The 288358-nt window shown below is 48.8% G+C and overlaps 2 protein-coding genes, 1 non-coding gene and 1 pseudogene across 19 annotated transcripts; all 4 read left to right on the top strand.

Moving 5' to 3' along the window:
- Positions 1–675, top strand: part of LOC133348371 (polyubiquitin-A-like) — a 5148-nt pseudogene extending 4473 nt beyond the window's left edge.
- Positions 676–22424: 21749 nt separating this feature from the next.
- Positions 22425–50362, top strand: LOC133348369 (cytosolic arginine sensor for mTORC1 subunit 2-like). The gene is made up of 10 exons (XM_061561136.1): positions 22425–22727; positions 22883–23064; positions 29182–29252; positions 34567–34760; positions 35951–36083; positions 36220–36343; positions 37220–37330; positions 37623–37705; positions 39272–39366; positions 44146–50362. Exons 2-10 carry the CDS (start codon positions 22952–22954, stop codon positions 44209–44211), a joined length of 990 nt encoding a protein of 329 aa, XP_061417120.1. The 5' UTR covers positions 22425–22727; positions 22883–22951; the 3' UTR covers positions 44212–50362.
- Positions 50363–52247: 1885 nt separating this feature from the next.
- Positions 52248–52320, top strand: TRNAG-CCC (transfer RNA glycine (anticodon CCC)). The gene has a single exon. It is a non-coding gene; the product is annotated as a tRNA-Gly (tRNA).
- Positions 52321–101147: 48827 nt separating this feature from the next.
- Positions 101148–276950, top strand: LOC133348367 (nuclear receptor corepressor 1-like). Of its 17 annotated transcripts, none has more exons than XM_061561133.1 (49): positions 152949–153275; positions 158928–159225; positions 168770–168900; positions 170069–170240; positions 177292–177468; positions 179762–179809; positions 183067–183189; positions 186185–186241; positions 187642–187694; positions 189076–189142; positions 191053–191225; positions 193880–193961; positions 195567–195745; positions 196713–196767; positions 200261–200362; positions 219794–219903; positions 225564–225784; positions 228720–228785; positions 231775–231917; positions 232515–232617; positions 233486–233978; positions 237258–237387; positions 240804–240897; positions 241476–241562; positions 243470–243621; positions 244407–244548; positions 245832–245914; positions 246062–246134; positions 247606–247728; positions 248738–248824; positions 249393–249592; positions 251044–251515; positions 251655–251867; positions 252947–253189; positions 254174–254338; positions 255567–255695; positions 257015–257192; positions 258066–259042; positions 261061–261126; positions 261709–261819; positions 263015–263148; positions 264642–264937; positions 265742–265918; positions 266566–266729; positions 267580–267633; positions 268431–268613; positions 272438–272782; positions 273140–273233; positions 273781–273948. In XM_061561133.1, the coding sequence occupies exons 2-48, from the start codon at positions 159094–159096 to the stop codon at positions 273199–273201; spliced, it is 7827 nt and encodes a 2608-aa protein (XP_061417117.1). In that variant the 5' UTR covers positions 152949–153275; positions 158928–159093; the 3' UTR covers positions 273202–273233; positions 273781–273948. The 17 variants fall into 17 exon arrangements, with proteins under 17 accessions (XP_061417108.1, XP_061417106.1, XP_061417117.1 ...); XM_061561132.1 differs by having other exon boundaries at positions 273718–273888; XM_061561124.1 differs by lacking the exons at positions 152949–153275; positions 273140–273233 and adding an exon at positions 101148–101471 and having other exon boundaries at positions 158932–159225; positions 273718–276950.
- Positions 276951–288358: the final 11408 nt, after the last annotated feature.

Genomic DNA, 288358 nt, shown 5'->3' with positions numbered 1-288358 from the left:
GACAAGGAAGGCATTCCTCCCGACCAGCAGCGACTGATCTTCGCGGGCAAGCAGCTGGAAGATGGCCGCACGCTGTCCGACTACAACATCCAGAAAGAATCCACCCTCCACCTGGTCCTCCGGCTCCGTGGTGGCATGCAGATCTTCGTGAAGACCCTGACGGGCAAGACCATCACCCTGGAGGTGGAGCCAAGTGACACCATCGAGAACGTGAAGGCCAAGATCCAGGACAAGGAAGGCATTCCTCCCGACCAGCAGCGACTGATCTTCGCAGGCAAGCAGCTGGAAGATGGGCGCACGCTGTCCGACTACAACATCCAGAAAGAATCCACGCTCCACCTGGTCCTGCGTCTCCGTGGTGGCATGCAGATCTTCGTGAAGACCCTGACGGGCAAGACCATCACCCTGGAGGTGGAGCCAAGTGACACCATTGAGAACGTGAAGGCCAAGATCCAGGACAAGGAAGGCATTCCTCCTGACCAGCAGCGACTGATCTTCGCGGGCAAGCAGCTTGAAGATGGCCGCACGCTGTCCGACTACAACATCCAGAAAGAATCCACCCTCCACCTGGTCCTGCGTCTCCGTGGGGGCATTTAAAATTAGCAAATTACCTTCGACATTCCTGGCTAAATGTCTTAATTCCAGCATAATTTTAAAAAGGTTAACATTTTTTACAGATTGTGCAACTCTAGTATATATTACATGTTGCATGGAGTTATAGCAAACGATTCCTTAACATTGGATTTCCACTAATCTATACGCACTAGATGCCGAAAGTACTTTATGTTTGTGCATTATAAATAATAAAGATTTATGGTGAATGGATTCTGTTTTTGCTTTTAAATATTTGAAATGATCAGGTTTCATTAAACCCCCATGGACTGGTACAATGGGAGACTTTCTGCAAGGTCTGGAACTATGTAGCATTGGTCTTTGTCGAGTACTGTACCGTGAAAAAACTGGCAAATTACAGGTAAGGCTTGAAATTCAAGATAAAATTTAAATTGATTTACATGCTTAAGTAGCAGCCCCGAGGCACGGTGTCGAGTTTTTCTAAAGTACAATTTGTAAGGTGTTTGGAACAATTTTTTTAGGTGGAGGTTGAATTGGTCGGGTCCAGCCCTATTTTTTTTCTGGAAAGCTGGGTCCATTGGAGCAGGAGGGTTATATTTGCAGCTTTAACACGGAAAGGTTTTTCCAGATGTGAATTTACATTAAAATCTGGAATTTTGCACTTGGTGAACATCGCATGCATATGTTATGCACCCTCATGGTCATACAAACTTAATAAAACTCCAGTGATTCGTTCAAAGTAAATTTTTAGGTATTCTCCCTCCCCCCATTGACAATTGGACTAGTGGTTTGCAAACATCCTCCAAAGAGTGCGAATCGAGAAGCGCATTTGTGTGGGTTGTAGATAAGACGCATGCTATTACTGCACCGAGATCAACTAAACGCCACTTAAAATAATTACCAGGTAAGGCCCACTGAACTATATAGCTCTTAGAAGCAACCTGGCCATAAATGATAGCTCAACGAAGTGGCTGATGTGGACATTTAGAGCAGTCCCAATACTCAAGCACGTTTCAAATGTGGAGAGGAACTGGAGAAAAATACAAGCAACTACGGGAAGAGATGCAAACAATACAGGCGTCAAGGTCGGGATTGGGATCAGATTCACGACCTATATACCAGGTGAGGTTAATATCTCGCCACCGCGGCGCCTTGGAGATATTTCGACTGCACCTTCTTTACCCCACTCACCTCTCAATGGGACAAATCACATTGCAATTGTGCAACAATTCCTGCCAGCGTCATGTGGGGACATATGTGGCCGTGCGAATGATCGTGGTATTATGTATCGATACGATCCTGGTCAAATAAAGAATAACTTACCACCAGGGTTACATCTGGGCATGCTGCACAAACACCAAAAGTCAATAATAGAGTATGTATGTTGAACGTCTTTCGCACCGTACGTAGATGCAGGGAAGTACAACTAAACAAAAAGCAATTGTAATTTAGTGAGTTTTCAATCTAGATTTAAAGTGCATAGCTCCAGTGGCTTCCTAACATCGGAAGGAAGTGTTCCAGACGGCCTGAGAAGCGTATTTGAAAGCGTCTTTAGTCAATGGCCAGCCACAAACCTGCTGCTATAGGATGACCGGAGTTCGCGTGATGGCTTATGCTACTTTATCTAGGAAATAAGTGATATATTGTGTTTACTTAGATCCAAATTATTTTCAAGTTAATGCTATTGGAGTCATGTAATGAGATCAAGAAAAATTAGAAACTCGCAGAATGCAGTTGTCCCCTACCACCTTGTCGGACCAGTCTGTGAAGACGTCACAAGAACGACTTCCCAACTCGTTGAGGCTTCTATCCACACTCTGGGTTAACTTTTTGTTAATGCCTTGCAAAGGGCTCCCCCCATTTAAAACCACATTTTTAAACCTTGGATAGGTTTATATGAAGTAAAAAAAATACTGATGTAAAATTATGATAACCGGATATTATGAACGATGTACATGAATGAGACATCATCTGTTTTGTCATTTATTTTTAGCACAGCAGCGATGCTAATACTGTACTTTGCGTTATGCATTATATAATCTTGAATGGAAATAGGACTCATCTTAAAGAGAGGGTCGTCACCTATAACAGCTGGCATTGATTCAAGTAAGGCTTACTGCTGATGAGACACTGCACGTTAAAACCGATCCAAAGTCGGCTTGTCCTGAATGTTGCAGGAATTTCGCACTCCCAGACGGCAGTTTGGTTGCGTAAGAAGCATTTATTTATTTATTTGGAGAGACACATGAAGAAAATTCGGCGACTGCTTATCCATTTTCTGGTGATCGAACTTGGGGCCATCAACCTATTGCGCTTGATTACCCAGTTTACGAAACGGGATGGTGGTGGCCTGGAATCGAACCAAGGTTATCAGTGGTGTTGGCTCAGTGCTGTAAGATAGTAATACAAACATGTGAGCCACCTTGGACACGTCATCAAATGTCAAGTAAAAAGTTTGTGCTACTGCTCACGAGTATGGCTCAATGTCCCGAGTATGCATTGCGGCGATATTGCTTGCGGTACCCATCGTGCTGTAGGGATCCAGGCGACGAAGAAGGCGGAATTCCTTCCACCAGGGTCTACCAAAAACCTACCCCCGCACAGGCCAAAATCTAGAGTGTGCAGACAGTGCAATTGCACTGCGACCCATGAGACGAAAGGAGGAGGGGGGGGGGGTCCCTGGGTCTCAGGGCCCCAGGTGCCAGACCATAAAGACGGTGGGGGTGACGGGAGGGCAGACAGGGGGCAGAGGACGATCATTTTTTGTTTCGTTCCAATTTCATTTCTTGCATCGGGGTCGATTCCAACCGCGCTACGCCGTTGGGTCGTCACGAGCAACCTTTGCCCCCCGGGGGGGGGGGGGGGGGGGCTCATAAAGTTTTAGACCTGTAATCACAATTCCTGCCACGTGTGCTGTGCGGTTAAACCACGTACCGCGGTGGGTTTTTTTTAATCGTTGAGTTATTACGCAGCAACCAGTACAGCACGCGCCTCGCGACCCGGACCGTTTCTTTTTTGGTTTGTTTTAGATTTCGGTTTGGAAAGGTCAAGTTCCAAAAAAAATAGTCGCGACGACGATAGTGGAACTTTCCGTGCCTGGGCTACAGGGGGGGGGACGGGGGTGGTGCAGGTGGGGGGTGGCACCTCTTTACGCAGTGACTCAACGCGTCTAATTTGGAGCGTGCGGTGTTTATCGCGATGACTGTGGATGGCCTGTAATGATTCCTTCGTCGGGATGTGAAGGCCGTGATGCATTCGGGCAATCTTTGTCGACAATCGGTCACCGCAAATGGTTTGTTTGGAGCACAATTTTCGATTGTTAAAATAATAATACCTTAGTCGCCCCAATCTGATGTCTGCATGCGCAACGATAACAGAACATGGAAAATAATATATGGCCGCGTAAAAATAATTTCCATCCTTTAGTGGTCGTGATGGCTGTGTCATTTTGTGGAATAGGAACAATTGATAGAAGCCCTTGACTGGACTGGAGTGAAGATCAGAGAGATTTCCGGGGCGATGAATGCGAGTGGTGGGTTCGTTCACCCGACGTTCCACAAAAGTTGTCAAGTTTTTCAACGGATTCAGTACCGTGGGGTGTCCTTGAGAGTCTCTCTGTGCATGCATAGGGTGTCCGCAGCATCCACCCGATGTTCTCGTGCAGTTATTCAACATCGTCATCCCTCTTTTTGCCGTGGGAGTGCGACGCCGGGAGGGTGAGCGGTCGTGTCAGCTACGAGGCTCTTCCCATATCCCTGATGATAACAACATTCTTGTAAGGGCAAGCTCTCCAATGAATGCGACACCGCCGTTATATATATTCAGACGAAGGTGCACCACTGATTCGTAGGTTTTCGCTGATTTACCACACAACTCCCTACGCTTGGACCGCCTGCCGTTGGGCCACGATGTTTTGACGTTTCGCACCAGATGATGGGAGCTTCGTGATGAATTGAACGAATTGAATTCGGTTCCCGACGAAACCAAAACGTCGGGACATTGAGCCAAACGACACGTGGCTCTCCGATTGTCGCGGTTGGTTGCGTACGGCGCGAAAGAAGTTCAACACACGCGCGGAGCTGGACAAAGGCCGAAAACGCAGCTACAGAAGGGTGCACGGTTACCAGCGAAGTGGCCGTCAGATTGCTTGCTTGTGGTGGGGGTATACATTCCGCGAACAGCTGAGCTGCCTGTAACTAACGACACAAATATCACCGCACCAAAAATAAAATAAAAAACCCACCACCGTTTGTGTTATGCGTCCAGTATACTATAATTACTCCGGAGGTCTTTTTGATTTCCTTCATTTGGATGCGGCAACTGAAGTTCTGGTGAGCGTTTGCTGCACGTTTAGAACACAGAACACGAACCCAGGCACATGGAGTTCTTCTTCATCATCATCATCATCAACAACAACAACCACAGGCATCCAGCTCTGATTATGGTTGCCACCTGTCCTGGTTTTCCCAGAACGTCCTCTTTTTTTCTAAGTATCTGTCCAGGGAAATCTGTAAATCTTCCCGGAACTTTAAAAGTCCCTGGTTTTTTTGTCAGTTGCATACCAGTACACCGCTCAAGACAGTACAAATTTACGCGTTATTTCTCCCTGCTTCCGGCATTGTTAGATATTCTAGTTCCCATGATATGTTCCGGCTGTTTTGTAACTCAGAAGTGGCAACCCAATCTCTGAGCTCGGGAGGTGATACATTCAAACGCGGCCCCTCTGTTTGCACGTGTTGTCCTTTTGACTCCTTCCCCCAAAATCCCTGGCAGCCTCTGGGACGCCCATATCTCAGTCGCCAGCCTGCGTTGGAGAGTTCAATCGCAGCTGTTTACCATTGTTTAGATTGGATGCGGGGAGAGAGGGCTTACTAAATTTACGCCTCCCGACCCACGATTAGCCTCCAACTCCCTCGCCAGAATATAGAATTCCGCGGGTCAGGCGACAGTCTCGCGTGGCTACGAGATTCAGTTTCCCGAATTGATGGGTGTACTTAAACCTGAACTTACAGCCATTTCATTCATAATGGATGACGTTTTTTTTAGTATTGGACCACTATGTAATGATCCGGCCCAATCTACGTTGTCTCAAGAACCCTCCCAACCACTGCCCGACACAGCCGAACACGTTGCATTTGCCACGTGGCGTACAAGCGTTTAACGACGCGCAGATTCGTATTGTTTCAGCAGCACACTTACCGCCAAGGGGCAAAATAATTATCACAACCAACGCTTAGATACTATGCCAAGCGTATTTAGAAATGTTGTCAGATAATTTATTTAGAACTGCTCCTTGTTTAGTTTTGCTGCCCCCCCCCCGCACATCCGCTTGGCACGATTGGCTACGTACGGTGCACAAGAAGTTAAACAAACAGACATACAGGGGCTTAACCAAATCATTTTTTGACGAATATTAATATTGGCACCCCCCACACGCACCTCCCTTTTGACTCCTTTTCCAAAAACTCATGGCAACTTCTGGATCCCTAATACCAGCAGGTGCCCCTAAAATAGCCATTTTCAAAAATACGCGAATAATGATTGAGAGCCGTTTGTCAAACTATTGCTGGAAGATGTCTCCCCAAGCCATGCCGGTGTTACGGGTTTTTTGATTACCCTTCAATAGACTGGTCAGTCCGTGCTGGGTGCCACGGTGACGAGTAGTTAACTACCTCACCAGGCATACAGGAGGTCGTGGGTTTGATCCCGACCCAGACGCCTGCTGTATATTTGGACTTTGCATGTTCTCCCCGTGGTCGCGTATGATTTTTCTCCGGGTTCCCAGGGTTTTCCCTCCATGCGTTGAGAGTATTTGGCTGCTGTGCATTTTCACATGATGATGATGATAAGCCACTTCGTTGAGCTATCATTTGTGGCCAGGACGCTTCTGAGAAAGAACAATCTAGCTCAGTGGGCCTTACCTGGTAAAATGAGAAAAAAAAGATTTAGAATAGAGAGTGTGTGGCCCAGGCACGGTTCAGGTATCACTCACCAAATATCAGGGATTGCCGGGAATTTAACCCAAGGTGGTTCGCCGAGCAGTGTGCTAGCTCACCACTGGGTGAACAAAAGATAACAACGTGACGCCAATTTGTAAGTTTTGAGGTGCTGGTTGTGTTCATGGCGATACGTGATTTACGCAGTGGGCTTGGGTGTGCGAATGCTGCTGGGATTAGAACCCAAGTCTTATCTGAACCGGGCTTGCACACAAACACACGGAAAACAAAGATAAAGATCTCCCGTATAGCCTTAGCATACTGTTGGGGAAAGTGCTGTTAGCGAGCACCTATGAAGGCCAGAACGGCACACGAGGGGATCGGTGGCCAGTACCACACCCGGCCGCCTTTGTCTCCCTAGTGGCGATGTTTTTACACACCACAACAGGTACTCATTTGAGGCTGAGTCGACCTAGGGGGGAGGCCCAGAACCGGTTCAGATAATCGTCACCGGTATCGGCCGTCAGCAGGAATCGAACCCGGGTCCCCAGGTTCGTAGCGCAGCGCGCTAACCGCTACACTACCGCTCCCCACATATTTAACGCACACACACACACACGTATAACCTACACACACACACACGTATATAACCTCAGTGCACTCCGTTTTCCTCCCACATACAGAATACTGTACTCAATAGGGAACAGATGGGTCTAGCGATACCAATAGAAATAAAATATATTATTATGTAAAAAACTTCATTTTAACTTAAGGTCGCTATTTCGCTACAGTTTTACAAACAACGGCGTGGCGTGATTGGCATGCTGCAAGAAATGGAATGGGGCACTCTGTCCATCTGCCCACTGCATGGCTTGCGACCAGAGGCACATCGAGAACGTTTCAAGGTGGTCGCGAAATGTCCAGCTATTTAAATCGGGCCCTACATTTTTAACCCATTCATGGGGGGTTCTGGGTAAATCAAGGATTATCATCAGTCCCTCGTCAATCCACTACTGGTTGACGGCCTCCCCCGCAGCTCGTGGAACTTGACCATACTTCACCACGCCGGTCAGTGCGGGATGGTAAAGAGGGCTGCCCAGTGTATCTCGCGTGAACATTGCGGTATTTGGAAGGCAAAGGCAGTGTGTGGTTCTTAGCCCTACCGCCTAGTTCACATGTGTGCCTTAATAGGTGCTCGCCGACAAATACTTTCCGCAACAGTATTTAGTTGGTATCAACATATAACGTTCGTAATATTTGCATGTAAGTCATATTAGGAAGCCACTTGAGCTATTGCACTTTTAAATCTAGATTGAAAACAAATTTGTGTTTAGAACAGCTGTTTTGTGTTCAGTTTGTTGTCCTTTCCCCGCGCCTCCGATTAGCACGGTTGGCTACGTACGGCGCAAAAGAAGTTCAACAGGTGGCCCTTGCAGAAGAGGCAACGTTATCATGGGTCTCATCGGCCTTCTCAGGTTCATTTAATGACACTGCTGCTACTCGCATAATGCAATAAACGTATCACGGACCGTGCAGCATTTACATTTCCCAACTTCTTGCGTGGCGCACTGGATATCCCTGGATTAATTGAGCCGTATAAGTGTCAATTATGATTTTTGTTATTGAAATGGACGCATTGTTCATTTCATAATGCCTGCCTCGTCGCCAGCGGTTAGACCTGCGTCACATGGCCGTGCTTCCGCCCTTCACCCGCCTCTGGGTCTCCCACTTGCATCTTACCCACACGCGATCCATGTTTAATATGTATTACTGCCTACACGAATTGCGCATGATGCAAATTGCTCAATTCACACAACACAGTGGCTGTTTGTGACGTCTCGTGTGGGTGTGGGTGGTGGTGGTCGTGGTGGTGGTGGTCGTGGTGGTGGTCGTGGTGGTGGTCGTGGTGGTGGTGGACGAGGGGTAGTGTAGCGGTTCGCGGACTGCGCCGTGAACCCGGCGACCTGACTTCGATTCCCGCTCACGGCCATCAAAGGTGACGAATATCTAAACCGGTCCCGGGCCTCCCCTAGTTCGACTCAGCCTCAAATTAGTACCTCGTCGTGTGTGTGAACATCGCCACTGATAAGACAAAGGCGGCCGGGCGTGGTGCTGGCCACCCACCCCTTCGTGTGCCGTGCCGGCCTGCATAGGTACTCGTTTAACAGCACTTGCCCCTACAGTCTGTTAAGGCTACACGGGGGGATATTTGTCTTTTGGTGGACGGAGGAAGAGTGATGAATGTGGGTGGTGGTGATGATGTCAGTGGTGGTGGTGGTTGTGACGATGATGGGGGTGGTGGTGGTGGTGACGGTGTTGTGGATGATGGGAGCATGGTCTCGGGAAAAACACCACGTGTGTCTGGGGTGGGATGGGGGGGGTGGCAGACTGCGGTTCACGGCAGGCTATCTGCCCGCCGCCGGCCACTCCAAGTGCATGTGACGTGTGACATGGCGGTTTTCAGGGAATAAACCACCGCGACCCTCAGGGCCACTCCACTGAACACCAGCACAGCTGCGCGCGTGGGTTTTGTGAAGATGCCACGGCTTTCATAGTCTTTGCTTCTTTCGGTAAAGTCACGTAGATAGAAAATTAAAAACAAAAAAACCTCAAAAAACCAACTAGTGTTTTTTTTATACTTAAAATTTCTATCTACGTGACTTTACCGAAAAAACCAAAGATTATGAATTCCTCGAGTCACGAAAGCTGTAAATCAAAATTTAAGCCACGACTTCGTTTCACGAACGAATGAATACGATTCGTCATTTACAGCCCCCCCTCCCCACAAGCCCCCTTGTCAATCCGCTGCTGAATGAAGGCAACCCCACTGCTCACATCATCCATCCTCCTCTACTTTAGCACCTGTCCTGCGAGACCTTTTCCAGAAATTCTTGGGAGCAGCTGGACGCCAGTTGGCCAATGGCTTCCTTAAACAACAGAAGTCCTTCTGCAGCAGGAGCAGCATTATCATCATCATCAGCAGCAGCAGCCATGGTCAATCCACTGCTGGATATAGCCCACCCCCAAACCGCAGCCGCTACTCACAACCCTGCGACGGAATAATCCACCTAACACCTGCACGTCACCATCTCTTATTATTCATAACATAAAATAGATACGTGTGTATATATATATAAATGTATATTTACGGCTGAGTGTCACCACGTTTTCCACTCGCCAAAGCCGGTCTGTGGAAACAGCACTTATATATAACACTTATTAAACCAGGAAATCCTCACTGAGTATCGTGAATTTTTTTTCAGGAGGAAATTCAACACAACATCAACAAAACTCAACACGTGTCGTAGATAACAACACTCTGCGGCCTTAAACCCAAAAAAGATTAAAAAGGTGATGCTTCGGAAAATGTGCTGGCTGTGAAGTAATGGCAATTGCCTGAACCGTCAAACTATTATATATTTTCCTATTTGTTTCGAGTATTTTTTTTATTTTTCTTCTTTTTACTGTATCAGGAGGGTCCTGCCAGGCTTTTGCAGTCGGTAAGCGACGATTGCTGTGCACAATCCCAATTTAATAATTTGCAGTCTCATTATTTCAAATGCGTCAAATTTAAACCCTGACTCGGGCACATGAAGCCAGGGGATCGTCACGTCCACTGTGAAGCCAGATGGCGCGTACAGTAGTTGTATTTTTGTTGTTGCTATCAACACACACCGTAGTATTAATCAGGGTGGCCACTGGAATTTGAACCGTGAAAAATATCCGCCCATATATGCTTTCTCAATAACCGAATAATGTTTCCCTTCGTAATTACTTTTTGGCTTTGTACCCGTGGCGGTTTTATTTTACAGGGCTGGCTGATGTAAGTTATGGACTCGTAAAAAGATGGGCTCGCGCGGACGTGAGCCAGAGCGAGAATGAGATGTCCGTGTGCCTGGCTCGGTATTTTAAAGCCACGTGGCGACGCACGCCGCATATGGACAACCGAGCGCCTTGTCCCAATTCGGGTTATGGAACTGTATCTTTGAAAAAAAAATGAGTATCGGGATCATCCGAATATTTCTTGGCACTGGAGGAATCCGATGAGCTACAAAGCTATTTTTTTACAAAGGTCCAGCGTCAGAAAGCTACAACAACAAACAATACGAAAACACGACAGGAGTGCACAGTCTTTTCGGTAAAGTCACGTAGGTCAAAAAGGAAAACAACTAAATTAAATCACGACGTGCACAGTACGATGCGGTGACGTCATCGTGTTTTTCATCTAGGGTTCACATTTTATTGTGCGTAACCGAACCCGATTCTTTGCTTTTGACCAAACGGGGCTGTGGTGGTGGTGGTGGTGGCTGACGCACGTGGCAAATAATCCAGCACCGTGGAGGCAGCGAGCGTTGGTGGATCGCGCGAATGTTGACAAACTTCCTTCCCCTTCGGTGTCGAGGAGCCACAACCCCTTGGCTTGCCGCTGGAATGCGATACTGCAAAGTGCGGATAAACATCACCGTGTCCCTTCTGGATGGGATAGAGCGTTGCGCCCCCTCGTAGCACCACGTGCCCCGGTTTTTATCCCACGTGAAAATGCACTCTCATTAGCGGGCTTACAACATGTACAAATACATACGGAGGACTGCAGAGTCTTGGGCAATTGCCGTTGGTGCCGGCGAACTGTCTGACTTGTGTGCGGTTCCTCGGGCTAATTGGGAGAGGGACATTTGCACGGAGGATTCTCGCTTGAGTAACTAAACGAACACCCTCAATGGGCCAGATCTCGTCGGACTATGCAAGCTGGAATCTGTCCATCACTTTGCATGCCACGCTACCTGGGAGCATCGGGTGTTGTACGAATGCAGCGTGGAACTTCTTTCGCACTTCCGTAAGTAGCCAACCGCGTTCATAGGAGGTTTCCGGGGGGAGGGCAGCGAACTAAACACGACAGCGAGCGGTTCTAAAGAAATTATTTTCAATCTAGATTTAAAACGGCGTCGCTGGCTTGCAAGCGGGCCCAATTAATCGCTCCATCTTCGTGGTTTGACGTCATCTTGGGCGCGTTTTTCTTTTTCTTTCTGCCGTCGTTGGTATCGACCACCGGCCATCATCTTCATCAGCATCATCCTTTCGAGCGACGCCGTTATGCCCGAGCGCATATTCCGTAGGAGTCTGTCGTCTCTCCCATACCCTCAGTATGTCCTCTAATGACGCGGAGGCGAGATGTTGACTCCCTCAATTGATATTCAGGAGGGTGTGGGTTCGATCCCGACCCTGACGCCAGCTGTATATTTGGATTTTGCGTGTCTCTCTCCCAGTGCCCCCCCCCCCCAGCGCCCCACCGCCACATTTAAAATCAACGTGCTTTTAGAGTATTCGGCTGCTATACATCAACATGATGAGCCACTTTCGTGACCTATCATTTGCGGCCAGGTCGCTTCTGAAAAGCTCAGCGTGTCTCTCTCTCTGTGCGAATTGAGAGAGGTTTTGTTGTTGGTGTTGTTTTCATTGTCTTTGTTCCCAATCCACGTGTCTGATCCGTTACGCGACAGCAGATGTTTATCTGTAAACATTGCGCTGAGATGCACGCATAAGCTCACAGACCTTTGCAGACGGACCCATATCCTGTGGAAACAAAGGGGGGTAGAGGGTGGCTTGACGCTATTCTCCGGATTATAAGACGCACCCTGAAAAAATAAGACGCAATCCATACATCTTCTTAGCCGGTGTCAAAACAAAAAGGTTACAAATCTAGTCGCTCACACTTACCGGATGATAAGCACGCGCTGACCGGCGTGGTGAAGTATGGTCAAATAACACACGCCCCCCCCCCACACGGCCCCCACCCTGCCGCCCCTCCCCGCCCTCCAGGAGTTTAATTTTGTCCCTCGATATTTTCCGGAAACTCTCTTAGGGCCCAGTTTGGAGTAAAGAGTTATCGACATAAGTCCACTACAACTAACGAGAGATGCAAAGGTACCGCCTATCCGTAATAATCCCGTATCGTTGTGACCTATCTACCGGCGTGGTGAAGTATGGTGACCAGGTTTGACCCACTGACCTGTAGGTTTAGAAGAAAACAAGGCGAGTTGGCTGTGTTCGTGGCTTCCATAATTCCCTGGGAGCAGCGTTTCGCCTTAAATTTGCGTATTCAAAAACCCATCCTCACCTTCTTAAGCCACAAAGGCCATTCACAGACTTTGAGCGTTAATCAAAAACTCGCATTTAGATAGGGGAGGTTGGTGGGGAGAGGTTGGGGGGGGGGGGTAAGTCACGGATCTTCATTGTTATGCTTTAAACGCACAGCGTGGAAGCCGACTGCTTTGCAAAACAATACAGTCATAAACATGATCATCACCATCATAAAGCCATTGTTGGATCCCTGTGCTGAGTTGCAGCCGGAACTATCCGGGAATAATGTTCGGCTTGCTACATCCCAATCCCACCGAATGATATGGTATAAAGCTGTCCATATGATTGTGTTAGTAAGCTATGTATATTTTAATATTGATTTGAAGCTTTCGTGACTGCAGAAATCCATACTGTTTGCTTCTTTCAGTAAAGTCACGTAGGTAGAAAAATTAAACAAAATTATTAGAATTATTTTCATATTGTTTTATTTTTTACCTACCTGACTTTACCGAAAGAACCAAAGAGTATTTATAAATTTTATTTTACCAGGTTTGACTTACTGAGATATAAGCTATTTTTTTAGAAGCAACCTGGCCACCAATTATAGATCAACGAAGTGGCTTATCATCATCATGTGGACATGGAAATAGCCGAATCCTCTAAACGCGTGATGTTGATTCGAAATGTGGTAGGAAAAACCGGAGGACCCGGAGAAAATTCCACGCGATTACGGGGAGAGAGGGACGCAAGCTCCAAATATACAGCAGCAGGCGTCAGGGTCGGGCTCGAACCCACGCACTCCTGTATACCAGGCGAGGCAGTTAACATCTCCTAGCCACCGTGATGATGATGGTGATGACAGAGAGACACGCAAAATCCAAATATACAGCAGCAGGCGTCAGGGTCTGGATCGAACCCACGACCTCCCTGCATACCAGGCGAGGCAGTTACCATGTCGGGTGAACAAACATATAGGATTATATGATGGATATGCGTGCCTTTGTCAATCCACTGCTGGATTATTGATGACCTCCTCCCCACGAGCCTTGCACTGGGTGTTGTTTGACCATACTTCACCACGCCGGTCAGTGCGTGCCGACTAGTCGGCGAAGGCGCCGCTGTTGTCGCGAGCAATTAACAACGGCACCTTAAACTTTTTTGAGTTTTTTTGCTCTTTCTCTCTCTCTCTCCAAATATGCGTTGAGAACATTTTGTGCTTCAATTCACAATGTGATGACTCAATGTTTACAAGGGAGGGGGGCGGAATAAGAACGCATATACCATACAGGACTGTGCCCTACACACGCTGTACGATCGTGTGTGCGTCTGTGCTTGTGGGGAGCGGTGGTGTAGTGGTCAGCGCGCTGCGCTACGAACCTGGCGACCCGGGTTCTATTCCCGCTCACGGCCAACACCGGTGGCGATGATCTGAACCGCTCCTGGGCCTCCCCTAGGTCTACTCAGCTTCAAATGAGTGCCTGGTGCGGTGTGTAAATATCGCCACTGGGGAGACAAAGGCGGCCAGGCGTGGTGTTGGCCACCCACCCCCCCTCGTGTGCCACGCCGCCCTTCGTAGGTGCTCGCTAACAGCACTTGCCCCTACAGTCTGTTAAGGCTACACGGGTGGACCTTTTGTCTTTGTATCTGTGCTTGAGTTGAGAGGATGGATGGTGCAGTGGTTAGCGCAGCGCAGTGCAGAGTCGTAATTCCCGGCCACGGCTAACTTCAGTGGTGACTGAACCGATCCTGGCATTCTCCCCACTCCTTACCAGCCCGAGCCCACACTGGTGAAGTATGGTCAAACAACCGACACAGCAGTGGATTGACAAAGGGCTGTAGATTGATTGCATCGTAAATGCGTGGTGAAGAATGGACACGTACAGCCCCTTTAATTGTCAATCCACTGCTGGTCAGAGCTATTTAACCAATTTTTATATTAAAATAAACGGATATAAATAAATATACGAATAAAAAAATGCTCATTTAACCAATTGTAAACGATGTTTTTTTCATATTTAAATAAACAAATATATTTTATTATTATTTTAATCACTCAAAATAAAGATGCATAATCCGAAACGTCGGTTGCACGTGTGGCTGCACAGAATTGTTAACAAAATTGATGTTGTTGTTGTTCCGATTTAAAGCTTTCGTGACTGCAGGGATTCAATATTCGTGGTTCTTTCGGCCACCGCTCTTGTAGGCGCCGCGGGTTCGTGTCGCCGGCTGCGTCCGTCGCGACTGCACATCCGCGGAGAAGAGCTTCACGGCTCTTCGGATTCCTCCATAGAAATACATGTTCCGATAAAGAGAAGCTACGCTCTCCGTTCTGTCTCTCTCTTTGTTTCAGCTTCAGATTCTGCTGCTGTTGTTGTTGTCGCCACCACTTCCCCCCCTTCCCTCTGTCCCCCCCCTTCCCCCCTCTCATTCCCCCTCCCCTCTGCCCCCCCCCTTCCCCCTCCCCTCTGCCCCCCCTTACCCCCTGTCCATCCTCCTCCCCTCTGTCCCCCCCTTCCCCCTCCCATCTGGCCCCCCTCCCCTCTGCCCCCTTCCCCCTCCCCTCAATCCCCCCTCTTCCCCCTCCCCTCTGCCCGCCCCTTCCCCCTCCCCTCTGTCCCCCCCCTTCCCCCTCCCCTCCCCCCTCTCCTCCTCCTCATCCCTCTCAACTCGTCCAATCTCCATCACCTCCCCCCCCCTCATCTCCCCCCGACTACCCATGACCTAACCTCTCCTCTTCACCACCTCGCCTCCTCTTTCTCCACCCCCACCCCTTTACACCTCTTCTCATCGCCGCGACCACCTCGTTCCTGCCGCAAGTCGTCTCCGCTCACATATCCCGCGACATCCTCCACTCGTCTCTCATCTCCCCACCTCTTCCCCCTCATCTTCCTCCACACCTCATTTATCCGTCCGCTCCACCCACCCGCTTTTCCACTCTCCCCCCACCCCCACCCCTTAACTCTCTTCCCCACGGTCTCCTCCTCCTCACCTCCTCCTTTCTCTCACCTCCTCGTCGTCTCCAACCTCCCCCCTCCCTCTCCTCCCTCATCTGCTCCTCTGCTTCCTCTTCAACCTCATTCTCCCTTTCACATTCTGCCCCCTCTCTCTCATCTCTCCATCCCCCCTCCCCTCCCTCCCCTCTCCCTTCCCCCCTCCTCTCCCTTCCCCCCTCCCCTCCTCCTCTCCCTCCCCCCCGCGCACCCAGGGCCCCGTTGTTTACGAGCGGCAGCAGCAGCAGCAGCGGTTGCCTCTCTTGGAAGATTCCATTGCGGAGCCCTCGCCTCGGCAACTCGCCCAATCGCCTCTGAGCAATTACGTCACCTCCACCACCTCCACCACCACCAACTCCTCCTCCTCCCCTTCGCTTTCCCGCAGCGCCGAGGTGGGGGGCGCGCAGGGAGAAGGGGGGGGCAGCGGGTGATGGGGGGGGTTGATGGGGGTAGAAGAGGGAGATGGAGGGAGGGTTTGCTACCTCCACATATGAGGGGGCGGTGGGAGGGCGGTGATATTATGTTCATGGGGGGGTTATGTCGGTGGTGGGGGGTATTAATCTTACTGGTACGTATCTTACCCCCCATATCTGGAAGCAGGGTTTGCTGTGTGGCGTGTGGGGGTGCAGTGTTGTTGTGTGGGGGTGCAGTGTTGTTGTGTGGGGGTGCAGTGTTGTTGTGTGGGGGTGCAGTGTTGTTGTGTGGTGTGTGGGGGTGCAGTGTTGTTGTGTGAGGGTGCAGTGTTGTGTGGGGGTGCAGTGTTGTGTGGGGGTGCAGTGTTGTTGTGTGGGGGGTGCAGTGTTGTTGTGTGGTGTGTGGGGGTGCAGTGTTGATCTGTGGGGGTGCAGTGTTGTTGTGTGGGGGTGCAGTGTTGTTGTGTGGGGGTGCAGTGTTGTTGTGTGGGGGTGCAGTGTTGTCGTGTGGGGGTGCAGTGTTGTTGTGTGGGGGTGCAGTGTTGTTGTGTGGGGGTGCAGTGTTGTTGTGTGGGGGGTGCAGTGTTGTTGTGTGGTGTGTGGGGGTGCAGTGTTGTTGTGTGAGGGTGCAGTGTTGTTGTGTGGGGGTGCAGTGTTGTTGTGTGGCGTGTGGGGGTGCAGTGTTGTTGTGTGGCGTGTGGGGGTGCAGTGTTGTTGTGTGGGGGGTGCAGTGTTGTTGTGTGGTGTGTGGGGGTGCAGTGTTGTTGTGTGAGGGTGCAGTGTTGTTGTGTGGGGGGTGCAGTGTTGTTGTGTGGCGTGTGGGGGTGCAGTGTTGATCTGTGGGGGTGCAGTGCTGTTGTGTGGGGGTGCAGTGTTGTTGTGTGTGGGTGCAGTGTTGTTGTGTGGGGGTGCAGTGTTGTTGTGTGGGGGGTGCAGTGTTGTTGTGTGGTGTGTGGGGGTGCAGTGTTGATCTGTGGGGGTGCAGTGTTGTGTGGGGGTGCAGTGTTGTTGTGTGGGGGTGCAGTGTTGTTGTGTGGGGGTGCAGTGTTGTTGTGTGGGGGTGCAGTGTTGTTGTGTGGGGGTGCAGTGTTGTTGTGTGAGGGTGCAGTGTTGTTGTGCGAGGGTGCAGTGTTGTGTGGTGTGTGGGGGTGCAGTGTTGTTGTGTGGCGTGTGGGGGTGCAGTGTTGTTGTATGGGGGTGCAGTGTTGTTGTGTGGTGGTGCAGTGTTGTTGTGTGGGGGGTGCAGTGTTGTTGTGTGGCGTGTGGGGGTGCAGTGTTGATCTGTGGGGGTGCAGTGCTGTTGTGTGGGGGTGCAGTGTTGTTGTGTGTGGGTGCAGTGTTGTTGTGTGGGGGGTGCAGTGTTGTTGTGTGGGGGTGCAGTGTTGTTGTGTGGGGGGTGCAGTGTTGTTGTGTGGGGGTGCAGTGTTGTTGTGTGGGGGTGCAGTGTTGTGTGTGGGTGCAGTGTTGTTGTGTGGGGGTGCAGTGTTGTTGTGTGGTGGTGCAGTGTTGTTGTGTGGGGGGTGCAGTGTTGTTGTGTGGCGTGTGGGGGTGCAGTGTTGATCTGTGGGGGTGCAGTGCTGTTGTGTGGGGGTGCAGTGTTGTTGTGTGGGGGTGCAGTGTTGTTGTGTGTGGGTGCAGTGTTGTTGTGTGGGGGTGCAGTGTTGTTGTGTGGCGTGTGGGGGTGTAGTGCTGATTTGTGGCGTGTGGGGGTGCAGTGTTGTTGTGCAGTGCTGTTGTGTGGTGGTGCAGTGTTGTTGTGTGGGGGTGCAGTGTTGTTGTGGTGGTACAGTGTTGTTGTGTTGGTTGGAGAGAGCGAGGTTAGCGCATTGTGGTGGATCTGTCGCCGTGTGTTTGGGGGGCAGAGTTGGCTGGCTGCTGTGTGCCCGTCATAGCGGGTGGAGGGGTGGATTGGCACTTGCTTTACTATTCGGGGGCAATGTAGAAGACGTGGTGGGTGTTTTTAAGCTGGTTTTGATAAGTTCGGCAATGGGTATGGATAAGTGGGTCATGGGGGGGGGGGGGATTGTTAAGGTTCATCGCCTTAAATATTCTTGTTATCGGGCGTTTCAGGGTGTAATCAACAGATTTGCAGGCAGTGTATAATATTATTGTTACTGCTTCAACAGGGCAGGATCATGAGAGATGGTGACGGCTTGGGGAGGGGGGGGAGCCTTCATCCAGCAGTGGATTGACCATGGCTGATGATGAGGATGATGATTGCAGGATTGGCAAAGGGCAGTCTATTACCGGGGAAATGTTTAGATTGGTGGTGGTGCAGCAGTCATCATTCCTTGGCATGGTCAAAGCTCGACGAGTATTTGGATTTGGTGGGGGTGGAGATGAATGCGGGGCTGACAGACGCCACTGCAGGATCCGTGTAGGGCCTGGACAGATTTAAGAGTACACCGCTGAATTGGTGGTTGCATTCCTCACGTCGGAATAATGCGGTCGGAACTTTGAAGGAAAAAAACAAACCAACGCAATCATTCTCGATCGACCGATGGACGAGGTCCTGCCCCCCACGCTATCTTTGGTCAACTTTGAGCATACTTCACCACGGTTGTCAGTGCGGGTCGGTGGCGCAGTGGTTAGTAGACCTAACCCCACCGAAGGGAGGGTGTGCGGGAGGACGGCAGGCCCGGGTTATACTGGTAGGAACCTCCTGGTTACACCAGCCCACAGGGGATTATTGTGTCCGTCCGTCCGTCGTGCATCCAAAAATGGGAGGGGTGGGGCTGGGTGGGGAGGGGAGGGGCTGGGTGGGGGGTGGGAGGGGTGGGGCTGGGTGGGGAGGGACTGGTCACCCCGTGGTGCCCTTATAAAACTCAACGTTTAACCTACTCACGCCGACTTGTGCCCGCCCTCACAGTCGGGTATATTTGCGGAAAACACCACGTCGCCGTTGACCCTGCAGGCCATTGACCGAGCAACCCAACGTTCCTACCAGCTCCCTCCGCAGGAATGTGTTTATTGATTAGACTGGGAAAGGGGGGCAGTGATTAATTTATTATAAAGTAGTGGTGGGGTGGTAAAGGGCATTCATGTTTGTGTAGGGGGCATTGCACGATTGCTCGGGGGGTAGCAATGCCCTTAACCTTGAACATGTCTTGTTTTTCTTGGCAAATATAAAATATGTATTTACGGTTTGAAGAGGGTTCAAAAACAACATTCAAAAACAAGCTGGCCGTTTTTTTTTTATCTAACGTGTACTCTTTTAAAGTCCGTAAACACGCAGCAGATTATGCTAGCTGTCGCACTTTTAAGTTAAACCAAAAACAATGCAACGATGTACAAGGTTGACTTATTTGTGCGTCCAATTATAAGTGACAAAAGCGCACGTCATGGAAGAAGTTGGTTTAAACTGCCTCCAGGTTTTTTTCTCTCACGATATTTTTGTAGCCTCCTCGGCATGAACGATCATACCGCTGCTTGTCATTTATATTGGGAGCAGATGAGAGCTCGTGGGAAGATAAGAGTCGCGTATACTGAATTTGGAACGGCAAGGCACCGGATCTGCTGTCTAGTCATTGAGCGGACACATCTGTCGAGAGTGCAGGCGGTGCCATTGCGTCGGGCCTCCGCTTGTTTGTTGATTTCCACTTGTGGTCAGAATCAGAATATAGTTCATAGGGTCAGCGCTGAACTACAAAGAGGGCGGGGGGGGGGGTGATGGATAGGTGGTGGGAGTGGGGTCAGTGGTTAGCGGGGGGGGGGGGGGGCATTGAATTCCTTGCACCAGGGCCCATGCCAACCACACTACGATACTAAAACTATACTTTTTTTTGACAGGTAAGACCCACTGAGCTATGATAGCTCTTTTTTCTAGCCACAAATGATAGCCCAATGAAGTGGCTTATCGTCGCGTGTAAATAGAGAGCAGACAAATTATATACTCTAAAGTCTAAATGCACGTTTCTAGGTGTACAGGGAAAAACCGGAGGACCCGGAGAAAATGTTCACGCCACCACGGGGAGAGACACGCAAACTCCAAATATACAGCAGCAGGCGTCAGGGTCGGGATCGAACCCACGATCTGTATACCAGGCGAGGTAGTTAACATCTCCTAGCCATCATGATGATAGAGAGACACGCAAACTCCAAATATACAGCAGGCGTCAGGGTCGGGATCGAACCCACGACCTCCTGTATACCAGGCGAGGCAGTTAACATCTCCTAGCCACCGTGATGATGATGGTGAGAGAGACACGCAAACTCCAAATATACAGCAGCAGGCGTCAGGGTCGGGATCGAATCCACGACCTCCTGTATACCAGCGAGGTAGTTAACATCTCGCCGCTGTGGCGCCCCAACTATATTCAGTGTTAATATATGTGACTCACAGAGCCAGACTAATGCAATTAAAGGATAAAGTGTTCATTCAAGAGGCTCATAGAGCCAGACTTAGCCTCTGCTCGGGTTCAGTCAGTGGTGGCTGGAGAGTTAGCCTCTATTCCTTGCTCGTGCTGACCACGCCAGCACTGGGTATGGTGTTGGTAAGGTACAAGTTTAATGCTGCAAAGCACACTAACAAGACATCAGATAGGGATCACGGACACATCCCTTGACAGCAAAACAACTGCTACACCCACTATTAGGTAACCGAACTGCGGCGGGCTGTCACTTGGTATATGAAGTGACAAAAAAAAGCTACGATTCTAAGTTGGAGGAATATTTTTGGCTTAAAAGGACAACAACAACAACAAAAATCTCCCATCCCAAAAACAGCTGAATTCCAAACCCCTCCTTCAACCAACCACCACTCACCCTCAAAATAAACAACCTCTTCGCTCAATCCCTGCAGCATGTTTTTTTTTTAAAGCCACACTTGCAGTCGTACATTTTTTAACTCTCTCTATCAATTCTAGATTTAAAGCTTTCGTGACTGCAAGGATTCATATTCTCAGGTTTTTTCGGTAAAGTCACTTTGATACAGCTATCGTGCTGTGACGGTTCCACCTGAAGACGGAGGCTTGTGTTGCCTCCCAAACGTCGTGATTTTTATTTTATTTTTTATTTTACTTTTATTAATTTTAATTTTTTTACCTACGTGTCTCTCTATCAACTTTCTGCTACAACTCGCAACCCCCATTTAGTAATACAGTGCGCAAAATCTGAAGAGCAAAAAACATTGTGGGCGTCTCACCTCGAATGACCGCGCGCCCTTGCAGCCCCCACCCCTCCCCACCTCGCGCGTGACCACGCCCACAACGCTGGTGACCACGCCTCCTCCACAGTGACCACGCCCTCATTCGTATTACCCCACTAGCCCCCCCCCTCGTCCCCCCCCCAACTATTCCCCCCTCCCCTCCAAAAAAACAACATTTTAACACCGCCCCCTCACCTCACCCCCCCCAGCCCAACCCCCTCACCCCACCCCCCCAGCCCAACCCCCTCACCGCCACCGCACCTCCGACACCCGCGGACGTGACGTCACCGCGATGATGACGTACGGCCGAGCTCGCCGTGTGGTCCAATCAAAAAGGCAGGAGCGGTGGAGCAACAGCAGCAGCTGCTGCTGTTGCCCCCCCCCCGCTAGCCCCTCCCTCGCACCCCCCCACTAGCCCCCACGCAGACCACGCCCCCCTCTTGTGAAGCTCCGCCCCTTCGGACACTCGCAGCAGCTGGCTCGCTCCACCCTCCTCCCACCCAAACCAAAGACAAAGATCCCCCGTGTAGCCTTGACAAACTGTTGGGGCAAGTGCTGTTAGCAAGCACCTATGAAGACCGCAACGGCACAACAACGAGGGAGGGGGTGGGTGGCCAACACCACTCCCGGCCGCCTTTGTCTCCCATCCCCCCACATTGATTGAGTGATGTTTACACACCGCACCATGTTACTCATTTGAGTCTGAGCCAACTTAGGTGGAGGCCCACCCCCGGTGTTGGGCGGCCGTGAGCGGTCCGGGGCGGGCGGGCGGGGGGAATCGAACTCGGGAAGCCGCTTTCGTGGCCACAGCGCCTCTAACCCGCGAACACTACAAAGACCAAGGATACCCCCACACCCACCAGCCACAGTATAGCCTCGACAGACTCGGGGGGGCAAGTGCTGTTAGCGAAGACCTCCTGATGAAGAACGCCCCGCCCCCTCACCACCAAGCTCCGCCCCCTCACCACCAAGCTCCTCCCCCTCACCACCAATCTCCTCCCCCTCACCACCAAGCCCCGCCCCATCACCACCAAGCTCCGCCCCCTCACCGCCAAGCCCCGCCCACTCACAACCAAGCTCCGCCCCCTCACCACCAAGCTCCTCCCCTTCACCACCAAGCTCCGCCCCTCACCACCAAGCTCCTCCCCCTCACCACCAAGCTCCTCCCCCTCCCCACTAAGCTCCGCCCCCTCGCCCCCTCGCGGGCCCCGCCCCTCGGCCCCAAGTTGTTTTTCTCGGCGCTCCGCTCGCAGCCTCCAGCAGAGTGGAGCGGCGCTCTTGGCAGAGCTCATCAGCATCTCATCAACAGCTCATCAACAACAACGACGCAGAGACAACCAACAAAGACTAAAGCCTGCTAACCCCCCCCCCTAAAGCTATTCGAACGGCGGACCCAGCAAAGTGCTTGACGACGAGGACGAGGTTAGGACGATTGAAGTAATTGTTTTTTTTGTAGTAGTCGTTGCGAAGCGAAATTTGTTTAAAATATTAAAATTTCACGAACCTTGTTTGTGAGTATCTCACGCCGCCGAATCGCGCTGTTAGTGGAGCTGCTACCGTCTCTACCCCCCCCCTCCTCCTCCCCGGCGAGGTATGGACTGCACTTTGTTAAACATTGCACATTGTGATTTAAGCTGTTAACGAATTGCGTTTCTTTTGTGATGCCAACCCGTGCTGTTGTGCGGTAGCTGCCGGGTTCGTGATGCCCACTGGGTTGTTTTTCTTGTTTTGTTGTTGGGCTTGCAGTCGGCACGCATTAGATCTTCATCCTCCTACTCGTCATCATCGTCGTCCTCGTCCTCCTCGTCGTTAGTTATGGAGCTGCACATTCTCGAACATCGTCTGAAGATCGCGAGCATCGCCCGGGAGAGTCTTCCGCTGTTCACTCACGGGCTCGTCAAGCTCGCCTTCCTCACCGATCGCACTCGGTGAGTGAGACACCGGGAGACACGGGGGGGGGGAGACACGGTGAGTGAGACACCGGGAGACACGGGGGGGGAGACACGGTGAGTGAGACACCGGGAGACACGGGGGGGGGGGGGAGACACGGTGAGTGAGACACCGGGAGACATGGGGGGGGGGGGGGGGAGACACGGTGAGTGAGACACCGGGAGACACGGGGGGGGAGACACGGTGAGTGAGACACCGGGAGACACGGGGGGGGGGGGGGGGAGACACGGTGAGTGAGACACCGGGAGACACGGGGGGGGGAGACACGGTGAGTGAGACACCGGGAGACACGGGGGGGGGAGACACGGTGAGTGAGACACCGGGAGACACGGGGGGGGGGAGACACGGTGAGTGAGACACCGGGAGACACGGGGGGGGGGGGGAGACACGGTGAGACACTGGGAGACACCGGGAGACACGATGAGACACGGGGAGACACTGTGAGACACGGGGGGGGGAGACACGTGGGGGGGGGGGGGTGGAGACACGGTGAGACACCGGGAGACACGCGGGGGGGGAGACACGGTGAGACACGTGGAGGGGGAGACACGTGGGGGGTGGGGGGGGAGACACGGTGAGACACCGGGAGACACGGTGAGTGAGACACCGGGAGACACGGGGGGGGGGGGAGACACGGTGAGTGAGACACCGGGAGACACGGGGGGGGGGGGAGACACGGTGAGTGAGACACCGGGAGACGCGGGGGGGAGGGGGAGACGGTGCGTGAGACACCGGGAGACACGGGGGGGGGGGGAGACACGGTGAGACACCGGGAGACACCGGGAGACACGGGGAGACACTGTGAGACACGGGGGGGGGGGGGAGACACGTGGGGGGGGGGGGGGTGGAGACACGGTGAGACACCGGGAGACACGTGGGGGGGGGAGACACGGTGAGACACGTGGAGGGGGAGACACGTGGGGGGGGGGAGACACGGTGAGACACGTGGGGGGGGGAGACACGGTGAGACACCGGGAGACACGGTGAGACACGGGGGGAGGGAGACACGTGGGGGGGAGACACACGGTGAGACACCGGGAGACACGGGGACCCGGTGGGACACGGGCACACGGGGGGTGACACGGGTTCCCGGTAGAACACAGGGGGGCGTTGAGACGGGTACCCGGTGAGACACGTGGGGGCGACACGGTGAGACACGGGTACATGGTGGCGTTACACGTGCCTCGGGTGGGACACAGGGTGGGGTTGGGAGGGTACACGTGCCCCCAGTGAAATATGGGGACCCCGGTGAGACAAAGGGGATACCGGAAAACTTGTTTTAAAATCCCGGGCATTTAACGGTCTGCATTTTGGTTACCGTATTCAACCTGTGACGCAAACTCCGTCAATTCGATAAAGGATAACTTGGACGTGTCACTTGCACCGTGATGCAACGCTTGCACCGAATACGGGCCGCAAAAACCTTAACGGAACTTGTTAAATGCCCCAGTGAAAATTAATTAAAGGAACAGTGCCTATCTCATCACGCGTTGTTCACCCATCTCCTGCGACCCCCAGTACCTTGGAGTTAACTTCTTAGTGCCTGGCCTTCGAACCTTAATTGGAACTTGCAATGCCCCCCTTTTGCAATGCGGTGCAGTCACTTACATATTGCGCTTGCTGCAGCTTCGATTCGCGATCTTATTAGCACGCGGCAGCCGATAAAAACTACATAATCTCGTGCCTTCTTCGAATCTCAAAATCGGATTTTACGTGTGTCGATACTGGAGGAATCCGATGAGCGATAAAGCTCTTTTTGCACAGGTGTCCAGTAATCTGGTAGTGCAATCGTTGGCGCGTGTTGCAAAACCGCGACCAATGTTAATCATGATTTTCTACCCATTTTATTTTTTTGTTGTACAGTTTCTCAGTACCGAGTCACCCAACAAACAAGCGCACACGAAAAAACACACCACGAATCATTGTTACTGGCCGGGCAAACTGCTATTGACTTAAAACATAAAAACCCGCAACGTTTATCGGTGTCGATCTCAAACCGCGGCGCTAATCGGAGCTTAGAACCCCCCCCCTCCCCTGCATTAACAAATACCGAACCATCCAGAAGCTTAACTGGGACCTAACCCCTGCACAGCTGTTGGCAAAGCCTCGACCTCTGCACATAATTAATGATTGCACCCCCTAACTCCTGCCCCGTTTATGAGTATAACATAAAAAAAGCTCATAAAAATTCGCATCCGACCTATTGTCAATGCCTTAACGGTATTACCTGCTGCTTGAAGGCATCTTCCACAGGGTTGTCGGCCAGAAGGTTTGTTCGACCATACTTCGCCCCACGCTCGTCAATGCGGGATTTTTTTTGTTCGCCGTAGCAGCGAATCGAACTCGGAGCGGCTTTTCAGAGTCCCAGAAAATGGCCCCACAAGTCCTGCCCGGTCCCTTGACTCCGACCACTCCGCTTGGCCACCGTTTCCTATGCCCAGAACTCTTAAATATCCAGCAAATGTCGGGCCTGTTGCTGAACTCTTCACCTACACACCCCGCCCTGACCTCGCGCTGACTCTGAACACCGACCTCGAATCGTTTAGCGGCCGGTCATTCGCATTCTCAAAAGTCACAGCCGCATAGGGCTGTTGCCGGTTGCATTCACGTACACTGCTGCTCGCGTTATAACCGCATTGGGTCTGCGTGGTTAACTTCCAAACAATGTTACACCGCGACCCCCATTGGGTTTATGCGGTCACAATCGCGTTCATTTAGTTCCAGTGAAATTGATTTCCGTGGTTGCGTTTACGTGTCGTATTAACTACGTCACGTTTGGTTTTGTAGTAACCCTGCAAGCGTTGCATAGTAATGTAGAATTCCCATACCTTGTAACAATAAAGAGAAATAATCTGTACGGGTGTTTTTCAGTCCGCTACTGAATGGTTATCTGACCATACTTCACCTAGCTGGTCAATGTGGGTTTGAAGGGTAGGTTCGAGGATCAGTTAATGTCACTTACCATTGATGTTAGCCATGGTCTTAAATCAACTTAACCCCCCCCCCCCCCCCACCGGGACATAGAACCCAACTTATTATTGTACCATATTTGCGTTGAGTTCTATCATTAACTTTGGAACACCGTGAAATGCAAATGTTCTACGTAAGACAAACATCACAATGGTATACACCATAATGTGTTAATTGCGGCCATTTGATTCATGCCGGACTTGCGCCATTGAATCGGAATATATATTTATGCTGGAGGGAATTCTTTAAGCTAAGGTGTTGGCTACCCTCTCAAGCAGGGCCCCAGGGTCTTCAATAACAACCCACCAAAAGCCCTTGCACAGCTACTGCTGCAACAAGATGCTATGTGAATGATCTGGTAAAACAAAAATGCCACATTCGTCAATGACATGCCAGCGTCATATTATTGAGTAATATTAATGACGTGTTTTTTGTTATTTGTCCTTGTGTACTCCTGCCAACACATGTCCTTAGATTTCACATGCCAGCGAATCATGTTATGAGAACTGCTGTTATTCCTTCCTACGGTTGTTGTTGTGTTGTTAGGTACTGTGTAGAGTATTCATGAAATTGTGGCACAACTTTAAATCCCCCACTGCCTTGGCCTTTTGAACCCAGCATGCCAGTGGGCGGCAGTGGCAAGCATTGCTTGCAGAGAAGGGGTGCATTAGAACGTAAGGTGGTGGTGTCGGTGGGGTGCAACTTTGACCTGTACGGTGACTGGTCAGAGGGCATGAGTCCACTGGGCACACGTGTGGCAACCCCATCAATTCCACCGGCCACCAAGCGACGAATCTTCTTCCTCGCTGCCTTCTTTGCCCATATCCAGCCCCCCAGTGTCTTTACCTGGCTTTTAACCGCGTGGGGGGGGGGGCGGTTAATGTATTTTTGCAAGTTATAGGTCAGTGTGTGTATTGATGGTAAGACTGCCAATGGACGAGGCAGAATGCAAGTAGAACCATAAAAAAAATTCTCCCCCAGCAACAACCCACACGAGATGAGCAATGTTTAGTAATAAAAAAATAAATAGCCGCATCGAGCGCCGTGTGGGCGTGTTTGTGGGTAGCGTGACTTCTGCCCATATATATTTTTCGAGTTAATCTCAATTTAGATGTCTGCGTTAAAAAAAGTGCTTATTTCTACGTGCTGGCAGCTCAACGTAGACAATGACAGTACGAATACTCGTTGCACCGAGTAAGAGTTTGATTTAGATATTTTTTCCCCTTCCAACAGCAAAGTGCAGATTAATTTATGTACTGTATGCAGTAAATACGTTTAGAAAGTATTGTTCCACGGCAGGAAATTAAAGTCAACCTTTCAGCTGACATTTTAAAAGACGTTAAGAGACATTCCCTTACATTCGTCATCTTCCCTGTTCGTGCTTTACTTTCAAATATATTATTTGTATGTCCCTTAGAGCAAGAGAGCGCGTCATGTGATGTGGATTAATTTCAGCTTTTTTCTGGTTAAAAGCTAATCCGTCACATTTACAAAATCCAACAAATTGAGTGAAAAATTAAAGGTCTGTTTTATTTCCCCCTCCCCACCATTAACTTGCATCTGGGAAGCATGTTTGTGTGACGACTCACCCGCTTGCTATCCTCGCTGCCGAGTCGGAAAGGTGGAGTCTCCACGCATTGGCCAACTTTTCAAATGTCGATTTCCGTTTTTTGAGTTGGCAGCCAGATTTCCCGACCAGTTGCGGACTGCTCACCACCTTAGGTTCGATTTTTCATTGTCGTTCACGAATTTAGTTTTTTTTTCTTGTTGCAAGGCGAACGTGAGTGGAAATATTTGTCGGTTTAAAACCCCATTCGCATGCTAAAGTATTCGGTCGGTCAACTTGGTAAATCCATTGGTTCATTAAATGTGCAGCCTTGTAGAGGTGATCGGGAACAATACTTGAAATGTTAACGTAATCTTCACCCAATTAATGAGAAAACATTGACAATGACCAACGCAGGTAATAAAGGGCTTTGCTTTGTTTGACTTTTTTTTTGCTCTAACAATGTACACCTCTAACACGCCGATTGTTTCAATTGGAAGAGGTTGGTTTATTGTCACTGTGATATCTTTCAGCAGTTGAGCCCTGGGGTTTTTGTTGTTGTTGAAGCTATAAGAGATGCATGCCTTATTCTTGCAGTGATGTGAAGGATGGGCGGTGGGGGTGGTTGTTACGTGATAAACACATTTAAAGTTTTATAGTGTGGAGATAAATATTTGCACTTTGGCTTCGTTTTCTATGTATGTCAAATCCGCCGGCAATAGCTTGTGTGCCGTGAGCCCAAGGAAGTTGAACATGACATCGGGAATATTATGGATACGTTCGTTTGATTGGCAGCCTAATACAAGTTTGATGTCGAGGTCGGTTAGAAATTAGAGGTGGTGGTTTAAATTCAACAGAAGCTTAAAATTGTAGATACGTGGAGTGGGTGCTGTTGTTTTTAATAAGCAAGTCTAATAAGCAGCTATATATAGCTGTAATGTTAGATGGGGGGGGGGGGGGGGGTTGCTGCTATGCAGGCTATTTTTTCCATCTGGAGAAAAGTATTTCTCGCTGTATGCTACTGATGTAATAACCTGTACGTGTTTCCCAAGTGTTACAAAGTACGTGTTTGTTTTTTTGTGGTTCGGAATACATTCCTGCAATTTTTCACTATAAGAAGGGCTTTGTACATGGAGCATTCTTTTCTAAAATTCCACAAAGCAGCTGCATGGTGCTTTTATAGAAAAAATTTTTAGGTAGTTTCATTCGGTTACTAAATATGTTGCACTCGATGCTCTAATAATCCTGATTTTTTTAAACCTACTTTTATTGAAGGTGGTGTTGGGGAAAGGTTATTCTGTTTGCTGTGCTCATCGGAGTGTTCTTGAACTCGCATCGCGAGCTGTTTTTGATAAGTTCGTTACTAAAGATGTGCGCCTAATGGTTCGTGTTCCGTCTGATTTTATAACGCGTTTTCTGTGCGTTGATGCATTGTGTAGTTTCACGTCCAGACCGTCAATTACGGTCGTTGCGGAAATTTAAGTTGGTGCTATTGTCACATTAAGTAATTGAAGTGGCACATTTTTTGTTAATGAGGTGTTGGCATTTGTGTGTGTGTATGTGTGCGTGTGTCTTTCAGGTGTAAGTTTTTCAGTTTGACGGAAACACCGGACGACTTCACCATGATTGTGGATGAAGAAGGATTTAAAGGTAACCATTTTTTTTTAAAAAAGCCAAGCTTGTAGCACTAATTATTTGAACTAAATGTTTGCCTTTTCTTTTACTGCCCGCATTTCACCTTTATTCTTGGAATCGTCTTAATGTAATTGTTTTTTTGGCAAGTTAAACCCACACTCCCGCTCCCCCACTGCGGGGTATCCATCATAACCGTAGCGTAAGATACCAAATGGTAATCGTCCCGTCTTTTTTTCTCTCCGGTGCCGCGACCAATTTATTCAACACGGGAACTCCTCCTCCTCCTTCGTGATTATCAAACCCTAAAAAGGTTACGACCACTGATGTCACTACTACGACGATAATATCTTAACACGGGTGACATACACAGAACTGGTTGCATCAGCCGCCCTCTCCACTTCTCAGGATTGAAGGGAAGATTCTTGCTCTGCAACCGGAGGGGTGGGGTGGATGGGTTTGGGGGGGTCGGTGGGGTGGGTTGGGGTTAGAGAGTGCAAGCGAGAGGGGGGTTTTCGGGGCTTTACACGGAATGTGCTTGTGCCATCAATTCTCTCCCCAACCCGACCCTGGCCCACTCCCGTCGCCACTGCTACATTATTACACGGGTGGCACAGCGAGCAGGCAAGGGTGGAAGGGGATTCTTGTTTTCCCCTTCGGGCGACAGCATTCCTCTTGGCAAGGAGCAGCGCGCTCTTTTCTTGCACGTTGGCCCGCTCGAGAGAAGCACGCGTTCATATTGACGTGCGACTTTTCGAAGGCGATTGATTAATTTACACGACGGCGGCTAATCAATCCTAAGCACTTTTCATCATCAATTGTCGCGTTAGTTTGTTTATTTACGATAAAAAAAATTACTGCAATGTGGGTAAAAGGTGGGAGGAGGTGGGTATATGCAAATAATATATACAAACATATCGTTTGATAGAATCTGTTGCACATTTACATCGCTGTTGTAGGTGAGGGCCCCCCCTACTCCCTCACCGTGGGTGGTGTTGTTTAACCATACTTCACGCTTGCCAGCACGCGGGGGGAGGTGAAGGTGGGGGAGCGTAGATTTTGTAGCTGAGTACAGTGCAACGGCGTTTGCTACGCTCGCTCTGCTGAAAAAAGTAAAAGAATTTGAATTGTAGTCTTAACAGTTTTTGAATGTAGTCTATATTTAACCCATCTTGACATATATATACACCCCCTTCTGCTTATGAACATACCAACAACTACCAACATAGAGTGAAGTTGCAGTGGGTGTGTGTGTGTATCCTTGCCATTCGCTACTTGGTGTTTCTAAAGGGGGCGGTGGTTATAGTGTAGTTTGATGTCTCTCGAGAAAGAATTCTGGCGTCGTTGGGCTGTGACCGAGTTATTAATAAAGTTACATCGATCAAGCTTCAAGATGGTTCACGTTAAAGCAGTTGCCATGTTAGAATATAATTTTAACGTCAGTGGTGTTCTGGTCTTGTTCATTTATGTGTTGTGTGTATTGGTAAACGCTCAGCGCCACCCTCAAGATGTTTTGCATCGCCCGGGCTGCCTTCGCTAGGGAGACCGCTGTTTATTTGTGTCCTAGTTATGCACGGCTTGCAGTCGCTCGCTCACATTTCCCCAAACATTTATAGACTTTACCCCAGGCAGCTATTTAGGTCTTCATATGTATGGAGTGTATATGTTTCTTGGGAAGCACAAATGTTTTCTTAAAAATCGGTAATCGCTGTCCGTCCCTCGTATCGGTAAAGGTTTCACTGCGTTGCTCTGTTACGGAACTGCTCAAAGTTATTTTTTGCGAGCGAAACTTTAGCGGTTGTAGCACGATGTATTATTTTTCTACACGCAAAAACATTTCATTTCCCCCGCCCCCCCACTCGAGGAGTCTTGCTCTGATGAATTATTTTCAACAACTGGAAGATGGAATTGGAAGTTGTTCATCTCCATGTGGGAAAGAAAAAAAACGTTTGAGTCTTGATAATGGCTTACATAGTCCTTGTGTTTTCAGAATCAACATCTGTTTTCATAAATAACGTTGGGCACGTTTTAAAAATGCTAAATGTTGCACATAAGCGCTGCAGAATGCTGTTACTGTACTCCATAGCGTCTTGGGTTTGTGAATTGTATACAAGCAAATATAATTTAACTCGACTAAAACTAAACAAGTTTTTATTTTACCAGGTAAGGCCCTCTGAGCTGTCTAGCTCTTGTTTCAGAAGCGACCTGTCCGCCACAAATGATAGCTCAACGAAGTGGCGGCTTATCGTGTGGAAATCTATAGCAGCAGCCAAATAGTCTAAACGTGTGATGTTGATTCTAAATGTGGAGGGTTAAAACTGGACGCCCCGGAGAAAAATCCACGCAACCACGAGGAGAGACACATGCAAACTCCCAAATACGCAGCAGGCGTCAGGGTCGGGATCGAACCCACGACCTCCTGTATTGCAGGCGAGGTAGTTAACATCTTGCCATCTTGGTGCCAAGAATGTTGTGTTGACCTTGATGACTTTGGGTTGCAAAGGGCAACCCTGTTGTGTTCGTGTCATAGTACGTTCTGTTCGGCACTTCCTTGATCTATAAATTATAATTACAGAAGCGTACCTTGCAAGTAACACTCTTGTCATGCATTACACTTGCTAAGTGTGTGCTTTTTATGATTGTGTTGCAAATCGTCTGATCTGTGACATGGGGTACTACGGCCAATTGATCTGAACGAACGACTCTTGTGGAATATCCCCAATGAAGCTTGCTGCCTCGGGGAGGACGTACGCTTAATAAAATGTGATTATATTTTTTGTTTTGTGCAATTTTTGTTCTTGACTGTAGCCAATCGAGTCCTTGATAAAACGTGTAATGCGAGCCCGTTGATTTGATTGGCTGTGGAGGCACGCTGTTGCGGGCTTTGCGATTGGCTGCCGTGGACCAATAGAGCGTCGACAAGGAGAGGGCTGCTGGGTTTGTTTCCAAGGGCTTTCCACTGTCGGATTTGCAGAGCCAGCAGTTTTTTTTTAGGCTCTCAGATTCGATTGGATGGTAGTGGCTGGTTGTTGTTGTTGGTTTGGTTTGTTTTGCATAACTATAAAAATCCCTGTTTTATTTTCTTCATTATGTTGTAGCCTCCACCGGCTCCTATTTATTAAAGCTAGCCCAGGCCTTGGAACAGTCAACATTACGTTGGGCTTAGCTGTGTGGTAGCGTGCTTATGCAATAGCTCGATAAGTATGTTTTTTTTTTATCTCGGATAAATACCAGCTTGTTGTGCAGTTGGCAGAACTGTTATATAGTGTCTTCTTAGATCCTTGGGAGTGCCCCCCCCCACCCACATTGAATTGTTAAGCAGTGGAAGGTTTGTGAAATTAGTGGGGCCCGATTTCACCGTTTTGAATATTTAATGGGTGTTGCCGTTTTTAAAAACCTGAAATGTAATTTTGCGCAAAATAATGAAGGTTTTGATTGGCAATGCAATTATTCTTTTAGCATTATTACATTTAAAACATTTCGGCAAATGTGTTAATTACCGCAGTTGCAGTCACTCTCTGAGCCCATTAATTATTTAAGCACCGTTACAAATTTCTGCTCAAGTAATTAATTCCACCTTTAGTTATTAGTCCTTTTTGGTATTCTACCCTAATGTTAAGAAATCGTTGGGTGTTATTTTTACCCATTTTTCATACATCGCTATCACTGTCACGGCGTGTTCTTTTGTCTAGTTGCTTGACTTTTTAATGGCTTGCCTCACATTTTAATTTTATTCTGGAATTTTGTAAATGCTATATTTGTTTTATTCCGTTAAGCACTGTTCAGCATTCGAGCGAAAAACATACAATCGTGTTTCCAGAATCCGCTCCCTATAACAGTCACGGGAAATACATCACGTGGGGGTTAACAGGCGAGCTCGTTTCTACCCTTGGCATAGCTATAACGCGGCCACCACTAATTAAAATTAAGTAATCACGTCCCAGCGGAGACATCAAGAACTGTTAAATTGTTTGTTGCGGCCAGGACGAGCTGGGGGAGGTTTTTGCGCTCCCGTCAATTGGTGGCATCGCCGCTGTTGCCGGGCAGACACTTTGTTTGGTGGCCACATGCGCGCCCAGGGGATCTCCACTTTACTGCGCAGAAAGAAAGTGGGGAGGGATGATTTTTTTCTTTCCCCCAGCTATTTTGCCCCCCCCCCCCCCCCCAGCCAGCCTTTTTCTCACTCGCACACAGAGGTCGCAACCGGGTACCCGATACCCGTACCCTACCCGATACCTGGCTTACCCGTACCCAGCCGGTACCCGTACCCAGCCGGGTACGGGTACCCGTTTGCGACCCTGGTGCAGCCGGGTACGGGTAGGCCGTGAGTCACTGGTGAGTAACCGTTTGTCACTCATTTCTGGTAGGGTACGGGTACGGGTAGGGAACGGGTACCCGTACCCGGCCGGGTACGGGTATGGGTACTCGTTTGCGACCCTGGTGCGGCCGGGTACGGGTAAGGAATCAAAACCCGTTTGCGACCTCTGCGCACATCACCGGCACCGCCGCATCGGAGGTTGCCTCAGAGGTCGTTGCCGAATATGCCCTGCAGATGGTAGCGGCGGGGATTGTTATTTTTTTTCTGAAAACCTTTTTGGTGTTTGAACAAAAACAACTGCCTTCTTTTGTATTTGTGATGTGTTTTTTGTCAATAGATTGTAGGGGTAAAAAAAATTCTGACCCGTTTTTACAGTGTCTTGAACCGTGCAATTGAACCCCAATGTTTACTTGTTAATTGCTAGAGCGTAATCGGGTGAATGGTTTTCATTGTATGTCTTTTGTTGCTTGTAAATGGCAGATTTAATCTCAGAAGGGAACAAATATATATTGGTCTTGGCAAGAATCTTACGTGTTTATTCACGTTTGGATATTGGGATGGGGGGGGGAGGTTTGAGTGGCCAAGGACTGGAGTGATTCTTTTTTTTTATTCAGGAGTTTATATTTGAACCTGGACGTGGCGTGAAGCCAGCTGAGCTTTTCAATGGTATTTTTGAGCCCGGTGATAAACTAAATCTGTACAACATGTTTATTCCAATTTTGACTTGATTTTGTAATTTTTTTTCCAATGATGAATGCTTTCCAGTTTTAAGAGTCCAACGGTTTGGAGCGTTTACTATTTTTGTCGCGATAAACTCCAGCTGTCTGATGTCTGTACGTATGTTGAACTTCTTTCGCACCGTGCGTAGCCAACCATGCTAATCGGAGGTAATACGAGAACTCGTCAAAAAGGTTACAACCAAGCAAACCGTCGTCGTCGTCTTCATCCGAAATAGTTATACTTTTTGTTTAACGCAGGTTTTAACGTTTTTTATTCTCTCGTGGAAACGCACAGAGCTGCCGGTGTCGGAGCGGCTCAGCGTGGAGGACGCCACGTGGCTGGCGCTCAACGTGGTGTCGGGCGGAGGACACAGCCCCAACTCGCCGGCCGTGGGCGTCACCAAGATCGCAAAGTCCGTCATCGCTCCGCTTGCCGACCACAACGTCTCCGTGTTCATGTACTCCACGTACCAGACCGACTTCATCTTGGTGAGATTGCTGTGCGTGCGTGCGTGAGCGAGCGAGAGTGCCGAGTCTTTGTCCTGTAGTTTGTTGACCTCCCCCTGTACCGCACCTCCGATTTGGCAGGGTTGGCTACGTACGGTGCGACAAGTTGAACATACGTACACACGGAGTCGTCTCACCTGCCTGCTTGGGCTTGCGCGAAGTTAAACGGGGGTCGGTGGATTAGTCGAGGTTTTTGCGGTCGTCTGGCTCTGCAACTGGGTCATTGTCTCGTCCACACGTTGGTGTATTCCCGAATGTGTGCAATTGAAGAAATGGAAATGTGCGTTGGCCACATTTTCTCGTTCTGGAAACGACCCTTGGATTTTGACCAGCTCCCTGACAACTCGTCATGTTGTCTTGCATAATATGAATTTTTTATATATATTTTTTAGACATTCTTAGCAGATGAATTGAAAAATGCTTTGGTTTTTAAGTATGAATGACAACGATTTAGTGTGGTGACCTTTTTATAAGGACTATTAATACGTGTCGGCTTTATTTTTATGGTAGGTGTTGTAACCTTAAAAAGGCCGACTCAGAATTCTTACGTTTCGTTAATTAACATTTCACTGTCCTTGCATTTATGTCAATAATGTAAAATATACATAAAAAATGTTTTAAAGGTCTTGCGTATGAGGCATGACTTTTGTAAAAACAAGTAAAAAAAAACAGCTCGCTCCCTTTTATGTTTAGTGCGCTTGTGTCAAAAGGTAAGTTAGTGTGAGTTTCACCGCTGTGTTTGTGCCAAATTACATTTTCGCTCAAGTTTTGCACATGTCAGGGCAATGTCCCAATTTGCTCTCTGGCTTTGGCATCTTCTTCGGAAAACTAAAAGGACTGCCGATTTTCTTCAACACTCCCAAGTCAGAATGACGTTGGGAATGTGTTGCCCGATAACAGTCGATCACAATCAAGCAACCGAAGGAATCGGGTTGTTTACGCTAAAAGAAATAAGCGTTAAGTGTCAAACGGAGACCCGTAAAATGATGTTGCTTCCTTAATGAATAATTTTAAGTCAACACTCTAATCTGTGCGAGTGGCTGCAATAGCAGCGTGGCCTTGTCCTGAAAAACATTTTCTCCTCCTTCCACCCCCCTCTGAGTCATAATTGTAATGCACAGCACGCGTTTACGATGGATGTTAATCGGTATATTTTTTTGTACGAAACGCAGGTGCGTGAGCGAGACCTCCCGGTCGTGATGCATGCCCTCTCCACGGAATTCGCCATTTTCCGTGAGATTGACGGCGAGGTGGTGGCTTTGGATGACACCGTCATTGTCAACGGCTTCGTGAAACCTAAAAGTGGTGGGTTGTCTCCGTATTTTTCTCGATAATTTGCAAGTAACATTTTTTCGTTAATCCTTTACGGACGCCCAACGTTTTCCATTCGTACGAGCCTCTCGCGTTTTGTTCCCCCCCCTGCCGTGCGTCCGACATGCAGTGAGCAGGCCGGTCATCCACCCACTGACGTGCCCCGTTAACCAGTTCTGCGTGACGAGCCTCGACCCCACCACTCTGCCACTCATCACAACTCTTCTCATGGACATCATGTTCTACTCGGGAAGGTACGTGGCAGGACGCAAATGAGGCCCGGCTGTTTCGCTTCGCATTGGGTATGTGTGTGTGTGTACGTTTAACTTTTTTCGCACTGCACGTAACCAACTATGCTCATCAGAGGTACCGGGGGGATGAACAACAAACTAAAAAGCAGTTCTAAAGAAATGAGTTCTCAATTGAAATCGAATTTTTTTAAGAAATGCTTTTTGGTCTGGTTATTTTGCCTGGTGTCACCACCTGCGATAAAAAAAAAATTATGAACTCAAGTTTACATCTTGAGTCGCGAGTGCGAAGTGACATAAAATGTGCAAAAGAATTTAGTTAAATTGTGTTCAGCGCCTGTAAACGAAGCTATTTTTCCGAACTAAACTTTTTTATTTTACCAAGAAGGCCCACAGAGCTATATGGCTCTTTTCAGAAGCGACCTGGCCACAAATGATATCTCAACGAAGTGGCTCATCATCACGTGGAAATATATAGCAGCAGCCAAATAATCTATAAACGCACGTCGATTCTAAATGTGGAGTGAAAAACCGGAGGACCCGGAGAAAAATCCACGCGACCACGGGGAGAACATGCAAACTCCAAATATATACAGCAGGCGTCAGGGATGGGATTGAAACCACGACCTCCTGTATACCAGGCAAGGTGGTTAACATCTCGCCACTACTGTGACTGCTGTACTGGCGCTGTTCTTGTTCCCGTATTCCGTGTAAAACCCGGCGTCTGTGTTGACTCTAGAGTGGGTGTGCTACAGAACTTGTTTTTTTTTTATTCCCACTCATCTTCTTAAGGCCAACTTTTTCTACGCTCCCACCCCTTGCCTCCCCCTGACGACAATCGGGAGTAAGCTGTTTACAGGGTTGTCGTGTTCCTTTTTGCAGCGGCAAGGACTCCACGGCTGACAACGCAGATCGAGAACTCATCAAGTTTTTTTCCTTCTCCTTGATCGAGGGCTACATCTCCCTGGTCATGGATACCCGCACACTACAAAGGTGATAGATTATTTTTAATTTAGATTTTCTAATTTAGACGGTGTTTGTAGCGAACGCTAGTACCAGCGACGACGCTATGTTGATGTAGTTATTTCGCGGAAATGCTTGTGTTTTTAAGGTCTTGCCGTAGTTTGAAGCATTTAAAAAATATTGATTTTAAAAGTCATGGCAAGCCCTTTGTTATTGCCAGGAAATTTCTCCTGATGCCATGTGCGGCGACAAAATTATGCTGCGAGCTCGGTTTTGACGCGTTAATTTGATTCGTGCGTGTTTGGTGAAAAAAAATCTGTAGGTTTCCGAACAACCTGCTGTTCACAAGTGCCTCGGGGGAAGTGTGGAAGATGGTGAGAATAGGCGGGCAGCCTCTGGGTTTCGGTAAGTTTGAGCGCCGTCTGCCAAACTCCAAACCTCATGCACTTTCCCGCACCTCCGATTAGCACGGTTGGCTACGTACGATGCGAAAGAAGTTCAACACACATACGTGCAACGAACATCCCTTCATTGTAATCCACATTCATGCACCCGCCTCTTGTACATTTAATTATGGAAGCGCCATCGTATATTAAACAATTTTGCCGAGCAAGTGACACTCGTGCACCTCATTACGTGATTGACTGCTAGCTACAAACATTAGTGTCTTGATGAATGTTGCTGTTATTTAATTTTGAGCCTTGTACAGTTAACGGAAGATGGATTAATTTTAAAAACTTCGTGGCCTGCCTCACGAGTGACACCTCTCTCTCCAGTTCTCCTTGTGGAATTAAGTTGGCTATCCCCTCCCCTTCCCCTTGTAGTTTGCTTGTGCTCAAAGGGCACATTTTGCAACTTGCTGTGTTTGCAAGAGTTAAATGTCTAGCGGGGGGTGTGGGGGGGCATTCAAGTGTTGTTGCTGCAATGTCTGCAAAGATTTTTTTTTCTCTCCGCCTTCTTAAAACACTTCATTAAATGGTCTTGTCAACAAGCTATTAAGGTTGCATTACCGGGTTTAGCATTGGGCAAAAGGATTTTTGCACATCACAGGGTGTGTAACAAGTCCGTAACTGTGCTCTCCTTATAAGCTTGCAAGCGCCGGGTAACAAAAAAAAACATGTTTTTGGTTTTTATTTTGCGAACATTTAATGGCAGGTCACCGAGACTGTTGGGGGTGGGGGGGGTGTAATGTATCCACCTTCGCAAGTGAACAAATTGCTTTCCACCCGACTCGGTCACGTGTAATTGGGTGCAATTGCCCTCGTTTGCATCTGGGGGCAGTGGAAATGTTGTATCTGGAGCGTTTTCTGCAAACCAACAGCTCGCTCGTGTGTGCGCTGTTCCGTCTGTCTAAACGGACGATGAGTCGGCATATTTGCATGCTAGCGGTGATAATGCTTATTTTGTAGGCGTGTAAAAGCTTTTGTAGGAAATTACCCCGTTGTCTCCCAACTGTGTTGTACAATTCTACACGCGTGTTGTGCCGGTAAATCTTTCATTGCTTTTATGATGCCATCTGAACGGATTATCAACTGTGACATAGTTCAAATGGACAGCTAGTCCTGTTGAAGATGACTGTTTTTTTTATCATACCAGCGTGTGTCACGTCTGAACATTATATCCTTGAGCAGTCGTTGAGATTTTTTAGTTATTTTTTAACAGAACTTTGAATTCCCCCCCATTAAAAAAAAAATCTGAAACAAGTTACGTCATTCTTTTAATGGCCTTGAGCAAATTTACCGGGCCTCTCTTGGGCAATTAAAAGCTTTTGCGTTAGGATGTGACCCAGTTGAAACTCTGTTGGGATTCTGCGTAACCGTTTGTGCCTTGTTGTCGCGGGCAAACGCACGCGTACAGGATGCGCCGCCAACTATTTTTTTTTATGGTGCCAAATGTACGTTTGCCGCTTATACATTCACATGTGGCAGCAAAAACGAATGTTCGTGCGTTTTTTGTTTTTAACTTTTGCAGACGAGTGTGGCATCGTGGCCCAGATATCGGAACCGCTCGCCAACGCAGACATCTCGGCCTACTATATCAGCACATTCAAGTTTGATCACGCTCTGGTGAGTTTGAAATCCACTCCACAAAAAAAATAATGTTGCCGCTGCATTTGCGATTTTGGCACGAGAGTGTAAATTACAATTCAGCTGCTATTATACGTTAGAATACACAACAAAGGTTCCTCATTATAGGTTTAAAAGAATATAAACCTTCAGGATATCACAAAAAAGGTTGGGTTTTTTTCCCTTTGTCCTCATTTTTCAGGTTTCTTAGCGGCAGGTTTTGGTGGTTAATTTATTTCATTATGAGAGGGGGACAATTGATGTGTGGGAAATTGACCTGGCGTTGACTTGGGCTGTCCCAGTTGCGCAGATGCTGCTGTAAGGCTGCATTTGTTTCTGGCTAGAACCCCGCATTACTCGGTGTTGGCTGACGAAGGCAGGCTTTGGCAGGAAAGTCGTAAAAAAAAATAAACTACTTAATTTCTGAAACTTTAGTTTCGAGCCTTGCTTGTTAACGGGCGCAGCTTGCACGAGGGAAAAAACAATTTTGAACGATTTTCAAAAAATATACACGGAGGTTTGTGTAGGGGAGGAAAAAAAGCACCCAACAGGTTTTAGCTGTTTACGCTTTGCGAAGCTCAAAGTGGGCCGATTTAAACGAGCATTTCGGAAGGACAGAGAGGGGCCTTTTTGCGCACAGTGGTTGTTTTCAAAACGTTACCACCTTTGAGTAAAAAAAACTCTTTGCCGCAAGGGTGTAGAGTTGCAAATGAGGAAAAATATAATCCTGTTTATCAAGTTTTCTCAAAAATATTATAACGGACAAGTGTTATGGCCTACCCATGACACTAAATGAACTTTAAGTAGAATGTAACCTTGATGCACCATTTGGTCGGTTTAGGTTTAAACTTAAGATGAGGAACTGATTTTTTTTTTACTTTGCATGACCTGTCCTTCATATAGTGGAACCCATTTAAAAACAACATGTACGCGCCTACCCAAGGAAACTTTAGCGTGATGCATGTTGTGCACCAATTCCTTTTTCAACTTTTTGGGGGGGGGTGCTTCTTCTGGGCTGCGTAGTGCCGTCCATTGGTTCCAAACCTATCCGTGTATGTCTCTACGCCTCTCCTCAAAATACAAACTTCGTGATGTTTTAGTCTTTCCTTGGCAATTGCGCATCTTAAAAGTAAATCGTAGGTGAGCAAATGGGTGGGCGACGCCCGAGTGCGAACCTAATCTCCAGCAATGTTGTATAACGTCGCAAAGTAGAGCTTTTCTGCTTGTTGCTCACACCATGACTTCTGCATTTCTTGCGTCCAGACCTGTAGCCGATTACGGGGGTCGGGAGGGGGTAGTGGGGGGATGGGGGGAGGCGCACCACGTTACCATTTGAACCTTTACAAATTAAAGTACATCATGCGGTTAATTAAGCAGGATCCATTAGGTGGAAAGCTGACTGTGTCAATTTTACGTTCTGATGGTTTAAAGCTCCCCCCCCCTCCTCCCCGCTCCTGGCTTATGCATGGTCAGCACTGTGCAGCAGTTTCATGGCAGCCCTTTGAAGCCAGGTCCGTCGGGCGTGCACTGTGCATTCGCTAACGATGGGTACACACACACACACGAGTGCGTGCGTGCGCGCCAGAGACCCCGTCTCATTTTTCCAGTCTGACGCTTCGATAACCTTTAGAACAAATTAGTTCAATTTTTGAAAGGAAAAAAACACTTTTCCCTGCTGTATACAATTTTTTTTGCCCTCCCCCCCACCCTCAATCCCCACCCTTTAAACGTAGATTCGTATCCCACATAGATGATGATGATGCAACCTCCAGTGATTCTACCATTTTGGATAGAAAATCATGAAAGCAACACCTGTTTCCAGTTCCAGACAACGGGAGAGTGCTTCACGGTCCATATACTTGTGGGCTTAAACGGGGTGCCAGCTTGTTTTGTGGTGGTGACACAACGCCGTAATAGTGACACAGCGTGCGGTGATGGTGATAATGAAGTCGGCTGGGCTTGTCCCGTGCGTGCCCGGGATTTTTGCCATTTCAGCAGCCCAACCCACTCCGTGTGTGTGCACGTCCGTGGCTTGTGCTTCTCGCGCTCAGGGTTTGGACTTCCTGGCCGTGCCGTTAGGGAGTTCCTGCCTCCTCGGTTCACAGCGGCTATCGCGTGACTCCGGTTTTTCCTGAAGAAAAAAAAATGATAATGACGTTAACAGCTAGAACAAAGCTAATGGCTTTTTTTTTACTTTTTTAAAAATCCACATTCGGTTATTTATTTCAGGTTTTTTTTTGCTGAGCTTGTGTGAAAGTAAATTTGTTGCTTCTTTATCTCGGATGGCTCGTATAGGGTTAAATCCACTGTGTTTAGTACTGTAAGCGTCTTCCACATCTTGAGGATAGGTGCAAGCGACATTGTCCAGTTTTCCCCGGTTGGCTTTTCGAGGTTATTAGAAATTAAAAGTGTTTGCTTTTACAAAAATTGACAGCAAAAGTTTGCGATCGCAAGTGGCTCTATTGGGTTAGCGTTCAAGCTCACCGTTGAACAAAGTTGGCATTTTCCGCTTTTTAAGAATATGTACAAGCACCAGTGACTAGATTTTTTCAGTTGGATCGTAGGTCATCAACACAACTAAAACCCATGTTTCACCGTTTAAAATGGACAGCAAAACTTTTAATAAGAAAGTTTTTTTTTGGCTGTATCGTGTAAAATATAACTCGTTAAACCCGCCGCCACCAACCCGACGCAGCTAAATGAGTAAGGTTTGTCACGTAAACTAAGCGTGCCAATTAGTTACAACTTCAGGTTGTGTGTTGGAGAGTAAATTTTGAGTACGACGTATACGCTGGTGATTACAACATCCAGCTGCATTTGGCAATTTTTCCAGAATTGTGTAAAAAGTATTAAAAAAAAAAACCTAAACTCAATACAAATAGAAAGCACGTTGTTGGTGGTGGTGGTGGTGCAGCTTCACGCGGCTGCTCACTGTACCGCACTGTGGCCGGGCCCTGTGCCCCGCGACACGTGAGCCAATCACGGAGGAGATGTCCGGTCGCGTTAACGCAGCAGCAGCAGCAGCCGTGGGCCCATCGTGGTGTGTTGGCGTTGGATGCCTACCAAGTTTTTTTGTTGTTGTAACAAGCAGTGGGGGCGAGGCGGGCGGGTGGGGGGGCGAGGCGGGGCGGGTGGGGGGCGAGGCGGGCGGGTGGGGGGCGAGGCGGTTGAGGGTGGGGGGCGAGGCGGTTGAGGGTGGGGGGCGAGGCGGTTGAGGGGGGGGGCGAGGCAGTTGAGGGGGGGGTTGAGGGGAGGCGAGGGGGTTGAGGGGGGGGGCGAGGCGGTTGAGGGGGGGCGAGGCGGTTGAGGGGGGGCGAGGGGGTTGAGGGGGGGGGGCGAGGGGGTTGAGGGGGGGCGAGGGGGTTGAGGGGGGGGCGAGGGGGTTGAGGGGGGGCGAGGGGGTTGAGGCGGTTGAGGGGGGGGCGAGGCGGTTGAGGGGGGGGGCGAGGGGGTTGAGGGGGGGGGCGAGGGGGTTGAGGGGGGGGCGAGGGGGTTGAGGGGGGGGCGAGGCGGTTGAGGGGGGGGCGAGGCGGTTGAGGGGGGGGGGGGCGATCTGTCCGAGTGGCTTTGCAGATCTCGCAAAGATTGATTACGGATTGGCTGCTCGTTAAAAGTCAGAGGCCGTGTTTTGTTAATTTGAACCTGAAAGTAACTTAAAGTCTGCCAATGAACAGCAGTTTTGTGTCTTCGCGTTTACATTTACAGCTTGATAATCTCCCTGTCACTAGCTTGCGAGCGGTGTTTGTTTTACATAAGCGATTGCCAACAGTTTAACGCAGTCTTATGGATTGCCAACAATTTGAGTATTTAATACATAGCAAATGTTCGTGGTGTGTAGTTCTACTCTGTGTTAGAGATCTATTTTTTTCTTCATATCCAGTGGCTTTCTTTCCTGTACACAAAAAAAAAAATATTGAGAATGCAGGCAATACCTTTTTTCAGCACAGTGGATGGATAACTACTTGGCGAGCCCATAGATGTAATATAAATTTGTCTTTTGGCATTAAGTGTTAACTCAAGTACGAACAGTGCATGATTTATGAGGCATATCACTTTCTCCACATTTTCATATTTGCACAGCTCTTCAGGATAGCGAACAATAGCACGGCGACTTCAGCTCACGTTGACATTTGGTAACCTTAGAATTATACAAGTTCTTACGAATGCGTGAAATTGTCTCGAGTGTCTTTAAGAGGTATCTGAAATAATTTTTGCTGCGTATTGGAAATCATTGCCGAAGTCAAGCTTACGCGACGTTGTAAACGTGTTTGGTCGGGCAAAGTACATGCACAGCCATTTTTTTGTCAATCCACTGCTGGATGAGGGCCACCACCCTGTGCCATTTGGAAGTATGAGTGTTATTTGGCCATACTTCCCCACAGCGGTCAGTGCAGGTCGGTGGCGCAGTGGTTAGTAGAGCTAACCCCACCGCACCTCCGATTAGCACAGTTGGCTATGTACCGTGCGAAAGAAGTTCAACGTGCATTGTGCAATGCGCTTTCAACCCGGCAACCAGTTATGGATTCCCGGCCAAGGCCAACTTCAGCGCAGAGCGATATCTGAACCAGTCCTGAGCACGACGATCCCTTTCCCCAATCCGCTCTGTCCGGCGTGGTGAAGTATGGTTCAAACAACCCCAACGACAGATGCATCCATGAGGGGGGGGGGGGAGGCCTTCGACCAGAATGATTAGATTTATAAATTTCTATACGTAATTTTTTTGTCATTCTTTAATGCAATGCCTCGTCCCCTTTCTGTGTGTGTGTGTGTGCTGTGTAGGTACCAGAAGAGGATATCCAAAGCGTGGTATCCATGCTGCAGCTGACGCCGGCGGACAACAGATAGCGTTACAGCTGTCGTTATCCATTTGGGAGGTGTGGGGCAGCCCCCCTTTAGTTATGAGGGGGAGGGGGCCCTTGGGTGGGATGTCTGACAATGTGTGTTTCTTGTGGGTGGGGGGGGGGGTAAAGAGGTGGGGGTGGGGGGCTGGGGAGAAAGAGGAGTTGTTAGAAAAGCAATGGAAAGGTCAACCAAGCCATATTGGCTTCATGGAGACACTAAAGGAAATGTAGGAAATTATGTTTTCCTTTCCAATGTGCCAACACGATAATTCTCCCGTAGGACTGGTTTTGGTGCCGTGTTATTCGTCAATGGGAAGCGTCGAGGGGCTGAGGGCAAGCGGCAGGGGGGAGCGGGATCGGGTTGAAGAGGGGGGGGGGTGAGAGAGTAGGGAGGGTTTGACCCATTGTGTGTAGCGTGTGTGTGTGCGTGTGTGTGCGCCACGGGCATTTGCGCGTACACGTGATTGTCCCGTATGGAACGTATATAGAAGTTTTGAAGTACCTAAGCTACTAGGACATTGATGGCCTGCATTGAAGGTTTATTTATGAGACAGGTGCTCTGAAACACGTGGCGTCTTTATTCCCTCATCAAGGGAACGCGTAAGTATATCGTCAGTCCGTTGTACGAAGACCTTCAATACATTTCCAGGATGGTGAAAACTGTCAGCCCAATACGGTGGCCACATTAATCTATTTAGTTCCATCGGGATTGGATGGAGGGCATTTGATGAACGTATCCAGTACCGCGGTGGCGCTTTGGAAAAATATCAACCTCTGCTAACTAGCTATAATTTTTCAGCGGCCTTGGTGTTATAATATCTCTTGAATGTCGATTCCGTACAGATTTAGAACCGCTTCCTTGTCACCAGTGCGCTTGCGGGCTGCTCTTATCGCGTCGTCGAGTTGGGTTTATACGGTCATTCTGACAACGACAACAACAACAGCAGCAAACTAAACCATCCTATCTTAACACCGTACGCCCGTCCGTCGTGGAATCATAATTTTTTTGTTAAAATCTCTACGAACGGTTAGGCGGTTGCTTTTTTTGTTTGGGGGACAGCCTTCCAAATAAAAATTGGCCTAAATGTTGCCGAGGGCTCTTTTCAGTTGGTGGAAGGGGGCGGTGGAGGCGGGGGGATCTTTGTAGACTCTGATTAGCTAGCTGGGGTAGGGGGGGGCTGGTGAGGCAGCTTTACGTCTGGACAACAAGCTGGGGAAGATGTTATTTTCCACTTTTTAGTTTGTATAAGCAAGCAAAAAATATTGAAGGGTACAAAGTGCAGAGAGAGGAGGGGGGGGCGCTGCTCGATTGGAGCATTTAACGCAAAGTCCCACGACTGTCTTTTAATTTTTTTTACTCTTGCCGTTGTCCCCTAAGCACAAGAGAGCGCTGCTGCCACCGTCATCGGAGATGATGATGATGATGGAGCTTGAACTCTCTCCTCCTTTTTTCAAAATGTGAGCAGCCCCAAGGGGGGGGGGGGGGGGCGGTGGCTGGGCGGGCAGGCGGGCGGGCAGGTGACCAAAGTGGGGCAGCAGTTGCTTCGTGAGGTTTACGCGATGATTCTCGCTGCGCTTTTTTCCCCGCATCTCATCTCCGGATGTGAGACAGCCATTCAGGCAGGTAGTGATCCGCTACGTTTACCGTGCTAGTTTACACTTTTTTTTTCATTTTGACGACGACAACAACAACAAACAAGAAAAAAATCAAAAAAAGCCAACACTGTACATTTTGCTTTTTGCTGTGATCAAAATTGACAGTTTTTAGTAGAAATGTTTAGAATTATATAAGGTCAACACGCAACATACATTTAAAGTATTACATGGCAAATAATGTGTACGTTTCATTTTCAATGGACGGGGGTGGGGGGGGGTAGGAATATTGTAAGCTTCTTGGTAAAGTGATGCTGCACTTTTTTAGTTTTTTCCCCAATGATTTTTCGAGCTATGCTGGCCACCAGATGCATAACGTACATGACAGTGACCGTTGTTGAGCGTTGATGGAACGGGGAGGAGCCCCACGTCGTGGCTGATGGGCTGTGTAATTGTGGCGGTGCAGGCCTTTTAAAACGGCTATTGCCGTGCGTAGTACAAAAGTAGCAGATGTGTTTCTGTGTGTGTGTGATGGCTACTCGTCAAAAGCCTAAGGCCAGCAACTGGACTTTCTCACCTAATGTCATTTAAACTGATAGCTTGTTTTACGTGTGTGTGCGCGCGCGCGATTATATAATACTGTATATGATGTGTTCCACTCTTTAAGGAACAGTTAGAGTTAAGAAAGTGCCATACAGGTTAGATCGACTTTCTCGTAAGGCGTAGTTGTAGTCGTTACATTTGGGTGTTTGAGCCATCGTGTGTGTGATTTGGCAGCGGAAGTTGTGTCAAGTGGTTGAGACCAGGGGCTGAGAGTGCAGGGGGGGGGGGGCGAACGATTACAACTTTAAGATACTGTACTATGAAGAAAATTGCACTGTTTCATCCAGATGATAACCATCTGGACTTTTTTCAGCCGAATGTATTACCAGTAAAGGTACACTATTGTCTAAATAGTTGCTCTTTATTTGTTTAGAGTCTAAACGCCCTGTTTATTTAATTTCCAAAGAACTGAAAATTGCTGGTAGTAGTGTGATTTCTCATCGTTATGGTGTGCTTTATGAGAGCGAGCGAGAGAGAGAGGCGCGGTGGCTTTGTTGAAATTGCGTTTGCAATTTTATAAGACACGACGCAGGGCAATGTGATTTGACAAAGTCGCAAAGCAACGTAGTAACGTCATCAGTCCACCCGGAATGTTTCGCATGAACGCGTGAACCGTTGGGCCACATCTGCCTCGTGCACTGTTTTCTCACCCCAAAAATGGCGTCTGTGTGCTGAACTAGCTTCTGTAATGCATACAAAAAAATAATCAATGTGTGTAAAAGTTTAGCATTAACTTTGCACTATGAACAATATATTGTTATTCACACGAGGCTTGTGTACATGTAATACATGTATATTTAAGCACATTTAACTAGAACCATCATGGAACATATTTTGGCAGCTTCGGGGCAAACATTTTTGTGCTTTTCTTAAAAAGTAGGATAATAACTTTGCCTTGTAAAAAATTTAAGTATCGCGTCTGTAGGACATGCATAAAAGCGTTTCGTAGCGCGTTGATAACAAGATGCTTTTCAAGGGGTTTTTCTTTGTTATTCTCGTAAAAACTATATAATCATGTAAAAAAAATCCCACGAAATTCTTACCGCAATTGTGGTTTGCACAGTAGCACAGCCTATATAATACGTGCATCTCTGTGACCAAGTTTTGGTGACTTTCTGAGAACGTGAAGTTCATGAAGCCTTGCACGCCCGCTATATTACCACACGCTCCTCCGTGTGTCACTAACACGACTTTTTTTTGTCATCGAGTAAGTTTTTACCGAGACCCACAATTATGATGCTGGACCCATGGCTTTCCAATTCTCACCGGGCTGATGTGTGACCAAATTGTTGATAACCGTTGCTTTTGGTTTCACGTCGCGTTTTTTTGTGTTTGCTTGTGGCAGGGTTAAGATGCCCTATGGCTCGTGAACTGTGCACACAAAACCTGACTTGGCCTTGCAGAAGGGAAACCTGGATGTTTCTAAAAAAAAATTGTCGAGCGGAGCTCTCTTTAAACCCCCACAGCTTTAGGCATAAATCATCGGTGCCGGGAAAGGGAGAAAAAGGGGGGCAGTGGTGGGGGTGGGAAGGCGGCAGCCTCAAGAGTTGAAAATATCGTGATCGTGGCCAATTACGCATCCACTAGCTCTCGGCAACGTAACCGTGCACTGTTGGTTTCCTTTGCGGTGCACTCTGTTCGGAGAGTCCAGTGGTCAGAGGCTACCTGTGCCACCTCAACCCATCTCCCTCCCCACCACTGCTGCTTGCAGCCTGGTGGGGTTTCTGTCTTTAGCTGTTAAGTGAGCCGCCATCGACTGGTGACGTGTAATTCTAAAATGTCGCCGAAATCCAACGGTGGCTTGTTTGGTGGGAATCGGTGGCCACGGGGCGAGCGATGGTTGGTTAAAAAAAAAAATCGCTGCTGCGAGGAGAGCCATTTTCCGTAGGCGATATAAAAAAAAATCCAGCGATCCAGAATTCCCACCATTTGTCGTTTTTGGCAAGCTACGCTTTGCGTTTGTCGGAGTCGGCATGCCTGTTGATTTCATGTTGTGCGAGTGAGCATCGCTGACTTTTTGATTCGCCGCCGGTTTTCCCATTCAAAAGTCCTTTGGATCGCGCGATTAGTAATTCCACGTACTAATTTAAATCGACGATCGCCTGCCGTCGTCTGACTCATGGAGGGATGAGATCAATTAAGGCCGCGTTGCACTCCGACTATTCCATCCAGTCGCAAATAACGCATGCACCGCCTTCGTCTACTTTTAAACGTGTGCATTTATTTTCATTTGGCCACGTTAATTTTTGTTGTGTCCCTTGAGAATTTCACTTTGGGGGTCACATTTCCACACATTTTTTTAGCGTATCACCCTTATTCAGTACAATTGTCTTCGATGGGTGCTCTAAGTACTGTACACTACAAACAAACACTGGCTTCAGTTGCAATTTCCCCCTTAAAAAATCAATTTGCATTAAACGGGGGGGGGGGGGGGGGGGGAGGAAAGAGACAATTCTGGGGATGCAATAGAAATTCTTTTTCGGTGTCGGCCACAGTTTGCTCGGCCGAACACGGTGCGTGCGCTTCCCCAGGCCGACGAGGCTGGACACTTGCCCACGGTGTGCGCGGGGTGTAACCAGCCGGACGGGGCGTTAGATTTTGGTGCTATTTAGTTTTGTTTTGTGTGTTGTGGAGCTCCTCCAAAACGGTTGTGGCCGAGTGACCGCGCGTCGTTTGTGCCGTTTTTCGTTACGACCTCGAACTGCCCCATCCGGACTCGAAATGACAGCTTCCCCCCCCCATCCCCTCATCTGTACATCCTAGAACCCAAACATTAAAAGCGTTTCAGAGTTGGGGGACGGGGGGCAAAATTTGTCATCTTTTTTTCCTATCCCCCCCCACCCCCCTTTTGCATCCACTTTGTGTTTTTGGCCAGGCAATCCACGCACAGCGGCGTTGCTGCACCTCGCCCAGTGCCCCAGTTACAAAATCGCTCGCTCGCGTGGCTTTTGTGCAACCCCTCCCGCCCTCTGGAATTGCGCGCGGCATCCTGGACGCGATGTCTTTGGCGAACGCCAATGGTTCTATTTCTTTTTTTTAGGACGTTCCCATAGCCCAACTCCGTCCGTGCGGGGACAATTGCCAGAGCCATCAGAACCCGACACTTTTTTTTCTGTGTGTGTCGGGGGGGGGGGGGGCAAGCGAAGCATTGTTACACTCGTGTTCCCTTTTTACATGCGGGTGCCACGGTTTCATGGACATTGGGAACGTCTAAATATTTGATGCGCGGCGCAAGTCCTGGTTTGGTTCGGCCGGGAGTTGGCAGGGAGAGGTGGATGGAGACTTCCCCTTCCTTAACCTGCAAGCCCGCTGTCTGGTTGCACAAAAAAACCACACGAAGCCAGTCTTTGTTTCATTTTTTTTTGCGAAGCGGCACAAAGCCAATTGTTTGTAACACACGTGGCACACGTAACACGCGGGTGTTTGCTTCGAGGCGTTTTGTCACGTTCAGTGCGACGGCTGGCCGGTGAAGACTCGACTGAAACGTTGTAAAACCTATTCTGAAAGTGGTTTTTTTTTGGGGGGGGGGGGGGGGTGGTGGATGAGGTGTGGGAAGTGAGAGCAGTACGGACGTCGTTGAGGGGGGAGGATTTTGCAATACGATTTATATGAGGAAAAAAACGTGGCTGATTTGTTTTTGAGTTCAACGTCGTCGGTTAAGAAGAAGATTTGAAAAAAGGTACCGTGTGGGTTTACTGTGGCTGCACGCTGACTCTTTTGCTATAGCAGTAGTGGCATCACGGCTTTTTGTGTGTTAACATCGTTCAAACGAAAAGTTTATATTTTGTACCTATTATGTAGAGTTAAATGTTTAAAGAGAAAAATGAAAAGAAGTTTTAAAAAATATGGAAAAAAAAAACCGTGTGATTTTTTTTTTTTTGACGTACACTGTGAAATTTCATCTTTGCTTATTAAGAGCCTGGTTCGTGTTTTCAATAAAGCTGTTAGGTTCAATAACACATTCTCGCCTCGTGTGGATTGAGTCCTGTAGCTTTCCGTTGATCAACATGTGTTGGGGTGCATGGACAGATATCAAATGTTGATATTTGTTTTTTTATTTACCCATGGAAATGCCTTTCAGGCTGTCCATTTTCAAATAAAATGTAAAAACAAGAATAGGCTTTATACCCTTTCCGGCAATAATACAGCTGTCAAGATGTTTAAAAAACCAGAGACACCCCTATTGTAAGGCATCAAGTGTGCATTAACATCATCCTCGTGGTAAAACATGCTATAACACGTGCTTTGATAATGTAATGCATTGTCTTTAAAACGTATTGGCCTACACCAGAGACGGATCTGTCCTCGTCTCTGCGCCAGTGTTAGACCAGAGAACGATGGTCAAAGGGCGAACGGCGCAAAGGGAATGCAAATATCAACGCTTCAATAGCTCTGGTTGAGCCGTTCGGAATTATATTTACACTGGAGGAATCCGATGAGCTGTAAAGCTCTTCATGAGATGTCCAGTAGGGGTGGGTAAGAACGTTTCAACAACAAACATTACAAAAACACGATCTGGGTGCAAAGTGGAGATGTTCATAGATATGTTTAGATTATGTAGGTGCTGTGCACTGACACATGAACCACATCGTTCAGCATTGATTTGTGGCCAGGCCGCTTCTGATAAGAGCCATATAAACAAGTATCTTCTTGGTTCTTTCGGTAAAGTCACGTAGAAGGAAAATAATAAAAAATAAATTCTTATGTTTTTATTTTTATTATTTTATTCTTTTCCTTCTACGTGACTTTACCGAAAGAACCAAGAAGATGAATCCCTGCAGTCACGAAAGCTTTAAATCGAAATATTAACAAGTAGTTAGTGTAATAGTTCTCTCGTTTTCCCCGTGGTAGAAAAAATAGTACGGGCAACTCCAAAGTTGTTTTCGTTTTGGAGACACTTTCACAGAAACACAACAACACGCGCATCCGAAAAGCTCAATGGTGGCGATGTCCCGGGGACATGCCTGGGCATGTTCTCCACATCAGCAATTCTCATCTGACTGGGACATTGTTTTAAAATCAATAATTAACAACCTCGCCACACACACGGGTATTTAAAAGGGGGAACCTCCCCCCCCACCCCTGTTTAAACAGGAAACATCTTATTCATAATAGCGGGGGTTTTTTTTGGGTTAGATAGCGTAAGTATGAATGTGTCCATATTCTTGGTTCTTTCGGTGAAGTCGAAACGTGATCATTTTTAAATCCTTTATATTAAGTTCGCTTGCTTGCGTGCTTGCGTGCTTGCGTGCTTGCTTACGACCGTGCAAATCTTTCGCTCGTTTTTTAACCCACTTCCCGTGATCCAATCGAGCTGACATTTTCCACATAGACTCGTTGTGCGTGACAATTAATGTTCGTGAAATTTTTTTACAAAAATTTTACACTGTTTAGGGGAAAACAATTAAATTTTTAATTACCAATTGCTTAATGGTGGCAGACAATCATCTGACCCATAGGTGGCAGCCATCTCAAGCCAGAGGACGAGAGGACTCTAGCCGCCACGCATATGAAGGATTTATAGTGAAAAACTTTGTTTTTACGGGTTAATTTTTTAAATCCTTTATATTAAGTTCGCTTGCTTGCTTGCGTGCTTGCTTGTGTGCTTGCTTGCTTGCTTACGACCGTGCAAATCTTTCGGTCGTTTTTTCGGAGATCCAATCGAGCTGACATTTTCCACACAGACTCGTTGTGCGTGACAATTAATGTTCGTGAAAAAAATTCTAAAATGTTACACTTTTTAGGCAAAAAATTTATTTTACATTTATTCAAATAGAACTCATTCATGGCTTTGGCTGAACGTCACAGTATAGGAGCCCAGAGCGTAACCCCTCCACAGGTCGTGGCGGAGTAGCGCAGTTGGTAGCGCCCTGGCTTCCCATGCCAAAGGTCGCGGGATCGATCCCCGCGTCCTCCACAGGCGAATATATTTTAAATCCTTTATATTAAGTTTGCTTGCTTGCTTAGAACCGTGCAAATCTTTCGCTCGTTTTTTAACCCACTTCCCGTGATCCAATCGAGCTGACATTTTCCACACAGACTCGTTGTGTGTGACAATTAATTTTCGTGAAATTTTTTCCCCAAAATTTTACACTGTTTAGGGAAAACAAATTAAATATTTAATTACCAATTGCTTAATACTGGCAGACAATCATCTGACCCATAGATTGCAGCCATCTCAAGCCAGAGGACGAGAGGACTCTAGCCGCCACGCATGTAAAGGATTTAGAGTGAAAAACTTTGTTTTTACGGGTTTACTTGTTATTGTTTAATTTTTTTATTCTTTTATTATTTCCCTTCTACGTGACTTTACCGAAAGAATCAAGACTATGAATCCCTGCAGTCACGAACGCTTTAAATAAAAAGTTATAAATGTGTCGTTAACCCGCCACCACCCGACACAGCCAACCAGTGAGGTTTGTCACGTGAACAAAAAACGTGGCAATGAGTTGACGACTTCGGCCCACAGGTGTGTTGGAGAGTAAATCCACTACGTTTACAATTGGAGTGCGCTGACGTGTTTCGCTGGTTATTACAACCACCATCAACGGGATATTTGGCTGGAAGCGTCTCCCAAACGGTCTCTTGTTCGGCTCATTCAATGCAGTTCTTTAAAGATGACTGATGTTAAAGATGACTGACGTACAAACCCCCCTCCCACCCTTTGTTCCAGCAACGCGCTTTTTGTTGTCTTGGCCAAATTCACTTCTTTTTAAAAGTGTCCGTGAGTTTTTGTGTTATAGTCGTTATGACGTTCAGGAGAGTGGGAGTCGTGAGTTGAGTTGCTGTGTTTTTTATTTGACCGTGTCCATTATAACGCCAACGCACTCGAGTAATGTTTTGTAATCGCCGAACTCGCAAAGTCGTTTTGCGTCTCGTCTTTCCACGGGGGGAGACAAAGGGGCTTGGCGCCTGAAGAAGAATACATCCCACACGCAAAGGGCAAAAACGAATGTTTGGGGATTTTTTTTATTTAATTGCATTTAAAAAGACCGTTCGTTGCCAGCAAAACCATATTGAGGACGTGGAATAATCACGGACCTCCACCCCCCAACTCCCACAGTCGATGTCTGTATTCCTTCGGCCCGATTTCAGCATTGGAGCATCTTGGGCTCGAAGCTCAGAGACAAGGAAGAATAATACAGCACGTGTTTGGACGGGGCCCATTCCCAAACCTTAGACCAGTCGAAAACCTCCACCCCATCCCGCAAATAAAATCCCTCCCTGCCTGCTCTGACGAGTCCACTGTTGTCTGGTATTGTCGATGCCCCAGGTAATGCCGTGCAGAACGTGAGGATGTTGCAAGGTATGATGCGAGGGAGGATGTGGAATACAGTTTGTTTATGTACATATTTAATTGAGAAATAAAGATCCGTTGCCAACTATAGGGCCACAAAAACGCCAAGTTGCCAGCAACAAACGGCACCATCAGAGACGTGTGTACGAGATTTAAGAAGAAAACAAAATACCGGTTTCCACGTTTCGTTTCTTGAGTTGAGCAAGGATATGTATTGCCACAAGAGCTTGCGAACAAGGAAGATTGTTTATTTGGCAGGGAATTCCAAAATTCGACGAGTGCGAGGGGAAGGAGCGGAAAGGGAAGTTGGTGTGACCTTGCGGTGTGGTGAGTGGGTGGGTGAGTAGTGGGTGAGTGGTGTCACCTGCGGTGTGGTGAGTGGGTGAGTAGTGGGTGAGTAGTGTCACCTGCGGTGTGGTGAGTGGGTGGGTGACGAGTGGGTGAGTGGTGTCACCTTGCGGTGTGGTGAGTGGGTGGGTGACGAGTGGGCGAGTGGTGTGATCTTGCGGTGTGGTGAGTGGGTGGGTGAGTCGTGGGTGAGTGGTGTCACCTGCGGTGTGGTGAGTGGGTGAGTAGTGGGTGAGTGGTGTCACCTGCGGTGTGGTGAGTGGGTGGGTGACGAGTGGGTGAGTGGTGTCACCTGCGGTGTGGTGAGTGGGTGGGTGACGAGTGGGTGAGTGGTGTCACCTTGCGGTGTGGTGAGTGGGTGGGTGAGTAGTGGGTGAGTGGTGTCACCTTGCGGTGTGGTGAGTGGGTGGGTGACGAGTGGGCGAGTGGTGTCACCTTGCGGTGTGGTGAGTGGGTGGGTGAGTCGTGGGTGAGTGGTGTCACCTGTGATGTGGTGAGTGGGTGGCGGAGTAGTGGGTGAGTAGTGTCACCTTGCGGTGTGGTGAGTGGGTGGGTGACGAGTGGGCGAGTGGTGTGATCTTGCGGTGTGGTGAGTGGGTGGGTGAGTCGTGGGTGAGTGGTGTCACCTGTGATGTGGTGAGTGGGTGGGTGAGTAGTGGGTGAGTAGCGTCACCTTGCGGTGTGGTGAGTGGGTGAGGAGTGGGTGAGTGGTGTCACCTTGCGGTGTGGTGAGTGGGTGGGTGAGTAGTGGGTGAGTGGTGTCACCTTGCGGTGTGGTGAGTGGGTGAGGAGTGGGTGAGTGGTGTCACCTACGGTGTGGTGAGTGAGTGGGTGAGTCGTGGGTGAGTGGTGTCACCTACGGTGTGGTGAGTGGGTGGGTGAGTAGTGGGTGAGTGGTGTGACCTTGCGGTGTGGTGAGTGGGTGGGTGAGTCGTGGGTGAGTGGTGTCACCTTGCGGTGTGGTGAGTGGGTGGGTGAGTCGTGGGTGAGTGGTGTCACCTTGCGGTGTGGTGAGTGGGTGGGTGAGTCGTGGGTGAGTGGTGTCACCTTGCGGTGTGGTGAGTGGGTGGGTGAGTCGTGGGTGAGTGGTGTCACCTTGCGGTGTGGTGAGTGGGTGGGTGAGTAGTGGGTGAGTGGTGTCACCTGTGGTGTGGTGAGTGGGTGGGTGAGTCGTGGGCGAGTGGTGTCACCTTGCGGTGTGGTGAGTGGGTGGGTGAGTCGTGGGTGAGTGGTGTCACCTGCGGTGTGGTGAGTGGGTGGGTGAGTCGTGGGCGAGTGGTGTCACCTGCGGTGTGGTGAGTGAGTGGGTGAGTCGAGGGTGAGTGGTGTCACCTACGGTGTGGTGAGTGGGTGGGTGAGTCGTGGGTGAGTGGTGTCACCTGTGGTGTGGTGAGTGAGTGGGTGAGTCGAGGGTGAGTGGTGTCACCTACGGTGTGGTGAGTGAGTGGGTGAGTCGTGGGTGAGTGGTGTCACCTGCGGTGTGGTGAGTGGGTGGGTGAGGAGTGGGCGAGTGGTGTCACCTACGGTGTGGTGAGTGAGTGGGTGAGTAGTGGGTGAGTAGTGGGTGAGTGGTGTCACCTTGCGGTGTGGTGAGTGGGTGGGTGAGTCGTGGGCGAGCGGTGTCACCTGTGATGTGGTGAGTGGGTGGCTGAGTGGTGTGACTTGCATGTGGAGCGGTCGTGCAGTGCTTCGTGCACTGCGCTACAGAATATCAATCAGTATATTTATTTATTTATACTGGAGGAGGAATCCGATGAGCTATAAAGCTCTTGTTCACAGATGTCCGACGAACCGAGTTCAATCCCCGCTCATGGCAAACACCGGGAACCATTATCTGAACCAGTCCTGGACCTCCCTGAGGTCATCAAATGAGTGCCTGGTACGGTGTGTAGTAAACATCGCCACTAGGGAGACAAAGGCGGCCGGGCGTGGTGCTGTCCGCCCCACCCCCTAACACATAGACTCACATAGTGACCCATAGACTCACATAGTGACCCATAGACTCACACGGAGACCCGTAGACTCACATAGTGACCCATAGACTCACACAGAGACCCATAGACTAACATAGTGACCCATAGACTCACACAGACTCATAGACTCGCACATAGATCCATAGACTCACACAGAGACCCATAGACTCACACAGTGACCCATAGACTCACATAGTGACCCAGAGACTCACACAAACAGAGACCCATCGTTTGTTGTCCTTCCCCCGCACATCCGATGAGCACGATTTGGCTCCGTACGGTGCGAAAGAAGTTCAGCGTGCTGTACATACACGCGGCGTGTCGGCTGACGAAGAGCTGTGAGGAGGTAAGACATTCTGAACGTGCATGGTGACGACGCCGAGTGATGTCGCTCATCACCGGCGGATGACATTTCCGAGGACTTCCAGGGGGGTCTGGTGTGACCCCCACGTAATAAAGGGGACCTTCTGTCAGGGCTCACAGCGGTGTCATCTGATACCCAGAGGTGGCAGGGACAACACGGCGAGCTGACTGTGTGTGTGTGTTGGGGGGGGGGTGTACGAGGTTTCTGTGTGGGGGGTCCTGCTGAGTGTTGTTCGTGTGATGTAATGACGAGTGACGTTGTGTGTGATGCGAGTCGGCGGGTGATGGACGTGTGTGTGTGTGAATGCTGAACTTAAGTTACATCTAAAAACTCACCTTTTTAAAACTTGCTGTTACTCAAGATTATTTTATAGTGTTGTTTTTTTTTACATGCCTTTGATAGTCATTTATTATCACGCAATTGTTTTGGAAGGAATTTGCTTTTATTCTTGTTGTGATTTCGTCTATTAACAATGTTATTTTTAATCGGTACAGCACTTTGAATGGCATCCTTTGCACGAAATAGTGATATAGAAATAGAGCCTTGATTGATTGAACTTCTTTCGCACCGTACGTAGCCAACTGTGGTAATCGGAGGTGTTGGGGGAAGGACAACAAACTATGGGTCTCTGTGTGAGTCTCTGGGTCTCTGTGTGAGTCTATCTGTCTCTGTGTGAGTCTCTGGGTCTCTGTGTGAGTCTATGGGTCTCTGTGTGAATCTATCTGTCTCTGTGTGAGTCTCTGGGTCTCTGTGTGAGTCTATGGGTTTCTGTGTGAGTCTACGGGTCTCTGTGTGAGTCTACGGGTTTCTGTGTGAGTCTATGGGTCTCTGTGTGAGTCTATGGGTCTCTGTGTGAGTCTACGGGTCTCTGTGTGAGTCTATGGGTCACTATGTGAGTCTCTGGGTCTCTGTGTGAGTCTCTGGGTCTCTGTGTGAGTCTATGGGTCTCTGTGTGAGTCTATGGGTCTCTGTGTGAGTCTACGGGTCTCTGTGTGAGTCTACGGGTTTCTGTGTGAGTCTATGGGTCTCTGTGTGAGTCTATGGGTCTCTGTGTGAGTCTACAGGTCTCTGTGTGAGTCTCTGGGTCTCTGTGTGAGTCTATGGGTCTCTGTTTGAGTCTATGTGTGTACGCATGTATGTTGAACTTCTTTCGCGCCGTACGTAGGCCTACCGTGCTGCGGGAAGTATCAGTGGTGTGTGTCTGCGTGTTTGCAGTGTTAGTTGGGGGGAGCGGTGGTGCAGCGATTAGCGCGTTGCGCGACGAACCTGGCCATCCGGGTTCCATTCCCGTTCACGGCCAACACCGGTGACGATTATCTGAACCGGTCCTGGACCTCCCCTAGGTCGACTTAGCCTCAAATGAGTACCTGGTGTGGTGAGACAAAGGCGGCCGGACATGGGGTGCTGGCCACCCACCCCCTCGTGTGCCGTACCGGCCTTCATAGGTGCTCGTCATCAAGCACTTGCCCCGACAGTCCGTGTAGGCTACACGGGGCATCTTTGTCTATATTTGTGTGGCACTGGTTGGGGGTGAACAGTTCGTGAGTCTATTCTGAGATTCGCAGCTGCAGCTCGTTGTTCAACACGCGCAGACAGCAGTGCGTGTGCGTGTGTACACGCGTGCGTCTGTATGTGCAGTGCAGTGTGTGACCGCTACAGTCCCTGTAAATCATTGGCTCGCTCTCAACTCCGTGCGCCTATCTCACTTTTCTGTGTGTGTGTAGGGATAGAGTTTAGGGGTGTTAATGGCTTGCAACACACTGTGTGACGAACCCGGCGACCTGAATTCGATTCCCTGACCAGGGATAACAGGCATCAGTTGGCGAGCAATGTCCCCTAGGTCGACTCAGCCCTAAACGGGTCCCTGGCGCCCAATGTAAACAGCAGCGCGAGGGAAGAGGAACCCGCCCTGTGACCGACGCAGCGTGCGGAAAGGCCTTCATCCAGCAGTGGATTGAGCAAAGCGGCTGTAAAATTAAATGGGTGTGTGTGGCAGATACAACTGGGACACATGCGCCTAATCTGACCTTTTATTTCTTTCTTATCTCGAGACTCGCACGAAAACTCGACGAGTGAGCACAGCACGTAGGCAGTGCCAACTTAATTAAGACACTGGGCGGGAGGCGGAGGGGAGGGGGTATGTGGGGTGGTGGTGGGGGGGGGAACGCGCGCGTTATAACGCGTAACGCGCCCGTTATAACGCGGTTTTTTTTTGGTCGACGATGAACTACTTTCTTGGGCTGCGCGGCTAAACGTAGTGATTCCGATGTACACTCAGTTCTTTGCCCCGGCATCTCGCTGCGCGCGTGGGTGAGAATTTTTTATTTGCTCGACGCGGCACTCTTCGGGAACGCGTCCGCCGCGAGCGCGTCAAAAGGAGGAATCGCCGCAAACCGACCGACGTTCGGCAATCAACGGTCGTCGCCCGAAACGAGCGACCTCTTTTGTTGCTTCAAAAGAGTGGAAGCAACTTGGGGGGGGGGCTCAATTTGTTTGGGCTGCGTCCGCCACCCCCCCCCCCCCCCCGGTGCGTGCACAGACACGCGGGTGTCGGTGCCACGGTGTGGGTCGCCAGTGTCTGCTTTGCGTCATGTGGCATCAATTTGATTGCGACCGCTTTCCAGCAATACGAATTAAAAGATACCGAATGAAACACACACACACACAAAACGACAAAACTAACCCGCCACTCGCTACACAACGCTTCTGGCGGCTTTCATTTAGGAAGGAGATTTGTGCATCGGCGGCCCATGAGATGTTCCGATGCGGTTGAATGCGTCGCAAAACCTCACCTCCACCCAACAAGGCCAGTTAGTAAGGTTTCTGACGTCGTGAACGAAACGTGCCAACCGGTGACCACTTCAGCACCGCGCCGGTTGTGTGTTGGGGAGAGCAAAACCCACAGCAACGTTAACAATTTGAGATCGCGCGCGACGTTTCGCTGGCGACTACAACAACCGGCATCGTCAGGAAATTGCCAGAATTGTGTCCTTATTCAGTTGTCACGCACCACGTGTCTTGATAGGTGAATTGTCCAGTTGCGGATTGTTGTGTTTCTTTTTTTGGTGTGTGTGTGTCAGAGGTCGCAACCGGGTACCGGATACCCGTACCCTACCCAATACCCGGCTACCCGTACCCGACCGGGTACGGGTGTACGGGTACCCGTTTGCGACCCTGGTGCGGCCGGGTACGGGTACAGGTAGACCGTGAGTCACTGGTGAGTAACTGTTTGTCACTAATTTCCCAACGTCTTGTCTCTTCTCACAATTCAAGTTCATAGAATCAACCCACCCGTGCCTGCAACATGGCTTCATCCCAGAGGTCGCAATCAGGTACCCGATACCCGTACCCTACCCGTACGGGTAGGGTATGGGTAGGTACGGCCGGGTACGGGTACCCGTTTGCGACCCTGGTGCGGCCGGGTACGGGTAAGGAATCAAAACCCGTTTGCGACCTCTGGTGTGTGTGTTGGTCGTGATTGTGCATGGGATTTCACGGAGTGCGCTTGGCAAGGATGGAGGAGGTCCGGTTTGAGTTTTTGGACATTTCGAGGGAATCTCCGGCTCCGTGGCTCCCGACTCGATCGTCTCGGTTGGCAGGGGGGGGTGGGAGGTTTCTCGTTGCTGCTGTTGTTGGTGGGCCATCCAAGTTCTTGGATTTCATCGCGTCCCGCTATTGATATCATCTGCGGTTGTCGGAATCGCCGCCAGTTCCAGGAACGGCCGGGATTGGGTGCATGTAACGGTAATAATAATAGTAATAAATATATAGCCGGGCGCGACGATAAATACATAAACGAAATGCAGACTTCGACATACGGTCGGTGTTACAAAATGTGTTCTGGTTGAACGAAATAAAAAGGGCAAGCATTGTTAAACTCGTAAGTCGAGAAGACATTCTGGGCGTTTGCACGTACTGCTACTGTTTGGTGAATGAAACATGAAATAAAGTGACGTGGAAAGAAATAAAAGTTGCACTTTCACTGAGTCGAATGGTTCACTGTTGTCGCGCATCGAGCAGGATGCCGGGACTCGTCACATCTCGCGGGCGATTCACTCCCCCGAACAAAGTAGTTCCGCGGCTCAGTTCGTAAGTGCGGGGTTTCGTAAGTGGGGTGTTCGTAAATCGGGGACTGCCTGTACGCCTATTTTTGAGATCGGTGGAAGATGTTGTTATCTGTCGATACATTGATGCCTATTACACTTTAGTGTGCTATCTATAAATGGATCGCCCTGTGTGTTTATAATCTATTAAGTGGGGTATCTATAAATGGATCGTCCTGTATGTTTAGACCTCTTAATTGGGGTATCTATAAATTGATCACCCTGTGTGTATATCTTTATCTTTTGTGTGGTATCTATAAATGAGTCATCCTGTGTATCTCCTTAATGGGCCGTCTATAAATGGATCATCCTGTGTATACTGTATCTAAATCGGCATACGTTTCCTGTAAATATTTGAAGTTCTTATCAAATGTTGCTTTTGGAGTTTAACCATGAACAAAAAACAATGTTGGGGTTCAGTCCAACAAAGCTCTCATCACGTGCCTAACTACCCCTACCCCTAGCACTATCCCAACCCATAGCACTACCCTTACACATAACACTACCCCTAACACAATCTCTACCCATAACACTATCCCTACCCCTAACACTACCCCTACCCCTAACACAATCTCTACCCCTAACACTATCCCTACACCTAACACTACCCCTACCCCTAACACAATCTCTACCCATAACACAATCTCTACCTATAACACTACCCCTACCCCTAACACCACCCCTACCCCTAACACAATCTCTACCCATAACACTACCCCTACCCTAACACTATCCCTACCCCTAACACTATCCCTACACATAACGCTATCCCTACCCCTAGCAATATCCATACCTCAAATACTATCCCTCATTCCTACCTAACACTCAAACTCTTTTAACCGAACTATAATGTTGTTGCAGCCAGCCACGCTGTGAAACTCATTATGTATGAATCTCACTCATGGACTTTTGGGACCGTCCATAAATGACGTCATGCACCTAGGAGGGGGGGGGGGTCAGACATTTGTGACGATGTGTGACGAGGGGGGGGGGGGGTTGAGAAATGTGACGTTACATCAAAATGCGCAACTTTAAGTACAGATAGACGACATGTTCTACTTAATTAAAAAGACTTTTTAATCAATGTTTTCTCCTACAACATCAGAGTGCAGCGCCACATTAAATACGCACTACAATGACAATAATTTAAAGCGATTTGAAACATGTTTTTTTTTTGGGAGGGGGGGGGGCAGAGCTTTGTGACGTCATATTTGAGGGGGGGGGGGTCTGACTTTTTGTGACGCCGTGTGACTAAGGGAGGGGGGGGGGTCGAATATCGGCCAAAATCGCGTGACGTCATTTATGGACGGCCCCTTATGTATGAATCTCACTCATAGACTCAAGAGCCGCGATTATTAATCACAAAAGTTGAGGCTCCGCTAACTACGCACCGTTTAAAGGCACCACCGTGTCGCATGCTATCATGAAAAAGGGCAATTGCTCGGAACGTCGCCTCGTATTTATCCCCCCTCCCCCTCCATCTTTAAGACGATGTTGTTGACGATCGTGTTGAAATTTTGCAATTTCTACTTAAACGTAAACCGGTCGAGGCCCAGTGTGGATATTTATAATTTTACACTATCCACGCAAGATTCCATCTCCCGCTGACTTCAGTCAATCCCTGGCGGGTTCTCTCTGAGTGCGTGACGTGAGGCTGCATTCGATGTGATTTGCATCGAAATCGGCTGCAGTTGTTTTGCTGCTGGCAGCAATAAAAGTGGTTTCATAAGTCAAAGTCTCTTGAGTTTTTGACTCTCGTCCACTCGAACAGCTCCATTGTCCTTAAAGTCTACAGTCCGCAAGCCGAGCACAGGCCTGGTTATTGAGTTACGTCTTCTAGGTCAGCTCTGGGGAAAAATACCCGTAAAAATACCCATAAAATCTGAACCACCCTGAAATCCATAATGAAGGTTTTTTTTGTTGGGTAAGATCGCGTAAATATAAATGTGTCGTCAAACCCGCTACCACACGACACGGCCAATTAGTAAGGTTTGTCACGTAAACGAAACGTGCCAATTAGTTACTGGTACAGCACTAACCGGTTGCGTGTTGGAGAGTAAAACCCACAACAAGCCTACGTGTTCAACTGGGGCATCAGATTATTCCGTGATGATGCTGCTGCTGCTAGGTTGGCAGTTGTGTCCAAGCACAGCAGCCAACACAGAACCTGGACAACACATTCGTCAATAACACCGTGGCCTTAAAGCAAGACAATAGGTGACATTTGGGGAAATGGCCCTTCTTCAGAGAGATGAGGTCAACAATAGGGCGCAAGGGGTGGCAGCGGCAGTGCTGCCAACGCTCTTGGCTCACGACAATCAATATTCCATCAAGGTCCTGAATATCTTCTGAGCTCCAAATGCCAGAAAGGGTAAAACCTAGTACTTGTTTTATCATACAGATACATTGAAGTCTGCTTTGAAAACCCAACTCTTTAAAGTGGCCTTCCCTCTTTAGTTTGGCCGGTTGCCCCCTATTTCTGTTTTTGTTTCCTGATTTTCGTGCATTGCACATCGTGATCCTAGGATGGAATGCGCATTACACATTTGAATTATTATTAAGGGCCCTGGGTTCGATTCCCGACTTGGGTGCGTTCTGTGTGGAGTTTGCATGCTCTCCTCCTGTTGCCCATTGGATTTCCTCCGTGGTTTTGTCAAGTTTCAATTCAGAGGTTAAAAAAATATAACAACCTGCAAAGTTACTGGTTTCGGCCAAATCACCCAAATTCTGAACCTGTTGACTACCTCGCTGGGTATACAGGAGGTCGTGGGTTCAATCCCGACCCTTGACGCCTGCTGCTGTATATTTGTAGTTTGCGTGTCTCTCTCCTGGTGGTCGCGTATATTTTTCTCCCGGTCGTCCGGTTTTTCCCTCCACATTTAGAATCAACGTCATGCGTTTAGAGTATTTGGCTGCTATGAATCTCCACGTGACGATAAGCCACTTCGTTGAGCTATAATTGTGGCCAGGTCACTTCTGAAAAAGAGGGATATAGCAGTTTAGTGGGGCCTTACCTGGTAAAATAAAATAATTGTTTATTTATACTTGCAAATTACTCGATTGGGATTGCACGCTGCAGCATCAGCAACATCGCCCTTCCTGCCAAGAAAAAAACTTGGCAGGACCCTCTTGCACAATTGTCTTGAGACTCAGCGAGGCCCTTTCTTGGTAAATAAGCTTAATACAAATCGTTAGAGGCTACACTACATAACGTGGGACATTGATAATAAAAAAAAAATACATCCGTTGGTCGGGTTAGTTGATGGGAAGCAGTGGGAATATTTCGCATGACCGTAAGATGCTAAATGCCAACGCATTGTCTTGAGCGGTGGATTGTCATCATCGTTGTTATTGTTACCGAACTGACAAAAGCCGGTGATTTTAAGGTTACGGGAAGATTCGACACGTTTCCCAGAAGCCCACCTGAACCGAGGGGAAACCTGGTAGAGAGAAACAACCTGGGGCAGGTGTGGCAGTAACTCTAGAGCAGTGGTTTTCAAAAAATGTGCTTGCCTACTGTCGTTGAATGTTGTTTCAACCCGAGTACCCCCTTTATCCCTGAGAAATAAATGTACGAAAGAATGAACGTCAATATTGTAACCAATTGTCCCATTTTGTGAGGTAACCCTGAACTGGCTTGCCAGTAACTGCAAGCGGAAATAAGTAATATTTAAAAAAAAAAACTTTTTAAAAACCACGCTTTTATTAAATGTACTAGTAATGGCAGAACTCCACGACTCCAGGAAGTGGCCCCGAAGCTTGCCATAACGTACAGGGACCGTGGCCAATTACAGCCAACGTCAGTTTACCGTGGACAATTAGACCCAAGCCGAAACATAACATGTAAAAAAGAATGTTAGAATTGTAATTTTTTATTTTTTATGACAGAATATAGTATTGTCATCAGTATTACATAAGTATACCAAGTTTGCAGTCGAAACCACATTGGGAAGTGGGTTAAAATTGAGTTACAAGATTTGAGGATGCGACAACAACGACAACAACAACAACAGACAGAGTGAGTTAAATGGCAGCGTGTTGTTATAATAATAAAAACTATTAAACGGACGTTCTGAGTGCGTGACGTGGTTTGTTTCGAGCTCTCCGTTTACTATTCCTGGAAACCCACAACTGGCTACGATGATATTCTTGGTTCTTTCGGTAAAGTAACGTAGAAGGGAAATAATTAAATAATATTTATACAAAACAATACAAATTCTCACGACGTTTCGACTGCAACACAAGCAATCATCATCAGGTGTGAAATCAAGTCACGGAGAAGGGAAATAATAAAATAATAAAAATTAAAAACAATAAAAATTCTCACGACGTTTCGACTGCAACACAAGCAATCATCATCAGGTGTGAAATCCACAGCTTTAAATAAAAATTTGGCTACGATGAGTTTAGTAGAAAGCTCTTCCATCTCGTTCTGGGTCACCATATGGATTGCTTTTTTGGCAATTGCATCGCAGTCATTTTACATTGGCAGATTCATATCAGTGACTCTCACGTGCGGTATAATTTCACGCACGTTTATAAACCACCTCACGTCTCCGCCCCCCCCTGGGACATTGCCCTCGTAAACCCCCTTAGGGAGTTTAGCGAACCCCTCCTGATTGAGAACTCACCGCTCCAGACACCCCCACGCCATACCCCGTGGCTCAAGACTCCATGAGAGAGAGAGATGCTATCGGTGAGGATGCCAACATCAGAGATGAAGGGGAGCCTTTGATGGCTAACGCCGCCGCCGATAGTAACCAAGGCGGTTTAATGACTTGGCCCAACGATTCGAGAGTTTTGCCGGTTGAAGGGACAATAAGAAAATGCCCTCCCGCCGCGGTTGGCCCCAGAATGTGATTTTGATTGCGCGTCGTTCAGCGGGGGCGGGGGATTAAATACACACGAGAGAGATTGTACCACGACGCCTCCTCCTCCACGTGTTTAGCTTTCCACGTACATAAAACATTTTTTATGATGTTTTACACATCGTATTTGCCTTGTGGGAGGGCACACACCGAATGCTGTTGAATGATGGACTCACAGAAGGCCGTGGGATGTGTACAGAAACAACAACTAGTATGTGGAGGGACACACAGGAATGGTTGGTGTACTTTGTTATTTAAATTCTCCACTGCGATGCGAATTATTTTTGTTGTTGTTATTGTTTTGCATTGGGAGTGATGATGGGCGGTGATGTACGCAGCATAAACAAATTAGTGATTTTTTCTGGAAGATTGTATTGCTTTTGTGGGGGGTGTTTCAATTTGCTGTACGGTACATTTTAAATGTATCTTGTAATTTTATTGTTTGTTGCGGTTGCACCCGAATCAAGAGACGAATGGCTCACAGGGTTGTTCCAAATAAATGAAACTGAAACTGTCGGTGCAGAAAATCGCTCGCCACCGATGTGAGCCGTGCCGCTGGGGATCGACAGATCTCGCGGGGTGCTAATTGCAGCGCCACCGCTCCTCCCTGGTCTGACACGTGGTGGAGGTGCGTGCGTGCGTGCGATTCGCGAGACGAGATTTCTCGCGCTGTGCGAATTCTATTGAAACGATGGCATCAATTATGCATCTAGGCTAATCCGAGCGAACAAAAACAATTGTGGTGTTGCCAACGAGACGCACAACAACAACAACAACGAAAATGTGGACAATGAGAAACGATACAGAGGGAGACGGGTGAGAAACCGCACAAACATTGAGCGTCGATCTTGATTTGAAGATTTCGTGACTGCAGGAAAGCTTGAAAGCAATGGATTCCCACCTGAGGACGATTGCTTCTGTGGCGATCGAAACGTCGTGATCTAATTTTTTTCTACGTGACTTTACCGAAAGAACCAAAGAGTATTTAAGCGTCGACTTTTGGATCAAATCACGGACACCAAGTGGCCGCAATGACGGCATTTTCCGGATTCTAAGACGCTCCCGAAATGTATGCCCCTTTGTTAGTGGAATTTTACGAATCTGGTCACCGACCTCGATTGTAAGACTTGATGCAGCCTCTTGATGCCATCTCAGAAAAATACAGATATGTATCCACTTAGGCAGCTGGAACTAAACTGAACTGGTGGGCTTATACCACTATTTATATTACTGGAATGAGTTTCACGAAGGCATTGTGTGCATTGCGGTTCCGTGCACGTTTGCACGTTTTTCTACAAAGCACGTGTGGTTAATGATGCCACACGATGGCTTTCAATAGGTGGGTGTGTTGGTGTGTGTGTCTATTTGGTGTTTGAACATCTTGACACCGCCTGTATTCTTGTCGGAAAAGGTAAATCCTATTATTATTATTGTGTTTAAAAAATATATATTTTGATACCGGAAAAAGTGGGTCCTACACAGATACCCTGAATGTTACTTTAAGCAACACAAGAGGATGGAAATGGTGGTGGGGTGGTGGGTAGATTCCCTCTTATAACCAGAGAGTAGAATACGACAAATAAAATCGCCGACAGTGGCATTTAGGCGAGCGGTGTGTGTGGGGGGGGGGGGGGCGCTGCACTTGTTGAACTCCTAGGGGGGGAGTGGGGGTATCATTGGGGACTTTAAAGCCCCCTCCCTGCCCCCCACCCCGAGGAATGTGTTGTTGTGACGGATAGAGTTCCATCGCCACCGCGTGGCCACGCGCCCGCCACGTGGCGCTAAAAAAAGCCCCACGACTCTGCCCGCAAACCCCGCACGGCCGCATCAATGGGGAAGGGGTGGGGGGTGATTCCTCCTCCTCCTTCGCTCTAAGTGGAATGTCCTCGATGCGCTTGGGCAGCTTATGGAGCCGCACAGAGGTGGGGCAAAAACAAATTTTATTCCCCATCGCAAATGATGCGATCGATGCGGTGTCACCAGTGGTGTGGCTAGCAGCGAGGGGGGTGCCTTGACCCCCCCCCCCTCTCGTTCCCTCCCTCCCTCCCCCTCCACCTGGTGGCCGAAGCTACGAGTTTGGGACCCCCTTGACAATCACCACGAGAGACAAATTTAAATGTAATATTTGGGGCCCCACCTTAACGATTGCCGGTAGACACCCCCCCCCCCCCCCCACTTGAACTTAGAACGTCCTTGCTATGCGCACTGAGTGTAATGGACAGCGTGGTCCAGATGTATTGTGACCCCCCCACCCCACCCCATTTAATTCGGGGTTTTTTTTCCCTTCAAAAGTAACGTTTATTCTAAAATAGAAACGAATATACAAAGGGGGGGAAATGTTAGAGGTCAAATAATTTGGGGGGGGGGGGGGGGAGGAGTCACAAGACATCTGGACCCAGGAGCGTAACGAGCGCGTGGGGCAGGGGGTGCCTTGCCCCCCCCCCCCCGACGCCTCGCCCCGGTGGCCAAAGCAACAAGTTTTGGGGGGAGGGGGGGTCCCTTGACAGCCACCATGAGATTTGTTTTCAACAACAGCGTAAAAGAAGAACAAGACGCATGCATGGTCTAGATTTGGAGTTTTCGTGACTGCAAGGATTCATACTCTTTGGGGTTTTTCGGTAAAGTCACGTGGGTAGATACGTCGTAATTTAATTTTGTTGTTGTTATTTATTTATTTATTTTTAACCCACGTGACTTCACCGAAAAAACAAAGAGCAAGACGCATGCAGCGAAGTGACGTGGGCAAAAGAGGAGCCGCGACATGCCTCCGGGTGCGACCGTGCGAGACAAATCACAATATTGGGGGGGGCGGGCCCCCCGCTACCTTGACTTGTCGGAGATGCAAATTGACCCATTAACACCCCCCCCCCCCCCCCAATGTGGCTCTAACGCAGCATCAATGGGATCTGAGCTCGGGGCGAATCTATACCCCAGGCAGGGCTGGGCAAAACAACACGTGACAGCAGCACACTGACATGTATTCACGTGGGTATAAATGTAATAGATAACAAAATAGGGGCAATAATGACACTCGCATCAATTGTGTCGGCGTCCTCGCTGGGAGATCGGATCGAACGGGCGAGCCCCCTCCCCCCCCCCCTCCTCTGGATTGCCAAGACCCAACTGGACATCTGTGAAAGGAGCATTATAGCTCATCGGATTCCTCCAGAAAAAATACATATTCTCATGCTGATGCCACCAATCGTTACAAAAAGTTAGGCGATCGCGTAGTTGTGGAGTCCTCACGGTGCAGGAACGCATCTGCCGCCTTAAACGAGCGCTTACCGCATTGGTACACATTACTGCTGTTTTCCAAACCGGTAACCGGTGTTTTTTATGCGGTTACCGGTAATGATAAAGCCCCCCGAGTGGTTTGTGACGACTCAGATTCATCGAGCAGTGCGCGGCTGGGTGCCATGTGGTTGGGCGGTTGTTGAGTAGTCGTGTGGTTGTGTGGTTGGTTTGATTCAGTAGTTGAGTGAGTGGTTGTGTATGTGAGTGGTTGTGTATGTAAGTGGTTGTGTGGTTGTGTATGTAAGTGGTTGTGTATGTAAGTGGTTGTGTATGTGTGTGGTTGTGTATGTGAGTGGTTGAGTGGTTGTGTATGTGAGTGTTTGTGTATGTAAGTGGTTGTGTATGTAAGTGTTTGTGTATGTGAGTGGTTGTGTATGTAAGTGGTTGTGTATGTGAGTGGTTGTGTGGGTGAGTGTTTGTGTATGTAAGTGGTTGTGTATGTATGTGGTTGTGTATGTAAGTGGTTGTGTGGGTGAGTGTTTGTGTATGTAAGTGGTTGTGTATGTAAGTGATTGTGTATGTGAGTGGTTGTGTGGTTGTGTATGTGAGTGGTTGTGTGGGTGAGTGTTTGTGTATGTAAGTGGTTGTGTATGTAAGTGGTTGTGTATGTGAGTGGTTGTGTGGTTGTGTATGTGAGTGGTTGTGTGGGTGAGTGTTTGTGTATGTAAGTGGTTGTGTATGTATGTGGTTGTGTATGTAAGTGGTTGTGTGGGTGAGTGTTTGTGTATGTAAGTGGTTGTGTATGTATGTGGTTGTGTATGTAAGTGGTTGTGTGGTTGAGTGTTTGTGTATGTAAGTGGTTGTGTATGTGAGTGGTTGAGTGGTTTGATTCAGTGGTTGAGTGAGTGGTTGTGTATGTGAGTGATTGTGTGGTTGAGTGTTTGTGTATGTGGGTGGTTGTGTATGTAAGTGGTTGTGTGTGTGAGTGTTTGTGTATGTAAGTGGTTGTGTATGTGAGTGGTTGAGTGGTTTGATTCAGTGGTTGAGTGAGTGGTTGTGTATGTGAGTGATTGTGTGGTTGAGTGTTTGTGTATGTGGGTGGTTGTGTATGTAAGTGGTTGTGTGTGTGAGTGTTTGTGTATGTAAGTGGTTGTGTATGTGAGTGGTTGAGTGGTTTGATTCAGTGGTTGAGTGAGTGGTTGTGTATGTGAGTGATTGTGTGGTTGAGTGTTTGTGTATGTGGGTGGTTGTTTATGTAAGTGGTTGTGTGTGTGAGTGTTTGTGTATGTAAGTGGTTGTGTATGTGAGTGGTTGAGTGGTTTGATTCAGTGGTTGAGTGAGTGGTTGTGTATGTGAGTGATTGTGTGGTTGAGTGTTTGTGTATGTGGGTGGTTGTGTATGTAAGTGGTTGTGTGTGTGAGTGTTTGTGTATGTAAGTGGTTGTGTATGTAAGTGGTTGTGTGGTTGAGTGTTTGTGTATGTAAGTGGTTGTGTATGTAAGTGGTTGTGTATGTGGGTGGTTGTGTATGTGAGTGGTTGAGTGTTTGTGTATGTGGGTGGTTGTGTATGTAAGTGGTTGTGTGTGTGAGTGTTTGTGTATGTAAGTGGTTGTGTATGTGGGTGGTTGTGTATGTAAGTGGTTGTGTGTGTGAGTGTTTGTGTATGTAAGTGGTTGTGTATGTGAGTGATTGTGTATATGAGTGGTTGTGTATGTGAGTGGTTGATTCAGTGATTGAGTGAGTGATTGTGTGGTTGAGTGTTTGTATATGTAAGTGGTTGTGTATGTGGGTGGTTGTGTATGTGAGTGGTTGTGTATGTGGGTGGTTGTGTATGTGAGTGGTTGAGTGGAGGCTATGGAAACGTGTAGCAGCAGCAGCAGTATTATTACGAGATGAGTTCTTGGAAGTGCCGGTTGCATGTTTCTATGCGTAAGGGCTCTCAACACTATAATAGATCCGATGAAATGGGGGGGCGAGGGGGTGGGGACATAGGTGAGGGGAGTGGATGCGTCTACCATCGCAGCAAGATGCATCAGTGCACTTGGATGGCTGTGAGTCTGTATGTGCCTTGCGGGGAGCGGTGGCGCAGCGGTTAGCGCTACGCTGCGCTACGAACCTGGCGACCCGGGTTCGATTCCCGCTCACGGCCAACTCCGGTGACGATTATATTTATCTGAACCGGTCCTGGGCCTCCCCTGTCTCTCTCTATGTCTAAGTCTCTGTCTTTCTGTCTCTCTCTATGTGTGTGTCTCTGTGTGTGTCTCTCTCTGTGTCTCTCTCTGTGTGTCTCTCTCTGTGTCTCTGTCTCTCTATCTGTGTCTCTGTCTTTGTCTCTCTGTGTGTTTCCGTCTCTGTCTCTCTCTGTGTCTCTCTCTGTCTTGTCTGTCTGTGTCTCTCTCTGTCTATGTGTGTGTCTCTCTGTGTGTTTCTCTCTGTGTGTCTCTGTGTGTGTCTCTGTGTGTGTCTGTCTCTGTCTGTGTGTCTCTCTCTCTCTGTCTCTCTCTCTGTGTGTCTTTGTCTCTGTGTGCGTCTCTCTGTGTGTGTCTCTCTCTGTGTGTCTCTCTCTGTGTCTCTGCTGAAGCCCCCTCGTGGTAGCGAGCGGTAGTTCGCGACGCTGGGGGCTGGGGGGCGGAGGCGACGTTTAAGCCCCTCCACACACTCCCGCAGCTGTCAACCCCTTGTCAGTGCCCTACCTTGTCACAGACCAATTCAGACCTTGTTGATCACCCCGTGCCCCTTATACATCTCAACGTTCATCCTACAAAGTCCCATCGCAAGGGAGAAACACAAACAAATGGACATTTTATTCTTGTATTGAAACGGCTGTACGCCGTATGGACCTGAAAGATAAATGTCCCTGCACAAGTCTAGGGGGTGAACCGTGTGGGTTGACAACTCTCAGCTCCCTTCGCTGCTGCTGCTGTCCACGTGGCGGAGCTCTCTCTGACGCCCCGCGGCGGCGGCGGTGCAACTCGCCGCGAGGTGGCGCAGTGGCTCCCTTTAACGTCGCTCAGAAATCCCCCCCCCCAACGTTCGTCATGGGACCTCCCGTGCCAGAATCATCACAGGACCTGCCTTGCCAGAATCATCATGGGACCTCACGTGCCAGAATCATCATGGGACCTGCCTTCCCAGAATCATCATGGGTCCTGCCTTGCCATAATCATCATGGGACCTCTCGTGCCATAATCATCATGGGACCTCCCGTGCCATAATCATCATGGGACCTGCCTTGCCAGAATCATCATGGGGCCTCTCGTGCCATAATCATCATGGGACCTCCCGTGCCATAATCATCATGGGACCTGCCTTGCCAGAATCATCATGGGTCCTGCCTTGCCATAATCATCATGGGACCTCCCGTGCCATAATCATCACAGGACCTGCCTCGCTAGAATCATCATGGGACCTCCCGTGCCAGTATCATCATGGGTCCTGCCTTCCCAGAATCATCATGGGACCTCACGTGCCAGAATCATCATGGGCCCTGCCTTGCCATAATCATCATGGGACCTCCCGTGCCATAATCATCACAGGACCTGCCTTGCTAGAATCATCATGGGACCTCCCGTGCCAGAATCATCATGGGACCTGCCTTGCCAGAATCATCATGGGACCTGCCTTCCCAGAATCATCATGGGGCCTGCCTTGCTAGAATCATCATGGGATCTGCCTTGCCAGTATCATCATAAGCCCTGCCTTGCCAGAATCATCATGGGATCTGCCTTGCCAGTATCATCATGGGCCCTGCCTTGCCAGTATCATCATAAGCCCTGCCTTGCTAGTATCATCATGGGGCCTGCCTTGCCAGTATCATCATAAGCCCTGCCTTGCTAGTATCATCATGGGGCCTGCCTTGCCAGTATCATCATAAGCCCTGCCTTGCCAGTATCATCATGGGCCCTGCCTTGCCAGTATCATCATAAGCCCTGCCTTGCTAGTATCATCATAAGCCCTGCCTTGCCAGTTTCATCATGGGCCCTGCCTTGCCAGTATCATCATAAGCCCTGCCTTGCCAGTATCATCATGGGCCCTGCCTTGCCAGTATCATCATAAGCCCTGCCTTGCTAGTATCATCATGGGCCCTGCCTTGCCAGTATCATCATAAGCCCTGCCTTGCCAGTATCATCATGGGCCCTGCCTTGCCAGTATCATCATAAGCCCTGCCTTGCCAGTATCATCATGGGCCCTGCCTTGCCAGTATCATCATAAGCCCTGCCTTGCTAGTATCATCATGGGCCCTGCCTTGCCAGTATCATCATAAGCCCTGCCTTGCCAGTATCATCATGGGCCCTGCCTTGCCAGTATCATCATAAGCCCTGCCTTGCTAGTATCATCATAAGCCCTGCCTTGCCAGTATCATCATGGGCCCTGCTTTGCCAGTATCATCATAAGCCCTGCCTTGCCAGTATCATCATGGGCCCTGCCTTGCCAGTATCATCATAAGCCCTGCCTTGCTAGTATCATCATGGGCCCTGCCTTGCCAGTATCATCATAAGCCCTGCCTTGCCAGTATCATCATGGGGCATACAGTACCGGAGCATGTCTTTGTTTGCATGTTCACTACAAGTACGTGTGGTTAATGCAGACCTGATTCCTTGCAAACGGTTTCTGCTTGGTGCTTTTTTAACATGTTAACACAACTGTTTTATTGCCAGAAAGGGTTAAAACCTCTTCTGAGATCACTCAAACTTTCCTCGTGCGCGTTGTCGACTGGGGAATCTCAGCGGCGCGCGTCTCGCTCGATAGCAATCATGATCACGGTGGAAACATAAAATGATCAGGTGGTTTATCCCTTTCTTGGCAATGAAACAGGAGTTGTGTCAATATGTTCAAACCCTTTTGGCGAGGCATCGAGTCTGCACTAACCACTCGTACTCGCGGCGAAAAAATTCAAACAAACATTGTCCAACGCCAATCAGTTTCAAGTACGATCCCTCTGATTGTAATCGTCGTCGTCGTATTTGACATCATCAATGTCGTCGCCCTAGATTGAAAGCTCATTTCTCGACCGACAAATTCATTTCTCTAGAACTTAGTTTGGCCTCCTTTCTCGCGCACCTCCGATTCGCGTGGTTGGCTACGTACGGTGCGAAAGAAGTCCAGCATGCATGCATACCCGTCCCGGGCAGCGAAATTACCAGCAGGAGCATGAGCAAGCACGGGTTATTGTTCGTCTTCAAAGGCGTTGTCATCAGCGGGAAGAGCCGTATTTACTACACTATGGAACACGATTTTTGTTCCTGGGTAGTAAGTGTTATGTTCTAATTGCTTATGCTTCAAAAGTATAAAAAATGGCTATTTCACCCCACAAACTTTGCTTTTGTGACCAGGATTCTACGTGAAGGAATGACACAAATGCACACGTTTTCTAATTGAAAATCGGTAAAATTGAAAATATCACTGCCCTGGCCACAAAAGCAAAGTTTGTGGGGAATAATAGCCATTTTCTGCACTTTTGAGACATAAGCAATGAGGAAATAACACTTGCTACCCAGGAACAAAATGTTTTTGTTTGTTACACAGTGTTATCATCGGCAGGCGTGACAGACACAATCGTCATCATCAGCTATAGAAGCATCAGCATTGGCATCAGCAGCAGCATTGGCAAGGCTAGTGAGATCACGGTCATCATCAGCAACGTCAGCAGTAGCAGCATCACCTGTGACATCACCATCGCCACTCATCTTTATCCGTAACAATGAGGGCCTTCGACGCGAATCAAGTTTGACTACTTGGTGGTTGTTCTGTGTACAGACCGGTTCCGCAAAAGGAATGTGGAATTTCCAACGAGCACGGCTCAACGTTCGTTAGAGTATAAATAATGATCGGCATGATAGTAATGTATTTACATTAACAAGGAACGCCTCAACGAGTCTCAAGACCCTTCTGCAGGAGTGTCTTGGGACTCGTTGAGATATTTGACCGTCAATTAAATTCGTGAGAGTTTGGCTTTGCGTGGCAGGAAACCGGAGAAAACTACGGTGCCTATGAGATGTTAACTACCTCGCCTGGTATACAGGAGGTCGTGGGTTCGATCCCGACCCTGACGCCTGCTGCTGTATATTTGTAGTTTGCGTGTCTCTCTCTCATCATCATCATCACGGTGGCTAGGAGATGTTAACTACCTCGCCCGCTATACAGGAGGTCGTGGGTTCGATCCCGACCCTCCAAACTCCACACAGACGGATTTAAGAATCGTCTTGCTGTACTGCCGCCCAGCTGGCCACCTCGAAGCCCGAGATGTAAAACAAAATACACCTCGGATTCCTCAGCAGTCTACATCCAAATACAAGACCAGGCTCGGACCGGCTTAGCTTGCGAGAGGTGATTTGGGGAAGAGAGAATGCTGCTGCTGATGATGTTGCTGCTGATGGCGTTGATGTTGCTGATGCTGCTGCTTTTGATAATCATGATGTTGTTGATGCTCATGCTGCTTCTGATGATGCTTAGAACGATGCTTCGGATAATCATTATGCTGCTGCTAGCGATGATGACGCTAATGCTGCTGATAATCACAATGCTTCTGATGCTTCTGCTGCTGCTGTTGATGCTCATTGTGCCGGATGACGGTGTTTTTTGCCTGCACGGGCATAGCAACGTGTGCGCTTTCGGCGCTATGGGAACTCTTCTGTGGAGGAGCAGAGGTCTCCTCCGTGAGGTGTTGATGAAGAGCATTTCATTAACGGGCTATGAATAGGCGCTCTGTGCTCCGCACTCTGCCAGCCAGAGTGGGGGCGGCGGCGGTGGTGGTGGTGGTGGGGGTGGGGGTGGTGGTGGGGGGGGGTGGTGGTGGGGGGGGGGGTGGTGGTGGGGGGGGGGGTGGTGGTGGGGGGGGTGGTGGTGGGGGTGGTGGTGGTGGGGGGGGGGCGGCGGTGGTGGTGGTAACTGTGGGGTGGATGGGGAGGGGGGGGGGTAGAGTGGTTGTGGATGGATGATTGTGGGGGGTGGTGGGATGGATCGGGTGGTGATGGTGAGTACGGGGTGGAGGTGATGGTGGCTGTGGCGTGGATGGTGATGGGGAGAAGGGGGGTGATGGTGGGGTAGAGTGGTTGTGGATGGTCGTTGTTGTTGTTGTTGGATGGATTGGGTGGTGATTACGTGGTGGAGGTGATGATGGTGGTGGTGGTTGTTGTGGGGCAGTGCGGTCGTGGAACGATGATGGCGCTGCACGACGAACCCAGGTTCGATTCCCGCTCACGGCCAGTAGTAGCACCAGTGACGATCGTCTGAACCGATCCTGGGCCTCTCCTAGGTCGACTCAGCGCCAAATGAGCACCTGGTGCGGTGTGTAAACATCGCCACTGAGGGCAGACGAAGGCAGCCGGCCTTCATAGGCGCTCGCTAACAGCACTTTCCCCGACAGTCTGTTAAGGCTATAGGGTTGGTGGTGGTGGCTGTGGGGGGGATGGCGGGGGATGGTGATGGGGGGGGGGTAGATTGGTTATGGGTGGTGGTTGTTGTTGTTGGTGATGGATGGATGAGTGTGGGGTGTGGGATGCATTGGGTTTGTGATGGTGAGTACGGAGTACGGGGTGGAGGTGGTGATGGTGATGGGTGAAGGCACATCGAATTGGTGGTGGTGGGGGGTGGGTGATGCGTGCCAGATTCGGTGATGGGGAAATCGTGGCACGGTTTGTTTCCACTGCTTGGGGCGATGGAAAGGTGGGTGGGGGGTGGAGGGATTTACCTGGCCTCGTGCCTAAGATGAGGATTACTGCATTTCTCGGATTATAAGACGCACTTTCCCCACTCCCCTGGAGTTTAAAAGTTGAAGTTGGGGACGTCCAGCCGGAACGCTGCTGTGCAGTCCACACCCCCTCGCCTGGACCTGTCCATAGGAGCGCAGGAATATCGGGTACAATAATAGAGGCATTGTTGTGGATAGGCGGCACCTTGTACTCCAGTGTTAGTGCCTTACGCCGGATCATCCCTACTCCAAGACAACCCGTTCACATCCCACTCCCACCCTCCCTCTCCAGGAATCGCTTAATTATCGCGTTCAGCTCGAATGGTCTCGATGTGGCTAACCGATGTGGGGACCACGTACCAAAGCTGACGGCCAGAGCACAACATCATCATCGTCATCAGCAGCAGCAGCCACGATCTATCCACTGCTGGACGAATGCCTCCCAAATTCGTCGCCCAATTCACCCAGGGCGTCGCGGTGGCTAGGAGATGTTGATTACCTCGCCTGGTATGCAGGAGATCGTGGGTTCGATCCCGACCCTGCCGCCTGCTGCTGTATATTGTTAGTTTGCGTGTCTCTCTCTCATCATCACGATGGCTAGGAGATGTTGACTACCTCGCCTGGTATGCAGGAGGTCGTGGGTTCGATCCGGACCCTGACGCCTGCTGTTGTATATTTGGAGTTTGCATGTCTCTCTCTCTTTCCATGGTGGCGTGGATTTTTTCTCCGGGTCATCCGGTTTTTCAACATCACGCGTTCAGAGTATTTGGCTGTTATACAGCTCCACGTGACGATGATAAGCCACTTCGTTGGGATGTCGTTTGTGGCCAGGTCGCTTCTGAAAAAGAGATATAAAGCAGCTCAGTGGGCCTTACCTGGTAAAAACAAATCCCTGATTTCATGGCCCCGTCTCAGCATTGTATGTCCTCTCTCGGGCGCGTTCTCTCCTTTCTACCCCCACTGTGGCTGCCATTCCGTAGCCAGTCTCGTCCTTCACCATCACCACCACCATCATCACCACCACCATCATCACCACCACCATCATCACCACCACCATCATCATCACCACCACCATCATCACCACCACCACCGCTACTAATGTTGGCCGTCGGAGGAAATTGAGCTCGAAACGTAACCACAACACACACATACATACACAAAGATCCCCCGTGTAGCCTTAACAGACTGTAGGGGCAAGTGCTGTTAGTGAGCACCTATGAAGGCCGGAACGGCACACAAGGGGGTGGGTGACCAGCACCACGCCCGACCGCCTTTGCCTCCCCAGTGGCGATGTTTACACACCGCACCAGGTACTCATTTAAGGCTGAGTCGACCTAGGGGAGGCCCCGGACCGGTTCAGATAATCGTCACTGGTGTTAGCAGTGAGCGGGAATCGAACCCGGGTCGCCAGGTTCATAGCGCAGCGCGCTAACCGCTACACTACCGCTCCCCACAGACACATACAGACACATACATACATACACACAGACACATACGTACACACAGACACATACATACACACAGACACACGCGCCCACAGTCGAAACAAAGCACTTCACGTGCACGTCTATTGCACACCCCCCACACTCGGAGCCAGGAGTGAGCAGTCTCCCTCCCCCATCGACTTCCACCCAGTAGGGGGGGCAGGGGGGGGGGGCGCCAGCAGCGTGGCAGCGAGTGAAGGACGAGGGAGTGATGGGGGGGGGGGAGATGCGGGGGGTTAGGGGACATGGGGTGGGGGGATGGGGGGGGTGAGAGACGTGTCGGAAGGATGGGGGGTGGGTATGAGGGATGGGAGGAGGAGGGGTGCGTGGGGGAGGGTGGGGAGGGACGGGGGAGGGAGGGAGGGAGGGACGGGGGAGGGACGGGGGAGGGACGGGGAGGGACGGGGAGGGAGGGAGGACGGGGGAGGGAGAGAGGGAGGTCGCGCAGTGGTAACGATCGTGGCCTCGCAGCCCGGGGACTTGGGTTCGATGCCCGGGGACCTGGGTTCGATACCGGACTCGGGGGCCTTTCTGTGCGTACGTGTGTTGAACTTCTTTCGCACCGTACGTAGCCACACCGTGCTAATCGGAGGTGGGGTGCGGGGGGAGGATAACGTGGGGGTTTCTCGCTGATTTTCCTCCTAAAACTATAAATAAAAAAAAACTACGTAAGTGCTATTAGCTAAAGCATCACCTGAAAATTACTCAGAGGGGAGATGCACAGGGCAGCGACATCGATGCACACGGCAGAGATGCACAGGGCAGCGAGATCGCCCCCCTTACTGCCAGAACTTGGCAGGACCTTCCCGAAATCCTTGGCAGGACCCTCATGAAATCGAGTCACGATGCTCAGCGGAGGCTTTCCGGAACACATTGCAATCACACGCCAGAATATCGAATTGCTACCAATTCCACAATAATCGTCATCATCATCAACTCATCAATGTGTTATGATCATCGCGCATTCGGCATCAGAGCACACCACCGTCATCATCATCACCACCCCATCATTACCATCGTCATAATCACCGCCACTCCATCATCATCATCACCACCACCCCTTCATTATCACCATCATCATCATAATAACAATCAACACCATGCCATCATCATAATCATAATTACTACCATCCCATCATCAGCATCAATATCACCCCATCATTACCATGACATTATGTAACACAATTTTTGTTCCTGGGTAGGAAGTGTTATTTCGTTATTGCTTATGCCTAAAAAGTATAGAAAATGGCTATTATTCCCCACAAACTTTTATTTTGTGACCAGAACAGTGATATTTTGAAATGTACCTATTTTCAGTGAGAAAACGGGAGAATTTGTATTTTCGTTCACGTAAAGTCAGAAAAAAACAACATTAATCAAAATTAACATGTATTTATACTAAAGTAATACAGAAATGACTACTAAAAATGTACAGAGTGAGTCGTTTTTCGAGATTTACGATTATACCGTAAATTACTTTCACGAATCAGTCCCCAAATGTAGTCTCCCATCATGTTCTCGTTATACTGTCCTTGGTAGCGGCGTTCAAAGTCCAGTATATCCTGGTGGAAGCGCTCGCCTTGCTCCTCTGAGTACGCTCCACGTTCTCCTTGAATTTATCAAGATGAGTATCAAGGATATGGACTTTGAAGGACATCCTACAGCCCATTATGCCGTGGTTCTTCACCAGTCTCAACCAGCTCCACATAGTTGTTTACCTTGTGATTGCCCAGGAAGTCACCAACCACTGCGACAAAGCTGTTCCAAGCCGCTTTCTCATTCCTAGTGAGCTTCTTGGGGAATTCATTGCACTCCAGGATCTTCTTTATCTGTGGTCTGACGAAGACACCGGCTTTGACCTTTGCCTCAGACAGCTTAGGGAAGAAGTCTTGAAGGTACTTGAAGGCTGCCGACTCCTTATCTACAGCTCTGATAAATTGTTTCACAAGGCCCAATTTGATGTGCAGTGGTGGCATCAGCACCTTCCGGGGGTCCACTAGTGGCTCCCACTTGACGTTGTTCCTCCGCACAGAGAACTCGGTCCGCTGTGGCCAGTCCCGCCTGTGGTAGTACACCTTGGTGTCTCAATATTTCGTCGTAATGTTTGTATTACTTTAGTATAAATACATGTAAATTTTGATTCATATGCTGTTTTTTCTGACTTTATGTGAACGAAAATACACAAATTCGCCCATTTTCTCATTGAAAATAGGTAAATTTTAAAATATCACTGTCCTGGTCACAAAAGCAAAGTTTATGGGGAACAATACCCATTTTTTGTACTTTTGAGGCATAAGCAATTACGAAATAACACTAACTATTAATATTTGTTGGGCCTTTCGGTAAAGCCACGTAGATGGCGGTCAAGATGTTTATGATGGGGTAGTGGTGACACTTACTACCCAGAAACAAAAAAACCATTGGTACACAGTGTAATCATAATCACCTCCACTCAGACATCATCATCATCATACTAATCACCCCCCACCGCATGATGATTATTATCACCACTACCCCATCATAAACATCATTACCACCATCGCATCATCATGATGATCATCATCACCCCATCACCATGATCACGATCATCACGTAACATCTCTGTGTCCTTTTGCCGTCCTCTCGGTTATTGGTTAATCGGCGATGGAGACAAAATCTCCGAGGTTTCCTCTTCACCAATCACGTTGCCCCTCCACCCACCCCGCACCTCTCACCCCAACCCCTCCACCCCCCGTCACCCCCAAACACTCCATCCTCTACAAGGCGTCCGAGCGCCTTAAATCATCGTGACCCCAGCAGCAAGGGTCAATGACCTCTGGTCTCCGCGGGGGTGGGTGGGGGTAGGGAGGGGTGGGGGGTTGTGGATTTGTTAGGAGGGACCTCAATTCCCACCCCCCACCTCCACGCAACCCCTCCCCACTTTGCCCTGCTCCCTCCCGCCCCTCCCCCCACCTCTAGCTCCCACCCCTCCCCCCACCTCATCAAGCACTGACTGACGCCTTAGTGAACGTGTCGCTTCCATCTGACATCGTAGGATGATCACACAGCGCTGAGTCGGTTATCAGATGTGGCCTTTTCGCGATTCGATTCGAATATATATTTTAATATAACATATTTCTGTATACGGTATACGTATTTGGGAAAATGTCGATGTTAATTTATTGTTTAACTTCTTTCGCGATGGGGAGATGTTAACTACCTCGCCTGGTATCCAGGAGGTCATGGGTTCGACTCCGACTCTGACGCCTGTACATTTGGAGTTTGTGTGTCTCTCTCCCCGTGGTTTCGTGGTTCCCCTCCACATTTTAAGACATGCGTTGAGAGTATTTGACTGCTATAACATTTGCACACGATGAGCCACTTCACTGGACTATCATTTCTGGTCAGGTCGCTTCTGAAAAAAAAACCTATACAGCTCAGTGCGCATTACCCGGTGAACTAAAAACTAGTTTTGGAAAGAGAGGAAAACGTGGATTGGAGAAGACACGCGGGTTAATGCCAGGTTAATGACATCAATTCAACAGGCTCGGAAAAAAAGGAACTTGGAAGGCAATGATTGTCCGTCCGCGCTGCACTCTGTGAATTTAGCAACATGTGGAACAGTCATTGAGAGGTGAAGGGAGGTTCCCGCTTGGAATCTTACTCTTGGGAGACAGAGAAAGGAACACGTGGATTACTGAGCCATACGCAAGATAGAGACATCATATTGACTGTTAAGATCAATTCAACTGACCTCTTTTTTATCTTCTTGGTTCTTTCGGTAAAGTCACGTAGAAGGGAAGTAATAAAATATTAAAAATAAAGACCAGGTCTGTCGGGGAGACAGCTGTCTTCACCTGAGGACGGCTGCTTGCGTTGTGGCCGAAACGTCGTGAGAATTATTTTATTGTGTTTTATTTTTAATATTTTATTACTTCCCTTCTACGTGACTTTACCGAAAGAACCAAGAAGATGAATCCCTGCAGTCACGAAAGCTTTAAATCGAAATTTAACTCTTTTTTTATTTTACCAGGTAAGACCCACTGAGCTATGTAGTACGTTTTCAGAAGTGACCTGGCCACAAATGATAGCTCAACAAAGTGGCTCATCGTCATGTGGGCATTTATAGCAGCCAAACACTCTAAACGCGTGATCTCGACTCTAAATGTGGAGGTGAAAAACCCGGAGGACCCGGAGAAAAAAAATCCACACGACCACGGAGAGAGACACGCAAACTCCAAATATACAGCAGCAGGCGTCAGGATCGGGATTAAACTCACGACCTCCTGTGTGCTAGGCGAGGTAGTTAACATCTCGCCACCACTTGATAGGCATCAGGTGGCCCCGACTGAACGCAACATAAATTGATGCCCGCGTTGATCCCCAGGTGGGAAATTTCCCCCCCTACTCCGCCCTCTAGTACGCGATTAGTGCGGCTTAGGGGGTGCAGTTTCTAAGCGGTTGGTAGGCACCGTAGGTCTCATTGAAGGTCGTCTTCAATGAGCGGTTCTTAACCTTTGTTGCAGCCTTGCATCCCTTCGGTTCTCGACCGTAAAATGTTGTTATCAAGTTAATAAATACGTAGGGTTTGCATTTACAGCATTGGAACCTCCTCTGCCAGTAGCAAAATATGATAACAGTTTTTTTGCCCTTTCATCTGGCAACAAAACTGACACCTTTTTTTACAAGGAGTCATGTTTGCATTGACCACAATACCTGCGGTCGGAATGCAAACAAAAAACACAACTCTGATAATGTATGCACTTTCCTTGAAATTGATTGGTCCACACCCGAGACAGTGTTGTCCAACACCATGTGAGACTAGGCTCTAAGAAAAGCTGTCTCGGGTGTGGACCAATCAATTTCAAGGCCAGTGCATACATTATCAGAGTTGTGTTTGCATTCCGACCGCAGGTATTGTGGTCAATGCAAACATGACTCCTTGTAAAAAAAAGGTGTCAGTTTTGTTGCCAGATAAAAGGGTAAAAAAATAATTATCATACGTAGAGTTTGATGAATATAAAGCAAGTTGTAATTCCGTGCCCGTGCTTAATTTGTCTTTTCCATTATTTGCCTTCTAAATAAAGACAAATCTGGCCATGTCTCGCACCCCCCAGAAAGGGCATCTCACACCCCCAGGAGGTGCAGCGTGCCCCCCCCCCCCCCAGGTTTAAGAGCCACAGCCACCGCCTCTAATGAAGTCGCGGTTCGGATGACCACGGCGAACAGGGATGGAGCGAATGTGATTACACTGGTCCATACACTTTTTCTGGCATAAGGTATTCCAACGGTTTTAATGTAATTTTGGAGTGCTGATTCCAAATCTGGCATCAGTTTATCACATCAGGTTTTTGAGATATCAAATATTGCATTTTCAATAAAAACTGCAGAAGAAAAGTATTAAATAAATGTGGATATCTACATAAAATGATATTATAAACACACTATCCTAAAAATACAGCACCACATGTTAACACTAAAGCAGTCACTGACTCGCAACAACTTGCAATCATAAGTGACAGAGTTAATTTCGGGTAAAATCAATGAAAATGGGGTATGCCGATAGCATAAAAAAAATTATGTGATAGAGCAAATCTGAGATCACATTTGGAATCAGCACCCTGAAATTAGTCTAAAACAGCTGCAAAAGTCCAGGCCAGACATTTTTTTTTTGTTGACCAGTGTTATCGGAAACAACGTTATTGCAACGATGCTGTATAGAGATGCACACGTGTTGTGTAATACACGGCAGCGCTAATTGGCGGTCGCTATCGGATGGAAAGAAAACCTTGATCTCTATCCACTGCTGGACGAAGCCCTGCCAGGGTAGTAAGGAGCAAGACGCGGTTCAGCTGCAGTGCAATTGGGGGGTGAGGAATAATCGTGACCATACTTCACCACGCTGGTCACTTCTGGTGGGTGGAGGTAGCAGTGCTGTTCGGGGGAGATATTGGTGGTCAGAGCGACGGGGTGGAGGGGTGGGGGGCACAGTTAGCTGTTCCGATTAGCACGGTTTGGCTACGTACGGTGCGAAAGAAGTTCAACATACGTACGTGCACGAGCCCATGATTTACATTCCGCACTTCTCTTCACCAACCAGTTCTGACCAAAGCGGTGAAGTATGGTCCAACGACTCACTCACGTGACGGGCGTGGGGGAGCGAGGGAGGTGGGGGGGGGGCAGGTTCCTCATCCAGCAGTAGATTTAACAAAGCGCTGGAATTTACTCGTTGCTCTGTGGACACGTGTGGTGGAAAAAATACCTCAAATATTTGCAACATTTTTATGCGCAATGTCTGGAAAAATAATCCTTTTTGTTGGCGACGATTTCTGAAGCTGCTGCGTTTCCTCGAAACAGTGAGGCAGTCTGCACGTGTAGACTGCCTACACGTGTAGACTGTCACGTAGACTGTCACGTGGACGTTAAAACCAGCGGCCGCGTTCTTTGTGACTGGCACGTGACGATGCGCACATCAGAGGCCACGAAGCAAACGTGGGGTGGTAGGGGGGGGTAGCAACTGGCAAGACCCGAAATGGAGCCGTCTCCAAAAAAAATCCCACTTCCCGCCAGAAAACTAAATCAAGTATTTAAACAAAACAACATTATTTTACAAGGAAAAAAAACCTAAGACGGTCGCTCACTCACGTTGAGTTATTTTTTGGCGTCTCGGGGAAAAGGGCGTTCTGAATGACGGCCTCGTGGTGGCTTTGGGAGGTTGTTTTTCTTCTTTCGGGGTGATGAAAAGAATTCCCGATCCTGTGCCTTGTTCGCCTGTTTGTTTGTGCGAGGCGCCAACGGGAGGAAAGTTCGGTGATGAGGGTGGGACGGGCGGCGGGGGGTTGTGGATCACGCGGAGACGTTGAGGTCATTGTCGTCAGTCATGGATTCATCGCCGTCTGATGTCCACCATCGTGTCATCAGCACGGTACGATGGTGGCAAGCACATCTGTGGAAAAGAGCTTTATAGCTCAGCGGATTCCTCCAGTACAAATAAATATTCTGATTCTGATCGTCGTCATTGATCGTCATCATCCCTACAAGCAGCAGGATCATGCACAAATATACATCACAAGTTGTTTATTTTGTCAATATATTGTCCTTGCATCATCATTATCGTACATTCAATCATCGTCATCCATAAACATCGATTAAGATGAGCATAATCTATACAATCATCATGACCATCATCATCCTCATCCATACAAACAACATCAATCATCGATACAATCACCATCAATCATCCATACAAACAACATCAATCATCCGTTAAATCATCATCAATCAGAGTTATCATCGTTCCGGCTATCGACAACCATCTATCAAACATACAGCACACATCCAATCATTATCTTTAATGATCATAATAATTCATGCTATCATTCTTTAGCATTTCCACCCTTAAATATTACACGTAAAATCGTCAATAATCAAGGTTATAATTTTGTCCCCCATCATTAATCATTCTGTACAAATAAAGCATTATACGTCAATCGTCATCAATAATATACCATCATCATCCATGCAGTCTTCAACATCATCCATCATCAGTCATTTATATCAACACACTCATAACTATTAAAATAAGCATGCATACTCCATAATCAGTAATGACCTCGTCTCAAATGAATTTTCTTTAACTCGGTAAGCACGCCACAGAAGAGAGCAGGATGAGTCTCGTGTTGTTGATATGCAAACTCCTTTGTCAAGGCGCTCTTCCTCCCCTAACCCAGCTTAAATATACGCTGCCAAGCTTGGTGGTGTTCATTCAGACGCTGTCTTTCCGACAGACCTGTTCTTCACCTGAGGACGGCTGCTTGCGTTGTGGCCGACGCGTCGTGAGAATTGTACTTTATTATGTTTTATTTTTATTATTTTATTATTTCCCTTCTACGTGACTTTACCGAAAGAACCAAGAAGATGAATCCCTGCAGTCACGAAAGCTTTAAATCAACGATTTCTGCTGTGTGTGAGTGGATTATAATCCCCAGCTGAGAAACTTGCGCTGTGATTTTCAAATTCGGACCCAACAATTGGACCCGGCAAACGATGGTCCAATTCTTGCGAATGACGCAGATGGCGCGTTCGAATTTACCACGCTTATTCACACTTGCAGCAGTAATAATAATAACAACAGCATATGCGCCCTTAGCCAAACTGCGAGCACCGTGAAGTGACCAGCAGAGGGCGGTACAGCAACTAGGTTATAGATTTGAAGCTTTCGTGACTGCAAGGATTCATATTCTTAGGTTTTTTCGGTAAAGTCACGTAGGTAAACATTTTTAATTAATAAAAGTAAAATAAAAATAAAATAAAAATCACGACGTTTCTGTATCAACTTGATACAGCTATCGTGCTGTGACGGTTCCACCTGAAGACGGAAGCTTGTGTTGCCTCCGAAACGTCGCGATTTTTATTTAATTTTTTATTTTACTTTTATTAATTTTTACCTACGTGACTTTATCGAAAAAACCTAAGAATAGCAACTAGGTTGTTTTCCTGAGCTGTGTACGCCTTCAAAGCGTGGATTTTTCTCTGGGCGCTGTGCTTTCCTTACACGTAAAAAAAAACGAATATCACCTGAACATTCCTGGAACAGACTGCGGGGGAAACTGCTGTTAGCGAGCACCTCTGAAGGCGGGCACGGCACACGAGGGGGTGGGTGGCCAGCCCCACACCCGACCGCCTTTGTCTCCCAAGTTGCGATGTTTACGCATCCCAGGAGCGGTTCAGATAACCGTCACTGGTGTTGACCGTGAGCAGGAGTAGAACCCTGGTCGTCGGGTTCGTAGCGCAGTGCGCTAACCGCTGCGCCACCGCTCCCCCCCCAAACACACGCGCACACACACACACCGGGCATACTTTGATAAAGAATTGGTAAACATCGCAAGATGCAGGACTCTCTTGAATGATCTTGAGACTCGATGAGCCACGATCATTACCTCCGGGCACTACCACGTCTCTCTCTCTCGATGTGCTCCTAAGAGATGCGCGTGGTCGCCAGATTTAACAAGCACCGAATGCTCCGGATTATAAGACGCACTCGAAAGTAAGATGCACCTCCAACCCCCCCCCCCCCCCCAATAATGTAATAGAAACCTGATCACGTACATACCAACAAGCATACGACCCCCCCCCCCCACCCAAAAGAATGCGTCTTATAATTCGGAGTATATACAGGGACACCTTTACCTACGAACCAGTTCGTTTCCAGAGGTCTGTTTGCCAAGTCTCCTGTCGATTCCAAACATGTTGTACGACATGTACACTAACAACGGGGTTCATCACGTTCTGCAGATGTAGATGCCACTGGTTCTTCACGTTCTGCAGATGTAGATGCCACTGGTTCTTCACGTTCTGTAAATGTAGATGCCACTGGTTCTTCACGTTCTGCAGATGTAGATGCCACTGGTTCATCACGTTCTGCGGATGTAGAGGCCGCTGGTTCTTCACGTTCTGCAGATGTAGATGCCACTGGTTCTTCATGTTCTGCAGATGTAGATGCAACTGGTTCTTCACGCTCTGCAGATGTAAATGGTTCTTCACGTTCTGTAGATGCCACCACCGCCATCTATTGCGCGGTGGTTGAACTTAACGACTCTCGGTCTGAACAGGCAACTGGACATACGGACAGGTTTGTTCGTAAGTCGAATATTCGTAAGTAGAGGAATCCCTGTAATACAAGTTTGATTGTCATCAACAGCAGCATCCGCCCAAAGCATGGCGAATACGGATACCTGTGGTCATCCAGAACATGGAGTGTAACGACGCAAATGCCCCTATCCACAAATACGAAGGAGACGTCACAGCGATGAAACGCTCCTCCGCTACTACTCCCGATGCGGTTTGTCTCGCCTAACCACGTGAATGTAAAAGGATCGTTACCTCTGCCGTCTACATCAGCCGTACGAGATGAGATCATCATCAGCATCATCAGCAGCAGAGTTCATTGCCCATCCGCTGCTGTATTGTCTGTCTTTCCCCGCTGCCGTCTACATCAGCCGTACGAGATGAGATCATCATCATCAGCAGCATAAATCATTGTCCATCCGCTGCTGTATTGTCTGTCTTTTCCCTCTGCCGTCTCCATCAGCCATACGAGATGAGATCATCATCATCATCAGCATCATCATCATCATCAGCAGAGTTCATTGTCCATCCGCTGCTGCATTGTCTGTCTTTCCCTTCTGCCGTCTACATCAGCCGTACGAGACGAGATCATCATCATCAGCATCATCATCAGCAGCAGAATTCATTGCCCATCCGCTGCTGCATTGTCTGTCCTTCCCCTCTGCCGTTGACGCACATTGTTGCCCGGCACGTGTCACAGACGAGGCAACGCGCGAGGGGGACACTGAGGTGGTTGGAATGTTGCTGCAGGATGAGGCCGCAAAGGGCCAAGGGAGGGTTAGGAGGGGAGGTGGGACGTTATCTCTGCCCTTGAAATTCCACATCGAGAGACGCGGAGGAGGCGGAGGACATGGATTAGACAACAAAAACTCAGCTGAGAAGGGACATCATATTGACTGCTAAGAAATATGAGTGGGGTAGGGGGGAGGGTTTGGGGCAGTCGTGTAATTACCGAGATTACGGTAAATTGAAAATCTCAGCGCGTCTGTGTTTTGACTATAACAACAGCAACAAAAACAACTCCCCTTGCTGTTAGAATGGCGAAAACACCCGCATTGGATAGGGACCTTTTTATATTATGTATATATGTGTGTGAGAGAACAAATCCCTTATGGCAGAAGATTTGTTGGTGTGATCTGCGCTGCTCGTGTCTCCGTTCAGACTTTGCAAGAAACTGGCGTCGCTGGTGTCGTTGCTGACTTTTTCGCTGCGTCTGAAGCCCCTTTAAAGTCCACGCGTGAGCCCGCGCCGTGTGCGCGTGAACGTCGAACTTCGTTCGCACCGTACGTAGCCAACCGTGCTAATCGGAAGGTGCAAGGGCGAAAGGACGACAACAACACCACCTCGCTGGTTCGATCCCCACCAGGGGTGCCATGACTTCCAATTTATCTACGTGGCCAACATCAATAAATCGGTATGACTCGGGCTTTTTTAAATCCTTTATATTAAGTTCGCGTGCTTGCTTGCTTGCTTGCTTAAGACCGTGCAAATCTTTCGGTCGTTTTTTAACCCACTTCCCGTGATCCAATCGAGCTGATATTTTCCACACAGACTCGTTGTGCCAGACAATTATTGTTCGTGAAAAAAAATTCCCAAAATTTTACACTTTTTAGGCAAAAAATTTTTATTTTACATGTATTCAAATAGAACGCATTCATGGCTTTGGCTGAACATCACAGTGCAAGAGCCCAGAGCGTAACCCCTCCACAGGCCGTGGTGGAGTAGCGCAGTTAGTAGCGCCCTCGCTTCCCATGCCAAAGGTCGTGGGATCGATCCCCGCGTCCTCCACAGGCGAATATATTTTAAATCCTTTATATTAAGTTCGCTTGCTTGCTTAGGACCGTGCAAATCTTTCGCTCGTTTTTTAACCCACTTCCCGTGATCCAATCGAGCTGACATTTTCCACACAGACTCGTTGTGTGTGACAATTAATTTTCGTGAAATTTTTTTTTCCAAAATTTTACACTGTTTAGGGAAAACAAATTAAATATTTAATTACCAATTGCTTAATACTGGCAGACAATCATCTGACCCATAGATTGCAGCCATCTCAAGCCAGAGGACGAGAGAACTCTAGCCGCCACGCATATAAAGGATTTATAGTGAAAAACTTTGTTTTTACGGGTTATACTTATGTAACCTTAAGGTGGTAAACAATTTCTGCTCCGGCCCATGGACGCTTTGTGGGAAAAAGAGCGTTACATCTCATCGGATTCATCCAGTACAGTGCCGAATTATCCTCGTAGCAAAAGCAGCGACATATGTAGTAGCTACTACATGTGTAGTAGTGTAGCTACTACACGTGTAGTAGCTGCTACACGTGTAGTAGCTACGGGCCCCGCACTTTCAAGGGCCCCGCGCTAAATGCTTTCAAGCTATCAATTCCGGTTCAGTGATTCTGCACCTGCTCTATTACTATAGTACTATACCGCCTTCAACTTGTATGAACGACTGGGTGTTTAAGGTTAACGATTTGTCGTATTATATTATTTGGCTGTATAGCAAATGAAAAAAATGCAATTACTTTACTATGCAAGTAAAAATTGTGTGCTTTAATATCTGTGTTGTTTTATTTAGGGCCCCTTTATAACATATGCTACAGGCCCCGCACTAGCCTAATCCGGTACTGCTCAAGTATAAATAAAGATTCTGATTCTGTGTCCCAGCCACGCGCAATGACAGATCTTGGAAGCTAAGCAGCTTCGAGCCTGGACAGTGGCTGTGTATATGTAGTGCCTGCAAAGTGCTTGGATGGGTGAACACCATTCATCACCCACGCTGATTTCGACTGTTGGAGGGCTTTGATCTCAGCAGAGGGCTGGTCCTGCAGAACCCAGTGTTGTACCGTACTTCTATCATCACGCTCTATGGTCCCACGTCTATGCCTCCCCCCCATCCCACCGCCGCCGCCTTCACCAATCCGCACGGAGCCAGCGTGGTGAAGTATGGTCAAACAACCCCCACGACCCGCACGGTAAGTGGGGACCCCTTCATCCAGCACATCCAGCAGTGGATTGACAGAAAAAAGTGATGTACTGTGCATCATTTTTTAAAATGTCTTTATCCGCTGACAATTCAGCCTGTACCGCCACCCTATCACTCCCCAAACATAACTCTCTACAGCCCCCCTGCCCCCCTTTCCTCAGATGAGCCAATTAATATCCATAAGCGACACGTCGGTGTGATGGTATAAAATGATTAAAAAAACATTCAATGAATCATCAGCGGGATGTTTTTCTTATATTTTTAAACCACGGCGGGATTGAGAATTATCCGCAGAAGCGGCAGTTTACATCGTGAGCCACATTTGAAGAGTTGATCATCATCGTCGTCGTCGTCCTGCGGGCGGATGACTCATCCACGTGGGGTGATGCGAAGCGAGGGGGGTGACGCTGCTGCTGGCCAGTTGGAAGGCATTTCGCCCGTCCAACAACAGCGGAGGGCAGAAGAAACGACGCTCGCGACAAACGAGCGGAGTAAAAACATAGCAAGTTGGCATAGTTGGGGATGGTGGGGGGAGCGGGGGGGTGTACATCTGGTGCCATCTGCCGGCCATCTCGAGTCAGTCAACCCATGGCACCTGGGTCCGTTTCGTGACCTCCTGCCAGCCAGCGTTCAACATTGCACGTGGCCTTCACGTGCGAATGGCGTCGCACAATCGCCGCGGTGACGTCACCGCAACTTGGTAGCCAATGGCGGCTGCTGTGCTGTATTCTATTCCTGCGTTCGATGTGAACGCAGCCTTGTTCAGCAGAGTTCGCGTGTGGTTCTGTTCGTTCTTATTCCTCCTCTTCCCCTCCGTCCAAGAGAGCGCGCACACTGCAGAGTTCGGCGCTGTTGTGATGTGGCCGGTGAGTGGCAGCGTCGCCGGTTCGACCTCCAGGCGCGGCAGTTGAAACAATGGACACGTTTTATTAGTCACCCCCCCCCTCAATCCCCTGTCTTAAGTCCACGCAGCAGTGGGACCGTCCATAAATGACGTCAAGCGATTTTGGACTATTTTTTACCCCCCCATCGTCACACGGCGTCACAAAAAGTCAGACCCCCCCTCAAATATGACGTCACAAAGCTCTGCCCCCCCCCCCAAATAAAACATGCTTCAAATCGCTTTAAACTATTGTCATTGTTGTGCGTATTTAATATGGCGCTGTACTCTGATGTTGTAGGAGAAAACATTTATTATAAAGTCTATTTAATTAAGTAGGTCACACATCGTCACAAATGTCTGACCCCGCCCCTAGGTGCGTGACGTCATTTATGGACGGCCCCAGTATACATGGGTACACCACCACAGGTCGGCGTGTGGTGGGGCAAAGCGTGAGAACTCCCACTTCTTCCTGGTAGCAATGTCACTCTCTAACACGTGACCCGTGGAAGAGGGTAGAGGAGGAGATGGTGGAGGCGGGGGAGAAGATGGTGACCGAGAGGGAGGAAAAAGAGGTGGTGGTGGAGTGGGGTGATGGAGGAGTGGTGCAGAGATCGAAGTGGTGGATGAGGTGAGGGTGGTGGTGGTGGTGGTGGTGAGGGAGACGCAAGTGTTGGAGGTCGTGGTGGAGTGGGTGGTGATGGAGGAGTGGTGCAGAGATTGAAGTGGTGGATGAGGTAAGGGTAGTGGAGAGAAGAGGTGGAGATGATGGTGGTGGTGGTGGTGGTGGAGAAAGAGGAGTAGAAGGAAGTGGTGTTTAAGGTGGTGGTGGTAACGTTGTTGGAGGACCACGATGTGGTTGGTGGTGGTGGCTGCCTCGGCAGCGGATGGGTGGATGATTGGATGGATCGCACCGCAGGGAGATGAGATGTGAGACATTCTGGGAGGAATTCGTTCAAACAGAGTGGCGAGTAATTTACATTCACACCATGGCAATACACTGTACCCACACGCACAATGCCAACATACAGCACGGCAGGTGTGTGTGTGTCTGTGTGTGGGACTCGCTCGGGATAAACTAAACTATGTTTTGTATTGAACCAGGAAAGGCCCACTAAGCTATGTAGCTTCTTTTCGGAAGCGACCTGGTATCACCAATGATAGCTCAACGAAGTGGCTCATCATCATCATGTGGAAACGTACAGCAGCCAAATACTCTAAACGCGTGACGTTGATTCTAAATGTGGAGGAAAAAACCGGAAGACCCGGAGACAAATCCGTGAGAGAGAGACACGCAGACTCCAAATATTCAGCAGCAGGCGTCAGGGTCGAGATCGAACCCACGACCTCCTGTAGACCAGGCGAGGTAGTTAACATCTCCTAGCCACCGTGATGATGATGAGAGAGAGAGACACGCAAACTCCAATTATACAGCAGCAGGCGACACGGTCGAGATCGAGCGCACGACCTCCTGCATACCAGGCGAGGTAGTTAACATCTCCTAGCCACCGTGATGATGATGGTGAGAGAGACACGCGAACTCCAAATATACAGCAGCAGGCGTCAGGGTCGGGATCGAGCTCACGACCTCCTGCATACCAGGCGAGATAGTTAACATCTCCTAGCCACCGTGGGAATTCGGTATTCGCGGATTCACCGTCCGTGAGCCCAGACCAGACATTTCACTTCGTCGGTGCCACCTTGAGGTGACACAGCTTGAGCGGTTCCAATGTTTGTTTGCGTGGCCAATACCAAAGAATTATGAGAAAAAGATTTGTAATGAGTCCGCGTTTTCAACCCATTCGGCCGTATTAGCCGTGTAGATGAATTCGGATTTATGCAATTTATGCTTCATGATTCGATGCAAGAGTCGATCCTATGTTTTAACAAATAAACAAAAATCAACACAAACGTCAATAACACTGTGGCCTTGACGAAAAATATATAGGCGACGTTTCGGGCAATGCCCCTTATTCATAGCACAATGATCATGTATAATTATATTATGCTATACTAACAGTTGACAGCCCTTTGTCTCCCATCCACTGTTGGATGAAGTCTTCCCCACTCTGTTGGTCATGGCGGCGGGGGGGGGGGGAGCTGTTTGACCATACTTCACCACCGTGGTCGGTCAGTTCGGGGTCGGTAAAAATCGAGGGGAGGGCGGGGGGGATGGCCAGGAATGGTTCAGACAACACTCGCCACTGATGCCAGCCGTGGACGGAAGTATGCGAGTGAGATTGTATCTTATGCAGCGTATGTGTAGAGGTGCGTCCGTGTGTGTGTCTTTGAATGAGCGGTGGCGCAGCGATTAGCGCTACGAATCCTGAGACCTGAGTTCGATTCCCGCTCACGGCCAACATCGGTGACGATCATCTGAACCGGTCCTGGGCTTCCACCTATGTCGACTCAGCCTCAAATGAGTACCTGGTGCGGTGTGTAAACATCGCCACTGGGGAGACAAAGGCGTCCGGGCGTGGTGCTGGCCACCCACCCCCTCGTGTGCCGTACCGGCATTCATAGGTGCTCGCTAACAGCACTTGCCCCAACAGTGCGGTCAGGCTATACGGGGGATCTTTGTCTTGTCTTTGTGTATTTATGTACATATGTGAGAGTGCCTATGCGTGAGTGTGTATATATGCACGTGTGTGTATGCGTGCATGTCTGTGTACGTGTGTGATTGTGTCTTGTATATGTCTATACACATGCGTATGTACATGTTGTCTATGCACACGTGTATGTGTGTGTACCTTTGCACGCGTGTGTGTATCGTTGCACGTGTGTGTATCTGTGCACGTGTATGTTTAACACGCGTGTGTATAGCTTTGCACGTGTGTACTGTATCTTTAACACGTGTCTTTGCGCGTGCGTATCTCTGCACGTGTGTGTATCTTTAACACGTATGTGTGTGTCTCTGCACGTGTATGTGTGTATTTGCACGTGTGTGTGTGTCTATGTACATGTGATGAGATTGTGTGTGAGAGTATGCGCGTGTATGACACTGTTATCCAGGCATGCGTACGAGAGAGGCGCTGTCTTAGCATCGACGCGCGCGCGCGTGTGTGTGGGAGTGCATGTGCGTGCGTGTGTGTGAGAGTGCATGTGCGTGCGTGTGTGGAGAGGATGACGGGGTGGGGGGGGCAATACGGCCTTTACCCTACTGTCCACATGATGAACAGCGGCTGATCAGTTGTGTGCCAAAACAACAGGCGCGGCCAAGTCGATTATTTGGCTCGGGGGGGGGGGGGGATGCGGCGGTGGGGGTGGTGGAGTGTTTGGGTGATGGGTCGTTATGCAGAAGTACAAAAAAGCAATAATTTCAATTCGCGTCGTTGTGGAGAATGTAAATGTGAAGTAGACGATGTCTACATCGCATATCCGTCCACTGCACGTGGGATTTGTATTATTTTATATTACGCAAACCATCGCCCCCCCCCCCCACCACACACCGCAGCCCAGAGTGCGTAATTTCGGCAGCATTGATTCAGGGACAAGTAAAAACCTCTGGACCGGGTTCGACACGGAGGGTCTCATCAGCAAAGTCCGGGTTTGGATGGGTGGGTAAGCTGTGTTGGGATGGGTGGGTGAGATGGGACGGATGGGTGAGATGGGTTGGGATGGGTGGGTGAGCTGTGCTGGGATATGTGGGTGAGATGGGTTGAGATGGGTGGGTGAGATGGGACGGATGAGTGAGATGGGTTTGGATGGGTGGGTGAGCTGTGTTGGAATGGGTGAGTGAGATGGGACGGATGGGTGAGATGTGTTGGGATGGGTGGGTGAGATGTGTTGGAATGGGTGGGTGAGATGGGACGGATGGGTGAGATGTGTTGGGATGTGTGGGTGAGCTGTTGGGATGGGTGGGTGAGATGGGACGGATGGGTGAGATGGGTTGGGATGTGTGGGTGAGATGTGTTGGGATGGGTGAGATTGGTTGGGACGGATGGGTGAGATGGGTTGGGATGTGTGGGTGAGATGGGTTGGGATGGGTGGGTGAGATGTGTTGGGATGTGTGGGTGAGATGTGTTGGAATGTGTGGGTGAGATGTGTTGGGATGTGTGGGTGAGATGGGTTGATAATTTCCTTCTAACCTTCACCTCCCCATCCCCCCCTTTCGCAAAGCAATTCAACCGCCTCACTCACCCATTCCCACCCCCTCCATCCACATGCGCGCGCACAGACACATCCACCCATACATGCACACAGATACAAACACAGATCCCCCTTATAGCCTTAGCAGACTGTTGTGGCAAGTGCTGTAAGCGAACTCTTCCGCGCACACATACATACGGACACATACAGTACGTACATTAACAGATATATTTTCACACACACACATATACCCATAAACACCCATGCACACACCACCCGTACACACATATCCCCCCCCCCCCCAGACACACACGCATTTACCCACACGCTCACTCCCTCTCGCCCTGCCAAGCTTTTTCCTCTGAAAAATCCCCGGCGGCTTTTTTGTGTTCATACGTGCGCGTCTCCCAGCGTCGTGCCCAGCCCCCACAACACAGACACACCACTACAACCACGACCTCATCTCCCACCACCACCACAGCCTCATCTCCCACCACCACCACGGTCTCATCTCCCACCACCACCACAGCCTCATCTCCCACCACCACCACCACCACAGCCTCATCTCCCACCACCACCACGTTCTCATCTCCCACCACCACCACGTTCTCATCTCCCACCACCACCTCCTCTCCCACCACCACCACAGCCTCATCTCCCACCACCACCACAGCCTCATCTCCCACCACCACCACCACCACAGCCTCATCTCCCACCACCACCACGTTCTCATCTCCCACCACCACCACGTTCTCATCTCCCACCACCACCTCATCTCCCACCACCACCACAGCCTCATCTCCCACCACCACCACCACAGCCTCATCTCCCACCACCACCACAGCCTCATCTCCCACCACCACCACGTTCTCATCTCCCACCACCACCTCCTCTCCCACCACCACCACAGCCTCATCTCCCACCACCACCACGTTCTCATCTCCCACCACCACCACCACAGCCTCATCTCCCACCACCACCACAGCCTCATCTCCCACCACCACCACGGTCTCATCTCCCATGACCACCACGGCCTCATCAATCACCACCACCACGGCCTCATCATATACAGTGTATATTCAATGCTGCAGCAAACGTATTGACACAAATATACACACTTCATTCATACAAAGACACCCCGTGTAGCCTTAACAGACTGTTGGGGCAAGTGCTGTTAGCGAGCACCTATGAAGGCCGACATGGAACACGACGTGGTGGTTGGCCAGCATAACACCCGGCCGCCTTTGTCTTCCCAGTGGCGATGTTTTTTTAAAATCTAATACACACAGCTCCAGGTACCCATTTGACATACTGACACACACACATACATGCACACAGAGAATACAAACTCCACGAGTAACCACCCCCTATCAACAAGAGGGGAGATTCTAATCCCATCCATCCACCCCCCTCCACTATGGAAGCTTTGGGGGGGGAGGGCGTCACGTCTCACTAAAGGGCCCCCCCCCGCCAACCCTGCGTCTCCCTGCCTCCCCCACCCCCCACCAGTCTCTGTTTACTTTTCCTCTAAGGGGGGACACGGGGGAGGGGGGTGAATTGAGGGGGGAGGGGAAGGGGTGGGAGTGTGCGTGCAGGCCCCGTCTATGAAGGTCCCTGTGTGAAAATAAGAGTCCCTTACTTTACACCTCCCCCCACCCCACCCCCGTGTAAAATACAAAGAGATAGAGGCGCAGCCCTGGCAATTGCCTACTTGTGCCATTGGGGGGGGGGGGAGATATTTTGGCCTGGGAATCCCATGCCGGCCGGAGCATCTTGTAAGAAGAAGTGGAGTGACCCACGCTTTTCCCCACTCGCCCATCGACTCACCAGCGGGTGTTTGCATCTGTCCAAGCGGGTTGACAACAGGGGCACGGTGAGACTTTAAAAACTTCAACGTCAACTGCTTCAAAATCCATTGTCACGAATCCGGTCAAAGTGAGACGACCTTGACTCGTCTCACAAAGACTAAAGGTCGTCGTCGTCGTCGTTGTCCCCGTACAGTCTAAACACACTTTGTAGGGCCATGAAGTGATGTTAGCGAGGGTTGTGGGTGGCTGGCCGGCACCGAAACCCGGCCGCCTTTGTCTCCCCAGTGCCTCTAAGTTTCATATTATGAACATCATACACCAAACCGCGCAGGATGGGGTAGAGTGCGGGTGGGGTGGGGGACTTTTATCGTGAAGTGGATGTCGGGTGGGGGGGACTTTTATCGTGAAGTGAATGTCGGGTGGTGTTGGGGGGGGGCTTTTATCGTGAAGTGGATGTCGGGTGGTGTTGGGGGGGGGGCTTTTATCGTGAAGTGGATGTCGGGTGGTGTTGGGGGGGGGGCTTTTATCGTGAAGTGAATGTCGGGTGGTGTTGGGGGGGGGGCTTTTATCGTGAAGTGGATGTCGGGTGGTGTTGGGGGGGGGCTTTTATCGTGAAGTGGATGTCGGGTGGTGTTGGGGGGGGGGCTTTTATCGTGAAGTGAATGTCGGGTGGTGTTGGGGGGGGGCTTTTATCGTGAAGTGGATGTCGGGTGGGGTTGGGGGGCGGACTTTTATCGTGAAGTGAATGTCGGGTGGGGTTGGGGGGGACTTTTATCGTGAAGTGAATGTCGGGTGGGGTTGGAGGGGGACTTTTATCGTGAAGTGGATGTCGGGTGGTGTTGGGGGGGGCTTTTATCGTGAAGTGGATGTCGGGTGGGGTTGGGGGGCGGACTTTTATCGTGAAGTGAATGTCGGGTGGGGTTGGGGGGGACTTTTATCGTGAAGTGAATGTCGGGTGGGGTTGGGGGGGGGGACTTTTATCGTGAAGTGAATGTCGGGTGGGGTTGGGGGGGACTTTTATCGTGAAGTGAATGTCGGGTGGGGTTGGAGGGGGACTTTTATCGTGAAGTGGTTGTCGGCGGCTCGGCACGCGGAAGGCGGTGGGGGGGGCGTGTGCCCGCGAGTAACCCCTCGGCTCCAGCAGGGCGGGCGGGGGGGGGTGCCGGGGGGGATGGGGGTGGGGGTGGGGTACGGTCGGGTGGGGTCACTGGGTGCGGGGTCCAGGGTCCGGGATGTGGGGGAGGGGTGGTGGTGGGGGGTGGGGGAGGGGTGGTGGTGGGGGGTGGTGGGGGGTTGTCCGTCGAGCCGCCCGCTTGATGGGGCTCTGGGCGTGGTGTGATGATGGTGATGGTGTCGGTGATAGCGACGATAAGGGGCAGTGGGGGTGGTGGGGGGTATGACGATGGTGGCGTGATGATGATGATGACGACGTTGCGTGATGGTGGTTGAGATGATTGTACAGTGATGTGGTGATGTTGATGGCGTCGGGATTCATGATGATGGTGTTATTCATATGATTGGTGGTGATGATGGGGTGCGTGATGATGATGTTGTGATGATGATGGTGGTTGGGATTATTGTACAGTGATGTGGTGATGTTGATGTCGTTGGGATTCATGATGATGGTGTTATCAATGATTGGTGGTGATGATGATGGGGTGCGTGATGATGTTGGGATGATGGTGGGGATTATTGTACAGGATGTGGTGATGTTGATGTCGTTGGGATTCATGATGATGGTGTTATTAATATGATTGATGGTGATGATGATGATGGGGTGCGTGGTGCTGATGGGTTTGATGGTGATGACGCTAACGGTGTGTTGTGTTATGGTGTTGGGACAGTGTTTGTGTGATGGGGGTGATGATGATGATGTGTGACGATTGTGTGTTGGCTTTACAATGACATTGTGTGCGTGTTGGGACAGTGTTTGTGTGATGATGTTGATGATTGTGCGTGTGGATTATGGTCTGCGCTTTGGAGGGGCGTGTGAGGATGACGACGACGACGATGTGTATGGATGTTTGTTGCTGCTATCGCAAGGGGTTTGTGTAAAGTGCGATGTCTTGTGTGCGTTGCTGATAACGAATTGACGTTTGCGTGCGTGCGCTATGAACCCGGCGACCCGAGTTCGATTCCCGCTCACGGCCACCACCAAGTGACGATTATCCGAACCGGGTCCCGGACCTCCCCTAGGTCGACTCAGCCTCAAATGAGCACCTGGCGCCAGGGAAGACAAAGGCGGCCGGGCGTGGTGCTGGCCACCCACCCCACCCCCCTCGTGTGCCACAGTGCCGGCCTTCATCGGGCTGCTGCTGCTTGCTAACAGCACTTGCCCCAAAACGTCTGTTGAGGCTACACGGGGGACCTTTGTCTCTGTTGTGTGCGACGTGGGCGTTTGACGTTGTGAGTGTGTCAATGGGCGTGCGTTACGTTGTCGGGAGCGGTGGCGCAGTGGTTAGCGCGCTGCGCTACGAATCCGGCGACTCGAGTTCGATTACCGCTCACGGCCAACATCAGTGACGATTATCTGAACCGGTCCTGGGCCTCCCCTAGGTCGACTCAGCCTCAAATGAGTACCTGGTGCGGTGTAAACATCGCCGCTGGGGAGACAAAGGCGGCCGGGCGTGGTGTTGGCCACCCACCCCCTCGTGTGCCGTTCCGGCCTTTATAGGTGCTCGCTAACAGCACTTGCCCCTACAGTCTGTTAAGGCTATACGGGTGATCTTTGTTTTTGTGTTGTGTGCGTTACGTTGTCGGGAGTGGTGGCGCTGTGGTTAGCGCACTGCACCACGGACTCGGTGGCCTGAGTTCGATTTCCGGCCACGGCTAAAAGCGCCTCGGGTGATACATTAACCTGTCCTGGGCCTCCTCCGCTACGTCGACTCAGCCCGAAATGGGTTCCTGGCGTGCTGTGTGAACGTCACAAGTGGGGAGACAAAGGCGGCCGGGGCTGGTATTATAGCCACCACCTCGCCGTGAGCCTTAATAGGTGCTCGCTAACAGGACAATAGTCTAATGTGGGCTGTGTGTGATAATGTGCACCCGAATGTGTTAATGTATATGTATGATGTGCATGTGTTGTGTGTGCCGGTGGAAATGTTGATACTGCAGCGATGTGGGTGTCGCGTTGTGTGTCCCTAACTTGTCTACGCGTCTGCGTGTGTGTTTGTATTCTGTACACGTGTCGTATGTGTGTGTATGTACGTGAGAAAGTCAGCGCGTGTTTGTCTTTGTGTATAATGGGTGTATGTATTCAAATACAGGCACTTGCCTGTGCGTGTAATGAGTTGCGTGTCGTTTGTGGGTGCTCGATGTAACAGCACTTGCCCCAACAGTCTGCGAAGGCTACACGGGGGACCTGTGCCTTTGTGTGTCTGACACGAACACGCCCGGACGTGGATGCTGGCCACCCCAACCCCCCTCCTGTGCTGGTCCCTTCAATAGGTGCTACACGCTAACAGCACTTGCCCTAACAGTCTGTTGTTAAAGGCTATACGGGGTATCTTTGCCTTTATGTGAGTGGGAGGGGGGAGCGGTGGTGCAGCGGTCAGCGCGTTGCGCTACGAACCCTGCGACCCGAGTTCGATTCCGGCTCACGGCCAACACCCAGTGACGATTATCGGAACCGGTCCTGTGCCTCCAGCTAGGTCGACTCAGCCTCAAATGAGTACCTAGTGCGATGTGTAGTAAACATCGCCACTGGGGAGACAAAGGCGGCCGGGCGCGTGGTGCTGGCCACCCACCCCCTCGTGCGCCGTGCCGGCCTTCATAGGTGCTGCTACTCGCATAACAGCACTTGCCCCCACAGTCTGTTCAGGCTACACGGGGGCTCTTTGTCTTTGTTGTGAGCTTGGGGGTTGGTGGATGCTGTTATAGGTGTGTAGTGCCCCTCGCCTCTCGATGTGTAACCTTATCCGCCCCCACCAGCAGCACCGCCACACACACAACATACCACGTGGCTCCTCCCCATACCCCATCTCATTTTCATCTCTCGCTCTCACTCAGCATCACTGGACCCAACCAAACACGCATCCCCACGTCTGGACCAACAACAACATCATCATCATCACCACCACCACTGCCAGCCACAACAACCACCACCACCACCAACCACTCAACAACTATTTCACTCTCACAGTCTCGCAAATCCTTCACGCGTTCCATCACCACCACCACCGCCCGTCGCCTCTGTTATGTTTCACGGCAACAGTCTTGCCACACATACATTCGCGTGCGCGTGTGTTGGTGCTGCTGGTTGTCCGATTGTTGTGCATCCTGCACGGGGCTTGGACAAACACAACAGCCCCCAGCAGTACGCCGACACAAAGACGCACAAGGTAGGGAGGACGGAGTGTGACCAGAGCACCCATCACCACCCTCCAGCCCTCGGCGTTATCCACGGCGCGTCTTCTCTCTCGTTTTACTCCCTTGCCCGTGTGGGGCGTCGTCGAGACCGCAGACAGTCGACACGGAACTCGTAACTACTCTACACACACACATGGTACACACACGCACCACACACACTGCACACACGCACACACCACACACACGAACCACACGCACCACACAGCACACACACACCACACACACTACACACACGCATCACACTACACGCACGGCACACATACGCATCACACTACACACACGCATCACACACTACATACACACATCGCACACTACACACACACACTACACACACACATACGCATCACACACTACACACACACTACACACGGCACCCACACGCATCACACACGCGCGCGCACGCCAATCCGTGCGAACCCACAATGCGCCAACAATGGCTTTAATGAACAATAACAGCCAGAGCGACGATTGCCGTTTGTCGATCAAGGGTTTGTGACTTGTTTCGGTGCTGAGCTGCAATGTTGTTGTACACACTACCTGGTACGCCGGGGGGGGAAGGGGGTGGTGGAGGGGAGCGGTGGCGCAGTGGTTAGCGCAGCACCACCGCGTCTCTCGAACTCCTCGCTACCTTCTTTGTGTCTCTGTCCGTGGCTGGCGAGACGCGGCTACAACATTCAGTGACGACGATGCCCCCCCAAACTCGTTCCATGCTCACCAGCCGAGCTCACCACCCAACAAACAAAAAAAACTCACCCGCACAGTTCGCCAAACGCCACCTTATTATACCAGCGTGGTGAAGTATAGTCAAACACACACACACACACCTGACCCACACACCGCCCCCATCGTAACCGACACTCCGTTAGCGATGGAGGCGAAGACTTCATCCAGCGGTGGATCGTGGGCACGGCAGTCGTCGGATATTGGTCGGAGGGGGTTGTTCTTCCGTGGATTAATTTTAAAAAACCACCCGCTCCATTGTTGCAGGAGGAGAAAGTTTACAATTCCTCACTAAATTGACGCAGGATTTTTAGTCCGCCAGGTGGCGTAGAACCCGCTGCTAACGAAGGCGTTTAAAAAAAATAAACAGCGTTGGTTTACCCCCACGCGGCGGTAATTCCTCAATAGTCCAAACTCCTAAATAATTATAATTATCAATCCCCGCCGAGTGTGGGGCACGAGGGGACGGAACGTGGGTGTCATCCTCCGGCTGATGCTCCCCGGTTTCCAATGAGGTCACATCTTTGTCCCACTTTAACACGTGGTTGGAGGAAGACGCTTGTGCCACCAATATTATCCACCGGAGGTTTGTTTTCTGTGTGCGTGCGTGTGGGCTAGATCGCGTTAAATATAAATTGTGAATGTTGTCGTGGGTTTACTCTCCAACACACCGGTGTGCTGTACTAATAACGAATTGGCACGTTCTGTTTACGTGACAACCCTTACTATTTGGCTGTGTCGGGTGGTGGCGGGTCTAACGACGCATTTATATTTACGAGATCTAACCCAAAAACCTCCTCTATTATGGATCTTTGTCCCACACGTGCATTGTGAAAGTAGATGATTACACAATGACACAGGTTCCCCGTATAGCCTCGAGCAGACTGTTGGGGCAAGTGCTGTTAGTGAGCACCTATGAAGGCCGGCACACGAAGGGGATTGGATAACACCACGCCCGGCCGCCTTTGTCTCCCCAGTTCTGATGTTTTTTTACACACCACACGAGGTACTCATTTAAGGCTGAGTCGACTTAGAGGAGGCCCAGGACCGGTTCAGATACTCGCTGTCATTGATGGGATTGGTCGTGAGCGGGAATCGAAGTCGGGCCTCCGGGTTCGGAGTGCACTGCGCTAACTACTGCGCCACCACTCCCCATCAACACGGACATGATTACACTGACACACACTCGATACACACACCCCGTACTGCATATCCAACACAAACATACACAATGTACACACACACACAATTACACAAGCAATCATGCACACACAACAAACCAAACAACTCAAACACTACACGAAACACATAGACCAAACGCACACAGATTCACGCACACACACACACAACACACATACCAGGCGTATGGAGTACGTGGCATCGACATACGCCACTGCACACACGCCCACATTATCCGCCCAACTAACTCAAGGGCCCATAGCTCAAGGCGTGAGAGAGTTCCTTGCCTATAAACATTTGGCAGATCACCAGCATAGGTCCAAGCAAGCCTGCCTCTGCTGCTCATGAGACACTGAGTGTTGTCGAAACCGCTCCAGACGCTGCTTTGAACCGGTCCTGTGCAATGAATGTGTTTTAATATATAAATACGGATATATGATGATGTTGAAGACATTGTCCGCTCATATATTTTCCGAAAACGAAGAGCCGTGTGGTTGACGTGCGTGCGTGAAACGGACTTAAACTTGTTTTTTAAGTCGAGGAATGGATATGGATGTTGAGAAGGCACGCAGGATTGTTTGCATACGGTGTGTTTCTTTTTTTGTCTACTCCACAACGATGGCTGTATTATGTAACAACAGCTCAGACTCTTCATGCCAGGGGGTGGTTAAGTTGACGGCTCATCGGTGTTCTCACCTATGGGGCCGCGGGTGGAGCGCTCTTCCGTCCAATATTAGGACGCCACTGGAGCTGTGCACTTTTAAATCTCGATTGAAAACTCATTTGTTTCGAACTGCTTTTTGTGTCTAGTTTGTTGTCCTTCCCCCGCACCTTCGATTATCACGGGTGGCGAAAGAAGTTCAACATATTGCAAGGGCCTTCAACCAGCAGTGGATCGATAATGACTGATATAAATGAAGATGAATTTGAATGAATCCTGATTCCAAGCCACGATTTCATTCGTGACTCACGATTCGTTGTCGTCGTGGTGGTGTGCGTGTTGTCGGATTTGTAGTGGGATCTATATACACTAACTTACACGGGCAACTGTGGAATCTATATAGTTCTGTGAAGAGGAAGAATGGAGAGGTCCAACACATCTTTAGAAATTAGCGGTGTCAATTTATAGACCGCGGAATGTCAGTCAATCTGTCGCATCTGCAGCGGTGTGAATATTGTAGCAGAACAGAGCTGAGAATCGGTGGCCTTGATCTCGGTCAATCTGTAGTGCTGTGAATCACGTTGGGTCACGTGTCGACTACACCGAATTCATGGCACCATAGATTGGCAAATGGACTTTAATTACAAATGCTGTAGCAGTTGAAATAATGATTGCCGAAATTATAACCCCATGAGTATTTTCAAAGGAGACCTGGGTGAACTTTTTTCGAGATTAACTTTACTTTTCCAAAGGGTTGACTATCTATATCCAGGGATTTTCACGTAATTATTAATTAGTGTGGCCTCACTGAGTCTCTAGACTGTATTTAGGAGGGTCCTGCATCGCGATGTTTGGCCGGTTTCGGTTGAAATAATAAGCGTAGGTTTTTTTTTGCGGTTGTACCGTGGGAGCTCTCTGTCGTGTTTTAAGCTTGTACGGCGTGTTGTTCGGCACGTTGTCCGACGTTTCGCTCCACGCGCCGCTCTCAGCCTATTCAGGAACTGTCTTTCTCTCGCGTAATCGGGGGAGAAAGAGCGAGATCCCCGATCGAGTTCCTGAAGGTGTCAGGACGTGGTAACGACCCGAAAACACATCGGACTGAGAGCCCTCGGCTCGAAAGAACTCAACTCCAAAACATATCGCGGAAATCATCAACGTTATGTTTGGGAGCACATTCCCCCTCAGTTGCGATGAGTCTCCTTTACTCAAAATATTCTGTAAAAATCCAGGGATATGTATCGACTGGGTCAGGAGGGTTGAAAGAAGTTCGTCCGTCATTCTTGGGTCAAAACGCTCCGTGACGTGACGGTTTTGAACGATGGGCCATTGTGCATCGTCGTCGTCTTTATCATCGTCAGCATCGTTCTCATCTTCACCAACCCCGAAGAGGCTAATTTGAAAAAAATGTCCCCAATTAAATTGTCCCAAAAAAAAGACTTCGTATTTTTCAGGTAACCATGGCAACGCAGGTGCACCTTTCTTGAGAGGAGGCGATGAATCTCACCCGCGGCTAAGGAAAGAACGAACAATGAGAAGCAGCTGGGAGTGTTATTTTTGTCGCGTGTTGTGAAGTGTTTGTGAAAGGGGATTATTTTTCTAGTTCATCTAAACTACTCAACTAAATTTCGATTCAAAGCTTTCGTGACTGCAGGGATTCATCTTCTTGGTTCTTTGGGTAAAGTCACGTAGAAGGGAAATAATAAAATAATAAAAATAAAACATAATAAAATAATTCTCACGACGTTTCGGCCACAACGCAAGCAGCCGTCCTCAGGTGAAGAGCAGGTATGTCGGAAAGACAGCGTCTGAATGAACACCACCTTGCTTGGCAACGTACATTTAAGCTGGGTTGGAGGGGGAAGAGCGCCTTGACAAATGAATTTGCATATCAAGAGAAATTTAGCATATTTATGGAAAATGCAGATATGGGATTAGTCACTACTTGTGGAATAAAACTAAACTTTTAAATTTTTTTTACCACACACTGAGCTACACAGCTCTTTTTCAGAAGCCACCTGGCCGCAAACGATAGCCCAACGAAGTGGCTTATCACGTGTAAATGTATAGCAGCCAAAAAAAAAACCGATAAACGCACCGTTGAGTATAAATGCGGAGGGGAAAAAACTTCGAACCCCGGAGAAAATCCACGTGACCATGGTGAGATAACATGCAAACTCCAAATACACTGGCATCAGGGTCGGCGATAGAACCCACGACCTCCTGTATACCAGGCGAGGTAGTTAACATCTCATAGCCACCCGGGCCGCCCCATCATCAGTCGTAGGGCCGCGATGATAACACTGGTCAACACACTTTTTCTGGCATAAGGTATTCCAACGGCTGTAAGGTAATTTTGGGGTGCTGATTCCAAATCTGGCATCAGTTTTTGTCTATCACATCAGGTTTTTGAGATATTAAATATTGCATTTTCAATAACTGCAGAAGAAAAATATTAAATAAATGTGGATATCTACATAAAACGATATTATAAACACACTATCCTAAAAATACAGCACCATATTTTAACACTAAAGCAGTCACTGACTCGCAACAACTTGCAATCATAAGTGACAGAGTTAATTTCGGGGAAAATCAATGAAAATGGGGTATGCCGATAGCATAAAAGTGAGATGTGATAGAGCAAATCTGAGATCAGATTTGGAATCAGCACCCTGAAATTAGTCTAAAACAGCTGCAAAAGTCCAGGCCAGATTTGTTTTTTTGTTGACCAGTGTAATTGGCCCTCTGTGCATACCCATGAAATTGGTGGCGCACGGGCATTTGTCGTCAATCCACTGCTGGATCACAAGCCTCTCATCAACTGCCCGTGCCGTGATAGTCCAGTAGTCGTGACGGTCGTTTGACCATACTTCACCACGCTGCGTCAAGTGAATGGGAGAGACGGTGGGGGGGGGGGGGGTGTGTGCCCAGGACGAGGCCAGATATCGCTCGCCACCGATCTTCGGAAGTTCAGTCGTAGGCGGCAATCGAAATGGGATCGCCGGGTTCGTAGAGCAGTGCGCTAAGGGGCCGTCCATAAATGACGTCACGCACCTAAGGGGGGGGGGGGGGTGGAGAACAGGTCTGTCGAAAGACAGAGTCTGTGCTGCTTGCGTTGTGGCCGAAACGTCGTGAGAATTATTTTATTATGTTTTATTTTTATTATTTTATTATTTTCCTTCTACGCGACTTTACCGAAAGAACCAAGAAGATGAATCACTGCAGTCACGAAAGCTTTAAATGGTGATGTCTTATCGGCGAAAGTGCCCCGGGCCTCCGAAAACTAGTGAAGAAACACTCCTCTGTGAATTATGATGCCCACCGATTCTGTCGATCGCGACTTGAGATGCGATCTAATTAAAAAACTACAGATGTACAGCATTTGTTTGTTCAATCCACTGCTGAATGACAGTATTGGGTGCACCACAGTTATGCCATCGATAGGTTACGTGTGGTGGGGTCAATTTGTGGGTACTTCATACCTGTGGCCAGCGTGGAAGAGTAGGCCAAGATGCACCTTCAGAGGGGAGCTCTCTAGGCGTGAGCGAGCGATTGCAGAAACTATTTTCGTACTCCCCGGCATACCACATCCAGTATACCTGTCAACGATGGCCTTGTATAGACTGCTCAGTCACGTCCAAACTACTCCGGTCTACCTGCGTTGCTTTGTGTTCACCCTCCATAACGCTTTCCGCACCTCCGATTAGCACGGTTGGCTAAGTTACGTTGCGAAAGAAGTTCAACATGCATACAAACAACAATGGTTGAAGGCATCAACGCGTTTTTTCTGTCCGTCTGTAACGAGGGATGGAGGGGTAGGCGCGATAACTCTCGTAAACGCGATCCAGTGTGAACCAATCTTTAGCATGAACGCGTGTTGCTGTGAAGATCGGGCAATGAATCAATTTAGTTAAACGGTTGCACAAAAACTCAAAGAGACAAAAACCAGGCTGCCTGCCGATAGCCCTGGTGCTCACACGAGGGGATGGGTGGCCAGAGAGAGAGAGACCGATAACTTCTCAAAAATTTTAGGAGCATCTGGCAGACATTGCACGCGTGCGATAAACGACATCATCATCGTCGTCGTCCGCACAAATGTTACATTTCACGCGAAATCTTCCGGAACCGTTGTTACCCTAGCGAATATCGAGGCGGGGGGGAAAGGAAACACTGTAAGCCGTGGCTGGGAAGGGAACGACTCGGGTGGCACCGGTTCACGGCGCGTCGGGGGCATCTGTGACCAACGAGCCAGGCGTGGTGCGTGGCCGTGGGAGCGGCGACGTGCGGGCGACGAAACACTCCGGGACCTTCTTCTTGGTTCTTTCGGTAAAGTCACGTAGAAGGGAAGTAATAAATAATAAAAATAAAACATAATAAAATAAATTATGCTATGTTATTTTATAATATTATTTTATTATTTTATTATGCTTTATTATTATTTGTATTATTTTATTACTTCTATGTGACTTTACCGAAAGAACCAAGAAGATGAATCCCTGCAGTCACGAAAGCTTTAAATCGAAACTCCGGGACCAGTAAACCAACACCCGGTGCCATTCGTCCACGAAGTTGACGGTGGCATCAACCACCACGGGGCGCCTGTGCCAGGCGAGGTGCACTTTGAGGCTCTCGCGTGAAGGGTCGAAAGGCTCGCTGCCGACAGGAGGAGGTCTCGAGGAAAGACCCAGCAAGGTGCCATGGCTTGGCCGACTGAGATGACCAGGTCGATGCGCGCCAGCAGTGCGCCCCACTACTTCGCCGCAAAGGCAAAATGCTCGCCGTGGATTTTGGGCCAAACAGCCTGAGAGGCAGCGAGCACCCTCTCATGAGCACGAGGGTCCGAGGAGGACTCTCTACTGGACATCGTGAAAAACAGCTTTGTAGCTCATCGGATTCCTCCAGTATAAAACTATTATGATTATTATTATTATTGGATCTTTCGGTAAAGTCACGTAGAAGGGAAATAATAGAATACGTGACTTTACCGAAAGATCCAAGAATACGAATCCCTGCAGTCACGAAAGCTTTAAATCGAAATTTATATTCTGATTCTTAGTAAAAAAAAAGGACATGGCCCAGCGGTTGCGTCGACCCAGCGGTTGCGTCGCTGTTTATTACGTCGCTCCAGCTGATTTTGCCTGCCCATTCAAAGCCAAGAGGTGAGCGCTCAAACTTTCATCCCCTTGTCGCTGCGGATGGAGCTCGTGTAGAATGTGCTATAATGTTGCTGCTAATACCGTTGCTGTGTGTTGTTGCTGTTGCAGCTGCTGTGGCCGAGTCAGCTGCTGTCGTTGCCGCTGAGTAGCTAATGTTGATGCTGAATTTGCCGCTGTTGCGAGTACTCTGGCTGCTGCTGTTCCTGATGGTTCTGCTGCTGCTGCTGCTGCTTGCTGCTCTTATGAATTTGCTGCCGCTGCAGCAGATATGACTTCTTCTGCTACTGCTGCTGCTGAATGTCGCTGCTGTTGCTAATACTGCAGCTTCATAACAACTCAAAATAGAATCTGGCTCGCGACGTCACTGGTACAGTCGCTCGCCGTCGTGCGGTGATTGACTGCGGGGAAGAGAGCGATTTGGCTCCCCCCCTCCACGACAGTCCTACCCCACCAGGGGATTTGAATTCGAGGAAAAGTGGCACCCCGGGCATTCCGAGGTTAGGTGTTGCGTGTCGCTGATCCACACCCAGGCCCGTCAGATCGTTTCCTTTTCCACTTTGGGCCACACATTTGTAACTCGCGGTGAACTCGGATGAGGTGGAGGCTGACTTTGGTGAGACGAGGCGATGGATATTGCTTTGATGGGGGGGGGGGGGCTCTTTGAACACTTGGACGAGCCATAGAACGCGTGACAACCGATTGGCTCCTCCCAGGTGAGTGTGAGGGGAAACAAGAACGATAAACACCCGGGCATCACGCGGATTTTATTTTATTTCCAGCCATCCGTGCTGTCGTCTCCCTGCTCAAGTCTAGACTATGAAAGATAATCGGTTTTCCCCTTTCTGGCAATACAACGGGGGTTAAGGTGTTCAAACACCAAATAGGAATCCAGTCTGCATTAATCACACACGTACTTGTGGTGAACATGCAAACAAACAGTGCTCTGATCATATTTGCATTGTCTTTGAAGCTGATTGGCCTACACCAGAGCCAGCAGCCTTCTTCATGGCCTAGTCTCACCACCAGTTCTAGATTTGAAGCTTTCGTGACTGCAAGGATTCATACTCTTAGGTTTTTTCGGTAAAGTCACGTAGGTAAGAATTAAAATTACTAAAAGTAATAATAGAAATAAAATAAAATTATAAATCACGATTGTTCTCTTGCACACATTGACGACGTTGGCCAATTTCTCTTGTAGCACCGCCCACCACCCCCACGTCCCATTCCCTGGTTACCACATTCAGATAAGCCCCTCCCCCCTTAACTTGTATTTAAGAGCTGGTCTCTTGGAATTTTGCCTCACTTGATCCAGTAAATTTAGCTGTGACGGTCCCACCTGATGACGGAGACTTGTGTTGCCACCGAAACGTTGTGATTTTTTTTATTTCTATTATTACTTTCAATAATTTTATTTTTTACCTACGTGACTTTACCGAAAAAACCTAAGAGTACTCACCACCAGTGTCAGACCAGAGATCGACGCCAAAAGGCGAACAGCACAAAGACAATGCCACACGAATTGGAGCATTTATAGCTTCGGGTGAGCAGGCATATCACGGGATATATTTTTTTCACACAATGCTGATTATGTTATTGGGTTTTTTCGGTAAAGTCACGTAGGTAAAAATTTTAAATTAATAAGAATAAAATAAAGATAAAATAAAAATCACGACGTTTCGGAGGCAACACAAGCTTCCGTCTTCAGGTGGAACCGTCACAGCACGATAGCTGCATCAAGTATGAGAAATTCCAAGAAAACAGTCCTTGTATATATTACTTGATGCAGCTATCGTGCTGTGACGGTTCCACCTGAAGACGGAAGCTTGTGTTGCCTCCGAAACGTCATAATTTTTTCTTTAATTTTCTATTAATTTACATTTTTTACCTACGTGACTTTACCGAAAAAACCCAAGAATATGAATCATTGCAGTCACGAAAGCTTCAAATCTAGAAATGCTGATTATGTCTCGTCGGCGAAAGTGGGTGGCATCCACCCCCCTCGTCTTCCCCTCCTCCTCGTTCACATAGCCGTCAGCCCCTTATCAGTGCCCTCCCTACCTTATTACAGACCATTACAGACCGTATTGGTCACCCCGTGCCCCCTTTTAAATCTCAACGTTCATCCGACAAAACACAAACAAGTAGACAAAATGTTTTTGCCCGGAATTGAAACGGCTGTATGCTATATGGACCGGAAAAATACATTTCCCTGTACAAGAACACAGGGTATACGGTATGGGTTGACAGATATGGGTTGACAGGTATGCGTTAATTTGCTCTTCCCCGGATCGTTGGGCCTTCTGTGGTAGGGGCAGTGAGTCCCAAGTGGCCCCTCCAATCGGTCCATCATTCGATGGAATATTGCTCGTGACATTTGTTTTGGGTATCTTGATTATTTTTTTATATTTAAACAAAAATATATATAGACTTTTATGAGATACACCTTCTCTGGACGCACAGAATGGTGATTGTTTAATTTATTGTACGTAGTCGTGTTAGAATTACCCAAGGAGAAATTTCGCTTGAGTCTCAAGATTAATGATTCAGGAGGGTCGTGCCAAGTCTTAGCAGTTACACATTCCTGCGGAGGGAGCTGGTTGGAACGTTGGGTTGCTCGGTCAATGGCCAGGGTCAACGGCGGCGTGGTGTATTCCGCAAATATGGCCGACTGTGAGGGCGGGCACAAGCCGGCGTGAGTAGGTTAAACGTTGAGTTTTACAAGGGCACCACGGGGTGACCAGCCCCTCCCCACCCAGCCCCTCCCCTCCCCACCCAGCCCCTCCCCACCCAGCCCCTCCCCACCCTCCCCACCCAGCCCCACCCAGCCCCACCCCTCCCATTTTTGGATACATGACAGACGGACGGGCACAATAATCCCCTGTGGGCTGGTGTAACCAGGAGGTTCCTACCAGTATAATAGGTGTGTAGGGGGGGAGGCGATGTTACTGCTGCTGTGGGGAAGCCCGGTTCAGTCACTTGCTGGGTATCCCCCCCCCCCCATTGGGAAGTTTGGTCATTACCGGTGTACATCCGTGTATGGTTCTGTTAGCTACGGGGGAACCGAATCACCTGGAGGAAACTCATGCAGAGCAGGGGGGGAGAAGACAATGACTCACACACACAACAAAAACAATAAACGCCAATGAGTGGCGGTGACGTCACCACGGCCATTGTTCCAGGCTATGTGCACTTTAAATGCCACACGCGCTCACCTATTCATTCACACAGAGCGGGGGCAAGCGCTGTTAGTGAGCACCTATGAAGGTCGCCACGGCACACGAGGGAGTAGGTGGCCAGCACCACGCCCGAACGCCTTTGTCTCCCCAGTGACGATGTTTACACACCGCACAAGGTACTCATTTGAGGCCGAGTCAACCCAGGGGAGGCCCAGCGCCGATTCAGATAATCGTCACCGGTGTTGGCCGTGAGCGGGAAATCGAACTCGTGCCGCGGGGCTCGTAACGCAGCGTAGCGCTAACCGCTGCACCACCGCTCCCCCCCTCTCACAAGAGGACTGCCCACCCCCACACCCCACCACCACCACCACCGCTCCCCGCCATCTCCCCCCCCCCTCTCCCCTTATTACGTAATTTAATATCTGTATTAAATATCCTGTCTGCGGTGCTGGCAGGAATTTGTAATGATGCGCATTTTCTTATTAGGGCGGGCGTTTCGTAGGATTTGTAGGCGGGTGTTCATGGCTCTGATGCCCCCCCCACCCGCCTCCGCCTTGCCCCCCCCCCCACTCCACCCCCCACTCCACCCCCCATTCCACCTCCCACAAGCCAAAACGGAGTCGAATTATGCGTGCAATTTTCTGACAGAGCCTTGTGAATTGGTGAATGGTTTTGTGGGATTGTTACGCTGGCGACGAGAGGCGCTGCGATGTGCCCTCTCTCGTGCAAGCACTGGCGGGTTGGCCGTCATCGTCGTGAATCAGCCGTGCTCGGTCTACTGCTGGATGAGAGGTGCCTGCTGGGGATGGAGGAGGGGGGGGACACGTGGATTGGAGGAAGCTCGCGGGGTAATTGAGTAAAAAAATGTTTGCCCGGTTGGTAAAAGTCAGCCGGGCTTGGACATAATGGCCGGTAAGGTCGAGACGAATCATGGAGTGGCAGTCCAAAGGAGGAAACATACGCCCGGGAAGATGTCCTCTGCGGAGACGGAACGATGTAATCGGCTAATGCGCTCTGAGCGGGTTGACAGGTATTGCATCTGGACGCCGTGAAAGATGACGACAGCTTGGGGGGTGCGGGGGGGGGGTAGCGCGGCTTTCATCCAGCAGTGGATTGATTGCGGATAACGCTGACGATGCCTCCTTCCTCACGTGAAGGGGGTGCCATGGTAGCGAGATGTTAACTACCTCGCCTGTCACACAGGAGGTCGTGGGTGCGATCCCGACCCTGATACCTGCTGCTGTATATTTGGAGTTTGCGTGTCTCTCTCTCTCATCATCATCACGGTGGCTAGGAGATGTTAACTACCTCGCCAGGTATACAGGAGGTCGTGGGTTCGATCCCCACCCTGACGCCTGCTGCTTTATATTTGGAGTTTGCTTGTTCTCTCTCCCCCCGTGGTCGCGGGGATTTTTCTCAGGGTCCTCATTTAGAAACCACGTGCGTTTAGGAACCAGGGTCCTCATTTAGAAACCAGGTGCGTTTAAATGTCCACGTGATAAGCCATTTCGTCAAACTATCATTTGTGGCCAGCACCACGCCCGGCCGCCTTTCTCTCCCCCCCCCCAGTGGCGATGTTATATAACACACCGCACCGGGAACTCATTTGAGGCTCAGTCGTCCGTGTAAGCCCAGGACCGGTTCATGTAATCGTCGACACGCACGCACACACACACCCCACGCACACACACACCCCACGCACACCCCACGCACACCCCACGCACACACACACCCCACGCCACGCACACACACACCCCACGCACACACACCCCCCCACGCACACACACACCCCCCACGCACACGCAATCCCCACGCACACCCCACGCACACACACACCCCACGCACACACACACACTCCGCGCACACCCCACGCACACCCCACGCACACACTTGCGCACCATAGGTTACGGGGCCAGTCAGGGCCGTCCACTGCTTCCTGCCTCAACCCACTCACCCGACCGTCGCGGATCCTATGGAGCTCAAATTACCGCCAGAGTGGGTTACGGGGTTTGACCCTCCCCTCCAATACCACCACCACCTCCAACCCCTTCCCCTCCACGTCTGCCTGTTATTAATTCTCTGCGGCTGGATCACGTTACGGCTCATGGCCGGACTCCCCCTCCCTTCCACCGCCACACTTTGGCAAAGTGCCGTGGCCGCTGCCACCGCAATTGACTCTGATGCCCTCTGCCCCCATTCTCGCAGCAACCAAAACAGCGTTATCGCTCCTCGGCCCCTACGCCCGCCTGTCCGCCACTTACTCCCCCCGACCTCCCCCCCCCCCACTTCCCCCCCACCTCCCCCCCCCACCTCTCCCCCACCTCCCCCCCGACCTCCCCCCCACCTCCCTCCTCACCTCCCACCCTCACCTCCCCCTCCACAACCCCCCCCCCCCCCTTCAAACCCGCTCGCCCGCCCGTGTGTGTGATGGGGTCACCTGCATTCAGGTCACGTGTTCGGAGCTCCGCAGCACGTGCGAATATTTGAACCGGTCCTGGGCCTCCCCTGGGTCGACTCGGCCTCAAATGACTACCTGGTGCGGTGTGTAAACATCGCCGCTGGGGAGACAAAGGCGGCCCCCGGGCGTGGTGTTGGCCACCCACCTTACCTCGTGTGCCGTCCCGGCCTTCATGGGTGCTCGCTAACAGCACTTGCCCCAAAAGTATGTTTAGGCTATATGGGGAATATTTGTCTTTGTGGTGCACATGCATTTTATTTCACTTACATATTGAATGCAGTAATTGTGTGGAGAATCATAGACACTGTAAGTAGTAAAACAGATATGCAGATAATAACACTTCGCATCTGTCCCTCAACACAACATGTGTTTACACATCCCATCAGCCCCACGGCCTTGTGGGAAGTGCACAAACAACCGCAGCAGCATTGCTTCAACGCAGGTGAAACTCCGGATCGGTTTCGACGTACGGTGTCTCATCAGCAGTGTCAAGCTTCACTGAACCAATCTTGGTGACATGCCAAACGCTTAAAATGTAAAGGCACCCTCTCTGTCATATTTAGATTCTAGATTTGTAGCCAAAACCACATCGTACGCAACGCAAAATTAACCGAAAGCGTCATTGTGGGGACTATAAGTACCACGACAAAATAAACGATTTTACGTGGAGGTACACGTGTGTGTGTGAAGTTGGCATATTGGCTGCTTATTTATTTAATACTTCGCCAAGCTGGTCAGCAGTGCAGCAGCGTGGGTTGGTGAAGCGATGAAGTGAGTGAGACCAGGAACGGTTTAGATTCGACTCGCCGCTAATGTGAGCCATGGCTGGGAATCAAACTCGGGCGGCACGGGTTCGATCACACATCGTGCTAACCACCGCACAGATGAAAGGGGCATAGAAGTACAGTGCAACGACGGATATTGCTGCACCACCCTCTGCGGCCTACTGCGTAGCGCGCCGCAAGCCTCCGTGACAACTAGGTTTTAACGCTCGCATTTTATAATTTTACTTGCAATCTTCTTGTAAGATAAATTAGCTTCATCATTATGATAATAGGGGTTTCCCCTTTCTGGAAATAAAACAGGTGTTAAGATGTTAAATCACCAAACTGAAACCTTTGCAAGGAATCATGTCTGCGTTATCCACTGGCAAAGGAGGTGTCATGATTCAGCTGCTCACCCCGAGCTCTCAATGTCCTGATGGTGGTGTTGTCTTTGTGCTATTCGCCGTTTGGCGTCCTCTGGTCTAACACCGTTTGAGACGAGGCTCTAAAGAAAGCTGTCTCTGGTGTGGGCCAATCAGTTTCAATGACAATGCATCGTGTAATATCAGAGCATGGTTTTTTTCATGCTCACCACAAGTTTATGTGGTTAATGCAGACACGATTCCTTGCAAAGGTTTCAGTTTGGGGTTTTAACATCTTCACACAACTGTTTTATTGCCAGAAAGGGGAAAACCCAATTATCATAAATTCGCTTTTTTAGACGTAATTACTAGTCGGTTAGCGAACGGTTTGTGATTGTTACTCCACAGCTACTATTGGGTAACTATTCATACGCCTATTTAAAATCTGGTCATCAGAATGTTTAAGAAAAAAAAATGTAATTCTCATCAGGTGCCATGGTGTAAACAATTAATCTCCAACTCGTATTGTTGTCCACTCTCTCTGTTCTCTCGGTGTGCTATACAAAAGGCCTGTTATATTACATTTCTCATTTAATCCCACAGTGTTGTTGACGAATGCGTTGAGGAGCTGTGTTGCCAATGTGTGTTTGTGCACCACCGCCAACCCAGCATCAGCGTTACCGCTTATCATTTTATCATTTTAAATTACTATTTTAAACTTTTTTTTTTAGCAGCTAAGGCCCACTGAGTTGTGTAGTTCTTTCTCAGAAGCGAACTGCCCATCACAAATGATAGCTCAATGAAGCGGCTTATCACGAGGAAATTTGTAGCAGCCAAATACTTGAAACGCGTGGTGATATTGATTCTAAATGTGGCGGGAAAAAGTGGAGGACCTGGAGAAAAAACCACGTGACCACGGGGAGAGAGAGAGACACGCAAACTTAAAATATACAGGCGTCAGGGTCGGGATCGAACCCACGACCTCCTGTATACCAGGCGAGGTTGTTAACATCTCCTAGCCACTGTGATGATGATGAGAGAGAGAGACACGCAAACTCCAAATATACAGGCGTCAGGGTCAGGATCGAACCCACGACCTCCTGTATACCAGGCGAGGTAGTTAACATCTCCTAGCCACTGTGATGATGATGAGAGAGAGAGAGAGAGACATGCAAACTCCAAATATACATCAGGCGTCAGGGTTGGGATCGATCCCACGACCTCCGGTATACCAGGCGAGGTATTTATGCTCAGTGGCTACCCACCCAAGCACTATCCACGCTTGACACCTGCTTAGCTTGAGCGATCTGACCAGGTCGGGTGCATTCCGGTGTGATGTCGTCATTGGGAAACCCGCAGGTTAATCCGGCGATAATTCCGCTGCAGCCCGAACGCGGGCGGTGTGTGACGGGTACAAGTTTATTTTGTTTAACCGGCTGAGAACTCAAGAGACAAGGATGGTCTCGCTTTGCGAGGGTGCCTGACCCGGGGTCACCCAAAATAGCACTGGGAAATCTGCAAAGTAAACACGCGTGAGTTTTTAGCCGTCTTTAGTTTTTTCCGTCCCGCTAAAATTTTGAGAGCTCACTTTTTGGCGGACAACATAAAACCCCTTGAAGAATGGGGCCGTGAGACATTGTTTAAATTGTTGGCCGGGTGAGCCGGTGGTGAGCAACGGCATCCTTCTTTTAATTCTCTGTGCTGGAATTTGGCCAAGGAAAACGCAGAGCCAAATCTGAATATTACGGGCCTGGAGGGCGGGTGCAGTCATTAGACACGAAGGGTTACCAGTATCACCCTCAATCTTGATTTGAAGCTTTCGTGACTGCAGGAATCCATACTCTTTGGTTCTTTCGGTAAAGTGACGTAGGTGTAAAATAAAATAAATCACGACGTTTCGATCGCAACACAAGCGGTCGTCCTCAGGCAGAACAAATATAATCCAGCAGTGGAGCTGATGAACCCTCACTACCCTTGAGAACAAAGTTTAAGCCCAGGCACCTGGAGACCTGGGATTCAACCCACAACCTCAACGGTGCCAGCTCAGACCTCTGAGCGACGCGGCCACCTCCGCGCGCAGTACAGAACGGAACTGGGGACGAACACTTCGCAACGAACCTGGAGACCCGAGTTCGAGTCCTGGCCGTGGCTACCTTTGGTGGCGAGCGAATGTCGGAAACGCTCCTAGGCCTCCTCTCACCCCACCACTTCACCAAACCCCCGCATTGACCGGCGTGGTGAAGTATGGTCAAACACCCCCCACCCCTAGTGGACATACGTTACAGGCTTTAATCCAGCAGCGGATCGACAAAGGGCCAAAACAATTACGATGGAATAATAATAATAAGAGTCACTGCTTCAGGCGATATCGCACAATTACCGAAATAATAACTCGACACCGTAGGCCTTGAAGAAGAACAACGCACGCATGGGGTGACGTTTTCGAGCAAGTTGCCCTTCTTAGAAGGACAACGCGTGGCGGGCCGGAGGAAGGGGCTTTGACACCCCTGACAGACACGAATGTGTTGACCGCGCACGAGAGAGGGGGGGGGGGAGACTGTAATTGTGATCGTGCACGTCGCAACGCGGCTCGGCGATGTTCTGTACTTTTTCTCGAACGGTGACACCCCCCCCCCCCAAAAAAAAACCTCCCCCCCGCCCCCCCTCACCGGAATCCCACACCATTGATCGCGCCGCCCCCACACGACTCGCGTTAACCAAACAGGGCGGGCACTGCGAAGCCTGCGGACGCCATCGACGAGCGCGGGGGGGGGGGTAAGTCACAAGAAGCTAGAGTTGAGAAATGCCACGTTCCGTAATCCGTGGTTGGAAAAAGGTGACCGAAGCAATCTTGAAACGAGGCTGCGAAAAACCGGCGGCTAAAAATAAATGCGGGCACGTGTGACCCGACAATGCATGTATTGTACTGAACTTCTTTCGCGCCGTACGTAGCCAACCGTGCTAATCGGAGGTGCGGGCACAAGTCACGTGTGCATAGCCGCACTTCCCTTTAAGGCAGAGGGACGGGGCGCACGCGAGCACGCGAGCACGCGTGCGTGCGTGCGCGTCTCAATGACCCTGCCACGCAAATTTCCGAGAAGTCGTGACGTTGATTTGAGTGAGCGAGAGCCGTTGACGAGCCGATTGCCACGGACGACGCGTGGTGGGTCGCGGCCAGGAATTGCGCGTTCGCTGAGAATGCGCTGCACGAAGCCGACCACGGGAGCAGGGAAATCCACCCCCTATAGTTACGCCCCGCGCTACGTGATTTATAACCAAACAAGAACCAAGCTAAATGTTTAGTTTAGTTGGTTGTCCTTCCCTCGCACCTCTGATTAGCAAGGTCGGCTACGTAAGGCGCGAATGAAGTTCAACGTACATACCCAGGTGGCTCAGAGGTCATGGGCTGGAACCCACCCCTAAGAGACTGGGTTCAAATCCAGACAGCCAACTAACAACTGCACCGCCCCCTACCCTCCTTGGCAAACACTCACACCCACCCAGCCACTCACACTGCAAACACGGGCGCATACCATTCATAAAACAGAGAGGACAACCCATACAGCCAACCTCTCACCCACACAAACAAAGACAAAGATCCCCAGTGTAGCCTGAACAGACGGTTGGGGCAAGTGCTGTTAGCGAGCACCTATGAAGGCCGGAACAGCACACGAGAGGGTGGGTGACCAATACCACGGCCGGCCGCCTTTCTCTCCCCAGTGCTGATGTTGTATACACACCGATTCAGGAACTTATTGGAGGCTGAGCCAACCTAGGGGAGGAGGCCCATGTCCAGCTCAGATAATCTTCACCGGTGTTGGCCGTGAGCGGGAATCGAATTCGGGTCACCGGGTTTCTAGCGCAGCACGCTAACTGTCACGCCACTGCTCCCCACAGCATACAATACAAAAGACAAATATCCCCCGTATAGCCTTAACAGACTGTTGGGGCAAGTGCTGTTAGCGAGCACCGTACGAAGGACGGCAACACGTACAAACACACAAAGCAGACAACCCTATATTTTGCACACCGACACACGCACGCGTACATTCTCTCACGGCGCGAGCCGTCGTGCTCTGGCGGTGGTACCCGGCGTCACCGGTTCACGGCGGTCGTTCGACCTCAGCCCCGGCGCGTCCCGGCGCGAGGCTGTCTGCTCGCCCCCCTCCGCCTCCCCGCGCTCGCCTGGACCCTGACCCCGAAGCTCGGCGTGCGCGATTCGAGCCCAGCCAGTGCACGAATGTACGGTGAACTTCCTTTGCGCCGTACGCAGCCAACCGCTCTAACCGGAGGTGCGGGGGGGAAGGAAAAACGAACTGAACACAAGAATCAGTTTGAAAGAAATTCGTTCGTCAATTTAGATGACTTAAAAGCGCATCGCTCCGGTGGCTTCCTAATATCGGGAGGAAGAGCGTTCCGGACGGTTCGCAGAAGCGCGTCCGAGAACGCGCGATGCCGGTGACCGTCTTCGTTCCAGGGCTGTCCAAAAGCCGCCGCTGCGGGGATGAGAGGCGTGCTCGGTCGGGGTCGACGCGATTTCCTCCTCGGATGGGGCACCGGAGGCGGCGCTCGCGGTCGGGCGGGCGGGCGAAGCGGTAACGCGTTCGTCGCTTTGTTGTTGTTGTTGCTGTGGCGGGTCACGGTTTGAATTTAGCGGCCGCCCTGGTTAATACCGAGGCGCGTTTAAACCGTACTGACTCTCCGTGCCCGCCGTCTGCTTCAAGAGTGGGCCATTGTGTGCGGGCGTCACGGCCTAAGTTGGACACATTTTCTAAATTACCAACGGGAATATCTATATATTCAACTATTTATTCATTTATTTGTCCCCAAGTAAGGCCCATTGAGCTACATAGCTCTTTTTCAGAAGCGACCTGGCTCCAAATTACAGCTCAACGAAGCGGCTTATCACGTGGATATTGATAGCAGCGCACTTTGATTCTCAATGTGAAGGGAAAAACCGGAGGACCCGGAGAATAATCCACGCCACCACGGGTCAGAGAGACACGCAAACTCCAAATATACACAAGCGCCAGGGTTGGGTATGAACCCACGTCCTCCTGTAGACCAGGCGAGGTAGTTAACATCTCGCCACCGCGGACGAAAGATCTGTTTTGCAGGCCTGATCCAGTGGTGGAAATTCCACATTCCTACTTTGTGAGAGGGGGGGGGGGGCAAGTCCTTCCACTGTTGCCGTGGCCGATACGTGCCGGACGTTCTTGGCGTGGAGCCGCACGGGGCGTCGAGGTGGCCCGTCCAGCGACGGGAGCTCGGTCCACGGAGAGATTTGATCCACTCGCCGGATTGGCACAGATGGACGCGACAAGGTCGCACAGGTGGCACGTGCGGTTGTGGCACGGCACTGCCTGGTGGCGCAGCATGTGCCACCGCGGAGAGCTACGGGCGAGGTCTGCTGTGGTGCTCACGCTTGTGCATTGTGTCCTCGGATGTACGCGTGTATTTATCTATGTTTGCATGAACTTCTTTCGCACCGTACGTAGCCAACCGCGCTTATCGGAGGTGGTGAGGTGGTGGGGGAGATAAGAGGACGGTGAGAGAGGGATGTGGGGGGGAGACAGAGGAGGGAGGAGGATGAATGTGTGGACGGAGGAAATGTTGGTGATGGGGATCGGTTCTTGTAAACAACGCGGGCGGAACACTTACAGACCTCCTCCTAATTACCCCCTCGCTCGCGCATCCTCACAAACCGCCCCCCCCCACCGGAACTCGGTGTCCTTGCTGCACTCGCTGCGCACGCTACGCGCTCGCACGCGGTGGGTGCCGTTGAGTGCTCGCGGATAGGAACGGCTCGCGAGCGAGCGTGCGGGCGCCCTGGGGGTTAACCCCTGCAGCCAACGCGAAATGCCAGACGCGGAGAGATATTTTTCAATTTTTTTTTACACAAACGACGAGCAGAAGCTACGTGGAATCGTCAACGGAAGCCGTAACGAGGCAAAAAATTAATGCAATTGTGAAGGTTTTACTTTAACGCCGTAGGCTTTCGCGAGCGATATTGTTCGTAATGAAATGTTTTTTTTGGGATAGATCACGGAAACAGGAAGGCTTGTTCACAATTCTGACAAAATCGTCTGATGAAGCTGGTTTTAGTTTCGAGCGATACGTTATGCTCAAGGTTTTAAATGTTCTGGGTTTACTCTCCAACACACGGGTGTGCTGAAGTAGAAACTAATTGACAGGTTTTGTTTACGTAACAAACCTTACTAATTGGCTGTATCAGGTGGTGGTGGTGGTGGGTTAACGACACATTTATATTTACGCGATCTAACCCAAAACCCTTTATGATGATTAAACTAAGCGATTTACATTTGCCAGGCTATATAACTCTTTTTCAGAAGCGACCTGGCTAGACACAATAGCTCAGCTAAGTGGCTTATCACGTCAAAATGCATTGCAGCCAAATACTCTAAACGCGTGATGTTGATTCTTAATGTGGAGGGAAAAAACTGGAGGACCCGGAGAAAAATCCACGCGACCACGGGGAGAGAGACACGCAAACTCCAAATATACAGCAGGCGTCAGGTTCGGGATTGAACACACGACCTCCTGTATACCAGGCGAGCTAGTTAACATATCCTAGCCACCGTGACGACGATGATGATGAGAAAGACACGCAAACGCCAAATATACAGCAGGCGTCAGGGTCGGGATCGAACCCACGACCTCCTTCATACCAGGCGAGGTAGTTCACATCTGAACACTGAGATGTTGTGGAAACCGCTCGCTGGATGGGCGAGGCGGAGCGGAGGGTGTCGGACAAAATAATGACGAGCGGAGCGTGCGGAGAGAGCTGTCACGGCGATCGTGAAACGGAACGAATAGGAATAGTCGAGCAGCGGGAGATCTCGGGGCAGGTAGATATCTTGTCGCGCACGACGTGAAGCACGATCGATCGATTGATTGGTAACGGGAGGGGATTATTATTACGTGTTTACAGGGTGGTCCAAAAATCAGGACACGTATGGGGTTATTCCATCCATTTCAGAAAATCACGCGTAGGGCTATTTATTCCTTTATTCGAGCAAAGCGTTCAAAACTGCCTCCCGTTAACGTGATGCATGGCTTCTCTTTTGAAATGAGCGAAGGACTCGTTGATTGTTTGAGAGAACAGCGGTGTCACCTTTGAACATTCATCCATCAATTAGGGTTTAACTGTCTCGATTTCCTCAGGGTCCCTTGGTCGGGCTTTGTAAACAACGACTTTTAGGTGACCCCCCCACAGGAAGGAGAAGAAAATTTGATATTTAATGATGTATAAGATGTCAATTATTATCATAAAGGTTCAGCAATGAAAACACGTTCATGCCCGTGTTCAAATAAATTCACTAAACCCTATGTGTCCTGACTTTTGGGCCACCCAGTATATATGAATATATATATTTTTTTGTCCTTGCCGAGAAGGATTAAGGGATGCGTCAGACTTCCTCGATAATCTACTCAGGGGGTGGTGGTGGGTGGTGGTGGTGGGGGGGAGATGGAATAATTGCACCGGGTAGAATGCAGCCGCTCCGTAAATTCACGAGCACACCGAGTCTCCGTGCGCGTCACGTGGCTCGCTTCAGCAGCGCGCCACGGTTATTCCGGCGGCGTCACCACGCCTCCCTCCGGGTCACGCCGACCCCCGGGGGGGGGGGGGGGTGCGGGTGGAGCCGTCGTTGCCTCCTTCCTGACCCCTCTTCGGGATGTTAGTTTTTTTATTCACGAATGTTTACAAAAAAAAAATACCGACCCCCTCGCATTGCCAATCGATCGCTCGCCCCTTTTTGGCTGTTAGCCATCGAATGAAGACGCCGGTCACCGCATCGCGCGCTTTCGGATGCCCTTTCTTCTGCGGCTGTCTGGAACGCTCTTCCTTTCCGATGTTAGGAAGCCACTGGAGCTAGGCACTTTTAAATGACCTCGATTGAAAACTCGTTTCTCGAGAACTGCTTTTTGTGCTTGATTGTCTGACCTTCCCTCCGCACCTCCGATTAGCGGCGGTTGGCTACGTACGGTGCGAAAGAAGTTCAACACACGTACGTGCAATCGCTCACTCGATCGATGGATGGGTCGATATTGATATCACTGAATATGAATCACTGTTGCCGGGGCAAAGGCCCCAAAGGAGCAGCCAGCAAAACGCCGCGCGGGGACTTCTACTTTTTTCCTTTTCCTAGGACGCTTGGCCAGCAGCAGTGTGGAAGAGTAGGCCAAATACCCTCTAGCAGGGACTCGCTCGGAGCTCCCTTCGTGTGGCCCGAGGGGCACAGGTAATTGCAGGGCACCCTGCAATTACCCGTTGCACCTTCTATCCTTGATCAACCCCGCAAAAGCTCGCCCCGCTTTAAACGGGAGGTGGCTGCCCGATTGGGTTTGGCCGGTGCACCACCACCACCACCCCACACCTCTGTCCCGAGTGTGGGGCCGAGAGTGCGGGAGCGAAACCGGAGAGCGCGGAGAAAACCACGCGCCTGGGGGCTTGACGCTGGTGAAGTCGCGCGGACGGGCTCGTGGCAAACGTGCGTCATTGGCATCATCATCAGCAGCAGCAGCATCATCAGCAGCAGCATCATCAGCAGCAGCAGGTGTATTAAACAGCAGCCTGGTTGGGCACTGGAAAAGTGTCCCGGATAGTTTGAGGACCGTTCATGAATTTTAAGTCAAGAAAAGAGTACTATTTTTTAATATCGTATGTTATTTTTAATGTTATGTAAGTAACAAATAGTCTGTGGTCTCCAGTTGCCTGGGTTAACAGTGTGCTCGGTTTTGCCCAATCCTGGCCTGTTGGCTCAGCAAACTTAATACATTAATGCACGGTTCCATCATCATTATCAATCCGCTGCAGCTGTAGCATCGGTCGTATCAGCATCGTAAGATTAGCACAGTTGGCTACGTACGGTGCGATATCAACGTACATACGTAAGCATCTGTAGTTGCTGCCTTGTCGTAATGTGCAGTTGTGTCATCATCAGCAGCAGGAGCTACAGGAGTAGAATCAGTAGCAGTAGTGTCATGAGTATCAGCAGACGCGTTAGCTGCAGCAGTTGCATCATCACAAGCATTAGCTGGATCTGTATCGACATTGCATCATCATCATCAGCGGAAGCAGTTGGAAGCAGCAGCAGCAAACTCACGTGACCCTCCTGGTCACATTGCCACCGGTGGTAGATGATTTGGCACCAAACACAGACTTCATCGAAGCAAATACAAAGATCCCCCGCGATGTTGACAAACCCCCACCACGTACTTATTTGAGGCCGAGTCGACCTAGGGGGAGGCCCACGACCAGTACAAATAATCGTCACCGGTGTTGGCCGTGAGCGGGAATCGAACGCGGTTTACCGGGTTCATAGCGCAGCGTAGCGCTAACCGCAACACTACCGCTCCCCACGTACACACACACATGTACACACACATGTACACACACGCATTACATAAAAAATACACACTCAACTCGTTATTATTATTACGGCTATAATTTTCTAGAAGACAACGTGTCCACGGACTGTTCCAAACATGTCACCGTGCCCCGAGTACGATCATTGGCATTCTGACAACTATCGTTTGCTGCTGTGGTGGGGAGGGGAGGTGTATTGGGGCAATTGGCACCGCAGGTTGGATACGTGTGTGTGTGCGCGTGTGTGTGGGTGCGCGTGTGTGTGTGTGCGTGTGTGCGAGTGCGTGTGTGGGTGCGTGTGTGTGGGTGCGTGTGTGTGTGTGCGTGTGTGTGTGCGAGTGCGTGTGTGGGTGCGCGTGTGTGAGTGCGCGTGTGTGGGTGCGCGTGTGTGTGTGCGTGTGTGTGGGTGTGTGTGAGTGGCTGCGCGAGTGTTTGCGAGCTTGTGCGGTGAGCGGTCGTGCAGCACTTGACGCGCTGCGCTACGAACCCGACCGACCCGAGTTCGATTCCCGCTCACGGTCCCGGGCCTCCCCTAGGGAGACTTAGCCTCTAATTAGTAGCTGGTGCTGTGTGTAAAAATCGCCACTAGGTGCTCACTAACAACACTTGACCCAAAAGTCTGTTAAGGCTCTACAGCAGGGGTCGGGAACCTTTTTGACTGGGAGAGCCATAAAAGCCAAATATTTCTAAATTTATTGCATGGAGAGCCATATAGTATTTTTAACGTATAATAAATTAAATATGTATCACTTTTAATGCGACTTCTGGTGCTGCATGGTTTTGCTGATGGCCTTGTAGTCTGGTTCGTACGTGGTGAGGTTGAGCTTCATGCAGGCGTTGAGGCCCCGTGACCCGTGAAATTTATCCTCAAAACTAATTTCTGTTTACTTTAAAATGACACAGTATTATTAAGCAATATCACAAGTATTTTAAAATCAGTTCCAAACTGATTTTTGTATTTTTTTTTCAACTCAAAATTGTCTGGGAGCCATATGCCGTCACCAGAAGAGCCATATATGGCTCGTGAGCCATAGGTTCCCGACCGCTGCTCTACAGGGTTACAGAGTTTTTGCGTCTTTGTGTATTTGCGTAATGGGGAGAGGTGGCGCAATGGTTCGCGAACTGGGGCGTGAGTGGACCACGTGACACCAGTTCAGCTCCTGGCCATGGGGTAACACAAGTGGCATGAGATAATCCGAACGCCGTTTCGCACGGGCTTCGCCTAGATTGACTCGAAAAATATCAGTGCTGGCCAAGCAAAGACATTTTCATTTGTGGTTCTGACCACACACAACCGCCTCTCTCATTCATCGTTCCAGACTTAACGGGCACATCGCTAACAACACTTTGCCCCTCCGATAGTTTACAAGGCTCCGTGGGGAATCTTTATCTTTGTGTGTGTCCGGGATTTAATGTCAGCCAGGTCTGTCGGAGTCAGTGACCCAGATTTTTTCTATTAAAAAAACTATTTTTTATTTTACGAGGTAAGTCCCACTGAGCTGCATAGCTCTTTTTCAGCAGCGACCTGGCCACAAATGATAGCTCAAGGAAGTGGCTTATCATCGTGTGGCAATTTATAGCAGGAAAATACTCTAAAAAAGGGACGTTGATTATGAATGTGGAGGGAAAAATCGGAGGACCCGGAGAAAAATCAACACAAGCATGGGGAGAACACGCAACCTCCAAATATACAGGAGGCGTCAGGGTCGGGATCGAACCCACGACCTCTGGCATACGAGGCGAGGTAGTTAACATCTCGCCACCGTGGCGCCCTTAAAACAAGGTTGCTAAGCACAAACACGGATAGACTAAAATTATGATTATATTAAATTTCGATTTAAAGCTTTCGTGACTGCAGGGATTCATCTTCTTGGTTCTTTCGGTAAAGTCACGTAGAATGGAAATAATAAAATAATAAAAATAAAACATAATAAAATAATTCTCACGACGTTTCGGCCACAACGCAAGCAGCCGTCCTCAGGTGAAGAAGCTGTCTTTCTGACAGACCTGTTCTTCACCTGAGGACGGCTGCTTGCGTTGTGGCCGAAACGTCGTGAGAATTATTTTATTATGTTTTATTTTTATTATTTTATTATTTCCATTCTACGTGACTTTACCGAAAGAACCAAGAAGATGATTATATTATCTATAAAATATAATATTATTACATCTGCACTTGGCACACCCCCACCATCCAGTGCGTCTCCTCGGTCACGTACACCGATGGCAGTCTTCCATCAACTCGGGGGAAAGCAATTAGAGTGAGAAATTAATCCACGTGTGCGTCTGGTGTTATTTAGAGCGGCGGTCGGCTCAGTCGTCAGCGCTGGCCGCCGCTGCGCTACCAACCCCTTGACCCCCCCCCCCGAAGCTCGATTCTTGCTCACGACCAATTGACAGCGGCGAATGATTGAACCGGTCCTGGGACTCCCCTAGGTCGACGCAGTCTTAAATGAGTACCTGGTAACATCAGCGCGCCGGAGAGATAAAGGTGGCCAGGTCTAGTGTTGATCACCCGCCCCCTCCTGTGCCGTGCCGGCCTTCGTAGGCGCAGCTCACTGACGGCACTTGCCCCCAAAAGCCTGTTAGAGCCTACACGGGGGTTCTTTGTCTTTGGTGTAGAGGTCACCGCGTGGTTGCTGATGAGGCAGCAGAAGCAGTGTTGATGGGGGGGGGGGGGCATTGGGGTTTGGGGGTGGGTGAGCGTGGATGCCAAGCGAGGGAGAATTAGTGGTAGTGGCGGTCGTGGGTAGGATGGGAAGGCGGGGAGGGCAAGTGGAGAGAGGGGTGCGGTGGAGGGGGGGCTTCAAGTTGATTTTGTTTTAGCGGGCGAGACCTCCAGTGACCACGACAAGTCGCATTTGCAAAGGGCGACCCGGGACATTGGTCTGCCAGTAGGAAGGTGGGTGGGGGGTGATCACTGCTACGTTCATCCTCATTGAGCATTTTGCGGTGTCGTTTTTCAATTTTGCCAAATCTTAGACCTCGGTGCCGGCACATGCGCGGGATGGGGTGGACTCTTGCGAACGACGTCACGGGATCCTGTACCGTCGTCCGCAGCGAGCGAAGCGGAACGGCGCGTCGCCGGTGTCACGGTTATTGACGCGCCGCGTGCAGCATTAACCAGGGCGGCCGCTGGTTTACAGAACCGTCAGCCCTCCGGGAACGGAGCGTTCGGCAAGCGGCGGCACGGATCGGGGCCGTGTCATCGAGGTCAGAATCGGAAATATTTATTTGCACCGGAGGAGGAATCTGATGGACTATGAAGCTCTTTTTTTTCTCTTACTGATGTCCAGTGGGGGCACGAAACGGGTCAGGACGTAAACAACAACAGATGCAAAAAAAACACGATCGCAGCGCAAAGTACAGGAAAGACAAACGAATCGCCCCCCCCCCCCCCACCACAAAAAAACCGCATACAAAAAAATTTATACAAAAAAATAATACTAAGAACTAATATTGAAAACGAAAACTAAGAAATAATACTAAACTATCGCCCCATCTACCAGGTAGTGTCAGTGACTGGGCGGCGGGGGAGCGGGGCACGGCAGAGGGTGAGAGGCTGGGGGTAGCAGAGACACATGCGGCGTTTGTTTTCCACCGTGCCGGGCGTCGTTGAATAGCACGGAACTACGGGCGACGGACGGTGGACCGGGGGGGGGGGGGGCACGGGCCACGTGCTCCGTTTTAATCAGCGGTCAGCGGCCGGCCGGCCAGCCCAGCCGACCCAGCCGGGCGCTGGCGGTGTTGGATTCCGCTGACAGGCTGAGCGCGGGGGCCGTCGCGTCCTCGTGTCGCGTTTTTTTGTTTGTTTGTTTGTCTACGTGCGCCCTGACCCCGTTCACGTTGTTGCGGCTGAACGGTCCCTGCTGTTCGGTGTCCTTCCACCACCCCATCCCCCGCAACTCCGGTTGGCTACGTACGGTGCGGAAGAAGTTCAATGTACATTGGTCGTGTGTTGTCAGCTGATCGGCCGGTGGCCCGTGTGGGGGTGGGGGGCGGTCGTACCGAAATTCATAGCTTCATAGCTTAGATTTATAATAACGAAAACAAACATTCTGTGTATTTTTTCCGGTAAATGTTAAAAAAATAACAGTTTTTGGGGGGTCTTAAAGGTGGGGGGAGGGGGTACGGGGGGTACCATCACCCCCATTTACCCCTCCCCCCACCATGTATACATAAGCAGAACTCCATGTTGTTGAGTCTTCACGTGTAAATACAATAAAGATTTAGTCCAATTGGCCTTTTGAACTTTCCAGAACAATGTTATCCGGCCGGTGGTGACGCGCGTTACAATTGCCACCACCACCGCTCGCCTGTGCTTTGGATGGTGGCTGCGGCGTGTGTAATGATTACCGCGCTGGACTTTAAATCTCGAGGTCACAGGTCTTCGATTTGACCTCCTGACTCAGCAGTTTGGAAGGAAAAAAAAGTCTCTGCAAGTTTCTTCAACCCCCCCACGCCTTCCACTGCGCCCCCCACCTATTTTTCAGCCCAGCTTTATAAATGGGTTAACTAAAAATTTCGATTTAAAGCTTTCGTGACTGCGGGGATTCATATTCTTGGTTCTTTCGGTAAAGTCACGTAGAAGGGAAATAATAAAATAATGAAAATAAAACCGCCACTTTTTTCAAATTTTCTTGCCGTGCTTTTCACACCCGATGACGATTGCTTATGTTGCAATCGAAACGTCGTGAGAATTTTATTGTTTTATTTTTATTATTTTATTATTTCCCTTCGACGTGACTTTACCGAAAGAACCAAGAACAGGGTTCACCACAATCAGTCGATCGGCAAAGCGTGGGTACGCCCACGACTGGGCCTGTGGTGGCTACGCTGTTGCACGTGGCCGCCTGTGACCCAGCACTGCGGTGAAGGCGACTATTCAGCAAATGTAGACTCCAGCTGCTCGGTCAGGCGGGAACAGAGTGTTGGCCCTGGCGTGCATGTGCTTTCTCGGGGGCGCTCCGGTTTTCTCCCGCGCGTGAACACTAATGAATTACTATAGCCAAATAACACCGACATATATTGAGGACTGCAGAGCTTGGGAATCCGTTGGCAGCGCCGGATAACCGCGTGGCTGCCGCCTTCTCGCTCTTTGCGAACGAACGAGCCAGTGAGTACCGTGGGGGACGCTACGAGCCAAAGCTCGTTGTTAAACACCCTCCAAGGGTGCCGTCTAAACAGCTGCCCGAGTGAAAGCAATTTCCTGCGTGAGCTGGAAATTGCAGGGCTGCGCCTTTCCCCCCCCCTCCGCTGCCAATGTTGGGAGGGACGCAGATCGGCCTCTGCTGAAGTTGCGCAATTAAATTGGAGCACAAAGTATTTACGGCAGCGGGCTGCGGCGATGTGTGTGAGTCACACAGCGGTAGACACACAAAGTCCATTGACTCAGGAATTATTATCAGTTAGTCAGAGGAGGCTTACGATTATTTTTTAAAGGTGGCACTGAGGTCACTGAGTGATAAAACAGAACGCTAAATAAATAGGCAATTTCGTCTCCTTCACGTAGACTTCTCTCCACTTAACGATAATAAAAAAAAAACTTTCTTACATAACCCATCGGCCGCACGGCCTTCTGGGAGTGCATAAGGGGCCATACATGGCGTCACGCACCTGGGGGGGGGGGGGGGGGGTCAGACATTTGTGACGATGTGTGACGATGGGGCCGGGGGGGGGTTTGAGAAATGTGACGTCATATTTGAGGGGGGGTCTGACTTTTTGTGACGCCGTGTGACGAAGGGGTGGGGGGGGGGGGTCAAAAATCGTCCAAAATCGCGTGACGTCATTTATGGACGGCCCCTAATTTCAGCAGCATTCATCCGATTCAAGCACGAGCCAAACTCTGGACCGGTGCCCACACGCAGCGTCTTGTCGGCAGAGTGGGATCCTTTCTTGAATGGATGCTGGCTGAATTGCCGATCTTGCCCTCTCTGTCCGATATGTGGGTGCTCGCTCGACGCGTAATTATGACAGCGATTCGCGACTCGAACCAACTGAACTTTGCCAGCTGTTTGGACCGTGATACCGCGAGACCCAAAGCGCTGGCAGAGGAGGACTCGCCCTCATCAGAATCGGAAGACTGATTTTATACTGGAGGAGGAATCCGATGAGCGATGAAGCTCTTCTTCACGGATGTCCAGCCGGGGCCAACGGGGTCAGAGCGTGACAACAATGGGGGAACCCGTTATCCGTGCGGTCCCGTTATCCGCGAATTTAAACCACTCATCCAGATGATGAGGGGGGGGGGGGTAAATCGAGGCTAAACTCGAGGATAATTATCGAGGGGTTTTTGTATTGCGCATCTCCCCTTAACCGCAAAAAAATATCTCGGGCGAACGGGATGCCGTCTCAGAAACACTTGACGTGTCAATCTTTTTGAACGGGGCCCTACGGCCAATGGGTCCCATACACAAAACCGCCCAAAGCACCGCGCTCTCGGTGCTTTGAAATTTGCATTTTCCTTTGTGCCCTTCCGCCTCTTGGCGTTGTTCCTCCGCTCTAACGCCGGCGCAGACACGAGGCCACATGAACGAGGCTGTCTCCCGGTGGAGGCCGATCGGTTTCAGAGACAACGCATTCGTTACTTTCAAAGGCACGTTTGTTTGCATATTTTACCCACAAGCACGCGGGGTCAATGCTGACTCTTTGCCTGGCAATAGGTGTGCCTAGTTTGGTGTTGTGTGTGAGGATCTTCCGTCGGGAGTGGTGCGAGTGAGAGCTTCATTTATATACCTGGCCCGTCTGATTTATTGCCATCGCCCGAGACGCTCGCCATATTATAGATACCCCCCCTCCCCCCCCACTTTGAATGCCACGCACGGCTGAGTTATTGACGAGTTGCGCTGATTGTTTAATTGCCGACCGGACGTCGGTCGTGTCAAAGTGACCTCTGGGTAGAGACGGCGAGGGGCGCGCCAGGGAGTTAACGGGGACACGGAGGATTGGGTTCCTCCCTGCGCTGACGTCGCCTTTCGTGCGGAGCGGTTATCTGCTACGCGCGTGCGTCGAACTTCTTTCGCACCGTACGTACACAACCGTGCTATTCGGAAACAACAAACGCATCGGCTGAAACTCCATTGGCTCAGTGGCCGCAGTGGCTGCGTGCATGGGTGCTTGCGGTTTTCTTCAGAGGTGCTCCTCGCGAACAGCACTTGCCCCACAACAGTCTGTTAGAGGCTATACGGGGACCTTTGTCTTGGTACGTTGGGGAGCGGTCGTGTGGTGGTTAGAGGCATTGCCCTACGCACCCAGAAATCCGAGTTCGATTGTCGCTGACGGCGAATAGCAGTGTCAAAATATCCGTATCAGTCCGGGGCCTGCCATAGGTTGACTCGGCCTTAAATGAGCACCTGGTGCGGTGTGTACTAAAAACGTCGGTACCGTAGTTGATGATTGCTGAGTGCATCCGACCAGAGAGCCTGGGTTCACACCCAGGTTTCGGTTTGCCCGTGATTAAAACGGCGCGGGGGGGGGGGGGTTCCGCAAGTACAGCGCGAAGTTGACGGTCGGGTTCAGAGTCGATTTCCGTTCAGCCAGGCGGAGTACTCAAGAGGCCGGGGCAAGAGGTGACACCCCGGGGGTCACCAGAGTGGCAGAAGCAGAGAAACGTGAACACCAAAGTACGACCGCGAATGAAATGGAAATGGCAGGGTCACTGGCGACGCACATGAAAGCTCTTGCATGATAATTTTGTTTGACGCTCGTTTCAGCAAATCCGAGCTCCGACGAACGCTGCGATGAACGTCGCTCGCGTGGCCTACACCAGGTGCATGCCCCCGAGGTTTGATGTGAATTCAGAGAGGCTGACTGAAGTGACTTCGGGAGGAGTTCTGTGCCATCATCCCCTGGGGGCATTCAGAAGTAGTTTTGTGATACCATCTTCTGGGGGCACTCGGGAGTAGTTCTGTGACATCATCCCCTGAGGGCACTCAGAAGTAGTTCTGTGATACCATCCCCTGGGGGCACTCAGAAGTAGTTCTGTGATACCATCCCCTGAGGGCACTCAGAAGTAGTTCTGTGCCATCATCCCCTGGGGGCATTCAGAAGTAGTTCTGTGATACCATCTTCTGGGGGCACTCAGAAGTAGTTCTGTGACATCATCCCCTGGGGGCACTCAGGAAGAGTTCTGTGACATCATCCCCTGAGGGCACTCAGGAGGAGTTCTGTGACATCAACTTCTGGGGGCACTCAGAAGTAGTTCTGTGACATCATCCCCTGAGGGCACTCAGGAGGAGTTCTGTGCCATCATCCCCTGGGGGCACTCAGGAGGAGTTCTGTGACATCAACTTCTGGGGGCACTCAGGAGGAGTTCTGTGACATCAACTTCTGAGGGCACTCAGGAGGAGTTTAGCGACATCGTTCAACTGCCACTCATGGCGGGAGCCCCGGATGGAATTATCTTCGTCTCACGAAACGACGTTAGTAGCGCGATTAGAATTTGCAGTTGGAGGAAAATGTTTGTTCCATAATTGTTTAATATTTATATATATGTATCGCGTGAGGAATTACCACTGTAGTTCATGAATTTTTACATTGGTTTGGCCATTCATCAGTCATCCACATGGGCGATCCTTTATTGAAACTATAAACATTTTTTAAATTTTACCAGGTAAGGCCCACTGAGCTGTATAGCTGTTTTTCAGAAGCGACCTGGCCACAAATGATAACTCAACGAAGTGGCTTATCATCACGTGGACTTTTTATAGCAACGAAATTCTTTAAAACACACGTTGATTGTAAATGTGAAGAGAAAAACCGGAGGACCCAGAGAAAAATCCACGCGACCACGCGGAGAGAGAGAAACCGCAAACTGCAAATATACAGCAGGGATCTCAGGGTCGGGATTGAACCCACGAGCTCCTGCATACCAGGCGAGGTAGTTAACATCCCGCCACCGCGGCGCCTATTTAACCACGTGTAGCACGTTCAAGACGAGAGAGAGAGACGCCACCGTCAAGCGAGACGAGATATCACCGCCTATCTGTCGTGCCTCGACATTCGCGAGGAGAGAATTCTTTTGTTGTTTTCCCGCTTCGCTTGAGCTGTTGAGAATTCGTTTAAATACAATTTACGCCAAACAAAAGGCCGTGTTCAACAACAACAACAACAACAAAATGTGACGGAAGGAGAGACAGAGAGGGAGAGGTTGAAAATAAAAATGGAGGGCAGCTTTTTATGAGAAACGGTCAACTTTAGAATGCCAACTCTCTATTTATACTGGAGGAAGCTGATGAGCTATAATGCTCTTCTTCACAGATGTCCGGGCTTCCGCAGTCGTGTTTTTGCAGCTCTCCGATGTGGCTTGGCGCGAAATTGCTCGACGTTTTTCTCCACGTTTTTCTCCACGTTCCCGTGGGAGCTTCTTCAGAATGTCAGCTCCTCCGCTCTGCTTCGTGTGGGAGCATGTTTGCACTGAACGTTTAACTTCTTCCGCACCGTACGCAGCCAAACCGTGGTAATCGGAGGTGCGGGGGGAAGGACACCAAACTGAACGCTGAAGAAAAGAGTTTCCAATCTCGACGATTTAAAAGTGCAAAGCTCCCGGCGACTTCGGAATATCGGAAAGGAAGAGCGCTCCAGACGGCCTCAGAAGCGCATCCGAAAGCGCCGCGGTTGAAACCCCCCGACGCGCATGCGAGGGGACCACCGCCACTTCGAGGTGCTGTCGCAGACGGTCAAGTCGGAGGCGAGAGAATCGGTGAACGATTTTAAACGACATCTCAAAGCTTACCCTTCTTCGATTGGCCTTTAATTAGGATGGCCCAGATTGCGTGCTTATTATGCTTTTTGTTTTACTATACTTGTAGTACGTTAGAATGTCACGTCTTTTTATATGTATGAATCTTTTTGTTGTTAAAATTGTGTCAAGTCGCTTTCAAGTTGTCTTGTAAAGCGCTTTGCATTGCGGTTCATGCACGAATTTTGCTGTATAAGTAAAGTTTGACTCGATTTGATGAAGCCCACGGCAGCGTGGGGCGAAACGCAATTGTTGCGGGGGCTCTATTGGCCCGAATTCGATCCACGCGTCGGCATGAATAAATAATAATACTATCTTTGCACACGTTGACAATACTGTCGGGCGGTGGAGGGGTGAACGACAATAATTTTGCCGTAAAAAACTACCGCCGCGTGCCTATGTGGCCTAAACCCCGGCCAGCAAGCATGGGTCAAATTTCGATTTAAAGCTTTCGTGACTGCAGGGATTCATCTTCTTGGTTCTTTCGGTAAAGTCAGGTAGAAGGGAAATAATAAAATAATAAAAATAAAACATAATAAAATAATTCTCACGACGTTTCGGCCACAACGCAAGCAGCCGTCCTCAGGTGAAGAACGTCGTGAGAATTATTTTATTACTTCCCTTCTACGTGACTTTACCGAACGAACCAAGAAGAAGCATGGGTCACTGGTGTGAAAGGTGCGCTCCACAGACGGGTCTCACACGAGCCTCCTTCCTGCCGCACCGCCGCCTCATGAACCGCACCCCGCGTGCAGAGAAGAGCGTTCGTCGCGCGCCACCTCGACTCGATTCACCCACCGGCTCCGTGCCCATGACCTCCGAACCACCCAGTGAGCTCACGGGATTAGAATTTTAAACACGAGGAGGTGGGGGGTGGTGGTGGTGGTGGGGGTGGGTGGGGTATGTTCGGTGTCAGAGTGACACCCTCCCACCTCCCTCCTACGGCACTGACACTCCGGCAACACTCCACAGGCGAGCTGGCCGCTGTCACCGATGTGAGATTAGAGCTGCTGCTGCTGCCGCCGCCGCTGCTGCGGTCGAGGAGATGAGAATTTTGGTAACGGAGGAGGAGCGAGCGAGCGCTGTTGGCTGAATTTTTAATCGGTCGTCAGCTGATGCGATCGGCACGACGGGCGTGCTCTTGGCCAAAGCCAAGTTGGTTTGGCATCGGTGTCACACGCTGTACCAAGTATAGAGACAAAGACCCCCCCGCCCTCCGTTAAGCCTATTCACAGACTGCTGGGCAAGTTTCAAGTTTCATTTATTAGGTTTTGCCCTGTGAGCCATTCGGCTCTTGAATCGGGTGCAACCGCAACAAACAAAAAAACAAAAACATGAACAAGAAAACATCTTAAGGTGACTATGTCCAAACAGAAAATGGGCAAGTGCTGTTAGCGAGCACCACGCCCGGCCGCTTTTGTCTCCTTAGTGCCGATGTTTACACACCGCACCAGGTACTCATTTGAGGCTGAGTCGACCTAGAGGAGGCCGAGGACCGGTTCAGGTAATCGTCACCGGTGTTGGCCGTGAGCGCAGCGCACCAACCGGTACACTACCGCTCCCCACGGTCACTGCAGCACACTTCACGCACTCGCTCACTGACTCACTCACCACACTGCAGGTCACAACACTTCTTTCGCTGCTTCTTCCCGTCACGAATTCCGAGTTAGCTCCTGCTCACAAGGTCGCCACAACACACAATGCCCCCCTTCCGGGGTAGCGGTCTGAATGATGACCAATGAATATACACGCCCCTGCCGTAGGAACGTGGAATTTCTAACACTGGCTCTGCAGCGGTGTGAACACGAGGAGACGACCCCCAATACCTCAAATGATAATTTGAGCAGGAAATCACTTGACTTTTTGACACCCTTAAATCTGTGCTGTTTGTTGCTGGACGCTCATTGTTGGTGTTATCGTTTGGGCCTTTTCGGTTTGTGCTAAGCAACCTTTTTAGGAGGGTGCTGTAGTGGTGAGATGTTGACTACCTCGCCTGCTACGCAAGAGGTCGTGCGTACGATCCAGACCCTGACGTCTGCTGCTGCATATTTGGAGTTTGCGGTGTTTCTCTCCCCGTGGTCGCGTGGATTTTTCACCGGCTCTACTGGTTTTTCCCTCCACATTTAGAATCAACGTCGTGCGTTTTGAGTGTTCGGCTGCAAAACATTTCCACACGATGATAAGCCACTTCGTTGAGCTATCACTTGTGGCCAGGTCACTTCTGAAAAAGAGCTATGCAGCTCAGTGGGACTTACCTAGTAAAATAAAAATAGGTTTAAAAAAATATCTGGGTCACTGACTCCCCGACAGACCTGGCTGACATTACATCCCGGACACACACAAAGATAAAGATTCCCCACGGAGCCTTGGAAACTATCGGGGGGGGGGGGGGGGCAAAGTGTTGTTAGCGATGTGCCCATTAAGGCTGGAACGATGAATGAGAGAGTCAGTTGTGTGTGATCAGAACCACAGATGAAACGCGTCGAGCAACTAAAGTACGACTGCGGAAGCCCGGACATCGGTGAAGAAGAGCGTTAGAGCTCATCAGCTTCCTCCAGTATAAATAAAGAGTTGGCATTCTAAAGGGAACCGTTTCTCATAAAAAGCTGCCCTACTTTTTAAATCCTTTATATTAAGTTCACTTGCTTGCTTGCTTGCGCGCTTACGACCGTGCAAATCTTTCGGTCGTTTTTTAACCCACTTCCCGTGATCCAATCGAGCTGACATTTTGCACACAGACTCGTTGTGCGTGACAATTTATTTTCGTGAAATTTTTTTTCCATAACTTTACACTTTTTAGGAAAAAAAAAATTATATTTAATTACCAATTGCTTAATGGTGGCAGGCAATCATCTGACCCATAGGTGGCAGCCATCTCAAGCCAGAGGACGAGAGGACTCTAGCCGCCACGCATATAAAGGATTTACAGTGAAACACTTTGCTTTTACGGGTTAACTTTTTTCTTTTCAACCTCTCCCTCTCTGTCTCTCCTTCCGTCACATGTTGTTGTTGTTGAACACAGCCTCATGTTTGGCGTAAATTTTATTTAAACGAATTCTCAACAGCTCAAGCGAAGCGTGGGAGGAGGGGGATCAACAAAAGAATTCTCTCCTCGCGAATGTCGAGGCACGACAGATCGGCGGTGATATCTCGTCTCGCTTGACGGTGGCGTCTCTCTCGTCTTGAACGTGCTACACGTGGTTAAATAGGCGCCGCGGTGGCGGGATGTTAACTACCTCGCCTGGTATGCAGGAGCTCGTGGGTTCGATCCCGACCCTGAGATGCCTGCTGTATATTTGCAGTTTGCGGTGTCTCTCTTTCTCGCCGTGGTCGCGTGGATTTTTCTCCGGGTCCTCCAGTTTTTCCCTTCGCATTTAGAATCAATGTGTGTTTAGAGTATTTGGCTGCTATGAATTTCCGCGTGATGACAAGCCACTGCACTGGGCTGTCATTTGCGATGTCCAGGTGGCTTGTGAAGAAGTGCTACATGCCTCAGTGGGGCCTTACCTGGTAAAATAAAAAAAAGTTTATTGTTTAGATTATGAACGGAATAAAATATGCAGAGGTGGTGGGTGGGGGGGGGGGAAACCTCGGCTGAGAGAGTTCAATGGGAAGTCTGCACGAGGTTTGGGGGGGTGGGGTTGCTAGAGAGAGGACATATTTTAAAGATTTTCCACCACAATGTGCTTTCCACAAATGAACCACAATCTGCGTTTGCTGATCTCGTCAGGGAGCAGAAATCATCGTTGCGGCTTTTGGCTGGGCACTCAAACAAAGACGGCGGTCGCCGCATCGCGCAGCGCTTTCGCATGCGCTCCTGCGGCCGTCTGGAACGCTCTTCCTTCCGATATTAGGAAACCGCTGGAGCTACGCACTTTTAAAATCATCATCTAGATTGACGAACTAATTCCTTTAAAATAGCTTTTTGCGTTTAGCTTGTTGTCCTCCGAACCCCACCCACCCACCGGAGCAGCCGATTAGCGCCGTTGGCCACGTACGGTACGAAAGAAGTTCAACGTGCCGTTGGCAGCAGATGCCTCCGGCCCGTCTCGCGAGGAGAATTCGCAGCCCGCCGAGGATCTGTGTGCCCTCTGCTCCACTTGGCCGCCGGTTTTGACGCCGCGGATCCAGAGGAGGCGAGGGGGGGGAGGAAGAGGTGGGGGGGCGGAGGGTGGGGAGGTGGGTGGGGGCGGAGGGAAGAGGGGGCGGAGGGAGGGAGTGGGGAGGTGGGGGGGCGGAAGGAGGGGGATGAGGAGGTGTGGGGGCGGAGGGAGGGGGGGGGTGACGAGGGGTGGGGGCGAACGGAGGGGGGGGGGAAGATGGATGGATCGGCAGAGGGGGTGGAGGGGGGGCGGAGGGGGAGGTGGGAGGTGGGGGGTGGGGAGGTTTGCCCGTGAGAGATTTGCAAGCGCGGTTCGGCGCAGACAAATACAACAGATCACTCGGGGGGTGGGGGTGGGAGAGACAAAGGCGGCCGGGCGAGGTGGTGCCCCACTCCCCCCCCCTCGTACCGCCCCCTTCACCGCCACGCCCGCAGCCTTGACCGGCGCTCGCAGCGAACAGCGCCGCTTGGTCCAACGTTGGGCCAACGTTCATCCGACGTTGGCATATTTAATGGGTTGCCCAACACGATTTAAATTTCGATTTAAAGCTTTCGTGACTGCAGGGATTCATCTTCTTGGTTCTTTCGGTAAAGTCACGTAGAATGGAAATAATAAAATAATAAAAATAAAACATAATAAAAACGGAAACGTCGTGAGAATTGTATTTTATTATGTTTTTTTATTATTTTATTATTATTTCCATTCTACGTGACTTTACCGAAAGAACCAAGAAGTTGCCCAACACGGTTCTGATGTAGGCAACACGAGGGGTTGGTGGGGGGTGGGGGAGGTGGGTGAGTTGGGGGGTGGGGTTGTCTTTGCTTGCACGCGGCGAGAGAAGAGTGTGATGCCTCTCGTGCCATGGCGGTGCTCACAGCACCACCATCTGGGGGGAGGGGGGGGGTGTCGTGGTGGGCGGTGAGGGGGGGGCCGGGCACCTCCGTGAGATTAAAACAAAGTCCTGGTGGTGGTGGTGATGATTCCGATTCCGTCTTCTGTCGCCCTTGATTTGACAAACATGCCGATTGCGATGCTGCTGCTGCTACTGACATAATATTCGTATGGGGCTAATACAACTTACTGTGTACATGTTGTTTCTTTATACTTAGTGACTTGCTTTAGCATTTTCAGATGTTTTTTTGTTCGTCGCATTGATTGCTGTTGTGACTTGCTGACTCGCCCACACTTGACGTCTGCGAAAAAGAGCGTCATTGCTAATCGGATTCCTCCAGCAGTCTAAATAAAGATTCTGACATAGGCCAGGGAAGTAAGAGTATGATAAGCTTCGGCTCATAGAACGTTATTTAGCTTTGGGGTCTGATAAGAATTATATTACAGAAATGTTTCCTGAATTTTATACTATAACCAGAAGCGACCTGGCCACAAACGATCGCCCAACGAAGTGGCTTGTCATCACGTAGACATTGATCGCAGCCAAATACTCTAAAACGCGTGATGTTGATTCTTAATGTGGAGGGAAAAACCGGAGGACCCGGAGAAAAATCCACGCGACCACGGGGAGAGAGAGTTGCAACCAAACTACAAATACACAGCGGCAGGCGTAGTCGGGGGTCGGCATCGAACCCACGACCTCCTGAATGCCAGGCGAGGTAGTTAACATCTCCTAGCCGGCGCGGCGCCCACGAATTCATGGAGTAAACCCCCTCCCCGTGGCCCACATTGTGTTCGGACGTTGTTTTCACTCCGAAACTTGCCGGCCGTCATCATCATCATTATTCCATTGGTACCTCATTTGCCAGTAAAAAATGTGAGACTAGGCTCTAAGGAAAGCTGTCTCGGATGTGGACCAATCAACTTCAAGGACAGTGCACATTATCAGAGTTATGTTTTTTGTTTGCGTTATGACTGCAGGTATTGTGGTCTATGCAAACATGACTCCTTGTAAAAAAGGTGTCAGTTTTGTTGCCAGATAGAAGGGGAAAAAAACAATTATCATCATCATTATTATCATGATCACCGTCGACAGCCGACGAGCTGTCCACCGTCCGATAACGGCCTCCCCACGACGCCGTGCGAGACGTGGGGGGGGGGGGGTTGCTTTGACCATACTTCACCGCGCGGGGTCAGCGCGAGTTACAACAACCAACGATACAACAACAAATGCGATAGGAGTGCAAAGTGGAGGAGAAAGGTAAGCACGTCGCTAAAAATAACTAAGAAATTAAGTCGATAAGTACAAATTGCATAAGTGCGTACGTTCCTGCCGCATGTTTCAACACTCAACGCATGCTTGCCAATCGGCCGTATTCCCTTTGAGCGGTGCAGCCTTCCCCAAGCCGATTGGGGCGTTCACAGCAGTGAACGCCATGCCGCTGCATGTTCCACTTTGCGCCCTGATCCACGCGCTCCTCACCATCTGTCTCCATGTAATTCCGAGCACGCCTCATCCGCTCCGCGTTCCACTTTTTTCAGTCGTCGTCCCCAAGTTCCTGATCCGCGCGATATTACTGGCCCAATGAGCACCGATTGAAAGGGGCCCTCTGTAGGCACATTAGTCACTTTCTTATAATAATAAAAAAATCAAATTCTGATTTCAAGCCCTCCCCACACACCCCACCCTCCCCAAAAAAATAACAACCCCCTCCGTCATCCGCTTTTTCTGGCCTTTTCACTATTTCATCCTTTTCAGCCCAGTCCATCTTTAGTCGTTTCCCTCGATCAACGGCTCTTCTTCACGCGGGGTGCACGCTGCACCCCACTGGGAGTGCGAGACATGGCCAGATTTTTTTCAGAAGGTAATTAATCGAAACACGAATGAAACACGGGTACGTAGGTACAACTACTTTGTTTCATCAAACCGATGTATTTATTCACATTATCACATTTCTTTTTTACGATTGCCAGGCTGCAGTTAAGGTTAAGAACCACTGCTCAGATTCGGCCATGCTTTTCATTCCCATGCTTCCTATTCCGTCCCACCGACAATATGTTTTGCAAACTTTCGACGGCGTGAGTTGGGTTCGTATTTATATTACGTCCCCCACGGACCGCACAGTAAACCCACTTATTAAGGTCGCACTCATTGCACACAAAGTGCTTGCCACCAATGAATCACAAAGCCTCGCTGATCTCGTCAAGGAGTATAAACCGTCACGCGAACTCCGGTCATCCTCGCAGCAGCGGCTTTTAGGCCGCCATCGAACGAAGACGGTCACCGCATCGCGCAGCGCTTTCAGATGCGCTTCTGCGGCCGTCTGGAACGCTCTTCCGATATTAGGAAGCCACTGGAGCTATGAACTTTTACATATACATTGAAAACTCATTTTATTAAAACTGCTTATTGAGTTTAGTTTGTTGTTCTTGCCCCGCACCTCCGATTAGCGCAGTTGGCTAGGTACGGTGCAAAAGAAGTTCAACGTGCATACTTACTGTGGTCTGTGCTCCTTCAGCGGAGGAACAGTAAAACTGCACGATCTCTCTCTCTTTCTCTGCTGAAGCCGTCTCGTCGTGTCCAGCAGCAGACCTCGACATTGGCATCACGCTCCTGAACCACAGCGCTGCCGTCGCACGCAAGAACGGGATGTTGAGCCCAACTTTGTGGCCTTCTTTGTCCTGCAAATTGCACACATCCTGAAGTGAAGTTTTTCCACCGGTTGCTTTGATAAGTACGTGTCAGCAAATAACTTCGGCGAAAGTGCGTTACCGTGCCCGACTCGTTTTTCAATGGAAAATAAACACATTCGCCAATTACACATTGGCCTTAAAACAAAGAATATGTAATAGGTAACGTTTCAGGCAATGGGCCTTCTTCATAGCAGAAAAATGATGAGTATTTTGGTATTTTTTTATGTCCCCTCGGTGTAGCTGTTCCATTTTTGTAGTATGGTTTTACATTATTTCCTTTCCAGTTAAAAAAATATATATTATCTTCTCTTCATGCGAATAGCCCTTAAGTGACAGCCTGAATTTTGAATGGATTGTAAAACTAAATAAATCATGACAACAATGTCAGATAGTAACAGGGTTCTTCATCGATGATCAGTTTTTTCACAGTCGTTCGTAGAATGACTATTCGATTCCAATCGGCTCATCGATTGTGGTCGAGTGACGATTAAAACCGATTCGAATGCATGATCGTTCAAACTGCACGGCGTGGTGTTGAATGTGATTCGTCAACAGATGACGCCTTACATAAAAAGAACTGTGTAAAAAAAACACTTCTTACATTTTTTACTTGCATACAAAATACGTGTTACAAAAAAAGATACTACCCTTCATCAGTTCAACACGTAGGCTTTCGTGACCAATATCATCCATAAAACAGTTTTTTTGGTTAAATCGTGTAAATATATAAATGTGTCGTCAAACCCACCACTACTCGACACAACCAATTCGTAAGGTTTGTCACGTAAACAGAACATGCCAATTCGTTACTAGTACAGCACACCGGTGTGTTGGAGAGCCAAGCCACAACATTTACACTTTGAGTACGACGTTTCGCCGGTAATTACAACGCGAGAGGAGCCACAAGTTTTGTCATCACATCTACCCCTTTATTTAAGGAAATAAACAGGAGGACTTCTCCACAAATCTGGCTGTCGCCTGTTGAAGCTAGTCCATTATTGGTTGAAGGCCTCACTACGCCGCGTCAGTGATGAGGCTTATTGACCATACTTCACCACGCTCGTCAGTGCAGGGTTGGTGAAGGGAGGGGGTGGGGATCAGGAACGATTCAGAAATCACTCACCGCTGATGTTAGCGGTGTCTGGGAGTTGAACATCGGGTGGCCTGATTTATAGCTCAGTGCCCTAACCGCTGCGCCACCACTCAACGCAGCACAATATATCTTTCTATTTTTATGCACCGTGGTAGCTAGGAGATGTTAACTACCTCGCCTGGTATACAGGAGGTCGTGGGTTCGATCCCGACTCTGGTGCCTGTATATTTGGAGTTTGTGTGTTCTCCCCGTGTTCGCGTGGATTTTTCTCCGGGTCCTCCGGTTTTTCCCGCCGCATTTAGAATCAACAATGTGCGTTTAAAGTATTTGGCTGCTATACATTTCCACATTGATAAGCCACTTAGTTGAGCTTTCATTTATGGTCAAGTCGCTTCTGAAAAAGAGCTATATAGCTCAGTGGGCCTTACCTGCTAAAATTAAAATACTTAGTTAATACAGTGTATAAAATGCAAATATGGCAGTAAAAGTTGTAGAAATGATAATTCCATATATTTTTGATGGATTTTTTTTCAATTGCTTGTGATTATCGATGAATGCGAAAATCTCCCCCTCCCCTTGCGAAATTAACAAAACGCACGTTTGGCAGCGGAGGACAAGTTATATTTTCGGGGCAATTAACCCGGCGGGAGCCGAATCTGTCCGATCTTGTAAATCTACAGGGTGCTTTTTGCAGGCACATGAAGCCGCGGTTATGGCTGGAGGTGGTCTTTGACGCAGTGCGCTCTCAGTGTAGCGCGCGCCATTTAAAATACATCTGCAAGCCATTAGGCGGTCAAGTGGGAAGTAAAATGAACGATTCTGTGAGTAAACAGCAATTACACATTGCAGGTGTGTCACTTTGTATACGGCCTGGTGAAAAATGTGTACGCGCGCATGTCAGAGAGGATGGGAGCGCGGTGGGCGCAGTGGTTCACGGGCGGCTCTGCGAACCCGACGACATGAGTTCGATTCCCCGGCCACGGATAATATCACCGGCAAGCGGTCACGGCCTCCCGTCCCCCCCCACTTCTGCCCCTCCTTCACCAACCTGCACTGACCGGCACGGTGAAGTACGGTCAAAGTCAACCCCGATGATCGACACAGGCTTTGCCGAGGCCTTCATCTGGCAGTGGGGCTTGAAAAAAGTGCCAGAAAATTGTTGTTATTATTTAAATGTCAGCACGTCTCAAGATGCCGTACGAATATCTGGCACAGGGATAATAGTCGCATGCGCGTGCTGATAGCGACGGAACACAGATTAGTGGGCTGTGTGCTTGCTGCTGATACTGCGTTCCCATGGGCGACTCTGAGCCGTGCCTGGAACAGCCTGGCACAGCTGTGTGGGCTTGGTCGCGGTCCCCTCTATCCTCCTTCCCCTGACAGACTTCCCTCCATTACCGGAGGAAAAGCCACCATAATTTATACAACTTTTTTTTTTACGTGTGGTTAGATTTATGCTATCCCAAGGTAAAGAGATGTTATATTTGTAATGTTATACCACGTGGTTTTTACATTTTTTTTTTAAACAACTCCCTGAAGGTGACGTCCGTCTGGTCCGCGCCGACTCTCTGATGTCGTGACCATTTCACAGGGTGGCCGGGCTACCATGAACTCAAACAAATTTTTTTTATTTTACCAGGTAAGGCCCACGAAGATATATAGCTCTTTTTCAGAAGCGACCTGGGCACAAATGATCGCTCAACAAAGTGGCTTTCATATGGAAATGTTATAGCAGCTAAAAACTCTAAACGCATGACGTTGATTCTAAGAGGGGAAATCGGAGGACCCCGAGAAAAATCCACGCGACCACGGGGAGAATGTGTAAACTCCAAATATACAGCAGCAGGCGTTAGGGTCGGGATTGAACCCACGACCTCCTTTATACCAGGCGAGGTAGTTAACATCTCGCCACCGTGACACCTTTGGAGTGATCTTCTTGGTTCTTTCGGTAAAGTCACGTAGAATGGAAATAATAAAATAATAAAAATAAAACATAATAAAATAATTCTCACGACGTTTCGGCCACAACGCAAGCAGCCGTCCTCAGGTGGAGAACAGGTCTGTCGAGAAGACAGAGTCTGTCGCATAACGTCTGTCGAGAAGACAGACTCTGACTTCTCGACAGACCTGTTCTCCATCTGAGGACGGCTGCTTGCGTTGTGGCCGAAACGTCGTGAGAATTATTTTATTATGTTTTATTTTTATTATTTCATTTTTTCCATTCTACGTGACTTTACCGAAAGAACCAAGAAGATGAATCCCTGCAGTCACGAAAGCTTTAAATCGAAACCTTCGGAGTGGTCTCCACGAGACCGGGCCAGATCGTGGAGGTCACTGTCACGTGTCTCTACCGTAGCAGCTGCGGAATCTGACGAGGGGGGGGGGGGGTCGGGAGCATTGGGCAGTGAGGTGCGTTAGTGGTAATCTTGAAAGACACATTCGTTATCTTCACAAGCTCGCTCCTGGTGGGTCATCTCGTCTGCCCTGTGCGATGGTCCACAGAGGCGACTTTTTTAATGTCCGTAACGACGCATTCGTATCCCTGTCTAACCCGCCACCCCCCCCCCCCCCCCCCATCTTCCCCACTTCCAACGGAGAGAGAGATCAGATCTCAGTGTGGTTTACCGAACTGTGTTTTTACATGGTGAGCGCGCCTCTTTGATATTATATTGGCACGGCTGGCGAATTAGTGATTAGATTAAGGTACAACTCCCCCCCTACCCACCCCCTACCCTCAAACGAGTTGGCACCACATGATGTTCAAGAGATATTAAATAACACAGGAAATATACTGCTATGGTAGAAACATGAAGCTCCTATTTATAGTATTTAATTATTAAGTATTTTGTTCAAATATGCGCCGTTTACGTGACCAAAAGTCATTCGTATAATCGATGACAGGACGAGTTGAAATGTGCACGTCCTTTCCGCGCAAAAAATAAAACCCGCATTCCATTTGTGGACGGAATGAAAATGTATACACGTCCCGTTAGATTGTCGATAAACTCTTAAACAGCTTTTTTTCGCGTGAGAAATACAAATTATATATTTTTAAAAAAGAAAGTAACAAAACATCAAAGGTAACACTTACCACACATGAGGAACCGCAGTGCTTGTAGTTTGTTTGAAGGGTAGATGATGTTAGCGGGTGGAGGGAGCAGCAGGGGGGAGGGAATGCAAGGACCGACGGCTCAAATATCACTCGCCATTGATGTTAGCCGTGGCTCGGAATCGAACCAGGGTCGCTGGGTTCATAGCCACGATGCGGGGATGCGAGATGGAGCGAGACTGCCTGTCCTCGGGGTCTGCAATTAATTAGCGCCGCTTCCCCTCCCCCCACCACCCCTAACCCCACCACCCACCTAACCCTTCACCCACCCACCCATTATAGTGCCACCATGAGGCCCCCTCCCGACGAAACACGCGGGCACAGCACAGCTGGTAAACAAACAGCTTGGGGACACCGTGCGCCTCCTGCCGCCACTGGAACGCATACTTATCGATCGGTTTTCCGCTCGCTAAGCAAACATTTGCTCGTTTTGCGAACAAATGGGTCTAAATTCAAATCGGTCTACGAAGTGAATTCTCGTGGGTCGAAAGAACGCTCGTTAAGCGGGACACGTCTCTGTCCAGTCTGATAAAACATTCATATGTAGAGGACCGCAGAGATTGGACAATTGTTGGCGCTGACTCGCCGTGTGGGTGGTGCCTTTGTTCTTTGTCCGTGGTTCCAACTCCAGTCTCCTGAGTCTTTCTCTGTCGTCGAGAGCTGTCAAAAACTGTGCGTGTTACACGTTGAAATTCTAAGTAACGATGCGATTCACCAGGCAACCCTCGCTGGGTCTCTAGACCGGTCGCTCGCTCTATAGCAGAGCGAGCGAAAAATGTGCGGCAGCGCGTAAACAGCTGAATCGGCCACCATCGTTACGATTCCAAATCGTAGAAGGACGTAAGTAGGTTTTTGCGGTTGTGCCGCGTCGTTGTTGTTGTTTGGCGCGACGTCCGACGTTTCGCTGCACGTGCCGACGGGTAGGTTCCTCACCACGCCGGTGAGAAACAAACTCGAAAATGCACCAGAGGAGGCCATTTCGCGAATCTTATTTCCAATCCAATCCGCGTTGCCCTCTCCGCTTGAGTGAGAGGGTCGTTGTGCAGAATGTTATTTTCATGTTTTGCCGGTTTCAAGACAATGACTGACGGCGGTGATGGAAAAGTTTTTTTTTTTATCCCCACGTCGCCCATGTACAGATGCAGCGATGCCAAGAGCAGTCACAGAAATGTATTTGGAGCGACCCGGCTCTATCTGGTTGGTAACAAAATAATAATTCACTACGGCGACTACCCTCAAAGACCGTAGAGTGTGCAGAATGGAAAAAAAGTACGGCAATAAAATTGTTGTTGAGGAAAAGATTAGTAACGTTCCCCCAATCGACCAGCCTAAAAAAAGGCCCAACTTTGATGGGGAGGACGATTTACAGCCGAGAGTAGACAGATGAAAGGGAGCAAATCCAAGACTAAAATTAACTTCTAAACCCCCTCGCTAAATTTAAGAGTGGATGGTTTCCCACACGATGCTTTCCCTGAATGCTGCCGTACGAAAAAGATGCCCCCTCTTCCTTGAACAGACTGTTGGGGCAAGTGCTGTTAGCGAGCACCTATGAAGGCCGGCACGGCACACGAGGGCATAGGTGGCCAGCACCACGCCCGGCCGCCTTTCTCTCGCTAGTGACGATGTTTTACACACCAGGCACTCATTTGAGGCTGACTCGACCTAGAGGAAGCCCATGACCGGTTCAGATATTCATCACTGGTATTGACCGTGAGTGGGAATCGAACTCGGGTCGCCACATTCGCAGCGCAGTGCGCTCACTGCTAAATGCTGCTGCCTTACGCACACACATGTATAATATACATATAAGTCAAAGATTTCCCCCCCACCCCCTCTAGCCTCAAGAGACTGTTGGGACAAGTGCTGTTAGCGAGCTCTTGCCAAGGCACGAGGGGATAGTGCGGCAAGCACCACGCCAGGCTGAAACTCGGCTTGCTGGTGGTTTGTCGCGTGTTGTGCGAACTACTGTGCTCACCGTTCCACAACCCACGGCCGAACACAGTAACAGTACAGTGCAATGTACTGCGTAGGGCTTTTAAGATTTAACCAACATTCACGTGGTCAGCCAATATGGGCAAGCTCAGGTGAGTGATGGAGTGGGGGCGTTGGTGGGTACAACGGGAAATATCATCATCATGTGGTTGTGATGTGGAAGTTGCTTGCTTTGTGTTTATGTGAGCAAACTCACAACTTGGCTTTACCATAAGCCAGGATGTTTCAATTAGTATTGCACTTCAATTGTCTGTGTGCGGTGGGCACACGCACGCACACGCACGCAAACATACACCTGCCTGCGCTCACCAGCATATGTCCACGCTTAAACTCGGCAACAACGACGATGCCAATGCAGCGCTTGTGCCAGGCTAGGTGGCTACACTTCAAGGCTATCGTGTAAAGCAGCGGTTCTTCTTCTTAACCCGGGGGTTGCGAGATGCCCGTTCTGGGGGTGCGAGACATGGTCAGATTTTTTAGTTTTAGACGGTAAATCAGGACAAACACAAATTAAGCACGGGCACGGAAATACAGCTTACTTTGTTTCATCAAACCCTATGTATTTATTAACTTTATATACATTTTAGTTTGTTACGATTGAGAACCAAAGGGGGGCGGCGCAGCAAGGCTGCAGCAATAAAAGGTCATAAGAAGCACCGGTGTAGAGTGGGGAAGACTTCTCGCCGCTGGTGCGCAGGGGGTCACGGGACCGGACTCCCCCAAGGTGTTTATGGGTCGACGGTGACCGAGACGATCGGCAGGTGACGGCCGCCTGTGCTTGGCTCAGCGTGCCGCCTCGCTACGTTTTATCCGCCCGGCGCATCTCGTTCGTTGTTGTGAGCGTCGCTCCTCGGATGTTGCTGGGGAGGGCGGCTTGCCTTCGAGCAGCCCAGTTGTGTCCATCACCCCTCCGTTCTAAAAAAAAACGGGAAGCTATTTTTACTTTAGCAGGTGAGACCCACTGGGCTCTTCTTCACGAGCGGCCTGGCCATCACCACCGCGAAATGGCAGTGAACAAATGAAAGCTCAATGAAGGTGGCTCATCGTCACGTGGACATTAATAAATACTCAGAAGCGCACGCGGTTTCTGAATGTGGAGGCAAAAAGCGGAGGACTCGGAGAAAAATCCACGCGACCACGGGCAGAGTGGGCATGGAAACTCCACAAATATACAGCAGCAGCAGGCGTCAGGGTCGGGATCGGACCCAAACGACCTCTTGTATACCAGGCGAGGTAGTTAACATCTCCTAGCCACCGTTGTCATTGTCGTTAACAGCGGATACGTGCTCCGATTTATAGTTGAGTGTGTGTGCATGTCACTGGGTGTGATTATGTTGAGGATGTGGAAGGTATGACTTTGCTCAATCCGGCATGATGTTTTAATTATAGCTGCACTGCAACCATTTGTGTGTGTGTGTACATGTGTGTGGTACGCAAACAAAGGCAAAGATCCCCAATATAGTATAGCCTTTAACAGACTCGGGACAAGTGCTCGCTACTAGTTGAACACCGCGCACACCTGCATACGCTGACACGTGCACTTGTGTTACCAGCACACACACATACACACACACATGCACACACACATACACACACACATACACACACGTACTCTGACACACACAATGGCATTCACACCCACCCCCACCCATACAAGTACACCTATAAATACGAACAAAGACAAAGGTCCCCCGTATAGCCTACAGTAGAATGTTGGGGGCAATTGCTGTGAGCGACCATCCCATGCATGCCGGCACGGCACACGAGGGGGTGGGTGGCCAGCACCCCATGTCCAGCCGCCTTTTGTCTCCCTAGTCGCGATGATTACACAATGCACCAGGTACTTCATTTGAGGCTGAGTCGACCTAGGGGAGCTGGTTCAGATAATCGTCACTGGTGTTGGCCGTGAGCGGGAATCGATATCGGGTGGCCGGGTTCATAGCACAGCGCACTTACCGCCACACACACACTGACGTACACACAGACACACACGCTGACGTACACACACACACCCACGTACACACACACACCCACCTGATGGTAAGGCCCCACCTCTTAGTGGCAAGCTCCAGGTTCAGCAGCAGCGCCTCCAACTCCTGAGCAATAGGGAGCCATCCCTTGACTGCACCCGGGCATCGATCAGCCTCCCATTGTATCTGTACCAGATGGAAATTCCTCCGGTACAGCTATTGAAGGCTTCACAAACTACATGGTCGGAATATATGTTAAATAATGTGGGAGCCAGAGGACATCCCTGTCACACCCCAAGGTGAATAGGGAATGACTCTGACTCCCGGCCACGTAGTTTTACCCGGGCCCGCTCACCATCATGAATGTCCTTAATAATCATGAGCAGTGGGTCAGGGACTCCGAAAGCACGAAGAACAACCCAGAGCCCAGGCCTACTGATGGTATAATAGGCCTTGACCAGGTCAATAAAGCAGAGATGTAGGTCTTGTTGGAATTCCCTACACCTCTGCTGTAGTAGACAGACAGAAAATATGGCATCTGTGCAGGACCACCCTTTCCTGAAACCACATTGGGGCTCAGCAAGCCTCTCCTCAGCATGCCTGGCAAGGCGATGTTGAATAATCCTTTCCAGGACCACTGAGGAGTGAGATTCCAGGCTGAGGGATTTCCCCTCCTCCAGGACCTCACAGAAATGCTCAGCAAATCTGCAAACCTGTTACTAGGGGTCGGAGATTGGGTCACCGTTCTTTCCCCTAATGATGGAAATAGGTGTGGCGCTACTTCACTTCCACGCCCCCTTCATTCTTTTGTTCAGAAGAAGAGCCACTCCCTGTTGTTTGGCAGTCTCTTGTCCCGAGCAGAGGACTGTCCACCCCTCATGGTGGCAGGAGCCAGCCGGTCCACCGGACCTCCTGAATACCACAGAGATCCAGGCGGTACCAGTCTAGCTCCCGACAGAGGAGTAGCAGCCTCTCCTCCGCAGTGAGCATTCGACGTGGCAATCCGTAGCGGCTTTTTGTTGTTTCTGGAGGAGACCCGAGGGTATAAGGATTCAGTCTCTTGGCTCCACCAAATGGGGTTTTGCCAGGAGACGTCATAGACGCCTGTCCCCCCCGGGGCCTCCGGCACAAGCTTAATAATTTTTTTAACACGTAGTTTGGTGGTAGTTATTTGAAGGTGGAGGGGTTACCAGCCCCTCGCACCCGTCCAGAGCCCCCATTTGGCTGCTATGGTGGTTACAAACGCCATGAAAGGGAAAGGCCAATCTAAATTCCCCCCCCCCCCACGGAACTGCCCACCACAGCGTTGCCGTCCGGCACCACGAGGAGGTAGGGGATTGTTTTTGCCGGACACAGAAACACACACACCGACACACACTGACGTACAAGACAAAGACCCCCCATATAGCCTTAACAGACGATTGGGGCAAGTGCTGTTAGCGAGCACCTATGAAGGCCAGAACGGCATACGAGGGAGTGGGTGGCCAGCACCACGCCGGCTGCCTTTGTCTCCTAGTTGCGAAGTTTATTACGCACCACACCAGGTACGCATTTGAGGCTGAGTCGACCTAGGGGAGGCCCAGGACCGGTTCAGATCATCGTCACCGATGTTGGCCATGAGCGGGAATCGAACTCGGGTAGCTGGGTTTGTAGTGCAGCGCGCTAACCGCTACTCTACCGCTCCCCACACACTGATGTACACACACTGACACATACACTGACACACACTAACATACACACATACACACAGACTGACGTACACACACTGACATACACACACACTGACGTACACTGACACACACAAACTGACATACACACACACACTAACATACACACACCCTGACGTACACACACTGACACATGTACTGATGTACACACACACACACTGACACACACACACATTGACGTACACTGACACACACATACTGACATTCACCGACATACACACACATTGACACACACCCACACAACGAATGCCCTAACCACGCCCCCCAGACCCCCCTCCTCTTAGTTCAAAATGGCGTCGCGCCCCGCGCGGGGGAGCGGAGCTTGAGGCGGCGTCAACAACAACAACAACTGGGGACGTGAAAACAACCACAACTCACGAGATAAAACTCTCAAAAATACGACACGAATACCGCCCGACGCGGCGAAACTTCGCCGGTCGGAGGGTGCTGTCGCTGCAGAGGTGAAGAAAAATACGAGCGGGATAAAAAAAATAAAAAAGTCACAGTTGGGTTGCGGCGATAATCAGAGGGCTCCGTCGTCGGTCGGGGCAGGCTTGGGCCTGCTCGCTCCTTTGAATGCATTAATTACCAGTAAGTTTCCACCAAATAATCGGCGAGTCGTACTCATTTGGCGGCGTTAATTGACGACTCTAGTGTCGAGCCCCTCGTGTTGTGTTTCTTTTAGAGGGGGGGGGGGGGGGGATTAAAGTTAACGTAGGCCGCGTGCGCGTTGTTGGTACGTGACCTAGATCGGTTGGCGCGAGGCCTTCGTCTTTTCCGTGCTTCGTGGCGACACTTTTGAGGTCGTTCGCACTTTGTGCTCATCTCTGTGTACGCCGGCGTTTGTCGTAGCGATGACCAGCAGCGTTGAGGCGTTTCGAGTGTTGTTTTTAAAAGATGTGTAAAATGATGCAAGAATTCGCTGCTCGTCGCGGCCCGGGGTGAGAGATCTGTGAGGTTGTTTTTATGTCCACGCGAGCGTTAAACACTTGGCGATATGAAATAATAATTATTAACGGCATTGTCATTTCGTGTGTGCCTCGTGTTGTTTTTTGTTTATAAAGCTCGTCGTGTGCGAGATGCGAAGTGTAGATTTAATTACGATTAAAGGTTTCGATGTGACGCATTGACGCGGGACTCGCGGGCGTTGTTATTACGCGCTCCGTTTCCTTGCAGCGTGACATTAGTTGTCACTTACGAGGTTGCTAGAGTTTACTACAACTGTATTCTGTGTGTTGAGTTGTGTGTGTGTGTTATTATCTGTGGACGATTGCAGTCCCGAGGCGACGACCCCGAGTCGCAAGTTGAACCTAACCTGGCATTATTAGCGCGAACTTCAAGGCAGATGTTGATGATGATTCTAACGGATGTGTAGTAACATTACCTCATTTTAATTCCAATTGGCAGTCCGCTGCTGGATGAGTGCGTACACCCCCCCCCAGCCTTGCAGGTCGCGATGTTTACTTGACCATAACTTCATGGTCAGTGTAGGTTGGTGAAGGCGGGGGCAGGCACAGCTGTACGTGGGAGCATAGAAGTATGGTGCAACATGCATTTTGCTGCACTGCGCTCAGTGCTGTCCGCAGCGGCATGTGACAACCTTGTGGATATAGATAAAGAGTGGTCACCCATTCGAACTGTCAAGGCTCTCAAACCTATAGCTTCCGTTCCGAAATCTGACGCGTTGGGGTGAATTCTGGGTGGTCTGGTCACAGGCAGTGATAGTTATGTAACCAAGAAGACACGATTGAATGTGAAATCGGTGATTATTGCGGGGTAGTGGTGGGGGCAAGTCGGAGTATCAGGAGAGTTGGGGATGATATGGGTTCTATGAACCCATTTGCTGTACTGCCGTGCCCTGGCCACCGCATAGCCCTGACATCATCATACCTGCCCCCACCCATACGGGTTACCCGTATTTCTTGTACAGGGAAATTGAGTAGAAATATTGTTTGTGTTTCTCCCTTGTGATGGGACTTTTGTCGGATGAACGTTGAGATTTAGAAGGGCCATGGGGTGACCAATATGTCTGATTTGGTCTCTAATAAGGTAGGACACTGATGAGGGGTTGACAGGTTTGCGACACGTTTGGGAGTTTCACAAATCTCTCCGCGATTTAAATAGCTCTTGCCAACACAGTGCTGAATCACAGGTTTAGCAGTAAAATATTGTTTTTTCCCCCTCCTTCCTTACTGTATGCGCGCGTACCTTATAACCAGGTGAAGGTCCATTGATACTGAGTTGAAGGTGATTCGCGATATGATCGAACACGTGTCATCATTTGCCATTGTTAAACGACAGTGGTAAAGCCGAGTCGATTATTGGACACTTTGGCAATCGATGTTGAGTGTCAACTTGCGAGTCTGGTGGGTGTGAATACATTCCTGACGACTTGCCAAGGGGCAGGCGGTCTCCTCTCTTGATCTGGAAGGTGTGTAAGGAAATCCCTAAGCCTTAAGTGCCCACGGGGAAGCACTTCGTAAAGGGAGTGTTGGTGGTTACAGAGGACTTCGAGTACAGTGTAAGCTGTTGCTTCATTCGTTTCTGTTCGGGGCAGTCGAGCACTTTTCTAAAGAGAAAAAAAATCATCTATTTTGTTTGCACAAGGATTGTATTATCGGCGGTGAGACAAGATTAACATCTAAAGAATCGCCAATTGCTAGTACAGTATTAGCTCATAAGTGCATTATTCATTGGAAACGTTTCAAAGGGTTACTTCCGTCAGCTTTCGTGAGGGTAATAACTCGTGCACGCTGTGCCTTTTCATGGCCTGCTGTAATTGTGAATGTTGCGCACTTCGGAGGCAAAGCCGGTTACATAATATATTTTAACACCCGGCAGTTCTTTTGAGAGGACTGTCCCCTCTTGTAATAATGGCTAAATTAATTTGGCTGTGGCGTGATCGTCACCCACCCACGCAGTTGTCACAGTTGTCGTAACGACGCAAGCACATTCGACCCGCGATGTTGTCAATGCGCATCATCACCACCACCACCACGGGGCCAGTGGCCATCCATTTGAGTACGTACGCAAACATCTGTCAACTTGACCCCCCCCCCCCCACCACCTATAGAACGGCCGATATTTAATCCACGCAGAAAGGATCAAGGATTAATAATATTAAAGTGTTTAAGCAAACAGTCCACCGCCGGCTGCATTATTATCCATCTTCCCCCCGTTTCCTATGCGTACGTAAATTGTCAGTAGACCTCCCACCCATACGCAAGCGTACGCATTTGGGTTAACCAACCCCCCCCCCCTCCATGCGTACGTACTAAATGGATGGCCCCTCAGGTTGTTGTTGGCAGTCGCGAATTAAGATGACGAATGTGTTAACCGCCTCGCATTGTGTCTTTTTGGCCAAGGCAAAACAGCACCGTGCCCGCTCAGCGCCGTCTTATAATGGATGGGGTTTGCCACCTCGCGAGAAAACTAGACATCTTTGCACACCTGTTGGGAACGGAAAGTAGAAGGAAGAAGTTAATAAAGCATCGGTATATACTATTACATGCAAATTTAAAATTGTTCATATTGATGCCTCGGAACAATGCAGTGCCGAATGTGTATTGATTCCCTCTCCTACTTCAGCTGCACATAGACTTTTCATCTGGGCTCTTTATGGAGGGATATTTTGTATAAGATTAATGTTGCAATTGGAACTTTATTAAAACGCCCACCTCCGAACGTGTGCAACAATGGCATTGTGAGAGTTTAATAGGGCTTCCAAAGTGTTGTGTGTTAACCCAGGGAAATTGGCCTGCGTCTAAATTAACCAACACGCCTTTTTGGTCAACCTGTGCGGGCAGCTGCCTTGGCTGCGTTGTGCAGAGTTCACTCCAGTGCATCGTCCACTGCCTCGCAGAACCATGTAAACATCGGGCCCCAGGGATGTGGTAAAGTCATCGCTAACGTGTTGGAATCGTTGAATTGTATGAGTTGACAGTAATTCATACCAAAAACAAGCCATTTTTACGTGTGTATTTCGGCAATGAGTCATAAGTGATATTCGAACTGGTTCTAGGTGCCCCTCACCCACCTCTCACCAACCTGCATTGACCATGGTGACGTCTGGTCAAAAAGCCGACATGACCATACGGTGTTTTGGAGGCTGTTCACACGGCAGTTTATTTGCAGTGTTTTAAATTATGAATATTACATACATGGAAGATCAAATGATCTTGGCGTTTTTCTTGAAAATTGCAAGGCTGCACTCGCTGATAAAAGTGTGCTTTATTTTCAGGTTATATGATAATGTGTGTAAACATGGCCTCATTTGAGAGATCAAAATGCTGAAAAAAGTGCAAAGAAACCCAGTTAAAAGGGAGGTGACATTTGATTGTTTTTAAAGGGCATTGCACTAGAGATTAAAGCACTGTGGGAAGGTAGGGGGCAGAGGAGGTTCCAGAGTTTGTGAAAAGTTGATCGTTTATAAAAGCTTATAGATTTGGTTGAAATGTCATGCTTTAAGTAAATTAGTCTTATGTTGTACTTTGGTTTTTTGGGAACCCACAGAAGTTCTCTGGCAGCTGTGTTTGTGGTGGGCTAAATACCGCATGGGTTTTGCCCATTTTTAAAACTGTAATTCGAATGAAACTATAACCACATGTAGATTTTGTGGCTTAATACGAAGAGGAATGTCGAATTTTTTACATTTTAATTATGGCAGTGGCGCTTTATTATTCTTTAACTGTGTTACACTCTGTCCCTTGCTAAGTAATCACACTTTGGCCGCTTGCCATTTTTATTGAGCCAAGATAGGAGAGCGAGAGAGAAGATTGGAATAGCGGGTACTTTGTAATCTCTGCATCAGTGTTTCTTAACATTTGGTGGAAAAAAAAACACGTTCGTCATCAAGGATTTTTTTTTGGCAAAATGTTTAGTAACCGGCAGTGTTGAAAAAAGAAGTTGATTATTAATTATCTTGTAGGTTAATTAAATAGAAAGGTGGCACAAGAATAATGGCCAAAAAAATTGTCCCATTGGATTTTTAGTGATAGCATATTTGTCAAAAGCCCCGCCTGTAGTTTTATTTTCAGTGTGTGTAAGGGCACCGATAATTGTGTTCTTATAATTAACTTGCATACCAATTTTTAAAGCAGAACTTGGTTTTAAACGGTGTACAATTATAAAGTAAGCGACGATGATAAAAAAAGTGTTAATTTTCCCTTGCTTCCGTTTGCACCGGTGAGGTTATTGGCGATAATAGCCTCTTCCTTTTGTTTAGCTCGGCGGTCGTAGGTGTGTTAGAGTGTTACTCAATCGATGGGTGGGCGACTTCAACGGATCCTTTCGAATTGTATTCCACTCTGCTGCAAGTGCAACATTTTTACTCCCACGTGCACGCACCCACCCACGGACCCACACACACCCCCGCATCGTTGCCTGTCGGAACTCATGAAGTTACCCCGGGAGCAGTAGACTGTAAAAGGTTACTAGGACCTTGAGATCCTGGCACGTTTACTTAAGTGAAAGGGGAGCGGTTTCTCTCGTGTCTAGGGGTGCGACTGCCGGGCACTCTGGCGGGCATTGACTGCCTCCTGCAGGATTCCTTCTTGTGCACGCTTGGCCACTTCCCCATGTGTGCCTTCATAGCCGAGTTAATTAGGCATGAAGGCTTTCGGTCTATTCTGACGGACGAACGAAAATCGGGGCAAAACCTTGGGAGTTGTGCGTGTGCGGCCGCGCAAGCGCATCCGGGGCGAGCACGAGCGGACTTTGTCACTTTTTCGTTTTGTTTGCTCGGGTGTGAGGGGAACGCCTCCATGACACGTGTTCGTGTTGCCTGCTTAGATGGGCCTTTGTTCAGGTTTTATGACACAAATATACGTAGGGATGTGTGTATGTTTTGCTTATTTAGAAGGGAGGGTAATAACGGTGTTGATAAAATGTAGCAAAACAAAATATCAGCTGCATGAGTTTTTAATCGGGCTAATATTACGATGTTACAGAGAAGGGGGTTATTGCCCCTTCTTATGCTTGCAGATCAAATTTTAAGGTCATGACTTTATGAGAAGAGCACTTCGGCGCTGTCGTAATCCAATTGCTCGCGTGCATAATACAACATCGTTTTCATTAGTTCCTTGCTCGAGTCTGCGCACTTCTTCCACAGTGACAATTGCAAAAATGACATTTGGCTAACAGGTGCTACAGGATAGGCGGTCAATAAGTTAATTGCAACTTCAGAGAATTCTCCACAGGCCATTGTTAACGAGCTACTTTATCTTCCCCCTCCCCTATTCCCAGGAAGGCGTTCGCAGACGGCGCTGAAGCCATGAGGCAGCTTGCGCCCCGGAGGTGGTAGCGTTCCACGGAGGACATCGCCTACGAACGCCCCTCCCGTCCGTCCCGCTCCCCCTTCCCCTCTACCCCACGTCCCCCTTCACGCCCAACACCCAGACCCGATAAATAAATGTCCGTACCGGGCGGTGTGACGACGGGAGCCGCCAGCGCCGCCGCGCCGTCACCCGGGGTTGATGTCCGGCGCTTGCCGCCGACGCAGCCCAAGCCGGCACTGACGTACGCCGGTGCCCACCAACCTGTGGTGCGTAGGACGTCCCCCCCCCCCCCCCCCGTCCTGCATGCACTGCCCTCTTCTCTACAGCGCCACCGTCGTTTTTCTTGTTGTCGTGGTGGTCCGACGGGAATTTAAATCATTTATGCGTTAGCTCTGTCCGGCTGTCCATCCATAGAGGGGGCGGGCAATATATTTACGCGATCTAACCCAAAAAAACGTTGACGTGGATGATATTCGTCGCAAAAGCCTACGCATTAGGCAGGCAAGATAACTCTCGGAGAATGACCCCATATGGATAAAGCTGTAGTGTAAAGTTGTGTTGCTTTTGAAAACAGGCCAAATTGATCAAAGGGTTGCCCAAAACTTAGACAGCATAACAAAAATAAATGCCTGAAAATATGCAAGCGTGATCTGTCTTGACAGCTCACCAACTGGTAATGACATTTTTCGAGGCCAAACACGTATTGGAAAGCGTTACATAATTATCCATGCATACTTATTTTTTTTTACCTGTCTGATTTGTTATTGTAAGCTGAGAAGCGGGTAAATATTTCTAAAGGTGCGCATGCTTGGAATTCCATTACAAGACAGGAACACGAGAGATTCCAAACGCAGGTTAGAGATGTCGTATTGACTGTTAAGAATATTAAGTAGGCTTGGACATGACACGTCGCTCGGACGTATGATGGCCGGTGTTTGAGAGTTTATGAGCGAGTGGTGAGGAGGGAACACGCTCGAGAGGATGCCCACCGCAGATATGGCGTTGATGAAATAAGCTTGGGTGTGGATGGCTCGGAGGATAATGATAACTCCCAATTTATTACGTGCAATAAATGTGTGCAGCGCATCACGAATACAAGTCCACGACATGGACACAAATCCGAGGATTGTTAGTCCCCAAGACTAATAGATGATGACTGGCTAATGATGATATTTCATCTCTTACTCAATTTCTAGCTTGTGTCACCAATTGGTGGGCATGATTCGATCTAAGAATATTATTTTTGTACTTTTGCGGTTGAATGTTTTTTTTTCTAACTCATTTGTACATTTCCTTTTGTTACCTCCCATGGCCTAATTGTAGCATCATAACATTGGCATGTAGTTTTCACCAATTGTAAAACCTCTTAACTCGCGGATATTTATTTCGCGAAATTCCGTCGTCCTTGAGATTTTTTTTGACATTTGCATACCAGTTTAGGTTTTTGCACCTTTTCCCCCTTAGACTATTCGCGATTTGGCAACATTGCGTGTGTGCGTGCACCTGAGCCTTTGTGTATCAGTTGTGCCGCGATCCACACGCTTGAAGCTTTTACCGTTCAAGTGCCCGTTGCCTTTTTGTGCAATTTTTGCCTCATTTGGTGGTGGTGTTTTTGTTGTTTAATTTTGACCATGGGGTCTAGGCGTCGAAAGAGTGGAGGAAGTGAGGGCAAGAGTAAGAGACAGAAAGGAGTGATTTGTTTAGCTCAGAAAGTAGAGTTGTTTGAGGGGCTTGGAGGGACTTGTAGAGACTTGGAGAGACTTGCTCTCCAACACAACCCTCATCATTTACACCCTGATCATCATCCAAGGTAATTAAAACTTCCACATTTACAGTATAATTTAATGACGTGTTTAATTTCTTATATTTCGTTGTATTATTTGTCTTTCTATTATGCAATTTTTATTAAGTATATGGATGTTGTTGACGTGTACAGTACAGGATTAACGTTATGAAACATTTTCATTTTTATGTTCAGTCGGACACGATGCCATTTTTCCCCCAAAATACAAACATAGTTTCTACGAATTCTACTTTTGCGCTGATCTTCAAGAACAGAAACCTCGCGGATGTTGAGGCCCCTCCGTAATTGATTAGTGTATGATTGAATGCATGAACCCAGGAATTGAATTTGATGTTTCCATCGTTACATGCCCAGCACTCGGTGTTCAGGCACGCTGCATGCGAGATGGGTCTACTACGCATTGGCCACCAATGAGAAAAAAAAGCAACAGTGATACTGTAGGAATGCATTTCTCGCCATTATAGAAAACCATACATCTTAACCCATCAGTTTATTTTGCTGTAAAATAGAATTGAAAATAAGAACAGCAACGAGATATTTTCCCAAGGTAACCATATGCTGAACAAAATGAACTAAACCTTAGCACAACCCACACAGCGTTGGAGGTATTTTTGTACAATTCAATATCATTTGTTGGACAACCAACTGTGGCGTCGCAGCTAATTTCTGAGGAGCGGGAAAAACACCCACAGCATTTATCACAATCTTTAAATTATTGACAACCATGACTCAATACCCTGGCAGTTATCCAATCCAGCAGTGGATTGACTTGGGGACAATAAATTGGATGTCGAGCAGTGCTGCAATGGTTACATTATCGCAATGAACCTGGTGGTGACCCGAGTTTAATTCCCTGGCCAGTGGTTGCGGGATCTCTGAAACGGGCCTTGGGGGCATGCCCTTTACTGGCACAGATCATCTCCACGACCCCCAAAAAGTAGGGAGGTGTTCAATTCAGCAGTGGATCGACGATTGGTTGTGAATTAAATAAAATAAAAAGAATGACTGCTGAGAATGAAGCTGTGCGGTTATAAAAAAAGTAAGACTGAACTACGGCATCAAATAATACAATATAGCAGGTAATTCTAGATTTGAAGCATTCGTGACTGCAAGGATTCATATTCTTAGGTTTTTTCGGTAAAGTCATGTAGGTAAAAAATTACTTGATACAGCAATCGTGCTGTGACGGTTCCACATGAAGACGGAAGCTTGTGTTGCCTCCGAAACGTCCTGATTTTTATTTTAATTTTACTTTTTTTATTAATTTAAAATTTTTACCTACGTGACTTTACTTAAAAAAAACCCTAAGAATATAGCAGTAATATGAAAACGTATAAAAAGGTAAAAATACAAATTGGAGCTGCTGTGCGGAAACGAGTAAGGGTCCTTGACTTACTGAGTCCAGACCTCATTTTGGGAAAACGCCGCCGTCGGCGTTTCGGCCCGTCAGGAACGGCAGGCGTTGACATGCCTTAGCTCCCAGGGACTTGGCTCAAAACTCCGCCTCGAGGCGGCGGAACAAAATAGTTTTTTTCGGGAGCGCACAAGGGCAGGGAGGGGCAGCAAAGTGGTGGGGGCAGGGGGGGGGGATGCGTTGAAGTTGCTGGGGCTGTGCTGTAGGCTGCTGGTATCACGCGGCACTCCATGTGTCTTTTGTAGTTCTACAGACCGCTCGTCTCCTTCGTCTCTACGCGCTGTTATCACTACAGGCTGTTGGTTTTTGTGTGTGTATGCTACGTGCTGTTATCACTACTGGCGCTGTTATCACTACTGCCCGTAAATGCCTCCTCCGTAAATCGACGTGCCATTATCGCGACGGACTGCAAGAATCTGGTTGCCGAGCACTGGCCCAAAACGGCATGCAGCCAACAACAATCGATCATTTTCTCTCTTCAATGTTGGATTGAGGGAGGTTATAAGTGCGAGGGGAAAGTGACCATGGGAGGAAATTCCTCAGTGGAGTTAGTCCCGGGGAAAGAAGCAGGAGAGAGAAGTGCAGTTTTCCTGTTGAACGTAGCGTGGATGAGACGAAACGGTCTGGTAGGTTGAATGCTCCACATGGGCTGAGGAATCGAGGAGTAAGGTTCATAGGAACAGTAACCATGGTAGCAGCGATCGTAAAACGATCATCAGACGTCTGCAAACGCGTTTTACCCACAGACTTGCATTTTTCTGTAGCATTCGTGCTGGTATCTCGAGAGAACGTGTACATTGGAATTTATATTGACCCGTGTGTTTCCATATTGTACTTGTGGGTATCATTACAGACTGTGTAAAGTTCACACACTGGTATCACGATAGACCATATTCTACGCAACATTTTTAGCTGCAGAGCATGTTTCACGCACTTAAAAGTAATATGGGTGCGCAGTACCGGCTTGTGATCCATAGTTCTCTGCATAGCCGTTTTCCGTTCATTATTTACTTTTGATTTGATGGAGTCTTTTGACCAAGCTTAGACATTTGACCATACTTTCACCAGGCTGATCGGAGCAGGCTGGCGAAGGCGTGCGTGCCACGGGATCGGCTCATTATTATCACTTGTTGGGGATTTCAGCTCGGGTCGCCGATTTTATCGATGCAGTTCCTGAACCACTTTGCCACAGTTCTGCCTTGGGTGTAATAAAACAGGAGCAATTATATGCAATCCTTTGTTGGGCCTTAACGGAGTGAGGGCAAGATCAACAAAAACACAGTCACAAGTGGACACGAAAATCAATTGAATCTGCTCATTTTTTTTACCGCAGCTCACTGGCATTTGCAAATCAATAGCTGCTGTTATTTCTGTCATGAATTGATTTTGATATGAGGCGTTCTTGGAAGCAACTGGTGCTTGAAATATAATAAAAACAATTATTTATTTAGGAAACACCGAAGCTGAACACTTATGCAGCTGGGACATTTGATAATTTCTTTATAATAATAAATGCGTTGTTGTGGGGGCAGGGGCGGGCGATGGGAGGCCGACACTCAGCAGTTGCGTGACAAAGAGCTGAACATTTTTATTATTTTCAAGTGTCAGTGTTTATACGTTGCACTTGAAATAGTGGAATGTGCATTTGTAATATCATAATACTTGCTTAAATCAAGGCAAGAACTCGCCACGTCTCTGGACCTTTTTCGGAGGTTCCTACAATATTGGGCTGCTTGGCTAGTTCCTTTGTAACATTATTTTGCATGACAGAGGAAGCTAGAGTACCTGGATAACAAAAAAAACTCGGTGCATACCAGAGCCTAACATGTTTAAATAGTATAATTCGTCTGTTTTTTTCAGTAGTTTTCGTGCAAGAGTGCAGTGGTTTAATTGCCAGCCTCGTGTGTGGATTCTTTTTGAAATCTTTAACCAACAATTAGGCACTAATTTACAAATTGGCGCTCTGTATGGAAACCTTATTTGTGATTTCATGGGGTATATATATTTTTGGTGCATTTTTTTACATTATAGTTGAGTTTATGGTTGGCACTATATAACACAGTCCTTAACTCATTGCCGCTATGGTTTAAATTGCTGGCGAATTCTATCTTTAACTGCTGCTGGGCTGCCCCTTTAACAATCCTCGTTGACCGGATTGATAAAGTATGATAAAAAACAACCCCCATATGGCTGATAGGGTGTGGGGGGGGGAGCCTTTGTTCAGTGCTGGAAGGGACCAAGGGCCATTAAGTATTCTTTTCGATAATTGATTAAGCTTGGCCTGAGAATAAATGTGCGTCGGCGTTATGTTTTGTTATGTTTATAAAAAGCAGTTTAGATGGCTTAAGTAACGCTTTTTGCTGAAGTGTTCTCCAAATCTCACCCGTTGTGCAGCGCGCGTATTTAGATATACCTGTAGGCATAATCAAACACTAAACACACAATTTACGTAAAGGAACGTTTCTCATTACTTACAGGCGCATGCTTTACTCCGGGGGGCGGGGGTTCCAATTAGCCTGAATAACCACGGCACTGTGCACGCGGCAACATTCAGCATCTGTAACATTACGCAGCGTGACGTGATTACAGTACACAAGTCCCCTCATTGTTTTTCTTAGGTGGTAAAACAGGTTGACTTGCACAGGTGAGATGCTGACACACACGCACAATTTCCTGAGCCGTTTTAGAAGAGCCGTGTAAAGGGCCTGGGGGGGGGACTTTGTGAGGACAAAGTGTCATTTCTATATTTAGTTCCTTGCTTCGGTGACTTGACAGTAACCTTATCCACTGTGGAGTGCTCGTGTTGAGATTAAACGCTTCTCTCAGAGAGCTCCATGAGTTACTATGACCAGTGGCGTCGCCTGAAATAGCAAATCTGTGTCCGTTTCGATTTTTTTTCTACAGTTTGTGAATTTCCCAGAGTGATTTGTTTTCGTGGCCTGATTCGGCAGAGAGGTGCTCTGTTGGTCATTGGTAAAAGTCGACTCCCAAGAATTCCGTCGGGCGTGATGTCATCTTTGGGTTTGGCACAGCAGATACACCTGCCTTGTCTGTATTAAGGGAATGATCGAACCATAAACTATTATTATACTTACGACGTGTACAATAAATTGTATTATTTTCGAGTTATTCATCTTCTTTGAAAATCGATTAAGTAACAATCGAAACGGGCGAGATGAAATGAGAGACAATGCAAACGGCACAAATGAGACGGGACGTAGAGACTGCAAACGAGACATAAATTAACAGCGATTCTTGAATCAAATCACGATCTCGGATTGTGACGGTGCATCACACATCTCTGGTTGGAATGTGAGGGAAACCATAAATCATTACTGGTTTGAATACACGCTTTCACACGTGGATTCTTTTGACGTCTTTGCCGAGCATTTTTGCAATTCTTTAGCTTTGAGTCGAAGGATATTATTGCGTTGAGGTCTTTGACCTGGGAGGTATTTGCCCACCACCGCTCCGGCTATAAAAGCACTGCTGCGAGCGCCATGCCGTCATCTTAATCTTGCGGAGCTGCGCACATCTGGCCTTGCGGTAACGCGGCACAGAGGCATGTGCGCGAGCGGTAAAAGTGAGGCGAAAGGTCATTGCCCCCTGTCTCCCGCAACCACTTGCACCCCCCCCCTTTGCCTCGGATCTCCACCCCACACCGTCAGTGGCTGCCAAAACTCTGGTTTCCTGTTTGCTGGCAAGGGCGTCTAGCTGTGTGGCCCTCTCTCTCTCTGCTCGGCTTGCAGGGCCCACTGCCAAGCCTCGGCTGTGTCAGATTTCACAGCCAACTCCGGCGCTCACGAAAAGAACCCCTAAAATTACAGGCACCCGTATAATGTACGTCTGTGACCAAAAGCAGCACTCTATCTCATCAGACTTGCGGAGTCTAATCAGGGCTGGGACTGGAGAGTGCTCAGATTGGCGATCGTCGTGCATTTTTATGTGTCTGTGTATGTTGAACTTCTTTCGCACTGTATGTAGCCAACCGTGCTAATCGGAGGTGTGGGGGAAGGACAACAAACTAAAAATAAGCAGTTCTAAACAAATGAGTTTTCAATCTAGAATTAAAAGGGCATAGTTCCAGGGGCTTCCTTATATCGGAAGGAATAGCCTTTCCAGACGGGTAGCCAAAAGCCGCTGCGAGGATGACCGGTGTTCGGTTCTTGTCGTCTGCGCTGCAGGGATTCATTCTAGGCTGCAGAGGGCAGTGCAGAAAATTCCGTTGTTGTGCTGTACCTCTATGCTCCCATGCCGACACTTCTCACCTTCGAAATCCCGCACTGGGTGGGGAGGGTGGGGAGGCGTTGGGTAGGGAGGGTGGGGCTGGGTGGGGGGTGGGACTGGGTGGGGGGTGGGGCTGGGTGGGGGGTGGGGCTGGGTGGGGGGTGGGGCTGGGTGGGGGGTGGGGCTGGGTGGGGAGGGGCTGGTCACCCCGTGGTGCCTTTATAAAACTCAACGTTTAACCTACTCACGCCGGCTTGTGCCCGCCCTCACAGTCGGCCATATTTGCGGAATACACCACGCCGCCATTGACCCTGGCCATTGACCGAGCAACCCAACGTTCCTACCAGCTCCCTCCGCAGGAATGTGTTTTCAAAACCATGAGAGATATCCGATGCCTTGGGGAGTGGGGGGTGCCTTCATCCAGCAGTGGAATGATCATGGCTGATGATCTTAATTGTAAATGATTAAACAAATCGTTATGTGGAATTAAGTGATTAACATTTTAATCACGTGCATTTGTCTTAATGTGCACAGTAAACATTAAAAGCCATTCGTTATTGCTAATTGGTTTCAGAACTTGTTACAGCAGGGTAATTGAAAGTTATTATACATGGTAGCTTTAATTAGGTGATTTTAGCGCTTCATATAGATAGATTTATCGCTCCGTTCATTATATAGCACCGAGCCATCAATCCAGGAAGCAGAGTTTGATTCCCGGCCACAGCTAACATCAGTGCTGTGTTGATATCTGATATTGTCCAGTTCCCACTTTCACCATCCTGCATTGACTAGCCAGCGTGGTGAAATAGGGGCAAACAAAAGGCCCATGATCAAAATAGCAAGGGGGGAGGCCTTCATCCAGCAGTGGATTGGGAAAGCCTGTAAGAAATGTTATTGAGGGATGAACAGCGGCGTTTGCAGAAACTGGCTGTTATTTTTAGGGGACACTCGTGTGTGTGTAAATATACCCACATCAATCAAGTGCTTAGCTTGGGCTGGAATACCGTGCTTGGCCGGTGGTGGACCTTCAAAATGCTCTACATATCTCAAATGACGGAAGCGTAGAGAGTGACAACTTTAATGGGGGGGGATTTTTTTTTCGTCCGTGCAGAGAATAGAAATGTCAACACAGTTGCGTTATAGTTGTAACTATAATAATTGGGTACATTTGGTTTTCATGTCGGCCTTTTCAGGCAGGGTTATCGGGCAGGTGCTGGGGGTAAAGTCTACCTGTGGGGGAGTGATGTGGCTTATGGAATCTCGATTGAGTAATTTGTGGGTAGTTTTTCAAATTCTTGCAAATTTAAACAATTTTTTGTTGTTGCAAATTGGGTACATTTTGACCTCGATGCGGCACACAGTGGCCTCGTTTTGAATTACGTTAATAACAAGTAATCAATTGATTGTTAAAACTATTCATTGTTCATTGATACCTCGAAAGATATTTTTCAGTAAGACTTAATCCTGATACATGGCAGGGTTATTGAGAGTGGGCGGTGAGAGGATTGACGGCAGGAATCCGGCTCAACGCTGTCGGATTCAGGTGATGTCATCACCCAGGTGTGCGTGGTGACATCACCTGTGAGCTAACCAGCCAGTAAGGCAGCCAGTAAGACTTTCTAAAAATATAATCGTGTGAAAACAACAACATTTTAGGCTCTTGATCTTTGTTACCAACAATAATAATAACGACATCCTTCATTTGCTCAGGGAAGCCTCGCTAATTTTGAACACTTACAGGATGGTTCTGCATTGGAAATGTTTGTCCAGGTCCATAATGAATGCTTTGTATGTGTGAGGAATCTATAATACCCAGAGAAATCACATACCCATAGAGGAATAACATTCAAATAAACTCACATAAGCCTTTAACCCAAATAACTTGAAAGCCCCCGATTGCGCCAGAGCTCAGGCTCGTGCTTAGATGGGCAGCCACCTTGGATAACAGGTATTATAGGGTAACTGGGTTATGTTGTGGGCGGTAGAGCGCAGTGCAGCAACATCTATTGCATCACTGTACTTCAATGTTTCTCACCATAATTTTTTTTTATGCCGTAGTGGTGAATATAGAAATGTCTCATGGCTGCGTGAATCTGCACGGTGTTGAATAACCACTCGACCAATCTCGTGCAACATAAGCGACTCTTGTGTGCAACAAATTGTTGAAAGTATCACCAACGTGAAGTCTCAGTTTTAATCGATGAATCAATGAATCGTTAACAATCGTGACGATCGCAGTTGCGCGACGCCACTCTAGGAATACACAAACTTGAGTGAGGTGACGGCTGCTTGTCCGAGCGGTTGCGATTAACCGGTGCGGTTTGTGTGGCGTGCGTGGTGTGTGTGTGTGGCGGTGTCGTCACAGAAGGTTGAAGTGGCCGACTACCGCGTACCGCAGCACCAGGACTTTGGCGCTTTCCACGCCGGGATGGCGCGCCCCCAACCCGGGCGCCGGAGACCGTCCCTGCTACCAGAGTTCCACCTCAACCTCGACTGGTATTAGCCATGTCTCCCTCTCTTCATTGCGCAAAACATCGGCTGTCTTTTGTCCCTCTCTTCTTCACTGGTGGGCGTTGACGTGGTCCAGCCGTTGCACGTCAGCTGCTTGTTGCAGAGGTTCGTGGTTTGAATCCAGTGGCCACCCTAATTAATTCGGTGGGTATAATAACTATAATAATATAAACCTTTATGCTTGACTGGAGGTTAAAGGGATCCCCTGATGTCATTCGTAAGAGGTGGCCATTGTGTGTTTGCTTCTGGATCCAAATTTGTCAAATTAGAAAATTAAGAAGTTTCAAGTTTATTTTGTTTAGGCTGCCGATAACTCAGAGACCGGGGTAGACTCTTCTGCAGGGATAATTTTCGATATTTGGCAAATTTGCCTCTGCGAGGCGCTGCGATATTGGCGGCATTTTACCAGCGCTGTGGTGACGTCATAAAAGAAACGAGGTTGCTGCTTCTGTGTTGGAGCTATTCATGTGTCTTTTACCCATTACCCTCCCCCCAACCTGCCTGGACATCCCCACAGATGCTATTCTTTATACCTAATTGAAATGAGAGTGTAGAACTACAATGTTGGCTATTTCACTTATTTCAGTGTGTCCCTGTGTGTGTTTTCTAATGTAATGTTTTGACAAATTGCATTGCAACAGAACACGCAATCGGATTTATTTTAAAGTCTAATATTACATTCTCTCTTAACGTGTGAATCTTTTACGAACCTAGCATTGTTGACATTTAAAGGACTACGCCATTGGTCGCTAAAAACCTAACATTTGAAAAGCTTTCATGCAGGTTAATTATCAACATTTTCAGGTTTTATTCCATTTTCTTTGTTTTCCACATTCCGAGAATTACACTGAGAGACAGACCAACGCTTGGATATGACAACAAACGCGAGTTAGCGACGTCTTATTGATTGCCCATGAAAGTGAGTGGCCTTGGGCAGGAGACATTGACAGAAGGGATGAATGGTGAGTCATGGTGAACAACTGAGTGGCAGCCAAAGGAGGAGAACACCTTGCCTGAGAGGATGACCACCAGGCAGATGGAGCAATGAGATCAGCGAATGTGCTGGATTGCTGTATCTTGAGAACGTGAGAGACGGTGACAACCAGCCATGGATAGAGCATGTCCGATGATGGACCTCCGTTCTTGTGCACAGGTCGCCGGATCAAAGGGGCCGGTTCGAAGAGCCGCCCTATTTTTCTCCGGTGGAGGGAGACCTCGGAGTGAAGCGGCCACGCATAGACATGGGGCTAGAGGCTTGTTACCCCTGCCCTGAGCCGTTCCACGGCCGCTCGGAGCATCCCGCGCGCCAGGTGGAGGTGAAAGAGGTACGATCGACACAGTTCCAGGCACGATTTCTCCCTTCCACTAACCTCATCACACCCCGCCCCCCAGCGATTCGAGAACTTGCCAAGGTTCAGGATTATAAATCAATAAGTGATTCTTTTTAGCACCAACGTGAGTGCAGTGATATTGTAAGAGTGCTATGGTGGGGCTCACCACATTAAAGGCACTCCCATGTTTTTCTCGTACAGCTCACGATTATCAAGGGTAATGATGGGGGGGGTTAGGGGTGGGGAGGATTGATTGTCCAAGGAGTGGGCAGGATTGGTTGGCCAAGATGAAACTTACATGTCCTAGGCGATAAAAACATGTAGTGTTTACCTATGTAGAATGAGGGTGAAGATAAAGAATCTGCCATCTGTTTTATTGCTTCTTAAAGCAATCCGTCTACTTGACAACATTTGCAGTCACCTGAGTTCCTGAGTCACTGGCCCCCTATGGGTGGGGAGCAGCTAATAATATAACTAGTGTGAGGTGTGAAGATCTTTATTATTGTGAGCACAATTCCACAAATCGGCTTTATTGTAACTCTTCATTCTTGATTTAAGCTACAAATGTATGTAAGCCAACCTGGGACACATTGCCTTGGTATTTATCTACAAGATAAGAGCTGTTTTATCTTGGTACCAAAAACAAATCGGTCTATTGGTAGTGCATTAGTGCCGAAATTGTTGCTGTAGAAATTTTAAAACAACTGATTTACCTCCGAAACCTGGTCCGATTGCCCCCAAGGTCCAGGCTTAACCAGGCTTCTAATTTTCCCAGTGCATGCTAAGCCCCTCTTTTTCTTTGTCCTAATGCTGCCCAGCCCACGGTTCAACGGCACGAAAAACGGTGACGCGACACGCTTGCCTGACCTAGCGGCCGTAACTCGGTACCGCGCGCTGCCGCTTTAGACATCCGATCAAATTATCAGCCCCGTCTGACAAAACGGGCACTCCAACGGCACCGATTCCCACCCACGGGCCAGATGAGCTGATGTGGTCTATGCGACTGAATCACCACCCACACAGTGCATGGTGGAAGGCGGCCGTGTCAACTCTTCGGGGCTGACCCCCCTATGGGGTGGACCAAATGTCATTCGAAAGGGATTTCCGGGATGGTAGATCTGTGATATCCATTTCCGTGGGCGCATGCTCTTTTAACACGAAGAGGGGGGTGCACGGCTCTGTGAGAGATCCGAATTGATCCTCTTGTTTCATGACGGGATGCCGATAACACAATCGGAGCAAAATTGGAAAATAGATAATTATATACTATGGGGACCTCATTTGCCAGTAAAAATATGATAATTGGTTCTTTACCCTTCTATCTGGCAACAAAACTGACACCTTTTTGCAAGGAGTCATGTTTGCATAGACCGCAATACCTGCAGTCATAATACAAACAAAAGAACATAACTCTGATAATGTGCACTGTCCCTGAAGTTGATTGGTCCACACCCGAGACAGCTTTCCTTCGAGCCTAGTCTCATATGGGTTGGACCAGATGACGCCAAAAGTGCGCCTTTTGGCGTCATCTGGTCCAACCCATATGAGACTAGGCTCGAAGGAAAGCTGTCTCGGGTGTGGACCAATCAACTTCAGGGACAGTGCACATTATCAGAGTTATGTTCTTTTGTTTGTATTATGACTGCAGGTATTGCGGTCTATGCAAACATGACTCCTTGCAAAAAGGTGTCAGTTTTGTTGCCAGATAGAAGGGTAAAGAACCAATTATCAGATAATTATATATTTGTATATAAATAACACAGGACCAGTGGTTGGCAGTATGGACGAGATTAACAAGGTTACAAATGCTGGTGACACTTTTTTTTCTAAAACATAAATACATTTATCTCTGTCATTTTTGGCCACAATCTTGGTAATTATTTCCAAAATAAGATCCCTGGTGTTTTGGGTTGCGCTTTCTGTTTCTGTTGCAACTGGCTTGGTTAGAGGCTGTCGTCTTCATTAATGAGGTGAAAGTTGTCTTGTCACGGAAAATTCCGAAATCTTTGGAGTAATACAAAATATGGAGCTGCTGTATGTGTAAAGATGTATCCTTTCACGTCACGATTAGATGTATTGTAAGGATTCAAGGCCCTGATTTGACAAGATAATTGATCCTTTTTTGTCACATGGTTAATGTGGAATCTATAGTGGCTGCAGGGTTCGTGAACAAACTACAAACAATGGAAAACAATCCGTTCCTAAACAGACGATTAGATGCACGTGTAACAATCGATTTTAATAGAATCGATGCATACACGCGTAAAGAGTAATTAGTAAACATTACAATTACGCAATATTTATCAATGCAGCCATGTTTATAAAAAATATTTTTCCTGTCGCTGTCCACCAAGTTATCTCTGGCCGAGCAGGGTCGTTGCCGTAGTAGCTCCAGTTTGTTTCGGCAAACTGATAATTTGATCGGATGTCTGAAGTGGCAACGTGTGTAACCGGGCGCTAGGGCAAGCGAGGGCGTCACGTTAATCGTGTCCAACGTGGCTTGGCTCGTCTCTCCGCCCTCGATTGTCCGCGGGGGGGCCTTTCATGGGTCAAGAGGGGTCACTGTCGGGTCTGTATCTCTAAACCGCTTCCCGTTTCCGCCGCACGACACACACGTGTTGCAACAAACGGAATGCTGAGAAGTGTTGGCGCTTGTTCGGATTTATTTGAAGGTGGGACTGGCAGGGGAGATAAAGCGTTGTGGATTTTTGATGTTTTGTAATTGCCGATGCCCTTTCATGTGGTCGCTTTCAGTTATTTCTGAAAAACAGACGAGATAATTGCATATAGGCTAATCCTTCGCATTGCAGATATACTGCAGCCTAATTACGCTACTGGCTGATGCCAGTGAATGAACATTTGACAGGCTGTTTCATAACTAACCTTCAAATGTTCGTTTAATTATTTTTATTTACCCTCCCTTAGCAAAGGAAGAGTTTTATTTAGAAATTTTTTTACTTTTGCAAAATAAATTACATTAATGCCTTGGCGATCTTGACGCAATTAAGTAGGGGATAAAAAAAATCAACAAATGCAGAGCAGAATTGGTACGTGTTTTAAAATAATTCTCTCTGCGGTACAATAGAGCTCAAAGATTAACAGCAGCCCTCTTGGGAGTTACTTTCCACGTGAACTGGTATGTCAGCAATTGCAACATCATGGCCCCTGCAGATCCGAACAGCATTGCCACATTTCAACGATGATGCATGTTTTTTTTTCAACACGAAAGAATTGGAAAAGAGAAACTGTGTGTGGTGTCATAGTTAACTGTGTGTTTTTAACCCTTTCCTGACCCACTGTCCTTCCTGATTGTCTTGTGGCTTGGCACTCTCTGGCCATGGGGGAGGGGGATAGGGAAGAAAAGGTTCAGAACGTATTGCCCTGACCCCAGTCTCTCCAATAAGGGCATCTTGTTCACGCACAGGAGGAAAAAGATTGCCCCAGAACTCAAGATGTTATTGCTGTTTCCTCTATTCTTTGTTGTCATGGATGAAGTCCTTTTGAATTTTGTGGATGTGGCGATGAACCGTCACAGTTATCGGTCACGATTAATGGAATATAGATATAAATAGTTTTTATTGAAAGGCATGCCAAATACGTGGTGGTGTAGATACATCTATAACAGTTTCAGTTTTAAATCTTGGCTTAAAGCTTTCGTGACTGCAGGAATACATATTCTATGGGTATTTCGGTAAAGCCACGTAGATATAAAAAGAATAAAAATATCACGACGTTTCGATCGCAACACAAGCAATTTGCCTGTGTTTCAGTTTGATATAAAAAAAATCGGATTTTGGCTCTTGGGATGTTTTTAGAAAAATGTAGGATTTTTTCTATTTTCTGATTATGTAAAATGATTGCAATAAAAAAAGTAGTTGATTATGCCTTAGATTATAATCTGTATGAATCAGGATAATTTTTTATAAAAAATTTTGATAATATTCAAAATCACTGACATAATTGTCAATTCGTCCTCATGGGAATTATTAGACCATACTTTCACCACACTTACTCATTGTGAATATTTGAAGGGGTGACCCAGGAAGACTTTAGATATCACTCCTTGCTGATGTAAACCGTGGTCCAGAATTTAACTCATGTTCGCCAGGTTCATTGTACAATGCAGTTCCGCGAACCCCTGTTTATTTATTGTATTTATATGTCTGCGTTACACATGAGCAAATGTAGAGGGTTATTCTCATCCACAACTCTGTTGTAATGGACGCCTGTGTAATACAGTAAGCATTGTACGCTATGCGCAGCATTGTCCAAAAAATGAAATCGTAAGCTCTTTTTGCTATTTGATAGCCAGTGCGCGGTGCATTTGGGTTCCCAGGATTATAAACCACGAATGCGATATGTTTTCGGGCTTGTTAATGTCAAGTCACATTGATAACAGCTCTTTGTGGGGTGTGGCGTTGATGGACTTTGTGATATTTATTTAAAGACTTGAACACTAAATATTTGCATGGTGGAGCACCGCGTGTATTGTCCCTCGTTACTTTTTACACGTGTTTAAAAAAAAAACCCCGGCATTTAAGAAAAGCAAATTTTGTGGTGGCAGCTGTTGTATGTCGGCAGGTAGAGGTAACGCTAATGTCATCTAATGTGCTCAAGTACACGAATAAAAAAAAAAATGGGATTCTCGGAATTGGCGTGACTGCAGCCAGCGAGTAGAATTTAGTCACCTCAAAAAATGTTCCCCGTCTGATTTATTATTAAAGGGTTTTGAGTTAATGGACCTTTTGTGTGTCTCACCCCTGTGAGCCTTGCCACGGAGGGTAATATTTTTAGAGACCTACATTTAAAAATGCATTATATTTAAGTGATTTCTGCGGTCATTAATTTGTCATTTGTGCAAGGGCCCCTCCTTTTGAGAAATCCCTGTTATGAAATGGCACGGTTTGTGCTCATTGTTGAATAATTATTATTGTGCTCCTGGGGTATGAAGCAAAAAAGAAACCTGTGGTGTTAAGTGGCTTTGACATTGAACGTAGCTGATTAAACTGTGTAATAAAAAATTGAGCACTGTTATGCCAGTTCTACTGCTAACCTGATTTATTTTCACAGATGAATTTTAGCAAAGCATAGCAACGTGAATCAGACAGTGTTGTTTTAAAAGTGTTTTTATTTGCATTAATTTCCAGACACAAATACAACGCGTACCGTTTCAATTCAATCTTTTAGTTTTTTGGTGTGTACATATGGCTGAACTTGCCTTGCTTTTGCTTTGCAGGGCAATGTCCCTCAGGTGTTTTTCCCAGTATTACGTTAAGCCACGACTGCTAGAAGTATAATTTGTAAAAAATATGCATCGTTTGTAATTGGATTTTTTTTGGAGGTTAAACCATTAAATGATTTGGCCAAATTTGTGTCGTTTAAGATCCCTCTACCACCTGACACAGGCAAACAGGTTCAATTATCACTGTCAACAAGCGTTTTAACACGCCGATTATTACTATTTCAGCTCACCGCTAAGGTAAAAGAACAATTCTCACAACCAAATTCAGCAATTGTGCACGTGATTATTACATTTGTTCGTCTGTGTTGGGTGATATAGGTTGTCTTAATTACACAAATTTGGCCAGATTGTTTCGTGGCCTAACCCAAAATTTCTTGTGGATCATGACGTTGACTGCAAAAACCTGCACGTTGAAGAAAACTCGGCTAAAATAACGCAGACATTTTCTTACTAATTTGGGTGGACCTATGTTTCTAAAGCATATAAATGTGTGGTTAAACCTGCCACTACCCGACACAGCCAATTAGGAAGATTTGTCATATAAACAAACCATGCCAATTAATTACTAGTTTACACCGGTGTGTTGGAGAGTAAACCCACAACAGTTACAATTCGAATTTGCATGTTTTATTTACACGACAAACCTTATTAATTGGCTGTGTCGGGTGGTGGCTGGTTCGACAACACATTTATATTTACACGATTTAACCCAAAAAACCTCTGGTGAAGTATGACCAGATGACCCCCATGTCCTGCATGGTTATGGGGGAGGCCCTCATCCAACAATGAACTTACAAAGAGCTGTAGATGCACATAATGCGTGTTGATAACCAATGTGCTTATTTGATTATTACCCCAACAAAGAATTCTGGAGGGTATTTTTAAGAGGGTGGTTTCCCCAGACAAAGAGTTTGCCGGAAGTCAAACACAATATTCACTACGTGTTTGAGGTGCACTTAATATACGCAATACGGAAGTGAGGTTAAAGGAAGATGCAACTCATAAAGCAAACAGGCCCTTCTGTTGTAGATACGTACATAAGCCGTGTCCCAGGTGGCCTGACACAAGTTTGAAGTTTCATCAGTGAGATAAAACGAGACTTTTAACATCAGTCAGTTACTCCGTTGTAGCGTATTTACTGCATTGACGTATGAAACATTATTTGAGTGACTCTCCGATGTGTTTTTGGGTTGTTTCTGCGCATACAGCCCAAACACACACGCACAGCACAGCCGCGAATACTGAGCCAATAGTTGTCGATTAACAAGCTTCAGGTTAAGGTTAAGTCCCTGCAATTGCTTGTGCACGCACCTTCTGTAGGATGAGCGTCCTATAGAGAGCCCTGCGAGAAGGTATTTTGACCTACCGTTCCACGCTGGCCGGATGACTCGGGAAGAGGTGGAGGGTACCCATATTTTACCCCACCACACGCGATTTGCCGATCGCCCTGTGGTACAACCATTGTTACTGCTTAAGTGGACAGAGCACGGAGGATTTAAGAAACTTGCCCATTCTGGAATCGAGCCGGTGACCTCTGGATTTGAAGTCCAGTTGTGCTAGCCATTTACGACATCCCACCTTTGTGACAACATGAGGTCAGGAGGAGAGTTCGACTTGTTGAGGGGAGAGTCAGGTCAAGGTGAATAGATCCAGAGGTCAACCAGAGTGCCGTAAAAACACACTTGGGTTGGCTGGGGGGGGGAGCTAAATTGTGGATTATTAATTGGCGCTGCGCGGTAAACTCCGACCTGTCCTGATGGCCTGCGCGCTGTGTTTTTTTGCTGGCCGCTCATGCCTGCGCAGAACGTAGCGGCGCTCAGCCTGAAGGTGGAGCCGGTGTCTCCGGCGGAGGAGCCTCCGGACGACACGGACGCTCCGCCCAGCCGCCTGACCAAGGAGGACCTGCTGCACAACATGGAGCGCGTGGATCGCGAGATCAGCAAGGTGGAGCAGCAGATCGCCAAGCTCCGCCAGAAGCAGGTGCGGGAGAGCACAGCTGAGCTTTGCTCAAGCGCGCACGGCCAGGTTCAGTTCGAGTGAGGCCCAGGGCTGTTGTAGATTTTGGAGAGGGCCCCCCCCCCCCCCTCTTTGAATATATACATGCAATTGTTTCTGGGATATATAGACTGAGTGGCATATAAATTGGACGCTAAGCTCGATTGTAATTTTGGTATCCACGTGCCAGGTTTCAGGCCTTATACCGGCTTGTAAAAAGTTAATGCTTTCGTCAAACGACGCGCTGCCTTGACGAATACGCTCGGATGATTGTTTCCTGTGTTTGTGCTTGCACCCCAACTTTTTGTGTTAAAATACGGTGATCACGGTGAGCACGCCTTGAGAAGCTGCTTCAGTGAACACTTAACGAGCAAAGCGCTTACTCTCGCGTGTCGCTCCGGGCCGGATTAGGTTCGTATGCGAAGTTGTTATAGTTTATTCGGGCGGGCCCTCTTCTTGGTGTGTGAATATATATGTGTATATGTGTATATTCACACATGGGGGAGCGGTAGTGTAGTAGTTAGCGTGCTAAAAACCTGGCGACCTGAGTTCAATTCCTGCTCACGGCCAACGCCAGTGACGATTAACTGAACTGGTCCTGGGCCTCCCCTAGGTTGACTCGGCCTCAAATGAGTACCTGGTGCTGTGTAAACATTGCCACTAGGGAGACAAATGTGGTCGGGCGTAGTCCTGGCCACCCACCCCCTCGTGTGCCGTTGCGGCCTTCATCGGTGCTCGCACTTGCCCCAACAGTTTGTTAAGGCTATACGGGGGATCTTTGTCTTTGTGAATATATATGCAATTCTTTCCCATTACTGTTCAACGCCACCCATGCACGGTGCCAAACACCCCATTGTTATCTACGCGCGAGCTATTTCAGTTCCGTTTCTTTTCATGCGACATACAAATTGTAAATTGTAAATTCCACATTCCTATGGCAGGGGTGAGTCTCTCCATAAAACAACCATTATTGACTTCTCCACAAGGTTGTAGTTTTTTTTATCCACCCTATAGGGATGATGGGCGACGTCAACCCCGAACCAGGATTTGAATTCATAATCTTCTGATCACAAACCGCTTGCTCTACTGCTAAGCCACTGGACCAGTTCAAATTACCTATAGGATTTATTTAAAGTGCTATATAGTATTGTGTTTCAATCATGACGCAGTTTATATCAAAATATGAGACCCGCTAAGCCACCTGAATTAATACGGCCATTCGCGCAGTAAGCGGTGTGGTGCAGTGAGACGTCTTAGCCAGTTAACGTTTTATCGTCATTATGTTTTTCGTTTATTATTGGTGACTTTGCATGACCGTGACAAGTCGCACTGTTGAGGGCTGCCCCTTAGGGCGGTTGCTAGAAGTTGGAATGAACAGGTTGATTTAACTCTGATGGTGGTTTGCGGTCGCAGTGGTTGAGCGAGTTGGAATGTCCGATGTGTGATGGTAACCATGTAAGGGTGTGCGCTAAACGCGTGGCTCACTACGCGTCAATTAAAATTGATTTTTACATTCGCAACAAGTGCATGGAATTGCACGTGTGAAAATGTATTACTTACGATCATCTCTGCAAATTACGTGCTAATGATTCGCCGATGTTACAGTTAGTTTCCAGTTTATTTTGTTGAGAACCAGGTGAGACCTGAAAGACTACAGGATTATAGTGTCATTTGTGAGAGTGACACGGGTCACTAAAATTAAAAGAAGAATTCACGTAAAAATTTAGTTCACCAATGAAGCAATTAGAAATCGCAGCAAAAACAACCGTTGTCACAGAATGAGTTGAAAACGGTGCACAAACACAATGTTGCATGGTGTTTGTGGCTAATATTTAGGCCAATAGTGCAAATACATCTTTACAAATGAGACAAACTAAATTTAAATACAAATGAGAAGGTATTAAATGAGCAGACAAAATATTTACTTATGATTGTGACGATAAATATTATCCCTGGGAGGGGATGGCAGTGAATCACTAAATTCCAACTACTCTATAGGCCCATTTCAGGTTAAGTGAGTTTGTTTGTATGACTACATCTGAAGCAGTGTAATTATGTTATAAATTGGGTATATTGCATGTATATATAAAAAAAATACTTTTGATGCCAGTCAAGTCACGATGTATGAATTCAATTGATGTGGAGATGAAAATGGATTTTTTTTTGTTGCACAAAAACGAAATAAACATCAAATTGTATGTGTAAGAATTGATGATGTCCAATTTGTATACTTTGTGCGTGTGTGTTGTGCGATTGTTTCGTGGAAACCACCCTGCAGGTTCATAGAAGACCTGCAGCCGCTATGGAGTCTACGTGTGCCACGATGGTAAAGACGACACATCACTCATTCCTCATCACCCGATTCTCGATCTTAATTTGTGACAATTCATTGACACAAGGAGGGGCAGAATCCTTGCAAGCCTATTGCTTAAGCACGCTGAATTTTTACAGCCCTCTTTCATCGTTTGAGACGTTATGATTTAAAGATCTCAATCCACTGCCGGATGAAGGCCACTCCATGCTGTGCTGGTTGTGGGAGTCGTTTGATAATGTCGTCACCGCATTGGTCAGTACGCGTTGGTGAGGACAGGGAGCATAGAAGTGCAGTACAACAATAGATTTTCCTGTACTACAAATGCACTATCCACACGCATTCTTGGCTTAGCTTCTTCTGAGATCAGGTGCATTCTGGCCGATTTGGTCTTATATAAATAGCTTCCACTTGACTTCAAATCAATTTAAGGTGTAATTGATATTAGTGTAACTTAAACGTGTTGAAATGTATCGCAAATAAATTTTGAGAATTGTTTCAGCCATTAAAAAAAAAAGTTTGAGATCTAACTGGTATTTAAGGTGTATGCACAATTATGAAATATTAAACTTGAAAGTGTTTGTGTATTAATAAGATGATTTGTAATACTTTTCTTCTGTCGTCTGGCAGTGGCTTACTAATTAATCCTGACATCTTAAAAAAAACATTCCTATTGAAGGTGTGGGGTGTGTAAACAGCTCATTAGAGTAACTAAACAGCTGTCTGGTTAACGTTTTGTTTTATTTTCACGATAATTGTCAGAAATATTGGCACGGTGCTTCGTGTTGTGTTAAACCAGGCCGCCTGTCGTGAAATATAAATTGTCATCGCGCATGAGCGATGCCATTGTTTTTTTTCTCCTGTCGGGCTCAATGTATTCTCGTTCTTGGTAAAATACTGACAGAGAATTCTTACATCCTCTTGGAACTCGTTTGAGTGATCTACAAACAGAAGTCTATCGGCTGTCTGTTGTGAAACCATCACACGCTGCAGCGATTATTACATAGTTTGCGCACGTGTGTGTGTCCGCGTGCGACAACTCCGATCTTTATATTACCGGGTCAAGCTCAATATAACTGGTTTGCGCACCTCCGATTAGCACGGTTGGCTACATACGGTGCGAGAGAAGTTCAACATACATGCAGCCAACTCGTGTGCAAATGACAGGGTGAATATTAATGCGTGTCACGTTAAATATGCATCGCTATGTTAAGGCAGCTCTCGCGTATTTATGTTGACGCTCTAATGATATGTTGCATAATGATTGTACGCCTTCTATTGCTTCATGGAGCAATGTCGGTCCAGTCTGTAATTTAAGAGCTACGCCATAAGTTGCTTTTAAGTTTGCAAATTTGTCTTGTGGTTTTGTTCTGATATTTGTATCCCTCATCTTTACTTGCTGTGCCACGGATTAGAAACATTACCGTTGACAAAGGAATGTTGAACAACAGCTGAAACGTTCGCAAAGAGACAGACACTTTTAAGAGGTGCACTCCAGAGGTACAAAGAGGAACACAGGGATAAGAGAGAACCTCTACTCAGCTTCGAGACATTTTATTGACTGTTAAGAGCAGCAAGTGGGCCTGGGCAGGTCAGTTCGCGACAGCGTTGATCAAAACTAATGACGGAATGGCAATCCAAGTGTGTGCCAACTTACGGAGATGGAGTGATGCAAACATCCAAGCGAGCGCTTTTCTTGTCGATACACGCCTCGACTGAATGCCCTGGACCGTCAGGTATGGTGTTGGAAGATTTGCTTCATTAGAAATATCTTTTTAACTGATGCTGGGTGGGAATGGTGCAAAATCTTGATGAACAAAAAACCTAAACGCATTCGTCAAAAGCACCGTGGCCTTAAAAGAAAAAATATATAACGGGCAACGTTTTGGGTAATGGCCCTTATTTGCATGTTGCCCCAAATGTCGTATATTGTATATATTGTTTACGGTAGTGTTATTGATGAATGTGTTTGTCAGTACCCTGCTGGAAGAGAGGGCCTTCTCCCTCCATGCAGGTAGTGGGGGTTATAAGATCCTGCAGGCTGGTGAAAGCGTGGAGTATGTTGTCGCATAGAAGCACAGTATCACTATGAATTTTGTTTCCCTGCCCTCTGCTGGCCACATCTGTAGGTCTACAACAGCCACTGAAACATCTGTTTTATGTGTACTGGTCACCCATCCTGGCACTATCCATGCTCAGCCCTTGCTTGGCTTCCATTTGTATCACAAGATTGGTTGCATTCTGGGTAATCTTTTTCATCGACCGAAATAGAATCAGAATCGGAATCTTTATCCAGGAGAAATCCAATGAGCTATTAAGCTCTTTTACAGATGTCCTGTAGGAAACCTACTGTAGCGTCATGTTAAATAGCACAGAAATGGCACTGCAGTCGCTGGAACATTACAGTGGTGCAATTAATCGCTTTAAAGTGTTTTTTTTAATGATTTAAGCCGTAAACCCTTGCTGAATAGCCCGGGGCACACCACTTGGGTGTGTGTACTGTGTGAAAGACTGGCCACATGTTTTTTTGGGTTGCATCGTGGATCACGAAGTAAAGGCTACATATACGTGTAAGAGGCATGGAGTGGTGGCGCAGTGTTTATCGCATCGCGGCGAGATCCCAGCGACCTCATAAGTGCGATTACTGGCCATGGCTTAACATCAGTGGTGAGTGAAAACTGAGCATGTCCTGGGCCCTGGTACTTCACCGAGCAGCGTGGTGACGTATGGTCAAATGAGGCCTTCATGACCGAGAGGTATCGGGAGGCCTTCATCCAAGAAGTGGATAGACTTGATGTGTTGTGAATTAGGTTATTTTAATAGGATTTCCCATCAAATAGTGTCATGTGGGAGCACATAAAATATGTAAAATGTTCTAGTATGTACTTAACATCCCAAGCAGGAGGGTCTTGCCTGAAAATTAGTCTTTTGAAGCTCAGTTGAGCATTGGTACCATGACACAATACTTGGTAATGGTATGTGAAATTAGGTTGATGCATGGGGGAGTCTCTTATCCAGCAGTGGATTGGCAAACGGGCTCTACATGTCCGTTTACGCACGCACGTGTCCGGTGTAAAAACCGAGAAGCGTAGCTTACGCACTGCGCTGATATTGCAGGCGATCTCGCCCCACTGGTTTGATGTTGGGGGTGGGGGGACATATGCGCTCAATACATAATGGCGTGTTTTTATCCTTTCTTCATTTCCTTCTGATGCCCCCCCCCCTACTCCCCAACCCTCAACCCATGTCCACCCTTCCTCCGCTGCCCTCAGCATGAGATGGTGGAGGAGGCAGCAGCAGCAGCCAAACCCTCTAAGCCAGAACAAAACATCTCCCCGGTGCCCTCGGAAGCCAAACATCGCAGCATCGTGCAGATCATATACGAAGAGAACAGAGTAAGTTCAATCGCGTACCCAAAGATAAACGACCGGGACAATTTGCAGCCGTGGGCACTCTGCTTTTCCGCATGGCTTGTGCGCGCGCATGGAAGGCACAATTTTAGCGCCGCACAGGCTTTCAAATGGATGCGGTATCTACAAAATAGTTCGTTTCTCAGTTAAATTGTTCCACCCTTTTACGTTGCACAAAAGTTGTTTTCCAGCCGGCAAATAGCCAGAAGAGTTGTCGACTGTGGATTTATTTTAAACGCGAATACATTCCGCACCTCCGTCCTAAACCCCGTTGACTTTGCGCCGGCTTGGCTCGCGCGCTAATGCCGCCATGATTGATGATGATAAGCTGTGGATGAGTCCGTTGCACTGCATTTAATCTGTCCGGTGAACTCTAACCTCCTTTACAGCCTTAGAGGGAAAAAAAAAAGGGAACAAAGCTTTTGCCTGAGGTGTCCCACTGCCCTGGGTCTCCTGAGGCCCATAATTGATGCCCCTAACAGGGGGTTCCCTTGCCAAGACTGCGAGGGCTGTCCATTAGTCTGCATTGGATGTGCTGTGCGGCTGGCACTTGGCGGTGTTACGGGTGATTTAAGCTGCGGATATATATTTGATTGTTGGGGAGCGATTGCCGCTACCATTTTGCTTGCTCGCTCACATCTGACCCGGAGAGCGTTTCATCTCCGTGGTGCAGGCGTTGCGAAGGTCATCCGTGCAAGCGTTGTCTTTAACGTAGGGCATGAACTTAACATGTGGCTTTTTAAAAAACATAAAAAAGCTCTGCAAAAAGAAAGATGCCCCTGTGGAATTTTCTAATCTCTTGGCATTCTCCAGAATTTGTCTCGTCAAAGAAAGCATTATTTGAGAGTGTGTGTTTCTCTAGGATTCTGAATGATAGGTCACGGTGTCTATAAAATTTTACTCGAAATTAGACTAAGTGGAGTGCCGCTTTGGTGGTCAAGCATGCGAGATACTTTCTCGGCAGTCGGCCACTGCATTGTGTAACTCCTGAGAATCCTTGACGGTGCTTTTTCTGCAAGTTGCAAAGTTTTTACGTCCTTGATACTCATCTCAGCCACTGCAATTTTGAAACAAAAACATTTTTTTGTTCCGAGGCCCCATGCAAAATTAGGTACATCTGCCAATACATTAAATGTTTGCTTTGAGTTTGGCGGTGGTGGTGGTGGGGGCTAGGGAGAGGGTTTTTTTTCTTTTCAAGGGGGGTGCGGTGTCACGGCACGGGGTGGGGCGTCCAACTGGGATCTCTCAATCACTCCCTGTCTGGCCGCTCCTGACTCTACGCGTAATTTAGAAGACAAATTGTTCTCTTCTCCTGCCGGTCTTGGTGGGGGGGGGGGTGGAAAGGGCGTTGGGGGAGGTGGTCATCTGTTGGGCCGGCGGGTGGAGGGGTGGGCGGGTGCCCGGATGGGCTTTTGGCGGACGGGCGATTGTGTGCGTCTGCTCGGGTCCTTTTTGGGTTGCTTACGCACCGCTTGGGCAGGTGCCTGCGACAGTGGCCTCCGCTTGGTGCACTGCGCGGCCTTGAGGTGCCTCGCTCGTGATGCATCGCCCTAGCCCAGAGCCGCTGGTCCCAAGGTGTTTTCTGTTGTGCAAGCCGAGGGCACCCAGAGAAAGGGCCGTGGTGGTGGTGGATGGGGGGGGGGTGCGGAGGGGGTTCTGTGGGAGATGAGTGATGGAGTGTTTGGGAATGGCATTTTTTTTTAGAGCGCAGTGTGCCTGGTTGTCCTCGAGTCCGCTGTACTTGCTCTGTTTTGCACACTTGAAGACGATAAGTAGGTCACGTGCTCCATCGAGAAGGAATACTTTCCAGCCGTGCAAATGCTGCAGTATTATTATGGCATTTGCAAAAACGTTAAGCTTTTGTTGCTACGGAACTGTTTTAACGGAACTGATGCCAGTGAAGCGCAGGGTTTGATGGAAACTAATCACTTAGGAAATAATACTGCATTTATCTTCGTTCTCAGCGTGATCACACTGCAGTTCATTCTTTGTCATCCTAATCATCGCAGTTGTCCCCTCGAATTATCCTGCGCGTTGTGCGCCGCATCTTGCCGAGCAACGGCGTATTTTTTCAAATTTAACGCCTACAATGCGCGTCATTGAAAGCAAGCCGTGCTCCATATTGCCATTGTCGCCGTGTGCGCCGCTGCATTATTGGAGGAAAATAATTGAGCTCCTAATTGAAAAAGGACCCAAAGGGAGGCAAACAATAGCGCAATTAATTATATAAGTGTGGCGACAAAATGCCCTCGTCATCTGTTCGATAATTTACTGCGTGGCAGTGTGCTATTTCGTGTAAAGGTGGTTACGTAAGGGAGCTTTTAATTTTGACGGTGAAGAATGAGGTTCAGAGGCCTACGGTTTATTTCAATGTTCCTTTGTAAATAAGAAAATTGGGTTTGTTTAGATTTTCCATTACACGAGGAACACATTAACCACGGCAACATTGGCGAAAGGGACCTGCATTTGTGCTTTAATGCTCTGCTTTGAAATCTGACTCGTGTCGAGGAGGAAGGCTCCCAATCCACTAAACCCACATGCTAATGCTAACCCCAACTCTGACCTTGTCCATTAATGCCCAGAATAAATTCCGTCTTAAACTCTAATCCTTAACCTGCACCGTGACCAGTTAGGTGATTGCCGCTTCCCTGTTATGCTGTGAATGACGGATATTGTTCGGCTCATTATCAATAAACTCTTAAAAAAGGACATGGCAGGAAGCCAAATGTTTACATTTCTGTGGCTGTTGATACATTTTCCCCCATTGTGTATTTAATAATAATAAAAATAATTATTTTAAAGCTTTATGTTGTGAATTCTTTCAAAATTAAATGATTTCACAGCCTGCCCGCCTTGTCTATTTTATTTTCTTAAACATTGCGCAACAGAGATGGAGATCAGAATTCCTTGTTTTGGTGTCCACTGGCGCATTTTACAACCACATTTAACGCCCCTGGTGACGTCCTTTCCTCGTGTGCAGATGAGAGCCGAATCTGCACACAAGATCCTGGAGAGACTGGGACCCAAAGTGGAGCTGGTGAATTTGCACGCGCACACACAAGACAAAAAAATATCCAACTGATTGTGAACACGCTGAATGCAATGCACTTGACGTGAAAACTTAATTTGGAGCTTTCGTGACTGCAGGAATCACTTTTTGGTTCTTTCGGTAAAGTCACGTATAAAAAGAAAATAATAAATTAAGTAATAGCATACGACGTTTCGATTGCAACACAAGCAACCATCATCAGGTATAAATTAAATATCTAACAAACCTAGTATGCTTAGAAATATAATGCAATACACCACAGAGTTGGCTAACCTTAGGTAGGGTGTTGACTGTTATGTTAGCCGACTCTCTGTGGTGTATTACATTATATTTCTAAGTATACTAGGTTTGTTTTCTATTTCATTTATACCTGATGATGGTTGCTTGTGTTGCAATCGAAACGTCGTATGCTCTATTATTTAATTTATTATTTTCTCTTTATACTTGACTTTACCGAAAGAACCAAAGAGTACTTGACGTGCTTGCCTTGGCAAGGTGAGACCCGTGTATGAAGGGGTAACATAGGTCAGCGGGCGCAGACAAAGCTGTGCAGTGCTCGACAGAAATTCTTTCGGACTGTGCAGATAGTGATGCTGGTGATGAAACTTGTGCTCTTCATTGCTCTGTAAGAAAAGCTTTATGACCAACTGAGAACCCCCATTGAAGCCACACAGAATATGTCTTTCAAGGTGGAACCTGGATACATTACCCTCCAAAACCACGTGCATTAGCACGTCCTTGGGTGGTGTTGCCAAGCTGTTGTGTGAAAATGATCGAGGCTGTTCTACCGCGTTCCCATGACCGCCGGCTCGGTTTGTGAATCGGGCATGTTTGCTTGTCCCCGGATTCCCTTGGTAGTCTTACCTGGTCAAATGAGGACCAAGTGGGGCCACACGGCTCGGTTTAGCCGGGCTGTGTGGATTTATTTCATGAGGGCGCTGCATGCTTTTTTTTACTCTGAGCGCCCTCAGAAACGGTCGAAACTGTCACGGGGTCAGCGTAGAAAAGATGCGCATGGCCTTTGGTGTGTCTTGCTTTGTTTAACTTCAGAGACCTGGTCTTCCTTAAAATATATATATATTTTAACCCAAATAGAGGTATGTTGGGGTGGGATAGTGTTAACTCATCCAAAGAGATGTATCTATCCAGAGATGTACGTTGGCCACCGACAATGCTGCGCTTATGAATTTTTGGCGAGGTGTTAGTTTTCAGAGTTGTTTGCTTGTTTTTGCCCCCAAAGTAATTTAAAATGTGTTGCAGATTTCGGATTACATGTTAATTTGTACAGACGCTTAAATTACTTTAAAAGCTTGGCAACAGCATGCGTTGTTCTTATAAATTATTTTTCTGTGAATTTTGTGTGTGTGTTTATTTATTTATTTTAACAGCCGCTGTATAAGCAGCCGTCTGACACAAACCAGTACCATGAGAACATCCAAACGTAAGTTTATCATTAATTATTATGCTCAAAATATGCACTCATGTAACAATGGAGCATTTCCAATACACACTGGCGTTTTTCAATGATTAGTTTGTGGAAAGCCTACAATTACTATTGATTTAAAATGCACCACAATGAGGAGCAGCTAATTGATTCTTGAATTATACTGTGACCCTGCAGAGTGACTATTCAACCAATTTACGTAGGGAGGGCATCTTAACAACAACCCTGTTCATTAGAATAACTTGCGTCTCGGATATTTTAATTGCAAGGTGAGGAGGAGGTGGAATTCTAGCAAATGATTTTTGAATCCACCTCTGTGAAGCTTTTGGAGGGTTCTGCCTGCCTATGGGGGTGGGTTATCGGGAATGGCCAATGTAGCAAACTTCCCCGAAAATAGATCAAGGGGAATTATTATTGAGGAAATCATCTTTCCATTGATGAAATATTGCAATTGGTCCACCATGTGTCACATGGTGGAATGTTTCTCCCGTTTGCATATTCGTGTTTTCTCCATGCATTACATTTTTCTCCCATACAAGAAAAGATAATTCAATAAATGCGTGGACAATACCGATCGTTTATTCCAGAACAAACTCTCACGTTCTTTTCTCGGAGTGATCCTGCATTGAGATTTTGGGCCATTTCCTTAAATGAGTGTTTGGCTTCTTACGAGTGGGAACCAAGAATGCCGGGAGGATATCCCCCCTGCAAGATGGATTCATTCATCTTTTGCAAAAGCATGTTCTCGTTAGGAGATTTGTGACTCGAGGTGTTCCAGATGTTTGTGGATTACGGAATTATTCTACGCACGTGATGATGCTTTTAATTTACCGCACCCTGCGACCCGAGTGATGTGAGCCCTGCTAACATCACTGGCGATTGAGATCTAAAACCCAGTCATTGGCCAGTCATTCACCAAACCCCACTGACCAGTACGGTCAAAAACCCATGAGCGGCACGTGTGGGGAGGAGGGGAGGCCTTCGTGCAGAAGGGGATGTTCCACAAAGGGCTGCATGTGGCCGAGCGGTAGAGTTGCGTTCGCCGCTTGTTGCAGAGGTTGACGATTCAAATCCATCGATCGCCCCAATTTAATACTGCGGATATATTAACCTCTAAAATACACGCTGCCTGTTTGCAAGTGGACATTGGAGAGCACGTACTGTAATTCGAAGAAGATTAGGCCATTCGTTTGTTGCCAGCGTCATCGGCTAAATAGAAACAAATATACTCGCACATTACTTAATTGGGAAAAGCATATAGCCGCAATCTTCTAGAAAAGAGTCATGAGGCTGAATGAGGTTTTCATGGGTAAACAAATGTAATAATAATACATAGCACCTTTTTGATGTGAACTTTTTCCTGATCCTTCTTTACTAGAAACCTCACCATGAGGAACAAGCTCATCATGTATTTCAAGAGACGAAATCAGCAGCGCAAGGTGAAGGTGAGGACTTGGAGTCTTGAGTGGTGCATGCCCCCTTCCCGTCGCGAATGAACCACTGGCAACTGCCGCCCCATTCTGTGAGCGCGCTGCAGGTCATTTAAATCCTACTGAAGACTCCTTGACATTGCCTCCGACCACCCAAACTCATCAGATCTAAGAAAGTAAACGGGATTTGAAAGTGCTTGGATGGGCGACATGTTATAGGCTGTGGGCCTATGTGGTCGACAGCAGAAGCCAATACAGAAATAACCAATTGTTGTACTATACTTCTGTGTCCTCGCATCTACGCGACGACCAGTGTGCTGAAGTATACAACTAAACTACATTATTTTCCAGGTAAAGCCCACTGAGCTATTAACTCTCTTCTGAAGCAAAATTATAGCTCATTGAAGCGGCTTATCAAAGGTGGGAATGTGTATGGTAGCTAAATAATCTCAACGCACATTTCCAAATGCAGAGGGAAAAACCAGAGTACTCGTAGAAATATCCATGCGACCACGGGGAGAACATGCAAGCTCCATACATATAGGCTATCGCGACGAGAACCCCCATAGCCCACACGGTGTCGGGGGAGTTCTTCATTCGGTAGTACATTGCCAAAAACATGTACACCTGTGCAAAGTCAAGTTGGAACCCCGTTGAGATTCATTATTCCTTTCGTAGCAGAGACCTGAGTAACCATGGCTACGTATGGACAATCGGTAACGACTGCAGGTTGCACCCTGCATGTGGACGTGTTACCGTCTCGCACGTTTCTCATAGGTACATCGACAAAAAGGACAAGGATGATGATGTGGGGTGGGGGTGGAGGGGGGTGGGTGGTTGGTGCGTGGTTATTATTTCTTTCGTTTTAACACGTTACGTAATGCAGTGGTGGGAAGAAAAAAAAACGCCAAAGAAATGATCATTTTGACAAATTGCTCTCGTTTTACGATGGAAAATGTGGTTTAGCATGAAAAGTGAAACGAAAGAAAAAACCGCCATGGTTTGTCAACTGGAAATGCATAATTTCCCACGGCCTTTGAAGTCGCATTAAACGAGCATGTGATTTTTATAACCATGTAAAAGCAAGTGGGTTAAGCGAACCGAACAAAATAAAAGCCTGCAGTCAGTTTGTACCCTTGCGATTAATTAATCAGCGAGAAAGTCTTCTGGAAAAAAAAAGATAAATTGCGCCCATATTGAACGAGTGTTGAATGGTTCGCGTTCTTCAACGGTGAACCCCGAGCCAGGCGTTTAACGTTTTACAATTCGCACACCCCCCCCCCCCGCGCTCGTTCTAAACACGGTGCGAAGTGCCCCTAACGATAGGCTACGTACGGTGCGAAAGAAGTTAAACATGCATACGTGTACAGGGGTTGGCGGGTGGCGGGCGGGGGGGGGCGCTTTGTGGAGGAGAGGGTGCTTTGGGCTGATGCTGTTCCCTATGAAAGTAAGTTTCATATCCGAGGAGGATGAACGTCCATTCAAGGATTAATTTTCCACTGCATTTTGCGCGACTCCTTTTATCCACGCTGAGATGCGATTAATAAAATGTATTCCTTCCTTCCGGGGAGGTCTAAGATCCCGTGCCATTTTAAGCCGTTAATGAATGCAGATCCTTATCCTTACCACATCCTGATGTTTCTAAGCAACAGATAAAGGGATACAATTGCAATCACTTCTGGGTAACTCTCTTAATCATCGAATAGATGTGGATAATAGGATTTAGTTAGCACTTTCAGTAGACTACTTGTCGGTGACCCATCATCGGGAAGTAAATGGATTTATTGTTTGCTACTCGCGGGTGACTGCAATTATCCGCAAAAAGACACGTAGCGATTGTTCTAAAAAACCATCGGCGGGGGTCATGGACCAACAGGAGTGGCATATACGGAACTGTTGTCGTGCTCACTGGCTCTCTCCCGCAGGAGCAGTTCCTGTCGGAGCGCTACGGGCAGCTGCTGCAGGCGTGGGAGAAGCGCGTGGAGCGCATCGAGAGCAACCCGCGGCGACGCGCCAAGGACGTCCGCACGCGCGACTACTATGAGAAGCAGTTCCCCGAGATCCGCAAGCAGCGCGAACAGAAGGAGAAGGGGCAGAGGTGAGCTCGGGGTCGCTGACGTCGCCGCCACCGCGGCACCTTGGATGCCCACGTGGCTTTAGAGACGTTCTACGGAGTAAAACAAAAAACAATGGTGCTTTTCGTTGTGTTTATTCTCTAACTTTTATCCCGATTGCGCAATCGGCTTCGCGTAACGAGACGAAATCGCAGAGCTGTGCGACACACTTGGGTGGCGGAGAAACGGCCCCCGGAAGCAGATATCACGGAGTACCTTGACTGGAACTCGTGCATAGCACCTGGCGCACACAATAGATGGCAGCACTTACCCTCCCGCTCTGTCGTCGGGAAATATTTATCGTATGATGAGTCGAACGGATATTTTTTTTTCAAACCGTAAATTTTGCCTATTGAAGTGCAGAACTAAATTTATAAAATTCGCTTTTTGTGAAGTATTTGGTTACTGGGTGTGAGTCCGTGAAATCATACAGCTGAAGCAGTACTGCTCAGGTTGTAGGTTTGAATTCAGGCCTCTGCCTGTGGTAAAACTGGATTCATACATTTAGTGAATGAGTAAAATTTGGTTCCCTGCTCAATCTGGCTAAATTCCAGCCCTGAGAATGAAAAACATGAGTTTGATTGCCATGTGACCAACATTCATGTCGATGGCAGAGCAGATGAGAAAGTAATGCCGAACTACTGTAGTGGACCAGAGGTCACTTGAAAGGATTTCCAAGGTAGCTCTGTAACATCTGCGTCCGTGGGCCATTCTTTTGTTGTTTGGTTTATTTTAATTCGTTTAACCAGGTGACAAATGAGACCAGGATACATACTCTTTGGTTCTTTCGGTAAAGTCACGTAGGTAAAAAATAAAATAGAATAATAGATAAATATAGAAATAAAAATAAATAAAAGTCAATTCAATCACGACGTTTCGATTGCAATGCAAGCAATCATCAGGTGTGAAAATCACAGCTAGAATTTTTTTAGTAAATCACAGCTAGAGAATTTTTAGTAAAAAAATTTTAGCTGTGATTTTCACACCTGATGATGATTGCTTGTGTTGCAATCAAAACGTCGTGATGTAATGTACTTTTATTTTAAGTTTTTTTTCTATTTTTATCTCTTTTTTACCTACGTGACTTTACCAAAAGAACCAAAGAGTATGGATCCTTGCAGTCACGAAAACTTCAAATCTAGAATGAGACCAGAATAGTCTAATTTACAAGAGTGACCTGGGGCATTATTTGCGTACCAGTTGTGGGCGATGATTGCTATATATTATTCCATTTGAGTAATGTGCGGTTAATCTTTTGTGAGGGATTCAAATTGATGTCTTGTCTTGTAAAATAAAGACGATAGTGCAATTGGAATTAAATTGGAGAAAAAGATAAAAAGTTTTGGCGACGTGAAAAGCAGCGTGGCACGAAAAGGAAAAAAACTCTAGAAAATCTGCGACATTTTTTAAATGTGTTTTTTATTCATATTGTGGACAAATGGCCCGTTTCTGGGCCAGCTATATTTGGGTGTGAGATGGCCACTGGTTAAACAACATTTTGACAGCATTTTAGTAGATGGGGATTTATGTGCGATTGAACACTTTGAATGTAACCACCTGTCCGCATATACATGCACGCACGCATGTACGTGCACTTGGAGCTAAAACCTTTTCAGGGCTTGTGTCCTCATGGCAGGTTTTTATTCACACGAAACTAATCTTTTCACACGTCTGCTTTTAAAATTGTAAATTCAAATCACACTTGCCCAGTGGAGTTTTGTTGTGTGGGGAGCATTGGCCTCATTTGAGGCATGGTTTTCATTGCCAAAGAGATGATTATTTAAATGTGGCTGGGTGGCACTAGGCCTAGTGCCCTTGTAGAATATCTGATGAGAGCTTCGAATGTCACTTGTAGGTTTTTTTTTCTTTGCTTAGGAGATGTGTGCGTCTGCTGTTGCGTGGTTACAGAATGGAAAAGGAGATGTACAATGTGACTTTCGAAGTGTTTTATTCTTCCGCAACCAAGTCGACTATGTAATGTCGATCACACAATACATCATCCTTCTGGGGGTCGCTAAAATAAATAGCAATTTGTGGAGAAGTCAATAGTGGTTGTCCTATGGGGAGACTTGTCCCCGCCATAGAATTGTGGACATTATACCGCCGGCTCTTGGTAGTAAGCAGGAGTTGAGCAATCTCTTAATGCATTTTTGAGCAGTAAATCACTTGGCCTTTTTTTGCTCATTGGGTACAAATTCTTTAACTGAAGGATAGTGTAACCAACTTGGAAGTTTGAAATAGAACATGATGTGAAAACGTTCTAGATGTAATCAGCAAGGGGAGGTTGTGTTAAGTGGGGCACACGTGCAGGATGGAGGAGGGCAGGTGACTGAAACATGCGATGGAGAGATTGGCTGAAACCTGAAGCCAGATGATGTTAATAGACTAAGTGGTTTGTGAAAGACTTGTTTAACTGGTGGTGATTAGAATGATAGAGTTGTCTTTGGTCCTTGAAGGACATTTTGGCTGTTTAACAAGTGGAAGACCTAAAGCCAGGTAAGAGATTGTAATTGCAGACCTTGGAGGTCAGCTGTCAACTTTGCCACAAACACACAATCGAGCAGAAGAAGAAAGCGATGGTCAGTCGTGGCTACGATAACCTCTGACGTCTGGACCCTGGCCTGCTCGTGTGTTCCAGGCGCAACCAAAAGGGAAACGGATCGGCTGACGGCAGCGACGAGGAGGCTGCTGACACTGGCGACGATCTGTCTGACCAAGAGGTACCACAATGCCGACCCCCGTCGGTCATATTTTATTTACCAATTCAAGTACCGGAGCACGCGAGTTTAAATATAGTCGCAATATCCACGACTTTCCTGGGTACGCTGTACGACGCTTGGTGCCGTGGGCACAGTTATCAAACGCGCTTACGAATGAAAACGCACAAATCCTCAATTTAGGCGCAAGGTTCTGGATGCTAATGCCTTGGCGCGAGAGCAAAAACAATACGGCCGAGAGGTGTCAATCAGTGCCCAGAGAATGCAAAGAGGAGATAACGACCATCAGTGAATGCTGTTCCACTTTTGATCTCCCTCGGTCGGCTATTTCAAAGTAACGACGGCTATAATTATTGTCGTGAAAGCTCTCCGGGGTTGTGCGAGCCCCCCCCCCCCCCCCCTGCCGTACCTTTAAAAAAAATAGTTGTTTGACCTTTTAATCGAGAGCTGTTGTTGTGATGAGAAGTTGAAATGACCCGAGGATTTCTGCTGGGAACAAGCATTGGCTTTTAATGGGTGTGCTGTAATTTGTCTTAAACAAGTATCGTTTCTTAACAAATTAACAAGCAGGGCTTCTAGAATTAGTTTCCCTTTCATGCGTCTCGAGCACTGACCCGGTAGCCGCGTGAGTCAGGCGTGTTTGTGGGTAGAGCTTATTAGCGCAAGGGCATTTTTTTAATTTTCGGCGCTCTTCGCTTGTTCATCAGTCTTTTATGTTAAATCGTGCACACGCCGCTCGCAATGTTAAACAAAAAAATATAGACGATTGCTGTGTTTTTGTCGTCGCAGTTCATGAAACGGATTCAGTGTTATTAAACTCGCTCAATCTTGCTTTGAATTATCTACAAAACGTGGCCGTTGAAGACGTGGCTGTGACAGCCATCGGCGTGCCATCCCAGTTTAAATTAATTGCGTCGATTCAGAAGCCTCGGCGAAGCAAACAAAACCGGATCGATAAATATACTTCGTTAGCATGCCGACGCCTCTGCTCACACGTTCACCGTTGCCACGCGCGCAACAATCCCCCCCTAGTTCCTGCGTTCGACCTCTGCACGCTCGTTTTTGGTTTGCAGCAAGTGTATTTTTACATGTACGTTCGTCACTGAATTTTTGCACGATGCAGAAACACACTTTACAGAATGCTGAAATTAGATTATCACTGCAATTTTTTGCAAATATAACAAATATATATACACAGTCCTATATAAACAATTCAACCCTTTTGTCAATCCACTGCCAGATAAGAGCTTCCCCACCACTGTCCGGGTTGTGTTAATTCACCATACTTCACCACACTGGTCGTCGGTGAAGATGGGGAGCATAGATTTGGTGGAAAATATATTCTGCTGCAGTGCCCTGCAGGCGCCTACGACAACCTGTTATGCATAGCGGTCGCCCTGTCAAAAACAATCGCCGAGCTTTCTCAGCCCCCCACGTGGCTTTCCGAGATCTGACAAAACGTGCGCTTTCCGGGTGATCTGACCGCGGCCGTCGCGCTCGTTGTCCACAATACGAAGACTGCGTCATCGCCGCTGGGGGGTGGGGGGTTCTCTCGAGGTCACCTTGAGCATCGCCCCCCGTTGGCGTTGCGCTCTTCTGACCCCCCAGGGCAGCGAGAAGCAGATGCGCGACCTGGCGGCCGTGCCTCCGAGGCTGTTCGACGTCGACCAGCGACACGTGCGCTTCATCGACAAGAACGGTCTCCTGGGTGACCCCGTGCGCGTGCACCGCGAGCGGCAGCTGCTCAACGTGTGGACCGAGCACGAGAAGGAGATCTTCCGAGACAAGTAGGTTTGCTGGATTGACCAGTATTATTCTTAATCAAGGTTTTTTTTGGGTTACATCGGTTGGCTACGTACGGCGCGAAAGAAGTTCAACATGCGTACATACATTGTATTGAATGTTAAGAAAAGTAAACAGGCTTTGGCAAAACACGTTGCTATAAAGACGCGATGGCTGGTGGTCGAGACTAACGACAGAGTGGCAGCCGAAGGATGAGACACCCGTGGGACTGACGTCCACCGCGGAGATGGGGCGATGAGATCAACTCACATGTAGGAGCTAGATGGATTGTTGCGTGGATTGGTGAGGGAGGGCGAGGGTTTGTGGAAGTCTTCATCCAGCAGTGGATAGATAATGGGTGATGATGATGTCCTCACTGTGGCATTCGCAGTCGGTGAAAGCAATTACGGCGTGTCAAAAAAAAAAGAAAAAATCATCTCCAAATTGTATCGTCGGGCTTTTACGTTGCTAACATATTTTTTGTGAAGTCGCAATAAACCCTAAAACGACAAGAATTTACGTAATTGAGATAATCAAGCGGTCGCCTGTTACACGAGGCTGCGTGCTGTTGTCAGCCTGGATTGCGTTATGCGCTGGTAATGTATCTGGCAAGAGGTGACCATCTGCTCGTTGTCCGCGAGGCGCTGGGAGGGTGTATCATGTGTCCTGTGTCGTTGGCCCCCCCTCTCGGCTTTCACACCGGCATCAGATAAAGCGGCAAAACAAATATTGAAATAACCCACGGGGGGTTTCATTATAATCAATGTCCCCTTAAATACATAGCGTTTTATAATCTCCCGTAGGTCTGTGAACTTTCACCGCCAGGGCCGCCAAAAACCCATCGCTTAGCAGTTAATGTCTTTTAACATGTTTTTAATTTGTAAATTGGTGTGCACGTACATCCATCTGGACTGTTCCCCACGTGTGGCGATGTTTTTAATGTGAACTAATCCCCGGCTCTGCTTTTTTCAGATTTGTTTTGCATCCAAAGAATTTTTCGTTGATTGCTTCCTACCTGGAAAAGAAGGTAAAGAGAGCTATATTTTGTTTGTGTTCTTTACATTGTGTTCTTTGGCATATTGGACGTAGTTTTATGCAGGCTATTTTGGTAGTAAAATTAACATTTTTGGAGAAAGAATTATTACGTAAAACAGCATAAAAAATTGGCTCTTTATATTCGAAAAACAATTGCTGTTTGTAACCATGCCTCCTGTACGAACAGAAAAAAAAATCAGTTTTGTTTGTTTTGCCAGAGAATTTGCTGCCTTGTTCACAGCTTATCCGCGCAACAAGCAAGTCCGTCTCTGAATTCACACAGTGCTTTCTTGCCAAGATTCTACTGCCTTGCTGGGTTGTTATGATACCCCGTCCCCTCCACTGCATGTGTCAGTTTATTGTCACGATTCTGCAACATCAGTCAAATTCACAAACTGTGGGTTTTGTCGTCTTAACCTATTTTCCGAGTGCTGTTTTGAATTTCGTGAACAATGGAGACGTCCATGCTTAAAAAAAAAATTCGACGCACAATTTCCACGCGTTTATTTTGAGCTTGAGAATAGAAACGGCTGTATGTTTGTTTGAGCTCAAGCGTAATCATAATAAACTCGACTTGTCGCAGGTAGGTGACTCTTTCCTTGAAAGCCGGAACCACAAAAAACAAAATCTCTTCTTTTTCATCAGTCTTAGCGTTCACTTCGTCTCATACTCACAACTCTTTTAATATTCCTCATGGCACCAACTTCCTTTGCAGAAGAGAGTCCACGGATATATAAACAACAAAAAAAATCGCTACCAGAAAATGGTAGTAGTCACATGGTTACCCAAATACTTCACTTATTCGGACAGATGCACATTTTTATTAAATATTTCATAATCTTTATTTATAATGAGGATGTTTTCATTTTGGAGCATGCCCTTGCTCACTCGAGGGCAATACCTTGGTGGAAGATGCAACCTGAAAAACAGTCAAAAAACAGTCAGGAGATGCCATGTCCCAGACTGTATAGCATGAGTTTTACATTTTGTTCATGACTAATATTTAGGAATAACATCACGTACCATTCACATATTTGCCCATGAAAGCCTCCCCGAGTCTCAGGACGGTTGCAGGAGGGTCCAGCTAGGCTTTTGCAGGAGGAGGTGAGGATTGCTATCATGATCATAATTTAGTTAATTAGCGAGTAAATTGGCAAATTTGGAACATGATGCCGGCACAATGAATAGCCTACTCTTAGAATTTCTGCACGTAATCTCTCAACGTCCACCGTGAAAAAGATGGCGCGTAATATTTTTGGGTAATGCCCCTGCAGTATTAACCAGGGTAGCCTGCTGGATTCGAATCTCGAACGTCTGCAACAAGTGGCGAACACGCTACCGCTGGGCCATGTTCGTGTAGCGAGTTCAACTGAGTCGCAGACGTAGACTTGGAAGGCAACACATTTATTTAACTCCAACACATGGGGTCACTTCCCCTGAACAGAATAACAACCTATGGTGGTGACCACCAGGCTAACTACACTAGTTACAACGAAACTGCTACTACAGACCGGGACCAACAGCTCGGGCTCAGGTCCACGTGTTGGAGACTCGTTGAATGGAGAACGTAGACGAAGGTTTCTTCAGGATGAACAACAACAACCCTGGTCTCGCTCGGGGACCTGGCTTATATTCTCTGCGGCGTGGCTGGCTCCGCCCTTGGCCACGACCACCTTCCAGAATTCTCGGGAAGGATCTGGATCCCAACCCTAGCTCCTACTTGGGACCCCTTTGTTGACTTAACTGGTCACGTGTCCACTCGGGTCAACCAGAGTGCCATGGCCTTTAGCAACCTTACTCCTACGGCCGGCACTCCCACACCCTGTCCTGTACGGTTGGCACTGCACGCCAAGCGTGGTGCCATCCAGCGCAATCAATCAGCGCACGCCGTGCCTATCTAGGGCCGGCACTGCACAGTGGCATCCCGCGATGTCACTACATTAGTAACAATCGCTGCATTGCTATACTCACGTGTTTTAACACAATGCCAATGCAATGATGCCACGACATCCTTGGTTGTAACATCCTTGGTTGTAACTTTAACTTACTTTTTTTTCCCTCTGTTGAGCCCTCAACCTGATCTATAGAACAGGCGTGCATACACAGCTCGTGTACATAATATCAACACAATACCCATTTGTTTTCACACTTTGCAATGTCTTTAAATGAATTCACATAATCTTCTGCGGGATAGTTATGGATGTTCTGCGCACTCACGCACCCGGGTTAAATTGTTGGCATAGGTAAACGCTGTGCGTTTGCAGAGAGCGGCTCTTTGTCAACTTTGTGCGTTCATGCAAATTGATTTGTGCTTTTGTTTCATCGTGCCATACATAAACATGTGGGCACATCTTGCGATAACCCCTGCAAAAAACCCCTGCTGCGTGTTGTTAATGACCGAGAGAGTAATTACTCAAGGATTTCGTGTTTTAATTGGGTATGCCAGAGATAACCCTCCATTCTACGTGGTTGCACTTAACTGTAAGATCTGTAGGTCAGGGCAGTATTGCATAGTAATGTATGCTTGCTTTCCCCCCATTTATCCTCCTGCGAGTTTGCCCGTTAATTAACAATTATTACATCACCACCACAGTTGTAGATTGGCGAATAAGCTGCTTTCCTTTTGTTTTAATTCCCGGGCCGTGGTGCGGGCCGGGGGTAGTCGTGGGGGTGGAAATTTGGACAGGGTGGCGGGGACCCCATTTTATTGTTTGCGCCGTGGGGGTTGATACCAACCGCGCTACGCCACTGCCTTCTGTAGCGCGCCGTATCCGAGCTGCCGTGTTCGCATGTGGTTTCGAATTTGAAACACATTTTTCGGATAAGATATGGGATTGTTATTCTACTTTCCATTCAGCTGCAAACCAATGGGCTACCTTGCGCTGCGGCCAGAGTGGAGCGCCAGCAGACTTCGCTGCAGTTTAGTGTGTCCCAAATTTATATTTTAAAATATCGGTTAAATGATCCTTATGGCGGTACCCCGGGGTACCAAATAATACAAAATGGCAGAGGCAATTCAATATTTTATTTCGGGGACACTATTTTTTCCAGGGGTGTACTTCACTCCGCGACTGAGGTACCAATCAATCTGAAATCATTGCTACTCGGCGATGTCGAAACGCAGCGAGGACGATTGCACTGAAACCTTGAACTCTCATATGCACCATAGTGGTGCATCGTGTCCAGCTCGTCGAGATGAGTCGATTGCCGCATCGCAGACCATCAACAGACTAAAAATGACTGCATCACGGACATTATGCGAGAGCCGGGGTACTATGGTACCCCGGGTACCGCCATAAGGTTCAAATATTAACTTATCTGGGAAACAGTGGCATACCAGCCCTGTGTGTATCCCCCCCCCCCTCTCTCGTTCTCTGCCACGTGTCTCTGTGACTCAATTTATGACCGTTCGAAAATAAAAAAAATCCACACTTGGAAAGTTTAAATCTGCTGACCGCCGTGTAATTTAACATTGCTCTTCGCAGACCGTCTCCGACTGTGTCCTGTACTACTACTTGACCAAGAAAAATGAGAACTACAAGGGGCTGGTGAAGAAGAGTTACGGGCGCCGGAGGGGAAGGAACACGGTAAGCGATATCCCTCCGATGCCACGCCACGACGCCACCCCCCCCTTCTTGGTTCTTTCGGTAAAGTCACGTAGAAGGGAAGTAATAAAATAATAAAAATTGTACATAATAAAACAATTCTCACGACGTTTCAACCACAACGCAAGCAGCCGTCTGTCGAGGCGACAGCATCTGAATGACGCTGTCGCCTCGACAGACCTGGTTTTCACCTGAGGACGGCTGCTTGCGTTGTGGCTGAAACGTCGTGAGAATTGTTTTATTACGTTTTATTTTTATTATTTTATTACTTCCCTTCTACGTGACTTTACCGAAAGAACCAAGAAGATGAATCCCTGCAGTCACGAAAGCTTTAAATCGAAAAAGCCACCCCCCTTCCCTCAATTTTGAGAAGCCCGTCAGAAAATCACGAACCCGCAGTGGTGGCAGCGCAGAGGCAGCAACGTAAATGTGTCGGTAAACTCCGTCAAAAGCTCAGGGCCCCCCTCCCGACCCCCTAAGAGGCTCAAGGGACTCGGGGATGTAAAATAGAAAATTGTCGCGTGTCAGATATCAGAAATATCAGCTCGCATTCAAATACGAATAAACAAAGCCAACTAAATAAAGAAACAATGACTGTAACCTCTGCCCTCTATCTTGACTGCATTCTCTCATCTCACCACATCACTTTTTTTGGCCGATATTTCTCTTATTTTACTCCACATATATATTTTGTCGATGTCTCTTTTGTCATATCACTGGGATTTTGTTAATTGAAAGGGGGGGTGCTCCCACCACTGATATTTTCTCTGTATACTGGGGGGGCCCCCGTTTGGGCCAGCATCGCCACTCTGCGTTTATCACGCTTGTGCTGCTGCTGCTGTCCATTGCCCCAATTCTTTTTATTCACAACTCAGAAATTTTGGCCCAGTTAATAAAAAAAAAACATCGGGATGTTTTTATCATTTCCTGATGTCCAACAATGAATTTTCATCCAACCCACCCCAGAACCCCCACCCCTCTACACCCACCACCCCCAATCCCCCAACCGCTCCCTCAATAACGGAATCGTGTGTGGAAAAAACGCCGTTGCTGCTGACGTGATTTGCAGGGAAATCCATCCTCGTTTTGGCACGAGCATATTTCTCTCCATGTGAACATGAATCCCCTGAAAGCAGCGGATGTATCTGAAGCTCTATTAATAGGGAATGAATAATATGGGCGGTGTATGTCGCGCACGGACAGACCGCATCTCTTCGCACCAATGCCAGGGGGCTCTTTCGTAAAGAGTCAACGACATGATCCCCCTTTTTTGGCGAATAGTTGAATGTTCATCCCGTGACGACGCTGGAAAATCGCATTTGTGTGCCAGAGGGCAAACTAACACTTGAAGGTTGTCGCCGATAAAAGTTTTGCGCGCGAATAAACACGTGTGCTGTGTATTATTTTACAAATCTCACGTTTATGGCATGTTTTTACATACAAGCTACCGATAATTTGTTTGGTTACTTTCTGCAAAAGGAGATGACCTGCAGCACCGCGGGGAAGAAAAAACCTTTGCAGGTAGTCAGCCTTGCGAGTCCTGTGATTTGCGATCTGCGGAAGGTTGCGTCTGCATTTGCGATCTTGGATAGAGTAGGTAGGCTGTCAGCAGGCTTTGAGGAACACTGTTAGACCTACGTTTTTGTTCTTATCCTATTGGTATTTTATAATGCGTTTGAGTAAGGGAGGCGCGCTTAGTTATATTTACAGTATACTGCTGCACTTATTTTTTGTCGCTTTAAAAAGGTCTAGAAAATGAATGTATCCCAGCGTTTCAAGCTCTGCCTGTCCTATTCCGTGTTGTTACATAAGGGGTTGCCCTAGTTATAACCGGCTATTTCCAGCGAATGCTGTGAACCACGTAAAAACCCTCGGTCGTGGGCTAGGGAGCGGGATATAAGGATAAAGATGTGCGCTTATTGTTCCTCGTCTTTCCGCGTCGCCGCAGCCGTCGGGTGCTGGAGAGCGTTCTACAGATGGGAGAGAGAACTGGGGGGGAGGGGAGAGAACCGGGGGTCGGTTGGGGGGGAGAGGGGGTGGTCGCCTTTGTGAACGAAACCGGATCTGGCACAGATGCTGCCGTACGTACGAGTACCTGACCTTGTGGTCTTTGACAGATAAGGCCAAACGGTGGCCCTGCGCACGAACACCTGCATGGCTTAGCCGCTCCGTGTGAATTTGTAAAAACGCGGAGGACTGTTTTGCTGGCAAAGTTACCGTTGTTATCGAACAACAGCCACGTCACAACGTCGCTCTGCTTAAAAATAACAGAGGCGTGCACAAACACACTGAAGAGGTCTGTTTAGTGCATTGCGGTGCAGCGGACGGCGCTGTTTAGACTGGGTACAATTAAATTGTCAAGGTGGCTGCAGCAGTAATGCTTATATATTCTTATATGGTTGTACCGGGTATCGTAATACAGGGAGTTGATTCGGCCCATCATCCCGTTGGGAAGACAACAGTGGTTTTGCTGTGGACAGACTAGACATCCTGGATAGGAATGTGGAATCTCCACAATTGGCTCAGGCCTGTAAGCTGGTCATGAGCACCACCTCAATGCTCATTTGAGCAGGAAATCGCAGTATTGAGTACAACGTGGAAAAAAACCCAACATACATTATATTCGTCACAATGTTGCCGCTAATGAGTTAGCCCCCCCCCTCCCCCCGATAGTTTTCAGACGACCGCGTCCGATATACCTTGTGTTTTTCGCCGTGCAATTGATTTTTTTTTACAAATGGCACACAGTCGCGTGGCTTGGACCGTCTGTTGCTTTGTAAAGCAGTTTCGGGGTTAAAATTGAACGCCCGTAGGCGGCCCTTGTGTGCGCGCTGTTGGGGATGTGGCAATCTCTTTGTCGAGAGAATGATGGCGGGAATGGCGGTTATGTTCGGCGAGATGGCCGGGCTGCCAAGGCTGTCGAGACACCATCGTCCCTGAAGACTGCATACCTGTCCATTTCACGGTTCGAGAAAATCGTCGTACTTATGTCTGACACAAACGTTTCAAAAGACGGAGATGGAAAAGTTGTTTACCTCCTGCCCCCCCCCCCCCCCCCCACAGGCTCCGTAGAGTTGTGAAAAACAACCCAAAGCCTTTGTGAGATCATCCTCGCTGCTCTAGCAGACGTGTTAATTAACGTATATTTTTTTACAAATAAGTGTTTCTGTGGGATCATTGGATTTATCTTTAAGGCTCAACATCTGACATTCAACGCATGACATGATAATCCAACTCCTGCGCAATTAATCTTTTCACCGAAACCTTTTTCACACCATTGGAATTGCTTTGAGGATTATTGATTAATTGTTTAGCTATGGGCTGGCAAGGGAGGCACGATGTAATAATGTAAAACTATGTAACTTTCTAAACGTCACAGCCCTTTGTCAATCCACTGTTCGGTGAAGGCCTCCCCGTGGTGGGGGTAGGGGGCGTGTGTATGACCATACTTCACCACGCCGGTCAGTTTGTTTTCGTGAAAGGTGGGGCGGGGACCGTTTAAATTATCACTCGTCACTGATGTTTGCCGTGGCCGGGATTCGGAACTCACCAGTTACATATCGCCATTGCACTTAGTACAGCGCCACCGCCCCGCCGCCTAATTTATTTTGAAGTCCTTTACCCTCTTCACATTGACAGCAGACTCCTTGTTCAGCGAGATTAGCCGGGTTTGGTGAGTGACGTTCGGTATGCAGTTCCTCCACAGCCAAGAGCAACATTTTTTTTAATAGTGGCAAAATGAGGGCAAGAAATTGGTGCGGTTCCCACGCACTAAAATAAACCCAACTCACCGCAACATTATCTGGCACATTTAATCGGCCAGTTACCAGTCTCATTCACTCTGACCAGATTCGCGTGGATTGTGTTAACGTACGTTCAACTTATTTTGCACCGTGCGTAGCCATTCGCGCGAATCGCAGGGATGCGGGAGAAGGACAACAATAATCTAAACGCCAAAAGCAGTTCTAAAGAAGCGAGTCTTCAATCTGGATTTACAAGTGCGTGGTGGCCCGCCATTCCATTGATCAAGGATCTAGGTGGTTATCCCTTGCGTGTGACCATTCCTTTCACAGGCCCGCTAATTGACTCCCTTGAGGCCCGCCCGTCGGCCGGCTCGCCTGGCCCACCCGGCCACTTCACTGGTTCTTGCCTGCTGGGCGTAGTCTTAACTCGGGTGTCTTTACCGCCCCGATTATGGACCTAATTGATAGGTTGCAGCCGTAAAGGGAGGCACAGCCATTGATCTGCTAAACGCCTCCCCTGGTTACTGCATTGTGAGCGTGGCGGCTGCGACGGTGGAGGCGGCGGTGCTGTTGTGTGAAAACGGCGTAATGTATATTGTTTTAGGCCAAACACGTCGGCCCTTTGAGGCACGCATTTACGTGTTTGCATTTTTGAGCGCATGGTGCCAAGTGTTTTTCTTCGAAGTGGTCACCGCCGTGTGTCCTTAGTCACCCTTGATTGTGATGCACTTATTTGTTTTTGTATGTCTGTTGGGGGGAGGGCGGGCTGCAGTGGTGGAGGAGGGGGAGAGCTCCTTTAGCCCTCCTGCGGCAGTGTTTACAAGCAGGGCCCTGTTTGTTTTCGGTGGAGGCAATACTTAATCGTTGCAGGCGGTTAATTTTGCGTGACATGAGCACGCCCCCGCTGGAGAGAGTGTTCTTGGGACTCGTAACGTCTGACGCTTGCGAGCAGAGTAGATGCACCGCAGACAACCCCCCCCCCGCCCAGCACTTTCAATGCAGAGGGTTGGTGGTTCTTTCCTGCCGGTATCCACAGAACGTATTATGTGCATTTGGTGCGGCCAAGCTAAACAATCCCAGGACCGTCTCTCGTATTTTTTTTTCGGTGCTTATAAAAAAAAGTCGAGCCACGCTGAATATTTTTTTGCCCGCCTCTGAGTTACGGGGGTTTGACCTCGGTCGGAATGGCGGATAAACAGCACTCTCCACGCAGCATTGCGCCGTGTTTTGCTTGAAAATAAATATACACTCATTAAATGGCAATAAGGAAGCCTTGACAGACTTTGCAAATCATGTGAAAAATATTTGTCTGCGATGCACGCGTACACAGCGGTTTCGGCAGTTGCTGTGAGGTTTTGATTAATATTTTTAGCCGTCACTGTTGTGGTGTTTCATCCTTACGGGGCGAGCGATTTCACGACTACATTGTTTCTCTCGTCCACTTTAATAATAAAGACGCACTCTTTAAATTTATTTTAGGTGCGGAAAAGTTTTTCACCAAACTCCAGATATTCGGCAAATAATTTTGGTTGACTCGTTGGCAGTACTTGGCATGCTGTGCAATCAAGCCTGGTGATCCGATTTTGATTCCAGGACACGGCTAACATCGTTTGGCGAGATTCCGAAGCATTCCTTTTACAAATTCGCATTTACCAGTGTGGTTAAGTATGGACAGACAATCCAATGATGGACATGGCATGGGGAGGCCTTAATCCAGCAGTTAATGGTCAAAGGGCTGTTTATTATTCTTACTATATAGTGATGCTGTATTTATTCATAGTATGAGCTTGCCATACAATTTGTTATTTTCACAAAGGGCACTTCAGATTCTCCATGTAGGGTGGAGTTCAGATCGCACCACATGAAAATATTTGTTTTTACATTTCCCGTTTCACATGACTATAGGCAATCATAGTTATGTAGAGATACAATAAACGTGGCCTAATGCTCTTATTGTCCTGAATAAAATCCTTCCAATCCCACCAGCTTTAATGTCTTCGTTAAAATCGAATTGAAAGTCTAGAAGACCTGATTTCAATTTTTTTTGCATCGGATTATGTGCAGTTTACCTTTGACACAGTGAGGCAGGCTCGAACAGGAAAGGGTTTACATCACATGGGCAGGTCACGTGGAATATTGGCAGCATACCAGCGTGCTCTGGCAAGGCACTCCGTTGTGGGTAGCGGGCAGGCGGCGTGGGAGGGGGGAGGGAGAGGAGGGAGGAGAGAGAGCGAGAGAGAGCTGGAGTATAAAACATTGGCAGAATCGTTGGAAAAGCTGCCTCCGTGCCACGTGACTCGGGACCGCTTTGTTGGTTGCTGCCTTTTTTCCTGCGCTTGTCCGCACCGCCAGTCTCCTCGGCAGCCTGCCTCTCGTGCTTTGTTCCACCACAGAAGGTTGGGGGGGGGGAGGCTTCTTCCTCTCGCTTCGTTTAAGCATTCGGATTGAGTGGCGAGCCGGGGCGCGCGTGCGCGCGTTCCTGCGTGCTTCTCGCCGCGCGGCGGCGCGTGCAACCTCGCGGATTGAGCAAGGCTGCTGCTGGGTCGAGCTGCGGGTAAACAAGAGAGGGTTCAGCGCGCCCCCCCTCCCCTCCACCGCATCCCCACCTCCCCGAACCACGCGATGATCGCTCCTGGCTGTCTCCGAACGAGAGGGGCCAGATGACGCGTCCGCCCCGCCGGCACTGTTTCTGACCACCAGATTCCCAGCAGAGAGCCCCACAGCGGCAGATGAACACACAGGTACACGGGCGATCTGGAAAGATTATTTTTTTGGTCTTTATTGTGCTTGATATTTTTTTACCCCCCCCCCCCCCCCCTTGCTGTCTACTCTCTTTATATGTCGAGCTTGTTTCTTTCTCGCTCTGTCCTAGCCGTCAGCCCTCCTGCCATTGCGCGCGGGAGCAGGCCGTTGTATTTTTCTATTTGCTTTTGGCTGAGTGCTGTGCCTGGCTGTTTGCCTGGTGTGGTGTAGGGGCGGGAGTGGGTCCTGACTTCTCTCTGTTTTTCAAGGCTTGCGCTCTTCTATGCTCTCGCTCTCTGCTGCTCACGCGGTCGCTTGGGGTGTGTTTAGTCGAGGCTGCCGCCGTCCGTGCACTGTACACCCAGACTTTGTGTCAACACTGTTTTGTCTGCCGTCCCATTGTTAAGGGGGTGGCTTCAGAATTTTTTTCGCGGTTTGAAGGTTTTCTTCTCAGAACACTTAAAAAAAATAGGCATGAGTGGTCTCACCAGTGTATTGTGCCCCCTCCCCCCCCCATTATTTCTCGTGAATTTTACCCCCTTTGCGCGTCATTGTTTACGCAGCCAGATTAAAGCAGAGCGATATAAAGCCACGGTTTGTTTTATGAAGTCCTTCATTGGGGCGTAAAAAAATGTGCGAAGCCTTCCTGCACCTCTTGTTCAGCCGATCGACGCGCACTACAGGTGAATCTTTTTTTAAAATCACATTTCATCTGTAGTGCCCTTCTCGCTTGACAACGTTGGGCCGCTCTCTAAAAAGGTTGACCACTGCCTTGTCGGGTTGTCGGTTGTGCGCGCGTGCCGTTTGAAACGAGAGCACATTTGTCAGACCGCCCAAAGCTTGTTGAAAGCTGCCACTTCTCGACGCGCGCCTTCGACCAAGAAGGCGGCAGCTTTAATTTACGTCGGCCCTGCTTTTTTGTTGGATGGCTTTAACGTAAATAACGGTGATTGGACCCGCTGTACCTCGTTTGTTTTTTTATCTCCGCGGGCGGAGTTGCAGCGGCGATGTGTCATCCCGTTTTTCGGGGAGTCTACTCGTTTGTCAGTCCCTTGCCCCGCCGCGTGTGCATCGACGGTTTTGTGAGAACCCCCCCCCACCTCCTGCCGCTGCCTTGGCACAGCTGGTCCCGACGATGATCACGGCAATGACACTTTAAACAAATAGCTGCCGTTTATTTTGGGTCGGATGTTGAGCAAAGTATTGTATATGTGACTGTTTAATGTCGTGTGCATTTACAATAAATTTGGTCCGACTGCCGAGCGAGCGGGTGCGGGAGAATCAGGGCTGATTTTATAACTCTTGCAGCCGGTTGTGTAACTGCAGCGGCGGCAATTATTTGTGAACAATTTAACCGTTTCCGTTCATTTTAAAACACATTTCAGGTTAACTAATGACCACACGGTTTTGGTTAAGTGAGATTGAATGAATCGTTGAGGCAACTTCCGATTGTTAAAGCGGTGATGGGGCTGATGATTCCGAAGGAGACTTAGTTAGGGGTGGGGGGGGGCACGTACCCCCTTAAAACTGAAGTTCAATTTTTTCAGATGATTAATTCAAATTGGTGGCTTATTTGACCACGGTATTAGTCAAAACTTGAGTAGTCTTGGGCTTGTTTTTCATCAAAAAGTCCTCCATGTGGGTATGTATGTATGTATGTTTAATTCCTTTCGCACCGCACGTAGCCAACCGTGCTGATCGAGAGGTGGCCTTTGAGTAGATGCACATTGCAGTGGATAGGGAAAGCAGTTGTCACGTTCAGTGTACGAAGTGCCAATAAACTTATTGTAGATGTTATCGTGAAGTGGGGGAGGGTATGTGGTCATGGGTGGGGCAGCTGTGCAGCGTGGAGGAAGGTGGGTTACCTTGTGGCACCAAGAGGTCAGTGACCTAAGGGAAGACGTACATCCAGATGGTAGCGATGATGAAAGTCTTTAAGAGCGGTACTTGAAGAATGCGTAGAACGTGTGCCAATGGGGAGATATAAAGCCATTGTGAGACTTAAGAGCGAGCCTTAGATTACGTCTTAACTGTAAGAAGGGGAACACATATATCCAGATGGCGGTGGTTGTGACACTGTCAAAGCTGTCCTTGCTGGACGTGTCAACTCTCTGTAACAAGGAGACATCCTAAATTCAGATTCTGGTGAAAACGAGACGTGCCGAGTGTAACCAGGGGGGTGGGGGGGACGCCTTACAACCAGTTGGTGACAGTGGCGGTTATGAGATTCAAGTGGTATCGTTGGAGGGTCCGGGCGTCGACTGGGTGAGCGGCTGCGTTGAGCCGAGGGTGAGGTGTGTGGTGGCATCACCGGCGGTGATGACATTTTGACTGACACCCAGAAGCACGCTGCGTATTGGCACATGGCGTCAGGTTGCCACACCTGGCTTTTCCCTCGACACTGCCAGTGGCTCTTCTAAGGCAACGACGCTCGGGTGACCATGGGGTTGTTTGACCATATTTCCTCGCGCTGGTTTTATTCGACGTGGGGGAAGGACCGGTTTTTAGATATCACTCGCCACCTATGGTGGCCGTGATCGGGAATGTGAGCATGTTTTTGAGTGTTAATGACAAGAGTGGTTGTGTATCCCCTTTTGGGAGCCCCGGGGGGGGGGGGGGTGTGCGTTTCGTGAGACTGCACCGGAGCCACGTTGTGCGTATCCCTCTCCCCGTTGGGATGCCATGCGTGCGTAATCGTGAACGTAAAAGGCATGGGCCATTTGGAATTTATTGTAAAAAAACATGTTCAATTAAGGTTACATTAAGTCGAATCATGCCGCTGGTTGTAATCCCGCAGCAACTTAGTGCGTATCGCCAGTTTCTTTTTTCCCTTTGTCTTCTTAAAGATCTTGTGTGAATCATTACGTAATGTGAGTTAACACTTTAGCTGGTGTGTGAGACGTGTGGCAATTTAAGTGTGAGCTCCACAATTATTGCTTTATCGCCTTCAATTGGAAATGCAATTGCGCTGTCTCTGACGGTCTCACTCTCAGGTGGTGACATCATCGTTTTATGGCAATACCTCGTGGTGGGGCGGGGGGGGGGGCTTTATCCAGCAGTGGATAAACCGTGGCTCCTCATGACAATGATCGATCGATCGTGAGCTGAGAAACGTGGTCTCCAGCGTGATATATTTGTTTGTTGGACGCGATTATGGGTAATCATTGGACTTGAGACTCGCAATCGCATCACCGAAATAAATAATACGACCATAAAAAAGCTCCGATAGGCACATTGGTGCGTTATTTTTTTTAAGTGTACGTAGGGCTGTTTAGATACTGGAGAAATAGCCAAAACAGAATTCCAATCGACGAAAACACTCTCTCTGCCGATGTTTTTAACTTTCCAGGCCATTTTTTTTCTCCTCTGCCAAGAAGAGCGAGAGAGAGGGGGCCGTGGGGGAGTGATGAGAGGGGAGAAAAAAGCAGTTTGGAGTGCCTTGACTGTGGCCTTGCAGCCGTGGACACTTCTGCATGTATTCACATTTAGGCAGAGTGGGGGGGGGGGGGGGCGCTCCTGGGGGTAAATTATGGCGCTCGCTCCGAGCCCCTGATGCAATTAATTGCCCCATTGATTTGGGGCCGCGTTTGCAAATCTGCAGTTCCACGCTTTTGTGCTCGGCGTCTCAAGGCCTTGAGTGCGGCCAGTGAATTGATTGGCCAGGGCGTGCACCTTGAGACCAATGCGCGCAATAATATATAACCGTGTGTGCGCGGGGGTTTGGGGAGCGCGAGGGGGTTGACGGTGGAAGGGGTTGTGCGGCCGACCCTCCCCGGTGTTATCGGCCGCCGACAAGACCGATCATGAAGTGGAAAGCTTTCCGAAAACTCTCCCGCGTTGTTTAACTTCCGGCGCCGTTCGTCGCGAATTTTAACCACGCTTGGCGGGAGCACAAATTAATTTGCAAATTACCTTTTTTTTGGCTGTTGTAGCGAGCCAAATTATGCGAGGAATTCAACACATCGGGCTTTGAATTAAACGGCTGTGCTATTTTAGCCGACCGCATTGTTAGCTGGCCGCGGGTGGCGTTTGTCAACATGTCTGTTTAATAGGAACGTCGCCCTACAAATGTATCTGCTCCACTCACTTCCCTTGCACACTTGTTGCGACGCGCAAATTAATTACGAAGCTGTTTCTGCACGACGTCTTCAAATGTGGCCGCAGTTAGACAGCCGTGTTAATGCACATGTTTATGCAAATGTTTTTTTTGTATTGTATAGACTTGCAGAAAGACCCACGCACTCGCACGGACACCTGTAGACTCGCATAGATACTCAAAAGTCTTGCATAGAGACCCGTGTATTCGTACAGAGCTGTAAAGTCACACCACGACCCTTGGGCTATGACCGACTGCTTCAGCAATAAATGCTCTCACTGTGTTCAGCGTCTTGTGATGGGGGTCACATGTAGTTGCTATATATTTCCAAATTCTATTGTTTTGCATTGCATTTCTTGCACATGCAAAGAAGCGCTGGCATGCTCGATGTTCCAACACATTTTTACAAAGAGGCCAGGTGACAAACACCACTCATTTTAGGACGAGTCAACCTAGTGGAGGGGGGAAGTCTTCACAAAGTGTGTCAGAAGCCATTTGGAATTATTGGAAAGTTTGGCCAATGGATGTTGGAAACCCCACCGCATCCATTTTGCTCGTGTTGGAATATATAAATATATAAGCAAGTGAGAAGCTCCACGGTTGCACAGTTGGCAGCGGCTTCCACGGCAGTCAGAGGCTTGGCTTTGTGCGCTGCCTATTTGTCCTCTTCCCCGGCGGAGGTTATTTATGGCACTCCGCGGATGACTCTTGGCCAGCGAAAACGACCATTTTACAACCCCACGTGACGACTCCCCCTCAGAAATGGGCGTGCTTTTTCAGGGCAACGACGTTCCCCCCCCCCCCCCCTTAAGGCTTTTCGGCGAGCCACGTTACCAATCAATGTATGTACATGACTGTACATACGTATGTATGTTTTAACCCCTTTCGCATCGTACGTAGCCAACCGTAATAATCGGAGGCGCACGGGGGGAAGGACAACAAACTAAACACAAAAAGCAGTTGTAAATTAAATGAGTTTTCAATCTAGATTTGAAACCGCATAGCTCCCAGTGGATTCTTAATATCGGAAGGAAGAGCATTCCAGACGGCCGCAGGAGCGCATCTGAAAGCACGCGATGCAGTGACCATCTTTGTTCGATGGTTAACGGGTGGGGGGAGAGCGCAAAAGCCACAAAGAATGAAGCCGTCAGCCGACAGCTCCTGCTTGGTAATAATAATAAAAAAGCAAATAAAGTATACCTTCGTTTCAGGGGGGGACGGTAACTCCTCCTCTGCTGCCCGCATTGTCTGGAATTCCCTTCCTTCAGCCATCCGTACTGTCGTCTCCCCGCCCCTGTTCAAGTCGAGGCTGAATACCTTCCCCCCCCCCCTCTGCCCATAAATAAATACGCGCGTACTATCTCCTAATTTGCCCACGCCTCATCATTGTTTTGACAGCCGTCTTGAGAAGGAGGTTGAATTTCGCCACTATATAAATCGAGATGCTGTTTGCATTTCATTGTATCTCGGATTATAAAAACAAAATACAAATGAAAGGAGATGACGGTGGAGCACAGATGGGGGGTGATGTGGCTACCCAGGTCACGCTGGCCACCGCTGTTTGATTGGAACGCGTGACGTTAAGTCTGGTGACCCACGCAACGCCTCGTGGCTGTCGTGATCGCAGCCTCACGTGGCAGAGGGTGGAGGCTTTGTGGGTGGGGGGCGGCGTGGGGGGGGGGGGTGCGGTTTGGAAACAAAATGGGGAGGGTGGCGGTGGGGATAACGTTTGCGTTGCGGCCTTGTGATAACCCATTACATGCCAGCATGGCACTGAAAGACCGTTTGAAATTGTGGCATTGCGTGGGTGTCTGAGATTGTGCGATTGCTAAGGCGTCTTGAGATTATGGCAGTGCAATACCGTCAGTGCAGGGTTGTGGGATTGCAAGGTCTGTCTGTAAGATGGTGGGATTGTGAGGCCATCTGCGAGATTGCGAGGGTGTCTGACGGAGATTGTGACAAGGCAAGGCCGTTTGTGGAATTATGGAATTGCAGTGTCGTCTGTGAGATTGTGGGATTGTGCAGCCGTCTTCCTTGATCGTGTCGTGGCGTTGCGAGTCATTTGGTGAGATCGCGTGGCTGTCTGTGGGATTGCAAGGCGGCAGTCTTCGGGATTGTGGAATGCCTGTTGGCAGTCCATGTCCAGGTTAAGTGAGGGAGTATTTGGCGATTTGTGTTTTTCCTTGTCGACAAACAAGATTTTATTTTGGTGCTGTGATCGGGACAATACGTTATTTGTGGTAAAGCCGTTTACGTTTGTCAAGTTGGTCTTCTTAATTTTTTAGCGGCAAATAAGTATTCGGCGACAGTAAAATCTGCCGATATGTAAGCTCCATTAAAGTTGGCCAAGGGTGCCGATGTGTCTGGCTTGATGAATTAATCAAACTTTTGTAAGAAGAGATGTTTTCAATAATTACTTAATCAACTTGTATTTGCTGACGTGCACAGGAGTGCCTGATGCGTTTTAAAGATTAATTTGTTCGCTGATGCATTGCTGGACGGTGTTCATCCGCCTCGCAATTACTTGCTCTGAAACATTACTGAATATTATACCTGCCATAGTGGATTATTATTTTCCTTCTCGCCAAGGGGATCGCGCAATGTGCGTGTGTGCGGGCGCGCGTGCTTGCGTTATCAGCCGGGGTTATTTCAGGTCATTGTCAAGGTAATGTATTATTGAACGGGTGGGTTTCTTTCACTACTCATTGCCAGAGGCTTGCGTTTTCGAGTGTGTGTGTGTGCGTGCGCGCGCATGTTACGCAGCGGGGAGCGGTGGTGCAGTGGCTCGCACGCTGCGCAATGAACCCGGTGACCCGAGTTAGATTCCGACTCACGGCCACCAACACCAGTGGCGAATATCTGAACTGATGCTGGGCTTTCCCTAGGTTGATTCGGCCTCAAATGAGTACTTGATACGATGTGTAAACATTGTCACTGGGGAGACAAAGGCGGTGGGGACTTGTGCTGGTCACCCACCTCCCCTCGTGTGCCTTGCCGGCCTTCATAGGTGCTCACTACTAACAGCACTTGCTGTTAAGGCTTTATGGGGGATCTTTGCCTGTGTATGTAGTGCAGAGAGCTGTACACTTGGGTCTTTCAATGGTACGCTTAATAGCGTGGAAAACGAGACTTCACTTCATGCGACCTTGGCTTTCTTTTCTTGAGCCCTGGGCACCTAATGTTGTTCTGCTGAAAGTTCGTAATAGCACATGTCAAAGCACATAAAATGTTCTTAATGTTCCTATTGTGAACCTACCAATGTCTTCTACCAACATAGTCTTCCTTTCATGATAGATGCTTACGCTATTGTTACGTTTAGGCTGATAGGGGGAACAAATTAGGTGGAATATAATGTAGACGCAATATAGAAAATAAGTGATTTCCTGCTCCTGTTTACATTCTTGAGCCTGTGGTTGAAATTCCACGTTCCTATGATGACGGTGGCCCAGTATATTCATAGGACAACCGCTGTTGACTTTCCGACAAAGTGGTGCCAATTTTATCCACCACGGAGGGATATGATGGGCTAGGTAAGATGCCAACGAAGATTCAAATGAGCAACCTTCTGACTGCAGGAAGTTCGCCCTGCTGCTGAGCCACATGTTTGATTGAAACAATGCAAACAGGATAAACTAGAAACGATTATTCAATATAATTGCGACCTCGAATCATAAACAATGCATCAAATCGCTACCGGGGTGTGTCGGAAAGTGGTGGCGGGGGGGGGACATCTCTGAAAAAGAGCTTCCATAGCTCATCGGATCTCTCCGGTCTAACTAATGATTCTGATTCTGATGTTACTGGCAAGCTTTACTCGACTCACTAATGTGAAATTATTATTAACAATGACTAATAGTGCCCTTAGATCTTGGACCTGGTCCACTGTCATCGGATGCTACCATGTGATTGGCCCATAGGTGTCACTGTGAACAACATTGATGACGGAGTTTATTTCCCCCTCCCCCCCGTCACCGTTTTTTTGTTTCGCTTCTTTAATTTACCCCGCGTCCTTCCCCGCGGCTCTCAGTAAGTATGGCTTTAGAGCTTTGGGTATTGACGAGGAGTTGGTGATTAACGCACTGTCTCACTCGCACTGCACACACTAGGGGGGGGGGGCTGGCTTGAGTTGTGTGCGCGCGCGTCTGTCGGTGCTGCCGCATTCCCCCCTGTCCCTTCCGTCAGTGTCAGTGTCAGCGCTGTCGAGTTTAAGCATTCGGAGGTGCGTCGGTTGCTGTGACCGCCGATCGAAAAGAGAAACCCCTCGCATATTTATCGGCAGAGTCGCTGCGGCAGCCGCCAGGGTATTTGAGAAAATCCTTGAGAGAGTTGACACGCGCGTGCTGCTGTTGTGGATGCCGGTGATGACGAGCTATATTGTATATATTTATTCAGGAATATGAAGACCCCTTTAAATTGTTTTTTATTTATTCCGAGAGTCTTGCAATTCGGTCAGCAGGGTGGCGTAAGTGGTAACGCTAGTACCTTAAAGCAAGAATCCCCTGGGTTTGATTCCCGGCGAGGGCATTTTGCTGTGTGGAGTTCGTTCTGAGCCTGTTAATCATGGAAGTTATCTGGTTTTCCTACCATATCTAAAAGAAATATGCAGTCGAGTTGGTATTTGGCAAAATATCCCAACGCTGAAATATTACCTGCAAATTATTATTTTGAGATAACACAACTCCCTACGCTCGCTGCCAGTGAAAAAAACCTAGCTAGATAAACAAGCGTAAATAAAATAAATAAATGCACGCATTTTGGATGCATGCCCAAATTGCTTTCAAGGGAGTGTTTTTGCTTTGTGTGGGAGGAAACTGGAATACCTCGGAGAAATCCCGCAAAAGTAAAGGAGATAACGCTCAGAGCCTCTGATGCACGCCGGTTTACAAACCTGGTCGCTGTGACGTCGTGTTCTGGTGAGCTCGCAGCCCATCATTGGGTTTGGGATTTTCACAAATTTACGTCATCCACCAAAACCTTGCTGTGACAAGTGCTGGATCACAGACCCTGCAACCACCGTGCCAAGCCAACGTCCTGCAGCGAATGTTGTATTTAAGTTGTCTAGAATTACAGTAATCCTCTGCTGGATTCTTAGTAATGTTTTTTGTTGCAACCTAATTGAGCGATGTTTAAATCGTTGGACTTCTCAACAGAAAAAAATGGCCGACTCCTGTGAGTGGTGTCGCTTAATCTTAAATTTTTGCTTTGGTGCGCGTGGTGCGCTCCTGTTAAAAATAACACCTTCCTCGCGTAACTAGGCGACTCGTTGGCGATTGGAACCGACGTAGGCTGGCCTGACGTTGTGTTTATCCAGCATGTTGGCGATTGGTGGGAAAAAAAAGAAAAGGCTGTAAAATGATAATGATGATGGTTACGATTAAAATCCAACGCTGGGTTGTAAAATGACGAGCAAGCCCACATGACCGTCTGTCTGTTCCGACTGCAGGGAGTGTCGCCCTGCTGCTGAGTCTTTTGCAAAACTAAGACGATGACAGTTGCGATTAAAATCCAACGCTTGGTTGATAAAATGACGAGCAGCCCACATGACCGTCTGTCTGTCCCTCCCCCTGCAGCCATCTAGAATTTTTTTTTCTTCCAAAAATATTGCATAAAAGTGCCCATCGTTGAATGACAGTCCCTACTTCCTCAACGTCCCAACCACGCCACATTCCACCCATGCTTCCCCTCAGTGCCTCCACCACCACCACGTGCTCACCACCCTGCACGGCCCCTCACCTCTACGTGCTTGGTGGCGCATGACCTCGATTCATTCAGAATGCACGCTGGGCAGCAAGTGGCCAGCCAGAAAAACTGAAAAAAGTCTTTAATGTAGTATGTAGATAAAATCCATCAAAACAGTAAAATGGATGCTGACTGGAAACACACGGGACTTAACGACGCACATGAGAGTTGAAAGTGTTGGCCGCCCCTTCAATCTTTTTGAGTAGGTGGTTTAAATAATACTGCTACACCATCAGCTCTCTTGATTTGTTGGTCTAGACAAGGCTGACAGCACTGTACATACAATGTGGTGGTCACATTATATGCACGAAAGGAGCGATGGGAGTCGTGCTTTCCTGCTGCTTGTGAGTAGCACACTTTTGCGTGTTGTTATTTGGAGAGGGTGGTTTTTGGTTGAGCAAGTTTGGCATTTTTCGACCTTGAGGTGCTGTGTCGGTGCCGTGCCAAAACCATTTGTGCCATTGTCTTCCGGACACCAGCGACGGACGCAGAAAGCTCCGAGCTTCTCACCAGCCCCCCCCCCCCTCCCCGTGTGTTTAGTAGACAGTCGATGCACCAAAGCTTTTAAATTTTCTTTTAATAGAAACTTGTTTTCCCATGACTTTATGCAACTGGTCGTGTCGGGCTTTCGAGCCTTGCCGATATCGACCTTTTCCTATTCTGCCAGCCCAAAGGTCTCCCGACAGATTCCACCACCTCTGTGCCTCCCTACGGTCTCGGCTGTAATCTGGCTGGGTTAGGCTGGGGGGTCGGGGGGGGGGTAGTGTTGCGTGGGTTGTGGAGAATGGGTTTTGAGGGGAGTGGTATTTTAAAAATTATTCTCTTGCCAGACACACGACATTCCGAAGTTCCGTAAGCTGGCCGGTTGTGTAATGTTGTGACCATACCACACATTCGGAGCCGTTAAAACAATAAATTAATGATCATTTTGCCAAACTCGCCGTCGGTCTGGAGGCAGGATGTGGTTTTATTGGCACGTGCGCATTGGGCAGGCTGGTCACGATGTGCGTTGACCCTTCTGTCGAAATGGGTAATTTTTTGCTCACGATGTTTGCGTCTAAATTTAACGTGTACAAATAATATATTATGAACGATTAGTGCATAAAAAAAATCTAATTATATGCTGATACGTTTTGTGCTTTAAAACGCCGCCGCAGGCTTTTCAGCAATCCTCCCACCTCTGCCCCACCCACCATTGGTATAACTGGGCACGCCACAGTGAGACAATCGACGGGCGTGTGTGGCGGGGTAAAGTGTGGGTACGCCAATCTCTTCCACCATGTTTGAACCATGGCCTATCCCATCCCCCTTGGTCCTGTCATGCCACAATCCATCTCGTGATCTCACCGCACGTTCCCTGCGGTGGTCTATCTCCTCTGGTGGGTTCTGTGCTTTGTCCTTCCATCACCAGACTTGTCCAGCGGCTATAATCCTTTCTTGCTATGTGCCCTGCTCAAGCCCACTTATTTTGATATTATATAAATATTATTATTGTTGTTTGAAATATATTGTTTTACGTCGTACACTTTTGCTCGGTATTGAATGTACCATGTGATGTTTTTGTTTCAAATTGCAAAGAAAGATTTTTTGTTTAATACAAAACGAAAAAAAGGAGCTAAATAATTCCAGTTTCAAGCATTTCCTCCGATGTTGTCGATGGCATAATCAAACGGCGGTCAGATTTAAGTATTTATTGCGGATGGAGCTTAGCGCATTTTTGCATCTCGTAACGTAAAGTCAGCGATTTCCTGCTGAAATGAGCATTGAGACGTTGCTCATCTCCTGTTTACAGCCCTGAGCCAGTGGCAGAACTTTTACATTTTTGTGGTGGGGACGAGTCTCCCCATAGGACAATCCGCTGTTCTCCGTTAAGTGGTACTTATTTTATTGGCCATGAAGTCCCCCACCTCCCAACCAGGATTTGAACTCTCCACCTTCGGATGACTGCAAGCAGCTCACTGAGCTGCCTAGCTGGTTGTTATTATTATTAAGGCAGTGACATTAACCTTAGTGCAACGCAAACATTTGCTAGTTTCCTCCGAACACTGAAAGCAATTCTAGTCGTCGGGTGCGTTTCGTTTGGCACGCTGCATACATCCACATTGCCTCGTGTTGTTTTCCCAACAAATGTTAGCGGAAATCAATCGATCCTGCTGGCTTCGATTGGCACCACAGTCCAATCGCCAATCACTTCATCAAGGAAATGCAGATTAAGTCAGCCCTTTAGAGAGAAGAGTACATATCAATAAAGTGGCATTGATGTGCTAATGAATTAAAACGGTCTGGCTTGTGCGCAATGCAAGAGGTTTTTGGTCAGCAGAGGGCAGCGCATTTGAAATCTTTTAGACTTCAACTCTTATGTTTGCAAAAAAAAGAGGCAAATAATTCTTATAAAACGGTTCCAGTAGAACCTAATTATAAAAAACACTTTTATTTTTACTATGAGTCTGATGAGGCCTCTTTGCTTATTATGATCCAACCACCCCCAATGCAGCCCATTTCATCAGACCTCAGGCTAAGCAGGGTTGAAGTCTGGACAACGCTAAGATTGGCGACCGTCATGAATTAAATGGCTGTTTGTAGACTAGCGCTGAGTTTTGGGCGGCAAAGGGCAGTGCAGCATATAATCCATTGTTCCACCGTACTTCTATGCTCCCCACTTTACCAACTGGCACTGGACCAGCGTGGTGAAATACGGTCACATAATCGCCATGACTCACAATGCGTGGGGTGGCCATCATCCAGCAGTGGATTGGCCAAGGGCTGTATGTGTACGAGTAGACAAGGCGCAAGACGTGCTGTGTGAGGTTACATTTTGGGCCGAGCGGTGGATTGTGCTCCACGAAATTAACTGGGACTGTGTACCTAAGCTGTGTGATGCCCAAGGTTTTCTTTGCCTTGTCGAGCGTTGCCATTGTTGACAGAGTATACAAAGCATCTAACTCAGCAAAGAGTCTCAATGCAGACTCGATTTGCAAGTTGCCAAATGCGTTTGTCGATTTTAAATGTTATAAGTCCCTTCGAAAAGTATCTCCTTAAGTCTTCATTAAATAGGCCGCGTTGTATTGATGTCTGCGTCCGTGTCCCTTTTAGATTCCCCGCTCACACCCAGAAGAGCGCGATGACAAGGAAGAGCTGAAGCTGGAAAAGGAGGAAAAGGATGACAAGGAGGCCGGCAAGGATTCTAAGGAAGACCCAAAAAGGTGGGGGGGGGGGGGGGGGGGGGGGGCACGTTCACCGGTTCACTCGTCGTCGATTTAAACACTTTCGTTGACCACAGTTATTCTCGATACGGTTGTGCCCTTGCTCGATGCATATCTATCAATTTACTCAATTTGCGATTACGCGTAACAGCAACGTCTCTCCCTTGGAGGAATTGTTACGTTCCTATTGTTCGACGTGGTAGCCACATTGGCACTTTTAACGGCGCGCTGGTGCGCGTGTTCTTTTTCCATCTCCGCATGTCAGAGAAGGCGGGTGCTCCAGTCCGAAAGTGCACTCCGATTTCCCCGGAATGCAAATCCAGTGAGAGGGTTCTGTGGCTTGGTGACGTGGGTGCCGAGTCAATGACATCTGTGTCACCGGGCCATGATAGTACGGTCGGTTTATTAAGTAACGAAGGCCGTTAGGGTCACCGGTGGCATAAAACTCTCTGGGGGCAGTTTTTTTTTTTTTTACCACTGAGTATTAAGGCCCTCGCCGGGTTGTTTGTGAAGGTTTACTCTGTCGGGTTCATGTCCTGAAGTGCAACCCACTGGCGGCACAATGACCATTATTTATATTCGCAGTGGCGTCGTGCGATTGACAGTGTTTTACAATTCCACGATGGTGAACACCCGTAAAGCTTACATTTATGTAAACAGTGGTTATTTGGCAGGCCGTGTGTTCTGTGGCTGTCCTATGGCACGTACGCACACACGCACGCACACATCCGCACGCACACACACGAGTTGGAATCTTCATAATGGAGAAACAAAAGTACTTTAAAGTGACCGAAAGGAGCATGCTGGTGATGTCGCCGCTGTCGCGGATTTTTAATGTTTTTCCTTTTTTATTAAGAATGAAACTTGAAGCTGATGATCTCACAGCCTTGGCAATTGTGCAGTATGAGCTCTTAGTTTTTTTGGGCTCTGTGTTTGGGCAGTGGCTTTTTAAATAACTACCAGTGGACAGTAGCATCGACTAGAAAAACAAGTTTTTTTTTACCAAGGCACAAAACCTTATTTGTCTTGCGGATGGACTTACCCCCATCGCAGGAATGTGGAATCTAGGACATCACTTGGGCTTTTGCTCTACCTGGGTTTTTTTTTTTACACAAATATTTTATTCCACATCCTCCCTCTCACATCATACATTGCAACATCCTGATGTTCGGGATGGCATTACCAGGGGCATCGACGGTAGCAAGCACGCCGGACTCATCAGAGCAGGTGGTGGGGGGAGAGATGCTCTACCTCTTTTTAAAGATTAGCGAGAAAATAAGAGCCTTTAAAATTAAAACGTCCCCCGCTTACACCATTAACATGGAATGTTCAATGTCATTGCCATTGTGTACAATGCATCACTTGTTGGTTGGGGAGTCCAACCAGCGCTTACTAGCATTATTAATTCAATCAGTCTTTTGTTGGCTAGAGATGATAATAATCATAACAGTAATTTATTATATATGGGATGTTGGCTACCAACAACAAGGCAACTCCTATGACTAATTGGGAATGGGACGCAAGCGTAGGATTGATCACCCTGTCGCTGGCCGCCTTTGGGGAGGGTGTATAGTATGAAAGGCCGAAACACCCTAGGAACCAAAGGGTCACTACTGACGATGCGCTCCCCAAATTTCACCAGGCTCACTGTTCATGAACTCTTGGAAGTGCTTGCACAAAGGATAGTAACATCTCATCCTGTGTTCTTTGGAATCTGAATTTAAAATTAAAACGTCCCCCGCTTACACCATTAACATGGAATGTTCAATGTCATTGCCATTGTGTACAATGCATCACTTGTTGGTTGGGGAGTCCAACCAGCGCTTACTAGCATTATTAATTCAATCAGTCTTTTGTTGGCTAGAGATGATAATAATCATAACAGTAATTTATTCAGGAAAGGCTTAGTTTGCAAAATGGTGATTAATAAAAGTAAATAATAACAGGGACAAGATGTTACGTAATGATGGCCTTTTTATTTACTCAGAAGAGCGTTTCACCGAGTCTTACATATTTTTCTGGAGGACACTGCATGGCATGCTGAGCCAATTCCACAAACGTTTGACGTCTGTGGCGGGGTGGGTGTTGGCACTCAAAGCCATGCACAGATGGATTTTAGGACGTGTTGCCGTCCTGATATCTCAGCCAAAGCCTACAACACTCGGTGTACCCCCGCATGGCTTCACCATCCGTGTACTTAAACAGGGTTCGCCCCTTGCTCGCGTTTCCGAGGTGTGTGACAAAATCCGGGGCGCGCGTGAGCGGTGCGCGTTGTCTAAAGTCCCTTAGCTGTGAGCGGGGTCACGGCTAAGGGATCAACACGACTACACGCCTGAGCAATGGAACCCAATAGGGGAAGTGGAAATGAAGCATAATTGGGCTTCAGGTCAGTTGTTGCGAGCATTTACTCAAGGGCACCACAATTTTGCTTATTAGTTTTTAAGTCAGGATTGGGCGGGTGAGCGTGGGGGGGGGGGCAGTAACTCAAGACCACATTGTTAGGTGCATAAGTTACATAGTTGTGCTTTGGGAATGCCTGTTGTTTAAAGTGACGAGCAGGTCTTGAACCAAATTACCTTTGGGGGCCCCCCCGTTCAGAAAGGAGTTTACCTCTTGGATACTTGTGTAAGATTATGCTTGTCGGGAGATGATCAGCTATTGCCCCGGGTAAAGAAGGAAGTAAGCGAAGCGAGGCTCGCAGGACGCGTGCAATGTTCCTCCGTCTCGGTTGGTTGCCGGGGGCGCTGGGCGGGGGACATCGGGGCAAGCCGCTCTCTCGTTGGCTGCCAAGTTTTGCCATCATTATGCCGTCATCGATGTCTTAATGTCCTGCGGTTGGCTAAAGTTGACCACTTTGGCACGGGGTCCGGAGGGCTTGTGGGACGTGAAAGCCAATGTCGAATTGAGCGTGCTCAGCCAATGAAAATAACCGCGCTCGTGTCGCTAAGCTCGAACGAATAGTTGCAGTTTGCGCCACGCCCTGTGTCACTGCCACCGCCACCCTACCCCACCAATTAACCACTCAGTTGATATTAATCCCAACATCCACACCTGCGAATGTTTTTTTACTGCCCTCCACCACGACCCTTCGCAACCGTCACACGTTACAAACGAACCCTCGTGTTAACGAACGTCCCGTTGGCACTTGTCGGTAGCCACGTCATTGCCACATGCACCGCGTCGATCCCTGCCTCGAATGATAATTTAGAGAGCGACAGTGGGGTCAGCCGCCCCCACCATCGCCCCTGTCTGGATCTCATCAGCGAGCAGTAATAAAGGCCAGACAACGGCAAAAAAAACATTAGCATCACATCCTGTTTGGTTATTGGAGTCGAGGCCCTTTGGATTGGAATCCCTAGATCACGCTGTTGTTGCCATGCGTGGGGCGATTTACAAACTGAATTTCTGAAATGCCTTTAATACCATGTCAAAATCCAGTTCTCTTCCCTGCAATGTGTGCTCTGCCGAAAAGGTTAGCCGTCTGCCAAGTAAAAACAAAAATAGGAACTGCAAAACCGGGTTTTTGTGTAATCGCCATTGGGGGTACCAGAAAACAGCCCAAGTTGATGGGTGCGCAAGTGACTTAGTGCTCACGGGACACTTTAAAATGTTTTGCGAAATATATTTCAAAATCGCACGTCTGTTGCACATTAGAGCCTCTGCCAAGCACGCCCGTGTTTGAAGCACCGGTGCCACGTTACGGATCATGTTCTAAAATGCCTACCTCCTACAGGCATTGCGCGTGGTTTAAATTTGGTCCACGATGAAAATTTGATGTCGCGTTTTGCGCGCGCAGGGCAGCAGCGGTGACCCGTGCACAAGCAGCGTCCACCCTCGCTGTGTAAATAATGTCACATCAGATATTGCGACGGCAGTGGGGGGGGGGGGGGGGAGGATTGTTTGGGTATCGGCCTGAAACCCAAGGGAATCGCTGGCAGCTCCCAAGTTGGCGTAAATACATGGGGACGGAAGTGGCAGATTATAATCACGCGCACAGGAAGCAGCTGCCCACATCGCTCGCCGCACCACCTCCCCGCCCTCCCCCACAAACCGCCACACCAACGCCTGCCCATGCCTACCCCGTCTGCTTCACCTCCTCCCAATCTGCTCCACCTCCTCCCAATCTGCTCCTTACTGCCCCCGCTTGCCCCTGACCTAGGTCCACCTCCCCGCACCGCAGCAGCTCCGTCCACCGCAGGACGGCTGTGGCGTGGGAAAAGCTTAGCATTGAAAGAGTGGATGCATCAATAGCTCAGAATAACATTAATATGCGTATAACTCCTGTGTGTGTGTGTGTGTACGGTATAACGAGTCACTTACAAATGTTGTACAATTAGAATCACTCATGGTATGGCTAGTGATTTAACTGGGTTGTTAAGTGAGTTGATGGTTTCAGCCCAGTCACCAATGACTGCAGCGAAATAAAACCCCCATTGCATTAAATGTGAAGTAATATGTAGGCTTTCACGACCAGTATTATGATGTTACATGGTCTAACCGAAATTGAACTGATTATGAATTATATTAACTTGAGTTTTTGCACTTTAGCCTGGCTATATTCCAGCTCTGAGAATAAAAGATGTTACATTTTACTCACGAGATGAACATTACACTCGGTAGCAGAGTGGGTGGGAAACAGCTGCCCCCTGCTGCGTAAAGTGGATACAGTCGGTCGCTCTCCAGTATCCACTTCAGTGGGCCGTTAATCTTACACGAAGAGTGGCACTGGATGCTTTGTCTCGTGACATGAGAAAGTTAACACAATTAGTGTACATTTGGGAACAATACAATCTATAGTGATATTATGAATAATTTGTATGAATTAAAATTTTTCGATTTCTCTTAATCAGAAAGTCTATGCATTTAAAGTAAGCATAAGCGTAGACTTCCATTGTTGAATCATTACATCTTAGGCTCGGAATATTTTCAATCTGGCACTCAGCAATAATAATCTCTTGGAATAATTTATACCTCTTTTGGGGCTGTTCACTTAATAAAAATCATTTAAAACCTTCACATTTTGCTGATTGACAGCCATCGCTTTTTTTGTTTGTTAACAATGCAATGTCAGGCAAGGTGACCGTTGCTGCATTTGCACAAATCTGGGAAATATATGGCTTGAAATGATCCGCTTTGCACTCCGGTAGGCGTGCGTGGCGAGGCGGGAATGGCTTATCTCTGAGGGTTTGGTCCTGATAAACACCTTGCCCTCTTTATGTGGAGCCAACCCCCCGGTGGAAATTGGCTGCGAAATTACACGGCTTCTGTTTTAAGTGATTGAGCAAAGGTTGGTAAAAGTTGTCAGTGAACAGATTAAAATTTAAAACTAGTTGAGACCGATAAAAAAAAAACTTCTGATTTTGCACCCTGTGCCCTGTGACACATGAGGAGGAGGGTCCTGATTCCAAACCAAGAGGCATTTTTTGCCTAATAATATTTCCGAGACTGAATAGAAAATACAATTTGCGCGGGACACCTGCGACGGACCTAGACGGACCTAGACGGACCTAGCACGCTTCGCACGTCTGCCACGGTGACTTTTATCGTCCTGTTTGTATGTTTTCGCTTACTTCACGTATCGGGTTTCCTTTCCACCCCTCCCCACACTCCCACCCACCCACACGCACGCCCCCACCCCCCCTACCACCACCACCGCTTAGCAGCATCAGAGAGCGGGAGGAAGGCGGGGAGGAGGCCGGGGAGGAGCGAGAAGCCGCGCCGTCCCGCCGACGCAAGACCGCCAATAGCCAGGGTCGCCGGAAAGGGCGAGTGACGCGCTCGACGGCCAATGAACAGAGTGGGGAGGAGTCTCCCGTGAGCAGCAGCGGCGGCGGTGGTGGTGGAGTCGTCCAGCCAGCAAGCGAGCTCAGCACCCAGTCAGGTACGGCTGCGCCGGCATGCATGGTTGTGTCGTCGTCGTCGACAGCAACAGCGTCGGCGGTAGCAGCAGGAGCGCACGCATGTGCTGATTCCCCCACTGCCCGCCGCCGGGGAGGGGGTGGGGGCGAGCTTCAGGCGGAGGAGGTAAACGTCGGGATGGCCGCGTGGGAGTGGGCGGAGGAGAGAGTAACGTTGAGCTGCGTGGTGGTGTTTCGTGCGGGGGGGGGGGATGAGTAATGTTTGCGTGAAGTCGGCCTGCGGGCTGCGGGTGGGGCGGCTGGGTCTCTGGAGGTTGCTCGAGCTGTTTGGCTTGGATGTTGACCTTGTTGTTAGGAGACCCGGTGTGTGCGCACGCCAGTTTTCTAACTGCGAATATAATGCGCGCTTAACTCGCCAGTGACCTCATCAGTTCAGCCTGCAGCATTGGTCGTGGCTGCAAAATCCTCTGACTCAAGATTTGTTCAATGTGCCCGCACAAATACAACCGTAACTGCCTCTCCTATTTCAGTTGTTGCTTGCGAGAATCCCGCACATTTTTATTTTGCATATATATTAATGCAATTCATTTGTATGGTATATATCTAAATAATGTGTTTGCTATGTATGTACGTATATGGTTTCTGAAATGGGATAATGCTTATGCCCTTGTCACACCAAAACTCACATTCGATTTTCAGTGTGGCATCCTCTGCTGACAGCGCACCTTTCCCGTGATTAGCCTCCAGAATTTCGACTTTAACATTGGACTATAACACCGTTTGCTATCTGCCACCTTAAGTTGAATATATTTACACTATGGGGACCTCATTTGCCAGTAATCTGGTCCAACCCATATGAGACTAGGCTCGAAGGAAAGCTGTCTCGGGTGTGGACCAATCAACTTCAAGGACAGTGCACATTATCAGAGTTATGTCTTTTGTTTGTATTTATGACTGCAGGTATTGCGGTCTATGCAAACATGACTCCTTGCAAAAAGGTGTCAGTTTTGTTGCCAGATAGAAGGGTAAAGAACCAATTATCATTGAATATATTTGATTTAAAAAAATTGAAAAAAAAACAGAAAAAGAAACCAACTTTCAAGCAGACGCAGAAGTTAAAGTTACAATGTAAAGTTCGCGAATGCCACATCTCAGAATTAATTGAGGAACGAGTCTCTCGCGTTTGTGACCGCCTCAACTTTTCTACCATTTCGCTTGTATGTACACACACGCGTGTGTGTACACGCGTGTGTGTACACACAAGTGTGTGTACTTGTGTGTGTACACATGCGGGGGGGGTGTCGTGGCAAACAGAGTTCAGTTCCTGCTCGTGGCTAGCACCAGTGACAATTATTTTAAGCAGTCCTGGGCCTCCTGTAGGTCCAACTCAGCCTCAAATGAGTAGCTAGTGTGGTGTGTATAACAACACCATTGGGGGAGACCTAGGTAATCGGGTGTGGTCCTGGCCACCCACCCCCTCGTTTACTGTGCCGGCCTTCGTAGGTGCTCAATAACAGTAATTACCCCAAAAGTCTGTGAATGCTATACATTTGTCTTTATACACGTGTGTGTATGTGTGTGGTCATGTTTGGGGAGCAGCTGAGGATTGGTTAGCGTACTGCGCTCCGTAGCCGGCAGCACGAGGTTGATTCTTGCTCGCGGCTAACATCAATGACGTTTATCCGGGCTGCTCTTGGGCCACCCCAAGCTCGACTAAGCCTTAAATGAGTACTTGGTGCGGTTTGTAAATATCCTTGGGGAGACAAAGGTGGCCAAGCATGGTGCTGGCCATACCATCCCGTCTTGCGCAGCTGAGCTCGCCTTCATAGCTACTTGCTTGACAGCACTTGCCCCAACAGCCTGTGTTGGCTTCGCGGCAGAGGATCTTTGCCTTTGGCCAGGGTAGGGCGGCATAATAAATCTGTCCTTGTAAACCAGTGAGTTATTTTCACCACGAGGGGTGCGGCGAGCACTTCCCTTGCACCCCCCCCCCCTTTCCGTTGTTTGGGGTTGTGTGGACTTTTGGACTCGGATGATGTTGGGCAGCAGGTGCCCGCCTGGCAGCAGGCCCCGCGCGCGCTTTTTGCCGTTCGTCGCTGTCGTCGGGCAGACGTGAGCACCAAGTGGGCATGGGGCCAGCTGGGGCGAGGCTACGGCGATGTTGCGTTACGCAAGCCTGCGGTGTGTTTACCGTGAAAAGCGGACACATAAACGACAGGGCAAACGGTTGTCTAGGACGAACTGTTGATTTTCCCTTCACCACCACCACGCCGCCCCCCTTCCCCATGCCTATTCCAGACCCAGCCGCCCACTCCTCCACCCCTTTATTGTCTAATATCAATGTTGTGTTGTGGTTGGCCCAGCATTAATACCGACATTCTGAGAAACGCTTGGGTTTATTTGTTTAGAGCTGGTTCTATGCCAGGTGAATGTAATTGAAATAATACATTAACTTGTTTTGAGTCCTTTGGGTTAAATTGTACCTATTGTCAAATGTAAACACTGGCATGCATTTAAGCTGCATGCACCATAGCACCGCTGGCACCAGTCCACTTTTTATTTGACAGGGATCATAAAAAATGTTTCACCACGTGTAACAAGTGTGCGGTATATATATGTGTGTGTGTACGAAGCGCGCATTCTTTTTCTTCTTTCCGCTCGCTCATGGGTTCATAATGGCCCGCACGGACAGTGCTTTTACCCCGGCTTGATGAGTGCACAGCCTTGAAACGTCGTGGAGGGGTTACGTTGGCGTAAAGCGGAGCACGTGGGCTGCGGTTGGCCCTTTCCCGACAGAATCGTGGGGGAAGGGGAGGGGTTTAAGCGTTTCTGCCAGTGCGATACCACACGAGCCCTGCTCGGTTTCTCAGAACTGAAATTCTGGAGCAGGAAGTGTCCGGCGTTAATCATTCGCGCGTCTCTCTCCCTCCTGCCCCTGCCCTCCCTCTCCATCCCTAGCTGCTGTCTCGGAAGCTGCAGAAGTTTGCCGTTGGACTGAAGAAGAGATGGAAGTTGCCAAAAAAGGTATTAAATTAACTACGTGCGCCACCCTTTCTCTTTGTGATTAGATAATAATGGGGTCGCCTCGGTCAGGGTTGATGGTCTGAGAGAGGAGCGCTACTCTCGGGGGGTGGGGTTGGTGGGGGAGGTGGGGCGCACGGACGCTGAAACGTGTCCGTAAAAGACAATCGTGCGTCTGGCTCGCGTGACGCTTTATGAAGACGTAAAAATCAAACAGCGCCGCTTTGTGGGGTTTTGACAGGTTTTGGCTGCGAGGGAGGTCGGCCCTGTGACTTCTAACACCTGCGCTAAAAGCCCCTTACACACTGATTGTGCCATCAGGTGTGTTCATTCGTTGGGGCCTCGGTGACAGCTTAAGTGGATGTAGGGGGGCGCTGGGGGCGGTGATTTGTAAAGCAGTGGTCAATTCTGGAACAGTTTTTCGTCAGCTTCTGATTTACAATACAGTTCAAGTTTACATTGTGTCGAAATGCAAATTCATTTCCTGGCACTGTACAAAGCCGTGGGGACTGCATCATGAGAAAAAATGTTGTATATATATATTTTTGTTTTAAAGGATGTATGAATGTATGTTGAACTTCTTTCGCAGGCAGAGGAGAGAACAGTTCGGGTCTTAAGCTTGGACTTGATTAGGGCCAGGGAATTTTCAAGTGCCAATGACTCTTTGACAGCAGAAAGTGCGTGGAGGGGAGAAGTGTGCATGGAGAGGGGGCAGGTGGGCAGGGGTGAATCCTCGAAGGATCTTGGAGTTTATCGGGGATTAGACTCGGAATAAGTGGAAGTGTTGGGGTGATGTGGTCACATATATGGGTAAGGGCGAGGAGTGTGGGGGGAGCAGTGGTGTAGCAGTTAGCGTGCGCGCTGTGCTACGAATCCGGCAACCCGTGTTCGATTACCACTCACGGCCACCAGCACCGGTGACGATGATATGAACCGGTCTTGGGCCTCCCCTAGGTCGATTCAGCCTCAAATAAGTACTTGGTTCGGTGTCTAAACATTTCCACGAGGGAGACAAAGGTGGCCAGGTGTGGTGCTGGCCCCTCACCCACCCTGTCATGTGCCGTTCCGGCCTTAATAGGTGCTCGCAAACAGCACTTGCCCCAACAGTCTGTTAAGGCTTTGTGGGGGATATTTGCTTTTGGAGTTTCTAAGTCAGGGACTTGGGGGAGAGAGTTGCACTGTGATGTGATGGATGCATAAATGAGGGTGTCAGCATCATCTGGGGTGAGGGAGCGGCAGATGCGCGGGAGACGTTACGCTAGTGGAGGTACGAGGCCCTGTAGAATAGAGCGCTGTGATAAAATAATGAGAGCTCGCGATCAATGACAACTCCAAGGTTACACACACTCTTTGCCACGCTCGACTTAACCTGATCACTGAGGCCATGGTCTCACCCCCGTAATCACTTTAATCTCTTGAGCTGTCGGTTATAACGTTTTTTCCAGCTGGTTCACTGTGTTTGCGATAAAGCGTTTTACGTAACTGTTGTAGGGTTAGCGTCTTTGTTAAATAGAAAAAAAACTAAAACCACCCTTTGCTTAAGAATTAGGACTGCGGGGGGAACCATTCAGAGAGCCTTGCTTGAATGCACATTGTGGCTGGCGTGGGGGGGGGCTGTACATGTCACGCGCTGTCTTTTATTGCAGGTTTTTTCGGTGTGTTGTGAAAATGTCTGACATTTACTCTGTAATTGCAGTTTATGTAGTCAAATCAAGATGAGTTTTAACGTCCGGCAAGCCCACGGCGCATTTATTGCACTTGCAGTATTTGACTGGCAGAGCTTATAAATGGAAGCTCTATGTCTGTGTGTGTGCCGTGTGTAATTATACGATGCTTGTGCAACGTTTATTCCCACTTTAGTGCTGTTTTTTTCTCTTTCCCTCCGCTTGAAGTGCTGACGTGAATGAACGCATCTGGCCCCCTGTACTTAAATTGCCCAACGAACAAAAATTAATTTGCGGGGAGCTTCCTTCATTGTTCTCACAGGCAGGATGATTCTTTGCCAATATGGGGACGGGTCAGGGTTTAGGGCTTTGGCATAGACAGTTTTTATTTTTGGAAACTTTTAAGTCAATGTTTTCCAATGAAGGTCGCATTTTTGTTAACTATAATTGTGCCAAAAAAACCGTCTGCCGCCGGAATGCACGTGCGGATCGATCTGTGGTTGGTGGCATAAGTCGACTGTGGTCCTGCTGCTGTTGCTGATCCCTTCGTTGCCTGTTCAGCAAGACAAGCCTCATTTGTAACCGCTCGTGCCTCCAAATGTCAACAATGTGCTGCACCATACTGTTGACTTTGTGTAGGCTATAAATGGGAAGGATAGGGGTGGTATTCTTATCATCTGGCCTCCCGAGAGGGTCCAAGTTCCCTAGGTGTTGCAAAGTTCACAGAGGCAAAATAAAGGAGGAAAATGGGCCCTATTTGTCAGTTAGTGTTTACTGCTGACTGTGCCTAAAAGGCCTGTATGGCTCAGTACACATGGACGACGAGCTGGTGTACAACTGGTCATTACAAGGGGAGCTTTGGAGTACTTAATCATTCGTGAAGGCCTTCATTAGCGCCCAGTGTTAGCGTTGAACCGATGTTTGCTTTCAATTGGGTCAACAGATTGCTAGAGTGGTGATTGGAATTTTTTCTCACATTGCAATCTCTGATGACTGCTAACAATGTAGGTTTTCTCTCCCTGTTGTAGACTGCACATCATGTCGGTTCTTATTGTTGCTGGTAGCGTTTCCCCCCTCCCCCCAATTCCGTGGACGCCACCCGGTATTTTGTAGCGCGCATCGTAAACTCATGATTGCCATTTTCCTTCTCCCTACCATTGCCTTTCGGTGTCGTGAAAAGTCTCCGAAGCCTGCAACGTTTCCTCCGACTCGATTTGTCCACAACGCACCCTCCAGTTGGGGTAGCCGTGTGTGTGCATGTTGCGTGTGTCATCTGGACAAGGTTTTTTTTTGCCAACGTCGTTGTGCGCGCGGTGTCGGCCGGGCAGGGCTGCTGGAGCATGGACGCAGCTGGCCCGCAATCGCGCGCATGGTCGGCACCAAGACGGAAGCGCAGTGCAAGAACTTTTACTTCAACAACAAGCGGAGATACAACCTGGACGACTTGGTTGAGCAGCACCGCTTGCAGACGGTAACTGCACTCTCGACTTTGGCGCGGCCTGCAATTTTGAAAGCGAAATTATATTTTCTTGCTCGGGAACAAGCTGTTATTCTTTGATGAGCGAGCGGGGGGGGGGGGGGAAGTGTGGGTTTGATAGAAGGAGCAGCCGAAATGTCACCTTGGCCACGAGTGTCCTGCTGGGAGTTGAGAGTGGGAAGCTTTGGCACGGTGGGTGGTTGGGGCGGTTTTAACGGGTGCTGCTTGGCTGAACTTCTACACCGCTTCGCCCGCCCTAAGTGCTTCTCGATATTAAAACTGAAAAGCAAAGGGGACACGTAACGCATTTTGCAGAGTGCACATCCACCCGCTGCCACCGCCTGCCGCCGCCGCCCACGCGGGCAATTACTCCGCCACGAACAGTGGAAATTGTCCAATTCCGAAGGAAATTATTTCGAAGAATTTTTTTCGCGCAAAGCAGGAATAATAAATGCGTCCAAGCTTCTTATGCCCGCCCGCCCGCTCGCACCCTTTTGTTGGCTGTGCGGTTTGTGTGTGCACGCGTTGTCTGTCCAGTGGTCTAACCGCCCCCACCGTCCCACCGCGTGTGTTTTTTGTCGGCGGCGCCAGTCGGACGGGTCCCAGGATCGCGAGGCGTCGTGCGTGGGAGGCGAGAGTGGCTCCTCCAGCACCTCCGGGGCTCACGAGCAGGAGCACGACGGCGAGAGCGATGGTAACGGCTTCCCGCCGAACGGCACGCAGGGAAAAAGGAAACTCGGGGCGGCCGTTTGCCCGTTTAGCCACCGCGGTTTAGCGTCACGCCGCCACATCTTTAGGTCATTTGTTCAAAACCAAATTCATTAAAAAAAAATGTACGTTTTATTATACCAGGTAAGGCCCCACTCAGCTATATAGCTCTTTTTCAGAAGCGACCGGGCCACAAATGGTAGCTCAACGAAGTGGCTTATCATGTGGAAATTTACAGCAGCAACCAAATACTGTAAATGTACTTTGGTTCTAAATGTGGAGGGTGAAACCGGAGGACCCGGAGAAAAATCCATGAGATCACGGTGAGAGAGACAAACTTGAAATATGTAGGTGTCGGGGAAGGGATCTCCAGGAAAACCAGGCGAGGTAGTTAACATCTTACCACAGTGGCGCATTAAATCCCCTCCACCTCTGTGCACCCAGCAGTTTTATAAATCGTGGCACCACAGTCTTGACGGATCGCCAGGTCGTGTGTGGTGTTTAGATGAAGTGTGGGGTATTTCCCACGTCTTCACAGACACCTGGCCAGCGTGATTCAGTGCCCTCGAGTTTGCCCTTGTGCCAGATTTGGCTTGTGAGCAAAACTGTGCAGGGCTGCGCATTTACCTTTTACCTGGTCGCGACATTACGTTCCTTTTGTGAGACTGCACGCGATGTTAGGTGTCTTGTGCGTGACAGCTTCTTGCATTCCTCGCCTGAAACGAAATCAACCCGTGCGACTCCAGTACCAACAACACACACACGGACGCATTAGAATTGTACAGAAAAATGTGAAAGGCTCCGCAAACTGTGGAAAGAGGTTTAACGTTTTTATTTGCTTTTTTTCTCGTCAGGCGCCGGCAACCAGAGCTCGGACACTGAGAGCGCTCCGTCGCCACGACCTCCTGGCGGCGGCTCCGCCAAACCCACTTCTCAAGCCGGCCTGTCGGCGGAATGGGCCCCTGGCGCTGCGACCCCGGGCGACGTGCCGTCTCTGGCCGTGAAGTCGGAGAAGGACGGCACCGGCGAGGACGTGGGACCTCGCGACGAGCGCCGCCGTGTCAAGGTGGAGGAGGAGGAGGACAATGATGAGGAGGAGGAGCCCGGGGAAGGTGGTGGCGACGCCAAGAAAGACGCTTCCAAAGAGGCGGTGCTGGCGGCGGCGGCGGCGGGGCACCGCGAGGGAGAGGTGAAGCCCGAGGGCAGCGCCCGGGCCGAGCGCAAGAAGGGCGAGCGCAGGAGAGGCCGCGACAGGGACAGGCAGAGGGGGGCCGAGGGCGCCTCGGAGGACGATTCCAGCGCCACCTGCAGCGCCGACGAGATGGATGTCGATGGCGACGAGTCGAGGTGCGGCAGATTCACCACCGAGGAATACGCGACTGTGGGACTAGAGCTCTTAAGAGATGTGACGTAACCGAGTACGTTATTAACCAGCCCGAGATCCGCGATTATTTAGGACGGCCTACTTGCCTGTACGTAAACAAGTAAGCGATACGTTAATTTGGGAAATCATTGTTTTTAAAATAATATTTTCCAACTAAAGTTAAAGGCTTTTATGCATTATTGGCTTTCTCTGTGTAATGCAAGGGCCATGATGACTCTTTAAAGTGTTCCAATATTAACGAAATTTTCATATAAAATGAAGCGCTCCTTTTAGAAAGTTACCCCATTGAAATCTGACCTTATTGACCAAAGCGTTGTCCAAAAGTTGGGGGAAACAAACCAGCACAAAAAAGGATTCGTTGCAAATATGCAAACGTGCTTTGCCCTGACGGTTTACCCGTCTTATGCCGTGCTGCAAGCTAAATAATGAACTATTTCTTTCCGAAGACATCCGCGTGACAAGAACGCGTTGTGCAAGTCGTGATCTTATGTATGATGGAGATTTATTTTTCCCTCCCAACTTTTGTTATTGCAACGTTTCATGTTCTTGTACGCAGGGATAATTGTTTGTCCTGGAAATATGGGGAGGCGTTCATCCAGCAGTGGATTGATTAAGGGCTTAAATAATAACAAACTTATGAATTGATTGCAATCTTTGGGCCGAAAAATCTATTGTACGGGTGTTCAGGGAAGTCCAGTTGCGCGGTACGTAGCAGGCACATTATGACACGTGTACAAACATTTTAGCATCTACAACCTCATACGTTTATCCAATTTTAATTACATCTCCATGGCGTCAAGAACAGGAAGAATACGCAGGACGGGTAGCGAATGCTCAGTCACGAGTGTAAGCAAATGGTGCGCGTTGTGCCGGTTCGTATTGAGAACGGTCGATATTTGTGGTGAAAATGAAACGAGTTGTTTGGTGATTCTGCGTTGAGCAGAGTGGGGTGCACAAGCATGAATAACAAAACGAATGAAAACTCCACATTCATGGCCTTAAAGGGGGAAAAATATATATATTTAAGAAGGCAACGTTTTGGGCTGTGGCCCGCCCCCTTGGAAGCACATAAATAGAGAGGCCGGAGAGGTGGTGGACAAACAGTTGGAGACTGAAATTGTACACCCTGGGGCCTGATGAGATTTTAATTAAATTAGTGTTCTTCTCTTGACCAGCTTTTAAATTGACATACGAGTAGCTATTTAATGTATTAAATCATCTAAATATACATATGCCAAAAAAAAAGCGGCAACCGGCTTTATTTCTTTATCATCAAGCCCCATGGTGTAAAATGCAGTCCCGAACCCTAATCTCACTCTCTCTCTGGCTGTTCTGGAAGGGCCTTCGCCCGAAACGTCACGCGAAAAAATATTTTTTAGTTTCTTGTTCAGGCCATAGCGTTCATGACGAATGCGTTTGTGTTTTGTTATTTGCGCCGACATAAGGCACAGCGCATCACCGACTGAGAGTCGTCGTGGTTGTGCTCGAATCCGCTGTTTAGTTTGAGCACCGCCGCTTGGCTGCTGTCTAAACGAAAGTCAATTATGCACAAATAAGTCAAAGGCACTTTTACAACCCAAGCGATAATGAAATGTGCAAAATCTCTTTTTAAAAACTAATAGATATAACAGCGTTAATAGATCCTTGAGTGCATGATTAATCACTGGCTTAACTGCTGGTAGTAATTAATAGCTGTTTCATCAAATGGGAACATGAGCATAATCAGCTCAAGAAGGCATAACATTATTTCATTTTGGGAACTACAGGAAAAGCATTGCTAAATAATTTTGATATTTTATTTTTCGGTTGATTTCTTTCATCAAAACAGACGTCGTATGGCACTTGAAGACAGAATGTATTTTCTTCACATGAACTTTGGTTATTTAATCCCTTGTAGATTTCAGCGCAGCTGAATTTCAGAGGGTTTTTCTTCCCTTCATGTAAAGCAGACCAACCCAATAGAGAACGTGCGGCTTCCGTGATGAACTCTTCTCTGTGTGTGTGTGTGTCTGCTGAGTACTGATCACTCGCGTTTCTCGTATCATTGTGGCATCTCCACGCAGTAGAATAGTAATTGTCCGTATTGCTGACAGGTATCCTGAGCCTTTCATTATTTTTTTTACTTTTATTAAAAGTGACCTCGACCGGTACAATAAGCTGCGCGTTTGCACACGGGGAACAGAGTGTTCTTGCCTCGGCGTCTCATTAAACGAGTCGGCACGAGTAGGCGTTGGAGCGAGCGTGCTCGCGCATACGCATGCGCACGCAAGCGTGTGTGCCGCGCGCTGTTGAATTTAATTTTCTCTAATTTGTTGCTCTGAGCGCCGGCACATTCGGCAAAACGCCTCTCCCGCCATCGCCACAGCCGGACCCGTTGACTTCCTCGCACACTCTGCAATGTCCCCCCCCCCCCGCTCGTAAGAGCATGGTATTATTGCGCCGCAGTAGCGTTGCGCAAACACTTGTCATTGCCACGCGCGATGACCTGCGTGGTCGGTCGATAGGTCGGACAGTCAGTCATTTGTGATGGTAGGTCCAGTTAATGTTTGAATGACATCATCGGTGAAGCGGGGGGGGGGGGGGGAATGAATGACAAGCCGACATGCCAGTCAATTAAGTGAGGATCCAGCCCATATGTCGACGCCGATACAAAACCAAATGGTCAAAGTGCGTCGTTTGTTTGTGTTACTCCTTAATGGAATTTGGAGTGGAGCTTCTATTGACGTGTGTGGCTGGCTCGCTGTAAAGCTCTCTCCTACCTCTACAATGGCCCTACGTGAAGTGTTATACATTTATTGCCGTGCCATTGGCCGATCGTACGGAGTGGCTTTTTTGCCGTTGGCCAATCGGAGAACGCTCGGATCAAATTTGTATTCTGCTTGAGGTTGGAATTGTATACTTGTTGGCGTGCAGAAAGACATCGACTGAGGATGTAACGATTCAACTCCTTCCTCGATTTGACAAATTGCCGCGAAATCCAATCACAAAGAATAATTGGTGAATAAGAAATATTTGATTTTTAATGCACTACTAAATATGTGTTTTGAGAGTCGAATAAATAGATCTAAATCGTCCGAACCCTGCCAGTCATTACATAAAAGGCAGATAGACGGAGCAAGAGTGAAAGTGTTATCTTTCAAAGAGCGGCTTAACAAATGTTTGTCCTACCTCCCCCATGCCCCCCCTCCTCCCCCCCTATTCTTCCCCCCTCCCCTCTTCTCCCACCGATTCTCGTCGTTCAGGCAAAGGCTGCTTGGCCCCAGCGCGAAGTCCGGCGTTGCGTCGCCGAATAAATCGGCGTTGAGCGGAGTGGGCGGCGTGGCGCAGGACCTGCAGCACATGGTGCAGAGAGCGGCGGAGATCCCGGCCATGGTAATAGATCGCACGCGGCGGCGGCTGCTGCAGCCGCGCAGCTCGCTGTGCTGGCCCACCCCACAGGGTGCCGCGGTGGCCAGGAGTTGTTAACCTCACCCGGTATACAGGAGGTCGTGAGTTCGTTACCGACCCTGACACCTGTATATTTTGAGTTTTAGGAACATGCGTTTAGAGTAGAAATTTCCACACAATATGCCACTTTTGTTGGGCTGTCATTTGTGTCCAGAAAAAGAGCTATCCAGCTCAGTGGGCCTTACCTGGGAAAATAAAAATTGTTTATTGTTTACTGTGGAACCGGATGTGTGACTTTTTAATTGGCATTACATTTTTAGGGAGTCACGATTTTATAACAGAATTGGCTCCGTTATTTATCTTGTTCATAATGTCTCATCCCATACCGTCCGTCTTGTTGTACTGTGTGTTTGCTGTCTCTGTCGTCTGTACGTGCCGTGGTTTTTTGTGCCATCTGATCGAATTGGGGGATCATCTGGTACTGTGTGTGCTGTGCTGTCTCTCGTCTGTACTTCTGTCTCATTTGTACCATCCGCGTGATCTCTGCACACTGTCTCGTGTGTAACGCTGTCTTGTCTGTACCATCTGTATTTACTGTCATCGCCATCTCCTTGGCACTCATTCATTTGTATTGAAAAATGCTCGATATAGAACGACTTGGCGTGGAGCGGTTAGCAAATCACATAACAAATCTCGGCCGGCTGCCGAGCCACCCAGGGACAGCATTGGCAAAGCAGCGGGTGGTAGAGCCTGGCCCTGGCTTTCTCCCGAGTCCTCTCAGCCTTAATCGAGTACCTGGCGAGGCGCTGTGTGAAAATCGGCACGTCGCAAAGGCGGCTGGGCTCGGGTCACGCGCTGTGGCCTCTTCGTAAAAAGTGCTCGCTGTAGAATCACTTGCCTTTTCGGGTCAATGAATTTGTGTTTTTGTGTGTGCGGTATTGTTTAATTATTTTGTTAAAGTTTAGCCACTTCTCCAATTCGTCATTCTTTGTGTTGTGAGTAATGGATCTGTTACTCAAACGGGTTCCCGGACAGCATTGCAAATGTTTCAAAATCTCTCTGGAAAGGGATCCAAATCAATGTGGTAACCGGTGATGTGCGTTGACATGATCGGCAGCGACTTTAATTCTAATGTTTCAAAATCTCAATGGTGGTAAGGCGTCGCATTCATCGTCATCTTCATCATCATCAGCTATGATCCCCTTGCCGTGGCCGGCTCTCACGGTCTTGCGATGCAGAAATCCATCCGGCTGCTTGCACAACGAGTTGATTCCACCGCTACTGTGTCCATTGTCGATGCCCTCTCAGGCGCTTTTCCCTCTTTGAAGCTGCAACTGTCACGAGTCTTAAGTACGGTATCATGGTATTGGCGGTGGAATCCAGCAGCCGCCACGATTAATACTGACGGTGTAAATAACCGTAATAATACTTCGGCACGCCGTTTGTTTCACTCACAGTGGACCTTAAAGATCATCCGATGTCTTTTCGCAAGATTAGGGAGTTGGCCATTGTTGTGCTGGTGTGTGGAGTTCAAATCTGCATAATTCGAAAATTACACCACGAATTACTCAATTGAGATTATAAATCGCAATCGTTACCCCCGACTGGTAGACTAATGCCCAAGGTTATCTTGCTAACAAGACGATCCTCATCTCTTCAGTTGCTCATCTGGTTTAACAAAATCATTTTAAAACGCGCATCTTTACCACCAGACATCATCCCTGCACGCAACCTACCCTGCCTAAGCCTACTTTACCTAACCTTAATAATGTCTTCTTGGTTCTTTCGGTAAAGTCACGTAGAATTGAAATAATAAAGTAATAAAAATAAAACATAATAAAATAATTCTCACAACGTTTCGGCCACCACGAAAGAACCAAGAAGATGAATCCCTGCAGTTACGAAAGCTTTAAATCGAAACTTAATAATGTCCCCAATGCGAGAGTTTCTCTTCCCGTCTCTCCGCGTAATTCCCTTTTCTGCCTCTGTGCACTTCCTCTTCCTATCTCTCCGCGTAATTCCAAGCGTGCACGTGTCGCGCGCGCATGTGCGCTTGTTTCTCCGGGTACTCTGGCTTTACTCCCTGCACGAAGCCAAGCACTTGCCCGTGGGATTCGACACATTTCCCCAATGCAGGAGCCTCGTCAAAAGCGAGTCTTTAGAATCGGTGAGAACATTGGTGGGGAATTAATAATCTTGTACGAGGTGCGCGCGCCTCCTGTAAATGTAAGCGTTTCCGCCGGACGGTAAATTTTTGCTCGCCTCAAAACGAGTGCCCTTGGGGCACTGTTGAGCAACATGCCCATTGATTGCACTCTGTTAAAAAAACGGTCCAGCCGAAAGGCAGATTGGTGTGCTACGGAGTTCAGACTCATAAAGAACATCTGTTTGGCTTATGTGCATAAAAGCCGGGCTATCTGTGTCTCCGGTGGGAACAAACAAAACGCACAATGGAGCCTCGCGAGTGGGAGATCAGGTATCCCGCTGTTTACTACCACCCTACATATGAGTTAAAAAAAAATAATACTGCTTCAAATCAAGATTAATACTGATTCTTTTACAGCGTGCCTCTCCTTCCGAACAGGGTTGGAAAATGTAAGACGGTTGTTCCTTTAAGATTCTCTATAAGTTTCGAAAGTTACATTATTTACGGCCATGGTGGGACTCGGGGTGCTGTAAGAGGGCTGGCTGCCACTTGAGTTCAAATAACAACCGGTGTCACATGGGCTCAAAATCATCATCTCTTGTGCTCATCGTGTATTGCCCAATGAGCACCTTTCATTATGAGGTCAGCAGTGGTTCTGCAATGGGCAGATTATCCTCCTGTCATAGGAATGTGGAATTCTGCAAGGAACTCCAGCTTGCCAAATACAGAGGAGCGCTGACAAACCCTCGTTTGGGCATTCAGGCCTTTTCTTTTAGATTGTTAATCATGAATTACTTATTGTGATTAAACAAAACAATTCGACATTGTGTAAGAACCTGAATTTGATTTAATTGCCTCTCGGCACGTTGAACCATCCGAGTTCCTGAACCCAAGACGAGATGTTTCGCTAGACGGTACCACCTGTGAGGTGGAAACACTTTAGCGGTTCCTATTTCTACTTGGCCAGCAACAATGAATGATGATATAACCATTTGAAATTAGTGGTTTGTCAAAGAATTCAGTTCCGGCTCATGGACTACCCGGAGAAAAACTATTTTATTCAGGCGCTGAAGTGAGGCATCCAGGGCACCCCCCCGTACCAAGAGACCCCTTCTCTTTCCGCACACTTTGAGCCACGGATAAGTTTAGTTGGGTTTACGTGAATTCAGCTGAAGTCACTCGTCACGTCGGATATTTTCTTTTGCTTGTCCCAAGCTGGTCACGAGCGTTTTGCATTTTTTTTTTTCTTCGACAGCTCCCGATATCGTACCTGCCCGGAGCAATGGGGGCAGGCGGCAGCCAGGATGCTTGGGCGCTGTACCAGCAGAAAATTATCAACGAATACAAAGGTGAGATGTGCGCCCCATCCCCTCGAAAAAAACCCAGTGTGTATGGTGTTGGATCCTTTGGTGGATGATTAATACATAACGAGCTGTCTGGTAGGAGGCCGTTTAGCAAGTAACATTCTCTAACTGGCAGGACTATATATATATAAACATAGTTTCCGCTCGTTCGTGTGGATTTCCCTTGGGTACTCTGTTTTCCTCTTACCCGCAAAAAAATATATATTGCAAAAATGTATATCAGCCAGACTTCCCACCCTCTTAACGGTTGCTTTGGTAAAAAAAAGTAAAATAATAAATTGTTATCACAAATGAACAAGGAGGGAACGTTAGAAAAATAACACGCGGTGTTCACTTTCGCCGGTGACGCTAGCCAGCCTTCATCTCTCCTCCCCCCCCCCACCTCGTCGATGGCCGTGCCCTGTTCTGCCGTTGTAATGTGGTGATTTTTATCGTGCCACGTTGGTTTTATTTACGCCGTCGCCCTGGTTACCGGCACAGAAACGAGATTAGCAGGTGCGTGCGGCCAGCCGTCCTCTTGCGGTGTCGTCTAAAAAAAATGTTTCCTCCGTTTCATCCCCCAGATCCGAGCAAAGCGGGACCCAAGGACCTCACGAAACCCAGCCCTCAGGCGTCGTCGCCGCACATCCCGCATTCCAGCGTCCCACCAGGTGAGATCGCGGCCAGTTTTATGCATCTCCTCAAAGTAACAGTACGCGTTCGTCGTAGCAGACGGTGCCTTGGCGACTTTTTTGTTTATTTAATGCCAACTTTAAATATAGGCTTAATCGTCTAATGCAATTCGCCGAACGTGACGATGAATCAAAACGGTCGCAAAGCGGCATGCTGCTCGGTTGTAACGAGATCTGCGCTTTCACGTAAACCTCTAGAGAAGGGCTCCGTGAAAGCAAAATTTTTGTGTTGCTTGGATACCGACAAGAGGTCTTGTTTGATTTGTAAGCGTTTTGCATCGAGGCGTTGAAGCAATTTGCTACGACGGTCGTTTGAGAATTAATGGTGAATGAAAATGTATTACTTTGCAAAAATGGTGATCAATAACGGGAATGCATAATATAAATAATAAAGTAATAAAAAAAAATTCTTACGTAATTTTCCCCGTTATTTACTCGGAAAAGCCTCATCGAGTCTGAAGATTCGTAGGGGGAAATTTGGGTGAGGAAATTTGGCCAATTCCCTTTTTCGTGTTTGGCTTTGTGTGGGAGAAAACCCGAGTAACCCTGAGGATAACCCACACGAATGAGGTGGCAACTCACCCCACATCTGCACAGTTAGATCTTACGAAATCCATTTCTGTAAAAACCTTGGTATTCCCAGATGGTTGCCCATCATAGTCCCAACCAGGCCCAGTCTTTGCTGAGCTTTCAAGATCTGACGAAATTGACTACGTTGGCGGGACTTTGTGGTTTGTGCACGTGGTTGTGCGTGTGCTTGTGTCAACGTTCTCATGTGTATGTGCGTGCGTGTTTGCGGGAGGAAGTGAGGCTTTGGTGGTTATCGCTGCAAATTCGTTCGCCCTCACTGTAATTTCTGGCCGCAGTAACCCAACACCGTAGTAGTCGGCCTTTTGCCACCTTGAACTGGGCCTGGTCTTTCTCGACATCGGCTACATAGATTGCGTAGACTAAAAAGATTTGCCTACTGCTGAAGTGGTCATCATCTCCACGGCATTACTAAAACGTTGGGGTGTGTAAGTAGCACGTTTTTAATTCTGCCCACTTATTTTATTGTAACTGTGGGATTCTGCTGCCATGTCATAATAGTCTGCACTCTGGCACAGCAATTGTTATGATGGGCAAAAATGATAATTGATGCTTATGGCGGTACCCCGGGGTTCCAAATAATACAAAATGGCTGAGGCAATTAAATATTTTATTTCAGGGGTACTTTTTTTCCCAGGGGTGTACTTAACTCCGCGACTGGGGTACCAATCAATCCGAAATCGGTGCTACTCCGCGATGTCGAAACGCAGCGAAGACGATTACGCTGAAACCCTGAACGCTCGTACGCACCGTAGTGGTGCATCGTGTCCAGCTCGTCGAGACGAGTCGATTGCCGCATCGCCGACCATCAACAGACTAAAATTGACTATCACGGACATTATGCGAGAGCCGGGGTACCGCCATAAGGTTCAATCTACATAAACCTTTGTCAATCCACTGTTTGGCCATACCTCACCATGTTGGTAAGTGAAGGGGGGGGGGGGCTTCAGGACTGTGTGGAATCGAACTCGGGTCACCGGGTTCACATCGCGGTGCACCAACCACTGCGCCACCGATCCACGGTCCCGTCAGGACACTAATGACCGGTATGATCTTCTTGGTTCTTTCGGTAAAGTCACGTAGAAGGGAGATAATAAAATAATAAAAATAAAACATTAAATAATACAATTCTCACGACGTTTCGGCCACAACGCAAGCAGCCGTCCTCAGGTGAAGAACAGGTTTGTCGGAAAGACAGCGTCCGTGACTTTACCGAAAGAACCAAGAAGATGAATCCCTGCAGTCACGAAAGCTTCAAATCGAAATTTGACCGGTATGATGTCTGCGCATGTGCGTAGGGTTGCAGCCGGTGCCTCAGCAGGCGTCGCCAACCGGCATGGAGCCTCCGAGACCCACGCTGTGGAGGCCTCCCCGTGCCTCCAACATCCCCTCGCCGCCCCCGCTCATCCCCTCGTCCAAGCCGCACGGTGTGGCCGGCTCCATCACACAGGTACAGTTTGCCTCCATTGCAGTTGCACATTTCGCATCCGCTGCAGCTTCATGTGCATTGGTGTCTGCGGTTGAACGGGGTTCAAGGGCAACTCGTGGCCCAAAATGTTTTTTGCAACTGGGTGTTTGCCCTCTTCCATGTTTACCTCACGCACGTGTGTACACGGATGTGTGTGTTCGGTTTTGGGGAACAATAGTGTAGCAGTTGGCACGCTGTGCTATGAACCCGGCGACCAAAGTTTTGTTCCTACTCACGGCCCAACAGCAGTGACGATTATCTGAAGCGGTCCTGGGCATCTTCTAGGTCAGGGGTCGGCAACCTACGGCTCCGGAGCCGCATGCGGCTCTTTACGGGCTGCTTCTTGACGATATGCACGTATGTACAGTATGTACTCAGATGCATTGCGGCTCTTGAAATACTGAATTTTGTACCGGATTGGAAAGAAATGGCTCTTCTTGTTATTTTGGTTGCCGACCCCTGCCCTAGGTTGACGCAGCCCCAAAAAACGAGTACCTAGTGCGGTGGGTAAACATCGCCACTCAGGGAGACGAAGTCGGCCAGGGCGTGATGCTGGCCAAACCCCCACCCCTGTGTGTGCCGTGCCGGCCTTCACAAGTGCTACTCACTAACGGCACTTGCCGCAACAGTCTGTTAAGTTTAACACGTAGGCTTTCGCGACCAATATCCATAATAGAGGTTTTTGGGTTAGATCGCGTCTGTTGAGGCTGAGATCGCGTCTGTGAAGGCTACAACACGGGATCACTGTCTTTTGTGACGTAACTCAGGGCACGCCAGTGAACTACCCGCCACCGGTGCCCGGGCTGCTGGCGCCTTACCAAGCGGCCGGCGGCGGAGGTCCCGGCGGCCCCAGCCCCAAAGGCTCCATCTCCATGGGGTTACCGCGGCACGCCGAGCCGGTCAAGCATGGTGAGAGCCCCGAACGGTGGCGACCGCCCGTGAGATGCCCGGTTTAACCACCCCCCGCCTCCCCCTGTGTGCTGTCATCAACTGAATAATAATAGTAATGTTTACCACGTGGAGTTTTTTTTTTTCCTGGTTTCTCATCTGACAATGCTGGACGCAATGTCAAGCGAGACGTGATATCCGATTGCTATTTTTTGTTTGCGGAGAAGTTGTTCTTCCACTTATCTGTGAGCCTGAAATAATAATAATAAGAATAATTTGCACGTTAAATGCGTGACTATTTCATATGATTACCTACGTTGGGTGTTGGAGGGCTACATGACAAATATTAGGCTAGATCAGGGGTCGGCAACCAAAATAACAAGAAGAGCCATTTCTTTCCAATTCGGTACAAAATTCAGTATTTCAAGAGCCGCAATGCATCTGAGTACATACTGTACATACGTACTCATCGTCAAGAAGCAGCCCGTAAAGAGCCGCATGCGGCTCCGGAGCCGTAGGTTGCCGACCCCTGGGCTAGATCATTGTGGCCTAATCCAAAAATCTATAATAATTTAATAATAATTACTTACTTGCCCAGGGAAGCCACTCAAAATAAAGACTCTCCTTCCGGAGGGTTCTGCTACATTTGGATGCTTGGGAAAACCAATCACATTGCGTGTGTGTGTGTGTTTAGCTATGGAAACCCATGCCGAATAAGGGGAGAGCATACATACAGACTCGCTCGCTCGCTCACACACACACACCCTCGTACAGACACTAGCACACACACACTCTCACACACATACTCAAGCACTCAAACAACACTCGAACTCGACAGAACTGGGAGAAAATACAAACTGTTGGATTGGAAACGAGGTCCTTGTTGCTTTTTGGCCTCCAGTGTTACCACTGAGCGTGCCGCCCATGAAGACAGTGATGTGGCTGTTTACTGCGACGTTAATGATTCCACACGTTCCAGAGGGCAGCTGTGATGTAGCTCAATAGTCCTCAATCGTAGTTCTCCTAACCCACCACCACCACGACGTTTCAGCCCGCCACCACCATTGAGTCATCACAAATCTTTTCTATTTGTATGCAACTGCAGCTGCCGTTCATTACACGGATACGACGGTTGGTTGGTAATTGCGGATCGGTTGGCAGTTGTGGAAAGCTGTACTTTGGAGGTGGGGGGGGGGTGGTGTGGAGGGTACGATGACTCCAGTTGACTTAATGATAAAGAGCGCGCCAGTGCCTCGCATAACATAACGCCCGCACACCCGCCTCTCCGGTTTATTTGTGTTCAGCGACCCCGGACAGGAGTATCTCAAAGGGGACGTCTGGACCAAAGGTCCTCCCAGACTCCAACTACAGAGGGTCCATAACTCAGGTAGAGACACATTCTGCCCTGATCACGTCATCGCGTTTATGAGTCCATCCAAGCCGCCACCTACCGCTTCTCTCTCACCTTTGTATCTCATCGCTCGCCCACCTCGTTTTCACTTAACAAGGTAACGACGATGTGATGTTCCAACAGGGCATCCCCGCAGATGCGCTCTACAGGATTCACCATCCCAACTTGCGGGGCGACGACGATGTCATATATTCCGGTGAGCCACTTGAAGGGAAGATGAGCTCTTATCTTGTGGCTACCGCACGCCGTGATAACGGTGTGCCTCGCGCGACCGCAGCTTCGTTCGTGAAAAAAATAGATTTCCAAGATTATGGCCATGTGTGTTATTATTCAGTTTGCTGACATCGTCGTGACTCCACTCTCATTCCATCTCACATCGTCCGTGCAGCTACGTCACTCGGGGAGTGCTCCGATGGAATGTCTTCAACGTGATTTCACACAGCCTAGGTACATGAGAATTTAAAATATTTATTTAGACTGCTGGAGGAATCCGATAAGCTCTGAAGCTTTTTTTTCACACGTCCAGCGTGGGCAAGTCAGCGGGTTACAGGAGCAAACAATGCAAACCAAGATTGGATTACAAAAACTGTAAAGCAAGAAACTAAATATAAATTAATAACACAAGCATTATACAAGTCTGATTTATCAACATTGAGCAAGGCAGCAGTAACAGCAACAAAACAGTTCCAGACCACACCAAGATGACACCCAGTCCTGCAATGCATAGTTAAAATTGTTTTTTTTTGTTGCATTCTTTGTTATTGCCCTGTTTAAAACAGATCGGGCATTGGAAAGGATTGAAATTTAAAAACAATGCACCTGATGTCTTGTTTTTCTTTATTCAATGGGTGACTGCTCCTCTTCTGCTGCTACCCCCACAGTCTGAAATTCCCTTCCGATGGCTGTCCTCCTTATCTCGTTCAAGTCCAGACTTTACACTTTCCTCTTCTGCCCTTGACTGAACCGTGTGTGTCTCTCTCTTTTTCCTTTTGAAGTGTCTTCATTTGCCCATCAACCATAACATTTTCTCTAACACTCTCTCTCCCTGCTCAACTAATAAAAACATCCTTCAACAGATAGATGTGCATGTTTCACCCCCCCCCACTCCTTCCCTCCCCCCTGCTTGTACAGAATCTTGAGATGCAGTCACATTTAGGCGAATCACAAAACTAAATCGTACACACATTTTACACTCCGCTGCAACTAGCTCGCTCTTCAGAGTTCAGCGATGTAGATACAGCGTGTTTAATTAGTGAGAAACGAAGTACCGAGTACCCCGTATAAACACGCGTTCTCTGTCAGTTTTCACATTTGACACCCACTCCCGTTGAATGTAGTTATTTAATTATTATGCCTATAATAATATAATAATTTCCCCTGTATATTAAGCACCCCCCCCCCCCCAACCGCCTATCATTCCTCTCTTACAACCTCACGTCTTCTCCATCGCCCATTCTCTTCCGTTTCCTTCCCCTCGCCCCTCCACCCCTGCCTGTCCCTCTCCTAGCCTTCGTGATCCCTAAGTACCCTCTCTATCGCGGTCGCCAATTCCTGAGCCCTGCCATCTAAATCGTTCTCTTACTCTACCGTTTGTGAACTAGGTGGTTCAGCGCCTTGAGGCAAAGGCGCTCTGTAAATACCCGCCTTGTTTTCTCCCCATTCCACAGGTGTCGTGCAGAAGGCTCCCGAGGTGTCCAAACCGCCCTCGGGTTACCTGGAGGTATCTGCCGGAGCCAAGCGCTCCTATGACATGATGGAGGGTCGCTCGTCGGCTGCCACCCAGTACGAAGGTCAGTGCGGAAGGTTAAGCGAGTGTGTCGCTCGGTGAGAAAGAAAATAATTTACCGATGGAGTGGCAGGGTTCATGGTACTGAGATGTGTGACTCTTGTCCCGCAAGGTTAGGCATTAGCACAACCTCAAGCGGAGATGACCGGTTCACGTCTTGAGCGTTCACGCATTTGTTTGCTGGGATCTATTTAAGTACGACACGGGTCATGGAGGGCTCGTGTTGTGCGACTCTTTCACCCCGATGTTGATGTTTACGCATCGCAACGTGTACTAATTTAAGGGAGAGTCAAACTACAGGAATGTTATCGGTTTCGGATATCACTCGCCACTGATGTTATCCACAGCCAGGAATCGAACACTCGCTGCTGGGTTGGTAACACATTGTGCCAATCCACTGCATCGCCTTTCAGGCAAAGGTTATCTGTTCAGCTATATAGACTTTTTGGGGCACGTGTTGATAGCGAGCTCTTATTTAGGCCAGCGTGGTGGGGCCATGCCAGGGCACCATTGCGTCCACATTGTTGACGTGGATCACATCAGAGCTCGGAAGCTCAGCAGGTTAAGTGGATAGTACTTGGATAGGCGACCACCTGGCATGCCAGCTTGTTAAAGGCAGCTGCGGGACTGAACTATGTGGTGTTTAGCAGAGGGCAGGGCAGCAGCTGCATCATTTATTTTCTGCCCTGCTTTACCAACCTGTACCGACCAGCGTGGTGAAGTCGGTTCAAATAGTCCCCATGACACGCTCGACATGGGGAGGCCATCATCCATGAGTGGATTGACAAAAGGGGGGTGGCTGTACGTGTACAATTTAGCATGAGCAGTTGTGCTTTTGTTCATGATATTATACGTCAGGATGCGCAACCGAAGGCGGCGTGCGCTTGCTTGTGCGTTAATGAACACAGCACGCACGCCATTCAGACGTTTAATCCAAAATATACGTCGCACGATGCTGACGAATCCTTTTGCGTTGTTTTTGGCTTTCATCTTGCTTGCTGTGGGCCCGGCAGGTTTGATAAGTCGCGCTGCGATGAAGGACGAGAGCGGCCTGCGTCCCGCTAAGGACCGGCCGACTGCGCACGGATCCATCATTCAAGGTAAGCGGTCGTGCTGCGAACCCACCGCACGCACGCAGCCTGGCTTGCGGTCGAATCGATCATCGCGCATGGATTCATTTTATCAGCAGTTTGGCACCAGACTTTCTGCAACAAAATTAATCAACCTCATCGTCGTGTCAAATCGCCAAAAATACGGAACGCCGCTCGTAATTTTAATTCGTAAGTTGTATTTATTTCATAATCCGCTGCTGAATGAAGGCCTCCCAGAGCTGTATCGGTCATAGAGGTTGTTTGACCATACTTCACCACGCCGGTTACGAGGACGATCGCGTGGCGCGTTTAAACAACATTTTTTTATTTTACCAGGCAAGGCCTGCAGAGCTATGTAGCTCAACGAAGTGGCTTATCACGTGGAAATGTATAGCACCCAAATACTCTAAACACATGTTGATTCTAAATGTGGAGTGAAAAAACCGGAGGAACCGGAGAAAATTCCACGCATGAGCCGCCACCCTGCCTCTTGAGAAATAGGAAACCAAAAAATGAGCGGCGGTTAATTGCCTTTGCCGAGCAGGCAAAATTAACCGCGACGACTGCGTGTGAGCAGGCACCCCACGGAGCGTGATGGACGCCCAAGAGGAGTACGCCCAAAGGGAGGGCAGGCCGGTGGATGTGAGGACTCAGTGGGCGACGTCCATGGAGGTGCCCGGCACCAGGGAGCGGAACCAGGAGGCCGCGAGGGCTCTGCACGAGAGCCAAGCGTCGATGCATGTCAGGAGAACGCACTACGACGGTTCCATCTCGCAGGTTTGTGCGCGCCTCTTCTTTGCCATCGTGTTTCCCACGCGGGTCCCGGTTTTTTGTGTTTAAACAAACGCTCGAGCGTTGGAACGGTCAACACAGTTAATTTTCGCCGTTGCTCGATTGATGATGTAGCGGTGACCAGCCGAGCAGATTTACACGCGAATCTCTTTGCAATTATGTATAATTCAGCCTCCCGGGATATATGTGGACATTTGAAAAACCTCATGGGCAGAGAAAATTGGCTTAAATACAGGAATGAACCAGATGGGCTTTAATGGCTTTTCCTGCTCTGAAATCTTCCATGTAAACCTGCATTTTGTCTCTGTTTGCGATCTTGTTTTTTTTCAAGGCAACAATTTGTCGCGTGATTTAATTCCAAAGTTAAATTTCTACGCACAATTCCCCCGTCGTTATGAGGGAGCGAACAAAAGACCGTGCTGGTAAAGGAGACACAAAGATGGGAAGGGAATTTAAGTGTGGGCTTTCGGGTTAAGTTGCTTGTTAAGCTTTCAGCTGCACCACCACTGTGGGCATTTTCATTTCCCACGCCGCTGAAGATGCCTGCAGTAGTCCGTGGCGAAAGCTCCAGAAGGAGAATTGCTCAACACGTGGCTTAACCCCGGAAGAGCACACTCGGATGACGAGTGGCCGCAAAAAAACACCTCGATGTGCAACGGAGGGAAATGATTCGACGCCATTTAAATATTTCGAGCCCACGGGAGAGAAATTTAAATTCATTTGTCACAGCCAGCGCGGGGTTGTCACTGGGCAAATAATCTTAGAATCCTTGCAGTAAAACCAGTATTGCATTTGAGCCTCACCCAGCGACAAGCGACAGCCGCGCGCAATGATGCCGCGGAGCTTGCTGTGAAATCCTTTCCGTGGTCTTCTTTTTCAACGTTTGTGTGGCTCTCATACAAAGCTATTGTTTGTGCTCTTGAAAACATTTTTCCGACACAGCCATGTTTCTCTGCTTCCAATTTATTTCTCGTAAGACTCCCGAAAAGATTCGACGCCATTTAACTCTTTCGAGCCCACGGGAGAGAAAAGGAAAAAATGTGGGCTTATTGTTGCGTGCCTCAATAAAGAATCATTCCGTCCGTCCCTGTTTGGTGCGCTTCCCACAATAACTTGCCGATCTCGTCAAGGAACATAAACCATCACGCACTCAGGTCATCCTCGCAGCGGCTTTTCGCTAGCCATCGAACAAAGACGGGTGCCGCATCGTGCGCGTTCAGATGCGTTCCTGCGGTCGTCTGGAACGCTATTCTTTCCGAAATTGGGAAGCCACTGGAGCTAGGCACTTTTAAATCTAGACTGTAAACTCATTTCTTTTGAACTACTTTTTTTGTTTATTTTGGTGTCCTTCCTCCGCACCTTTCATTATTACTGTTGGCTACATAGGGTGCGAAGGAAGTTCAACATGCATATATACATCCTGTGACGTCCCGCAGGGCACGCCGATGAGAATGGACGCGGGCGAGCTGAGGCACGACGTTCGCTCGCTCATCGCGAGCCCGGCCCGGGCTGCCCGGCCCGACCCCGCCGCCGACTCACGCTCAGAGAGACACCGCGAGCAGCCCGACTCCCGCCGGCAGGATGACAACCGCAGGCCGTACGACCTGAGCCGGCACCGCCCCGCCGACACTGGCGCGCAGTCGTCTCGTCGGACGCCCGTCAGTGGCTACCCGGGTTCCATTTCCCACACGAGCCCAAGCGGCGGCACGCACGCCGAGAGCGGCGCGCAGGCATCCGGGAGGACACCCGTCAGCGGCTACCCGGGGTCCATTGCTCACGCGAGCCCCGGCAGCTCTCACGCGGAGAACCTGCAGGCATCAGCAAGGGCGGCTATGGGCTACCCCGGGTCCATCTCGAGGGGCTCACCGGTCATCGTTCGCGACTCCTCGTCTGCCAAACACTCAGAAGGTAAATGGACACACTGGTCGCTCGTGCATTCACCGCACTTTGGGTTTTTGTCGCTCAATACGATGGCAACGATTTTTTTAGCGGTCAGACTTGTCACGAGCGGCGCTGCCGCCCACCACCTTTTTCTCCCCTCTTGCAGCTGGGCAGTCGGCAGGCCGTCCGTCGCCGCACGAGAGGAAGCAGAACTCGACGCCGCGCGAAAAATCCCAAACGCCGACGCCGGAGAGGCAGTCGGTGGCCCAGAACCCGTACGAGTACCCTGTGATCCGAGGCCCCACCCCGGAGCTCCACCGTGGGGCGCTGTCCCTGAGCCTGGAGCAGGCCCTGCACAGCGGGCTGCTCATCGACCCCAGTACGTGGACGGCGGAAGGAAGGGCGTCGCGTGAAATAAACGTTTGGTTCTTTCGGTCAAGTCACGTCGGTGAATAATATAAAAATAAGATGAAAATTTAAATTAAAAAATAAAACATTTGTTTAGTTATTTCTATTTTTTTTGTCACCTACGTGACTTTACCGAAAGAACCAAAGAGTATGGATCCTTGCAGTCACGAAAACTTTAAATCTAGAATGAAATGAACGTTGTGTCCAATTTTGCAGTATCCCACCACACGCGTGGCAAGGGAGCCCTTTAAAAAAAAAGTTAATTATATTTCAGTCGGCGCCCGGTACAGAGCAATAAACCGTGACGTAGTGGAGGCGGGGGCGGTACAGAAACTCCGTTGACGTTATTCTGGAAGGTGTGCTGTTAATGATCCTTTATATGTTGCATGCCATTTTGTTCCTAGTAAATAAACAGTGCCACTGTGGCAAAACAACGAATTTATTATTTAAATGAATCGTGACTGATTTATGATAGGTTATCAAATGGCATACCCAGTGCCAAAGCCTCCTCGTGTCCTTGGCTGTGTTGCTGATACAGAGACCTTGTTAATGCGAGACATCGCTTGATCGTCACAATTGGCAATAGCACTCTGAATATCACTCCCGTAAATTAAATTCCAGCGCCACAGCATTGACATTACGAGAGCACTCTTACCTGTGTCGGACAGGCTCTGGGGACATAGCCTGGGTACACGGATCTTGCAAGATAAAGGCTGTTTGTTATTTCCCGGTCGTGTTTTGTCGCACGGACTTACACCGTTAAGCGATTTTGTTTTGTTTTATATTATACCTCAGAGCACAGGATTCTTGTGAACGTCTTCGTTAGTGTAAGATTAAATTTTAAATAGGTTTCTTCTCTTGACCTACGCAAAGATCTAAACGTCGCCAGATGCTTGAATGTCACACGCACTTAACATCTCGGCTGGGCTTGCGAATAAGTCGACATACATATTTAAAACATTAAACGTGTATTGCTTAACATCTCGTCTTGTTTTCGACGTAATTTAAAAACTCTGCGCTCTCTTTTTTTCTCCGCACGGACACACACAGCAGCTTATTACCTGCACCGGCAAATGCAGGGCGCATACTTCCTGCCACGGCACATGGCCCCCGTTCCCGGGTACCCGTCCTACCCGTTCTTTCACCTGCCCGGCTACCCGGAGAACCCTGCGTTGGACAACACGCGGCAGACGATCCTCAACGACTACATCACGTCGCAGCAGATGGGCTTGCCGCGCGGCATGGCGCAGCGCGACCAGACCCTGCCCCCGCACTTCTCGCCCTTCATGAGGAGTACGTTCGCAAACATTCAGGTCGTGCTTATGAATCGGCGGTTGAAGCTACCGGGCGAGGTTTCCTAAATCTCTCCCTCTCCCCTCCCAAGATTTTCAAAATCTGCCCCCCCCCCCCCCCCCCCCCCGCCGCGCGTAGAAGTGTAAGTTGGGCACGCACAAGGGGAGTGCCACGGATGGTTTCCACTTGCGACTTCGGACCGAAACTTTTAAAAGGTGGAGGCCATGGCCAACCGCTGCCTATCCAAATCCCCCCCTCCTCCCCTGTCCCCACCAGCGGCAGCACCGAAGCGATCCATCTACTCGCAAAGCGACGCCGTAGAATGGCCCAAGGACTTCGACCTCGATATCTTACATTTGATTGCTTTTCCAAAAACCAGTTGCTTATTTGTGCAACGTGCCATATGAAAGAAGACATTGGTATTTCCGCAATTACTCTTTGACAGTTGGCATCCGTTCCGTGAAGTGTAATGTAACAGGCGAATTTATAGTAACCCAATTTCTTTTGGTTTCTTGTCACTGAGATGGTGGCATGGCCGAGCGATTTGCACGTTTCCCCGCATGCCGCGGACGTTGAAGGTTCGAGCCCCCGCGTCCTCCCTGGGCAATACTGTGGAGGGCCTATTCAGCGCAACACACTGCCTCACAGTGGATGGTTCAACATTCCCTGACAGAATTCCAAAGAGAGAGCAGTGCCCGACATGCGTGCTGTCAAATTTGACCGAATTTACCCTCAAGTGACCTAAAGTGGTAGAGAATACACAGTTATCATCATCGGCACCTACCGTGAAACTTCTGCAGGTTGAGCGAAATATAGTGGCGGTTGTCAAGTAAATTTCACGTAATTTTATTTGACTAATAAGGAAAGATCCCGACGCATCAACCTGACTACTGATGCAGCAATCGGTGAAAATTTGGCAATTGTCACCCCCCCCTCCCCCCCACACGTTAATTCTGACGCCCGCCGCCACCGGTATTTTTGCAGCAGGCATCATCGACCTGTCGCAGATGCCAGCGCACCCCATGCTGGTGGGGACCCTGGGGGCAGCCGCGGCAGGAGCCTCGGGCCTCGAACGCTTGGCCTACATCCCCGGCGGGCCGATGCCCTTCGACTCGCGGGCCTACGCCGCCGCCGTCTCCGCCACGCAAGGTGAGGGAGGTGGTCAGTGGGGCCGTGGGCCTCTGCCTTGATGTAGTAGCATCTCTCGAGATGAAGGGGGGGGGTGGATTGTCTTGGAAAAAAGTTGGGAAACCCACAAAGTGTCGCTGGTCACAGAGTATAAAGGCTTTTGTTGAGAGTACGGGATGTTGCGCGGCCATCTGTGGGGAGATGATGGTGTAAAATGATCAAAGTGGATTTTCCTGCGTCTCACAGAAGCCAACGTGGGGAATAAAAAAATATCTTACGTGGCTTGTCAAATTTTCCAGGACAACCCCTAACAACGTGGTGTGAATTTTTTATCGTCTTGTTCATCCCAATTGAAATTCATCTGTCACTGCCAGCGCGGGGTTGTCACTGGGCAAATAATCTTAGAATCCTTGCAGTAAAACCAGTATTGCATTGGAGCCTCACCCAGCGACAAACGACAGCCGCGCGCAATGATGCCGCGGAGCTTGCTGTGAAATCCTTTCCGTGGTCTTCTTTCTTAACGTTTGTGTAGCTCTCATACAAAGCTATTGTTTGTGCCCTTGGAAATAGAACGTAGTCGTCGATGGGACATTTTTCCGACACAGCCATGTTTCCCTGCATCCAATCTATTTCTCGTAAGAATGAAGAAGGCAACCGTTAAACGTCCTCCCATCATAAAGCAGAGCCACTCGTGGATTTGCATGTGCACAGTGAAATCAACTTGGATTTGTTTGGGACAAGCCGCTTGACTCCCCGTTATTAACTGAAACAAATAACGACCCAACGTGCTTCATACTCAAGTGTGAGTGCTATAAAACTATATATATAAAAAAAATATTTTACTAGGTAAGGCCCCACTGAGCTGCTATAGAGTGACCTGGCCACAAACGATAGCTCAACGAAGTGGCTTATCGGGTGGAAATTTATATCAGCCAAATACTTTGGACGCACATTGATTCTAAATGTGGAGGGAAAAACCGGAGGAGCCGTAGAAAAATCCACGCAACCACATGAAGAGAGAGACACGCAAACTCAATATACAGGCGTAGTCGGGATCGGGATCGAATCCACGACCTCCTGTATACCAGGCGCAGTTGTTAACATCTCGCCACCGTGGCACCCAAGTGCATGATTATTATCCTCCCTGAGCTAGGCTACCGGCAGCAGCGTGCACGGCACACCGATCAAGTGTATCGTTTTAGTGTCGCTATTGCCATGGCGTCTAACACCACCCCCCCCCCATCCCCAGGCTCATTGCCTCACATGGTCCAGCCTTCGGCCCGGGGCGACGAGAGGGAGAAGGAGAGGGAGCGAGACAGGGAGAGGGAAAGCAGAGCTCAGCCGGTGCAGGAGCGCTCCCCGTCTCGCAAACAACAGGGTACGTGCGTCCGCACGAACGCTCGCGTGCGCGGGTGTGGAATTTTCGACCTGGCAACAACAAGCCGCCCCTCACCCCTGGACTCTGCTGGCCGAGCTTTTGTTTATTTAAAAAACCGAGCCAAAAAAAACAACAACCCATGGCTCCGTTTTGAATTGTAAACACGGAGCGGTCGGCGTCACACGTGCGTACATTCTCAATATAATACGGGGGCAATGTACGGTGTGTGCAAATATTTAGCTCTGAATATTTATGTGACGGGATTGACTTTTAGAGTTGTTTGTGTTACGTGATACGCATTTGACCCGACCGTACGCCCCCCAGCAGTGCAGCGTTCAACCCCCACCCATCTTCCAAAAGCCTTCCAACACCCACGTGTTACAATTTTGATGTGTGTTTTTAACAGGTTTGTGCATCATCTTGTGGTTAGTTTTGTGTGGGTGTGTGTATAGAAACTGCCTACCCATAATAAGAATGTCATTCGTTTATGTAGGAAAGCTGCAATTAATCTTCAGACTAATTTTGACGATGTCCTTAATTGGAAAATGTTGCCAATTCTCTTTAAAGGACGATTGCATGTGGTAGGAAAACCAGGTGCCTATCGAAAATAAAACCCAGTGAATTTGACGGGTTGGCACTCAGCGGTTCCGCAGACATTCAGAACCCACTTTCTCTACTGCCACCTCCTGGCTGCCTCTCATCCCAGCAGGTTTGTGAGTTTCACGAATCTCCACGTGATCCACCGACCATTGCATCCATTACAGGCCCGTCCCTGTCCATGCCCTGGTCTGTTCCGTGACCTTCGCTACCCCACAGCTCCCTGTCGGGAACCAAGCCTGGCGCAGGCAGGAGGTTGCGAAGGGTGCTGCTTCTGGCGGTTAATTGTGGTCGGGTCACGCTGCGTCTTTCTCATTTTTCTGCGTTAAATGTCAGCACCCACGTAACGCAGTTGGCCAAGCATCAAATTTTAGGACCGCAGTGCATGGGCAATTGTTGGCGCCCGTTCTGGCTGCCTTCCCACGTGCCTTATAGTTTTCAGTACCTCTAAATTATTACGTCTTTGTGAGAGTGAACAGAAACCATGCACTTTGCAAATTAAAAAATATTGTTTCATCATTATAATTATTACGTCGCCATTTTATCTCCGGCACCTGGCCCCCGCACATACCCACACAGAGATTCCACGCAAAAAAGTTTAGTAGGAGGGCACTTCTCCGGGTTCCTCCTCGGGGCAGGCATCCCAGACAGGGTCGCTGTGAGGACCCCGTTCTAATAAGCTGCGTACCACATGGCCGTTTGTGCGTTTTTGCTGATGGCAGCGTCGGAGGCGGCCCGGCCGATCGGTGGGGTGCAGCCGTCGATCCGGACGTCGGCGTCGCCGCCCCCATCCCCGAGGCAGAGGGGCAACGTGATCCAGTCTCCCTCGGCGCACGGCCAGGGCGGGAAGAGCGTCATCACGCTCGCCGAGACTCACGCCGCCGCGTACTCGCGGCAGAGGTATGCTTTTGTTTGTGTTTGTGTGTCTTGTGTCCCGATCACGGCCTCCAACACCCGTGACGATTATCTGAATCGGTTCTGGGCCTCCCCTCCATGTGTGCGTGCGTGGGGTACTGAAATGAGTAACTGATGCAGTGTATAACCATCACCACTGGGGAGACAAATGTGGCCAGGCGTGGTGCTGATCTCTCACCCCCTCGTGTGCCATACCAGCCTTCATAGGTGCTCGCTGATAGCACTTACCCCAATTTGCCTGTTAAGGCTATATACCTTTGTCTTTTGCGCGCGCCTGTGCGGAAGTGCATCTCTCAGTCGGCAACTCATAACAGGTGGGGCTGTCCCACGCCATACTTGCCAGCGCGCCTTCCACACTTCTTACGTGGCCTCAAGAGTGCATCTATTTTGGCACAAGCATCGGGGGTGATGTCGCTGCTGCCACTTAGTGGCGAATGGTGGCTGTTACTGTTGCTGCTGTTGTTTGCTGCTTGTGTGTGGTAGTGTACTGATGAGCACACTGCATCTGATGACCTAAATTCGATTCCTGCTCACTTGCTCACATTGACACATTTTCTGATTGCACAAAGATAGTAGTGGCGTCTTATCGTTTTGCTCGCTCAACTATAATCTCGGTGGTCCAGGTTAAATTCCTGACCGTGCATAAACATTTACCAGCGGCAAAAAAAAACAATTACGGATCTGGTTGAGTTTCTCAGTGGAAGGGGAAAGAATTAAGTGGAAGTGGGAGGGACTAGGCAGAATGGGGAGGAGCTAAGTTGAAACCAGACCTCTGCCACCTCTGTATGGCCACTCGTCCAATGTCATCTTATATTACATTTTATTTTTAAACATTTTCCAAAAAAAATCTCTCTGAAGGTCACCGTCCACCGGGAGCTACGCGAATTACCCCGTCGCCTCCAGCACGCAGCGGCACGGCGACATCATGAGCGGCGTTGCCAGCGGCGTGGGAGATCCCGGGGTGCATAAACACACGGCCGGAGGCTTCGCGCCGCGTCAGCCCGACGTGGACGGCATGGGCTTCAGGCCCCCGCACGACGTGCACCGGCATCGCGACCGCAGGACCGCGGCCGACGAGGGCAGGAGAGACCCGGGCCTTTACGGGAAACAGCAGCAGCACCAGCAGCAGCACCAGCAGCAGCAGCAACACCAGCAGCAGCAGCAACACCAGCAGCAGCACCAGCAGCACCACCAGCAGCAGCACCAGCAGCAGCATCAGCAGCAGCAGGCGAGCATAGACCTCACAAAGCATGCGGAAGGCACGAGGCAAGTCGATGCCGGCCTGCCATTCTCTGATCAGAAATCGCGCTCCATCATCAGCTCCCCGGTGGCAAAATCCGCCGCACAGCACCACCAGCAGCACCAGCAGCACCACCACCAGCATCAGTCGCATGCTCCCAAGCAGCCGCAGCTCACAAACGTTTCGCCGCACCAGTACGGCACTAGCGGACCACAGCACTTCCCGCCGTTGAGCCAGGCAGCGGTGCCACCGCAGCTGGTGTCCAGCGCCCAGCCCGTCGTTTCGGCAAGCCCGCCGCACTTCAAAGTGGCCGGTGGCGGCAGTGGTGGCGGTGCGGGCAGCGACACGTCCAAGCCGGTGAACCACCAGGCGGTGGCGGCGGCTGCGGTGGTGGCAGCGGCTGCAGCGGCCACGGCGGAGAGGGAGGAGGCGCCAGAGAACCCGCTGTTCCTCCTGAGCCGAGAGCTGAAGACGCGAGGGCGGGCGACGATGACGGCCGCCAACTTCATCCACGCCATCATCACGCACCAGATCTCGGGGGACAAGGACCGGCAGGAGGGCAGCAGCCCCCTCAACCTCGACTCCACCAGCACCGGTGAAGGCCTCGATCAGTGCGGCTCCCCATCGCCGGGCTTGCCGAGCCCCCCCCCCCCACGTATAGGAGGGTGCTTGTCCTACAAAAACATGATAACCCACGTAGAAATGTGGGTATCACGGTGGCGAGATGTTAACTACATTCGCCTGGTATTCAAAAGGTCGTGGGTTTGATCCGACGCTTGTCGCCTGCTTAATATTTGGAGTTTGCATGTTCTCCCTGTAGTCGCGTGGATTTTTCTCTGGGTCCTCCCGTTTTTCCCTCCACATTTAGAATCGACATGCCTTTAGGAGTATTTGACCGCTATAAATTTCCACGCGATGTTAAGCCACTTCGTTGAGCTATCATTTGTGGCCAGGTCGCTCCTGAAAAACGGCTATATAGCTCAATGGGCCTTTCCTGGTAAAATAAAAATTGCTTAGCTGTAAGCATGTTTTGTTGAGGTAACGTGGCAGCTTTATTGGAACACATGACGATCCAACTTTTGATACTTATTATTGTATCATCTCCCCCACAGATGGCTGTGTTATTGGGAGCGTAATCAATTACTCGTTTCCTCCCCATAATATGCCAAATGTTAACACGATCATTCTCTGTGAAGGTTAACTTTTGTGGGCTATTGCATTGCATGGTACAATTTTTGTTCATCTGGCCGTAAAGCTGCATATTTTCAAATGCCATCTAAATGATAGGTAACAGGTTTTTTTTTTACGTCTTAAGAGGGAAAGAAAGTTATTGGTATTTTGACCCGGTGGCTTTTGTGAAGTTTCCTAATGTGTTTTGCTCAACTGGCATTTTTCCTGAAGAAGAAAGGCCAATTACTCAATACCACAAAGTTTTAAATACCATAATTAAATGTTAACATCTTAAGATCATTCTTTCCTGTCGGTAACCGTAAACAATGCTTTATTATATATTTCCATTTGACATTTTACTCATCGTATAAGTCCCAACTTTATAGCCATCGTACAAACTACAACGCAGACGTTAATTAATGATGTTATCTGCAGCAGGATGCCAAACGTGGATTGTTAATCAGACTTTGTGCCACATGTCAACCCCCACCCCTCCTATTCTCGAAGGTCGTTCGTTGCCCGTTGAAGGACATTGATCGAACGACATTTGTGCAAAAATAGCGCTGTCGCCTTCGAGCCCACGCCCGCAAACCTTTGTAAAAGGGCGGCAACTCTGCTGACAGCCGTCTTGTTTGGCAGAATTTGGCCGTGGCGGGTTCTGTCGGAGAGTAGTCTTTAGAGTCGAGACCTTCACGTAAACTTATCCTTTAGTCCCCCGGCATGCGACAAGGAAAGCTCCACCTGGCTTGAATGTTCGTGGGCTTTTTTATTATTTTTCTTCTTCTTCCGTTTGGCTTAGGTGCCACCTAGTGTTGAATATCATTTCATCAGCAAACTACGCCAGAATGGCTTTTCCACTTTATTGTTGTTTTGAAGTGGGGAGGTAGCCAACATTGCGTGTGCGACGAACGTAAAAACGAAAATTCCGTGGCACCCCACGAGAGCTGCGATGTGCTCGCTCTTTAAGTGCCACAGCCGTGATGTTGTGGCGCGGCCACGCCTGTGATCCAGCGCTTCGTACGCGGTGACGAGATGTTAACTCCCTTGCCTGGTATGCACGAGGTCATGGGTTGGATCTCGACCCTGACACCTGTGCATTTGGCGTTTGCGTGTTCTTCACGTGGTCGCGTGGATTTTTCTCTGGTTCCTTCGGTTTAGAGTATTTGGCTGCTTGAAATGTCCACGTGATAAGCCACTTCGTTGCGCTATCATTTGTGGCCAGGTCGCTTCTGAACAGGAGCTATATAGCTCAGTGGGCCTGACTTGGTAAAACACAAATAGTCGAGTTATGTTATTGGCTCACGCAGATATTTGGGAAACTTCCAAACACTCTGGGATGTGAGGTATCCCGGACATGGGCATTACACCGAGTGGGTTGTGAACCTGTCTTGAAAGACCTTTGTGTTTCTCCGGGCACTCCGGTTCTCCTCCCACATCTCGTAGAGATTTGTGAAACTCACAATCCCGCTGGACTGAGATGTGACCCGGAGGTGGCAGTACAGCAAATAGGTTGGTGAACCCGTCGGCGCCTAGCTCTGGGGGTCACCCCCTCATATGTATGGAGGGTTCTCTCCGGTGTTCTCCGGTGCCAAAGGAAACCGTCGTTTTAAAGATGTATGGACGTATTCTCTCCATATGTAAAGTAATGCAATGCAATTTGGATTCGTGTAACACATGAAGATGACCGCGTCTCGAGGCGCTGCACGGAGATAATGGGAATCATTTGAACAAGGCTTCACGGTGTTACTCTGTTTAACAATGGCCGTATTTATTAAAGATGATTGCATTGAGCGGTAGAGCACGGGCCTCGCAGGCGGAAGGCTTGCCGGTTCTAATCCAGGTGTGGGCGTTTTGACTCGGACCATCATCCCTCAGCGGTCAATAAAATAAGTGGGTGAAGTCAACGGTGGTTGTCCTCCGGAGAGACTCCTCGCACTCTCCCCCCCCCCCCCCCTCGCCATGGGACTGCGGAGTTTCCTCCACGGGCTCAGGGCCGTAAAGCATGAGACGAGCACCGTTACCGTGCCTGACCATTTCCAAATCGCTCTCTTGACTCCCGATGTTTTTTTTTTGCGTGTTGCTCGATTGCAGAGTCGGCTCCGTCGAGCGGATCAGAGCGCAGTATGACCAACAGCCCAGGCGCCTCTCCCTCGCAAGCTCACGAGAAGGCGGGCGGACGCAAGGCGCACGCCTCTGCCCAGGGTAAGGTTGCTCCGCCGCCTTGGTTTTTCTCGGGAGCTTTGGAGTTGGTGCCAGGGGGCCCAAGCAAACCGAGCGTTTCGCCACTGGTGGGGAAAAAAAACAACCCAATGAATTTGGATTTAAAGCTTTCGTGACTGCAGGGATTCATCTTCTTGGTTCTTTCGGTAAATTTCCCTTCTACGTGACTTTACCGAAAGAACCAAGAAGATGAACCCAATGAATTATTAAACAAACGCGATGCTTGCTCCTTGCCGCACTGGCAAGTAAGCGGTCATCGATAATCGTGGCTTTTGTTAACGTACATAATTATCTGATGTATCTGCACCGAGAGAAATGAAGAGGAATACACAGATTAGAGAAGGGGGATGCACATGCGTGACGTCCTATTGACCGCTAAGAATACTTAGTGGGCTTTTGCGCGGTAATGTGGGCACCACGGTGGCGAGATGTTACCTACCTCGCCTGGTCTGCAAGGAGGTCGTGGGTTCAATCCCGACTGGCGCCAGCTGTATATTTGGAGTTTGCATGTTCTCCCCGTGGTCGCATGGATTTTTCTCCGGGTCCTCCGGTTTTTCCTTCTACATTTAGAATCAACATGCGTTTAGATTATTTAGCTGTTATAAATCTCCACATTCGTGGCGCTATCATTTGTAGCCAGGTCGCTTCTGAAAAAGAAGCTTCATAGCTCGGTGGGCCTTACATGCTAAAATAAAAATTGTGATTTTTTAATAGTTTTAAGTGGGTTGCGCGTTTGCCACCCTTTGCAGAGGTTCACGGTTCGAATCTGACACGCCACCCCGGTTATCTCTGCTATGAAGCCTGCTTCATAGCGGACCTTAAAAATCCCCTGACGTTCTTCGAAAAGAGCAGACCGTTGCGTGCCAGTGTAATGGGCCAAATCTGTCAAATTTGAAAGATTCCTTGCAAATGACTTGGGATTATACAAAACAATCGTCGCTCTCCCCGACTTGCAGATTAACGCCCGCTTGCGGTCGCGGGGTGCCGAGGCACACTTGTGCCACACAGGGACACCTGCGATTGATGGTGCCCTTTCAAATGCGCGAGACGCGGCGCAAGTCGCTTATCTGCGTGTAAAAGTGCGCCGAGCCGCCCTGACGTAGGAGGAGGGGGGGTGGCTCTAATCAAAAACGAATCGTGCTGACTGGTCATGTGTTCGTATACTCTTGTGGCTCAGCCGAGAAGAGTCAATTTGCCGCGGACGAGCGGAGAGAGCCGACATCGCAAGCCGAGAGCAACCCCAGCGCCAACGCGACGAGCAAGCCTCACACGTCGACGCACCGCGTCATCACCCTGGCCGACCACATCCACGTACGAACAAACACACAGCAGGTCCCCCTGTTAGCCTGAGCGGGCTGTCGGGGGTAGATGCTGTGCTGAGGCCACAACAGAGCACACGAGAGGTTATGGGGGGCGGGGGGGAGAAGAGTTTATTGACCACACGGGCAGCAGTGGAGAAAGAGCAAATGTCCGTCCCATGAAGCGAAGGTTGACTGTGGGGGGCTTTGACAAAGAGCTTTGATTGCTGGGGGTAGTGGGTTCGATGCCGACTCTGACGCCTGCTGTGTACTTGGAGTTTGCGTGTCTCTCTCCCTTTGGTTGCGTAGATTTTTCTCTGGGTCCTCCGGTTTTTCCTTCCACATTGAGTAAACACGTGTTTAGGGTATTTGGCTGCAACACATTTCCCACGTGATAAGCCACTTCGTTGAGCTATCATTTGTGGCCAAGTCGCTTCTGATCAAGAGCTATATAGCTCAGTGGGCCTTGCCTGGTGAAATAAAAAATTGTTTAGTATTTAGGATAGCACACTGGCAAGCAAGCAGTGAGATGAGAGGGTAGCGTTCGACTTTTTTCCACATGTAGTCATGTCCAACCATCGTATTTTTGGGTTTTTAACTCCCAAAATGAAATCCAACTTAAAAAAAGATATATCTGAAGTTATTCACGTATGAACGAGTTCCTCTATTCGGATTTCATCGGCGTCTCTGCTGTTTGCGTCTCAAAAATTGGATGAATTTTTAATAAGGCGAAAACATTTCCATCGATTGAAATATTTGAGTCGTATTGACGCTTGAATAATGTCACTTCTAAATTGTGTTTATTGCAGGGTGTTCTAATAAAGTCAGGTGGAAGCAGATTGATTGATCTTTTGTTGGAAAATGTTACCCGTGTCGAGGTGGTTATTGAACATTAAATACTCCAGAAAACCAATGCCAAAGGGAGAACGTTATACATCGGGCAATTACCGCAAGGGATTTATAAACAACTGACATCGGCATTTGATATGAAAAAATACATTACGGGCAGTGTAGCATTAACAAATCAAAACAATTCACCACCATCATCAGACAACCTTACAACTGGGGGAAAAAAAATAAACAATATGGATACGTCAAGTCATTGTTACTGACGGATGTAGTGAGTTTTTGTTTGTGTTTGCGCTTCACTGCATTGCCAATGGGATTTGTATTTAGTATTTTTGGTTTTGCAGCCTATTTTATATTTTTCCGCTTGTAAGGCGGCAAGGGTTAGGTTAGAGCGGTAGTACAATGGTGTTATCGCACTGCGCTATCGTTGGTGGCAAGTGATATCTGAACCGGTCTTGGACCACACCTCCCTTCACCCCAATCCGCACCGCGCAGCATGGTGAAGTATGGTCAAATAACGCCCATGACTGAAACGGTGTAGGCAGCAGTCCTTTATCCAGCATTCGGTTAATCAAGGGCTGTAAATAATTATGTCAGAATCAGAATATGTATTTATCCTGGATGACAACCGAGCTTTTGCGCGTCCGCTTGGCACAGGAAATCATAACTCTGGACTACACAAGGAACGTGGGCCCCTACCCTCTGCACGCATCTCAGCGTAGCCCTCGGCAGTCGCCCCCAGAGGCCCACAGCACTGGCAGCGGCAGCGGGGGGCCACCCCCGCTCGCCAGGGGCCAGGATTCGCTGCCGGTGCCGCCCCCGAAACCGAGGGCAGGGGAGCCCAGCCCCCCGGAGTTGACGGCGGAGCAGCTGCCCTCGTCGCTGCCCTCGTCGCTGCCCCTGCGAGTTGTGCCCAAACTTGCCAACGACTCGTCGCCGAAACCGTCCTCCCGGTATGGGCCGTGGCTTTTTTGCCGCGATTTATTTTTCAGGGTTCGGGTGGCGTTGTGGTTGCGTGGGGGTAGCGCGGCGTAACACGTGCCCATGATCCGGCACTTCAGAAGCCCTGCTTGCGAGGTTGTTAAGTGGCCATGAGATGACGGCATAGCATGCGGATTATAATGAAACTCATCTTTGCTAGGCGATGTACCACTGCTTTTTCTGTGAGGGTTGCGAACGGATAATTGTTATGCGTCTTGGGATGTGACGCCCACAGCGCTGTTGAATATAATTTGGAGGGCAAACTGCAGAAGATATCTTGCATGGTGCCGACTTTTTCATATCCCCGACTGCCTGTGCCTGCCTTAAGAGCTGCTCGCTAACATCGTCTTCGACCAGCAGTGTATTGATTCTGGCTGATTATGCATATCAATTCCATAAATTGTAAATAATCCATGCTCACGTGCCCCATTCTATGTGTGTGTCACGAGCGGATGAACTTACACTCGGCGTTTATTATGCGCGTCGCTACGTTGCCTATAAATGATCCAATCACGGGGGTGGGGCTTGTTTAGAGCGAACCGTTAGCTGTGGCCCATTGCCCTCATCTCTGCAACAGAGTGGGGACATTTCCTGGCGGGGATATCGTGGCCTGTGGTAAGAATCAAGGTGGGGGGGGGAGGGTAGGTTAGGCTGGGTAGGGTAGGTTAGGGTGGGTAGGGTATATGGGGGGGGGATGTGAGGTAGGTGGGGAGGGGGCGAGTGATTTTCGATAACCTCCAGCCGTGGGGTCATGGTCGCCCTCATCCTCTGTGCAGGATGAGGAAGTCCCCGGACGAGAGCCAGGACTCCCCGTCGGGCTCGGAGGGCGGACTGGAGCCGGCGTCTCCGCCCACAAGCGCCAGCAGCGGTTCAGAGCAGCACGACAAGCCGCCTCCCGCCGGCAACGCAGCGGCGCCGGCGCCGGCACACAAGGAGCCGGTGCCCGAACACAGGTGCGAGGAGAGAGGGAACTTGTGCTGCGAGCGTGCGAGCGTGTGAGCGTGTGTGCGTGTGTGGCGTACTCAAATGAGTACTTGGTGGTGCGGTGTAATAAACATCGCCACTGGGGAGACGAAGGCGGTCGGGCATCGTTGTGCTGGCCACCCACACACCCCCTTGTGCGTTGTGCCGGCCTTCATTGGTACTCGCTAACAGCACTTGCCCCAACAGTATGTTAAGGCTATACAGGGGATCTTTGTCTTTCTGTGTGGGGAGTGGTGGTGCAGTGGGCAGCGAGTTGCGCTACGAACCCGGCGACACCAAGACCGATGCCCGCTCTTGGTCACCAGCACCAGTGACTATTATCTGAACTGGTCTTGGGCTTCCCCTAGGTCGAATTGGCCTGAAATGAATACCTGATACGGTGTGTAAACATCGCCACTGCGGGGAGACAAAGGCGGTCGGGTGTGGTGCTGGCCACCCACCCGTTCGTGGTACTGTACATGCCTTTATCGGTGCTCGCTAAATAAACACTTGCCCCCCAAAAGTCTGTTACGCGTGCATGGCATTTGCAGGGGGTGTCTACTTGCGTGTGCATGGCGGTGTGCTATCTGGTAAGGGAGCAGCAATACTGGGCAGTGGAGTAACCCCTCTGATTCAGTGCTGCTCGGACCTCTTCGTCTGCGCGTGGCGCGAGCAGGCCCGACCCCCGAGGGCTGGCCTACTCTCCCGCCTTCTTCAGCAAGCTGACGGAGAACACGTCGGCGATGGTGAAGTCGAAGAAGCAGGAGATCTACCTCAAGTCCACGTCGACGCGCGATGTCGGTGAGGGTCGCGCGCCTTCACCGCACCGCCGACACGACAACAGTGGAGGACCCACAGAGCTTGGGCGATTGTTGACGCCGGTTTTTGGGCTGTCTTCCCCCCCTCCCCCGCTTGTCTGCAGTTAATCCGTTCCTCCAAAACGCGCTCTCTGTTGTGTCTCTCTTGAGAGTGAACAGAAACTGCGCTTTAATACATTTTTTAATCAGGTTCTCAAATTCAGCTGATTTGGTAGTGTCAGACCGGTCAGCAATGATGGCGTAATTTTTCTTATCAACCATTAAATTGACAAAATATTCAGCTCTGAGAATGAAAAGCGAAATATTAATTATTAGTGAAAGAGTTTTATCAACACGTGATGCTTAAAAAAAAAACTTACAGGTATTTTAACTTATATAAAAACACACTGGGTTTAGCCTCTCTGACCGTGCATCTTGTAGCGATTCATGTTGACACTGCACACTTTGTTACTACATCCCTATATTCGTTCCTCCATTGTCGTTTTTCAAGCAATTCTCATCATCGCCCACTCCCTTTGCTTCACAAACGTCCGGATATTTTCTCACTTTGTAAAAACTTGTGGCCGTCGGGGCTGTTCGTGTCACCGCCTCTCGCCACGCCCTCCGCAAATAACGTATCGAGCGATGGGTTCCTTTGTGCGCGCGTCTGCGATGACGGCTGCGATCCTGCTGTAGTCTAAACGTCTACGAAGTAAAGTACACAGGCTGGCAACAAACACGTACACACACTACCAGCTGCACCGCACTTACTGCACATTGCGCGCGGTTTATTACGTTCGTTGTCGCTGTCGCTGGAAAACGTCTTCACGCTTTGTGCCGTTGTGTCTCTTTAGGAGCCGGGCAGCCCGGCACAGAAATATTTCAGATGCCCGCAACCCCCGTGTCAGGTACAGCGCTACCCTTACAGAGCATCATAACTTTTCTTTTGCTATCCTCACACGCACGCCCTCTATATTCTGTTTACAAAGAGAAAATTTAATCTTGGGCGAATCTGCGCCACATTGATTTCGCGGCTGTGCGCGACCATGCCTGGCCTCCGTGTAATTTTGCACCCAACGTATCCCTGCCTCTCTGACAAGCCAAGCGTTGCCTCGCCCCGGCAGTCAATAGTCCCCGCCGTATTTAATATCGGTGTAATCAAGCCATGCAGACGTCTCGTTGATGCCCAATCCATTTCCCTGCACGCGCGTGCCGCGTGTTTAACTTTTTTTTGCCGCGCAAGAAAAAAGCTGCCGCGCCGCCGCAAAAATTTCATCCCCCATTGATCCCCGGATTTTTCTCGTGCCTCCTAAACATAACTCGAAATTTACAAAATCGATATCCACTCTGAACTTGAAACGTCCGCAAATTTTTTTTATTTTTTACTACCCTTGAAATAATCTTTACCAAAAATAATCTGTGAAAACACAAAAAAACACAATCGATCCCTGCCAAAATAACAATTAAAATCCATAGAAAGTAATTAGAACCATGGCAGTTGTTACACTGAAGGGTTTAATTCGTGTGACACCAGTCCTGTTGTGCACACGCACCACTGTTGGAGGTACGCAGACACTTGTTTTTCCTCCCGTGGACACACGGGTGTCGCTGGTGTCGAGCGGAAGCCTCCGAAGTTGTTGTGAGGGAGCCGTGGAGCAACTCCACCCCCCACCCATCCCTCCTTGTCCTCATCCTCCTCATCCAGATCCGACCAACAACCTGGGCCTTGAGGACATCATCAGGAAGGCGTTGATGGGAAGCTTCGAGGACTCGAGCACAGGCAGCAAGGGGATGGGCCCCCACATGTCCCCCGTGCCACCCGGACCACCCGCCCCTCCCACCCTGGAGCCCCGTCAGGACTCCGACAGCCGAGCGTCGCCCCTCTCTGGTGTGTGTTGACTTGCCGGTCTCCGGCCCCCCCTCCCTCCCTCCTTGCCAACCACCCCCTTCATTCCCTGTCTCCTCCGTCTACCCTGCCTCAGCGATCGATTTTTTTTATTTGAGAAACAAATTGGCACAGACTGGATTAAAAACTCGCCACCACCTTCGTCCGTATCGCTGCCCTGTAACAGAAAATGTCGTAGTAGTAGTGTGAATTACGTTTTTATTTAAAAACAGGAGAGAGCCTCTTGTGATGTAAAGTATTGTTTTCCAGGGCGAGCAGTGTAATAAAACACGTGCGATAAAAGGTCAAAAGCAGCAGGAGTGGCCGACCATGATCAATCCACTGCTGATTGAAGGCCTGCCCACGTCATTGTCATCTTTTGCGATCCTTCGATGCTACAATAATTAAACATCAGCGGACAAAGCTAAAATGCGAGGCCGATCGAAATGTCTCTGTGCAGTGGAATAATTACGACGCAGATTCGCAGCAGCTGCTAAGAGTGGGGGTGGGGGGGGGGACCTTTAACATCCAACACGAGCTGACAGGTCGACACGCGTCCTGAGACGCACGATCCCATCCCTCTGGCTGTAAGTCCCTCATTGCACTGGCTCTCGCCATCTTCCTTTCATTCACGGTGTTTGAAGGTCGTTTGCATTCACCGGACAGACTTTTCATCACCTTGTCTCGAGCAATGCAGAGAGAGAAAAGAACAAGCAGAATGCTAAACAATAATAACGAACAATTGAGCAGCACGATGTTATACATCAGGGGTCCTCAAACGTTTTAAACAGGGGGCCAGTTCACTGTCCCTCAGACCGTTGGAGGGCCGGACTATAGTTAAAAAAAAACTATGAACAAATTCCTATGCACACTGCATATATCTTATTTTGAAGTGAAGAAACAAAACGGGAATAAATACAATATTTAAAATGAAGAACAAGTAAAGTTAAATCAACAAACTTGCCAGTATTTCAATGGGAACTATGGGCCTGCTTTTGGCTAATGAGATGGTCAATGTCCGGTTCCATATTTGTCACTGCTAGTCGTAACAAGTGATGCAAGTGTGCATCTATTAGTCTAGATCTGGTTGGAGATTTCAAATGTTTCATTCTGGAAAAAGTCTGTTCACAGACATAAGTGCTGCCAAAGATGGTTGCCATTTTGAGTGCATGGTTCCTGAGATGAGGATATGTCTCAGAGGGGAGAGATGCATAGAAATTATGAAGGCTGCTTGACTTGAATGCGTCTTTCAGAGAGTCACAATTCTGCAGTTCAGCCAGTTCCATTTGGTAAATTGTATCCACATTTTCAATGTCAATAGAAAATGGGTTACGGAAAAGCTGTATGTCCTGTTCATGGAGATGAAGCTCTTTAAATCCAAATTGGAACTCCTTTTGCAATTTTTCCAGTGAATCCACACGTTTTGTTTGGGAATGCAACCAATGGTTTTTCCGCTAACAGATTTTGAGTTGTGGGGAGATGGCAGAAGTTTTCCTCCTTCACTTGTTTGATGAGGAGGCCTAATATTACTTCAAATGCTTTGACATGTGATTGCATATCACAGATGAGCTTCCCCTTTCCTTGAAGTTGCACATTGAAACTGTTGAGTAGCTCTGTTACATCTGTCAGAAAGGCAAGGTGCCATTTCCGTTCTGCATCATTGAGCTCTGGTACTTCTTTGTTTTTTTAAAGCAGAAAAGCTGTAATCTGTGGAAGTAAGTCATAGAAACGTTTCAAAACTCTCCCTCGACTCAGCCAACGGACTTCTGTGTGATACAGAATATCTTCATAGTCAACATTTAGCTCAGACAGAAATGCTTGAAATTGTCTGTGGTTTAGTGCATGAGCTCTAATGAAGTTAACACAAGATACCACAAATTTCATAACCGAGTCCCACTTCAGTGATTTACTACACAGCGCTTGTTGGTGGATGAGGCAGTGTATGGCTATTGGATGAGAATGGTTATGTTTGTCCATCTCTTGGTTAATGCGAGCAATTACTCCTTTCTTAGACCCCACCATGCTAGGAGCACCATCAGTTGTCACACTGGCTAGTTTAGCCCAGTTCAGCTCCAAACCATTCACAGTTTGGCAAACCTTTTCATAGATATCCTCTCTTCTTGGTTCTTTCGGTAAAGTCACGTAGAAGGGAAGTAATAAAATAATAAAAATAAAACATAATAAAATAATTCTCACGACGTTTCGGCCACAACGCAAGCAGCCGTCCTCAGGTGAAAGCCAGGTCTGTCGGGGAGACAGCGTCTGAATGAAACAGCACACGAGCTTGGAGCATATATAAGCTGGGTTGGAAACGGGGGAAAGAGCGCCTTGACAAATAATTTGCATATCAAGAGGAATTTAGCATATTTATGGGACATGCAGGAATGGTATTAGTACTACATATGCAGCACGGGCATATGTAGTACTAATCACATTCCTGCATTTCCCATAAATATGCTAAATTCCTCTTGATATTGAAACTATTTTGTCAAGGCGCTCTTTCCCCCACTTCCAACCCAGCTTATATATGCTCCAAGCTCGTGTGCTGTTTCATTCAGACGCTGTCTCCCCAACAGACCTGGTTTTCACCTGAGGACGGCTGCTTGCGTTGTGGCCGAAACGTCGTGAGAATTATTTTATTACTTCCCTTCTATGTGACTTTACCGAAAGAACCAAGAAGATGAATCCCTGCAGTCACGAAAGCTTTAAATCGAAAGATATCCTCTCCTGTAGTTGTTCCTTTGATGCTTTGCAGTGCAGCAAGCTCTTCTGTGACTTCGAAATAGTCATTCGTCGCACGAATAAAAATTTGAAGTTGTGCAGAATCACGAACATCATTGCTTTCGTCGAGTGCCAAGGAAAAATAGGAAAGTTTTTTTGTGGAGTTTTGCAAATGCTGATGCAAATTGTCTCCCATTTCTTCAATCCTCCGTGTAATTGTAGGTCCTAAAAGACTCACTGTACTAAATAAATCGGCCTTCTCTGGACACATCTCTTTGGCAACAGAAAGAAGGCATTCTTTAACAAATTCTCCCTCCACGAATGGTCTGCCAGTGCATGCTATTAGCTTGGAAACTTGAAAACTTGCTCGCAGTGATGAAATATTTAGCTGCTTCTGCTTCACAAAACTATTTCGCTGAGTTGTTAATGTATTTTTCAGTTTTAATATTTTATCTTTTCTCACTTCTCCGACCGAACAAGCATATTTATCTTTATGTTGAGTTTTATAGTGTTGACGTAAATTGTATTCTTTGAACACAGACACTATATTCTGGCATATCAGACACACAGCTCTTTCCTTGTACTGCATGAAAAAGTAATCATAAGTCCACTGTTCTTTGAATATCCTACACTCCGAGTAAATTTTTCTCTTTCTTGACATCATTGTTTCCTAGGGAGTCAAAATTGATATTAGTAAAATACCAATATATATACAGCGCTACAAAAACAATATACCAGTAATAACTTTGCCCACACAGAGACATACAGACTGCACTGCCCATCAATGCAGTCTGATTGGGGGAAACTCCGCCCCCTCTCCCTCTTCCACCAATGACCGTCCTTCTCATGCAGAAAAAAAGTGACAGGCAGCGGCGGCAAAAACACCCGGCGGGCCGGATAAATGTCCTCGGCGGGCCGCATGTGGCCCGCGGGCCGTAGTTTGAGGACCCCTGTTATAAATAGAACTTATTTAGAATAATCAGCGCCGCCTGGCTTTTTTAGTTTTTCGATCGCATCTTCTGTTGCGCAGCGGCGTCTTCAGTTTATTATATTTCTTCCATTCTGCACCTCACCGCGACCGGTCCGACATCTCTCGCCCGTGGCAGGCTCGGGCCGACAAAAGCCCGGCGGCACCAAACCGTCGGCGCGCAGCAAGGCGTCCCGCTCGCCGGCCTACACAGAGCGGCCCCCGTCGGCGCCGTCGGAGGGACGCGGGCCCGCGGCCTCGCCCGCCCGCTCCGAGACGACGCCCGTGGGGCCGCCGCCGCCGGAGCAGCAGCAGCAGGACAAGAGACGGGCACCGTCGGCGTCGCCGGCGAGGGGCGACGGCGCCGAGCGGCGCACGCCCGGCGCTCAGCCTCCGGCCTGGGACGACAAGGTGACCGGCGCGGCCGCGACCACCACGGCGTCGGCAGCGGCGTCGACGACGGCGGCCGCCTTGTCCTCTGCCGGTGAGTCGAGAGACGTGCGGCGACGTGCTTTTGCGTTGCGGTTTGTGCGCGCGGGCGAGATTGGTGGGCGGTAATGTCTTAAACGGTGGGTTTGTCGAAGGGGATTTGCGACTCGCCGACGCCCTCTTTGGATAAATTGTTCGTCGTCGTTTAACGTTTGTGTCGCTCGTCGCATGCGGTACGTCTCGAGGGCCCAGGACAATTTGGGTGTTGAAGATAATTGCTCAGTAAGGACTTTTTTTGCAGACTAAATACAATGTTTTAAAACTGTGGTACAGACAGCGTACAAAATATTGTATTACCTCGTTGTTTTACAAAAGAATCCTTTTCCTGATCAATGTCCCTTCCTCCCCCAAGTCATAAGCCACACATCGCCGCCTCTCATCATCATCAGCCATGATCAATCCACTACTGGATGAAGGCCTTCCCCAAGCCGTCGCCATCTATCAAGGTCCTGAGATGTAGCAATCCATCTAGCACCTCCACACAAGCTGATTTCATTGCTACCTCTCTCTAGCGGGCGTCCACCTCTGGCACGTCCGCTTCTTTGGCTTCCAATCGACGCGACTCTTCACCGATGAAACCTCCTCTCTCTCGATGCGTTTACACATCCGCGTCGCGTTCGCACCGAGGCTGTTTTGCCGCGAGAATTCTGCTTGGCTTTTGCCACAAATCCAAACTTCGTCGCGCGTCTCTTTTTGTTCTCGACACGGGCACCTGCTACTGCCCCCGCACGGTTGAGCACGAGACGTTCGCTGGGTCTTCTTCCGCTCGGGTTTTCGTTTGCAAACACACGGAATCTTCGCCGCGACGACGAGTGGTTGCGACACATCACTAATTTTATTTCACCTTCTCTCCCGCGCGTCTTCCTCGCTCACCGTTGCCGACTGCGCGCCCTCTTCCTCCCCCCCCCCTCTTCCGTTTTATTTTTACAGCGGCGGCGCAATTTCCCTTCAACCCCTTGATGCTCATGATGGGCGGCGGCGGCGGCGGTGCAGGTGCGGCAGGCGCTGGTGGCGGCGGCGGCGGCGGCGGCAACGGCAGTGGCGGAAACGGCGCGGGGGCCAGCCCCCCCTCGGTGCAGACTCCCGCACAAGCCGTGCCGTCCCCTGCCACTGGGGGTGCCGCGTCTCCGGCCTCCCAACAGCAGCGCTCGTGGGACCGCGAGAAGCCGACGCCGCTGCTGTCCTCCCAGTACGAGACTCTGTCCGATAGCGACGGCTGAGCGGGGAAGAACGCGGCGTTACCGAGAGGAGCCGCCGGTGACTTGAATTTGAGCGACGAGGGCTGCCGCTCTGCTCCCGCCCCACCCTCCCCCCGCCCCCTGCTACCCACCTGCCCGCTCCCCCTCCCTCTTTCATATGCTCCCACCTCTCGCCGCAGCCCCGCGCGCCCGCGCCGTGTACGGTGGTCTCCTCCGGCTTCAAGTTTTTGACCCCATGACGAAAAAAAAAGCTATCGTTTGTGCAGCGTTTACAGCCATTAATTATCATCAGCCTTTAACCACGTCGTTTTATTGGAAGATGAAAAAGCAGTGTCTTATGGAGGCGGAGACCGAATGGTGGGGAACCTCTGCCACGCGTTTGCGCGCAAAAAAAAATTAATAAACTAGTCGACGATGGGACTGAGAGGAGGACGTTGGGCATCGGATGGAAAATAATTCTTGTTGGCGGCCGTGCTGGAGAGAGAGAGACGAGAGTGAGACAGAGACGGCTCGTTTTGCATGAAAGTAACGAGCCCGAGAGCTTGCGAGGGTTGAAAAAGGAAAAAAAAATATTGGAAAAAAAATCTTAAAAAAGGATGGAGAGAAAAAAAGTGTTTATCGTAAGCAAAAGTTTGTAAAGTCATCGTGAATACAAGCAGAAGAGAGAGTGTGAGTGTGTCATGCAGGACTCGAATCAACGGGTTGGCAGTTGTTTGAGCCCTGGGGAGGTTTGTGCACTGGGTGAAGAGACAAAGATTGACTTAAACAAACAAAAATACAAAGCTTCCCCACTCCCCCATTTTTATAAAGTTTTACGTTTTTAAGAGTTTAAAATATAAGCAGAATAATTTTAAAACACTGAACTCTTGTAAATATGTTGATACCACTCCCTGTGATCATAAAGGTTAATTGTAATAAAATCTAATGCTATGTGTTTGTATTTTTAGTTGTTCTGCAAGCTGGAAGGCTTACTCGCCTTTACTTTGTTGCAGTCACTTTTTTGGATCTGATTACTCGATGCTGCAAGGGGGTTTAAGCTGGTAATGTTTTTTTGTACGCTTACCGTTGCACGCTGTAGGATAGACCAAAGCAAACCCACAACGTCGCGATCGCAAAGTTCTTGCAACGACAGTAACAGCGGCAGAAACGGATATATACCTTTGGCTTTCAGCTGGTATTGTCGGCACAGACCCTGAGTTCGTACGATTTTCTTCATTTAGTGACTACTGATGTTACCAGCAGTCTGCTTGGCATTAATACGACCGACGTGCAACTGGCAAAAAGTTGCCTCTCTTCCCGTGATAGTATAGACTCCAACCCCGCCAACCCCCCCATCGGAGGATGAAACGCGCGCTTCGATGGCCGTGGTAACCGCGCTAAGATGTAGGCGCGTGCTAATTAAGCGCTCGTTAAGCCAAATGTGAGTTTGAGTGAGGTCGATTAGCGCAGAGGTGTAATTTGAGTGATGGGGGTTTGTGTATCCCCGTGGGGTTCAGGCTTAAGGGGTTGGTGGTGGGGAGAGAGAGAGGGAGGGGGAATTGGTTGTGGCGAGGAGGTATCGTTGGGAATTGGAGTCTGGGGAGTGGGGGAGGAGGAGGTGGCTCCTTCACGTGGTCCCCGCCGGCTTGAGAGAGGGGTTTTGTGTCGGGGTTTGTGAAGGACGATCGATGCGTTTAGACACCGGCCCTGGCAGAGCAGCAGGGCCACCGCGGGTGGATGCAGCCTTAATGCACCTCCCGAATATCACGGTTGGCTACGTACGGTGCGAAAGAAAGTTCAAAATGCACGTACATGCAACGCCGCACTTCGCTGGGACGCGACAGCAATCGTACGTGCACACCTTGGGAACACACTCGGCTCATCACGCATGCATCAACAAACACACAGACACACGCGGCGTCATGATTTGTTTGGGCCTTGTTTAAAATCTGCGATCATATTGTTAAGAGAATATATAATCATGCCGTCGGTCAAAGTCTGAATTCTAACTTTCACTCAACGCCTGGTGTTTTCTTTAGCAGGGGCGCGTCGGCAGAGTTTTAATGAGAAACATTTACAGATGCCATTCCCCTTTTGCGGAGTTTTTTTTTGGTTGGGGGGGTTCTTACTGGCGGCAGGCGACGGAATGGATGATCACGCGTGTAACTTTGAGCCGCTTTAACGGCAAAATGCATCATCAAGCAGCAGCAGCATCAGCAGCAACTGCAGCAGCAAGACCTTTCGCGTTGACAAATTTCGAGCGTACCCTTTTTTTCGTCCGTGCCATACTGTATTTGCTTCATATTTTGAATATTCGTTTGCACATTGAAGTGTACCCGACGAACCATCGCGCCTCGAGACGACACTCTATTTTACAACGCAGTGACCCCTCCCCCGCAAGCCCCTCCCCTCCCCACCATGAGAAACAGCAAAAAAATACGAAAAATTAACCCTCATTTTGGCTCCTTGACCTGACGGACTGTGGACACGAAGCAGTGTTGTACGTGATGAAAGCCTGTTTGTACAGTGTATCCGCGCGCGCGCGCGTGTGTGTGTGTATATAGTGAATGTGTGTTTACAATTCTCTAATTATCTTAAAAGACACGTTGAACTCAAAACTTTATTGTTTGAAGAGACAATCAGTTTTTTGCAGATGTTTTCTTTCGACTGTACATCTGATTGTATACTCTTGGCCAAATATGCTTCGACGCATAGAGTGCTTAACATCATTAACACCCCCCCACCCACCACCTTCTCTTCGGTTTGCATTCACACACACACACTTGCCTGCATGTGTTGAGATGGGGGGGTGGGGGTGGTGGTGGATGCGGGAGGAGGGGTTGTTGTACCGCTTTCATGTTTTACCCCCCCCCCTCCTTGCTGTCCACGCAGTAAGGTGCATACGCGTGCGCCTCTCAGATAAAAAAAAACACTCTGCTATTACAGTTGGTCACCAAATGAGGAAAATTAAAATAAGTATCTATGTATCGTTCCGGATGTACATTTTGTTACTCGGGCTGCTACGCACTTCACAACAGCAATTGTTCGTCATTTCCAAGCCGCGGCCTTTGGATGAAAGCCTCCTCCGTACAGCGTGATTGTGGGGGGGTGGTGAGGATTGTTTGACCATACTTCACCACACTGGTCAGTGCGCGATGTGTGAAAGTTGGGGGGGGGGTGGTGTTGAGAGTGGCGGGGAGATTTCACTAGCCACTTACTGATGCTGTTGTGGTCGCGGCCAGGGATCAAACTCGGGGTCATTGCGTTGGAGGCGCAGTCCGCTGACGACGTGGTCTGTCAGGGGGGGTGCGGTGGCGTTTGTCCATTCGTCACCTGGCGGAGGGGTGAGCTTCGCAACCGATTCGGCTGTCTCGCCCGCACCGATGTTCAACCACGTGCGCGGGGCGCTCACCGCTGGGCCCAAGGCTCCCACCTTCCCACCCCCAGCTATAATACTACACCATATTTAAATATTGGGAGGTTTCGCTCGCGTTAGCTTTGAGAAGAAGACGAAAAAGAATATCGCCCGGCCCTACACTAAATTATTTATAGGCTCGCGGCACAGAAATTGGGGGGGGGGAGGGGGGTGAGGATATTTTATATTGGCTGGGTGGGGAGGAGGGGTCGTGACCTTTCCGCGACGAAATCCCGCAAATTTGAATTATTGTTCAGACGTTAAGAAAGGGGAAAGCGGGGGGGGGGGGGGGTACACATGTCATTGTACTGTACAATAGAGGTGATTCTATAATTGTATGTTGGGAAATGCTTTAATTCTGGTAATTGCCCTTAGGCGAGGCGCCCAGGGACCGTCAAACGCTCCCTGATTTCCCCGGGGTTTGCGCAGAGATTGCCTGAAAGCGCGGCGAGCCCTCAGCCCGCATACCAATAAGTCTCCCTCCACGGGCGAGATGGCGTCAACATGAAAAACCAATCTCATTTGCCTGCAAATGAGTTCTGGGAGAGAGCTTTGCCCGGCTCTTTCGTCAAATAGGGTTAATGCCCAAGAGGGTGAATCCCCCTCCACTCGTCTCGTCTCCCCCCCCCCACTCGTCTCCCCCCCCCCCCCACACTCTTCTTTCCCATCCCCCGCTCCACGTGCAATATTTAGGAACAAGCCCTAACCACTGGGCAGAAGCCACGGATAACTTGTGCGGTCTTTCCTACCAAGGAAATGTGTCGTAGAAATAATAAGAATAAGAATGGCGGCATTGATATATATATAAAATCTTGAAGTGGTTTATGCTAGATAACAAGACATCCATATAGCATACTGTTGGGGCAAGCGCTGTATGCGAGCACCTATGAAGGCCAGCACGGTGTCAAGAACGGGTGGATGGCCAGAACCACACTCCACCGCCTTTGCCTCCCCAGTGGCTGAGTCGACCTAGGGGAGTCCCAGAACTAGTTCAGATAATCGTCACTGCTGTTGGCCCTGAGAGGGAATCGAACTCGGGTCGCCGGGTTCGAAGCGCGGCGTGATAACCGCTACACTACCGCGTCCCAGATAACGCGGGCGCACACGCATCATAGATGTCTAGTTTATATGCGGGATCAGGGAATACGCTCGCATTAATGTGTTAAATTACAACACAGAAACGCGTAGAGTAGTGCCTGAGTAACGAGTCGATTATGCATAAGCGGCCCGTGGCTTTTTTTTTGCCGTCACTCAGCGAGAAAAATATCCAGGCGTCGAAAATCAATACGCAGTCGTAATGATTATATCGCGAACAGCCTTCAATGCCACGGGATCATTTTCCCCAGCGAACGTCGTCGGACTTTCGCTGGAAACGATGGCAAAAGTGTTGCTGCTGTTGGAGTGCGGCACGCAGGGAGTGACGTGGTGAGTCACAGGAGGGAGCCGCGTGGAGAGAGATCGAGAGAGAGGTCCGTCTCTGATCATTTGTTCACACGCGTGTCACACGATGGGGGCGTCACTTTATTTCTTACCTTTATTACTGCTGTCAAGGCCCTGCATTCTGGTTTGTACATCCCCCTCCGCCCCCCCCCCCCCCCGTTAAACCGAGGCCACTGCGAGTTTGATCTGGTGTGTGTGTGATCAAGTTGTGTGTGTGATCAAGTTGTGTGTGTGATCCAGTGTGTGTGTGTGTGATCAAGTTGTGTGTGTGATCCAGTGTGTGTGTGTGATCCTGGGTCTGCCCCGTGACCTGCCAGTGAGCGTTCGACACTTCACGTGGCCTCAAGGTGCACATGGCCTGGCACAAGCGTCGTGGTGACGTCACCGCCACTTAGTGGCGAATGGCGGTTGTAGTGTGATCCAGTGTGTGGGTGTGATTTAGTGTGCGTGTGATCCAGTGTGTGAGTGATCCAGTGTGTGTGGGGACTGGATCAGACACCCACCCCCTCGGTAGTCTAGCGGTTAGCGCTACAACCTGGCGACCCGGGTTCGATTCCCGCTCACGGCCAACACCAGTGACGATTATCTGAACCGGTCCTGGGCCTCCCCTAGGTCGACTCAGCCTCAAATAAATACTTGGTGCGGTGTGTAAACATCGCCACTGGGGTGCTGGTCACCCACTCCGTCGTGTACCGTTCCGGCCTTCATAGGTGCTCGCTAACAGCACTTGCCCCTACAGTCTGTTAAGGCTACACGGGGGAATCGTTGTCTTTGTGATCGAGTCGCGTTACGAGCGTGGGGCGGTCAGGGGGTGCCTTGCCCCCCCCACTCCCCCGTGGCCAAAGCTTCGAGTTGGGCCCCCCCCCCCCCCCTTGACAACCATCATGAGATCTGTTTTCAGTGTAAACGAATGAAACAACACGAATGTAACGACGATGGTGATCACGGTGATTAAGGCACGAAGGACCCGCGATATATACAATAGCATCTAGGCGCCACCTAATCGAGACTAATCACAATATTGGGGGGCCCCCCACCTGATCGATTGCCGCAACCCCCCCCCCCCCCCCCAGCTGATAATGGCACTGGCGTAATCCGAGGAAACGTCACTTTTCCAAGTGACTATTGAGTCATTGAGTGGACGTAGACAAAGCCCCCCCCCCCACCCTATCAAACTCCACCTGGACTCGGGGCCTCTTCACGCCGTGGGGGTGGCGTTATTGGAGCAGTCTACTCGGTTCTTTCACGTTGGTGAATCCAGGGCAGCATAGAATACAGTACAACTCTCACATTTCGCCTCGTGCAATGACCGTCAGTGACGTGTGGCTCTGGCAGCATGGCACTTGCGGGCTCGTTCGGGAGATACCGCCCAGCCCCAAGGGCTGCTGAGCTGCGATTAACACGGTCGGCTACGTACGGTGCGAAAGAAGTGCAACGTAGGTGCGCATCGCTGCCGAGAGCTGATGGATGTCGCGCGCACTGTGAGTGGTTTGGCCATAGGCCACGCCGCGCGTGTGTGGAAGGTGTCTCGGAGTGCGACGCACGCGTTGAAGTGCTGCTCCTGCGCGTGTGTTGTTCTTGGCAACTCGTTGGTAGCCACACATCGATTGTCGGTTCTAACATTCACCGCCGAAAGGGCGGCTCCGTCGTGATATGGGGTGGCGGCGGGGTGGATCAATATCGCTGATAGTACTGGGGCCGTCCATAAATGACGTCACGCACCTGGGGCGGGGGGGGGTTAGACATTTGTGACGATGTGTGACGAGGGGTGGGGGGTTGAGAAATGTGACGTCACATCAAAATGCGCCACTTTAAATAAATATAGGCAACACGTTCTACTTAATTAAATTGACTTTTGATAAATGAGTGCAACGGCACATTAAATACGCACTACAATGACAATAGTTTAAAGCGATTTGAAGCATGTTTTATTTTTTTGGGGGGTGGGGGGCAGAGCTTTGTGACGTCATATTTGAGGGGGGGTCTGACTTTTTGTGACGCCGTGTGACGAGGGGGGGAGGGTCAAAAATCGTCCAAAATCGCGTGACGTCATTTATGGACGGCCCCTTACCTACTATAATGCGCCAAGAATGCCAATGTGCACGCTCGTGACGTCACTCCACGTCCACCAGCCCCCCGCATTAATAATCATGAGCAGGTGACGTAACGCCACATCGAACAGCCCCCCTCATTAATTATAAGGTGACGTCCTCCAAATGGACATCCCCATTCATAATAATTAGCGGGTGACGTCACTCCACATGGGGGGGGGGGGGGGCGAGGCGCCTCCTCCCCCCTCCTCGGCGTCAACTTACAACCCTCACGTCACGTGATCTCCGTGACGCCGTTGAGACATCAAAGTAAAAAGGACGTGATGAACACGGGATTATAACTTGTAAATGAAAATGAAATAAATATGTGTCACCGCGCCCTTACAAACTGCACACGCATTAATGCAATGAATATCATGTCGCGGTCTGCTTTTCGCTTGCAAGTTTCAGATTTACTGCAATACACCCCCATCCTTGGACGGGCAAAAGGCGAGTGTGTTATAATGGGGCCCTAAAAAAACACATAAATATTAAAAGACACATTTTTAACCCGCATAGTAAAGTTATTGTATTTTTTCATTTGCTATACAGCCAGATAATTCGACAAATCGCTAACCTTAAACGCACAGTCGTTCATAAAAGTTTAAGGCGGTATAGTTCTATAGTAATAGAGCAAGTGCAGAATCTCCGTGACTTTACCGAAAGAACCAAGAATATGAATCCCTGCAGTCACGAAAGCTTTAAATCGAAATGGAATTGATAGCTTGAAAGCATTTAGCGCGGGGCCCTTGAAAGTGCTGGGCCCGTAGCATGTGTAGCTACTTTTGCTTCTGGGATAATCCGGCACTGGACAAAGTGAGTTCCTACAATGGGGACAATGATGGGGGATGGGGTTAACAGTTTCCCTGGGCTGGGACGAGCCACGTTTAAGTGGCGAACGCAAATTTTCAACTTTGACGGACCTTTTTTTTCTGGTAACCCACTTTAATCGTTTTCTTTCGCGCAATCGTTTGATCGCGGCGCTACCGCTTGAGGTCACCGTTAAAGGGAAACGAGACACTCGGGATTGGAAATCGTGAATTGAGTTGGGTTTTTTGTTTTTAACATATTTTTTTGTAACAATTCCCACTTGACCACGAGGTGTGCGTCGGAATTGTTGGTCTGACTTGGCAGGGAGGGGTTTGTTCGGTCTCTGGGAAACACGGGGAGCCAGAATGTGAATTCGCAATTTGATTCCGCAACATCTGATGTGACCTGCCCGAGCCACGCTTTCCAGTGACCGTGATGCCTCATCAATTCTGGCAAACCGCCTGACGAAGCTGGTTGTAATCTACCTATGAGGACCTTTTTGCTAGTATCTAAGATGATGAGATGAAAAAAAAAATAGGCTTTACCCTTTTTGCCAATAAAACAGGAGGCGTAAAGATGTTAAAACACCAACATTGATACTTTTGCGAAGGCATCAAGTCTGCATTAACCACACATACGTGTGGCAGAACTTGCAAACAAACATGCTGTGATAATCTACGTATTGTCTTTGAAGCTAATTGGCCTACACCAGACACGACAGCCTTCTTTGTGGCTTAGTCTCACCACCACTGTTAGACCAGAGAAACCCAAAAGGCGAACAGCACAAAGGCAATGCACGTATCAGAAGACCGACAGCTCGGGTCGAGCAGCTATAAACTCGGGGACCTTTGGTTGTAACCGCCAGCGAAACGTCACGATGGTATCGTCATCAGAATCGTCAGCATGGAGAAGTCAGTTCCCAGTTGGCGTTCTCGGTGAAGTTGTCGCCTCCACTGTGACCCAGGTCCGGCTGGACGGGGCGACGCCACCGCGGGGGTTTGATGGCGATGCTGATGACATTCCGTGTCAACCCGGGGAAATTGAGTTTTCAGATCCACACGGCGTACAGCCGTTTCAATACGGGCAAAAATGTTTTTCTCTGTTTGTGTTTCTCCCTTGTGATGGGACCTCGTAGGCTGAAACGTTGAGATTTATAAGGGCACCGGGGTGACCAATACGATCTGAATTGGTCTGTAATAAGGTAGGGCACTGATAAGGGGTTGACAGCTGTGCTGATGATATAATGTTATTACGACGTCCACGATGACGAGGTTGAGATTGATTGCAACGTGTTAATGCCAGGGTGGATTTTGTTCAACTTCACACTTTGCCACTCGACAAAACTGGTGGCTCCAAACTGTCCGCAGCAGCTGAATGGCCGTGGCGAAAGAGGAAGACAATTCTCGATTACTGAAACGCGTCCATGTGGAGCAATGAAATCAACTTTCGCGTGCCGATGCTGGATGGGATTGCTCCATCGCCGTCGAGCGAGTTCGAGACAGCCTGGGGGAGACCTTTCGTCCAGCGAGGGATTGATCACTGCTAATTGATTGATAATGACGACGAAGATGAGATGAATGTACAGCCCTGGAGAGAGGTCTCACAACGCCTTCATGCTGGCTCCCGCAAGTGAAGGACTTGGTTAATAGGAACGGATGATGGTCAAGTGCAGTGGATCCGTTTTTCAATAACCCGTCCTGAGAAGATCGATAGGCAGAGGGCTGGGCTTCTTTTGATCTCCACTTTGATCCCCCCCTCCCTCCCTCCTCGCCCCCTCTTCCCCATCGCCTCTCGTCTCCTGGCCAGCGGGGCGTGATTAGGGTGATTAAAGTGTCAGGATAATTTATCCGGATGCGTGACTCGAGGTGGCCTTGATGGCGTTACAGTACTTGCAGTGTTACATGTCTGCCTTTATACCTGAACCACGCGCACAGAGCCCTTGTAGAGATGTGAGATGCGCATTACATTTCTATTATATCCGAATTTAATGAGAAAAAAATATCAAATCAAATTCGCGCAGGTTTGGGAATCCAAATTGAAAATTAGGAGACTGCAAGCAGTGGTACAAAAGGATACATTAAACTAAAAACTAAACGATTTTTATTCACTAGGTAAGGCTCCAACTGAGCTATGTAGTTCTTTTTCAGAAGCGACACGGTTATCACAAATGATAGCTCAACGAAGTGGCTGATCATCGTGTGGGAAGTTATAGCAGCCATATACTCCAAACACGTGATGTTGATTCTGAATGTGGAGGGAAAAACCGGATGACCCGGAGAAAAATCCACGCGACCACGGGGAGAGAGAGACACGCAAACTCCAAATATACAGCAGCAGCAGGCGTCAGGGTCGGGATCGAAACCACGACCTCCTGTATACATGGTGAGGTAGTTAACATCTCCTAGCCACCGTGATGATGAAGAGAGAGACACGCAAACTCCAAATATACAGCAGCAGGCGTCAGGGTCGGCGGTCGAAACCACGACCTCCTGTATACCAGGCGAGACATTTGACATCTCGTCACCGCAGAACGCAGTAAATTCTGCACTATCACCATTAACATCGCCTTATAGAGAACGCGCGATCTCGACAGAGCTCAGAAGCGAACGTGTTTGTCCGATTAGCGAGGCTTTCACGTCGCGCGATGCAACGGATTGAGAACCGCTGGGTTCAAATTCTCGCACCTCTGGAAATTGTCCACACGGGGGCGCCTTTAGCGCGTGTGTGGCGTCCACGTCAGGTTCAGAACGTCACGCGAATAATGATGCGGTCCTGTTACCCAGGTGGGTGGGGGGGGCAAACCTCATTGAATCTCAATCCTCATTTTTCAGGAGGTTGCTGCAACATTGAGACGTTTGGCCAATTAATTGAGCGTGGGAGGACACTGGCGTCATCTTGAATCATAATCGTCCACGATCCGTCCGCTGCTGGATGAAGGCCTCCCGCCCAAGTGGTCTCCATCTCTCTCGCTTTCGTGTGGTAGGCAACTGGAGGACCACAGAGAAAACCCTCCGTGCATACCAGAGGCGGTGGGGGCGTGTGAGCAGGGCCGTCCCTAAGGACAGTGTCGGGTTCTCCTGGTAGCAAAAGTAGCTACACATGCTACGGGCCCCGCACGTTCAAGGGCCCCGCGCTAAATGCTTTCAAGCTATCAATTCCGGTTCAGTGATTCTACACTTGCTCTATTACTATAGTACTATACCGCCTTTAACTTTATGAACGACTGGGTGTTTAAGGTTAGCGATTTGTCGTATTATCTGGCTGTATAGCAAATGAAAAAATACGATTACTTTACTATGCAAGTGAAAAATGTGTTATTTCATTTGAACCTATCTACGTGAATTTACCGAAAGACCCAAAGAATATAAAAAAATGTGTGTTTTAATATTTATGTTTTTTTTAAATCTAGGGCCCCTTTATAACATATCCTATATACCCCGCACGAGCTTCATCCGGCACTGCCTAAGGGGGGGGGGGCGGTGACGGGGTTCGGGGTAAATCGTCCCACAAATTAAACCATAAGTCTTCTTGGTTATTTCGGTAAAGTCACGTAGAAGGGAAATAATAAAATAAAAAAACCATAATTTTACTTATATATTTTATTATTTCCCTTCTACGTGACTTTACCGAAAGATCCAAGAAGATGAATCCCTGCAGTTACGAAAGCTTTAAATCGAAAACTAAACCATAGGTATTACATCTCACACCGTGACGTCGAACCGCGCACCCCCCCTCCCCCATAGTGCGGGGCCCGGGGCGGTCGTGACAAATTCGCCTTCGCCGAGGTTACGGCTCTGGTTGCTGGAGTGGAGAGTGCGGCTCTGGAGGGGAGTCGAACCCCGCTCAGTGCAGTACAGCAACGTGGTGCAAAGAGCAGATGCGCCCGGAGGATCGCGAAAATAATTATTCGCATTTTTATTATTTTTGTAATTGGAATGAAAACCGCTGTGGTCTTACGTCATTTTGTGTTTAGTCATCTGTGCCCAATGCGCATATAAAGGAGTGGCTGATAGCCCTACCGCGTGGGCTTCCACGGTAGTGCCGTAGCACCCATGTCCGACGTTTCGCTCCCCGTGGTGGGAGCCTCTCCAGGACCTGATGGAACAACACGAAAAGAAGGGATAGCGTTGAGGCCATCCTGCATTTTTCGCCATAAAAAATATAAGAACCCCAAAATCTCTCGTTCTCAGCTCGGGAGTGGCCAACGGCGCTTTGCCTCGGAGGTTTTGTCTTGGAGGTTGAGATGTCCCAGGCGTCCGTCAGATGTTTCCTTATCTCTTGCCGGTACAAGGGGAGATGGGGATGCCTTCGGAACCTGGCGCTGAGAAGCAGAGGAGAGGAGGAAGAGCGATGGTGGGCCGAGGGAATGTGTGTGGGCGTGTGGCAAGGAACAAAGCGGAGCTGTGCGTGCGAAACCCCTTCAGTTTGACCACACACAGTGAGGAGTTTCGTGTCCTGTCGGTCAACCCCGTCGCACTGCACTACGTATCTTGAACTTCTTTCGCACCATACGTAGGCAACCATGCTAATAAGGGGGTGGCGGGGTCAGGACAACAAACGAAAACACAAACAGCAGTTCTAAAAAAAAAATCGTTTTCAATTTGGATTTTAAAGTTCAGATATTTCGTCACCGATGTTAGTGGCCGTGTGGGGGAATCGAACTCGGGTGGCTGAGGTCGATTAGCATGGTTGGCTACGTATGGTGCGAAAGAAGTTCAACATACATACAAACAAAGTGCAGTGCGCTAACCCCTATGCCACCGCTCCACACACACAAAGATCCCCAAAGGGGTGGGTGGCCAACACCACGCACGGCCGCCTTTGTCTCCCCCCAGTGGGTGATGTGTACACACCACACCAGGTTATTTATTTGAGGCTGAGTCGACCGTGCGGGAGTACCAGGACCGGTTGAGATAATCGTCACCGGCGTTGGCTGTGTGCGGGGAATCGAACTTGGGTCCGCCAGGTTCGTAGCGCAGCGCGCTAACGGCTGTACCACCGCTCCCCACACAGAGTCATCGGTCATGGTCACAGCCACCAATTGTAACAACAACAACGAGACACAACCATTTTCTCAAACAAAACCAGCGGGGTGTCCTCTATTTTATAGCACAGCATTTTCAAATCTCGTCGTGGTTATTTCACGCGTTCGTGTTGTTGTTGTTGTAACAAATATCGTGGGTATAGTTACGACAACAACAAAAAGTCACGACCGCGGGTGTTGGAGAAGATGATGATGGTGGTGGTGGGAGGGCGCCTTGACATCCACGCACGGCGCTTGCTCACTGCTTGATCAAAGACAGCAGTGGCAAGACAAGGAGGTGTGGGGCAGGAGTAAGCGGTTGTCATTGGGAGGGAGGTGGGGGCTAAGTATAAGCAAACTGAGCAACGTCTTGAGTACATAAACACAGTAGCTCATTAGGTCTCCCATAATATATTATTGGGCGCACACGGTGGAGAGATGTTATCTCCCTCGCCTGGTATGCAGGAGGTCGTGGCTTCCATCCCGACCCTGACGCCTGCTCTATATTTGAAGTTCGCATGCTTTCTCTCTCTCCCCGCGGTCCCGTGGATTTTTCTCCGGGTCCTCTGGTTTTTCCCTCCACATTTACAAACACGCGTTTAAATTATTTGGCTGCTACTGGAAATGTCCACGTGACAATAAGCCACTTCGTTCAGCTATCACTTGTGGCCAGGTCGTTTCTGAAAAAGAGCTACATAGCTCTGTGCGCCTTATTTGGTAAATAAAAAAATAGTTTAGTTTACGGAGCCATAGTGGTTTTTTGGGGCTCAGTCATGTGCAGGGGCGGCCTGGATTAGCTGCCTGCAACTGGCAGAGCCCGAGGCCAACCATGAAATCCGAGTCCCCTCCTCAAAACTCCAAGGGCAGATCTAGGCTGAGGTTTTTGGTAAATTGGGAAACATTTTGCCCCTATGTTCCGTTCAACGTGTTTTAAGCGTATTTATTTTTAAACAGAGACAATTATTCGGTTTGTCCGTCCATCCGTCTGTCCAACCAATGTTTCTGAGATCAGATAACATAGAGACACGACATTTTCAGCATAGATTTGTACACGACAGCTAGGCAATATTTAAGTCCGATTTATGGTATTTACTTTTGCAGTAAATACAATATTTTACGTGAATATATACTCTTTGGTTCTTTTGGTAAAGTCACGTAAATATAAAAGAACCAAAGAGTATGGATTCCTGCAGTCACGAAAGCTTCAAATCAAGATTTTACGTGAATACATTCTCAGAAATGTTGAGAAATGAATAATAATTCATATTCCCGCTGTACGCGCACGGGAATTGAAATGACACCCAAAAACTACGGCCACGTGACCCAAACCAAAAACTACCACCATGTGACCCAACCCAAAAACTAATACCACGTGACCCAACCCAAAAACTAGTATTGATCATTATAGTGGCTACAAAAACCTACATTCTAAAGGGAAAAACGGTGTGCGAAATTCAATTAAAATTTTAACAAACATTAAAAAGCCCCAGTTAATTAATCTCTCACATCCCGGTCATGCCTGTATCTCTCTTTCATGTAACTTCTTCTCCTGTTATTCTCATTTCACGTACACCTCTCTCATCTGTACAATCTCAATTCTCTAGACATCTCTGTG

This window comes from Lethenteron reissneri, chromosome 27 (genome assembly GCF_015708825.2).
Source record: "Lethenteron reissneri isolate LAM-NWPU_2019-01 chromosome 27, ASM1570882v1, whole genome shotgun sequence".
Taxonomy (NCBI): Eukaryota; Metazoa; Chordata; class Hyperoartia; order Petromyzontiformes; family Petromyzontidae; genus Lethenteron; species Lethenteron reissneri.
Note: the sequence above shows the minus strand (reverse complement) of the source record. Positions and strands in the feature narration are given on the sequence as shown.

What these genes read in the sequence shown, in the direction of transcription:
- LOC133348369 (XM_061561136.1), top strand. Translation starts at nt 22,952, where the DNA reads ATGGAGCTGCACATTCTCGAACATCGTCTGAAGATCGCGAGCATCGCC. An exon ending in CTTCGTGAAACCTAAAAGTG is followed by an intron (nt 36,084 to 36,219) that starts GTGGGTTGTCTC and finishes TCCGACATGCAG; the next exon opens with TGAGCAGGCCGGTCATCCAC. An exon ending in ATCATGTTCTACTCGGGAAG is followed by an intron (nt 36,344 to 37,219) that starts GTACGTGGCAGG and finishes TCCTTTTTGCAG; the next exon opens with CGGCAAGGACTCCACGGCTG.
- LOC133348367 (XM_061561124.1), top strand. Translation starts at nt 159,094, where the DNA reads ATGTCCGTACCGGGCGGTGTGACGACGGGAGCCGCCAGCGCCGCCGCG. An exon ending in GTCTGCCAAACACTCAGAAG is followed by an intron (nt 251,516 to 251,654) that starts GTAAATGGACAC and finishes CCCCTCTTGCAG; the next exon opens with CTGGGCAGTCGGCAGGCCGT. An exon ending in GCCGCGTACTCGCGGCAGAG is followed by an intron (nt 257,193 to 258,065) that starts GTATGCTTTTGT and finishes ATCTCTCTGAAG; the next exon opens with GTCACCGTCCACCGGGAGCT.